The 288,358-nt window shown below is 40.9% G+C and overlaps 4 protein-coding genes, 3 long non-coding RNA genes and 1 other non-coding gene across 32 annotated transcripts; 4 read left to right on the top strand and 4 right to left on the bottom strand.

Annotated features, from left to right (window-relative positions):
• Positions 1-48,902: 48,902 nt before the first annotated feature.
• HEY2 (hes related family bHLH transcription factor with YRPW motif 2) lies at positions 48,903-60,193 on the top strand. The gene is made up of 5 exons (XM_051792268.1): positions 48,903-49,107; positions 50,267-50,345; positions 50,453-50,536; positions 53,135-53,216; positions 58,019-60,193. Exons 1-5 carry the CDS (start codon positions 49,025-49,027, stop codon positions 58,696-58,698), a joined length of 1,008 nt encoding a protein of 335 aa, XP_051648228.1. The 5' UTR covers positions 48,903-49,024; the 3' UTR covers positions 58,699-60,193.
• Positions 60,194-73,323: 13,130 nt separating this feature from the next.
• TRNAE-CUC (transfer RNA glutamic acid (anticodon CUC)) lies at positions 73,324-73,395 on the bottom strand. The gene has a single exon. It is a non-coding gene; the product is annotated as a tRNA-Glu (tRNA).
• Positions 73,396-73,435: 40 nt separating this feature from the next.
• NCOA7 (nuclear receptor coactivator 7) lies at positions 73,436-165,222 on the top strand. 11 transcript variants are annotated; one of them, XM_051792142.1, is made up of 18 exons: positions 73,465-73,628; positions 75,811-75,987; positions 84,640-84,790; positions 98,983-99,114; positions 118,753-119,006; positions 137,952-138,031; positions 138,890-138,997; positions 140,422-140,523; positions 141,593-141,718; positions 144,042-144,226; positions 145,646-146,712; positions 148,082-148,250; positions 156,160-156,307; positions 159,980-160,105; positions 160,514-160,666; positions 161,188-161,283; positions 161,955-162,028; positions 162,940-165,222. In XM_051792142.1, the coding sequence occupies exons 4-18, from the start codon at positions 99,065-99,067 to the stop codon at positions 163,073-163,075; spliced, it is 2,874 nt and encodes a 957-aa protein (XP_051648102.1). In that variant the 5' UTR covers positions 73,465-73,628; positions 75,811-75,987; positions 84,640-84,790; positions 98,983-99,064; the 3' UTR covers positions 163,076-165,222. The 11 variants fall into 11 exon arrangements, with proteins under 11 accessions (XP_051648103.1, XP_051648102.1, XP_051648107.1 ...); XM_051792143.1 differs by lacking the exon at positions 84,640-84,790 and having other exon boundaries at positions 73,436-73,543; XM_051792147.1 differs by lacking the exon at positions 84,640-84,790 and having other exon boundaries at positions 145,679-146,712.
• Positions 165,223-167,455: 2,233 nt separating this feature from the next.
• HINT3 (histidine triad nucleotide binding protein 3) lies at positions 167,456-174,242 on the top strand. The gene is made up of 5 exons (XM_051792310.1): positions 167,456-167,673; positions 168,140-168,257; positions 169,544-169,613; positions 170,412-170,538; positions 172,490-174,242. Exons 1-5 carry the CDS (start codon positions 167,530-167,532, stop codon positions 172,535-172,537), a joined length of 507 nt encoding a protein of 168 aa, XP_051648270.1. The 5' UTR covers positions 167,456-167,529; the 3' UTR covers positions 172,538-174,242.
• Positions 174,243-177,979: 3,737 nt separating this feature from the next.
• LOC127473086 (uncharacterized) lies at positions 177,980-182,012 on the bottom strand. The gene is made up of 2 exons (XR_007905264.1): positions 179,678-182,012; positions 177,980-179,443 (listed from the first exon to the last, which is right to left on the bottom strand). It is a non-coding gene; the product is annotated as an uncharacterized LOC127473086 (long non-coding RNA).
• A 475-nt stretch (positions 182,013-182,487) lies between these two features.
• Positions 182,488-288,108, top strand: TRMT11 (tRNA methyltransferase 11 homolog). 15 transcript variants are annotated; one of them, XM_051792220.1, is made up of 15 exons: positions 182,488-182,605; positions 186,126-186,191; positions 186,918-186,991; positions 188,270-188,351; positions 188,451-188,543; positions 189,585-189,719; positions 191,353-191,509; positions 195,967-196,047; positions 196,688-196,852; positions 198,223-198,295; positions 199,027-199,158; positions 203,095-203,215; positions 282,521-282,554; positions 284,569-284,658; positions 285,956-288,088. In XM_051792220.1, the coding sequence occupies exons 1-14, from the start codon at positions 182,531-182,533 to the stop codon at positions 284,613-284,615; spliced, it is 1,335 nt and encodes a 444-aa protein (XP_051648180.1). In that variant the 5' UTR covers positions 182,488-182,530; the 3' UTR covers positions 284,616-284,658; positions 285,956-288,088. The 15 variants fall into 15 exon arrangements, with proteins under 15 accessions (XP_051648180.1, XP_051648181.1, XP_051648179.1 ...); XM_051792221.1 differs by having other exon boundaries at positions 282,521-282,606; positions 284,518-288,108; XM_051792219.1 differs by having other exon boundaries at positions 284,569-288,107.
• Positions 198,306-202,335, bottom strand: LOC127473097 (uncharacterized). Its single transcript, XR_007905277.1, has 3 exons — positions 202,048-202,335; positions 200,652-200,740; positions 198,306-198,737 (listed from the first exon to the last, which is right to left on the bottom strand). It is a non-coding gene; the product is annotated as an uncharacterized LOC127473097 (long non-coding RNA).
• On the bottom strand, positions 278,462-286,193 carry LOC127473098 (uncharacterized). The gene is made up of 3 exons (XR_007905278.1): positions 286,079-286,193; positions 281,452-281,532; positions 278,462-279,695 (listed from the first exon to the last, which is right to left on the bottom strand). It is a non-coding gene; the product is annotated as an uncharacterized LOC127473098 (long non-coding RNA).
• Positions 288,109-288,358: the final 250 nt, after the last annotated feature.

Here is a 288,358-nt window from a genome sequence, read left to right as displayed (position 1 = left end):
CTGGGATTCAATTCAGTCATTCTTGCTGCTCTGGTGTTCCTCTGAGTCTTCCTGACACGTGGCCACGTGCTTAGAGCACTGATACCCAGTATCAGTCCCTGTCTCAGCTGGAGGTTAGTCGAAAGGCTGGATAAGGCAAGAAATCTTACATGAACGGGATGACAGCTCCACCCAGAATCTGTGTTATTGTGGGTCATAGCTGTGGGTCCTCAGACCAGGAGTGCCTCTCTCCCTGTGTTTAAGTGGTGCCTGTCACAGGGACACTAATATCAGTGAAAGCTGTGAGGGAGTTCAAAAAAATAAGCAGATTGATGCTCACATACGACTTACCCTTTTTATCATCTAACAACAGCTGCTCCTAAGCTCAGCTTTATCCCTCTACAACTGCTTGATATGAGATAGTGCTCTCCTGCTTCTTTTTGTTGCTCTTGGTTTTCTCCACCAAATTTTGGCAGACTCACCACCACAGATAGAAGTACAGATTGTTCCATAGGCCAGAAACATCTTTCACAACTGCCTGATACTCTCACAGAGCTCTACACCAGTGAGGTGTCATCTGTTGCAGACAGAAATGTAATAACATGATTTTCCTCTCAAAGAACCTGCTAGCTTCATACAGTTCTAGCCCTTGCCTCTGTTAATTTGTGGTACAGATTCCTAAAAAATTATTTCAAATTTGATGTTTGACTCAGAGCTATTTAAATTGATTTTTTTCAGGACCCTTATTTGATTTTTAAGGGCTTTATAACATAAAGAGATTTGGAAATTAAAGGCTGGATTTACCAAACTACTTTAAAAATCTTGAGAACATATGCCCTGAGCCTACATCCTTAATCAGGAAAGTTCATTTGTTGCAGTATTTATCAAGGAGACAAAAATTCAGCACTCCTCCTTGAGACTACTGCAGAGAGAAACACACTTGAATTTGGGCCCTTTACTTCTTAGGAGTTTGTCTCAACACTCGGAAAAGATGGTCTGGAATGCAGCTCACCCACTATTTTTGACTGAAGCTTCATCTCAAATGACAGAAAGTAATTAATTACTCACTCAGGCAAATGCTGAGGACATCAAAATATAAGAATGGGTAGCAAGGAAGGGATGTGCAACCATCTCTTTCTTCTCTGCATTGTGAAAGTCGCTAAGTTGCCCCATGAATTAAGCCTTCCAAAATTCAGTGTTTCCTCCTGAAAATGTTGAAATGAAGCAGTTGGGTATTTCCAGAACTCTATGTGTTTGTTGGTTTTTGCTTCAGCCAAAATTAGTTGTCCTGTTTGACCCAGTGTCATAGGCCTGAACTTTTTTGGGTGAATGCTTGATTTATTGGGGAAAAAAGAACAATTGCAAAGTCGTGGTCTGTGGTAGTTCCTTCTAAGCCAGGTCAAACAGCTGGGGAGCAGAGCCCATGCTCCATCCTGCCTGGGCATAGTGGGTAGCCTCTGACCGGCAGCAGGAGGTTAGCTACTTGTGTGGCAGCATGTGGCATTTCTTTTTAATAAAAAAAGAAATCACCAAAGCAAAAACAGATGATAGAGAGTAGTCGTTGCTGAGATACTATGAATAAGTAAACAATCCTTGGGCTTTGTGCTGTTGTTATTTTTCTTTAATGAGGACTGTGGGTGGGAGGCCCTGGCGCCTCTTCAGTGCACCCAGCCTAGAGAAAGAGCTCTCTCCTATCCTGACAGATTTGAAGAAGTGACAGGAGTGGTACCTCCTGAGCAACACAGCCCACAGCTGGGAAATAGTCCTCTGCTTTTAAGGTTTCTGTTGCTGACATTGGAATAAAGTATGAAAACCCTTTCTCTTCCCCTGGATCAAATGGTACAGTTCTGCTCCCACAAGAAGCTTCAGTCAGGGGCTTGGCAGGCTTCCCAAAGTTCAGTGGATGAGTGACAAGGAACAGAGAAAGGCACTGTACCAGGGCTAGTCATGATTTTTTAGCTTATTATTAGGTATTGAAAACTATAGAGAAGATGTCCTCACAAGCACAAATCATCTCAATTGTAAGCTGACGGCAGAGTGCATAAAATCTCCTTTTGAGGACAAGTCAAGCTGCAGCACATCAGTCACAGGGTTTTTGGGCACACTTGCAAAATATTTTCCTGCACTCTTCAAACATTATGTTTTTCCACTATGAGATGTGTTCAACACAATGTAAAGGTATCAGTGGTAAGGAGGTACAGCAATTGTACCTGGAAACATCTTCAGGTTACAACTTCCATATTTATGTATTCTCTTACATCAAGAAGCCTCATCCTATTTTTCAGCCAACTGCAATTACACTTACATATGGGTTTAAACATTCTGCTTTCCCTGGACCTCTGTGTCTATTTCTTTGCACAAAACTGGCTCCATTACTGAAAAAGAAAAATGATATGGTGATTTGAGATTCCAGTTGGACACTGAATTAATTGTTCTCCACGATACAAACCCAGCCTCGTGGGAGCTCACAAAAAAAGAGGGCAGCATTTCTTTTTCATTCCTCCCGTACACTGGGGCACTGCTACTTTTTGTGTGTCTTGCTGCATGTATAGTCCTGATGTTCTATGGATTTTTTTTTAAATTATCAATAATGTTTATGCTCCTGTGGTGAAGGGACAGTGTATTTTGTGACCAGTTTAGAAGAGGAACTGCACTGTGTAAGGACTGCTTTCCTTGCCAAACATGAGTTTAAATATAAAGGTCTGTAGCTGCTCCTTTGGCATCCTGCATTGCCCATGTAGACTGCTTCCTCTTCCTGATAGCTCAGTAAAATCTGTTGCTATTGCTGTCACTTATTCCTTTCCTAACAAGTAAATGTACAAAAAGTACTAACTGCAAATATTAATGAATGTACCTTTCTGGTCAAGGGAAAAGCAAGAACAATGTGGGCTGACCAGACCAGCCGGCTGCTCACAGTCAGCTGCTGCCAAACCAGGGACAAGGGAGGAAAACTGAAGTGCCCACCAAATGCGTCACTCTGGGTGCCAGCTCAAAGGGCACGTGGTTTCCCACAGAATTATGTTTCTAAGCTGGTGTCCAGAGAGGAGTAAAGTTTCTTCTTTGGAAAACTCCGTCTCCAGTGGATTTTCAAGTGCCTACTAGAGTTGCGTTCCCCCAACAACATTTCTCTCTGCTGAGGTTATTCAACAGGCTTGTGTGATTTCATGAAGCTTGCAGGAGTATCATCAACACTTTGGTGATCCCTACCAAGTCTAGCTCAGCAATCACCAGCTGGTTTGAAAGATATCAAGGCATGAGAATATGAACAAACGCATGCCACACTAAGTGGTATGTTGGGAGCCTCATTTCCCAGAAAATCCAACTAGTAGGTAAAGCAAGGTCACCAGTAATGTCATTGGCAGTAGTGTCAGCAGTCCTCTTACCTGTCATGGTGCTAAAGGCACCCACAGATCTTACTCACTGTTCCCACCAGACTCTCTTGGGACTACCGCTACCTTGCACACGGCCCAGAACCCCATTTCAGTCAGTTCCTGCCCCAGTGGTGCCACAGCAATGCTGGTCTCCAGCCCTACCCCGTGGATGGACTAGACCTGTGCCACAGGTAGCTTCTTTCCTGGATATATACAGCAGCTTATCTCCAGTCCTGTCTCTGGGTCTGGACAGATGCAGTAGGCTAGTTCCATCTCCTCTTGCTTCTGACAGAAGCACCTGGCCCTGGTTTGTCACTTGCTGTGTCAGAGTCTCTTGTTGGACGCCGTTACAGCCTTCAGATCCACCCACCATGATCAGACACTGTGGGACAGCACCCACTGGTGAGGACATGACTTACACTGGGGTCTCCTTCATCTCTCCACTTGTCCCCCTTTGGGAGCAAACTCTCTGCACACTGATGTTACCTACCAAACAAAAAAGCACATGGTGGAGTTCTGAAAGTTATTGAAAGACTTGCATTAAACAGGCACTGTAAAACATGCCTAAGAGATATATCAAGAGGCTGAGGTGTACAGGAGTCTGTCTACAGGTCAAATAAACACTCAAAATTATAAAATTACGGTACATATTATTTTATAGCAGATAAAGAAGTCTGACCACCTCTGGCCAAGAGAAAGGGCTCCATCCATTCTGTCTAAGGAGACTTCTAATGAATCAGATGGCATCCCTCCATGTCTAATGTGGAGTATCTGGCCAGCTAAGGGTAGATCTGTAAATATCACCTCTTGGAAGTGTAAAACCTTATGAAGTACATTTGTACTACCTTTCAGTAGATAATCTGGGGCTTACTGAATTGGGACTAATGGGAGGAGGAGAGAGAGGGCAAAAATGAACAATGATTCTCTGCTTTTCAAGGATTTACCACCTAATGGGTTCAAAAGTACAAATACTTGAGATGACCTTATCCAACAAGATGATATTCCTTGGAGCATCTTCCCTGGTGAGGAACCACTGAAACAAATTGATTTGTGTAGTGGCTGAGAGTCTTTAATGCTAGGATTTCTTATGAAAAAGCTTAATAGTTCACATGTAAAGTCACAAATCTGTATTTATACAAATCTTAACAAAGTAATTCATAAACAATGTTTTTCAGCAGAAAAACTTTAAATAGTAAGTACAGCTTCATTTCTGGGGATAATGGAGCTCTCAAGATCCACAAGTTCAAGCCTTGTGCCTGGCTGACAGGTGTTCTGCAGCAGCCAGCCTTCAGCTGCAGTATGTGCTTGTCAATGACTGCAGGAAGACTCAATCAAAATTCTCATCCTTTGAGAAGAAAATGTAGAAACATAGTGAACCATTAATCCTCCATCCACTTAGAGCTCAGAATTAAAAACGCAAGAGAAACTTTCTCTCAAAAAAAGGGAGAAGGAGAAAGATGCAGAAATCTTCGTTTTTTCCTGGGTTTGTTTTTTTTTTATGAGTTGATGAGCTCTTCAAAACATGACAGGATGAGCGCAATAAAAGAAGCCAGCAAATGACTCTCAGGTTATTTTTCATAATATCACAACTAGATCCTGCCTTTCTTTTTGAAAAAGAATCGTTGCTGCTATTACCTACAGATGATGAAGAAAAATCCATTAATCTGTGGTTTTAACTGCAAACCTGGGAAAAAAGGTTTAAAAAACTGTCACGTTCCTTACTTGACATAATCAAAAAAATAGTAAAAGTCAACTCAAGCATGCAGCTTGCACTTACAAACATTTGTATCCAACTAGCCAGACACTTTGAGGAACATATTTTTTGATGGATCTAGTCCTTTGTTCAATTTTCTTTTAGTGATCTCAAGCTGTAAAAATTCAAATATCTCCTTCATGTAACAGGACTATAATGGAGTCCCAACACTCTAGTGAAAAGGCAGCTGAAACCATTGCCTAATGTGTGAGCACACTGCTCTCTTCCCTCCTTGTGTAGTGTTGAATGAGTAGACTAAAGTATCTCTGGTTTATGCTGCAAAAATATTACTACTATTGCTCAACCCAAAACATTACTTTACTGTGAATTTTTTTCTCTTTTTCCAGCCAGAGCAAACTAGTGGTGGCTTAAATCAGGCTCTCTGTCCTAAAGAGGGCTAGAGTATGGTGTGCACTTTCAAACCAACAAGTCACGAACATTAAATTAATTTGTGAAACTTTCAACTCCAGGGCTTCTTCAGTTGTTTATTTATGTGTGTTTGACTGTCATCTGTGTAACCTGCAAGCATCGTACCTTCAAGTACTGCTTTAAGCAACCCATAGTCTTGAGGCTGGGACTCTATAGGTTCAACTGCAGTTCCCAGGTCAGGTCTAAGATCTAGCACTAGAGAAGGAGGAAATATGATGATTGCTTTCAAATGTGTATGCTCAAACAAACACCCAGAGTAGCCAAACACGAATGTTTTAGCTTTCACACTTTGCAGGCTTAAAGACCTCTGATCAGGAAAGCATCTACGGATGTGTTTAATTAGAAACACATGCAAATAATAGGGACATCAATTATAATAACTTCATATGAACTCAATTGAAAATATGCTTAAATATTTCCAGTTGAAGGCCTAAAAGAACAAGAACAGAGTTCTCCAAAGTATAGAATGTTTCATTGTGTAGAATTTTAAAGGACTTTATGTGCTGCATATGCTGGAAGTATTTACCCCAAGAAGCAGCTGCTTCTAAGGTGGAACATTTTGTGTGCTATGAGAAGAAAGAGTGACACTGCAACAGCTACAGATGATGAGCATATCACGCCCAAATAAAACCACTATAGGAAAACAGACAACCAGAACATAATTTCTCAGCTTGAAATTTAGAAGAGACACTAGCTGTTACAAAAAGCTTTACTGGAGCTCTGACAATGAGCATGGAGGTCTGGAGCCCTTAGCTTCATGCTGGGACACTGATTCATTCCTCACTCGCAGGGAAGAATGACTTCTTCCTTGATGAATTACTGGGAGAGCATTATTCCTTGTATAGCATTTAGTCTTCCTGCAAGGTGTCCTATCCCAAAAACCATGCCTAGCTTGCAAGAGTGTCACAGCCTGGCTATCATGGACATAGGGAAAAATCTGCCTAGCAGTTAGAAAACATCATACAAAGTTTTGTCACTGTTTTTTGCTGCTGTTGTCGCCTTCCACTTAGGACACCTAATCCTTTGCACTTATTTCTAAAAACCATTCTGTGCCATCACTTCTTCAACAGTGCTTAACAATTGATAGCATCATATGTTTCACAACTATGTGCTTAGCCTTACACATAGCATCTGTCTCTTCTGCTTTCAACAGCATACATAGCTGCACAGAAATACAGTCCAATGCCAGGGGCACTGACAGGATGAAGGACATGCACTGCCTTCCTGCACACACAAGCTGCAGCACTTAAGTTATTGTAGAAGGGTAAAATCTCCAGACACAGGTCCATCTACTGTCACTGTTAAAGTCGGGGACCGCCAATGAGACACAGAATCTTCTTTCAAAGCAGGGACAGGATTACAAGAAGGCTGTAATCACTTTATTGTAACAGGTTGCAAACATTTATACTTTTCACACATGACACGTCAACTTTCTATTGGTGTCTTCGTATAAACATATATCAGGCTATACACGTCATCCTGCTATTGGTACACATAGATCAGGCCACATGTCAACCTGCCATTGGTACTTTTATGTATACACACACCAGGATTGGTTGCAAAATAGTAAACACAGTTTTTGTTGAGTCATCCTGACTTGTAAAAAGGACAGGAAGTCCATTTCTGTCTTCCATCTTCTTCCTGTCTGAAAGTTGCCCACATTCTTCTGCATGCTGTGTTCTCCTCCTTTCAGGGGTATACTGTAATCTGGATTATGTCCACTGCTTCGTTGATAAATGTCAGGCTGCTGACAGGCTTGCTGTCAACCCCGACAATCTACCAAAGTAGTATTTTTGGTAGTAAGTCTCTTTCCTACATGGCTAGGATAAAATGATGTTAGCTCCCTTTATACTACTCAGCTATATATACAGTAAATGCTGTACCAGACTAATCATGTTCTTTCTTTAAATTCACTTTGCTAATTGTCACCATATTGCAGTAAAAAAAAAATTACGTCTTAGGTCTTTGGCTTAAAACAACCTACTTGCATGATCACAACACAAATTTTTTCTGGAACGTATATGCCAAACAGTGTCAGTCTAGAAATATGGGGGAAAAAATCTGTTGGCAGCATTTAATGTTAAGAAGAACCTCATTTCTTCTCAGTTTTGTTTCAGTTGTTTTTCTTCTACTACTGCTTGATGCCCTCTTTGAGGACTGATATAAAAGACTTTTTAAAAGGACATTGGCAGCACATTAGTCTATGATGTGAATTAATCCCAGTCTGTGTTCTTAAAACATTCGACATGTCATTATTTACAAGGCAGTTATGCAGTAATCCTACAAAAGATGGCTGAAATTATAATTCTACAGAATACACATACAAATAGACATAAAAGGCAACAAAGAAACATACTCCAATTACACTGGTAGTAAGAGGACAAGAAAAGAGCTGGACCACCATGCTGTGTAAAAGTAATTACACCACTTGATCACACAGGAGAAAGCAAAATATTAAATCTTTGCATTGGCGTGCAATACAAATATTGAGTGCAACCAGACAATTATGACAACCTACATCAGAGCTCAGTTCTCAGGCTAGGAGGACAGATTGAGACAGGATAGAGAATATTAAGAAAAGTTAGCTGTTTAGTTGTGTTGTTTTCCAAATCAGCTTTCTGATTAATTTTATCTTGAGGTGTTCAAAAAATTAGCTGAAACTACCTTGAAGGGTCACAGAACTCAGATGGGTAAACACAGAATGGACATTCATGCCACCCAGTGAGGATCATCTCAAAGTCAGGCGTCATTAACAACCTCCATTGCACAGTCATTGGAGACAAGCGTCTTCTCTGGAAGGTAATTTCCTCATCCTAAAATGGTTCCTAAAATGACTCATCTGAGGCACCCATCTCTCCCATAATTACAAAAGGATCCTTGATAACTATTTTAAACTGGACATTTTTAAATTCAACAGCATCTAGTGCTCCAACATCTCACATCATGTAGCCTGAATTGACTCTACATCTTTAGGAAATGGAGAAGTTATGGGATTGTAGGGAAATCAGGTTATCATTAATGTAGGAAAAATATTAGAATGAAGAATCAAATAAAATATTTGTGAATCACTGCAAGGTAATGAGGAAAGGAGCAGAGTCAATTTGAATTTGTCAAAGCCTCTGTAGTTCAAACCTTCCAGGAGAATACCATGGCTACTGGGTACAGGTTGCTGTGGGATGGGTTTTCTCAATCCATTCTGATACTTCATATTACCTCTATAGTAAGAGGCTAAGAACTATATTTCGCACGTGCTCTAACCAAGGAGCAATTTGTGAATGGATAGGAGTGGAAGCTGGATGTGCAGGGAGCCCTTTTGTTACCCAGTGGCTCTCTGGTGCTCCTTTGAGCAGTCTTCTCTGTCACTGCAGTGCCACACATCAGAGATTAGGGCAAGAAAGAGCAGTGACCAGCTGGAGGGAAGACAATGCTAGTGCTACTGCTGTAACGCCTCCTCTCAAATAGCCACACGGATTACGCAGCCAGCTCTATTTCACCCCCTCCCTGGCCTTTGGCTACAGAAACTTAACTGGCTGATTGGCTGCATGAGAAACGGGTCAGGCACCGCAGTGGGTGGGGCAAGGTCCTTGAGAGTTGAAACAAGGAGTAAGAAAAGAGTGATGCTTCTGCCAGGGACATGTATGAGTAGTGTCGTAAGAAAAACTTTTTTATACAGCAAGCATACTGTCTCTTAGTCACACCTTTCCTGAGCAGCAACTTGCAGGGAATGCCCATGATTGTTCTCTTCTTATTAGTGTTTCGATGTGGTACCTACCAAAGCCACCTCTGAGCAACTGTTCCTCTGGTCCTGACCCATCTTCTGGCTGGTCAAGTGCATGAGGTACAGACCACTGTGTATGTCAGCTGTGGGAAGCACCCACAGGGGCAGGTCCTGAAGGGTGTACCAGGCTACAAGGCTCTCCCCACCCAGCTTCACAGAGGACTGCAAGCACTCAGGGAACTTTTCTGGTGGAAATCCACATTCTTTGGAAATTTACGTTCTTTGGGTCTCCAGTAGTCTCTGCATCAGTCCTATGTAGCCACCTTACAAGTAGATATTTTCACTTAGCTATCCAAATTACTTATAAAGGGATTTGGTTGAAATCAAACACGTATGGACAAATATCTGTTTTAACATATCATCACATTGTTACTGGTCTTATTTAGACTAATATATTACCTGAATAAACTGGTTGTCTGATCCCTGAGGTATTTTCAGCACAAGAATTGTAATCGACATTTTCTCAGACTGTCTGATTTTTATTTCTGTTCCATTGTGTTCCCGTGCCTCAGGCCTCCTTGTGAGGACTGAGGAGCACCTCTCTGCTGTGCAGCAGAGCACAACACACAAAACCCAGTGCAAGGGTGTACCCAGCATGGTGTACTCTCAGAACAGTAGGGCAATCCTATGCAGCCTCCTCTGAATAGATGTGGAAGCAGTAATTTACAGAATTACAAGGAAATGTGAAAGCAATTATTTTCAAATATGCATTATTGGTACTGAATTGTCACATGGATGTGAGTTCTGGACCCGTCAATTTCCACAGGTTGAAGTCTCTGTTCTCAGGATCTCTGTAACTAAAGTACTTCACACCTGCCCCTGACTCAGACGACTCATTTTGGTGTTTCCATTCCCACTAGGTGGATGTTTCCTGAACCCCTGGATGTAGAAGCAGTGATGAGTAAAGACCTGAAAGCAGAAGAATATGCTAGCTAATGTACACACAGCTTTAGAACAAATACTACTGGTTAAATAAGGCAACATCTCCTAGACTCAGCTGTTCTGCTGGTTGCCTGCACAGCAGCCACTGAGCACCAGAAGGCAATTCAGAACTGAGCGCGTCCTGAAAACCTTTTCATGCTGTACAGCACCTAGCATGGTCGGGTGCTGGTTCATGTTAGGCTCTGAGGCATGAGTGCAGTGAAAATAGCGGATCAGTTACACAAGCCTGCCCTTTACTGACGCAAGTGATGTCATCTTCACTGACTCTATCTGTCTCTCAGAGAGGCAAACTACAGCTGATCAGAAGCTTTTTAGGTTATGCAGGGGTTTCCAGCTCCACCCTCCCATATAACTTTTTCTCCTCTTGCAGATGTCTCATGAAGGAAAAACCAAACCAATAACAGGAATGACAATGATGGCAACATGCAGAAATATAATTTGTTCTTTAACCACCAGGTAAGATATATTGGGCTGGACATAGGACTTGCCCATAGACAAGATGTGATAAACCAGGTTGCTAGGTGTTGCAGCATACCATCACCAGAAAACAGAACAAGCTTTTCTCACCTTCATAGCTCTCAGATGCAATGGAATGCATGGGCAGCCCTCTAACTTTAGGTTAAGGTTTTCCTTATCGATAGTGAGAATGAAATAGAAATAACTAGTTTTACAGATATACCTAAAAACAAATACACACTACAATACTGTGCTACACAGAGTTCTTGATGCACTCACAGAGGACACACCTCATGATGACTATTACTGTCATGGGTGTGTTAAAATTGTTCTGATGGTAGATTAAATCAGTTTCTGGCTTTGTTTGATGCTCTTATTTCCAGCATTAACTTTGGAACTTAAATCACCTTTCTGCTCTTTTTGCCTGTGCTTTCCAGTTTCTTGTATTTTCAGTCATATTTTGTCCAAGCATGCTGCTGTGCAGTTTGCAAGGTGTCGGAAGAAAACAAAGTATGGCAGAAGCAACCTGCTTTCAGATTGTTGTGTGTTTTGATTTCATTTTTTAGATTTTCTGTAGACCACATAATTTTTCCACAAAGTGAAACAGATGTAATAAATTTTCGGCACTTGCGTTTATGAAGGGATTTCACTCTCGTAAATTCAGTGTAGTGTCAGGTCAAAGATTCCCTGGAGAAATCTGGGCGTAGATTACAATTAAAGCCATGAATGGCACACACTGACCTACGTCTATACCTCCAGCACTCATTTTGAATGTATGACACCTTGAATTTCAAAGAATAGGTTATTACAAGAGATACAAGAATGTACAGGGGAGAGGGCAGTGAAATACAGCATTCGCTTCTGCAGTTTTTAGGTACAGAGCCAGCAGTGTTTTCCCACATGATTACAGAAACAGGGAAGTTTTTGTAAACTTAAAGGTGGTGGAGAAGCATAGTTACATCTCATGATATTGAAGAATGAGGAGGATAACTTTTTATGTTAGATGCGATTTTTTTTCTAGCAGAAATGGAGCTTTTGTTTTTCTTCCCCAGAAAGTGGTCAAGTTAAAAAATATATGAAAAAATGCAGATGTGTGTATAATTTTTTACAATATATATATATTATATTTTCAGTATATCTTATGTATACTTCCTGTATAAATTTCTATGTTAGTACCTTGTCATTATTGGAGAGGTACTCTACACTTTTTCATTCCAGCTAAATCCTCACAACATTGTCTCCTGTACTTTGATGGAGAAATCCAGACCTTATAGAGATAATGCATATTTGTATCCCACAAGCTGTGTTTCCTGTCAACTTGAACCTCTGGTGAAAGCTACAGATTGTCCTCTAAAATTACTAGATCTTGTCAGTTTCTGCCATTCTTGAAAGTACTACAGAACTCCGTGGGTTTAAACAGAGATTAATAACAGTTTTTAAACATTTTTTCCTGGGTCTCATAGGGAAGCAGCAGTGTGACTGGATTGTTGGCAGAGGACTTCAGAAATAAAATGCTGTAAAGATAGCTGAGAAGTGGCAAGTAAAACCGACATAATGTGATCGGCACCAGGGATACAGGACATTGCACCAGTGAGACAAAAGATCCTTTAAAACTGTATTTTAAGCCTCCAAGGTTGATTTAACAGAAACAAAGTTTGCTGTGGCACAGAGAGCACTCTTGCTGCATGGAGGCAGCAGAAAGCAGTCGGTGGATCCCATCCGAGCTGCTGGGGGGGAAAGAAGGGAGAGGAAAAAACAGAATCAATGTATTTTCTGAAATGTTGCCTCTTTCCCCTTCTGGTCTTTAGTTAGTTTGTGAAGTTTCACTCCAAAAGAAGACAATGATTTAGAAGGGCTACACCAAATCTGGTGTCGCCAGTCCCTTAGATAAGCCCTGGGAAGCTGTTCTGGGATCATGCCGCAGTGAACAGCCTGAGAAGGGAAAGAGCTACCTGAGCATCCCCCAGCTGCACTGCTACCAGTCTGCAGCTAGCCATCCTCTGACTCCCCTGAGTCCTCTAGTCATTAGTGTCTGTGGGTTTTTCTTGTAATGAATTGTAGTACTGGGTCATGACTAATTCATAAATATGGGGGAATTCAGTGTTCCTCCCCTAGCAGTATTCTCCACATCACTTCTTGCATTCCAGTACATTAAAGCTTAGAAACAAAGTCTTTAGATGATGGGGAATACAATCATGAATTCTGGCCAAAAAAGAAAAAAAAAAAAAAAACCACCCACCCTACTGAAATACAGTGGGTAAGGTAAATAGAGTACTCCTCTCGTATCTTTCTAATGCCCTTGGTAGAGATCTCTCTGCATCTCCTTTTTCCCTTGAGGCAAAGATTGTCCCACAGCCATACCAGGTTGATCACCTCTCACAGACCACGTCAATGCAGAGTGGTAGCCTAGGTTGCTCTTGGCAGGCCTGTCTCTAGCCCTTGCAAGTCCAGCTTGTTTAGACTACTTTGGGAGCATCACTCCATTACTCAGACAGTGTCCCAGCCTCCCTGAGGGGCAGAAGAGGTGAGGAACGCGCCATTGCCCTGTGTGCCACCTCCCACTGCAAGGGCCTTCTTACCATTACCCACATTAGCATTCAGTTCATTTCAAGAGACCACAGAAATGGGGAACTCTGCAGCAACCTTGAGCAGAATGTCTTGAAGCATGGAAATGAAGTCTTTGATACAAGAATACACTTCTGTTAAACTCCCAAAGCACAAATGCAACTATGAAAAACTACCTCTTGAACTTCTCTTTTGCTAATGAAGCTCTGCATGACAGCGCTTGCCCTTTTCATCAATAGAGGGAATAGACAGCTTTTTCCTCCCTAAAACCTCTGGCCATGGGGTTGTAGTTACTTTGCTGAGTAACATTATAGCAATCCCTAACACCACAGTCTAAGGATAGATGCTGAAGTCTCAATCAAAGCTGAAATTATTATCGTATTTCCTGCACCATGGCAATCCTTTCATTCCTGGCTTGGTCGTCAGCTGTACTGTTACAATGATCACAAGGACTACAAAGCCAGAAGTAAAACCTGTGGAGGGAATCCAGTATTCATGAAAGCTGTTAGGTTTACTCAGCCCTTAACAGCATAGCTCATGGAGCACGACATAATTTCTCCATTACGGCAGCAGTGATATCTAAAAGCACTTGGTAGCTGTATTTTCAACCTGTAGGAAAAAAAAGTACTGCTTTGATTTCCAGCAACTCTTTATGCTTCCAGAAAAAAAGGAGAACTTTTTCCTTGCCTTATCCACTAGAACTATGCAGCATCCTGAGTAGAGCCTACTGGAAGCTCTGGAAAAGAAGAATGGGAGAAAGAATGAGCCACATGTTGCAGCTGTACAGACACACTTAGGCATCGCTAGAAGACCCATGGGTGTCTCTCACCATAAGTAATACATAAAAATCCATGTCAAACCAATGAGTAGATCCTGAAGCCAGACAGCCACGGATCACTGCCAGCCTGCAGATCATTGTCATCAAGTTCTTAATTCAAAACCTCATACTGGTGAGGTAGTTCCATAAGCCAGCTCCAGACAACAAGTAGTCAAACTTGGTTTGTAAATCAGTGAAATAAGAAAAATGTTAGCTTCCTTGGTATTCATAGCTTTTGCATTCTTTATTTTTAAATCCCAGAATTTTGAAGACAGAGACTCTGTGGGACTATCCTCATTAAACCAAACCACCAGCAGGTCTCCCCATGCAGCCAAAAGAGCAGAGTTCAAAAGAGATTCCATCCTTAATTACAGTCGAATATTCTGCATATACTTATCTGTGAGACAAAGAAACAGATCTACATTCCTCCAAAAAAATTGGGTATTTCAGTGCCTTGATGTTTATGTACAAATGCAATTATAACCTTATGCTTTTTTACTTCTTCTTATCTATCGTATACTTTTCAGTTTCCTAAGCATTGGAATTACAATCTTTTGGTCACAATTCATTGTCTTTATTGCAAGCCAAATACTGTCTGAAATATGAGAGATCTGAAGCCCATCCAAACTTCTTCTGACGTTGTTTTTCCGAGCATGGCCCAAACTTTGCCATGACTCAAGTGAAGTTTAAGACATACTGTTGCTGAACAAAAACTACAACCCCATGGCCAGAGGCATCATCCAGCAGTTTGCATAATGTGACTATACATGAGATAGATATGAAACTAGATAGTGCAGTGATTGGCAAAGAAGATAAAACCATAGCCAAAGTTTCAAGCAACTGACAAAGACCATCAGAGTTTTGCAATGGAGACTAACCATGTGTTTTTCAGTGATGTCAAAGATGAAAGAAATTATTATGATTTTCAGCTGTTAATAGTGCAAGCCATTTCACAAACTCATTTTAACCAGGAAAAGGACACAAATATGTGCCAAATGATCCCATGACAAGTTTCTCATGTAGTCTTTACATTTATATGTGTCTATCAGAAGCACAACATCCTATTATCAGACAGATTGAAATTGCGTTTGCCATAGAATATCAGACTCTGTAAATACGCCGTGTGTTTTGCCCAGCCAACCAAATATAAGGTTTTATTCTGAAGATTTTTCCATCATAGACAGTCAGCAAATCTGATGACCTACAGCTTGGAGATGGGAATGGGAGGGGAAAACTCAAACTAAAGGTAAAAAAAAATCAAATTCTTTAACTATGGAAGGGGAAAATACTGAAGTTACATGTCAAATCAACTCTTTGTATACTAATATTGTTGATTCTTATTAATATATGTTGTTAATGCTTTCTTCATCTTCTTCATCTTCCTTAAATTTCCCTTGTTTTCTCCCATAAAGTCTCAGTAGCACTATTACATATTCGTATTGTCTTTGTCTTGATAGTCCCAAAATGATTCCATCTCTGTAGCAAGCCTCTCCCACTCTACATAACCCACTGTTAATAGCAATACAAACTCCTAAGCTTCAAATAGTTCTGAAAAATTGGAAGAGCATCCATAGCTCCATTCTGCAGTGGGAAGAACTGCGGCACAGAGAGATAAAATCATCTGTCCTTGGCAGGAATCCACTTACAGAATACTTGCTTTTTGTTCATCTCTTTTTCGCCTGCCTTTATCATCCAAATACTTTTTAGGTATTTTTTCTTTATTTTTCTTGCTGGCATTTTGTTTGACTGGGTTTTTTTTATCTTTGTCTTGATAATTGGGGTGCCTGTATATTTAATTACTTCTTTCTACAGGCTGCTGCTTAGGAGAAATTTCACGGTTGCATAAAGTGTCTAGTGAAACATCCAGCATGACCAGGACTAAACATACTTTCCTCCAGTTTTGTCCCTCTTTTCTCTGTCCTTTGGATCCATTTATCCCTTGTTCTTTCCGTTTTGCGCTAAACTTCTAACTCTCCCCCATGTTCCCTGCTGCCTTCTTCCTATTTTCTTTCTGTCTCTCTCTCCTCTTTTCCCACCAGCTGGACATAAAGGGACCAGGATTTGAAATACCAAACAATAGCTTTTCAGATCTTGGTATGTTTCCTAAGGACTTCACAGGACTGAAGTCTATGGGAGGGGGAGTAGCCTTTAAAAAAATAAGTAGATGTTCCTAATCATTGCCAGGAGATGCACTAAGGGGAGCCTACAAGGACTCAGTCAAAAAAAGGGAGTGGTATTTTCCTTGCCATGAGCCCAGTATTGAGCTAGCCAGCACTCTGAGTCACTGGGGGGAGCTTTGGTGGGAGAAGTCATGCAGGATGTTCAGTCCAAGAAATGAATCTTAGAACAGCCATTGCCCTATTTTGGAGAATATTAAGTATCAACACAGAGTTTCAGGAAGGTTGTTCAAAGTAATCTTCTTGTTATGGTGAAAAAGCGTCAGCTATGCTGAAGTAGAACAGTCCTCCTTAACAGTTTCTCGCTGGTATCCCTCTGGTGTTAACATGGTCACTGTGACCCAGGGTCATCTGCTCAGTACAGATTGGTGGCATATGTTCAAAATGTCCCTACATTCTTTTAAATAGCTCAAGAAATATTTTCCTAATCTCTATAAGTTTTGGAAATACCAAATGATAGTTAAGTCCATCCCTGTCCACATACACTTTTCCCAGCTCACTCCAATTGCTCTTATTTGTAATATCAGCATTGTTTATCAGTTTCCACTAAAATTATCTAATAAACAAAGATCAGTAAAACTGAAATACCTCAGGGTGTCCTTCTGCATCCTGTAGCCTGTAACATAGTTGGAAGCTTGGGGAAAAAAATCTTGTTCTCAGAATCCTCCCTTCAACAGAGATAGAAAGGAAGAAAGAGGATTATAGAAAATGTTGGGAGGGCTTTTAGCAAACTGAAACAAAAGCTGAGAAACAAACGATGGATGTTTTCTAGTCTCAGATGTCTATAATGGATTTCAAATCAAGCATTAACGGTGGTGTATTTGTGTGGGAATAGATGTCCCAAAGACATTTGAGACAGGTCCTTTGTTGTAAGAAATGTGGAAAATAAGAGGCAGCTTCCCAAAGACTCATTTGATTTGTATTTGTGTATCTTGTATGGCAAATGGAATAATTTGGTAGAGTCTCCATTTGTCACTTTGTCATTTAAAATGTGATGTGCAAAGAAAGTCACAGAACAGTGACAAAACAGTGACATGGACCAGCTTGTTATCTATTGCTTTACATACATATTTTTCATCATAAGCACTGCTGAAACATTATATTAACTAATCTATGTGATATAATGAGAAACCAGGGCATATAACCCAGGACATCTCTTCATATGCCTCTCTAATCATGGTAAGCTTTTCTGTTTCTGAAATCCATGAGTGGGTTTTTATCTTGTGGTATGGAATGTACAAAAATAAAGAGCAGGGAGACTATATGCTTGGTCATACAAAGGGAAAAACATGAAAAAAATTCTCAATATCAAACATAATGTTGATGAGTTCATTGCTACTCTGACTTTATTTCTAGATCAGAGGATAAATTTTTTTTAAGTCTGTCACCAGATCTGCTACAGCTTTGGGCAAAACAGGAGTTTTCTCCATGTTTCTGATGCTCCTCCCTTAAAATGAACTTTACAAACCTAAACTGCCACAAGATGAACTGATATAACTCACAGGTGAGAACCTAGACAGCACCAGACCATGATGTGTGACCAGTTCCCCAGCACCAAGTCCATGCCTGAGGCATGCCCAAAATCCTCACTCTGACTGTGGGGGCAGCCAAAACAAGACTCAGAGGTACAGCCTCCCTCCCTTCCTCCCTCATGCCCTCAGTCCCAAGGGAAGAAAAGTCAGATGCATTTGCTGGAGGCAACTCCAGCATTTTCCAACATAGGTAAGGTCTGATGAGCTGACAGACCAGGACAGCAAGGGAAGGGAGATGACTTTATACACAGAATTTCCTCTCTTCAATGATAATCTAAAAGAAACCATAAAACCAGCCTTACAATCACACGGGGAAAAAAAAAAAAGACTCTGTGATCTCTTGAAATTTAGGCTCACAAGGAGCGGTACTTTCCAAGCAATTCATGCAGATGTTCCCAGGTGTGTCTTGGACTGCAGGCATACAAAATTAATGCAGCTTTCTCAAAATCTTAATAGGAGGACCAGCAAGTAACTAAGCTGATCTGACAACATGTAGATGTACCAGATAGTATGGCCCTGGAAAGAAAAGAAGGCGGCATTTGAAAACCTTCTGTTTAGGGAGCATTATGTCCCTTTGAAATACCTCAAAGACAGCCTTGTGCATGGTTTACAATTAGTGAGGGAAAAGAGGATTGTGGGGAAAAAAAAAAAAAGAAATTAAGGAAATGGAAGGAGAACATGAAGAGTATTTTAAGAGGTTGAAGGCAACCCCCCCCTCCCAAAGACAGTGGGCAAAAAAGGAGCTAAAAATAGGCAGCATGGGACAGGGCTCTCCAAAAGAGAGTGGGAAGGACACTGTGTTCTGAAAATTGGTGTGACCAACTACAAACAAATGTGCCAAGACTCTTGTACATTTTGTTGGCAGTTGCTCAAGGTTGGCACATAATATATACCAGGAAAGGTATCACCAAGTAGTCAGTGCCCTTCACTAGGGCATGCTTGCTGCTACAAACTCCTGAGAAATCAGAGGCAAATGGCTCATCATTCAGTGACAAAAAATGATAAAACAAAGACCTTCCTAGACTCTCCCTTATAACCAGAGAACTGACAGAAGAAAATTTTTATGTACTTATCTAGCCCCATCAAAAAAATAGTTGGCTTTTCTTTACCTACTTACAGTAAGTTTATAGCCATTTGTTCTCATGCTTACCTTGGTATTTAGTTTCATTCTAAATTAGCTTTAGTCAGCTTATCTTCTTCACCCATGTGTGTAGAGAGAGTAATCATATCCCCCCCACTAAGCTAACACACCAACCTCTGCTATTTTCCTACTGTAGATCAGATCTTTCACTTTCTGATCACTCTCCTTTTCCACCTATGCTTCTACTCTGGTCTAACCTAGTTACTCTTGAAGTAAGGTAAACAGAGTGAAAATGAAACTTCAAATATAAGTTCAAAAACATCTTGCAAAATAATACCTCTCTACCTCCATTGAAGATGCCAGACCTGATAAAACATCTGAGGGTAAGTCTTTTTCACTCCCAAATCACACTGATGTTTCTAATCCCTATGACCTCTTCCAGAGATCCGGTTTATAACAGATGTTCCAATTTCCTTTTATGACAAGGTAACTCACCTAGTTGATCAAGGAAAGCCAACTGATGTAATCTTTTAGGATTTCAGTAAAGCTTTTGATACTATCTCTCACAGGAAACCTCTGGACAAAATGTCCAGCACACAGCTGGGTAAACACATCATACAGTGGGTGAGCAATTGGCTCACAGGTTGAGCACAGAGGGTAACAGTGAATGGGGTGACATCAGACTGGTTACCTGTCACTAGTGGGGTTCCACAGGGCTTCATCTTAGGCCCTGCACTCTTCAACATCTTCATAAATGACTTGGATGAAGGACTGGAAGGGATACTAAGCAGGTTTGCAAACAATACAGAACTGGAAGGAACTATTGACACCCTCAAAGGCAGGGAGACCCTGCAGAGAGACCAACAAATTAGAGGACTGGGCAATCACCAACTATATGAAGTTCAACAAAGGGAAGGGCTGGATTCTGCACCTGGGATGGGGCAATCCCAGATATTCGTACTGAATAGGGAATGAGATGCTGGAAAACAGTGCCATGGAAAGGGACCTGGGGGTCCTGGTTGAAGGTAAGTTGAATATGAGTTAGCAGTGCCCTGGCAGCCAGGAGGGCCAATCATGTCCTGAGGCAAAGCATTGCCAGCCAGTTGAGGGAGATGATTGTCCTGCTCTGCTCTGCACTGGTGTGGCCTCACCTTGAATATTGTGTGCAGTTTTTGGCACCATAATATAAGAAAGATATTCAGTTCTTAGAGAGTGTCCAAAGGAGGGCAACAGAGATGGGGAAGGGCCTTGAGGGGAAGCCATATGAGGAGTGGCTGAGGTCACTTGGTCTATTCAGCCTGGAGGAGACTGAGGGGAGACCTCATTGCAGTCTACAACTTCCCTGTGAGGGGAAGAGGAGGGGCTCTGATCTCTCTGTCTGATTAGAGACACAGATCTCTTCTCTGTGGCGACCAGTGACAGACCTAAGGGAATGGCCTGAAGTTGTGTCAGGGAAGGTTTAGGTTGGATATTCGAAAAAAGTTCTTCACCCACAGAGTAGTTGGGCACCGGAACAGGCTCCCCAAGGAAGTGGTCACAGCCCCAAGCCTGACAGAGTTCAAGCAGCATTTGGACAATACTCTCAAGAGTCAAATGGTGTGACTCTTGGGGATGGTCCTGTGCAGGGCCAGGAGTTGGACTCAATTATTCCTGTGGGCATATTTTGTGATTCTGTAAATGCAATGATTACCTATTTGTATTATCAAATTCTACCCCATTTCTGCTGCAGTAATCTACAAAGTAGTCTTCAAAGTCCTCTTTATTCAACTATCTGATATTCATCTGTATTGACATGCTTCTCTTTTTATTTATCACTAGCAGTTTTCATCAGCTTTTTCCTGTTTTCTATTACAAACTCATGAAACAAACATATTGAATGACACCAGTGCCAAGACAGGGCCTCAAGATACCTCCTTGCAGCCTGACAGGTTTCTTTTCAGCACAGAATGTTGTCCCATCCCTTTTATGTGCAACTCAGCTTTCTCATATTACTCTCCATCATCTCCAATCTGACAGTTTCTCTGGTGGTATAATATAAAATATTTCACTAGAGATCAGGAATATTGAAATTGTCTGCTCAGGGAAGAGTCACCAGCCTGGAGGTATTTAAAAGAGGTGTAGATGTGGTACTTAGGGACATGGTGGACTTGGCAACACCGAATTAGCATTGGACTAAATTATCTTAGTGGTCTTTTCCAAATGAAATGATTCTATGATTTCACTATATTTCCTTAAGTTAGAAAATCACTTATTTACCTCAAAGAGAAATTTTATGTCATTATGGAATGGTTTATGCAAGCAAGGTAGTGCTTTGTCATGTTTTCTATTTACTTCCCTTTCCTTAATTATTCTGTACATTGGCAGTAAGCTGTACTAAAAATTCTTGCTGATAGAGTTACACTTCTCCGACTGGTCTCAGGTGAAGATTGTCCAGTGCCCCGGCTGGGGTACATGGAGAGGTCTTGGAGACCACATGTTCCTCCCTGTCTCTTCCAATCCAAGAAGCAGAGACAAATTCAATGCAAACACAAGGAGGTTGTTCTTCAGTCAAGTTGCTGGTAACCTCTGAGGTGTCATGGATGATCAAAGTTCAAAATAGATGAGGGGGTACATGACTGAGTCAATGAAAGTGGAAGCAACTGAAGGGCAACACCCACAACCCTTCCCAAGATTACTCTGGGTATGGGAGTCCCTGGGCCACAAGCTGCTGGAGGCTTGGAAACTAATACTGTATCGGGAAGCATAGTGAGGTGGATTTTCAGGCAAACTCAGTGAATTGACTCATATATTTATGTAATATAATGTATCTTACTGTGGAGCTTATCTGAGTCTTGTTTCCACAACACTCATTCTGAGATAATCCCATTCACTTTCCCACTTTTTACCTCATTGCCAACAACATAATTATTGAAAGCTGAGACAAAGTGCTTCTTTAGCTTTTACATAATATTCAGATTACCTTTAAACCTTGTAATATCCTTAGGACACAGTAGATGAATATTTTCTTTTTTTTCTTTGTGTTGTTTGATTTACCTGCTGTCAGTCATTATAATTTCTTTTGTTAAGTTAAGAGCCTGACTTCTGGAAATTCTCACTTTGTGCCTACATTTTCTATGATCCAGGTAATTCCTGGTAAGTCTTTTTTCCATTCCTTGTAGCCTTCAACTTCCATTGTTCTTGTTTGACACAACAATTTGTTAGGCCACAACCGGACCCCTTTCTGCAAGTTCTTCCTTGCCAAAGATGAAATAGATTTTACACATTTGAGGTAAATTTTACACCTTTTACACCTAGAGATAGATATTAGACCTTTGATCTGAGGAATTCCATCCTTTTGCTGCCTCTCAGTTCTTCGTGTTCTCTAAGCAATGAAAGTAAGGATGACAGTTCAGGAGAGAATGGAAAGTAGATTTTCTCATCTGAAGCTCCTTCCAAGCACCTAAGGTACTTACTTACCTTCAAGAATTGCAGCCATCTAGTGGGCAAATACCAGAAAGAGTCACTAGTCAGTAAAAATGTCTCCCTACTTGCAATTGTTCACTGAGTGGACTGGTATTTCATGGCTAAACCAGGCAATATGAAAAAACATGTCCCCAAAGTATTTTATCATAAGCCTGTATTGCAGCAGAGTTGCCCTGGCCACCCCACTAAGACCTCAGGAATGAGCACGCCTTGCTACAACACAACATAATACCACAAGGAGTCACTTGGGCATACAGATATAGTCTTTTGCATTTCCAATACCACAAAAAAGTTACGACTTTACTAATGCTGCCATACTCTGGGAGTTATAAAAATACATAACCAGAATGGTTTCCACAGAGGGCCATATCACTGCCTCACTTGGATGCTTAACAAGTGAGTGTGGATGCAGTTAGGTGTGTCAAGGCCTTACCCTACAGCACTGATTCCCAACCTGTGCTACACCTCCCTGACTGATGTATTGATCACTCTGTCAAGCTGCTGATTATCCCTGGTGTAAATGCATGCCATCACAGTAGGAAACTACATAGACAACTACCACTTTTGCAAGCTCAATTAGCTCAGTCAGCTAGGTAGTGGCAATCCAACAGCAACCACTGCTTAAAGTGTGGGAATTATGGAAGGTAAATTTGATCAGATGGTATGCATTTGGTGGAGGAGAGAAAAAGAAAGAAAGGAATGTAGAAATCTCTTGAGCTGTCAAGAGACAGCTATGGAGACAGAAGTGGTTGCTGTTGCAGCTGTAAGTGGTAATTACCTCTTTTAGCAACAGTTGTGATAATATCCACATATTCTATGGCCACCAACTGCTTCGACAAAGATTTTTTTATGCAGATATCAGTCACAATTTGTACATCATATAAAACACAGTACTCCCTTAAGACTGATCTTCATTATTTTTTCAAGTGGCCACATTATCATAGAGTGCATAACTCCCAAAATGCTCATGTCACAAAAATGTGCATTTGGTAACACGATGCCAGTCTTTCCCTGCCAAAATTCATCTTTTAAAATAAAGGTACTTTAGGGTAAGACAGGACTATTCCATTTTGTTAGCTAGGAGCTCACCAAAATTTTGATGATGTACCACTGATACATGCACCTAAATACAGTGCAGGAATGACTTGTTGGAATCATAGGCACTTTCAGATTTTTTTAAAGTACTGCCACAAAACATAATTGAATTCCAGCCATTATTACCAAGATAAAAGTCATACACCTATAAAAGAATTTGCTGAAAAGTGAACCCTGAGAATCCAAATGATATACTAAACGGGTACAATACAAAAATCTAGCTTTTCCACACTCTGTACACATATTATGGGTGCTTTCAGGTGTCATCATTGTAATTATATCCCCGTATTTTTCCTGGCTATTAGGAATAAAAAATTGTAAATAACATTTTTCTAGTTAGACTCAGTTATTGTTCTTCCTTGAGATCACTGTTATGAAGCTGGGTACAAAGAGGATAGACATGAGAGGAGAGGATCAGACCAACAAGGATGAGAAAGGAAGTCAGGAACATTCAGCCACTGAAGTTACCCTTTCTGTACCTGCAGTGTTTTCCCTCCCTTTCTCTTCATTCAGCTCTCATTTCTCCCTGTCTGAGTATCTGAACTGATGCACAGAATTTTCTCCATTTTCCGCTCCTCCATCTCCCAGAAAAGTATCACTGCCAAATACTCACAACTGCTGCTGCTTTTTCTGGAGCATCAGGTATTTGTCTCCAGAACCTGAAGCACGACTGTTCACAAGGGTATCTCCAGTGTTTCATATTCTATGGTCAGGGTGCTTTCTATGAAAAAGCAGAAACAGCTCTGTACCACTAGCCCCCAGGACAAAACCATGAGCGTACAGCAGCAGCCAACAGTGCCCCAGGAGCAGGGAGATATGTACCAGAGGAAATGCCATGCTCTATGCAGACTTCCATAGCATTTAGTACAGCTTCTGAAGCTCCTGGAGAAAAACACCATTTGGACAGTAGTTTAACTACCTGACTGATTCAGCACCAGAGCTAAGTAAACTATTTGTAGCCAACAGCATAACAAATCCAGCCATTTTTCCTATTCATAAATTTTGTTTAAGCTTTGCATTTTTGAATTTTTTTTTTACTTGCAAGGAATTCACTGTAACGCTTTATTGAGAAACATGCTATTCATGTTGTACCTAAGTCATAGGATATAATTTCTATCACCAGAAACTGAAACCTTACATCAACAGTGTAACTGAAACAGTCATTTCTAGTTGGATCTTTGAGCAAAGACAGACTTACTCATACACACATACAGAAAACAGCAGCCAGTGTTTGCTTGTGTGCATGGCCTGGGGCAGCAGTTTTCAATATTGAAACCCAATGGTACACAAGAGATAGGAAAACAGATGTGCCACGAAGTTCCCAGCATGAGCAGAGCATCCTCAGTTACATATTCTAATGATCAATTCACCCCGGGGGGCTGACATCAAAGTGCTGTTGGATTTATTTCACATTCCAGAACAGCAGCAATAATCCTAAATTACATAGGTCTACACTGGACTTTAGTGCCTGGCCGTCATCTGTCAGCTGCAGTCTCACTCTGCATGTACTCAGTCCCTGCAATATTTTAGCATCTTGCCTTTTGGAAGGATTAGGGTACTGGACATCCCCTGAGAAAGCATAGGAAATACATACTGGTCTTGTGGTTAATTTAACAAAGCTCTTGATGTCATTATTATTTAGTGGAAATGTAGTCAAACACTTACTGAGCAGCCAAAATTTAAATAAATTCCCATGTTCTTAAGTGGTCATTTGAGTGTTTGACATAAAATGTACATCTCTGTTTAAGACATGGCATACGCAAATGAACTTACACACCACTGTGGGTTTTAACATGCTGAAACAATTTGCAACTCTGCTTTAAGGTTATTGGCTTCCAAAACAAATGATGATAAGTAAAGTGAGATCTGGAACAAATTAATATATTTCCAAATAAACTGTGGGTTTCTTCAGGGCTGCCCATAGTACTTAATGGGCAGCCAGAGCTTCCCATAACAACAACAAAATGTAAAAGAAGAAAAAGCACTATGAATATTGATAAGGTGTAAAACCAGGTACTTAAAATTTAGGAAGTATAAAACTCTCATTCCCCACATGATGTTAATTTGAGACACTTGTATCCATTTATTCTGATACAAACCTGATATTCAACTTTTTCCCACATGATTTCTCTGTGTCTGGGACAGACTGGGAAACCAGGCAGCAAGAGCAAGGTGCTGCTCTCCAAGTAGGACAGCTGGCTGTCAACAAATGCCATGACAATGCCAGCTTCTCTGCTGGAGAAATACAGAGGAACCCAGAGGGGATATCACAACTGACCGGCGTGCTTATGTTTGTGCAGAGACATTGGGTGAGCAGGACACAAGTTACATCCTTTATTTCCTACCTTTCCCAGGAGGCCCTTAGGAGCATATATAAGCCAATTGGGTTGAATAGGAGGGGAAGTTTCACACTGTTTCCCCCTTCCCTTCCCTCTAATCCCACAGCTGGGTTTGTTGCCTGAGCTGAAGGACAGATAGACCCATGTCTGCAGCTAGTGGTCTCTTGAAAAAGGGGGGTAATCAGGAACAGATGGCCAGAATTGTTCCAGGAGTGCATACGTTTCCTTGGTCATCATCTTTCTAGCCCAGGGATCTGTGGGGAAGTACCAAATCAACTGGGTTGGTTGTGCTCCGAGTTGCAGAACTGTGATGAGAAAGGAGTTGCTCTCAGCTAGGCACTTCCCAGGAGCAGGGGTAGAGCCACAGGAAACAGGTACAGGGCATGTAACACCCTGCAGAAATCTTCAAACCACTTATAAATGGGCTACTGCAGGGAGGGGGAATTAATCCTGCAGGGGAGGTTTAGACTGGATATTAGGAAAAATTTCTTCATGGAAAGGCTTGTCAAGCACTGGTACAGGCTGCCCAGGGAAGTGTTTGAGTCACCACCCCTGGAGGTATTTAGAAGATGTGTAGATGTGGCACTTGGGAACATGGTTTAGTGATGGACTTGGCAGTTCTGGGTTAATGGTTTGACTCAATGATCTTAGAGGTCTTTCTTTTCCAATCTAAATGATTCTGTGATTCTATGATTAATGCCATACTGCACCCAGCCTTATGAGCTCGGTTTCTTAACCTTATGATTCTTTCCATGTCTGTGTTATTCTCTATGTGACTGTTTTATACTGGCCTTTTTTATTATAGTAATTTAAAATGGAGAGAAAAGACTTTACAATTTGCACCCATTTTATTCTCCTTTTTTTCTTCTTTAAAGAGGGATAAAAAAAACAACTAAAACCCCTGAAGACCATCTCTTCCATTCAGCTTGTCAGTTTTGTACTTGGGCATTACAATGGATCACATTAACAGCTGCAATATTTTTTATAGGAGGTAACTGGAAGTTCAGAGACACTGAGTGACCTCTCCATGCAGGAGTAAACAAAAGCCTTCATTTCCAGCTTCCTCTTCTAACATCAAAACTGCTCTCCCACCCTCCTTACAGTTTACCAAAATTTGTCCCTTCTCCTTAAAATGTTTACTCTAAAGAACAGTCTCAGATTCCCACAAAGCTCAGAGCAACAATACAACAGATCCCAAATCTGTCAACATAGCTTTACCTCAGTGTTGCTGCTGTAGACAAGAATTGGATTAATGTACTGCAGGCTGAGGAACTGCCCATATGTGGTGCCTAGCCATTTGTAAAGGAGGCAACAGTGAGCTATGGGTGACAAACTGGCATATGGATTTGAGGAAATGCAAGGACTAGCTGACTAGCTTTAAAATTGTAACCTAGGGAGATGTCTGTGACATCTACTTAACACCCACCTGGAGGCCAAGCCCTACTTTCTGAAAGCCATTTATGGATAACTTCAAAGAGTGCTGGTTACTAGTATGTAATCTGTCAGCTGTCTCTTCTCCTTTCTTCAGTCTGTGCAATGTTTAGACTAAAAATGTGTTAAGAACTCTGTGTTGGTTTAGCCAGTCCTTTCAGTGCACCTGCAAACTGCATTGTTTTAGCATGTCTCAACTTCCTGTTATAATTTAGGATGAAATTAGTTGATTCACTTCATGAAAACTGCAAACTCAAACACATTTTGCTTGTTATGGGTATGACTTGCCCTAGTGCCCCATCACTCCTGTGCTGCAAAGTGTCATGTGAGAAATCAGGAAAGAACTTAGACTCAAAGGTAGGCTGCTAGACCCTTTGCTGACACCCTAATGAAGAATGGGTGTCCTCTGGTTGGCAGAAAACACAAAGTTTGTCCATTTCCTTTGTCAAATCTGTTAGTAGTCCTTCTGCTGCCCCAGGAAACTCAGGTTTCCAGGACCACTGGAAACTGCTCAATGAATCATCACAGATCTACAAATGCATGGATGTTTCTGAATAAAAGTGCCCTTCATGCACCCTACGTGTACACAGGGAACTTCTCCTCAAGAGGCTTACTGCAAGACTTCAAGTTCTTTGCTCATGTCACAGAGTTTTCATGAGATTAAAAATGAGGTTTTGCACAGTACTATGAACAAATATTTATCGTTCTGAGCTGAACTAACATGTAACTGTGCCTGCCCCAGTTCAACAAGGATTTTAATATGCTACCTGCTTAAAGCAAATAAATAAAGCTGAATAAAAACCAAAGGGAAGAGACTTTGAAAGAAGATTACATAGTCATATATGATTGCACAAAGTTTTCAAGCAAACTTCAAAATTGTTTTCCCTTCAATTCTGATGCCTTACATTTCCTTAATTGGTATTGCTTTCCCTGCAGAATTTCAGTGCAGCTCTTATCTTTATAATAAAAAAGAAATAAAACTGAAGTAAAATTATACTTTCTCATTTGACTGGGTACTAGTTTTTAATGGGTGGAGTCAGGTCCAAACACAGCATTTCTCAGACAGACTCTGAGTTCTTTATTTTCATCTCCCCAAACCCTTGAACTGTTCTGAAAATATTTTATCTTGCAGTAATTAGATTCAAAATCAGTCATTTCAATATAATTTCAAATGATACATGTAGCATATGTGGGTCTCGTAACACAGCAAAACATTACAACATCTGTTATTATAAATGCTCCTTATTTTCTGCCAAGTTTATCCATGGTCCTGTCGAGTGAAGAAATCCTTCCTCACTGATACAAAAATCAGATATCAGTTAGGCTCACGAGGGAAGAGGAGACACAAGGATTCTGGTGCATTTCAAGAGAGTGTAAAGCATATATACTTTTCTTGCTTAGAATAAGAGTGAAGGAGTTGAGCCTATGAATATGACTGAAAGGACTGAGTGCCATATGAATCTCCTTACCAATGTGTTGAGATCTCCTGGATAACCCTAACATTGGTGGATTTAGTGGGGTGCAGTGAAGGTTCATTACTCATCTTCAGTGGCTTGCAAAGAGAAGCACAGTGTCCTGCACCACCCAGGTTCTGTTTATCAAACGTGAAACAATTACATATATTTAGCCCAGAGACAGCAGTATTCAAGTACTCACTCAGTGATGATGTTTCAAGCAATAAAAGTATTTTTACTGTGCTGAATACCTAAAAGTGGTAGAAATCAAATAGAGAATCATAATAATGGTGCAAGATGAGATTGGCAAGCTATTTGCATGTCAGTATACAGAAAGCTGAGCTGTGGCATGCCATGGTAACATCTGGAGGAATGAACTGCAAGATTTGAGCCTCATGTTTCTGAAGGCTCAAAAATGTTTTCTGTGGCATTGATAAAGATTAGGAGAAAAAAAAAATTGTCTCTAAAATCTCCAGGAAAAATACATTCAACCTAAAAAAAAATTCTCACAATCTTAATCTGCTCAGACCTATCCCATAGGGCGATCCCCATCCTTTCTGCCTGTTTCCACCCCATTTGGTTTATGCCATCTCTTCCTAATACAACCAGGGAGACTGATCAAACACATTCTATACATACCACCCAGCCCACAGTCTCAACACCCCAGCTGTATTCTTAACCTCACAAATTCGCAGTGAAACCATCTCCAGGGTTTCAAAAGCATAGCAGCTTTCATGAAGGGAGGCAGTGGGAACTCTCTTAATTAGCTCAGCTTCTTCGTGCATTTCTAGACATGTCTCCCTCTTTGTTCACCTTTAAGGATTTAGTGTGAGGGTACAAATAGAAGATTTCTCCTCTGTAAAGTACCATCACATTCTTCGGGGTCTTCTTTTTTTCCTGACACCCTAAAAAACAGTTGGGGCCAAACATCTAAACAGAAAGAGCTGAATTTTAACCAGCCTGCACATTTGTTGAGGACTAACAGAGGAAAATTTGGAAGCCCAACCAGTTAGGTGAGCATTTCATTACTAAGAAGCCCTTTACATGTTGTACCCTACAATTCTGCAGGAGGAAATTGAAGTACAAAATCGTCATTAATGCAATTCAACCTCTTCTGGAAGTACAAGAAAATTAAATTCAGTCTTGATAGCTTAATTCTTTTAATTTTTTCTCTAGAGATGTAACTTACCTACCTGACAGTCATTTCTAGAATGCAGAGAAGGCAGCAGAACTGTGAATTTTCTCACCAGAGCTTTAAAGAGAAGAGAGTTGAGAATAAAGCCATGGAAAGATGGGCTTCAGATTCACTGCGTTCCTGATTCCATTGTCAGAGGTTTTCAGCAAGGAAATTGTATGATCCCCTCGCACATTCAGCCTGGACTGAGAGGTCCCGAGACAACAAATCACTCAAGGATATGTCTAAATTACACACAGCAAGTTTTTCTAAGGAGATCCCATGAAGAACAAGTTAGATAATAATTTAAATCATTGTTACCATTCTCTTCTGCCTACTAACAGAAAGGCTTGAAAACAGACTCTCCATTAAAATCTGCATGAATTCTGAAATCTGAACTAGTAGATTACTATATAAGAGGCAGCAGTCAATTAAATTTGTAGCTTCTGAGAATTGTTTTGTCTTATACGCTGCAATATTTCTATTACTAGAGAACTGAAATAAAAAGGTTAAATTCTGGGGATTGTCTAATTTTTATGCATTTTCATGATGGCTGAAAAGAAAGATGAAAACATCAAAGAAATTGGAAATTTTGAAGCACACGAAAAATGGATCTCCTCCTGAAGGTAAGGCAGCTAAAAACATCAATCCATCTCTAGAAGTTTCCTCATTGTTATGAAGAGGCTGTCTTTCCTGCTAAGGAAGCTATATTTAAAGAATTTCATATGAATCCAGTTCAATATAAAGAAAAATAAACTAATTCTGGTCTCTGCCGCAGCTCTACCTCTCTTTTGAACCTCCTTGGCCTAGTACAGGTAGACTATTCCAACTCATCTCACCAATGCCCTTACCAATTCCCCCTTTGAAGTCCTTGCAAGTCTCTCCTGACTATTTAAAACACTTTTCTGCTAGAGAGGAGGCAATGATCTAGTTAAGGACTACTGACCTTTTCAGTGCATGCACATATGTACACTGTACATCTTGCTGCATGTGTATCCTCTGCTGTATGTGTATCTATTCGTATGTGTATCTGTATGTGTATCTGTATGTGTATCTATGTGTTCCTTCGTCAGAAACAGCAAACTTTAAGGGGGTGGGTGTTACTTAAAATTATATCAGCATTGCTTTAAAAGCTTATATTAATAAACTGCTTCAACTTCTTAAAAAACCGTACAACTCTCACAGTAAGATCTTAGGTATTTTATTTTTCTGATGTAAAATAAGGTTTTAGTTTTATATAACAAGCTTGAACAAGAGTTACACTTAATTTAACTTTATTTACATACTGTACACAGTCCTACTGGTTTAAAAGATAGCATTTCAAAAGAGACATTTTAGCTATTGGAGCTTTAATGTCAGCGAACCACTGTAACAACTACGAATACATATAGTTCAAGCACAAAGTGAAGCATATATAATATATTCACGCTCATGGAGCCCAAGGTGTCTATTCATCCTCAAGCTATCAGTTTTGCAAATCAGCATCTTAATTCACATTTCAAATTAATTGTAATTAATATTTAGCTGTTCGACTGCTGCTGCATGGAACTTGATGAGAAAAAGTTCACAGGAATATATCCACAGTCAACTTCAAGCAACTAATCACATCTGCTCCGCCTGGATTCTGCCATTCATGGTAACTCAACAGAGTCCCAAACCTCATTTCTCAACCATTCTGTTGAACAAAGGTCACAGACTTTGCATTCGCTATGGAAAAAATAGGCTCAATTGACTAGGTTGACCAGCTATTCACCCTTGTTTCTTTTCCATGTAATATCTAACATATTGATGCTATTTAACAAAAATTGAATTCATTAACACATTAGCCGATATATCAATATTGTTTGTTGATTGAGTTCTTGTTTTTTTTTCCCAGGCATAAAATGATCTAACTAAATATCAAATGGCTTTTTTTCTTGCTTTACTTTCTCAGCTGTTTTTCAAACTATCATTTTCTGTAGATAATTGGGTAAAAGGAAAGGTTTCTGTAACTATTGTCTCTTTTTTTATGGTGTCTTTTATGTATTCTTACTAGAGCATTTCTGCTGTCCAAAGGGACTGTGACCATCCCTCCTATTGAAGGGCCATACTCAAAGAAAACAATGAAAAACACAATTCTACAACCACCATGCACGGACTTCTCTTTATTTGTCTGAATAGGGCTTGGCCTGCAGTATCCTGGAGGGTAATTTTATGACTCTTGGACATAGCCTCACTGTCCTGCCCAAGCACAGCAGACTGTGGGGCACAGCTCATTTACATCTGTGCTACCAGACAATGGCTCTCCTCCTGCTTCTAGTGTAGTCACTGAGAATTTTGCCATGAACTCATATTACTGTAATTCAGACGTGCTACTGAAATAAATGTGATGTATATTTTCCATTATATGATTACTGGATTCAGTTCTGGTCAATTAAAGCAGGCCTACCCAGGGCTATCAACAGGGTAATGATTAATGTCAGTAGGCAACCTTTGCTCACATCTGTTGGCTAGCTGTATAAAAAAAAATAATAAAAAAAGGGGCAGTCACATTAATTTGCTGCCTTCAACCACACTTAGACTAAGAATATATAACTGCATGCAGCTGAAGTATTGTGTCCAAAGAGAAACTGCCAGAGGGAACACATATTGCTAGGGGCATGTCAGACCTGAGTGACACACTGAATGAGGCCCTGGTTCAAGGTGGAGAGTACAGCTGTAATAATGCCCACATCATCTCTGAAAGGCCATTCAGCAGCACTCTACCACTTCACAAGACAGAAACACTAGATCACAGCCTCCAAAACAGCCCTAGTGCCAACCAGGGCTCTGGTGTGTATGTGGCAGGCAGCCTAAGCAACATCACTGCAGAGGACAGCATGAGAGTAGCTGGGCTTGGACCCTGCTATGGAGGGAGAAATTCAGAATAGAGAAGGGCCTGGTGAACTTCACGTGGGTCCCTAGCTCTCTCCACTCTCCTTCCAGCTGGCTCCTGATACACTACAGTGACCCTTAGTGCTTCAGCAAGCATGAGATAACCTCTCTTTTCTGTCCTAGCTGGGCTTTCATCCAGTGGGTTGTATCTCTAAAACAAAGACACCTCCCTACACTCCAGTTCCTCTCCTAGTTCCTTCTCCCACAATTTTGATGCCACCCTAGAGACTGTGCTAAGTCGTGAGGGAGTAAAGATGGGCATCTCTCATGCTCCATTGTTTTGAAGTAGGAAATGGCTGCAGAAAAGCTCCTTCTCAGTGCACCCAGGCTGATGACATGGGACTGGTGAGATCCCTTTTGGTCAGAATGTAACCCTCACTGGAACAATCAGCAATTTGGACATCTGAAAATTATTTTATTAAACAACAGTTGTTAATCAGTTGGAGATCTTTTTCCACAGCCATTCTTTAAAGCTGAAACATTTCCATGTTTCCTGTAATACTTGTGCTTAGACACACATTGACAAATACAAAGAAAAAACCTCAGATCTGTATGACAGTTTTTTGGAACTGCCAAAATAATCTCTTTGAATTCTGCAGCCACTTGACAGCAGGAGTCCAGGAGGAGAGTGTTGAAAGCAAAAACTTGTATTTATTCACTGGAGTTTTTATTGCATTTCTCTCCCAGAACAGGATACCTATCATATTCTGCTAAAAATACATTATCAAACCAACAGACCACAGATCCCATTAAAGTTTAAAAGTTTCCAAGTCAGCTTTTTGCTACCCAGCCCGTAAGCCTGACAGAGACAAAAGGGATGATTCTTTGTAGTTCAGCCAGAATTTAACACACTCAGGTATGGAGGCCAAAGGCTCTGCCAGAGGACATCTTCTGCAGAACATCCCATCTTGCACTCTTGCAACTCGCACATCCACACATGCAAAAAGTCTCAGGCTGAGTCTGACCTCCCCTGTTGCAATATATCACAAGAAAAGCGATCCCTAGGTCAAAATGACCCAAAGTTTAAATGCTTCAGAAGTATAAAGTACTATAATTAAGAGTTATTACTATTAATCTCTAATTACTTAGAGAAAAAAGATTGTGGTGGTTGGGCACAAGGTCATGTGTCACTAAGTCATGAAACTTTCCTCCTCCACACCAGGTGGTCCAGAGGTTGGCAGCTGGGTTCTTTCACAGTGCTGTCCATGCAAAGAGCAGGCCTGTTCATTCTTTTTTTTTATGGTCATGCCAAAAGGCCATGACTTCAATTGAAATGAAGGTGAATATCCTCTCCCACATCTATCAATTTTGAGGCATACAAGGAACAAGTACTTCATCTATAAGAAGATTTGGAAAGAAAGAGACAAGCTTGTCTGTTTTACAGAGGACTGGCTATAGCATAGAGCTTGCACTGGGCATAAGCAGCTGAGGAGGACAATGATCTGTGATCTGAGCAGTCCTGTGATCTGCTCTACTGGTGGCATAGGCCTGAGAAACTGGTTTTGCTGCTTGACCTTGCATGGCCAGCTCCTGCTGGTGGGATCCTTGCTCCTTTCACCAGGCACCCATTCCTGAGCAGGAGCAGCAGGCTGGGCTCTCCCCCAGCTCTGTCTCATATTTGTCCTTTCCTTCTCCCTCATCTCTTTCCAGGGCAAACCAAATCTCTCCATCACTCGCCTCAGACCAAGCTGGTTGTGTTGTTGAAAACTTCAAGCATGGTATGCTTTGGAATCTACCTTGAGGGGAGAGCTTCAGGCTGTGTCCCACAGCAGACCAGCATCAGTACTGGAGATCAACTGGACTTCCCTATGGTGTGTCCTACTAGCCTGCTGAGCAACATGTAAACATCATTCACATCTGCTCCATATGCCACTACACATCCCAGAGTGTGATTGCTGTACTGAGAATTGAGACTTTATAAAAATCACTAGTATCCCCTTACAATAAAGACAGTATTGATGTTAAAAACTGTGTTTAAAATTAATTTTAGCCAGGTGTTGGCCATAATGGGGTAAAGCCATGGAAAGAATTTTGCTGGAAAAGCAAATAATGATATAGCTAGATGTGTATGATGGGTGCAGCTGGGCACCACCAAGCTTTCATAGTGACGTCAGAGGATGAGTAAGTAGACCCACCATTTTCCATGCAGCAGAGAACAATATTTTTCACTTTGCAGCTTTCTCTTGAGACTCCCAAGAGAGCAATTCTCCTTTTTTCCAGACTGCTTCCAACTGCCATAGAGCTTCCCCTCAAATCCCTGTAACTCCTGCCTTATCAATAAAAGAAAGGAAGGAAACATAAAATGTACAGAGTGACACATCCAACTGTTTTTTTCTTCTTAACTAAAAATGTAGGAAGTCTGTGGTAGTGGTAGAAAGAGGTGAAAATAAATCAGTGTGGCAAGGTGACGTGTCTTTGCAAACCTCCTGCCTCTTGCTCTCCTTCCACAGGCACAACAGGCCATGAACATAGATGCAATAGCAGCAGCTGTTGCAGATTCCCTAGTTTGCCTCGTTATATTTCCTAGTGGTTCTTGTTGATGCAGACCCCTTTGATCAGCAAAACAGGAAAGATTAGATCTGAGCTAATACAACAGCTCATTGTGGGATAAGGTGCATTCAGCTCCTTCCAGTCAGTCGTGAAGTGCCATGTCCATGGGGCTACAGAATGTGCATAAGGGTGGCCATGCTGAGCTCCTACGATGCACAAAACTCATGTACCAAATTTTCCCTCTTTGCCTCCAGCCACCCCTGTTCTGCTTCTTGCTAAGTCAATATCTACCACACTAGCAGCAAAGGACCCTTGGGAAAAAGGAAACCAAGGAGTAGGCTAGTTTTTCCTGATCTAGGCTTGCTCTGTGCCAATACAGCATATTTTCTAAAGTGTTTTTTACAATTCAGTTTAAATGACTCAGCTAAGAGGTTTTGTATAACTTCTGACCACAGCCTAACAGTTCTCACAGGAGGTAATATTTCCTAGTGTTTGGCATGAGCTTTCCTCCTTTTCATCTTAGCACTTGTGCTCCTTCAGCAATCCTTACCCACTTCTTTCCTTTCTTCGTGCTTACAGCCTACAACTTTGTAAGTGGTTACTGGATCCCTCAACTTCCACTGAGCCCTTCACCACGCAGTGTAATATATCACATCCATTATTGTTATGCAAGTACCTAGACAGGCAGGCTTTATCTAGCTGTCTTAATCTTTCCCATAAACCAGTCCTTAAAGTCCAACAGTGGTTTGAGTTATTTTATGTGAATTCCCTCCAGTTTGTCAACATCAATCTGCAATGCTCTGATGTTTGAATAACTGGATTGTCACAGTGTTGACAAGGTGTGACCATTTTCTTTTTTGTAAGTAACCAACTACTCATTTGTTGCGTGTTACTAATTGCACTTAATTCTACCTCTCTTTTTTTCCCCAGTTCCATTATACTCTCCACATTACAATTTTGTGGTAAGCGGCACCAGACACCATTGGATTCCTTAGTCTGTCAACAGCAAAGGTAATTGCCATAAATATTTAAAACACAGCAAACTATGATATATGAAACAATTAAAACCCTTTCAAAAGCATCTTCTCTCTAACCCAATCTCCTGGTAAACTGAATTTAAGTGGCAGCAAAGCAACCAAACCAAAACCTTCCTTTTCTGTCAATGGGAAATATTCCTCCTCTCTGCTCTACATTCTTGCTCCTCACAGAGTGAGTAGATATTTGATTAGGTACAGATTTAAACACAACAAGATTTTCCAAGCCTCAGTTCCAGTTCCAAGCAATTACACATTTGCTGGGTGTAACTCACTGCAGGGTCACCCAACCGGAGAGGAGAACAGAGAAGGCTCTTTACAAAGAAAAAAAAGTATTTAAAGTGTTTCATCTCACAAGGAATTCTTGAAAAATTTGCTTCCCTCCAGAGATCTGGGGTTGTTTGTCTCATTCGACGGCTGAGTATTTTCCTCTCGCTAGCAAACTGGCAAAGAGGTAGAGGGCTCGTGCTGCAGGGTGAATCGAAGAGCTGCCCTAAGCTGACACCAGATTTGTATAGGAGTTCTTGAGGTTTCCACCTGTGTCACCTAACAGTGCTGTCTGCTGGACGCTGGACCCTTGTGTTTGATCTCAGGTATAGCAAGCAGGATGTATTCACCTTGTCTGCTCTCCAGCAGCAAAATAACTTGGCAATCATTGGAAAATATCTCAGTCACGTGCCTAGGTCTGCCCCAAAAGCAGCCTTTCTAAGAGAGAATACAGCTGTTAAGGCTGCTGGTCTTCTGGTGACACTGCTCTGAAGAGCTCACACGGAGAGAATAAAAGCTAGAATTGGTCCGCTGGATCTCATATAATCAGGATTAAATGTGATTTTTATAACACTAAAACCAAGTCTAGAACAAGAAGCTAACTAGCTCTGACTAGATGACACCAAGTGGTCATAACAAAATTTACATTTATTATTACTGGAACACTTGGCAAAACTTTCACCCTTTGAACTGGAGTTTTGCAGCATTGCCATTTGAACAATTTTATTTTTTACATGGGAGCCACTAAGTCTGGATATTTTGAGTCTAGGAAGGGCACTCAATCTGTGAAAAAAATACAAGGGAAATAGTTACACATGAATTGCTACCATACTTCAAAGTTAATTTACTGTATATTAAGATGCAGTTTTTTAAGCACTAGTTATTTAGTTAATTAATGGTTAATTAAGTGATTAATAACTAGGCTATGTGATAGTGCTAATATAGAAGTCAATGAAAATGTTCCTGATATTATTAACATATCAGAGGTATTTGGATAAGGCATTGTGTGGTCTACTCCAGCCTATTGAGTATAAAATAGCAGCAGATCAGCAACGCCATTATTTCAGAGCAAGTGTTTATCACTCCCTATGCTGTTTGAGTTATAATACCTCTCACAAAAGATATTTGAACATGGATTTAGTGGACAAGATACTAATTGATGTAGGAAAAGAGATGTCATTGGTGCATTTTCTCATCTGTTACAATTTTGAATATGATGTAGAGTTATATGAGGAAATATCAAAATGTATTTCTAAAAGTTAGTCATCTGCTGGAATGTGTTCTGCTAAGATGTTTTCTTTTGTTCCTTAGATGACCCTTTGAAATACTTGCCTAGTCATTTTGCCAGCAACCATGAAACCCCAGCAAAACATCAGAAGTCCAGCCAACCCAGGACTGGAAAACTGGCTACACTGAAAATTAACTCAACAGGTTCTTCCATTGTTTTTGAAGGGCTTACGTTTTTCTCCACTAAAAGACTTATCCCATGCAGGCACATGTGAAAAAAGAGTCATGATGGGAAAGCAAATGCTCTCTATGCCCATGGGGAAGGCAAGAAGCAGGTGTGTGGACAAAGGTGTGCTGTTGACACATGTACTTTGCACTACCCCTGATCCCAGCAATGAAATTCTGTTGTCTTTCTACATAGAGTAATCATCCTCTCTAGATATTTCCTGTACTGACTCTGATCCCTGTACAAGGCATGCGCTGAACTGCAACTTGAATAAGAAGGCAAGGATAGCACGAAACAGGCAAGGGAGGGAAACAAGTCCCATTCTCCCTGAGCTTTCCAAGTGGGCTAAATGGCCTGTCTGTGTCTCTGACGTGACAGCAGCTGGCTGCACCATGAGGATTTATTCCCCTGGTACCTATGCAGGCCTGCTCCACAAGTGCATGGCTGTTTCACCAGCTGAACTACAGTGGCCACTTCATACACTTGATGTGCCAAAAATACTCTGTGCCCCCCTGTTCACTGGAACGTACCCCAATTTCTCACGATTCACCTTGCACCTTGGGCTGTGTTTCCTGAGCTCTCCAGGTTGCTTTCTGTCATGCTCATGTTCTTATTGCTATTGTCAGATCTTCTAAATTTTAAATCAATTTATATACTCTATTTATCATCACTCCAGTAGTCTCCTTACTTCCCATTTAAGATCGATACAGAAGAAATCAATGGACTAAACAACAATTCTCTCAGACACTCCTCTCCAGATCACAAAGCATTGCTGGCACCTCCTCTTTATAGATAGTCTGTTAGCTGTCTTTCTCTCTTTACTGTAGTGTTTTTATCTGAAATAATTTTGATTAGCAGAAAGTTTCGATTCCTGGAGAAAATCTGCATGGAAGAGTGGTCCTGAAAATCTAACTATGTATTACTTGTGGTATTGTGCTATTTTATGTTTTGCTGCATGGAACAAATGAAATGTTGTTTTGTTAATAACACAAGTGATGGACTTCAGATGATCCCATGGACTTACAGAGCACAAGGACTCTGGCCCTTCTGTAACCACAGCAAAAGTCTCACTCTATATTGAAACTGTGCCCTGAGCCCTGCAGGGTACCCATTGTGTGGGTACTAACCAAATTAAGATAGGAAGGTACTTGGCAACAGCCTCCAGCAGGGCATTTACTCTGCATGACACTCCCCTCTCCTTACATAATACCAGCAAGAAGATTTTCCCTGGTTCTCCTGACTGTCAGACTCCCTCACACAGTAGGAAGGTTTGGGCTCTTTGGCAGCTGAGGTAGTAAAGCAGCAGGGAGGTTTCTGTAGCTCATCCCACTTACCTCCATCTTCCCTGACAGAGCTCCAACTTGGAATTCCCCTATCAGGGAAGAAAAATTCCCCCTGATTGCAGGAATCCAAATCTCCCTCAGAGATGGATGGGTGATGGAGTCCAAGTGCCACTGCTCTGATATGTCACCTCACAAAGAAAACCTCATGCATGCTGAAGTACCTCAGTGTGGGGCTTCCAGCCAGCAGGAGCTCCAGGGCTGACAGCTTAGGGACATGGACATACCTGGTAACCCTAGGGGCACTCAGGGTTTACAGCACCTAAGCTTAGGCCCAGAAACAATTTAAATGTAATACAGGAGATAAACTAGCAGCACTATTGTAATATAACTTGGAAAATACTGGAGCTAGTCTGTGCTGGGGAGCACCTGCTGAGCCTGGACAATCAGTATGGTGAGTCTGAGCAGATGTCACAAACAACCCTCATGTTGGGAGCCCCGAACAATCACTGCTAACCCTGAGAGTACCTGAAAAATCCACCAAAGTGCATCAGAGACTGTGCAAGCACAGGAACGGGGAAGGCAGATAAGTCTGACTTGAGCAAACTACCAGAAGAAGTTAGGAGAGAATATGGTAAGGGAAAAGGCAGGGGTGAGGGAGAGCTGGGGAAAAGCCTGGATAGTGAAGGCAGGGTATTTCAGGCAGAGTAGGAATGAGCGATCCAGAAGGAGTGACAGGAACTGTTAACCAGGAGGATGAACTGAACAGCTTTTCTAAAAGCCCAGAAGCTAAGAGAGGAGGTATGCTTGGGAAGCCAAGCAGGAGCCTGAACAGAATTTAGTCTACCTAGCAGAAAAGTCAGATTATTCTCTGGTTTTGTAGGAAGATCTGATATCTGCATTTGGAGTCAACCTTCACATATAAGCAAACAAAAGGGCAGAGAAGGCACCAGCACTATATGCCCTTTCTCATCAAGACTGGAAGAACTGGTTCCCTCAGCCTTATTCAAGAAAGCAGAGAAGACAAGAGACAAGAAGGAAGAAGAGTTCAGTGTTGACTTTGTAAAGGGCAAAGATGGGAGAAGGACACAGAAATAGAGAGAGTCTATCAAAAAAGGTACTATGTAAAAGGTACTCTGTGACTAGGAAATCATTGCTAGAAATTGGGATCTGCAACCTGCAGTCCAAAGACATCAGTAGGCTCTTCCCAGTGATGGAGCTGGCAAAGAGGAAGGGAGAATGTCTCATGAAGAGCAGTAGAAAATAAAGCAACAATCAGAAAGGAAGCTAAGAAGCAAGACTTGCAGAAGGCCAGGGCAGCTTCCAAGCAGGAGCAATGGCCCAAAAGAAGAGAAAGTTCCAGAGACCTGAGCTTTGGCTCAGAAAATAAAGCTAAAATATTCAGTTAAAAAAAGCATTCCATGGTTAAAAACAATAAAACAGTGGCTAAGCTGGGGGCTGGAGGGAGGAAACATGAAAGAACAGCACTTGGTTTATCCTTAACACCAGAATAAAAACACCCAAGGACCTCATGGTGTGTTGGCAGGAAGAGTGTCCATTTGCTGTGGTTCTAGAAGGGTCACAGAACCACAGAAAGGATAAGGTTGGAAGGGACCACTGCATGTCATCTATTCCAACCCCCCGGCTCAGGCAGGGTCCCCTAGCACGTGTTACTCTAGAATTGCATCCAGATAGCTTTTGAATATATCTAGGAGAGGAGATTCCCAGGCTGAAGGCCTGAGAAAGTGCTGCTAGCCAACCCAGGTCCTGCAATGGAACTCAAAAAAGGAACAGCATGGGTACATGCTCCTTGCAAAGGTGAGCACCAAGACCCACACAGAACTATCAAGCACCAAAAGCAAATTGCTCTCGCAGTAATTGTAAATGTGCTTTGGTTAACATCTGCCATAAGAAATGAAACACAAGAAAACAACTTACCAAGCAAAAAAAAGCATTTAGAATTTTGGAAAGCTTTCAGTCTGCACAGAATTTCATCCCTTGTACCACAAAGAACAATGAACACTTTTTTAGTCACTGACAATTAGTTTGACACGTCCTCAGAGCTGCAGAGCTTTCCTCTCAAAGTCTGATCTCCTTCTGCTGCAATATGACATATTTATTTTCAACCGTGTGTAACAGAAAAAGTAAACCAAAAAAATTTACACAGAATAAAATTAATTGGAAAGATGTTAAAATAAAATAATACCAAAATAATATAATATTTTGAAGGAGAGAGAAAAGTTTATCACTACAAATCAAAAATACCTTGATAAAACTGTTTTCTTTTAGAAGTAAGAAGAAAATTGGAATTAGGCCCAGTTCCTACAGAGAGAGAGCTTCAATTTCTTTCTTGAAGCAAAATTCGTATCCAGTCAACACAGGGTTTTCCTGATTAGGCTCAGCAGGATCAAACATGATATTAACTAAAGAATCACAAAAATACTTGTTTAAGCACAGGCAGCCGTGCTGTGCCGTAAGACACAAGACTGAGCAGAACAGAACAGAAGCAACTTCTCTCTCTTGGACAATGGTTGGCAAAAAGGAACTTTCTGTAGTATAGATGAAAAGTTCTCTACATGAATACACATTCATGTTAGTATGTAAAATTTTCACTTTGGGGAAAAACAGTTTCTCCCTTTGGCTTAAAAACCTGATTGAAACTCTTCTGTGGGGTAAGACTCTGGCTCTTGACTTCATTTCTGCCTGTTTAATTTGGGTACAAATTTTACCAGTTGAGCACTCATTTTGACCCTACATGATTTATTTCAGAGACTTGGAAGATGTTTTCATTAATAATTTTCTTTTTCCAGAGATCATAACTTCTTCTACTGACAAGCAGATGTTTAGTGTGTCCTTTTACTTATCTAGCTTTGCAGGATCTGTAGTTTCAAAGTCCCTTCCAAGTGCCAATAATGACTGCTATTACTGAGGAAGTTTGCTAAAATACCATGGATCTATCCAAAATATCTGGGGTTGCTTATTTTTATTATATGCACAGTCTATATGCAGGAGCATTTTTAGAGCACTAGGTGATGTGTTTTATTATTAACAGCTAGGTTTGAAGCCTGAAGATGACGCACTATTTTCCCTCATAAATAAATCTTGGCTAAAATCTTAGCATTGCCTTAAAATTGATTCCTTCCTAACTTTCCAGAAAGCATCTTTGTTTTTATCTTAAAAGAGTAACTAATAACAAAATGCAAATAATGACAATTCTCTGTTTTTTGGCAACCAAAAAGCATTAAAGAAGTCCCATTTGGAGTGAAAACATAACAGAAATACAGGAAAATGATGAAAAAAGCTGACTAGGAACAAGGAACTAAAAAAGAAAAATAGAATTCCTTTAGCTCAAAACCCACCAAGATTTTATTTAAAAATTCAAGGTCTCCATTTTCGACACAGGATGTGTTTATCTAGCCTTGCTTGCCGCACTTAGTAGTGAATTAAACCATGTTTCACCGCTGTGAAAATTTATTTAAACAGAAATGAGTTTCAATGAGAAAGCTGTGATTATGTGCTCATTTTTACAAGTACTCTATTTCCATTATAATAGGGTAGTTTTATTCTTGCTACAGGTCTATGGATTTTAATAGAGCTACCTCTAAAATAGATTAAAGTTCATAATTTGTGTTGTGCAGAAAACCGTGAGACTAAGTTCTGTATATTTTTGTGAGGTAATTAAGTGGCCTGATTTCCATTAATAAAGGAAGTGCCCTAGTTCCCATTAGCAGCATTGAAGCTGTTCATTAAGATGACTAAAGTTAGTGAGTTCTTAAATCTTGGCACATAGTCTTTGAAAAAAACACAGAGCCAAAGCCAAGGAGATGTTCCATGAAAGTTTAAAATGCACGGTGATGTCCTAATTCTCTACTGCTGCACGTCTTCTGTGGTCATGTACAGCTGGGTACAGTCCTCATAAAATATTACCAGGCAAGAATTTTGCACATGTGTAGAAAATCAGGACCTGACTTTTGCAGAACATATATGCTGAATATCAGGCAAAATGCTGTCATTACCAAGACCCTTCACACAATGATTTTAAACTGTTAGCAGGCAATTACTATTTCCATTTTATGGATAAGGGTCTAAAATAGAGGGACAAACAAGCTAGGCTAGATGGAAATGCCCAGGAAAATTAACAGAGTTAATTTTTAGAGTGGATTAGTTAAACCACAAACAATTCTATGTAGACATCCATTCAAAAACAAAGCTGCTTTTATTCTACTCAGTGTTATTTTATTCTGAAAGTGAATTAATTTAAATCAAATTGCAGCCAGTTCTGTTGTGAATAAGAGCATGCAAATTGAAGTTCAATACACTTTACAGACACTTTTAATTTACACCTTTTGTTAATTTAATTAATTGTCTTGAGTGCCTGAGCTCACATAGGAAGCGTGCCAAGGTGCAAAGAGTTAAGGATGAGACTCTCGACTGCAGGGCTTGGCCTCTCCAGCACCCCTTCCTTGGGGTGCTGTTTCATCACCCTTGTTATCACTAGAAAGTGGGAGCCAGAGGAAGTATTCCTGTTTTTCTGTATCACCTACAATCTAGTGACAGCTCTCAGGGAGAGCATTGCATGCATCGAATGGGAGGACTGGACAAACATGCAACACCTATTGACTAGGGGCCAGGAGGAAGCACTCGACCCAGAAGGGTGTATCCATTGACCTCTGTAGGCACCGAAAGCAGAGAAGCAGTGTGACACATTACAGGCGATGCAGAGTTATGTTTTCAGTGCTCAGCCTAAAAACCCGATAGACGACTTAACTACTTGACCAAGATCAGATTTTGGAGGTGTAGCTCAATGATAAACATTAAAAGTTGTTACTGAGAAAGGTCTATAAATACCCATCAAGTCTTCCTTCCTACTTTTGTTTTTATTCATCTCCAGCTTGAAATGTTAATTTATTATATCATGTCTTCGTGCCTTTTTTATCCTTCCCAAAACTGAAGTAAGCTGAAGTGATCTATTGGAGTGATTGCATCCATCTGAGGGCATTGCAGTTTTATCAGTATCTACGAGGTTATTGTACTACTGCACTAATCACCTGTGGATCAGTCCCTATGTAACCTATCGGCAAGAATCCTACAACCCAGCTAATAGTCAAATACTCTCCACAATGCAAATATGCATGGAATGCCATGCATCCACTTCCACCCATGTGCAGCCACTGTCTAGGCAAAGCCACATATTTTAAGGTGTCTTCACTTTTTTTGAGCATTATTTCCTTCAGCTTCATAACACATGGTTTCCTCAGTTGTCTGCTCTTACTTCAGTCTGTGCATCCCACCTTGGTATGAATGCGGCCAGAAATCATGTTAACCTTCTATTTACAATCACATTGGAGAAAAGAAAAAATCAAGAAGGATTTTTCTCGTTTTCCTGGCAGTTAGTGATGAGTCCAACAAACAAACAAAAATAACAGTGCCATCGTTCATAGTCCATGAACGCGAATTGTCTATCTCTATTGTTCTTAAGAGCTTCCTAATATGAGAAGGTAACTTAAAAGTAATAGAACAGTTATCCCTAAGAGGCTGCTTACCGAGTGAAGGAAATGGGATAGAAACGTTTGTTTAGAGGAAGAGGGGGTAAAGTATAAAACAAACAAACAAACAAAAAAACACGCTCTGAGACTTAAAGTCTGGGTGCCTTCCGTGTCCAGTAAAGACACTCGGGACAATCTTGAGTCCCTTTGAAGAGAGCTGCTGAGAAAATCTTCAGCTCCTTCAGGAGGACATGCACATTTTTAAAAGTCTTTAAACCCCCAGCTATTTAATCTTAAATGGCTCACAGCGACGTGTAAAAGGGGCAATCCTGAAACCTCGGGGAAAAGGAAGTTTCATTTTCGGGGACGGAGCAAACGAGAATTGCTTCTCTGCGGGAGCCAGCTCTATAGATGTATCCTGCTTTGCTTATTTCACTAGCCAATTCTGGAAGTGCCACCACAGCTCAGCCCCTGGCGGGGGGGCACCGACCCCACCGCGCCCCGGAGCGCCCACGGGGGCGCATTCCACCGCCGCCTCCAGGCCCCGCAGCCACACCGAATACCAAGTTTTCCAAGAGGAAAAACAAAAACAAAACAAAACAAAACAAAAACAACAAAACAAACAAAACCAAACAAAACCAAACAAACAAAAAACCAAACAAAAACCCCTACCAAACCAACCAAACAACAAAACCACAAGAAACCAAACCCGAGGGAGGGAGGGGGAGCTGCCTGACCTCCTCCCGCCGCCCCTCGGCCGGGACAGGAGCCCTGCAGGCCGGGTAGCCTCCGCGGAGCCGCTGCCCGCCCGCTGGCTGGGGCTGCCTCTCCCGGGAAAAAGCTGCTCGGGGAGCGAGGGTCTCCCTGCGTGAGAGCGGGGGCTGTCCCGGGGCCTCCAGGCCGGAGAGAGGCGGCGAGTCTGCCCGGCTTTTTCCCTTTGGAGGAAAAAGCACCGGGAAATGAAGAAAGACGCATTTCTCTGAGCTTCAAATGCGTGGCTGCCACCACGCATGCTGCTAGCAGAGTGCTGCTAGCAGAGCGGGCAATCCTGCCGCAGCAAATGCTCTGCAGGGCCACTGGAAAGGGATACGCGAGCCACACACCCGGGGCCAAAGCAAAACAAGAGGCTTCGCCCCGCGACGACGGCTCCCCGAGCGCGGAGAGCCCGCCGCAGCCCCAGCCCCACCCGTGAGTGGTGGTGCTGGTGCTGTCCCGGGGGGCCATGGGGTCCCCACGGAGCCCTTGTCTCCCGCAGAGCACCTGCTGCGGGGGGCAAGCCCGAGACCTGGAGGGGATGCAAAGGCCTGCCTTCCTCGCTGCGTCCTGGGAAAGCCCGTAATTCCTCCTCCAGGGAGCAGGTAGACCTCTTAAAAAAAATAAAAATTAATGTGGGTAAAATGAAAACAGGAGCTTGACGGAGGAAGGACTTCAGCGAGGCTGCCAGGAGGATTTAGTAGCCAGATCCACGACAAACGACGCTGACATAAACTCTACTAGGGGAGATAACCATAAGATAGCTCAAGTTTCTGTAGGAGAACAGCACGCGGGACTTGTGCCCCGGGGAAAAAAATATACCATTAAACAGTAGGAGCTATTTCCAGAGTGAGCAGAAATTACAAATCCAGCGGCACCGACGCGTGACATTAAAGATTTCTGTGCAAAACCCCGAGACAGCGCAGAAATGCCCCAACGTCCTCGGGTGATTCGCGTGCTTTAGAGGGGATTCAGACACCCACCCTCGAGCCTGTGGCCCCGTGTTTGTAGGCGCCTCTCGAGCAGCTGCAGCCCAGGCGGGGTAACATGGACTTTAACTCAGACCTACCAATCCTCGTCCCCCTCTGAAAGGCGATGTCTGCGGCCGGGCAGCATCTCCCGGCCGCTCCCGAAGCGCCCAGGAGAAGGGTCCCGGCCGGCGGCGGGAGCGGGCCCGGCTCCCGCAGGTCTCCCGTGTCGTCGCAGCACAGACAACGAAGGGAACTTTAGGATGGTTTTTTTGTTTATTTGGATTTTTAACAAATATTCTAGAAACCCTTTTTCGAACAATAAAACTGCTGAGCCCAATCCCAGATTTCTAAAGTGTTTCTGCTTCAAATTGCAGTCGGGCGCTGCAGGCTGCTCCTTTCCCGAAAGGTCCCAGTACTTTTTGGGGTTGTTTGTTCGCAGGGGTTGTTGGTTGGTTGGTTGGTTGGTTGGGGGGGGGGGGGTGTTTGTTTCTTTGGTTTTGGTTTGGTTTTGGTTTTTTTTTTTTAGTTCAGACCCCATCAAAGGGGCCATTGTGGGGAGTGCGTCCCAAGTTCCCGAGAGCTGTCTTCGCCATTCCCGCGGACGCTCGCTTCTGTTGTGTCTGAGCAGCCGCGGAGCTTTTAGTAACTCTGCAAACGCGGGCATGAAAAGGATGTCCCGGTAGGGCAATGAGGCATGAAATCCCGCTGTTCCTTTACATAGTAGCAACATCCACATGAAAGGGCAAACACCCGACGTGCCACCAAATGTAATTGCAGAGATGGCGGATGTTGGCGTAAAAAAGAGTTGGCGCCGGTTTCTCTTTCGCCACGGACCTTTCCCACATGCACACCCGCGAACGAACCAAACCACCTGCACCTTCCGTGGGATTTAACTGAGTGGAAAACTGAGTCATTGGCACTGTTGGCTGCTAAATATAAGGCAGCTGGGACAAACTTCACTGGCGAGCAGAAGCGGCCTCGGCCCCGCGCCGGGAAGGTACTCGCTCCTTCAGGCCCGCCGAGCTCGCAGCCTGTCCCGAAAGGAAAGCTGAAGCCCTCAAACCCTTCTTTCCTCCCTACTCGACTCGCCGATCCTCTCTCCCTCGGGACATAGCAACATCGTGTTGTCGCCGCCTGAAAACCCGGCGCCACGGTGAGGGTCGCGGCTCCACGCCGGCCCGAAAGAGAGGCGACCCCTCGCCACTTTATCATTTTGCGGCGATGCCGCTAATTGCTTCCCGTGTCTCTCCCCGGCAGGTGCTGCCGCAGCGCTCCCCGGAGTCCGGGACGGGCAGCCGCAACCTTGGGCAGCCAGCTGGGGTGGCGAGGGGGCTGCTGCCGCGACTCGGTGCCTGGCAGGGGCAGCCCGCCCCTCGCCGCCCCGCCTGGCCGCTAGCCGGCAAGTTCTCGGGGCTGCTGAGCGGTTGCGGCTCCGTGCGCCCTGAGAGCCGGGATAACGCGGCGGTGTCCGAGCTGGTGCCGAACCCTCCTCGCCCCGCCCCGCTCTCTCTCGGCCAGCGTCCCGGCAGCAGGGGTGGGAGAAAAATGTTCCCAGGAAGGTGGCGAAGGGGACGGAGGGGGGAACAGGCAGAGGGACGGGCACCAAAGTCGAAGGATTACATTTCTGCGGAGAACATACCACTCCGAATGTGTTTTGTCAGGAACCCGGAATTTGAAAACACAAACAAACGGTGTGGGGAAATCCCAAACAAAAGCAAAATAAAACCCTCTTGCTACAGATCCTCCGGTAAGCGAGACGCTAAACTTCCTCCAAGTTGTTCCCAGAAGGGATTATCGCCGTGCTTGGCTCCCGGCCCTGCAAGCGCCCGCTACCCCTCGGCGCACCCGCGGAGCCCGGAGGGACGGGGCAGCCAGGGCCGCTCGCCCGAACGGGCGAGATTTATACCTTTGCCGAGATTGGAAAACTCTCCAACCCGAGCTCATGTGCCCGCTAAGACAACCCACAGCACCCCATCAGAGCGGTCAGAGCTGCTCGCCACCGCCTGGGGCTCTGGAGTACGGGGCGGGGGGCTGATCCGGCTCCTATCTTAGGGGCCAGGGGGAACAAGGTCTTCCCAAATGCCTGCTGAGACACGGACAGCGGGGCCGCCTCCTGCCTCCCCTCCTCCTCCGACGGTATGGGAGGGCTGGGAGCCTGACAGCGCTTCTTTCTCCCGGAGGGAGAGTTCCGAGGATACCCAGGGCCTCGCGCCGCCCCTTCCCGGCCCTGTGCCGGTGGCATCTCCGCGGCTCCGCTCTCCGCCTGCTGTGATCCGAGGGCGGTCAGGCCCCCGCTGGGCGACCGCTCGCTCCTCCACACGGCTCCGCGCCCCGGCGGTGGGCGGCCCCCTCCCGTCACCCTCGGCAGGGCGGGCCTTGCCGGGGGCGGGCCGTCGGGCTTGAGGCTGTGCCGCGGCGTGGGAAAGCGCCTCAGAGAGGATTTGCTCTGCTGGTGGTGCGGTGCTGTGCTGGAGCCCCCCCCCGGATTTATTTATCTCTGCCCCCGCCCCGGCTAGAAGCTGCGCCGCGCCCTGTGCTCACGATGAAGCGACCTTGCGAGGAAACTACCTCAGACAGCGACATGGACGAGACTATAGACGTGGGGAGTGAGAACAACTACTCGGGGTAAGTGGGGCACCCCTGGGACCGCCGCCTCCGCCGGTGGCACGGGCCGGGGTGCGCCCCGGGATGGGGCAGGGTGGGCGGGAATGCCGGCCACCCCGTCGGGGGAGGTGGTGGCCCCCTGAGGGGAGAGCGGGGTGCTGTTGTGTCCCCCCCGGTTAGCTGGCAGCTCGTTCTTAGCCCACCGAAAATTAGCCCCGCAATCTGACTGCCCGAGCCTGGAAATTACGTGAAGCACTCAAGTAGCTTGTGAGCCGTTCGTTAGCTCCGCTTAATTTGCCATTTTCAATCAGATCTTTTCCAAAATCGATCCTGAGCAGGCCGAACAACCTGGGGGAATCTGCGCCAGTGGAAAACGATCTGCGGAAAGTAAGCAGGGATCCACAGCAGTTGAACTTCAGCAAACCCGCCGTGCAAGCCGAGGGCGAGCAGTGGTGTTTGCCCAGGCAGGGCTGGGCTGGGCTTGCTGGGCGCACGGTGAGGGGCTTTAGGGCTGGTCCTGCCAATTTAGAGGCTCATGTACCGGACCTCCGTCTCATGCGCATCAGTAGCCAAATGAGTGTTAAAGGCTAGTGGGTTTTTTTCACTCGCTTATGATAAAATAAAAGCCTTTTCGTACTCGTGGGTAGTATAGGTTTAAAAGTGGATTTTGAATTCTGCTCCCGATGCCGAACGATGCAACAGACCCGGGCTGGGTAACTGGCATCGTACTTGAGCATCTATTGACTTGCATAGCAATAGGCAGGAACGTCAAAACCCAGCAGGCCTGGCAGAGGTTGTGTCATAGTGTACATGCACTTACCACTTCTGTTGGCATTTAGAGATGGTTCACCTGGGTTAGGGCTCCGTTCTTCAGCCTGTACGGCCTTTAGAGGCAAAGGGATTTATATGCAAAGAAAATTAAAGCCACTGTGCTGGACGGTGAATTGTCTCCGGGAAAGGACTTCATTTCCAATAGAATGTTCTGTCAATTCAAAATATATGCTGAGGCAGTCAAAACTGAAATCTCTTTCTCTTTAAAAATACTGTGCAATAAAAGGAGTGTTTTCTAGGCATTGAAAATGGCATGAGGGGGACTGCACACATAATATGGTGACCTTAGGTGTCTTCAAAGAGTTTTGTCAAGTTGTGCAACACCTGACATACTTTTATTGTTCCACAGGCAAAGTAATAGTTCTGTCATTCGATCAAATTCACCGACAACGACATCTCAGATCATGGCCAGAAAGAAAAGAAGAGGGGTATGTTGCATTTAATTGTTTTCGTATCTGACAATTTGCATGTGTGCTGTGCTTTTGACCTCCAACACTTTTTATAAACTTAATGTGTTTTGTTTTTTTGGGAATAGATTATAGAGAAAAGGCGCCGTGATCGTATAAATAACAGTTTATCAGAGCTGAGGCGGCTTGTGCCAACTGCTTTTGAAAAACAAGTAAGCCCTTTTTTTTTTTTTTAAATTCTATATCTCATCTGGCAATGCTAGTTCTCTTGTAAATCTCATTAAAATAATACTGTATGTGTCCTGATCTGGCACAAAGCAGGCATTTCAATAAAATGCTTTGTTGTGGCAAAACTATTAGAAACATAATTCATTATAAGGCTGAGAAACATTTCCATTCTTTGGCTTGTTTTTCCCTTAAGGGTAACTGTGTTCATGTTGCCTCTGTTCTTTCAATGAATTCCAGTAGTGGCTTTGTTGAAAATGTGCTTTACTGCGTATTTTTAAAAAAAACTACACAAACACGACATAACTCTCCCAAACCTGTATGTAAATTATCCTTCTGTTTAAATCTTTAAATATGATCTCCTTTGCCCCTACTTTAAGAAACCTTTATTTTTAAATCTTATCATTGCAAACTAATCAGTCCAGTTTCCTTAGAAGGGAACAGACAGTCTGGATTATTCACATTTTAAAATAACTCCTTAGAACCAGAGGTTCTAGGAGGTGGAATAGGCCCATGTTTTGTGGGCTAGTGAAGTCAGTGATATATTCAGACTTTCAGTGAGAAAGTATTGAGCAGGAAAACTGTAAGGATCCAGCTAACTTTGGCCCGACTCTGTGGTCATGAAATTTTAGACCAAAATCTTAGAATATAATCTGTTCTTTTAAAAAAAGGCTTTTTGTTTTTGCCAGTAAAATTAATTTTTTTTCAATATCTTGATTTTTATTTTTTGGGCTTTGATTTAATATTTAGTCTTGTTCCTGTTTTTCTGTATGTGTCCGAAGATCTATGGATGTGTGCAATTGACACCGTGTTTCAATAAAAAGGAAACATCTGAAAATAAATAACCTGACTTCCTTGTAGTAGTAAAATAAAAAAACCCAGAAAATAAAAATCTGAGAGCAGGACTGGGAAGTGCTGGATGCCAGTGGTAACTACGTGGCAAACACTGCACCGTATTAGGCCTGTTCCATCCCTGGCCTGAACAAAAAAGCTGGCTAAAACTGAATTTAAGTATTGGTGAGAGCATCACTTGTGTCACCTGCAATATGATTTTAGTAACTGGTAGTTGTCACTGTGCCCTTGCATTGGTACTGGCAAAACAGCGACAGAGATATTTTCAGCTAGATAAACAGGGGCAAGAGACAACAGTTGTTTGTCCCATTTTATTGTTTATTTCTTGAAAACCACAAACATTATAAAACAAGTCCTAGAAGAGGCTTTGGAAATTACCCAGCGCCATGCAGTTTTTAGCTATTAGTCACTCTCGCTGAGACAGCTTGTACTGTGTCTATGGAAAAGATGAAGTCTGAGAAAACTGCAGGATGTAGTTACATGTAAAATGGGGAATTCTGACCAAAAATTAACACGCACACCAACCTTTGTATGAGCAAAGCATTGAAAGCAATAAGCAGATTGAAAAAAAATGCATTGGTGTAAAAATGAGCACGCGCTGTATTTGGATCAGAAAATCCCACCATTTTTCTGCAATATGCCAAGGACAAAGTCATCAGTCCTTTTCCAGCTCCTTGACATTCAGCTCACTGGAGTTTCCAAGCTCGAGGTTTAGTTTCGCTTCCGCCTCCTTCCCTTCCCAAATCACAGCGCCGCTCTCGAGACCATAGCAGAGATGGGTGCTGTGGAGGAGGGCGTAAACCTTCCCTAATTCGCACACGTGCCAGCTGGGTGAAGCTGAGTGAGACAGTGAGGTGGCCCAGATGATAACTAAGAGAAAGAAATTTGCTTGCAGGATGCGATCCACCGATATCTGCGGCTTGTTTTAGCTGATGCCAAGGGATGATCTCTTCCTGGGAAATAACATTTGTGTTGTCTGGGAGTGCTCCAGATATTGAAAGGAATGCTACCAGGCAAAATAGTTTTATTTATATATTAATACTACCTTTTGAATTGTATTTTGTACTTTTTCAGTACCTGTTGTAGCTCTGTGAGCCACCCCTAGTATCAGAAAAGATTTTTATTGACAGAGGAGCTACACCCTTGCTTTTTCACAGTACTTAGTCCTTACAACTAGGTCTCTCACTAACTTAAAATACTGTGGACTGTGTAGCTGTTTTTTCAGTTGAGAATAAGAATTAAATATTCAGCAGCCAAATAAGGTGCTGAAAAGGAACAGGTGATTAAGAGAGGGACAGTGCTGGGTATGTGTCCGCAGGGACATCTACCGGTAATAGCACAGAAGGTAACGTGTCAGCAGGATCTTCATTAATGACCATACGGACCCATCTTGTCAGCTCTCCATTTGTGTTTGTCATTAAAAAGAAGTCCGGGAAGTTACATATTTCTCTCATTTCATAAAGATGTCATCCTACAATACCTTCAAGGCTGGAGCTACACTGAGCTACAGCCCTAATAAAGCAAAATTCTGCTGCTACTTATGTCACTAGATAGGAGATGGCATTAGTTCTTAGACAAAGTCTGGAAAGCAGATGCTCACGAAAGAATTAAGATGAAAATGTCCTAATGATAGGGGAAATTGAAACCATAAGGCTGAGCTCAGTGGAAAGTATATCAAATTAAAGTTTCTAGTACCCGTAAGCCTTTATTTATATGTTTCTCTTATCTCAAAGGGATCTGCCAAATTAGAAAAAGCGGAAATACTGCAAATGACAGTGGATCATCTGAAGATGCTGCAGGCGACAGGAGGTAAAGGTAAGGAGCCAATGATTTCTTTTTTAATATTTGGGGAAATCTCAGCAAAAAAAAAAGTGCTTTGAGGAGCTGTGATAGGCGTTTCCAGATTAAAGGAGTGGAAATCAATGCTAATGGCAGGATTGAACTCGTGGGAAAGAACTACTGGGACAAAAGAAGCACTTGACCCTGGGCTTGTGTTTGCTTTCATAACACTGTGGGAGTAAAGGCTTCATTCACAGGCAGCCCAGTCAGAGATTTGTTTGGGGTTTCCAAAGAGCACTGAAATCTGCACAGGGAGACAAAACAAATACACAAACACCAAACATAAACAGAAGGTTTGTGGCAACAATTGTATAGCACAAAACCGATGCTAAACCTCATTATCCAGCAGCTATACCGAAGGAAGTGGATGGAGAAGAACTTTATTTTTAAATATTTTCTTTGTTCTGGAAAGACTTTTCAGTGCCAGGTTAGACCGTCTCATTCACCAGAACAAAACCCAGTCTTGCTCCATACAGCTCCAGGTATCTGATAAAGCAGACAGGCAGGAGGCTAGCTGTGCTCTCTGCACTCATATTTCTATGCCACGTCTGTGTGTCAGAGGCCTGGGTAGCTCCCTGTTAATGGGTGCTGGTGTGAAACAGTGGCTGCACCGGCTGACCCGCTAGATCAGCCGACTGCCAGGAGTTGAGCATACCTCGCTTGTGCAAGCTGACAGTCCTGAAGCTGGAGGCCAAATGATTTCAGCCACCCACGAGGTGTTCTGTGTAGTCATGATTTTGGAACTTATTTGGAGCGAAAAACTTGCTGGCGTCCACGTCCCATGCCATCAACTGTGATCATTGTTCAAATTGTGGTAATGAAAACCAGCTGATTCTTCATTCACCCACTATGCCATATAGGTAAAGGCTAGAAAAGAAGCTGCTGCTTCTTTCTTCCTTTTTTTGATTAAAGTTTTTAGCGCATGATTGAATTACTGCTTCTTTCCGTACCTTGCAGCAATTACAAAACTCAACTTAGAACCAGTGCATGCATAACAACAGATGGCTATAGGAAAGCACGTTGAAGGCTGGTGGTCTGTTAATTGTGAAAATTAACAGCAAGCTGATGTATGTTTTTTCTACATGTTAAGGAGTTTCTTCTAGGAGTCCATTTAAGCTTAAACTTTATGGGTGACTCATTCAGTGAGAGATGAAAGGAATATTATTGCCTACCAGCTAACAGACATGCCTCTGGATTCCTTGGAAAATGTGCAAAATTAAAAAAAGAAATTAATGTATATGTATAGAAAGTCCTTGAGGAAAGCACTGTTTAGTTGGTAAAGCTACACACTTGGAAGTTATGAAACACCAGAATTGATCATGCTTGTGCAATCTGGACTTGGATGCTCTGCGTGTGTGCGTGAAGGTGCCGTCTCTAATTGCGTGGTAGCGTTCCACAAGCTCTGTCTCACTCAGTGCACAGAGCAAACAGCACTGTCTGCTGAGGGAAGTGGTGGCTGTTTCACTTCATCCTCCCTGTGTGACGTGTGGTTCAGCTATCCCAGCCTGACCCCCACTTCACATGGCACGTTTTTCCTCTGAGGAGCTGAAGCAGCTCCCACCCCTCCAGTGTTGGCAACAACAGCAAGAGGGCCAGGAGGTGAACCCAGTCAGAGGCCTAATTTAACAGGAAGCTTCCTTTCCCTGCTTCTCCACCCAAAAAAAGTATATGGGGGATTTTTTTATAACTGGGTCAGTTGGCTCAGCTAGTGAGGGTGGGAGCCGTGAGACAGAGAGAGGTGTTGGCGGAGGCCCAGCCTCTGGCTGCTACTAGACAAGCTGGATGCTGTTAGCAGTCCCAGGTTCTGTGGTCTGGTCTCTTCCTTGGTCAGCCACTAGTGCTATGCGTCTTCTGCCCAGGCTAATTCTGGCACACCTGTAGCAGTGCAGGGAAGGATGAAGTGTTGGAGTGTGAGGAGAAGTGATGCAGGCTGATTTCTGCAGCTGCCTCTCACACTATGGTCCATAGTGGATGGCCCATCCATGTAATACCTGATTGCTTCACAAATACTACAACTTCGTCTTCTCCTTCTGTCCTGCAGATAAGAGTAATCTCACTGCATGAATTAAGAAACTGTAAGAAAAAGAGGTTTGAGAATTAGTACTGGGCAAAGTTTAAGCCTGCTTTCCTGCTTACTTAATATTTTACTTTGAAGCTTAAGTAACAGTTTTAAATATAACTTCTTTGGATGTTTTTAAAGTAGATGTGTGTTTTTTTTGAAAGTGTAGTTATTCCCACTTCATAATTCATCTTGTGAACAGAAGTTTTTTGTATCAGCAAAAAAGTCAGTTTCATCATTTTTCCCATGGACAAAAGCAATTATTGCAGAAATGGGTCCTGATACCCTTATTCTCCCTCGCATTAAGGGCTGGGGAGAATTTCTCATCCTCCTCCTCATGCAGAAAGGAGGACACCCAGGATGAGGAATGCATTGGGCTCGGCAAGTCAGGATGGTGTCCGCCACTCTCAGCACACTGAGCCTGAGGTGGGCATAGTGGAAGGAAACTGAGTGTGGCTTCTGACCCTTCTCTGCTTTTCTGAGCTGCCAGGGTGGGCAGGCAGATGTCTCTGAGGACCTGTGCAGACTGCACGTTTCCGCCGCCCTGACGCGGGTGCGGGCAGTGGTCTCTTGTTCACGTTGAGTTATTATTTTGGCCTAGGGCCAGGGCTTTTTGCTGACAGTGCAAGCATGCACGGGGAGGAGTGATTTGTCAACAGTGAGTTGCTTGCTGAGACCTCAGTGTGGTTTTATTGCAGATTCACTGCAAATTTAGCTTGAGTGACTGATATCTGGGTCAGTAGCATGGGTTTGTGTAGCTCAAATGACCTGTGCCCTGTGTGCAGCGCAGATGGGTTACCAGGACAGCTGAAGTAAAACCAAGACTTCCCATTTGCTACAAAACACTGGCATGTACGCGTGTAGGTGGTGGTGGAGGATGTTCTTGGGTTTTGGAAGGAAACGAGAAAGAATATTTTTAAGTCCCTCTCAGAGGGGGGAAGCCAGAGAAGGGGAAACCTGGAAAAGATAATCATCAAAATATAATGGAGTCTGGGAGTCCCAGCTCTCATCTACCCTCTGTTTTTGTGTCTCGGCCACCATAGGAGACTGAAAGGGAGCCAGGATCACCAGGGCTTTGGGATGGCTCGTCACAGAGCCAGCAGCTCAGACTCAGAGGAAGCTGGTGACAATCACATCCCCCACATCTCCTCCGGTCCAGAAGGAGGGACAGAGGGAGGCTGGGAAGCCCTGGCTTGAGCCGAGTGCTCTCAGGACTCCCAGGCTGGCTGACTTGTGGCCAGAGCTGGGAAGCGGTTTTGGCTCTGCGTCAGCCCCTCTGAAGCTGCTGGAGGTCCTGGAGCCTCCAGCCTGGCTGACTGGCACCCGAGAAGGTACCCTCCTATCTCCCCACTGCTGGCATGCCTGGTCTTTGTTTCTCAGGATTTCACTCAAACTGAGGCATTTCCACAGATCATTTGGTTGCAGTGGACCTAGCAGGAGAAAAGCTTTGAGAAATTAGTGCTTGCTGACAGGAGTCCTTGGCCCCTCGTGCTCGCTGATCTGCTGGCCGAGCCAGAGTTTCTCTCGGGTTCAGATGAGTGAGATGGCCTGCAGCAAAAGTGCCATTGTGATTTGGCAAGAAGGGGTGTATAGTTGGGCACGCAGTGATGGAAACGCTCCTCTCTAGCTTGCAAATTTATAGAAGTGAAAAAAGCCATCTAAGGTGCTAGTGCTTTTCAGAAAGGCAGAGATTATTTCATGACAGAGTACAAGGTATTACTGCCACGTTCCTCCATAATAAGGGCACTTGATCTTTATATACGGACACACATCGTTGTCATGCATACCTAAAAATTCTCATTGAATGCAAGTGGAAAAACACCACGCCAGCTTGGGAGTGAATAGGATATTATTCCCCCAAGGAGACTACATTTAAACTAAAATAGGAAAATTGCAAAAACTGGAATAGGTTTTTTTGGTTGAAGAGCTGCAACTTAAACACAAGATTTTATGCTATACCCTTTTAGAAAGAGCGTATCATTTCATGTGCATTTAATAAGACGTTTGTTTTTTTCAAATGCTTTTTTGTCCTGGGCCTGTGAGGCTCCAGTTGCTGTTTGTTGAAATACCTCATGGGCCATATGACTGTCAGTCTTCCATCTCCAAATTAGCAATGGCATTACATAAAACGTTTTCTCAGTAAAGCTTTTTATTGTGTGTGTGCAGAGTCATCACAAGATGTTTTTAGTTTGTAGTTAAGTAACACCGTATGTCATATTGTCTTAATGACTCTCTGAAGTAGATGGGACCCCGGCAGTTACAACAACTATCTCACAATGTCAAGAAATAGTTTGAAGCATTCGGATGAATGCCAGTGTAGGGAAGAAAAGGCAGGGTAGTACATGCAAGCTCTCTGATCTCCAGCCTGTTTCTTTGTGTGGATAAGCATCTCATTCACACATACAGGATCAACACTGCACTGCTGCAGCTTGCAGAGGAATTTCAGGAAAGGCGTCATGTATCTTTTTAAGTGTCTTATGGACTTAGTTCTTTTCATGTGTATATTGTCTGCATAAACAACTGCAGCCTATTGCATTACAGGGATGGTGACAGAGATCGTTTACAGATCAGAGAACCAACTTCTCATATTCCACATCTTAACCCATAAATGGCAAATGGGTGATGGGGCAGCTGAGCCAGGACTGGCTGGGCTGTTTCACCTAGTATTGGCTGGGAAGCCAGCTCCACACTCAACACATCTTTTGCCCTCCCCTTGCAGGTTATTTTGATGCTCATTCCCTGGCCATGGATTTCATGAGCATCGGCTTCCGAGAGTGCTTGACAGAAGTCGCAAGGTACTTGACTTCAGTGGAAGGTCTCGACACATCTGACCCCCTGCGTGTTAGACTCGTGTCTCACCTGAGCACCTGTGCATCTCAGAGGGAAGCTGCTGCCATGACCTCCTCCATGGCCCACCACCACCACCCCTTGCATCCTCACCACTGGGCAGCTGCATTTCACCACCTCCCAGCCGCTTTGCTGCAGCCAAATGGACTCCACGCCTCCGATGCCACCCCATGCAGACTCTCCTCAGATGTGCCCCCCCATGGTTCCGCCCTGCTCACGGCCACCTTCGCCCACACCGATGCCGCCCTCAGAGTTCCCTCCGCTGGCAGCATTGCTCCCTGTGTCCCTCCTCTCTCTACCTCCCTCTTGTCCCTCTCAGCTACTGTTCATGCTGCAGCAGCAGCAGCTACAGCTGCTGCCCAGAGCTTCCCCCTCTCCTTCACTGGCACCTTCCCCATGCTTCCCCCCAGCGCGGCTGCCGCTGCCGTAGCTGCGGCAACAGCCATCACCCCTCCGCTGGCTGTATCAGCCACTGCCAGCCCCCAGCAGGCCGGCAGTGGAGGCAGCACAAAATCGTACCGACCCTGGGGGACTGAAGTTGGAGCATTTTAAGTCCCCCCCTCTGTCCTCCCAGTCCAGCTCCCTCCTCTCCCTCAGCACACGCACATGTGCTCAACCCACGTGCCCACACACACCCCCCGCACATGGGCCTCTGGGACTTGGTGTGTCCTTCCTGCTCAGGATGCCCGGGTGGCCGCCTTCACCCAAAGGGCCTGAGAGGTGCCGGCAAGTCCACTGAAGAATGGCACAGTTATCTTCCTCACTGGGGTGCTGGAGAGGTCATGCACCTTGAGGGACCAGCAATGGCTTTCATAACAGTGTGACCATATCGGCATGTAGAGGTTTCCTGTGAAATACTTAGGAATATGTAGACATTAGAACTAATAATTCTCCAGCTATGCATCCTTGTTTGGCAGAGAGTGAGGGATTGTATCTACCAGGTCTACTCAGGCTAGAAAAAGAGTTTAAGTTTCATAAGTGCCTGACATTGAAAAAATAATAAATAAATATATGTATGTGTGTGTGTTCTGCTAAAAGAAATAACATTGCACAGGTATAGAAATGGTATGGGGGACAGGCAAAATTCTGCATTCAACTTCAGAACTCGGATACATTTCCAGGGCAGAGCGTGCTCTTGAAGGGGAGAAGGCTTTTTAGCCAAAAGATTGCCCAGGAAGAATGTTCAATTTGACAGGCCTAGTTGTCACTTCCTTAGTTCACTTTCTTTGTACAGACTTGCTAAATTGTGACGTCTAGCATAGCACTGGCAAAAGCAATTATCTTATCAGTGCTGGGATTAATAAACGTTTCAGCGCTGCCTGTGAGCCCTGAGGCACCCATTTTTATGGCTTAAACATGGTGCTAGCTCTATCTGCACAAACAGTGAATTTGTCATGCACCCTGAAGTAACCACCTATTTAAAGTGTGCACACTTGGATACAGTTGATTCATGCCAATACAAGAGACTCAGTGTTATAAGAGTTCAATTTAACTTATTTAGCTGTATTTGGACATTTACTTTTAGCTGATTCCGTGTAAGATCCCTCTCCTTTTCACTATCAGTTTCTGGGAGAATGATCGCTCTGGGTATGAATGAAGTTATGGTAGGGACAATTTTTAAATTGGCTATTAACATGCCAACATTGTAATGTGGGTTTGATTCCAAACCAAAATGAATGTATTAAATCGATATAAATTATTTTGTCAATACCCAGATAACTAGTGCTGCATAAAATGGTTTGCTTTCATTTTCTATTACAGTGACTTAAAATAACATAAGTATTTTAATACATCCAGTCAAGAAGTAGAGATTTTATGTAAAAAAAAAAAATAATAAAAATAAAGCACAGCATGTATTATTATGCACTTGATTTCTCTGCTGTGTGGAGAAAGCAATAAGCATTGAGAATGTTAAACATTATGCAAAATATACTTTAAAATATTTGTTTTAAAAATACTGTACCTACTCGGTCTTTTATGCATTACCTTGTTAACCTTTTTCTATGCAAAAGTCTTTACATATCACTAATTAAACGAAGTCCTTTTTGACTGCGTTTTATGGATGATTTGTTGCAGTTTTTGTTTGTTTTTGAGGAATACTCATGGACTCACAATTGTTTTCTGCCACTGGTAACAAGCCTGTTGGCTGCTCTGTACTCTTCTGCTCCCCTTGTTCAGCCAGGAAGCCTGTCTCATACAGTGTGCACTGGAATAGGCAGGAAAAAGCAGCAGTAAAACAGCACTGGTTTTCAGGCTTGTAAACTGGTTCTGCACTGACAGTGTGCTTAATGATGCAAACCTATCCGTCCATCCTGGAGAGCCCCAAAAATCATTGGGGTTTTTAGGTTCAGCTTTCCTTCAGATCCATACTAAGGGTTTAGAAGGCAAAAAGTTTAATTGACATCATTAAATACACAGAATGAGAGGACGTGGTTTTTACCTCCAATTTTGATCTTCTAATTTGCCAGTTCTCACTGAGGCAAGGGTTTGTTCTTGTTTCATCTGAGACCTGCAAAGTCCCTCTATGGAAGGTGTGTAAAGCTCTGTTTAAAGGTATGAGCATGAAGTCTTACATGTCTGAATGCCCAAGTTACAGCTGACAAGACTGCGGCACAGAAGAAGGGTGATCACCCTACAGTCAGACAGATAATTCACCTGTGATCAAAAGCCGCAGCAGCCTCAGCTTGGTGGCTCACTTCCCATGATCCATTTCTCCCAAATGTTAAACCTGGAACCGATCCCTGCTTGAATCAGCTGATGTCCAGCACCTAGGTGAGGAGGGGTTGTGATTCTTCTGAACAGCATTCTGTCTCATGGAAAAAATGGACAAAAGAGGGGAAAGAAGCCTTGCAATCCCTGCACTATAAATCAACCTTGATATTCTTTGAAGTATTGTATGGAGAGGAATATGACATTTTTCTGATTAAGGACAGTAATGCTGTACTTCTGTGCTGCCATTTTTAGCAGCATACAGTTCAGGTACCATTCACTGTATATGTATGTGGTTTAAAGAAAAAAGATGACATTGATGAACTGGCAGGTATATAAAAAGTGGGGGTTACATGAAAAAGAGCAGGTTGCAGTCCTCCTTGACTTTAAGATGTTAACTATTAACCTGCCTTCTAAGAGCCTGGTAGGAGGTCTCCAATCCATGTATCGTTAAAAATTGGCACCCACTGACTTGGTTCCCTCTAAGGCCTTCAATCTAATTGATGTGCCCCAAAACATTATAATTTGTTTCCCCAAATGCAATATTCTGCCTCATTCTAAATAAAAAGAGAAAAGTCAGTTTGAAAAAATATTTCTGAGACAGTGATGAGATGAAAGCGTAGTTATTTTAACATCCTGAAACAATACACCACAGATGGATTTGCTGCAGCCTGTTGGTGCTTATCTTATTTTCACTCACAAAACAGGCCAGACCCATGGATGATGAGTTGCTGATGTTTCCTCTATTTCTTGTTGTGTTCCTTTTGGTCTCCTCTATTGCTTGTTGTGTTCTCTTTTGTTTTGGTTTGGTTTCTTTTAATTCAATCACCTAGAGAGGCCGGGACACGAAGCAGGAGCTCATCCTTCATGCCTGTTCATTCCTAGCCTGTTGGGAACCTCTCTGAGAGTGGATGAAGATTTCCCAAGTGAGAAATTAATGGAGAGATATATTTCACATGTGCTGTTGGAAAGACATCAGAGGGTGATAGCTTCTGATGGCTTTGGTGCTAACAGGTGATGGTTGTGCTAACTGGTCAGAGCTGAAGACGTCTATGCAGTTTTTAAAACAGAGCAAGGGAAAGCTGTTTACTTGGCATAACTAAGATCCAACAGATAGGAGTCGTGGCTGTGCGTATGCAACCTTACTTCAGCATTTTTCAATCTTTATTATGCATTCAGTGATAAGTGGACCTGGATGAAGAATAAAGTTTTTAATTTATATAATTTAGGACATAATCATAGCACATACCACAGGAAGGCAAATCAGGCTGCTTGTTCAACAGTAAGCAGTTGGCTTTGACTAACTTTTCAGTGGGTGCGTTTGCAACCTTAAATTCCACTTATCAAGAGGATCAAAGCAGGTTATGCGATTTCCTAGAATGTTTTTCTTAAGAGGAAAAAACTAAAAACCAATTCTGTCACTCAGCATTAGCAGGCTCGAAACCTTAACCCTCAGCAATGCAAATAAAAAGCACTTAGGCTGCTGAGAGAAGATTATTATCCTAGAGAGAAGACAGGGAATTGAGAAGCTGCCTGTCCTCCCTTTGCTGTGATTGCAAGTGGAGGAAATCCGGTATTAGGTGTTGCCCAGAAGAAAAACCAGCTACTGTGGCTGAGTGTTGAATGCATATATTCAAAGTAGAATAATCATCTCATGGCTGTGACTACATCTGCCTGAACGACCGCCAGGAGGTGCCAGTGCATGCTGCTACCTCCTTAGTGTAAGCTTTCAAAATGTTTGTTTGCAGCTGTTTTGGAAGATGACACTTTAATCAGGATGTTGTGAGATAAGCCTGGGACATGGATATTGGCAAATTCTTAGGGCTATTGTAAATGAGGAATTTCTTCTTTACAACAGGAAAAGGTCACAAGCATTTTTTAATCAGAAGATACAATATCAGAAAATCTACTGAAGTGTGGACTGTTACCAGCTTTGTAGTCACAAACCTCATTAGTCATCCGCTTCTACAGGCACAGATAGCCTGAGATCACACAAATGAGGACCTGAGGGATTGAACAGTCATTGGTAGTTTTGTCCAACTTCGAGAAAAGATGAAGGAATTGGTATAGCTTTGTTTTCGAGCCTCATTTTTGTGAGGTCATTGCGTGAACCTGAGTTAATTTTACTCAGCAGTGAACTTTTTATTTGTGCTCTGTTTCTCTGCTTCATCTTTTTACTCAGCAAGTACTTGCGTATTTGGAAGCTAATGTGCAAAAACCTCAAAGGGATGATTGCAGCAACACATCCCACCATAACAAGAAATGATAAGCAGAGGAGCACCAGGCAGGTGCTAGAAATGCTGGGATCTTCACTTGAGGGTAAACTAAACCTTTCCTGATTTCTAAATGAAACAATATTTTGACGTATCTGAAAATACGTGGGATTTTTTTTGTTTTGGTTTTTTTTCCTGGTAATTGCTACTACTGGAAGTTGTAAAGTGCTATTAATGTGTAAATACAATCACTCAGCATTTAGTTGCCTAAATGTTTGCTATGTCCTAAGCTGGGCTTCAACCTCTGGGAGGTGCAGGTCTCCTTTGTGTCTTGCGTCACCTCTGCCTCTGTGCAGATGCCTGGGAAACCCAAGTTGTTTAAGTGGCACTAAATGTGTGTGGCCAGGCAACTGAATTTCTCCCTATCTTGCATAATCTCTGGAGATGTGATCTAATTTTTTCAAAGAATCAGACTCCTCACCAGAAGAAAACAACAGAATATCAAAATCATTTGGTGATAATGTGTTGTCATCATCTATCAATCCTTTAAAACTAAGACCACTCAACACTTCATTCAACACTAATTTCAGAAGTTCTCTTAATGGTCTGACTGCAGCAGTGGTGGTGATTATAAGATGATACCAATATAATTTATTTTTAAGGGGTATTTTTCTCCATTCATGGTGGCAAGGCAAAGCTGGGACACATGAATTGGTGTCATATCCTAGATAATCAAATATCAGAAGCAAAAGGAAATTATTATGGGAAATAAAATGAAGTAAGTCTGGGCGATTACTTTCATGGTCTGGAGAGGCAGACTCTTTTTTTACAGATACAACTGCCAATATTGAATTCGAGTAAAGCTAAATGTTTTAGACAATGTTTATCTGAAGAGTGCTGTTACTTATTCTACAGGAAAGTCCTTCTGAGGTGTTGACTTGATTTTGCTTTCTGCCCGGTCCATATTTGGCATTTTTCTCTTCTACAAAGGAAAGTCTTCACGATGAAAAAATACCTTGATACAACACTGAAATTGTGATTGCTAGGAAATTTCGAACGCTGCCAGTGTCTTCCTGTGTGTTACACTGCAAGAGCTCTGCACACAGTGCTGCAGGAAACAGTGTCTCGATAGAAGGTCAATGAAAAGTGTTTTACTTGTAAAGAATACCCATACATATTACTGTGTGGTAAGTGAAAATCTGACAAATGACTACAAGGCAATACAGAAACCTAAGAAGACAAAATTATAATTACTTAAAGGCCTATACTTTTTCTCCCCCTTTGTTTTGATTTAACTCAGAATGCCGTATTTTTTATATATATTTCAGACAGACAAGTAACTTTAATTTTCTTTAGGAGAAGGACTCTCTCCCTTGAGTAGTTTAAAAGAAAAGTTATGCATTCAAGGTACATTTTTGCAACTTGATTAAAAAGATGAGGTATGTTGTGTTGATTGTTCACATAGTTTTTAATGTCACTTGCCAGCACAACTCTTGACTTTAATATATAAAACCTAAAATAAGATAACATTGTTTTTCTCCCCCCCTCCTCTCTCTTTGTGGCTTTCTAAATGTATTTTGGTGGAGGAGAAGGGAGTTTCTTTTGCTTGGCTTTTCTGGGGTTTGTTTTTCTGAAGAGGCACCAGGGTGGCAAGGGGGAATGGCAGCTGGGATGCTGCCTCCTTGGGCAGCAAGAGCATCTCCTTCCCTCTGGGTAGGCAAAGCTGCTTCCTCTCCTTTTCCCTCCCCTGCCCTCTTTTTGGGCAGCCATCCCACCAGGTGTCTCCCTCCCTCCTTTCCCAACATGAAGGAGATGCAACCTCAGTGAAAGGTCCCTGCCAGGCAGCCATCCCAGCAGCAGCCGGTGGCAAGGACCAGCTGCCAGCCTGTGATTTCATCAGGCTGTCCCAGTCCCCCTCGCCACACTTTTTGTCATTTTGTTGATCATAAAAGCTGAAGTGAATGTTTTTTGATAATTATCTCAGACCTTCAGCCTCAATCTGCTGTCACCAATGGCCGTTTCCTTCCCTGCTCATGTTATCAGGAGTCTGATACCTGCCCGCCACAATGACTTTGACCCTTCATTTTATTATTGGATTTAGTGGATAAAAATGCTACAAACAGCATTCTCAAAACAAAACAAATAAAACCATTTCTTGGTACTGCTGGAAACTGACCTGCATATGCTGCTCTGTCCTCCTTCAAGGTCTGCTAAACTGACAAACAAGATTCCCATTAGTAAATCACTGTTGGATCATTAAACCTTTTTAAGGCAGTGTGTGCCTTACCAAGCGAATGAGGATTACGACACAGCAGTGGCTGCTGCCCACCGACAATCATGGGAACCGACCTCAGTAATAAATCCATTAATTATCTGGCTCACTTTGACCGGTTCTCACGCCAGAGCCGCTCCTTTGATGTGACCGTCAAACCCCAAGGATGCCCAATAGCAGTAGCCACCAACAAAACAAAAGAGAAGTAATAATTCAATACAAATGCGTAAAACCTGCTCGCTCGTATGCGCAGCTTTTGCAGTGGGGTATTTCTGTCCCTGTGGACCAAACTGGAGACAAAAAAAATGGTAAATGAAGCCCTTTTTTTACTGTATATAACCTTTTAAGGGAAGAAGAGCTAGAAATGTTAGAGAGATATTTTTTAGCTATTGTTAACACGCATGACTTTTTCAGCAATGGAAGGGAGTTCCCTGTTGCTTTTCAAAATCAGTCTTATAGTTCATCAATATGCACTTAGGACTTGTCCTGCAGATGGACTAAGGATGTCCTTCTGAGGGACACAGAGGAACTATTCCTCTTCATTGTGATTATTTGTATAAACAAAATTATTTACACTTTCAATCCCGCAAGACCAAAACTTTAGAGGATGCATTCTTATTTGTCTAATTTTTAAAAATTTTGGGGGTCCAGCTACTTTTGAGTGTTTAAATACATCAGAAATACAACTGTTTGTTATCCTGCTTCTTGGCTACCCACCTGTAAAGTTGGAATAATGTTATTTAATTCTTGTCCTTGATCTTGTCTAATTAGACTTTAGACTCCAGGGGAAAGATTGTCTCCTAACTCATCATCATCTTGTGAGCACCTGAGTTTCTGGCCCTTACCATAAGCCTCTGGTTAATAGAATATAGTAGCTCTCCTGGAGCCCAGATGATAGTGAGGAAGACAAATTTCTGATGGCATAAGGGATGACATGGAAGAAAATCCCCTTTAAATTGTATGACCAGAAGAGAAGCAGAACTTATTAAATTACTTTTAATTGTTCAATTTTTTACTCTTCAAGGAGGATCAGCAAACCATAATAAACACTAGGTACAAAAGATTTTAAGATACTTGGTTTTCAGGAGCACTATAATATTTGTAAATATACCAATATGATGGGAATGAATAAGCAGAGGACGCTGCTTCTGTGTATTGCTGTGCTGAGCTGTCCTGGGGAAATTGTTGCCTCATGCCTGGGGTGGGGTGACTCTTGCCTGCCTGTAGGCAAACAGCTGCCTGCTCCTGCTGCCTGCAGTGTGTTTGCCTCATGCTGCTGAGAGTTATGTACTGCAAATAGCCCATCAACAGAGTGCAGTCACCAAGAAAGCAGACATGTAGGGGGTGATGGGCACCTGTTCTAAACTTCTGTGTTTCTGAAGAAGTGTGTCAGCACAGCATGCCACAGGGAGCTGTTGCATTTTACCTGCATCCACAGCCAGAACCACCAGCCACCTGTCACTCCTTTCTCACCAAAGACTTGGGAAGATCATGGTGGTAAGCCCAAGGGTGAGCACTTCAGAACCAGGTTTGGCACACACACAGAGGCTGCCTGTGAGCCTTGGCAGGGGAGTCATGGTGATAGGAGTTTACGAGCTCATGTTCATCCTCTCACGTGCTTCACACTCAGCTTCAGCCTGGTTGCTTAAGGGGAGATGGGTGCATCTCCCCTTAAGATGGTAGGAGGGATGAAAGCCACCCAGCAGGCTACAATAAGAAACTCCATTTCAATTGACCCAAGGCCATAGTCCAAACAAATCTGAAATTGAGACTTACTACCGGGCTTGGGGTGGAGAATGAACAAACTGAAGATTAGATATTGCAAAGCTTCACCCTAATAGAATTACACGGGTAGTCATCTGAACAGAAAGGAAAATCATTCCTGTTTTTTCATGTATTTTGCTAGAACTTTTGCGCAGATCTGCAGCTTACAAAATACCAATTATGCCATTTCTAATAATCAGAGTTGTCATTTATGTAAAAAAATCCCTTGCAAAGGATGCAGGACCAGTTTGGGTGCAGAGCCGCTCCATGGCAGAGCTGCAGAAGGCACTCTGCTATGGCCATGCTCCATCAGCCCAGCCACCTTGTCCTTGTCTGGGTCACTGCTATTCCCTGTTACATGCAGCAGACAGCACCACCAGCCAGACCATGTGTTGTAATAGCAATTTATAGTCTGTTATTATTTTCCTGCTTTGGGGGGAAACTGGCACTTCCCAGCTATGTTTTCCTGCCAGCAAGACAAAAATTAGGCACAGCATAATAATGTTGTCAATATAGTTTACTAAAATGTGATTAGTCAAAAGAGCATATGGGAAACAAGGCATGGAAAGGCAGAAGGTAATGATTGACTGTAGCCACAAGGCAGTATAAAAAGGGTCTAGAAAACAGATTTCCAGCATGCAAAAGTTCAGACTTTGAAAAGGATCAGAGCTTTCATAATTTCATGATCAGACCACTTCTTAATAGGATATGGCAATTGCTCCCGTTAAAGGACTTGCTGGAAAATGGTCCTTGGATAACATTATGCAGATCTGTGAGTGGTAATTAAATCTGCATTGGACTTCTGTTAACATTACCTTAAATAAAATAGCTTGGTTAGGATAAAATAATTTCTCTTAAAATATGATTAAGAGTAAATTTCCAAACTGTAGTTCTGAAGGGACAGTCCTAGGAGGATGTGAAATGAGGTTATGTTTCTATCTTACTGTCCAGAAGGTGTTTCATATTGAATCTGTAGCTAGGGAAGAGATTTACAGTTATATTTTAAGACAGCAATATTTTACAGAAAGAATCTTGGGATAGATAATAGGATGGGGAAAAAGTCTGGAGAAGGGATTGTGTACCTGAAAGCTTCTTTTAGGGTTGTTTTTTTCTTCTACCTTCGGCAGTTTAATAAACACTTCGCCTTTTTTGTGTCATTTGACTGCTATGGTGAAAATAGCACTAATTCATAGCACAGACTGCTCCCATGGCTCACCATCCTTGTGAATCCATGCAGAAGGGAATGAAAGCAGACCTTGCCTCGTGTCCCTGGGCAGCCAATGCCCTGGGATCCTGACCTGGGATGCAGAAATTCTTCTTCTCTTCTTTGCCTTGGCACAAACTTTCCGCATGATCTTCAGTTCAAAATCTAGAGGTGAAAAGCAGGGATGCTGCTGGTCCCCAAAAGAGCAGCTGTGAGGGTGAACACATCCAGGGACACGTGGTTCTTTGTCACTCTGCTAATGGTATGTATCATTAATGTATTAATGCCACAGATAGGATGAGGTTTTAGAGTCCAAGTCGTACTCCTGATAATACTGTGTGGCTTTTCTTTTTCTTTTTTTTTTTTTTTTTTAAATGCCATGTTAAGACAGCTTGTAAAGTTTCCATGTACAACTTCTGAACTAGGCTGCATATAATTTGCCTTAATAACAACCTCATTTGTGCATGAAGTTGGCTTTATCAGCAAATACAAAGCCTTCATTACTTGTTGGAATGAACGGGCACAATGTTAACCTGTGGAATTGAATCCGAAACCTCGAGAGCAGGGACCGCTCTGGGAGCCATGGGTGGGTGGGGGCAGGCATAGGACCGGGCTGCCACCTCGTGGCGTGTTCCAACGATATTTTTATCAATAGGCAGAGGCTCGCTGCCTTGCAGAGGACAGACACCACGAAGTTGTACTTGTCTGTGTCCACAATAAAACAAAAAATAAGGCCATAAGCGGCCACCAGAATGTCCTGGGAACAGAATAAATTTAATGACTGCATGACTGTATGCCCTTCAGATAGAAGTGAAACATGAGGGCAAGTAGAAAATATGCCTATTTAAAAAAATGGAGATGTTCCATTTTCCAGAGAGTTGCCAGTTGTAAAAGTCATGCAAAATTTTATGTTCACTCCCAGCCAAGCTACTTCATATAAGATTGGAAAAAATCTTAAGAAGTGGAATTAATGTAGGGCTATAACCTAAGGGAGGTAGCCACAAAAAAAAGTTGACTCAGCTGGTAGTTTAAGTTGATCTACTGTTAAGATATTGTCTTCCTTACTATTCTTATTCCTTCTCCAGTGCATTCCCATCAACCTTTGCTGTGAGATGAAAAGCGCTTGGTCACACTTTTGAGGAAGAAGAGAAATGAAAGTGAAAGTACTTGTGAACTAGTATTTCAAAATCTATCCAGTTAAAAGCAAATTCAGCTACACTTTCAAAATGTGATATTAATAATCTTATATTTGTTTGCAATATCTCTGTTCTAGACAGATCACTTTTGTAATGTGCTTTTGATTGCACTGCTGCTATTCTGTAAAACTGCCTGCCTTTTCTGGGGTTTCAGCATGCCAGCATCATGAGTTATTTTTTACTTTAAACAAAAATATCAACAAAGACTCTAGGAAGGATGGTTCTTCCACCTGTTAAAAACAAGTACTCTGTTCTTTTCCTCCGTCACATTAATCTAAGGTCCAGGAAACAGGGAATCAGAAACTGCTGTAACTGTTCAACACACGCTGAAGGTGAACACTGATTCTGGAGTCTTTTCACCCCAAATCAGGATACCTTTAATCACAATGGGACATGAACAGGAAGGACACCAGCAAGAGGAGTGGTTCTTACTCCTTGCCAGGTGGATATTTGCCATCTGCACAAGGGAAAATTTCAGGTCTGTCATTGGACTGAAAACAGATTGGGAAGGCCATTAGATAGTTTCTTCAGAGACTATGCTAGTATTCCTAACAAAATATTGAAAACTACTCTTTTTTTTGTGTGCAAGAGGTAGTGTGGTGGCTTTTCCATGTTTCTAAAATCTTACACATGATTATCCTTTCTCAGGTGACTCTGAAGGTGGACTTAAGGTGCTAAAAGTGTGCAAATGTCCTACTACAAAATAAGTTAAAACCAAAGGAGATGCTTTTTTTGTTCCTATTCTGTAAACCCATACATATACCTTTCCTTGGAAGCTAGTCAACACCTGTAATTCATTTTAGCTGCTTCTAAAACAATGCATCATTTTTTGAGGTAGAAACTAGAAACTTCTTCCACCAACTTGGTAAGGCATTTCACTGAGATCTAAGAGGGAGGGCAGAATCTCAGGGCCCTACACAGCTCAGTGCAGCTCATGTGCACTGTTAATGAAAGGGGAAAGAGCAAGATGAAATAATATAATTGTGACTTTCAGGATCTTAGGTGACCCACTGAGCTATTCCCCTGATCCAGTTTGAGAGCGTTGATGAGATGCTTGCCCAGCCCACTCTTAACAACCTCCAGCCATAGGAATGCAACAATTCCTTAGGTGACATCCTTTGGTCCTTGGGTTTAACTATTATTTGGCACTTTTTCTTAACACCTAAGAGGTGACAACAGCCCTGTTGACTGTTTGCCTTCTGCCTTAAAGCAAAAGGTATCCCATCCCTTTGCACCTTCTTGAAGCTTGGCATACAAAATATAGTGTAGGACCTTGGGATTTCTCATGGGACACTCCTATCTGCATTGAAGGGCAGCCCAGGCTGCAGTATGTCTATGGCATGCCTGAGAAAGGCAGCCAAAACCATTATTTCCAGTGGTGTTTTCACATCAGACCAAAGTACTCCCACATGAGTGCCCTGCCAGTACCAAGGAGTTACATGGGTGATGCAAGGGCCGTGGCTTGCTCTTGGCAGCAGGGAGAATCTCTGCTAAAGCATAATCTGCCAGGTGTGCTAGCCCCTGGGTTGTAGTCTGTCTAAGCTAACTATTATGTTCATTTATTATCAGTATTTCTTGTTTTACCAAGAAATACTGATAGTATTTCTTATGGCAGTGTCCTGGGTCCAGCTGGAATGGAGTTAATTTTCCCCTTAGCAGCCCTCATAGTGCTGTGCTTTCTGTTTGTAGCTAGAAGGGTGTTGATAACACACCAGTGTTTTGGCTACTGCTGATCAGTGTTTCCACAGTATCAAGACACTAACACGCCTCCCTTCCAAGGCCAGTAGGCTTAGTGTCAGGAGAGGGAGAATTTGGGCATGGACTCAGCTGGGACAGCCCACCCAAATTTACCAAAGTGGATATTCCCTACTCTATAACCACTGTGCTCAGCAATAAAATGCAAGGTAAGGGTGGGGGAAGGGATTAATTTTTAAGGTATTTTTCTTCCAAAGCAACTGCTACATGTACTGGGCCTTTTTTTTTTTTCATTAAACTCCCTTTATTCAATCCACAAGTCTTTCATCTTATTTTCTCCCCCTGTACTGCTGAGGAGGGGGCGTAGGTGGGCACCTCATAGCAAGCCAACATGAGCTCACCACAGGCAGGCACTGTTCCAATGTGAAAGAAGAGGTCCTCTTCTCACCCTACAAATTAGGGGCAGGTATGGGAGCGGGGGGCTACAGGTGAAGAAGAGCAGCTCTTGCTGGAGCCCCAGATGAGGATTTGGATGTGCAGCTGATTGTGCACTGCTACAGGACAGAGCTGTGAGCTCTGGGTGGAGGAGAAGGGGAGGCACCCCCTGCTGCAGGACTAGAATAGGCTTTACCCTGTTCTCATCACTTCTTCCCTTCACACATACTGGAGAACCCACACCATTTTTAGAAGCCGAGAAAGAAATGGCCTCAAGTTGTGCCAGAGTAGGTTTAGATTATATATTAGGAAATTTTTTTTCATGAAAAGGGTTGTTAAGCATTGGGAACAGACTGCCCAGAGAAGTGGTGGAGTCACCATTCCTGGAAGTGTTAAAAAAACATAGTTCAATGGTGAACGTGGCAGTGGTGCTCTGTCAGCAGCTGGCCGTGATAATCTTAAAAGTCTTTTTCCAACAATAATGATTCTAAGTTGTGGCGAGGGTTTCATTGCAGGAGAGAGCAAGACAGGTGCTAATTGCAGGGAGGTATTAAAAATCCCTTTGTCTCTTTGTTTATGTCTTTCCACGTCCAGAAGAATATCTTATCTCTTCCTTGCACCCCCCCAACCATATGCGTTGCATGGTGGGGGCTGTGCAAATACGCTGCACAAAGACAGTCTGTAGCTTAGCTGAGGAAGCACCACAGAGCACTGCAGTCCCCCTTCTGCCACGACAGGGGTGCAGGGGACAAACCCCTCCCACCTTCTTTGGGGGAAACAGCACTTGGTCAGAGAGGCACATACACACCACAGACAGCTAAGCGGATCACAGAACCACAGAATGAGTCAGAGAAGGGATCACAGCAGGTCATCTGCTCCAACCTCCCTGCTCAAGCAGAGTCATCCTAGAGCACATTGCACAGGATTGCATCCAGACGATTCTTGAATATCTCCAGTGAGGGACACTCCACAACCTCTCTGGGCAATCTGTTCCAGTGCTTGGACACCAGCACAGTAAAGAAGTTCTTTCTCATATTCAGATGAAACTTCCTGTGCATCAGATTCTGCCCGTTGCCTCTTGTCTTATTGCTTGGCACCACTGAAAAGAGCCTGGTTCCCTCCTCCTGACACCCTCCCTTCAGATCCTTGTAGACATTGATGAGGTTTCCTCTCATTTGTCTCTTCTTGAGGCTGAACAGGCCCAGTTTCCTCAGCCTTTCCCCATAACAGAGATGGTTCAAAGATTTGTGATAGCACTAAGTAACCACTCACCTCTGGGGAGAAAGATGTGGAAACACCCTAAACTGTAAGAGCAGCCAAAAAAAAAAGGAAATTGTGGTATTTGTAAGTGCTGGCCAACAGCCCTACTTTTACCCCTCTAAGCAGCCTCTCCTGACTTCTAGACTCCCTATGCACGAGCATGGGGTGTCCACAGGTAGTTCTGTGAAGTCAAGACTTCCAAACACTACACCTGGCCACACTTCCCCTGCCCACAGCGCTGTGACTTTGCTCATTGCCTTTGCGCACGATTCCTCCACGCTGCCAAATGTGTCTTAATACTCGCAGCTGGGCAGTAATGCCCACGCCTCGCGCTCGCACACCAGCCGGCCGATGCTCCTAGAGTTGTAAAAGCAGGACAGGATCGGAAAGAACCCAAAAACGCAGGAGAATTGGAAGGCAAAAACTCTTTTCCCTGACCGGGAATCGAACCCGGGCCGCGGCGGTGAGAGCGCCGAATCCTAACCACTAGACCACCAGGGAACTTGACAGTAGCGCCGTCATTCCTTCTGACGACTCCTTTCTGAAGATCCCCAACGGCCATAACGACATCCCTACGCCGCATTGTGCCGCTGTTTTTTCCCTGTGCTCCCACCTTCCAGGCAGTACCAAGCCGTGGAGGCAGCTGCGTGTACGGAGGGACGTTCCATTCCACCCCACAGAAGGGGACAGCGACGGCGGGGTGGGAAGGAGAGTGGGCGGCCCAGGCGAGGCGGGTGAGGGTCCCCCACCGCGGGCGGGAGGCGGGATGGCTGTGGGGGGCCGGGCGAGGCGGAGCCGTCAGCCCGGGGGTGCCGCAGCGGGAGCGGGGGTGACTCGCTCATGGCCACGGGCAAGAGCTGCGCGGCCGGGGCAGGGGCGGGGAGTTCGGGGAAAGGCGCCCGAGCGCGGGGCCGGCTCTCCCTCCCTTCTTCCGCAGGGCCCCCTCCGGCCGCCTTCGGCGGGCGCGGGGTTCCGCGCAGTTGTTTTCCGTCCTTTCGTGTTGCTTGTACACGCTGTTCCTGACAAGATCGTTTCTTTACGGGGTGCCGCTGTCACGGCTGCAGGCGGGGCCTCGTCAGCCGAGCGCTCTGCCCTGCACACCCCGGGAGGCGGCTGCCGGGAGGGAATGAACGTGGCGGTTCCCTCAGCTCCGGCTTGGTCGCTCTCCGGGCAGGCTGTGGAAATAAAAGCACCGGTGTTAGGCCTGCAGGGGAGAGCCGGTCTGAGGGCGTGCCTCAAGTGGGGAGGTTGGGGGTTTGCTTGCCTTGCACTCCCGCGGCCTCCTCACGCCATAGATAATAATCCGTGACTTTGCTTTTTTTGGTAAGATTTGTGTGAGAGGAATGAAAACTGCCAGCGATGTAGATGACATTGCATGAGCGCTTCTTCCTCTGGCATGTCGGTTTTATGAAAGCAGTAGATCTGCGAGCAGTGCGAGGAAAAATAATATTCCCTATTTAAGCAGTGTCCAATAATACAGGCGGGTTGGCTCTACACAAGCAAATTTCTCTAAATCTCAAGCACTCTGCCTCTAAAATGCATTATATAAGAAACCTTTTCTGTGTTAAGATAGATAAGCTTCTTCTGGAGTGTGCAAATATACATTAGCTTTAGAGTCAGAAAACAAAGGGATCCCTTTCCTCAGGGATGTATTCAGGAGGTTGATGGTGTTTGGTTTGTGTCTCACTGGGGTTCCTTGTCATCGGCCAACAGGTGATTTCATCCCAAACCCTTCACCATAGCAGGCTGGAACAAAACATGGGTCTTGATCGTGATGGAGATTTCTTTTGTCAGCAAAATTGAGCAATTTTATTGTGCAGTGAGGTAGATATCATAAAATACAAGGTTATAATCAGGCTGTCTTACATTCAATCTGATGTCTTATATATGCAAGAATACCATTTCACATGTGTAGATAGATAGCACCTTCATTGGTAAGACCAATGCATTTCAGGCCTTGAGGAGACAAAGCTGTGGAGTGCTGGGGGCTGAGGTATCACTGTGGCCTGAGGCCACTGCAAAGAGGAGTGTGTGATTAGGGGAAAGAGGTCAGCTGGTCTCAGCAGGTAGTCTGTGCCCATTGTCGAAGAGAAAGGCAAGGTGGGACCTAGTTTCCTGCAACATGGAACCTGCAAGGAATGTGAACCAAATAATGAGATGGTTCCATGCTGCAGAAACTGAGCTAGCCTTAAGGAGTTTGTATGCTTCACTAGGTCCACAGTGTCATGGTTAAAAGCATAGGCTTCTCCACCCTGGGTGCTTATAATGTGTGTTTTGGAGTGGTACTGAGTTCTGTGCTTCTGTGGCTGAGATGTTAGCAGCACAAGACAATTAGGTTAGACACAGTAGTAGGTCCACAGCAGTTGCATTTGTGGACCTACTGTGTGCATTTTCCTCTGTTGTGTTACACTGCAGAGGAAGGTAGGGATGAGCCCCCTGATTCTTAAGCTGCCTGACTGTTGGAGACAAAATATTCCCCCCTGACAATTTCAGAAAAGTAGCGGAGCCTATGAAAGCTGTGATCTTATGGCTGATGGCAGGGTGGGAAAATGTGTTTTTTACAGGCCCTAGAAAACTCTTAAAGGTAGAAACAAATCAGTCTTGTTCTGTTATGCTTGACAATTAGCAAATAATTCTCCAAGTGAGTAATACATCTTACTAAATTTCTCTTGAGCAGTGAAGGGGTTGTTGATTACATCCATAGAAGCAGTGAAAACTAAGGTATGTACTAGAAAAATGTATTGAAATAAGAAATCTTTTCCTGGATGTGAACCTGGCTGACCACTAGACCATCAGGAAAGTAGCATTGAGAGTCATATGCTGTCTAGTTATTTTTAGAAATGGCTTTCTCTGCTGTACAAGTCATGTGCACTGACAAAAGATTATGCCTCTTCTCTTGCTTCCTGTATCCGACAGAGAAATGCATCAGTGAAACTGTCAGCGATTCAGCCTCCTGCCAGCACAGAAGCAGCCGGTGCCTGCATCCCTGAGATGCTGGCTGAAGAATGATCTTCCCGAAAGCGCCAGGGAAGGAATATCAGAGACTGATGTTTCTTTTCACTTAACAGAACAGTGGTGTATTGGTAAAACCAAGTGAGTACCATTCAGTCTTAGAGTTACTGTACCACAGCTGTCAGTTTGGAATGTAAAGCTGAATTTTGGAACCTGGAAAATCAGAGCGATTACTTTAAATGCAAGCTGTACAGCAGCAATTAACTTGTCTGTTCCATGTGAATACCTTACATATTATTATTACTTTAATTTGCCATGTTAATTGATGTGTGATAGTAGGCTTACTATGTAAAGATGAGTAAGAATAACATCAAAGCAATGTGCTAATTTATGAAAAGTACATCATTTGAGTATGTTTCTACTCTATAATTGTAAATACAGAGTGTCTTTAGGACCCGTGGTACATGCTTCAGCAGTAGCGAAAATCCTCGATCTGCACAAAATCTCTAAATTGTATTTGCAACTGTGTAGTTTGTGCATTTGTCACTCTTCTCTTACCTCAAGTGTGTGTTTCATCTGGAAAGTCCTGACATCAGCCTTTCTTCTTTAAGTTAGCCTGACTTAAAATGTACATCATCCCAGTTTCAAGGAAGTGGAGAGGAGAGGGACTGAGATGATGATGCATGGTCTTTTGCTATTTTGTGTTTACTTTCCATGTATGGTCAGAATGGTTACCTAACTGTTAGATTATAACGGTTTTCTGGCAGAAAAATACTATTGTAGTTTATATTTATTATATCTGTTTTAACCGTAATAGTGTTTTAATGGAAATAATGTAAGGAAAACCTCAAAAGGCATTGTCCAAGTATCAGAACTGCTAATCTCCCAGCTCCAAGCCCCTGTTCCAGACTCCCTCTGCCTGCAGTGTGGCGCACACAGCGCCAGGGAGCGGCACACGAGGACGTGCAGCGTCACATCTCGGTGCCGTCCAGGCGCGGCATTCCCTGTTTACGGGAAATACTTTAATGATCCTGAAGAACAAGAAAAGGAGCAACCAGCAATATTTTATAAATACTTTTACAAGTTCTTTTATTCTTTTCCTTCAGCTGCCATTTTAACCCTGGCACTGTATTTGATTTAGAAAAACATGTGTCAGCTTTTTTTTTCTCTTAGCCTATGTTAAAATGCACCTGATTCGGGGGTTTGGGATAAGGTATGGTGGTGGGATGCTTCATCCAGCGCCCACTGAGCTCAAAAAAATACCTTAGTTGAAACAAATAGGACTTTTTTGCCATCTTTTGTATCAGCAAATTTCGTTTCCTTTACAGTCTTTCTTTTGAGCATTTTGGAAGCAACTTTTGGCTTGCTCTACTACACAGTAAAAATGGGTGCATAGAATCAGTTATTAGTGGAGAAGTTCTTATAAAATTTTCAAGCTATGGCCTCTTTCTCATTTTTGTAAAACTTGTGGAAATTTATACAGAGAAATACCTCTGTCAAATTGAGTTCTACTTAGATGATCAATTCAAAGTTAAGAGTGAGTTGGGGACACTCTGAAAATTCATCATTACATAAACTGAAGAAACCAGGCTAAAAATAGCACTCAGTGCATGGTAGGATCAAGCTGGGCCTCAATTATGTATGCATAAAAGTCTGTCTGTATGAAACCTATTTTGTGACTACTTCATGGTGAATAATTGTAGGAGTCATTGGGAAAAATGGGACTGCTAATGGAAAAAAAAGATCGGTGTCACCTTTATTTTCATATCTTTTCAAAAATGGACTGTTGTAGTAGTCAAGGTTATCAGTGTAATTCTTTATGGCAGGTTGTCTTTCTTAAATAAGCAAGCTGTAAGCTAACAGTTGCAGATGTAAAAAAGAATCCAGAAACTACATGAAACACACATGAGTAATACAATATTTTTTTCTGCTAATAATGTAAGCTGATCTGAATGCAGGCCACAAACATACTGTACCTCTAACAATTTTTTCACTGTAATGCATGCAATTCTGTTAATGTACTCTGAAGTGTGTATTGTGGGAGATCAAAACCCCTTCAAAGGTAGTACTTAAGTATCCCAAATCTGTTCTGTCTTCCATGTGTGGTTATACATGTGAGTTTTGTGAGAAGTCTATTTCTAGGGTAAAAATTCACAATTTGGAAGTGATTAAAATAGTGAAATTGCATTTTATGTCCACCGAAATAGTGCAATCAGTGATAAAACAAATTTGTGCAATCCTGAAATGAATGAGCAACGTGAACTTAAGATTTTCTCAGGTAAAGATATTCTAACCTCTAAAGATATTCTCCTCTAACTATAAAGGAAAAAAGAAGACAGAGAAAGGAAACACACGTTGCTTTAAAACTTTCATAATTTTAAATATAGCCTTGGGATTTCTTGGGCCCTGATGCATATCTTGGGAATGCCTGGGGTTGACTCTTGAGCAAATCAAGTGCCACCATCTGAAGCTTAAAATAGCCCATGGTTCCCAGTTTCCCATCTGTCATTAGGATAAGATCTGACACTAGTGAGATCATACTAAGGATTACCAATTGCAGTGGAAAATAGTATGTTTTAATCACACCATTACAATCATGTGAAGAAAAGCAAAATGGGTAATTTTTTCCAAAGAAAGAAGCAAAGGCCTTGTAGCAAGAATCCATGCCCCATTTTCAGTCCACGAACTTCCCCAACTTTGGGTTGACTTGTAACAATAAAAGCCCCAAACTATCTATTCTCAAACCAGCAGTTGATACTACAAAGACAATTAATTAAACTATGTTAGAGCATTTGTATTCAAATGAATTGGCACAGAACATATTGCCATGGGAAAGAGCAAACCATTCAGATCTCTAAACTGTAGAGAGAACAAAACTAAATTTTATTTCAAAGGTGATGTGTGTGTGTGTCTGATCTACCTGTCTACTTATCTCATGTTCATTGCTGCAACAATTACTTATTACTTAGTAATAAGTAGTAATGCTGTAGGCATTACTTATTACTTCCAGACTCAGTAAGACAAAACAGTGCATTACATCCCACTTACCCAGGTTCTTGTAATGACATGAAGTCTGTGGGTTGAGCTACAACCGCAGTAATCCAAAGTGCCATAACTGGAACTTGTACAATGCTTCTGTTCTAGTCCTAACCTACTTAGCCTGCTGCTCTGACAGGAGTTCAAGTCACTTGTTCCCCATGCCATGCCAGCAGTTTAGAATATGTATTTGAAATGCTTGGGGCAAAAGAAATGCTATAGAAATGTGTAGTTTCTTTGTCTACTATATGGAATCTACTCATTGTCTTCATAGAGCTACCTACACAATACAATAGAGGTGACTGTGCTTGGAATGATGATTGGCAGCAAACTGGTACATTAGGACAGGGACAGCTTTTCCTGGAGCTAAAATAAGGTGTTAGTCACTGTCATTGTTGTGCAAGTGCAGCTAAGAGATAAGTAGGGTTTCCACCACTTTGATGGATAGGGCTTCATAGTTTCTGCAATTTGGCAAAAGAAGTTGGGTAAATAGTACTGCAGTTTTCTTCCTCTTTTTTCCCCTGATTTTGTTATCTAAGTACTGCTGGAAGAGTAACTGAGAGCAGGGCCCCTTTCTTCTGTGTGATGGTAGAGAACCTGTGTGCTAGTGAAGTATTTGAGATTTTAACCAATGTAACTTTGGGTTTGTCCATCTTTTGCCTGGTAATAATATAGATGTAAGATGTAATAGCTGCAGTATGTGATCAAAATGTATCCTCTAAGCAGGAGACTATGTTTTAAAGCAGATCTTTGTCTTGTAAAATGCGCTATTTCAGTTTTAAAAAAAAATCAGGCGGAAACTTCAATTTTAGCAGCAAATTTAGTGGAGGAGTTGAGGCAGTTGTTGTCCCAGTATTGAAACTGAGTGGTAGCAAGCATATGCTATGAATAGGGTAATGGCAGTGGTGGGAGATGGCTGTGTGTCTGTATTGGAGTTGCATTTTGTCCTGAAAATGATACATATGTTTTCAAAATGGATCTTTAAGCAGCTGTTAAATTAAAAAATAGGCCTCTGACAAATATCTCTCTTACTTAAAATTAGAATTTGTTGGGTTTGTAACATTATAACTAGTAAAATTATACTTGAGACACCTGCGCACCACTTGTTATTTTGACATACTCTCTTAGCATCTCCATGTATTTGTGTCATTTTTTCATTTATGCAGGTATCTGCCTATCTTCCAGCTTTTGTCTTGTGGAATTTAGGATTTAATGTTACAAAGCCTTTTTGGCCTTCCCCTAAGCTTTCAGCCTTTTAGAGCTGGTTACTGACCGAAGGAAGGAATAAGCAGCTAGATCTTGTTTAGACTAGCCGCGAATATGTAGAAGGGTTACCTGGAGTTACCTCGGGTAAGGGAATGTAGTTTCTGGTAGCTATAGCAAGTGGTGTTTTTGGGGGGTCGGGTGAAGAACCCGCTTGCTGGCAGTGCAGAAACAGCAGATGAAGATTGCAGGCATTTCATTTTCCCACGGATCTAAAGGCTTTGGTTAACCTTAATTTCCAAAACTGGTTGTTTTGTTTTTAGTACTGCCGTTGAGAAAACTCCTCTTTAGAGGCACACATTGGCGCTCAGGCGGTATGAAGAAACACGCCTAACTCGTAGGACTTATTCTGGCCCCGCCGACCGCCCCCTTTCCCCAGGATAGGGTTTGAAGGCCGTGAAGCCCAGGAGGAGCGTGCGCCGGTACGACCCCGCTCCCGGGGCAGTGAACGCGGCTCCCGCCGCCGACGGCGGGGCCAGCGCGGTCCGCTGGGGCCGGGCGGGGCCGAAGGGAGGCGGGACCGGCGGGGCGGGGCGGAGCCGCGGGGGCGCGGCGGGGCCGACGGCGCTGTGGCGGAGCGGGGAGCGGCGGAGCCCTCGCAGAGCGCTCCCGCCGCCGCTGGGCCGCGGGCCCGCTATGCCGCCCGCCCGCAGGTCGGTGTGACTGCCCGTGCCCCGCCGAGGGGCCGCGGGGCGGGCGGGGCTGCTCGGTCACGGCCTTGTGTCCCGGCCGGGGCGTGGGCAGGGCGCTGTGGTGGCGGAGGAGCTGTTTGTTTGCCCGCTCGCCGGTGCGCGGAGCCAGCCCGGCACCGCTGCGCGGGAGGTGAGGGGCGGCCCTGCGGGCGCGGCGGGGCCGTGCGGGGCCGGGGCGGCGGCCGGAGCTGTCTGGGGACCCGCGCTGGGCTCTGCGGCCGCCGCTGACCAGCCGGTACTGCTGAGGGGCGCTTTGACGGCTTTCAGGGCTTCGAACCTCATTGATGTCCTCCCTCGCCAGGTCTTGGATGAATTACTGGAATGTTCCAGGCTCTCTCTCTCTCTCTCTCTCTCTCTCTCTCTCTCTCTCTCTCTCTCTCTCTCTCTCTCTCTCTTAATTTATAGTCTTAGGTTGTCGTTATTAAGAAGTACTGCCGGGTGCTAGAGGTTTGTCGGTGATTGATTTTTGTCTCTTTAATCTGTGCAATGGACTTTCCTCCTTGTACCTCATCATACAGTACTTCAGAGTTGGTTTTGGGGTGGAGGGGCATACTTGTGTCTTGAGTGGTGTGTTTGCAATATTATGGCGCTAAAGGATGCAGTCAGTAACTGTTTGTCCCCTAGGTGATGAAATGAGATGATGAACACTTCCACTCAATAACGGGCTTTTAACATGTGTTTACTTTACATGCTACAATTATTGTTCTCTCATTAAGTAGTGCTACGTTTCTTGTATTAACGCACAATGATGGACTTTTAAGATGTGTAGGTGCCCATTAATCCATTATGGTTTACCTCAAATCCTGTGAAACAGTCTAAGGGCCTGTGTTTGTGTGATACTTAAAAATGTATGTTGATGAACTTTGCCAGTATATTTTATCAGTGAATGTTTACATACTGTGGAAATAATAATTTGCTGATATTGTTCTATTGGACGGTTATATATACACACACAGACTTTCAGAAAATTAATGGAGAAGGCAATACAAAATGCCAAGAAATTATGCGTGAATATATACTTTCTGAATTGAAATTGAAATTACTTTATCGGGAATATATATCTTTAACTGTAAGTCATGGTTAAAAACATATAAGTCATAGTGCATTTTAGACTGCTTTCTCTTTTATTCTTTTACCTTGGAAATGTCCATAAATAAACCCAAAATATTTTAAAGACCTGAATAGTCAAGTAAGGTTGGTCCTGTGAAGAGTTGTCTTGAAGCAGATGCTTGTAGCCAAAATGCTGTCTGATGCCTTTTCCTCTTTTTTGTTTTTGTTTTTAAATAATGGATCAAAATCTTGGGCTTGGAGAGAAATTCTCTGCTTCATTTAAATTAAGTTCCTTTTTTTCTTGTTGCATATTATTATGAGGAAGAAACACTTCTAGAACACCTGATTTGTCCAAGTTAGTTATGAGGCAGTTTCTGGGTTTCACTCCTGGGCTTTGCACAATGTGCTGTTCTCATTGCACCAGTGGCCACACTTCCATTCGGATTTGTTACATCTACTGCCAAAATGATAAGTGATTCCCTTTGGAGTTGAAGTGAGTTAGAATTGATTGGAACAGTTCTTGTCTTGTTATATAGGCTTTGTTGCTTTGCGTATCCAGGATTTTGAAAGACTAAAGTTGGCTGGAGGTTGGCTATAGTAAATATTTGGCCCTGACTTCAGGGGACAGCTTGAAAATCTCCTACAGTGTTAGGGAATAAGCCCCTCTATTCAAACAGAGGTGAATTCACTTGAGAGTGATTTGGGTTGGAGAATAACATTTTTTCAAAAAGATAATTAACAAATCATGAGAATCCTATGGATAGGTACTGCAGCCAGAGTGACTCTGTGCAGTCACACATTTGGGTGGGAAATTAGTCTGAACCTCTGCAGCATGATCTGACACAAGAAATTGCCCTCCAGGCAGCTAGAAATACTCACAAACAGTAATTATGGAAATAAAGGATAAAGGGACTCAATTTCTCTTTGCTATCTAGAAGGCATGGAAGGAAAGCTGGAACATAACCAGAGTTGAGAAAAATGGTAAAACTACCTTTCTGGAACCAGGCTTGTGTCCTCTGTCTCAGTGGGTGCTGCCCAGTGCAGCTGCAGTAGTCCTTGGCACTTCTGGAGTGAATCCAGTGTCATCAGCCAAGAAGCAGCAAACTGACAAATTGCTTCCTCATCGTGATCAATAAGCCAAAAGATTCTAAGGCTTTATGGGTGCAGCTCTTGTTTTAGTGAGGTACCCACCTGCTGGTGGAGTTATTGACAGTGGGGATGGTCACCTGCCACACGGTGCCTTCTCACTTGAGGGAGCTGGGCCTGGGGATCTGTACCCTCATGGAAGGAAATGCAGAAGTCACGCTGCTGCTGCTGTGAGTTTGTCCTGGGGGTTAAGATTGCTTTCCCAAAAAGAGGAAATATAATTCTATGTTTCAATGAAGTCAGCATTAAAAGCACTCACTTAGGTGACCTCCTTTGACTAGGAAGTAAAGCAGGGTAGGAGAAACAAGTCTTTGTTTTTATTCCCTCTCCTCCCTTTTTTTTCTTTTTAAGTTCTTATTCCCTTGTAATTTTTCCTTAGCCAGATTTATGAAACAAGGCAGTGACAAAATTCACAGCAGGCTAGAGGGTTTATATTTTTCCCCAAAAACATAATGTTTCAGGTTGATATATTAAACATATACATAGAAGTATTCTTTTTCTTCCCCTCCCCCTTTTCTTTGCAAACCCATCTGATTATAAGCAGAAATCTGTATGTCTTTGTTCCTGGTCAAAACATCAGCTGGGTATGAGTAGTTCTGCTGCTGCTGGAAGGTGTGTGTTAGGAACAGTTTGCTCAGTGTTGGGGTGGGCAGCGCACTGCAATGCTTCATGGGGCTGTGGTTGTGTATCTGCAGTCTTTACTCTGCTTGCCTGCAAGGGCAGGGTGCAGGCAGGCGTCCTGGGGTCTGTTGGGATTTCCAGTGGGCTGCATTGCACTGCAGAAGGTGGTAGTTAAGTGCTCAGAAGGGTGAGTTACTCCAGGTGCAGTGCTTCGCTTTTGCACCTCAGCTGCTCCCAGTCTCTAACCAAGCTTGGAGAAACAGTACCAGTATTTATGCTCAGTACCATATAGCATCCTGGTGACTTGCATGTTCTTACTTGAGACTTAATGACTTGTCATGGAACCACAGTTTATCCTTTAGGAAGACTTCTTTCTGGCTTAGACTTGGAGCTTTCAATGTATACAGTACTCATCATGATCTCACTAAGCCTTTCTGATTGTTATTTATCTTAAGAGGTGAGCTGTGCTTCGAGTTGCATGCCTCAAATTCCTTGTGTTGTGTGGTCCATTGCCCTGTCAGGTAGGTGAAGCTGTTCCCTGCTCTCAGTTTTTCTGTGCCCTGAAGTACTCCCAAGGTGTAATTAGGCATTAGGCCTCCTCTTTGATATGCTCTGGGTAGATCCCACTGAGGTGCCACGTTTTCCTTTTGTTGCCTTTCTTATGGCTACTCTGTATGTTTTACAGGGTTTTTTTCCAACCTCCTTCTTGAAATGCAGGCTCTATGACTACCCATCATGTTTAAGTAATGGTAACATCAAACTGATTTACAGGAACAGAAAGCATGCAAGCTGAGCAGGGAAGTTATACCTGTTTATACAGGCTAGATATGTGTTTATCTTTTGGTTATAGTGTCAAATTAGTATTGTTTATGTTTCATTTTTTGTTCACTTAGAGAATTTAAAAGCTTTTTATATAATTTCTAAAAAGGAAAATTTCTTACTGTAGTCTCACCCGTTAGTGACTGATTTTAATATCTTCCCATAGTGTTTCTGTAGATAGGAGAACCATTTCCCCAAAGTCCAAGACTCCCCAGGCAAAGAGCTGTCCCAGTGCATCAGTTAGAGGAAATCACAGCTTTGTTTTACAGAAGTTCACAGTGAGAGCTGTTGCTTCCTTGAACTCATCTTAAGAAAAGGTAATTTATTCTCTGCCTCATTCTTTCAAGTGAATTTAACATTTTTTTAACAGTGCTCTCTCTATCTGCTGCTACTCCTGTCTGTTTTTTTTCTGCTTTCTGTCCCACATGCCATCTGTCTTATTTTCTGGTTTGTTTTCCTTTGAAATACTCTAAGGTAATGCAGAGGATAGAAAGAAGTATGAATATTTATGAAGTATCACTGCCACCTTCATTCCGAAGGGAAGAGGTGTGGATGGCTTCCTGCCAGATCAGGTGATGCTGTGATTGCAGAAATACTTGAGTCTGCTTAGGTTGTTACTTTGGAGGAGATGCCACAAGGAACAACTCAATGTTGTCAGTGGCTTGGCAGTGCTTGGATGCTGTGTCAGTAGTCACTGTGCACAAATGCAGTAGGTAGCATTAGGCTGTTGCTGTAGTTAACTCTTTCATGGTCAGGTAATGCTTTAGTCTGGTGGCAAGGGCTTTATTTTACTCAGCCTAAGAAGCAGCATTTCCATAATGCTTTTTAAGTAGCTGTACTGATGCCAAAGATCTAGGCACTTCTGATAAAGCTAGGTTTAATCTGTATGGATTTGGTAGCTGTAGCAATCGTGGCAAAACTTTGTAGGCCAGAGAGTGGCTTGAGTTTTTTGCGTTATACTTTCTTCACAGAAGCATTGAAGTGTATAATAATTTTACATATGAAGATTGCTTGTGTGATATTTAGAATATATATGAAAAATAAATTCTTCACTGATATGAGCAGTGTTTGACTTTTTGTACTCCCTTTTTTTTCCATCCTGGATCAAACCTTTTTCACTAAAGCTGCTGAAGACTGCTAAAGGTAGGAGGTATGATAACCCATAACATAAAATCCAGGCCATGCCATCTGTCCCAGCTTCAAAAACTGAAGTGCTGGTGTTGTCCACTAGATGTGTGATGTGAGTCATGACATCATGCTGACAATGGGTGGAGAACCAAGGAGGTAAAACTTTTACTTTGTTAGGGAACAGTGTGCTGAAATGTGCCCAGGTATGTAGTGAAAGATTGACTTTGCCTGCTGTGAGCCAGACACTTGTGCAGATCTGGTCCAGATGATTAACAGCTTTGCAACAGCTGATGAGCATGAAAGTCCTTTTGCCACCCAGATATAGGGGTCAAGTTGCAAGCAGCCTGAGTAGTCATCAGGGCAGTTAGGAGATGAATTCAGAACCACAAAGGAATGACAAGGGTGGCTCTGTGCTGGTGCTGTGAGTTGTTCTTCAGTCTTTGTGTTTAGGTGTCAACTGAAGAAATTTAATTTGATTTGCAGGTAATTGTTTCTTTGGTTAGGTATGCCTTGTGGTTAGGAGTGAATAGAGGGTAGCATCACATCACTGTACAAAGGCTAGGCAAGAACTTCTTGTGACATCTACATTTGTGTCCTGCTATGGTAATACAGGATGGAAAATAAATCTCCTTTGCTGGGCTATTGCTGATGTGGTTGCTCATTGGGACTTATTTTTTCACTTCTATCAGGAGTTCTAGATTCCTTAAAATAGAGCTCTGCTCCTAACTGATCACTCAGTGGACAAATTTTTAAGTGGGTTGTTTTGAAAATTGGATTCTGTTTGTAATGCATCATTTCTGTTAGTACAACTAACACATCGGTTGTCATGAAAAGAGATTAAGGAGATGAAGATTAGTTTTCTTTTCTCCTGCTCTGTTGACACTGTGCACCTGACCCTGTTGTGTGAGAAGTTTCAGTGTTTTGTCAACTAGTTATGTCCTTTTCTGAGCCCTGCTCTGGTGGTTCCCAGTCCCAGACTGAGCCTGGCAGGTAACAGGCAGATGTAGGGAAAGGGGACTAGAAACTGGTCTTGAAACCAAAATGGTACAGCAAGTACAAGAAATCATAAATCTCCTACAGGGAGTTTGGAAAGAGCAAGTAACAGGAACCCCAGGAATCAATGAGACCTTATGTATTGGAAGGTTCTCCTGGGCTCCATGGATTGTGAGCTGCAGGAAAAACACTGCATCCAGGAGCATTGTTCCTTACCCTTCTGCTCAACTCTGGATGCATTTCAGATTAAGTTTATGAGAAGAGCACAGAAGATGCGTTCCCTTCCTTGTTTTCCTCCTGGGAAGGAAATGTAGACCCAGACCTGGCAGAGCAGAGTGACCCTGCTCCTTGCAGAATGGGACCCTGCTGCTTTAGGAAGGAGTCATGATTGAAGAGTATGGTGGGTAGTGTGTGCAAATGCCAGTGGAAAGCCAAGAAGGTTTGCAAAAGGAAAGGTGGTGGAGCTGAAGGGGGCCCCCTGTAGGAGCAAACCTGATTTTAAGGTCCTTCTGAGGAGACATGTATTTCTTTGTACTTGGTAACTGTCATGTGGACCAGTGTAGGGTTTGGAATGTAAGGGCTTCAAGTTACCAAATTTATTTCTTGGGCAAAATTCTCATCATCCCTTAGTAAATGGTTACAGTCCTTCAAAAGCCTGTCCTCTGGCTGTGGGTTGTTTTTTCTGTTAGTTCTTGTTGTTGTTGTTCTGGTTTGGTTTTCTTATAATATCCAAAAACTCTGTAAAGAATCAGACTTCCATGGATGTCAGCTGGAATCAGGACTTCACATTCAGTATGGAGTACAGTGTTCAACTCTTAACTCCTTTGCAGTCAGCATTATATTGCATTTAAAATAAAAAGTGTTACCTTGTACTGTGTTTTGCAACTGTTGTTTAAGTTTTTATTTCTTCTTCATGCCATATGCTATTTGTTGTGAGTTCTGTGATGAAAGAGCTGTGGATTATTTTCTCACTGAAAGGCTCTAGCGAGACAGCATACTATGTCATAAATTGGAATTTACATTATCTGGCCTTGAAACGTATCTTTCTGCCTGCTTCTTTTCACCATTTTATTTTATTCTTATTTTTCATTTTGTTTTCCTTCCCTGAGTCCAGCAAGCAGATAGCTCAGAAAAGCAATTTTGACCTGTGGAAGCTACTCCAGGTGTTACTTGTTCATTAGGTTAGTCCAGCCATGGGTTTGAGATTGATGAGTGCATTTTAATCCTAAGTCCTGTAATAATTATTGACAAGAATAGGTAGGTAGGTTGAACAGGTAGGTTTAAGGTTAAACTTGATGACCTTAAAGGTCTTTCAACTTAAAGGTCTTTTTCAGCTTAAATGATCCTTGATTCTAGGAATCTAGCTCTGGGGTAATACACTTTCCACAGGTAGTGTGTCAGTTCTTTTTAATTACAATTCACTAATACACCCTGGTAGGGTAGGTGCAAACTGCTTTTCCTATTCTGAAAAATTTCCAGAACCAAATTTTAACACCAAAAATGGAAGGACTACAGCCCCTCAAAAATAGGTGCTTTAACATGTAAAAAAACCCAAACAACCCAAAACTTGTTAATACATTAACTGTTTTGGTTGGCTTCATCTTGAGATAGGGCACTGATGTAGAATCAAGAGAATATGAAGTCTTGCTGGGCAATTTGAAACACTCACTGTTACCAGCTATGTCAGGCATAATTTGTGGTGAATGGAAATTTAGCAGCTTTCATCTTTGTGCCCCAGTTCTGCACGTGTGCTTAGGTATCACAAGCATAACTTGTGTGAGCGAGTAGTCCCTCCAAATGCACTTTGTACATGAACAGAGAGCTCAGAGAGCCTCTATTGTGCCACCTGGTCATGTGACTGAAATGGATGGCTTCCATGAAAATGCAGCACTGGAGAAATTAAAACTATTTGTCAGATTTTCTGAGTTTGTGATGTTTGTTTTGTATTTTTTTTTCCCAGAAAGAAGAAATATCTAACTTCAGCATCCTGAGTTACTTTGTTGATACTGTCACTGTAAGATGTTCAAATTTTAGTTTCAAAATCAGTCTGTTTTGTTCAACAAGAGCACCTCTGTTCAATAAAATATTTAAAACACATGAATAACCTGACAGTAAAATATATACTGCTACTGTGTTACCAGAAAATTTCTACACTTCTGTTTTTTATGCAACAGTACTCAATCTTAATTTAAGTATATCTTTAACTTCTTTGTTGTTTAATGAAGCTATGAACCATGTCCCTGACTGAACACATCCAAGAGTTGAGCAAGTAACAACTAGATTAGATATGCTGAAGAAAGGATATCATATAACTGTTTTGTATGAATCCTTCTGTTGTACTGTCTTTTCTGCATACATAGAAATAGGCTACTAACTTTATTTACTGTAATAATTTTGAACAGACAGCTGTACATGAATGCTTAGAACACAGAAAAGCAAGAAGAACTTTTCTGTTTCTGGAAACAAAAAAGCAGGTCTTCGAAGAGAGACTCTCTGATTAGTAGGTCAATGTGTCTGTGCTCTGGTGTATAGCGAGGGGAATTCTATTTGAGAGGGGAGTTTTTGCATTGTATATAGTGCAAGGTGGCTCTTGTTACAAGGCCAGAAACCATGTGTAGTTGTTTACAGGAATCTGGAGATGGAGGAAGGAAAAAGGGTAAGATTAAAAAAGATTTTAACGATGTTTCAGAAAAGCAAGAAACTAAATCACTTTCTCTTACCCAATGCGTACAGGAATGTGCAAGGAGGAAGGAAATAATTAGAAACATTGCTGCTTTTACAGGCTTCAGATTATGCCGCAGGGGGAGAGTTTCATTTACGGTTGATCACTGTAATTTTAATGCACCTAATGGTGCCAACATCAGAGCACCTGTGAAGCTGCGTGTGCTGGTGTAGTACAGGGTCACACTCAAGAGACAATAAATGCAATAAATGTGGCAGGTTAAGCAATTGAAAAGGAAACAGTGAAGGTTTCCAGTGCTGATTTTGTACATTACAAATGTACAGGATTTTGTGTTACAATCAAACTGTTCAATATGTTACTTGATGTACAGAGTATGCAATGTGACACAGTTCAGGTTGCTATGGAAACCTGGCGTTTTGTTCTGTTAACAGTGTTTCAGATAGGAAAACATTTGCATTGCATTACTGTGAGACTCCTTTGTGCCCCCACTCTTCAACTCCTTTGCTTCTCAGCTGGGAGATAGATGACAGAGAAAAGGCATGGCGTGGAATTTGCATGAGTCAGGGTCAATTGTAAAAAGGACTGTTGAGCTGAAACTTAAAAATTATAATTTTACCTTCAGGTAGCTCTTGTGTCTTTAGTTGCTTTTCTGAAGTAACACAGTATTTAAATATTAATCCTTCACAGTGTAGTGTCATTGGCCTGTGGATGCGAGGTTCTTTTTCTAAGAACCTGAGAATGATGGGTACTTTTTAAAGAAACATTTCCCATAATTTTCACAGCATGATTATGAATATGACTGGAAATGTGCTTGACCTAAAAAACAGTGACCAGTTCTAGTGCTGATGGGTTTGTTCATATTCTAAATCTTTTTTGTTGCCTGCTCTTACTCTGTAAAGCACTGAGAACATGTTAAACAAGTCTCATTGAGTACAATGGGTATATTTGCAAATATAAACCTGACTTTAAGCATTTTGGGACCTAAGCTAATTGTAAGTAGAAGGTGATTTATGGTACCTGGGATGACGGTACAGGTATTTGTCCCAAGCATCAAGCAGCATCTTTGTGACTTAAGTGACTCTTCAATCACCAATCTTTTTTGGCTCTGAGCTTTATTTACTTTTGGTGTCAATGCCTTTCTTGTGCTTGTGAGAAAATTGCTGAGAAGAGAGAGAGCAAGATTGCTGTGAAGCTGAGATCATGCATTTATTTGTCTTTCGTAGCCTGTTTCTCATCTTATGAATGCTGGCTGTAGGTCTCCACAGCACTCATCTTTTCGAGTATGTGGTTGCTAATGCCTTCTGAACAAAGTCACTACCCAAGCTTTCTCCTGCAGTTCTGCTTTCTGTGGCACAAGTGAGAGTGTGCCTACAGTTCATCCATGTGCAGCAAAGCCCGCTGGAAGGGGGCGTGAGCTGGCATGGTAGGATATAAACGGAAGTACAGACACAGAACCGCTTTCGCTGAGTCTTCTGCAAGTCATCTCTGTGGAAATTTTGGGTGGAGAAGTGGTAGCAAACAGCTGAAGTAGGTGAAAGGGAGGAAGGTGAAGGGCAGTAATACTTTAAACTGACAGCTGCTTGTTGCAGGGACGTATTTTAACAGCCTGAGACAGATGAATGGAAACCCAATTCCTTTGGCTGATCAGGGTCCCCTTTATCACCAAAGGACATTTGCTGTATGTTTTCTGCCATGATGCCGCTGTTTTACCCGTGCAAATCCCACTTGAGGCCCGTGTAAGCTAATTCATGGAAACAACTCAGGTGTGTAGCCAGGCTGCAATATGTGACACTGTGGTTTCAGTGGCCTTTAGCAGCATTCTGTCTATGGGGTGTAGGACAGTTCTTCTGGTTGCTCACCTGGCACAGAGGGAGCACCAAGCGGTTGGCCGAATTTGTTTGTTACCTGACTTGCTCTTGTAACATACCACTGTGTAGGAGCGGTGAGGATGGAGTGACTTTCTGTTCGCTGCTCCTGTCCCTTTGCTTGGTTCAGAGAGGGGAATCTAAGGAGGACTTGATCGTGTCACTTATAAACCTGGTAGAGAACCTGTAATTCCTTGGGTCTGGGAGTGATGTGGTTATCTTTATGCATATGTTTTGACCTTGTCAAAACAGATATGCAGGCTTTCTTTGAAATACTAAACAGATCATGAAATTAGAAGTTGCTATGAGCAAGGAACATGATGGTGTCAAGTGACAAATCAGCAAGGTAGTGCTAAGCAGATTGCCTAAATGCTAGTTGATATGTTGAGTGTTTATAATTTTTTTTGGATTGTAGAAAATGGTAAATATTCGGTATTTTAGTTGAATGCTGGGAAGTGCCTACATAAAAAGTCCTTTGTGTATATGTCTGCATGCTCTAGGGAGAGGTAAGGGAACAGTGATCCATCTTACCTCTCTGGATATGGTAAACTGCCTCCTTCTCTAGTTCACAGAATCACAGAGTCATTAGGGTTGCAAAAGACCTCCAAGACCATCAAATCCAACCTTCTACCGAATCCATATTGCAAAGTGCCATGTCTGCTCATTTTTTCAACACTTCCAGGGATGGTGATTCCACCACTTTCCTGGGGGGTGTGTTCCAATGCTTAACCACTATTCTAATGAAGACATATTTTCTAATATACAACCTGCACCTTCACTGGTGCAATTTAAGGCCTTTTCCCTTTGTCATATCACTAGTTCCCTGGGAAAAGAGGCTGACCCCAATCTCTTTTCAGGTAGTTGTAGAGGGTAATACTGTGTATACCTCTAGAGTGTGAGCATAAGAAGCTGCAGGATTCAGAGGGCTTGGACTTGATGCTTGATTGAATTGGGGTGGGTTGAAACAGGATAAACAAGAAAATGCAAGTACTAATTGTTTTAAAACATCTGCAGCAGTGTTCTTCTTGACCTAAAAATCAAAATCTTCCCAAGTGGCCTGATTTCCAACGGCACTGCACTTTTACATTTCGGATGGCATAGCACTGCCTGTTAATAGTTTATGTTCTGTTTTGTAACCAGTTTCTGTCTAGCAACTGCAGCTGTGTTAAACAGTAAAATACATTGTGTTCCTTATGGAAAATACATCTGGTGATGTTCAGCTGCCTATGAGGGAAGAGTAAATCTGGATGTTTTTGTCTCTTGACAACTTCACTGGTAATGTGGAATTTCTGGTAGGTCTTTTGCTTCTCTTTATTCTTGTGAAACGTGACAGGTTGAGTTAGTGGGTAAAAGTCTCTTCCCAAGCTAGACAGGAGTAATTTGTGTGGAGAGTTCTTTGGAGCTGAATCAAGTTTTATTATTTGAACTTTGTTCATGTGGACAGACTGTTGCAGATCCAGTTGGGGAGTTGAAGGTGATCTAAGCTTAGCCTGTTCTTACTTCATTAATAGGGAATGAAAATGCTTGGACTGTTAGCTTACTATATCACTGTAGGGGGAATAACCTCCTAAACATTGTACTGTATTCCTCAAGAGCAAGAGTATTTGTTTTCTTTTCCTGTCTTATCTTCAGATCTTATCTGTCCTTGAGGGTCCACAGCATGCAAATAGCCATATCGAATCTCTTTTTTTCTCTCCATTTGGTAACACAGGAATTGTGATGCTGTTCTGTGTTTAATATGAGCAAGAGGTCTAGAAATTGCTTCTGCATACAGACTTACTTTCAGTCCCTTAATTGTTGCATTTTAATTATTTTTGGATTTTAAGAATGTACCCTTGTTACAAGAAATAATGTGACAGGAGTAAATGTTAAAGGTTAAAGGCATGAATAAGGGTCATTCACCTAAGCAAGGGTTGAGTCATCAGCCTCAACTTCAGGTGGAGAGGCTCTCCTAGGTTAGTTTAACACCCTTCAGTTATGTGTAACGAATTGGAACTTCTTTATAGAGCTTATTAATGTTTTAGAAATAACATTACTATTCACATAGTGATTATAATGTGTCTATATAATTCTATTAAAATAATTCCATATTTGTCTAAAGATAGCTTTAGAATAAACAATTATTTTAGCAATCCAACTTAATGTATTAAGTCTGTGCTGTGTTTTATTTGCTTGTGCTAGGTGCTTTCCTGAAAGCTTCCAATCCCACTTTTTTCTGGGTCATTCTGCCTGAAGAAAAAGACTAAAAGAGTTGTAGCTTACTCTCCTCGTTGATGGCTGTGCATTCGTGTTAACGTTTCATCTTGGGATGCTGTAGTATTTATTCCAAAACTTTTATCTTTACTATTGTGCCAAAAAAAATACACTAGCAGAATATAAAAGCAGTAACACTGAGCCTGGTTAGTCCAGTCAGTGAGGTGTTAATGAAATGCTGCAAAGTTTAGCATTTCTCATGAAGTGTGAATGTGCGTTCACCTTCCTGGCCTTCAACATGGGAGGTCTGTTGAAATGAATGCAAGAATCAGTATTGGTGGTTTGGCTTGTGAAGCTTAATCATATGTATTTATATGACCGAGTAGCAGTGTCTCCTCTTTCATGTTTCTGTTGCCTTATATTTAAAGGTGGTTTGTGTGACCCTATGCTACAACCTTCTTAGTGTGTGGTTTTATCTATTTGCATCTGCACAGTGCTCTGGCAACTCCTTTGGGCTTATCAGAGGCACAACTAGCAACCCCCCCCCGGGTTCAGTTTCAGATCTAATACACTGAAAATTCTTTCTCTATACCTGTGTTATGTTCTACAATTTTGTATTTTTCCAACTTGATAGACATTTTTAATATTGCTTTTGGAGTTTTTGGTTTTGGTCTTAGTATTGACTTGTTGGTGTAATCCTTGTCATCTGTCATGCTACATCTTTTAGGGTCAGAATTGGCACATGTACCCAGAAGACTTGTTACTGATAAGAAGACAGAGTTGCAGATCTAAGGCAAATAATTAGTAATGCTTCATGTCTGAATATGACCAGTTTTGAATGTTGGTATTACAGCAGGTGGTAGTAAGGAAGTGTACAGTGGTATGAGCAGATGTGGGTGATGTTTGTCTGTAGTCTCAGGGGCAGAGGTATAATAGAGAAGCAAAAATTAAAAAATTACTATTGTATGGGATACTGTACCAGAGAGCATCAGAACCTGGATCCTCAGAGAGTTGGCTTTTTATTTTCTTTTATAGATCTGAGGTGTAATTTCTATGAATATGCCCACAGAGCCAAATAAAATGGAGACTGTACTTTGGTCTTAAAAGTTAGTCAGTTTAAGTTCTTAGAAAATAATAACTATCTCCATGTCAAAATAGTCTCCTCCCGTGTTCTCATTGCTGCTAGTTATTGAGGCTGGCTGGATTAAAGCTAGTGGGAGGATACTTGCACACTTGCTCTTCTGCTTTCATTTGAGCATGTGGAGGTACTTCTGGTAGTTCACTTCCCTATTTGTGTAGTAGGGAATTACATAATTTTCCTACCTTATGAAAGGTTGAGAGATATTGACTCTACAGGATCATAAAAAATATATCTAGAGAACTTCATGATCTTTAATGCTTCTTCTTCTCTGTATGTCCTTCCAGGACTTGCAGTGGGAACAGATGGTCAGAGACAAGCCATCAAGTCCACTGAGTATTCTAAAAATAATCAGATACTCCATTAGCTTCTGCATTGCTAGTGCTGTTGGATGTACTCTTGTTCATGTGCATGGTTTTGCAAAGTAATGCCCACAGTTGGGGGATTAATTGTTGATGCTTTAGAGCCAGCAAACAGGATTTCTGGGTGCTTACCCATGAGTGCAGCAAGCAGGGCTTTTTGTTGTCTCATGAAAATGTTAACTACTTAAACTCCAAGTAGCAGGTACATTATTCTTCATGCCTGAGAAGGGAGGGAAAAGGGAGAAAAAATAATTTTGAAAAATTGATAAATTTATCAGCCTTTAAAGAGTGCTCTAGTCACATACTTGGTTATTTTTAATGTTCCCCTCAAAAATACAGTTTCCATTCCCTTTGTTTATCCTCACACTTAAAGCATCTGCTACTGCTGCTTTGACTGTATCAGTGCAGGAGGCTGCTGTCCTGCACAGCCAGGTGGCAGGATGGGCAGCAGGACCTGGAAGCAGCATTTCTGGAGATCTTGGGAGGGTGGTAGCAGTTGAAGTGGTGTGGGTATCCATGGTCAGGAGCTCAGTCTGTTCCCTAGATTTTAACTTCTTCAGAATTTCTGTTCCTCTTTTATGGCCTTGCTGGAGCATTCCCACTCTCATTGCAAAGTCTCAGTAGCATCCCCAGAACTCCCTGGCGGCAAAACTAAGTAGACGAAGCAAGTATCCAAAAATGAGCAAATATAAATGAAAATATCCAGAACAATAGGACCAACATTGTAAAGGACAGTATATTTTTATGCATTTTGTACTTTTCTTCATATAGTTGTCAGGTGCTGACATTGGTTAAATTTGGAGAGTGGCAAATTTTTAACTGGATCCTTACTTAAATGCATTGTTTGGTCATTAGGAATATCTTTCCTCTTGAAAATGCCTAATTAAAAGAATTAGCACTGCTGTAGACATGTTATATAAGCTTTTCACTGTTTCACTTTCAGAGTAGAAAGAGTTAAACTCAACCTGAAATTTCTATAAAATCAGCTTTGTCATCATTTGAGTTTGTACTGAACTCATGATACGTAAGTTGTCTGTCTCTGGGCATATAAATATCCCCCAAATATGTACATTTTTAATAGTCTGTCTGATTCACTCTTCATCTCTACCAGAAGGGAGCTGCCAGGAAACCAAGATTCATTTTAATCATATAGCATTAATAACATTTTAAGCAGTTAATATTAATAAAGATTACTTGGTCTTTCTTTCTTGGGAGATATCAAAGGGCAGGTGGGGGGAAATGTGGAGTAGGTTTGCATTTTTTTGGTATAATCTTAACATGCCAGTGACAATCTAAAAGGAATTGTGGCTTTTGTACTGTTACTGCTTAAAGAACTAAAAAATGAAAAGGACCTTTCAGAAATACTAAATACTAGTTTTCTGTAGCAATTACTGCAGGTTGCACCTCCTAGCTTTCAGACTTTTTTTTTCCTCTCTTAAAGGCAACCTAGTACATGAAAATTCACAACAAAAAAAGTAAACTCAGAACTTATGAAGTCAGCATTCCTAATCAGTTTGCTTTTCCTAGTACTACATTTTCAAAGTATAATTTTCAGACTTAAATGTGCCTTCCTAGAACAACACCTTTGTTTCTTCTAGGAAGATGAGCTAAATAAGTTTTAAGTCAACAGAGTGGGATCTGATGTTAAATTATTTTATTGTAAAAATTTTCTATAATTGGATATTATGTTCCTGTATATTTTTATTAGTGAAAGAAAAAACAAAATTCTCCTGAATGCCTTTACTGCTTCTGGTCTGTGGATAGCATTCTGATTTTCTGAATCTGTTATGAATATAATTATTAATTTCTTTTAAAGTTCTTGATTTATTCCCCCTCACTGTGTGAAAGGACTTGGAGCTGCATTTAGCTGATGTGAGAGGAACAGGCTCCATACTTACCTTGTCATTGCAAGTTTTGTTTAGTGTTGATGAAAGCAAACAGCAAACCGTACACATGCCTCGCTGGTTTGGTGCTGGTACCTCCTGCATCATCTGTGGTTAGGTCCAGGCTTAAGCCCTACCTCCTCTCTCTTTCTTCATGCCTCTTTTTGCTGAAGGAGCCAGGGGCTTCTCTGGCACTGGGCCAGACAGGGATGTGGGCAGACAGGGGCATCTCCTGGCTCCCTGGGCAGTAACCTCATTGGGGCAGGGCTGTTATTCCCCTGGGTGGGATTGGTAGATCATGGGAGAGAAAGAGAATTAATGGAAAGAGCGTGCCACTGACTCTTGCACTGGATGAGGCACTGAGGAGAGATCTCTCTTCCCTTTGTTCATCCCAGCTGACCACGTTGCAGTGAGGTGAAGGGCTCTCCCCAGTTCCCTCTTCTCATTTCCATGGGTTCCACTGTCCTTGTGGTCATGGGTTTAATACTGTCTCAATGCTTTGTAGTTATTTGATAGTTCTTGGTGTCAACATGAGACTCAACTGTGGCCTGAGTGCCCTCATGCCTCAACACAGTGTAGTGAAGGCCAAGGGGAAAGAGTACCTTTTTCTTTGAACTCTTTTTGTAATTTGGTACATAGGTTGTAGTTGTATGCTTTGAAAGACTTATTGTACTTCTAACTGCAGTGATAAGAAAGCCACCAGTTTTGATCCTCTGAAGATCTAAGGACCTGCCCCAACAGGGAAGATAAAGATGCATTAAAATTCTCAGGAAGTATGTGGTGTCTTCATGCAGACTGAACATCTAAGCAGGCCAATTTGTTTTGATGCTGCTGTTATGCTACTGTCATGTAGGTTTCTGTGTCCAGCTGAAGATTATATCTCGTAGAGATAAAATAGTATTCTCTTTATAAAGCCAAAGTTGTCTTAGACATTTGCCTTTAAAGAGTGCCCATTACTGTAAGACTCTACCTGATGTGTAAAGATCAGAGAGACTAGAGTCCTTTTGATGTGCTGGATGTATTCAAACCTAATGAGTAAGAAAAATTGCATTTTGAAGCAATGGACTTCAGTATTTATGGACTGATCGTCCATAAATAAGGATGGAAAATTGTGGCAAGTACTTCTGATAGAATCTAGCATGGTATGTTCTTGAGTTTTTCAAGTAGATTAGTCTGTCTTTGCTACATTATCTATTTTGTTGACAACTAGTAGTTTGTAGTTTATGATCTTTTAATGCAGGGAAAAATAGGTCCTCTGATTAGGTCCCAGAGGAATTTTTCTTCTTTTGCTATGATTTACGTGGCTTCCATTTCTTTGTTATGCAGCCCGTTAAACTAAAATGTTTAGTAGTAACTTCTGGTTTGAGCTTAATCTGAAATACTGATAATGAGCTCTAAAGTTAACTTATTTTGTGCATGTGCACAAGCCACTGAGGTGGGTTAACATGTATTTAAGAGGGAAAGAGGATAAAAAATTTTGGCAGGATCTTGGACAGCAGTAGATGTGGCACATTGTTAATTGCAGTAATTATAAAGCAGTTCGAAAATTCCCAGCTCCTGGTTTCCAAGTGTCTTAGTATGGCATTCTGCCAAGAGGTGGTGATGTTCATGTCAAAAGCTAGTGTTACTAGTCTCTTTTTTTTTATTATTATTTAACTTCTGAGATAACCTAGATAATCTTCCCTAGTCCTGCCTATCTCAAGGTGACTGCACTTCATCTGGAGAGCTGGAGGTCCATCTTGTTTCTCCCTTATACTTGTTTGAACTTTTGTATTGGTGACAACAGTCAAACCTGTGTAAAGAATGTAGATCAGTCTTTCTTCCTTTACACTGTTTTAAAACTTTTTGATTTCTCTCTGTTTTACAGATTTTTTATAAAGTGCGTGTCTTACTGGTTTTACTGTGTGTACTGTATATTTCCAAAGCTTCTCTTGATCTTCTGTCTATGAAACACGTGAGACTTGGAAGATGTTTTGGTAGAAACGTGCAAAGTAGTTTAATCTTTCCAGAGTTTTAGAACTTGGTGCAACTCTTTGGGTTACCTGCTTTACAGTATCTCTTTTTTGCTGATGGGGAAACTGGCCTGAGTGCATTTATTTGTTTTTGTCTCATTGTATACTAAACGGATATTGCATGGCAAACACTGGTTAAAGTTTTACTTCGCTTTGTCACTGGGTCAGTTTTATTTCCATGACCTGTTGGGTTTTGTAGGTGTTGTTGACATGTTGATTTATGAACTTCCGGTTTTTAAATGTTATATACAGGAGACTCTGCCTGGATATGAGGTACTGAGGGGAAAAAGAACATCGTGCTTGGCTGCTCACCTTGCCCATTTGAGTCTGAATTATGGAGACCAAGGAAGAGAAGAAAGAACGGCGACAAGGCTATTTTGCTCGGTAAGGTTACAGGATTTATTTCGATGTTGATTAAAATATGGAATTCATTATTCTGCCTTTTTCACAAGTATGGTTTTTCAGATATGTATAAAAATGAAACCTGCTGCAGTATGTATCCAGGAAATGCTATCCCTGCTGTGTCCTCAGTGTTGGAGTGGTGATTTTTTTCTTTTGGGTAGTGGAGAGAATTATAATTGTAATTTGTGACACTAAACTGTTCTTGGGTACTTGATTGCAAATTGCCCTGCATCTGAGCTTCCAACATCCAGTTCTTGGAGAGTGTTTAGAAAACAAGCATATCTAAAATATAAACATGTCTAAACCTAAAATTTATCTAAGTAGTATTATCTCATACTATAAGACCAACTCAGAAAGGGTAAGCTGTCTAGACTGTATCATCTCTTGGTGATCAGTGACAGGACCTGAGGGAATGGCCTGAGGTCTTGTTAGGCTTAGGTTGGATATTAGAAAAAGATTCTTCACCCAGAGGGTGGTTGGGCACTGGAACAGGCTCCCCAGGGAAGTGGTCACAGCACCAAGCCTGGCAGAGTTCAAGAAGCATTTGGACAGTGCTCTTTGGGCACATGGTTTGACTCTTGGGGATGGTCCTGTGTAGGGACCGATGATTCCTGTGACTCCCTTCCAACTTGGCATATTCTGTGATTTTGTGACCTTTATAAATGAAAACAATATTTTTTCAGTCAATCATTTTTATCATTTGGAATTTACAATTGGTGACTTTTAAGAAGTGACGTTGCTTTCCTAGTACCTTTTGTTTGTTAAGTTATCAAGTCTCAATCATCTTGACCTCTGATGTAAAAGAAGAACCAAAGCTCACTTACTCTTGGGGGGGTAGGAAATAAGTATAAAAAACATCTTTGTCTCCAGGATCTTTTCTCTGCTGTTGAAGAGGAGAATCGTGTACTCTCTTCACTCAGTACTAAGTAACTGTTATCGAAACTGCACTATACCAGTAGCCGTAGTGCATTTACAGACATCTAGAGACATGTCTATCCCACTTAGAAGTAGTAGTGTGGGGAAAAGTTGCTACTTTATTGCTATTCAGATGGTATGCAGTGGTGGCTGAAGATTTGTGGTCAAGTTTCATCTCTTAGTGCCTTGTGACTTGCTTTCCATTGGTAGAAATGCAATTACGTTGATGTTTGACAGAATGGAATGTTGCGGTTTGGGATTCTGAGAAGGGGAGATTGACAATGGCACCTATAGCAGAGGACGCATCAGGAAGGATAAAGCAGAAGTAGCTAAAGGGATTGTACTAAGGAACAATTAACTTTGTGTTAAGGAAGACTCAGGCTTTGAGACAGATGTCTGAGTAAGATGCTTTAGTATTGAGGATGTTATGAGTTCTTTCCAAGTGCTGTCTGCTAAACAAATGGAAAGCCCCAAGAGGCTTTCAGGAAAGTCCTTAACATGGTGTTTAATCTGTTGTGCAGCTTTTCTCTGTCCTCTTGTGGCTGGTCTCTTTGAAAAATTCACAGGGGCGGTGTGTCTTGTATGGGCATAGGACATTGAGCAAGGGTCAAAAGGTTCTGAAATCAGTTCTTAGTTCTAGCTAGCACTTAACTGCTGTGTAAGTTTGGGGAGGTCACCTGTCTCTTTCCCTCCTAGCTTCCATTTTTTTTTCCTCTATATAAGTTGTGGGCCCCTAAGTGAAGTCCCCACTCTAAGCAAACCCATGCATGATTTCTACAAGAATGTTCTTGCAGACTCTCAAGTCATGTTTTAATAGAAGCTAAAGTATGTCCATAGGTGGTATGCCCAGCCAGCATCCCAAAGCAGCTGATTTACCAATCAGAGGGCACCTTTCGGCCTTCAGACTAGTGTAATTCTTGTGCCTCCTGGACAGCTTTTTGTAGGAGTGTTGCTCAGTGTCTGAGTGGTTACTCTAGCAATTGTTGGAGGGGTTAGCTTGAGAATGCCAAAATACTGTGTGCTGGCAAACCAACTCCTGAACTGCAAGAGAGGAAGCAGGAGAACATGAAATTGTCTACATCTTTTCCCCCCAGATTTAGTGTTGTAAATAAGCTTGTTTACACATTTATCCTTTAAAGTATTTGAAACTTCTCTGTAGAAGAGAGCCACCCAGCCATTGTATCTTTCCACTACGGATAGTCATGGTCTGAGAACCTCAGTTTTCCCTGGTCTTTTCCCCTCTCTGTGGCAAGTAATGCTGAAATAAAACCCTCTCCATTCATTTTTGCTTCTTACCAAATGCTCCTTTTTTGTCTTGTGGTAAAGGGCTTATTTTTTGCCTTGGTTGGCAAGAAATGAAAAAGTACCTTTTCAAACAAAATAGAAATGTCTACAAAAATTTTAAAGAGCAATTTAGACTCCTTATGTAGATAAGATGTTATAGCTCGTGGGAGTTTAACAGGCAAGAAGTAAAAGAGTAACATGCAAGCATAAATTTCTCTTATGCAATAGGTCCTTATTTAAGACTGTTACTCCTACTTAAAGACTATTCTGTGTAGTTAAGTTTTCTTGCCTAATTTTACAAACCTTGTTTTTAGTCTCTTCAGTTGTCACTGGCTCCCAAATGGACCAATACCCGTGCTGGTATCCAGCAAGTTCAAAAATAAATGTCACAGTGTAATATAGATGTACAGTGGCATATCTATGTCTGTCGGGTCCCTGACTCTGCTGTGACATTTGGTCCTTTTATTGTGATTATGTGCCCTTGAGCCCAGGTACAACTTGCTATTTTCCTCTATCTGTGCATCTTCCCTCTCACCTTAACAGAATGGAGAGCCTCTCTGTTTTCCCTTGCCCATTGCATAGGGTCAAGTTCTTAGGCAATGCACCTTGTAAATGATTAGCTATTAAAATTTTAACTTAATTTAAAAAGAAATTACCAAAATGAGTGACGTTTGTCCCATGGAAAGAATTGGTAGTCTAGAAGGCTGAATGTACAGCTTGAAACTGGAATTGGTTTACATGTGCTATTGTGTGATACTGGATGTATTTGGACAAGAAGTTGAAGGAGATGAGAAATCATAATGGAAGAGTTTGAATAGTTTTCTGAAAGAATGATGAAAGGGGCTCTTTTAGTTTCAGGTTTTCTCTGTATCTTAACTTTCATCCCAGTGAGTTACTCAGCATTTTCCATGCTGTGTACGATCTGTGTCAAGTAGCTGTGTACTACTGTCTTAGCAGTGAAAACAACTAAGTGTACTTTATTTGAAAAAATGTTGCTTTTCAACAAGTTGACCAAAATGCTTACATTGATTTTATTAATTGTTATATCTCCAACTTGTGGTGACCTTAATCTGAAGAATGCTATGTGCAGATGAACTGTAAAAGCAATACTTAAATTGAATGATTTCTTAGTGGTTTCCAGGGCAATTATGAATCTTAGTTTTCAGTCTCTTTTTTTCGGTCATCACTGAGAGCCAGATTTCTGAAGTCAAAGAAGAAGTGAAAGTATTAGGGAAAATGTTCTCACTGGGATTTGGGTGCTTTTGTATTTATTACATTTACATTGGTCTTATTAACATCATTCCTTTGAAAAAACTACATCAATGCTCCAAAACTCCAAAGCCCATCTCAGTAGGCAGACACTCCCTTTAGTTCCAGATTGCTAATACTTTGTCAGAACCTGAAGCCAGTTGTACAACCTAATATTCACCTTATGTTTCCTTGTGATGTGAATGTCTAAGGGAAATAAAGAAATTCACAGCATGTTGTAATTTAATTTATATTCTTGTCTTAGATGCTACCTAAATCTGCATTCAGACAGATGAAGACATACATTAAAACCAAGATTTACAAGGAAATATATGAGTGTTTACTGCAGTTGTTATTTAGTTGTTACCAGTCTCTAATTTACATCTTTCCCCCCCCTTTCTAATTATTTTTAATGCCTAAAAATAACTAAAACAAACCTTACAACAAATGGTATACAGATTTTCAATCACAGGAGTTGTTTACAACCTAACCTTAGCTTTCCCTTTAAACATTCACAACAATTCCAGCAATAGGAATCATTGATACATAGTTACTGAGTTGTAAACAGCTAGAGTCTGGAAAGCTTATGTCATATTGTTATGGCCTTTCCTGGGTCCTTGCAGCTGTTGGAGGCAGGATGTTGGCTTGCAGAGACCCTGGGTCTGACATGCTATGGTCACTCATTTGGTCAGTTGTTTGTGTACTGCAAACTAACAGGTTTGTAAGCATCTCATTTGGAATTTTTCTGTCTTCTGTTTTATTCTCATATTGAGTATTTGTACCCTGTGGCTATTAAGACATAGGAAGATCATGAAATAAGAAAAATGCAGCAAGCACAGAGGGAATGTGTGGAAAGAAGAAATCGGTGGTGTCTAGGACGAAGGAAAACACAATATAAGGGATATATAGATAAGGGATATATACACAAACACCCTTTCTTGAGGGCATCTCCTATGCATGAGACTTTGTCATAAGTTGTTCTGTTAAGTGCTTTTCTTGTTGACCAGACTGATTATATCCATGCAAGGAACTTCAAATGTTTGGTGTTCCTCAGTTCACTATTTCTCCAGCAGTTGCCTCCTTGCGATTGTTCTTACTCTGCTGAGCCAAAGTGTTGGTGTTTATTCAGGTTTCCTGTAGCACCCCTAATTTATTTTTTGCTTATAGAAGGAAAAGTTTCCACACATTGTTTTTAAAACAAACCATCATGGAGGTTTATCTTGGGTGTGAAGAATAGTCAAACCAAGATCCTGGAGATGCTTAAATATTTTTAAATGACTGTAGGAAATAATACATCATTTCAGTTCATCTGTGTAATGGAAATAGCTCTGCTTCCAGTCATATAAACATTACCTCATAATCCTGTTACTGAAACTAAATAACAATATTGCATTTTACTCACATTGTTTCAGTCAATAACTTGTATGCTTGAGGCATTTTATTTTGTAGGAAAAGACTGAATATATCGCTACTTCAAATTTATGGGGTGCAATGTTTATGATTCGCTCTGTTATTTAGGAGTATATGTTTGGGATAGGTGATTTGCTATGTTGGATAAAATGTTTTCTGAAACATACAGTATTGTGATTTATCTTCCAGTTACTTAAAATGGAAGGGTTTCAATGTTTTTAGCAGACTTTCTGCCTGCTGCTGTGTAGGTTAGTGTTTTAGCTGTCCTTTGCAATTGTCGTAGTTTAAGACATTGAAAAATGTCTCAAATTTCACAGACAGCAGCACTAGGACCTTTTGAGTAGAACTTTGCGAGGTTGTTTAGGTCCTTCCGATGCTTAAGAGGCAGCTGCTATTCATTGCTTACAAACTCACTGGTTTTTATAGATATAGATATGTATATATATAAAAGTTTTATCATAGTTGTAAACCTGGAGAATGAGAGTTGGGAGGGAAACTGAACCTCCTTTTTCTGAAGAGTGTTGCAGTGCCTGGGAAAAGTATGTTGAACAGTTGTTTATCTTGGGAACTGTTTCCTCATCTCACATTGTGTTGCACAGTTGCTTTCTGGATTCTGACGTTTTTATATTAGCAGTCTTTTAATTCTGTGATGCAGATTGGGAGTCAGCAGAACATGGATTACTGTTTTCTGTTTAGTCTTTGAATCACAGAATTATTCCCAACGTGAGTGCTTCCTCTGGGAAACATAAAACAAGATAGTGGTTTCTGTAGTCACAGTTCTTTTCATTGCTTTCATCCTCAAGAGCAGCGAAGTTCTTTAGGATTGAAGAAGACTTCAGTTACTGATAACAGAGTTAGTGAAAGTATTTAATGGGGCCCTGAGGCCCAACGTTCTTCAAAATTTTCCAGTACTGGAAATGCTGTTAATGGAGATAAAAACCTTGCATAAGAAGGGAAGAGTGGTTAATCTCCTCACCCATTCACTTTCCCCCTACATGTGAAGTGGGACTTGGGTAACAGTGTGAGCTCTGTATAAAGAACCTTTTTTTAGGAGGGAGGAGAAAGGCAGAGTTTTGTGATATTATTGATTTCTTTGAGTGCTATATCACAGACTATGCAGAGAAAAGAGTTTATTTAATCTTCAAACATGTGGTGTCACACCAGTAATTTCAGAATTTTTCACCTTGCAAGATTCTTATAAGACTGGATTGTTGGGCAGAGGCCTAACAATGACCTTAAATTTGCTTTTCCCAAAGGAACCTTTGCGTGTCTCTTATCAGCCTTTAGAAATAAACTTATTTAGCCTCTTTTTTAGAACATAGTTAAACCATAGCCTTTTTGATGTAGATGTCTGTGCAGTTTTGGTAAGAGTTGCTATTAACATAGTTGCAATGTATTTTGTCTTCCTCTGCTTCCCTTCCCCACGAATGCCGGGCATGAGGGGTGTGCTGGATGTTCCTGATGGGCTGTGCCATTTACCTTTTCACTCATGGAGAGATTTAAAGGCATATCTTAAAGGTTATAAAATTTGGAGGCTTCACAAGATGGCTTTCTGGATAGATGAGATACAGACTTCTTGCTGTATCTGATATAATTACCTTTTTAAATTGCACTGTTTCTGTAGCATCTGCAAGTATGGTGTTGTCCCTTCAGCTTCCCAGACATGTCTTCTCTTCTGCTCTTAGATGCATTATGTACTTACTGCATAAAATTTTGCTTAATCCCAGTGAACTATTTTAAAATTAAGTCTAACTTAAATGCTGGTGGAAATTAGCATTCCTACTTGGCACATGTGTGTTCTACGATCAATTTTTAAAGCAGTGTTGCATAAGATGCTACTGAAAGAAGTGATCCAGCTCAGCCTTCTGATTTTGCCATGTTTCTTATGGGTGACAACTGCATCACTGAGCTACTACAGCATGAAGGCACCTTGCAGAAGCAACCACCTAAAGAGATACCTAATGGTACTGACTCTTTAGTGGTGCTCATGCTTGGAGAAATCTCAGCTGTCGTACCTCTTTGTGGCAGCAGTCCTGGTCAGCTCTCCTGTGCTTTGTACCACATGGTAGTAGGGAATGGGGTGTATAGTATTTTGAGAAGAAGAGTTAGCATTGTGAGATTTGTTAAGAGTTTACTGGGTTGAGGAAAACACGGGTTGATAAGAAGCTAGATATGCCTGTTCAGGGAAGGTGCCAGTGTTTCTGACCCACAAATTAAATTGCCTGCCTTTGTATCTGGTTATTCAAGGCTGTTGCCTGTTTGGTTCTGGAATGTACCGTGCTACATTGTATTTTTGGTTTGGCTGGTGGGATGGTCTATTTCTGGTAATAGTGCTGCGTGTTTAAAGGGAAAGGTATGAATAATACCTGCAGGAATGTGCTTTTGGAAAGAGGAAGTTTTTCCCCCTCTGTCAGAGAGATTGTAGAGCATTATATAGCTAACTAAGGGAATTTTGTCTGGGTGCACTGTGTGCCTGTTTGCTTGCCGTGTATCTGAACTATTTAATTGCATGTTCTGAAGTTTCTGCTGCATGCCTGTGCACATTGGGGTCCCAGCTCCTACCTCCCCAAGGGACTGAAGTTTTTTTCTATGCTCTGGGACTTCGAACAGGGTAAGAGGCTGTGTGGATATTCCTGATGGCCTTAGGTTCCCCATGGTGCTAAGGTGGTAAACTCTCATGCCCTCAGCGTTAATCCAGCTTCCAGACTGTATTTTGAAGGGATTTGTACCCACCCCACCCTGCTCCTGCCAATCTTATTATGGGGAGGTGAGTTATAAGTGTAGATTTGTGGTGGGGTTTTTTTGTCCTACTCAGTAGTCTGGGTAGCGAGCATTTCCTAGGATCATCTGAAATTTGAGCATGTGTGTTAACTATGCTCTAAGTCTCTATGCCATTCCATTGAGGTCTGTGGGATTCCTCTTGTTGATTTGTGTGAAGGAAAATCCCAAGGAGAGCAACAGAACTTCTTAGGAATTTGGGGAGGAGGGAGATAATTGTCCTTACTTTAGAAAACATTTGTAATGTAAATGAGCCATAAATCAACTCTCTAGGTGTTTCAATGCACTGAGTATTTTCCTGTGGCACATCAGTCTCAGGCACAGAGAACTTGCCTTGTATAACACTTGTATAATACTGATAATAGCTTCAGGTTTTTACCACTATTTTTCTGGACTGACTGTTTTTATTTAAGTAGATGTAAACTTAACAGCTAACCAATCACAGGTAAGCTTAGTTTAAATTATATTTTATGTTTCTGGCATATTTCTTTCATGGATTTTTGCTTTCAGTAATACTTCTATAAATAAATAGCTTCAAGCTGTTAATCACATATTTCAATCAGACAATCTTTAAAAATAAAGTCTCCTTAAGCAGAAGATTTATCTCTATGTTCACTATCTGTGTTAAAAAGATGATGCTCCTCTTTCCCCTTGGACCACAGCAGGTGCTGCATGTAGCAGTTCTGCTTGCCTGAGGCTGAGAAGGATTTTTGTTGTTATAGAGGGGTTTTGTTTTACAAATACTGCCAAAACTTTTTTTTTTTTTTGTGATCTGAAACTACAGCATATGACTCTGATCCCATGGACTAAAGCGCTTCAGCAATTGTATGCATATGAAGAACCATACTGTTAGGTTTAACAGAACAGAGGAAGTTGCTTGTAGGAACTGAGCTATACAGGCAGGGGTGGTGAGGGCAGGTCCAAAGCACTGTGGCTGCAGGGTGAAGTGCCAGGGCACTGCAGAGGAGGGGAGGCCAGCAGCTTCCTACCCACCTTCCATAGCAAGGGTAGGACCCAGCATGACTGGAAGCTTTCCTCCCCAGCCCAGAAGGGAATGGTCAGGTGTGGGCATAGTGGCAGGCAGCAGAACAGGGTGTCAGAGAACACCTCCCTTATCTGGCTCAGGCCAACCAGATTTGCTAGGAGGTTGTTGTCCCTGAAAATAGCAGGAGACTGAAGATAGCTCCTGGCCTGCTTCCCTACCATCTTCCTGCTCTGCATCTCCAGGGAGGAGGTGGCACTCAGCCTCCTGGATGTACTGCAGCTTGGGTGGTGTGTAGGTGCTACAAGGAGCGAGGACACTTAGTGTTAAGCAGAGGGGTGCCTTGTGAGATCAAATTTGAGAGCAGTATACCCTTCTGGTGTCCTCCCATTATTATTCTAGTTCAGAATTTGCCTGAAGTGCCGTGGGACCTTATGGACTCCTTGAGGCCAGAGAACGTGGAAAGGGAGCAGGACCTCTTGCATCTTCCTGTCACCTCTTCTTCCGTTGTGCTGACAGAGGGCAAGATTTACTTTTTGTGTTTTTACTTCCGCTGCAGTAAGCGGTTCTTCTCCTTCCAACCATATACATTTTGAGACATGTTGAAAGTGTCAGCCAAAGTGATAAAGCAAAAGTCCAAAATCTTCTTCAGTCAAAAATCAAAGCATAAATAATATAATACTTGATATAAAATCCACAGAGAAATTTTAAGATGAAGTAATTAATACACACTTTATCTCTTACATGTGTAATTGAGGACCTACTACACTACTTTGATGGTATGGCTAATGGAAAATATCAGACCATGCCAAATTCTCATTTTAGCATAAAGTATATGCATTTGAGAAGTTGCATTGGTACAAACCTGCCATGTGACTGCCCCACGTAGACAAGCCCTCCCTATCTTGTCATCTTTATACCTATGGTTAATGTCTTTTTACTACAGTATTAAAAAGATGATGCCATATTATTTTGAATAGAAGCATTGATGCAAACATCTCCGCTGGGTGTAGAGTGGTTATCATTCTCACTTACGAAATATTTCTTGTGTGAGACAATATCAGTCATTATTCCAAACACTGTAGCTACAGATTCCTCTTTTCCCCCACCTATTATCGACCTGGCTGGCTGTCTTTTTAGAACTTTAATCCACGTAACACACTATTCAGTGCACTTGGGCATTTCTTCCATGCTGCGTGTCAGTTAATGGGAAGTCTGTTCAGGAAATCCATTAAACTGCTCAACATGCAAAATAGGTTACAAGTCATTTGAGGACAATGAATGCAAACATAGAACTAAGACATGCGGTGGGTTGGTTGAGATTTGTTTTTAGCAATTACTCTGAAATACTTTAAATAAAACCTTTTCTCACTCATGTCACTGTACTTCTTGCTGTAAATTTGTTCCTAAATGCCTGTCTGTAGGCATGTGCACAATATCCCATATACTAGGATTTCTAGCTGTTATTAACAGAATCCTTGAGAAATATATTGTGATATTTGGATAATTCTGGCATCATTATGAAAGTTAGCATTTAAAACCAACAATTTGACTTCCTTTTTAGTGCCTTTTTTTTAATACACTTGGTCTTCTCTATTAATAATAAAAAATAAAAAGGATGGTGTTTTTCTCTGTATTTTTCTTTCTTTAAACTACTTTTGTTTACAGCTGTATTAAATCTGTAGTTTGATGCCATACAGAATGGTGCAATGATGTGGAGAGCCTTGACATTTAAATGGTAATTTTCAAAGTAACTTTTTTAATAAAAGCAAAAGCTAATGCAAAGACAAGTACTTTAAATCTCAGTCCCCTCCCTCTCTAAGGTATCCCTGTTAGTAGTCATTTAAATAAAGAAATCATTGAGTTTTTGACTTGAATTTGGTCACTGACTTCTTAGCCGTAGCTACTTTTGGATCCCCCTGACCTTACTGCTCGGCAAACACGATGTGACTTCACTTATTGACTTGAATCACCTTACTCAACATTAAGATCCTCTTTATGAAGAAAACAACGGTTTCTTCTCTGCTGCTTTTGGAGAAGCAGAATCACCATTACTTTTTTGCAGGAGGGGAACCTGCCCACCTTCCAGCCCTCGGGAATGCAAATATTCATGAAAATTTCCCATCATCAAAGCACCTTTTCCGGATAAGTGGGAAGAAGCTGCCACAACTGCTTCGGTGCTCCTGTCCAGAGGTCTGTTGGGCATGGTGTGGTGTGTGCCTGGTTTGGCTTTCTGGCATCCTCTTTTTACTGGTCTCAACTAATATTGCAGAGGAGAACCAAGGCTGTTGTTTGACAAGCCCATCCATGTGGGCAACGTGCCTTTGAACTGGTGCTGGTGCTTGGAGGAGCAGTCTTATCTCCTCTTTTGGCCTTCTCTTTGAGTTGATAGGAATGGTAGCACAGCCAAGTGGGATCTAATGAGGGAGTGATCCAATTTTGGAAAACAATTTATGTACTGGCACTATTGCTGGGTTATCTTTAACCGAGATAATTTCCCAGATCTGGTCCCTGTGCAGCAAAGAGCTGTGTGTGAGAACAGACATCTCCTGGGGACAGGATCAGTGGTGAGCAGAGAGGCACCTTCTTTTGCTGACAAAGTGGCTAAAGTTGCTTCTTTGAGCTACAAGCTTCGAGACAAGTCTCCTTTCCCTCAAATAGTGTTGTGCTCCTCTTGAGCCCTGGAGGGTTGCTGTGCTTTTTGCCTCATTACTTTTGCACTTGCCATGCTTTATTTCTACCAGGGGCCAGTCAGGGGTGCTCAAGAATGGGGGCGGAGGGAAAGCTGGATGCATGTTAGTATCCTTCAAGAGTCTGCCCCTAGCTGTACAGGCTTCTGGCAGTTTGTGGTGCAGGTACCTGCTGAGCAAAAAAACCCCAAACCCACAAAACCAAAACAAACCACTAAACCCAAAAGGCTGTTGCTGTGTTCTCCATGGCCCTGCCTTGATCAATTTTAATAGTTGCTCTTTGTACCATTTTACGTCTTTGGCAAACACAGCATGCCTAATCTATTTATTTTTAGCTGCTTTTCACCTTATCTGAAGGTAATTCTTGAAATAATTAAATCTCGTGTCCTTGGTACTTCTCATATAAGAAATAATAAGATAGCACTCCCTGAGGTTTTTTTTTCCTGGAGGTGGTTTCCAGCTACGTTACTGCTGCACAATGTACAGCACATTTCCTGTGGATTTTACTTTAACTGACCATTGAATTTCATCTACTGTTTTATTGCTTCCTTGTAAATGTTTATTGATGTTTGAGTCACTGAGCGCTACATTTCTTTCTGACTGTTTCCAGTCAGTTTAATCAATACTAAAACTTCTTTCTATTATCAGGAAAATTTGGTTCAGAGGTGATCTGATAAAGTGGGTGTGCAGCAATGACTGTGTGGAGTGGTACTCATCCCCCCAAAGCTTCCTGTGTTCCTGTTGTCATCTTTGGGGTCATCAATTCTTGCACTTTGTTTCCCTGTGTTAACTAATTACTAATTTTAAAGGGTCTCCTCTGTAACACCCTCCTTTGCTGTGTAACTGCAGTTCCCTTTTTCTTACTTCCCTTTACTTACCTGAGTTTCAGCCACTGATATTGAGGGAATGGTGGCTTAAGGAGCTGGCACTAAGTGTGGGAGAGCAGCTGGAGGCCAGTGCTGGCTGGAGGTGACAGGGGCAAGGCCATTCCTCCCTTGCCAGGGCTTCAGTGCAAGGGAGAGTGTCTTGCTGAGCCACTTTGGGAAGAATTCCTTGCATGTGTAGGAGCGGTTTGGGGTGATTAATGAACACCACAGTAGGAGAAAGTATCTGGCATTGTCAGCAGAGGAGAAGGAGCAGGATGGGCGTGTGGTTAAGAGTCAAGTTGATATTTGTGACAAAATAACATCTGTGGTGCTAGTTTAATTGGACAAACCTATTAAAGTGAACTTCAGGCAGAGTTAAAGGAGTCATCCAAAGAGAAGGATTTCTTTATTTTGCTTTCTGCCTAAAGCTGTTCTTTGAGAGCCTGCAATAACTGAGGTCATAAGAAAAGGAGCTAAATATATGTCTAAATCAAGCAAAATAGCTTTCAAGAATCTTTCCCATATGGAAAATGTTTTATTAAATCATTGTCATGGTGATAGAATGCTGAATACATCATAGCCTCTTTTGCTAAGGAAACAGAAAAGATGGGGTTACTTTTTGCCTTTGAAAATAAAAAGTTTATCAAACTGTGTGGGAACGTTGTAGTCTTAAATTTAAGAAAATAAGAACTTTCTGACAGTTCAAAATTCTTGAGCTTGACCCTGGGAAACTGGGATTATTCCCATCCCCCAAATAAACATAAAAGATGTTAGCTGGGATATTTAAAATTCCCTGATACAAACCTGAAAACTGAGGAGGGTAAATTCACATATTTTCACTTAATCTAAAAACTTTTTTTTATCAGAAAATGCAGTGTCTTTAAAATTCCAGAAAAACCTTCACTACAAATCTTTCCCTCCACGTTACAGAGAAACAGAGGTAGTGACTTATTTTAGTGAGCTAATGGCAGTATGAGGAAGAAAATGAACGTACCCTAATTGTCGGTACAGCACTTCACTTTTTGGAGCGTGCCAACTTTGTTGAGCATTGCTGATGACTGACCATGCATGAAACCTGGTGCTGGTATTTGTTGTAAATTAGTAACAGGAGTTCCAATAAAAGTGGAAATTTCCAGCTTTGACCTGTGCTACTAGTATTAGAGCTTTCTGTAGTTCCTCTGTCATTACGAATGACCAGATTATGGACGCTTTGGGTGTCTGGAACCACACTGTTGTCCTTGATAAGTTCTTCAGAGTTAGGTTTTCTTGTATTTTTTCCCTTTGTAGTTAATTGTTTAAATCTCTGGTAAAAAGTGTGTTCCCTCCCTTATATTTGCCTTAATAGTCTGTTTTAATAGTAAATACACAGCCTTGTGGCTTGCTCATTTCCAAAACAGGTCACAGACCAACGTGAAATGGCTGGTGTTTCATGGACCGTGCTTCCTTGCGGGGTGGATGCTGTTCAGTTTTAGGAAGACTTCTAACTGAGGATGAACGGTTTTGTATTTGTTTCTGGGGTGAGGTGAAAGTAGCTGCACTGGGGTAAAGTGTTACGGTCTGGCAAGCAGCCTGACTTCCTTTGGCTTGACAGACAGTAATGATTTATTTTGTCTGAAATTGCTTTTTCGTATTGAATGGGATGAGTGCACAGCCACGCCTGGAGCTGGCCAAGTCATGCTGGCACCGAACTGGATGAAAGGGAGACGGATGATCTGTGCAGGATGGAAGAGAATAGCTGATTAGCATCAGACCAGTGGGTGCCTAGTGGGGATTTTTACTGTAAGGTTTCTGTACATAGATGTGGGTGTTTTTTGACGTGGTTTTGATTTGTTTAGCTGTTCTGGATGGTTGGAGAAAGGCATGTAGGGTAGAAAGAAACTAGTACATGTTATAATCAGTGCACAGATTAAAATTACAATTAAAATGTTTAATTCTGAATGAAATAATTAGGGTGTATATCATTTTCATACAAAGTAAATTAACAGAAATCTTGATGGGAACAAAACAGATTAAGATGTTTGAAGTGTTTTTAAGTTCTTTTTTACAAGTTCTGTTAATGTATATATGCGTAAATGGATTTAAAAAAAACAGTGTTTGTGAACATGGTCTGTTTGCACTGTGCAGGATGTTAAGCTGATTGTATACCAGATATCAAGGCACATTTTAGAGGATGCACATTGTGGAAGATTTCCCAAAAGGAAACCCTTGAGCTTGTCAGCTTCAAGATAAAATGATTTCTTCTCCCTTCCCTCTTTTTTTTATATTTTTGGAGGGCCACTTCATTAGATGCTTTTATTTCAAAAGCAAGAATTGTTCATGGTATATGACTTTTATTAATCTAATACATCATAAAAAACATGCCTTATTATCCTAGGATTTTTTTAGAACATCCTATGATAGGGATGTAGTGCTCTTTGTCTGTGATATTATGTGTCAGATGAGGTCCTATTTAATTGTCTGATAGGCATCTCTGTTGCATAAGTGTTAAGAAAAACAAAATAGAATTTCTAGAAAAAAAAGTTATTGAGATAATAAAGAAATGGAAATCTGACAATGTCAGAGTTGCATAGCTTTACTGGTTGCTTGTAGTTTCTGGTGAAAGTTGGGCAGATTACATCACCTGTCTTTCCTCTGAGCAGTTGTTGTTTTTTTTTACACTAACCATCTATCTTGTTAGTGTAATGGGAAATTCAGGCTGCTTTATCCTAAAAACTAGTTATTTGCCTTTCATAGGCAGTCAAATAGACTTGGGTCTGGTAGATGAAGTAGGGCATTTCTGGAATCTTTCCTGGCTCTTTTCCTGTAAGTCAGTGCCCAAGGTATTAAACAGTCAGTTGCAAATTTAATTTAAGTAAGCACTGCTAACCTTGCATTTTTACGTGCCTACTTTGAGATTGCATACATTTTGGGTCATTAGCCTTTATTAAATGAGAATGATCTTTATGTTGCAGAAAGTTTTACTTTTTTTGTAAACTTTTGTTTGGCAAACTTTGTATTTGGACTAACTTAGAAAATGGCTTACTGGCTGTTACTCAGAAGACACTTTGAGGAGCTGGAAAAGGATGCCTCTATAGAAACTCAGAAGAAATGTTTGGCTTGTCAGAATGAATTAGCTTGAAAAATGTTATCTGTGTCTAAATGAAATTACAGATGTGTAAGACTTTCTTCATAAACAGGAGTGTTTTTGCAGATAAGATGTTTGTTTATCCTGCCCTCCCTTTTTCTTTCTTCTCTTTCTTCCCTCAGCAACTTTCTTATTGACTGATACTGACAATCAAGCATTTTCTACAGTAACACTTAAGGCATTCACTGGAAAAGATGCATATTGTTTTGTTTGAAAGGCTGATGTAATTGTAAAACATGACACTGATCAAACTGAGGGGTTTAATTTATTTATTTATTTGGCCTTCAGCTCCCTTTTACTCTCCTAACTGCTAGAACAAGTCTGAATGTTGGATTTGTTCAGAGACATCCTCTTTAAAACTGAGCAAAACTACTCAAAATCTCCCAAAGTAGTTGGAAAAGGAAAAACTTGAGAAATTATGTTCTAAACCCATCTTCTGTGGTAGCTCTTGTCATGAAGGTTGGGAAATAGACCTGAGAGCTGGGAGAAGAGCAAACGAGACCTTCAGCCTCTACCTTCTTCAGGAGGTGACAGGTTTGATATTTGCATGGGAAGGACCGGGAACTTGTGTGAGATATGCGGGTCGGTGTGAGAGAAGGGTGAGTGAAGGCTGAAGGAGGTACCTCAGGGGGATGGACTTTAAGATGCAGTAATCTTTCTAACTGTACTCTTCACAGCCCACTCTCTGCTGCACCGTACCAGTGTATGTTAATAATGAATTGCCTTGTGTGTATACAGGGCTTCATATTTGCTTTACTAAGAGGGTGCACATAATGTCAAAAAGTATAGTAGATTTGAGGCTGCTGTTATGATTTTAAATGCTGTTGAAGGCTTGTTTTAGTTCCTTGGGATATATTAATCAAGGCTTTTCAAGAGTGAGTGAATTGGAGAGTTCGGAGTAATTTTGACTAGGCTTTAGAGACCTCTAAAAGCAGCATCTTCTGAGCAGAGATCATAACCCTAGGCAGAGTTGCAATCACTCTGGGTATTGTCTTGAATGTCATGGATACTTGGTCCTCATTTGGTATTTTTTTCTAGTGCCAAGGTTGCCACTTTGGGAGTTGGATTGTCATGGCCTTGAATCAGAGCAATGGGCAGGAGGAGTAAGCTTGGCACCATCTGAAAATCTGATGCCTGCCATGAGAATGGAATAGAAACTATGGACTGCCAAGATTCTTGATCCACTAGTATCTGAAAGGTGCCTGTGGCTCTGTCCATTCGCAGCAGCATCAGCTGTGTGCTGAGGGTGCTGTAGGTTGTGTAGTGAGCTCTCAGTGGGCTGTAGTACTGGGAATTCAGCAAGATTAAACACTTTGAGGAGAAGCGCCAGTCAGTTGCATTGCAGTGAGTCAGTTCAGAAGCTTATTTCTGCTTTCCTCTTTTCTATCACTAATGGACCAGTTCTGTTTTATCTCTTCATTCTAAAAGTTGCCAGGGGCAACTTTGAAAACTCCAGTTCAAATGAGTATGTTTTAAGGAAAGCACCGACAGAAGCTGTTAGTATTGTCACAAGGACTGTTGACCTCTAGAGGGGTTTTCCTCTATTCTTTTTTGTTTCCCTTCCAGAAAAGTGTTCTACGTTTCCATTAGTGGCTTTTTTTGTTGTTTTGAGACACTACATTCATACTACAGAGAGCTTACTTAACAGTTTGTGATCAAAACAAATAGACTTTGAAGATGGAAGCCTCTGATGCAGTGTGAGTAGAAATAGGGGTGCCAGTGGACACTTGCTAGTTCTTGTCTACTGAAGCAGATGATTTGGGTACCCTGTGGTATACACGTGGACAGGAAGGTCATTGAATCAGTAGAGTAAAAGGTTAGGGATGTGGCTCATTTACAAGTCTGGAATCAGATACAACCATGATAAGAATATGCCATTTCAACATAGAGGGCTGCTTTGCAAAGATTTATACTAGGGCTAAATATAAACATTGTGCAAGCAATGTGACTGCAATGTTTTGTCATTGCTACAGCAGCCTTTGATCAGGACTGTGGCTTATTAGTAAAAAACTTCCTTTGCATATGCAAATTTTCATTAGTCTAAACAAAACACTTCATTTGCTATAGAGATGTATTCACTGTTATCTTTTATAGATGCCTGTACGGTGTTTTCATATGTAATCAGGACGGAATCCAGACAGTTGCACATACAGTAAATGTCTATTGCTGTGGGGAGCATGCATTGCTACTAGTTGTCTTAAAAATCTGTGGATTTGAGTGAATGGAGAATCTTCACTGAGTTGACTGCAGAATGTGAATCTCCTACTGTCCTATTTTGGGAAATATTAAAGAAATATGTATACATACATGTGTGATAGACACAGTTTGTAAGGCGGTATTTTGAAATGTTTAACTAGAAAGTGTTGGTCACATGTAATTTGAGAAATTGACCCTTCTCAGAGGTCTCAGACTAGACATTCTAAACTTAGAACGGGTTTTAATGTTTTATTAAGAGAAAAGATGAGTAGGCTGAAATGTATTGCTAAAATTGTCAAATGCTCTTTGTATTTATTTTTATGTTGTAGCTTAAAAAAAAATACAAATAGCATGGGAACACAAACGGTGGAAGGAAGAATCTCTGAAATTCCCGCATTATATTAATAACTTCAAGTACTGAGTTTTCACTTATGTAAACTACTGCTGTGAGATCATGTAACCTTTACACGTTTGTGGTGACTCACTGGTTGTCTGTAGTTTCTATGCATATGCATTCCTTTGACGTAACAAAGTTTTTAGCATCAACAAGATAAATATACTACTCCCTCCTTCGGGTACCTTGTAACTAAGAAGTTAATGTACTATAGAGAAGGGCAATTAGATAGATTAGTTTTTCATTTTGTGGTATGTGTCAGTGATTAACTGGGAACTATTTTAGTGACACAGACCCTCAACCCATAAAGTCAGTCTTTGCTTTTGCTAAGTGAAGTCAGTGCTATTGGATGGTGATTTAGCAGAAAATTCTGTTAGGATTCCTGAAGCATCTTTCTCACTTGAGCTGTGCTTGAAGAGGTAATTTAAAAAGAAAATACTCCTGTTGCTATAGGGATAAGTTGGATGATTTATAGGCATCTCGTTAAGCTTTCTCTCAGAAGAAATCCAGGCAGCTGGAAAATGTCCCTGCACAAGTAGTTTGCAACCACATTGGTCATGTTGCAGAATGAGCTGCTGGGTGACACTTGTGAAACAAGAGTCAGCCCTAAGAGAGTTAACTAAGATAGGCCCCCTAACATCTATTCTACCTGAGCTACCAAGACTTGTTCTGTTCTACCCCCTGGACCAAAACTTAGAAGAATGCTAGAAGCAGTATACAATAGGCCTAGAGGTAATAAATTAGGATAAGGTAGACATTTGAATAGGAGAAATAGGCCTGGAGCCAAGGCTTTCTCCAAGCTTCAGTGAGCGGGTCAAGAACAATGGAAAGGTAGAGAGGTCAGACTGATGAAGATGAAAAGAAGACCCCAAAACCCAGGCTGAAGGCTGGAACCCCCACCGAAATGGGGGGCCAAGAAAAGCACCACCCTAAGCTCTGCCTGAACTCCGCCTATCATGTGTATAGATAGATGTTGCAATCATATGAATATAAGAATCATATATGAAAATTATATAAAACCCCTGATTTTGTATGATACCTCTGAGCAAGTTTTCTGTGGTGCAAACCACGCTTGCTCCCAACGTTGTAATAAATACTTTGCTGCTCAAAAGATCCAAAGTCTCTGAGCAGTTCTTCATACCAGATTTTCAGCATCAGTTGGAGTACCAGGTGGTGTGGGTTGTGCAAGAACAGCTGTGGAATAGCATGAGTGCCAGCTGGGAGATAACCTTGGACAAAGTGGAAAAAAAAATAACAAGTTTATATGAGAACAAATGGTTTTATAAAGCAGGAGCACTGGACTGTGAAATTATGTTGTCTGTTGCATTATAATACATTATGATCTAAGGTTTTATTTTATTCTGTGCTTCATCTTGAAAACATGATTCGCTATCTTGTTTCTACATTCAGATGTATGATGCTTTAAACCAAAACATCTTTTCAATATTTTGTTTGTTTGTCCCTGTTCCTTCTCAGTAAACAACAGTAAAAACTTTATTATGTCTTTTGTTATTCTTGAGAAAGCATCCTTGAGATTATGATATAATTGAAGAGTATGAGGTAGGATAATCTTAGTTACCAAGTTACTGATGCCAGGTGTGTGGTTTTTAAAGAGCTGTAAGGAATTCTGATATTAAATTCATTTTTAAAAAGATCAAGTTAGCAAGTGAGTTAACTTCTCTGTAGAGGTTGGCTACATCTTAACATTGTGGGTTTCTTTTCTTTATGCATAGTTTGAAAAAGAAAAGGCAAGTCAAACAAAACACCGAGACTGTCTCTGCCAATTCCCCTGGATCTCCTGTTTCCAAAACACCTTCAGAGAAAGATGATGAAAGTAAAGTTATTTTGGAGCAACTCAGTTCCTCTGGAGACAACTGTAAATTTCCTGGGGAAAAGGAAACTGCTCCAGACAAGGAAAAGAAAAAGAAAAAATACAATCAGCTGAAAGACATCAGACGCACAGAACTTAAAAGATACTATAGTACTGGTGAGTTAATGCTATAGTATTTTGAAACATGTTTGGTTTTATAGCTTATTAATGTACTTTTCTCATATTCTTTAGGCCTTTCGTAAAAGGATAATCGACTTTGAATATCCTTCCTGTAAAAGCAAATAGAATTATATAGTTCTAAATATCATCAGCTTCTAACTTAAAACTTGCAGTTCTCAAAAAAAAAATGTCTTACTTCTCGGTTCTAAAACTCAGTGCTGTTATAGGCATCAATTAGTTCATTATTGGATTTTACTTTAACTAGAGATTTGTCTTCAGTGTTTTATGGTATTTGGGTTCAGGTTTTTTGGTGGGGTTATTTGTTTCATGAATTGATGTATACCATTTAAGACTTCAGTCAATTCATATTCATGTTTGTCTGTTGAAAGTAAGAAAGTCTGTGAGAAAGTAAGTGAATTAACTACATATTTTTAAACAAGATGTCAAAGGGCTTGTGTGATGGAAAGCTTGCTTCCCTCTCATCCCCCAGCTGTTTGAGTAACTCAGTTAATTTTAAATTCCTTTTTAGATTTATTTTTGCAAGTAATTAAAAAAATTCTGCATAAATATACGAGATGAGTCATATACACATCTATTTGCAGTTCTGGATTGTAATTTGTTAGATACTCTTAAGTAATTTTAGATATGATTTATGAAATTCTTCTAGTTCCAGATTTTCTCTTTGTATTTTGTTAGAATGAATTCTTAGATTTGGAGAACTCTGGTTCCATCTTGTAAGAAATTCTTTTTTAAACAGAAGGAAGGGAACAGAAAATTGTAACTACCCTCAAAACAGACTTCTTTACTGCTCACACAGTGAGTGCATGAATGGCTGACTCCTAAGGAGTCCTCTTCTTTGGGAGAAAAAAGAAATCCGCAGCAAAAATGTTGTTATGCGTTGACTGGTGCATGTGGACTAGCCCACAACCAAGAAGTGTCTTTTATGAGGCAGTACAGGCCTCGCCATGAAGAAGATGAACCTTGGAGTAATGTTTCTTGGCAAGCGCAAGAGTTTACAGTGATTTATTGATCAGCCTGTACTTTTTGGCAGATTTGACTGTGATGAGATCAATAATTTGGAAACTAAAAGAAAACTTTCTTATCTTTGTCTGAAGTTCTGACCACGCTGTTCTTGATATAAAATCTGTAGAGAAAAAACTGGAGAATTGTTAGTGAATGAACCTGTAAATTCTTTCTCTTTTAGTAGCATGCTGATATAAAAGAAATCCAAACACACTAAAATATAAACTTCTGTTACATTCCCAGTAAAATGTTTCTGCTAAAGGCAGTGATTTATTTTTGGTTTGTACCTAGAGGAATTTGGGGGTTTGTGGCTGAACTTTGTTTGTTTAGTGTTTCAGGAGTTTAATTAAAAAATGCTGCAACAGTTGACACTTGGGATGGCGAGATGAGGGTCGATGTCACTTAAGAGTGTGACTGGGCTGGTGAGGGACGCTGTGAGGCTCTCCAACTTGTCTTTGACTTATGATCCAACAGTCAGTACAAACTCAGGTTTTACTAATGTTTGTTTCATAAGCATTCCTGTGTTTCATGTGGACTGGCATCATTACGGGGTGACTTGAAATGCTACTGGCCATCATGTAGGTGTGCAAAGCTTCTGGGTTCTGCAGAAATACAGAATTTCTGTTGAGAAATAAAATAATTTAATGCTGCTGTTGAGCTGAGCACAGACCCGACTGACAAAAACTCAGAGAGATGAAAACCCCTTTCTTGTTTAAATGCCAGCTTTTGGTTGTTCCTAAAGAAAGACGTTTACCCAACTGGAGCATCAGATTGCGGAATTGAAAGTTTAAATAGATACAGAAAACAGTTGATTGTGAAACAAGGGCAGCAGCTCTGTTTCCTGTGCAATTTTCAAAATTAAGTCACTTCAGTAGAATTGCTAGTCATTGCTATAGTGTTAGAAAGACTGCGTGTCTTATATGTGCCTTCATCCGCTGCAGCTACTACTCACAGGGCTTACCTGCTTAGCTGTTTGTTACTGCTGTTCTCCTGAAAGCTGCCAACTTTGCTAGCACACTGAATAGTTTCCAAGAGCTGTCTCTACACCCATAGAGTCTGAAGAGCTGGACTTGTTAAAGTAGTTAGCCTTTTACCTGCATGTGGTGTGGCAGAGGACAAAACAATCTGTCTCGGTAAACTGAGTTCTGCCAGAAGGTGTACATTCGACAGTTCTCTGCTGGAAGATGTGTTAGCTGCCATAGTGGGAAGGTATTGCCAAATCTGTAAGGACTTTATCTTTTAATCACTGATACACATCCATATGAAAGTGGCCGAGAGGGATTATCCATGCATATGCATCTATCTTCATTATTTAACATTAGGGATACATGTATCTTGTTTTTCCCCCCAACATGTTTTTTCTTTCCCTTCTGACTTGTCCCTTTATTGATGTTTCTGAGGTGTTCTGACTAAAATGTGCTTTCTCTCTCTGTCTCTCTCTCTCTGTCTCTCTCTCTCTGTCTCTCTCTCTCTGTCTCTCTCTCTCTGTCTCTCTCTCTCTGTCTCTCTCTCTCTGTCTCTCTCTCTCTGTCTCTCTCTCTCTGTCTCTCTCTCTCTGTCTCTCTCTCTCTGTCTCTCTCTCTCTGTCTCTCTCTCTCTGTCTCTCTCTCTCTGTCTCTCTCTCTCTGTCTCTCTCTCTCTGTCTCTCTCTCTCTGTCTCTCTCTCTCCCCCTCCCTCTCTCCCCCTGTTAACCATTTTTTCTAGTTGTGTTTTCACAAGGGCTTGGGGTTCTTGATGGTTGTTCCTTCCCAACTACCCAACCTTGAGTAATGTCTAGAACATGGCCGTGGGATTGGAGCTAGGTGATCTTTAAAGCCCCTTTCTACTCAAGCAATTCCATGATTCTAACTTTAAGAAAATCTGAGACAGGAATTACTGGTTTTCTTTTTTTCTAAATACTTTCTGCACTTTGTCAAAATACTAAAGTTTTCCTTGTCAGAAGAAAAATCTATTAGACATAGCAACAGCCTTGCATATTCTCATGATATATGTACTTTATTTTGTGGCTTAATGGAGGTCCTGTCATAAGACAATATGAATCTAGAAGAGTTGTGTCAGTCAGTCTAACAGAGTGAAGACCACTGTCCTCTGAATAATCTCCCTTTCATATTTTACCAGACAATAAATCCTTCTTTATTTATTGTGCTAAGGGATGGGGGAAGGAACATCACATCTGACTTCAGTTTCTTCCTTGCATACCACATCACTTCATTAGAAGCTTGTGAATGTGTTGGCCTTTATGAATCTGGAAATGCTGACAGTGACATCCTGACTTCCACTTTGAATACCGTGCCTTTTAATAGGTAACATGCAGGCATGACACTGTCAGGAGGAGTTTGTTGGCTCAGTAAATCCCTCTTCTCCGGTGGAAAGACTGTAACACAGCTTCTGAAGGCTGTGCAGAACTGCAGATGGTGGTTGTCCCTGAGTGTTTAAAAGACTTTGATTATTTGAGGAAGGTGGAAGTGCAGCGGTGGAGTGAGGAGCTGCTCGCCTGGTGTTCAGGTGCGAGGTTGTGTTAATGGCTGCAGCCGGCGGGTGGCACCGCCGAGCCGAGCGGGAGGAGGTGCACTCGAGCATCCTCTAGAAAGGGATCCTCCAGCAACCCTGTCTCAGCCAAGACTCTTCTATAGACTCTTCTATAGAGTCTGTTAGCATTGTCGTGGCACTGTTACAAATAACCTGATGGTACACAGTATTGATCATTTCTCTTAGGGCACTGCTGAATGAATGAACAGGTCATACTCTTCCTAAGGTTTCTCCAGCGTAGCCTCGTATTTTCGTTTTCTCTTAGCGTTTGCACTGTTTTACAGTGTCACTATACTTCTGGAATAATTTGTGCCATTCAGCCTCCAAATCTCACCCAATAAGACATTGCTTTGCAGATACAGCCCTTGTTTTCTTGCCTTAAAACAACAGAGGTGCTAGTAGTGCTTGTTGTTTGTTCCTGAAGACCATTGGAAATGACACTTCTTTCTCCTTATTTTTGCCTCCTCTCTTGGCTTATGTGGTAGTCTGCTTTTTAACTTTGTCTTACCCTTTCTGCTGTTGTTGCTGCAGAAAGCTGCTTTCAGACTGTCAGGTACAGTGGAGTGGTTCTGTAGGCAGTCTGGCTGCTATACTCTGTGCCCAGGATGCTCCCTCTTTCTTCTTGGGATAACCTAGTTGACCTACTTCTGCAGTATGGCTGCTTGGTTCAGATACACTTTCTCAGGGAAGTCTGTTTTTGTTGGAAGATGTTGACTTGACTTCTGTGAGATTAGGAAACCGTGATTCCTGTCGGGAATTGCTAAACTGGATGAAAATATTTGTGTTTTGCCACTGAAGACGCTGAAACAGTGTCTGTGTGTGACCTTCTGAAAGTAGTCAGTGTAACAGTGGTCAAACACAACGCTAAATTTCATCGATATACTTATTCCAACATGATATAATATGTCCTTCTATCAAATGTGCATAATATTCCTAGATTCCACTGATTTTGCTTGAGAATATAAGCATTCGATATATGTGAGGAATTAGTCTCCATTAAAGAATACGTCATAAATAAAAGTTTGATTTAGGTGAGTTATCCCACATCACAGAGTTACTTTTGTCAACAAAATACAGTCCAGTTGACTAGCTTATTGTTCTACTCTGTAATCACAAAGCCATCCTTTCTCGTTCACTGCACGGTGTTTAATTTCTGCAGTGAGTGGGAGGTGAGATTAACAAAACCTCTTCTTATTGTAGCTCTGATTTCTATCTAAAACAAAGAGGAGTCCTGAACATCACGAGAAGGAAAATGGTATGTGCCAGTTTAATGAGATAGTGTATCATATGTTAAGCAGGAGGTGCCAGAGGCAGAAACCAGAAGCCTTTCTTTGACTTATACTCCCTGCCATCACTGGAGCAGGGGGCAATACAGGAGCAGCACAGCTTGTGTGCAGTTACCAAGCCTCTGAATGTTCTGGGTAGCTGGCCAAGAACAAATTTTAGTAAATAAAATAGAGAGGGCATAGCAATTTTCATCGCTCATAATGTGTGAGATTTGCAGTGACTGGCACAGAAAAAGCAGAGGCAACTCCCATGATGCCAACAGTACTTACTCTGTTTCGAAGCTGAAAGTTGCTTGCCACACAGTGAAAATTTATAGAGAATTTAAATTTAATAAAAAGGCAGGGCACTTACTGAATGCACGTTACATAATAGTTAGGCCTGATAAATAGGCTCAATCTGAAGTGGATTTTTCAATATATATTGAGTCAAAAATTTAAACTTCCTTCATTTAATGAGTCCTGGTTTTGTCTTTTGTATTACCTAGTACAAAACAGTAGGATGCAGTTGAGGACCTAATTAAGGTGCTAGTCATAAAAAGGTAAAAAGAATTTTTAAAAAAAGAGAAAATCTTTACAAATTTTTACTTGTAATTAGCTAACAGTAATCAACCCTAATCTCTGGTGACTTGATTTGGTGAGCCCTATTTGTGTAGCAAAGTATTTTCTATTCTAAGTAATCCAAGTAATTTAAAAACTGGTGTACTCAGTATTGTGTTGTTGCTTAATACAACTATAAGAGGAACAGGATCTGAATTTTTCCAAGTTCTGAGAGCTTGCTCTAGCGTTTTGTTTCAGTTTGGCTTCAGACAGCAAAAATGAGAGTAAATACAAAGAGGAGTGAAAAGGGAAATAATTTGTTTCTTCCAGAAATAGCATAAAAAGTAGTATATATGGTTATAATTGCCTGTGTAGAATCACAGGAAGGTTGGAATAACTTGCATATGAGTGTAAACTGGATGTAATGGGCAGTGGCTGGTTGAGAAGCTTCAGGAAGCTGGTTTATTAGCACTGGCTATGGAAACCATGTGGAAAGAATGAAGTGGACAAATGACTGAAAGGCAGCTGTTTTCATATGACTTGTTTTGGAACAAGAACAAGTGATCGTGAATCCCAGTGGATCAGTGGTAAGGCCACCAGGTTATATTCAAGCTGTGTTGTTAACAGATGTTTACTAGGAACAGTTGCACAGAGAAGGGGTGCCTTGTTCACAGGCAAGAGAATTTGATTTGAGCAGTAAGTACTAGTAATAATGCTATTAGCATTTAAGTTCTGAAAATTTGGATGGAAACATCTTAACGCTGGGCAGGTGTGGAATCCTCTTCAAATTTTCATCTTGATGGATAAGCTCCTGTTTGTTGTAAAACTAAGTAAAAAGATGCAAATAATTGAAACTTGGTTGACTTACATGGCATAGCCTTCCCAGGCAAGCTGTTGTGTGTACAAGCAGCAAAATAAATGAAGAAAAACAGCTTGTGTAGTGTTAACAGTTTTCTAAAATGCCCATGTTTTGTCTTGTGATGCCTAAGTATTTCTTCCCTCATACCTACTTTGTTGACAGGTTGATTTTTCTCACTCTGTGTTGTCTTTGAGTACCTGATGTAGTGGATAGTCAGAAATTTTATAGTGATATTTTTGTGATTGGTGTGTTTAGGTACTGACACTTACCTGAACAGAATTCACAAGTAATGCTGTCAGACCACAAAGATCAGTAGGCAGCTTCTCGTCCACCTATCTTCAAAATGCTCTTCAGCCTGCTAACACTTAAAGTGAGTACAGACTCACTGAATCTTCTTTTCTGCATCCCCTCATCTCTTGAAATAATCACCAACTCTTTATCTCCACCTTTGCGTAAGAAACCTGGAAGTAGATCTAATTATCACCATATCCGTCCCAGAGTCCACTTTCATAAACAGTTAGAGTCATTCTAAGGTGCCTGTCTTCCTCCTGAGCCCAGCTGAGTGGTGCCAGTCCTAGCCTTCAGCTGTCACCAACCCAGAGAGGCAGGACCTGCTTTCTCTAGGTTGGTATCTAGTGACCTTGACCAGTGCTGGGCTGGTGGCAGGAACATGCGGAGGAAGAAGGTTGGTGGAGTTGCCACTTTCAACAACAGCTTCATCTTAGGTTGGTTTAAGCTCCTTGTGGCCCTGTGTCCCAATTCAGTCTCACTTCAAGGAGATTAATGTTGAGTTTGCTTTCAGGGGGAGCTGTACAGAGACACTTGCATTAAGTCTTTGTTACCATCAGGGTAAATTCACTGAAGAAATTAAAGTTAGGTATGTGAAAGGTTGATTTTTAACCAGTGCTTAGTCTGAAAAGTCTATGTAGTGTTTTTTTCTAAAAAAAGAAAAAGCAAAAACTACCACAAACCCCAAAAAACAACCCCACAAACAAAACTGAAAAACATGTGCTATAAATTACATGTCGGAATTTTTAGTGTTTTCTGATGGAAGTTTTTGCTTTTTCTTATTCCCACTATTTTGTTTCTTAACTTAATCTGAATGAACTCCATCTACTCAGAGGCCTGAGAGAGGTGGTGTGAAAACTTTCGTTCCTGTGCCTGGATTTCCTTCGGTAACTGAAAACAGGATGTAGAGTTTACTAAGAACTGGGTTTCTGGCCACACAACTAGATACCAAGTGTCTGAATAGCCCAGGCCAGTGACAGAAAATAAGAACAACCTTCTCTCTCTGATCTAAAGATATGTGTGGCTTTCTTCTTGCAGTTCACAGTAACGCAGTGTATGTTGGTAGTGCGTTCAGAGATCAAAATACTTCACCTAGGCTGTGTGGATTGATCTGGTTTATAAGTTGATAGCACAAACATCTGCATGGAGTATATATATCTGCAGGTGACCAACTTAGGCAGAAAAGCTCTTACACATACAGTAAATAATGGGGGGGAAAGAGTATTCAAGGAAGCACTTACCAGATACTTTATTACTCTTTATCAAACTGAAAATGTAGGATTCCCCCCCGCAATTTTTAAATAAAACCAGGGAAATTAGTTGGTTATTTCCTTCTTTTTTTCCCCCATGTAGTTCACCTTGCTATTTTTTGAGGTGTAGGGCTGCTTCTATTTTAAGTGCGTGGTCACTGTTGCTATGTGATAAGACAGCTGAGACCTCACTGGCTGATAAATCTGGCAAAGCACAAAATTCCTTTTGTCCTGCAGCTCCAACTGGCTTTTTCAGTGCACCTATGAGGGCCTTTCTTCCTACACAAATAAACAAGGAGAGCAGGATATTGTAGAGGCAGAGTGTCAAACGCAGGGATTTTGGCATAGATTGAATGGTTGTGAACTAGAAACTGGAAGAAATGATGACAGATGGTATGAACAGCTTCAAATCTTGAGTCTGTGTGTTTCTTACATATGAGTAAAGCTGAAACTCTGGATGGGGAGGAAGTTTCTGGATGCTGAATCTGTGAATTGTCTTGCTCAAGTTGGTGTTTTTGTGGAAGGTTGACTTATTTGTATAATGACTTATTTGTATAATGCTAATCATACTAGTGGGGAACTGCCAAACAGGCTGAAGGATATAATAATGCAGTTTTGGGATTCTTGTATACATACCCAAGTGTACTCAGCAAGTTGGTAGCAGCCTGTGCTGAAGTTTCTGTTGATGCATCTTTGCTTTGACTGCTATTCACACTTCTTAGACTGAAGGTAGCATGTGTACCTGGATGCTATGTAATTACTTTCCTGATATCCATAGACCTCATGGATGGTAGCTATTTAATCTGCCCTTAAGTAGGAGACATCCATTGCTTGCAGACCATCTTTTGTGTGGCTGATAAATGTCGCTCATAAACTTTGCTCTGAAGGAGAATGAAGCACTTGGCTGAGGACAAGGTATTTGGCTGCTGACAGCAGTTAACCTAAGGTGGTGCTCATGTCAACTAGGACTTCAGTCTCTGAATAGCTCAGATGAACAACGTGCTCCCAAGTCCACCTTACACAGGCTGTTGCAGGTTGGTGAAATAGCAGTGGGGAAAGTTAGTGGTCAATTAAAAGTAGGTCAGGAATAGTCTGCAGTTTTGATGACACCACAAAGTAGTTACCCAGAGTGCATGGGAACAAACTCCTGTCACAAAAATGATGATCACTTCCTATTGTTACAGTCATGTCAGTATTTCACTGTGACTATCCAGGGCCAGAATAAATATATGTTTTTAAGTACTTCCACAGTAAGTATAGTTAGATCATGTATGCGAAATGCAGGAGGACACTTACAAATATTTTCCATTTGCAGTTTTCTGTGGATTTCCATTTCAATGTTAGATTTAAAACTTTCTGTAACAGATCTCCTTTCACCATTTTCACATCTTTCAACAGTGTCACCATTGCTTTGTCTGTACATAGGATGTACAGAAAGAGACCTGTCTGTGAAATGGAAGGCTAAAATTATCACACGTCTTTGTGTCCAGGCATCAGTAGGAATTCAAGACAACCTTCAGAAAAGGAATTGTGATAACAGATCAGACATACAACTGATATTGAAGAGAGAAATCAATTATCCTTTTCTAAAGGAAAGAACAGAATTTGGACCTGGATCTACCACCCAACTGCTTCAGCTGTGGTGGAGTGTCTTGAAAAATCAGTCCCTACTCACTGCCACATTCCCATTCCCTCATTCTTGCCCACCCCATCCCTCTTTTCCCTCTCTCATCCTCAGTGCTAACACCAACCTTGGTTAAATGCCACCTTGCCCTGGGAGGATTAGGCAAGTTGGGATAGAGTGAAAGTTCATAGACTGGAGTAGGATGAGCAGAAATTAAAGCTAGGAAACTATTTACTGGTTTAAAGCATAATCCAAAAAATTAATCTCCCCAGAAGTGAGGAACTGAAAACTTGGTTTTGTATGATAATGTGGGTTGATCCAAATGTACACTGTTGAATTTTGAAATAGCACAGGCTAAAACCTCACATATGAATGTGGTGCATGGTGAAGAGCACTCTATAAAATGTATGAAAAGCTCATAGGAACATGATGAACTCTGCTATTAGGGCATATAACTTGTAGTTCCATGATGCTTATACTACCAGTTTATTCACGGTACTAGGGGAGCTGCTTGTGGTCTGGATCTTGTTTTCTGTTACACTAATAGTTGTATAGTTCCTTAAAGATAGTAATTGTTGTATAATTTCTTGTGGAGACTAAACCCATCAAGATCCACTTTAAAACTAATGAGAGCTTCCCTGCCTCATATCTGTCAATCATTCTTTCTGCTCTCCTGTCAATGAATTGCCTGATTTTATGCCATCTGAATATTTCTGGTTGTCCCTCACAATCTTAAAGAATAATAAATAGGTTTCATATGTGTATGTTTCCTATTTAAAATTTCTTTCTTAAAGTAGCCCATGCCTGATGTAGCCTACATCCATATGTCTGGTGGCTATTGTTTTCTTAGGTGATAGTTCCAAGTACAGCTGAGTGCTATGAGGAGCTGGATGTTCCACAATGTGAATTAATGCTTTGCTGCTGGTGGATGGGGAGGTCTTGTGCTTCCTCTCCCTGCTTGGAGCAATGTTTTTTCTCTCCCTCTGAACTGACACTGCCATTTATCAGGCCACAATGTAAATGTAAACTTAAAAATAAACTACTGAACTGATTTTCTAGGTCACTGCACCTTCATTGAAGTCAATTCAGTAGTTGTGTGTGTTTTGTTCCTGTTGAATCCAGTAAATCGAAATCAAATGATTCTTGACATGCAATTCTTTTGTTTTCTTTCACGTATTTGCATATGAGGGAGTTTGGTTTGTCCTGTAAATACTTTCCTCTCCATAAGCAGTATTGACTCTGCTTTTGAGTGCAAGGTATTGTACCATTACTTTTAGTTATTTAATATACACTAAATACCCCACAAGAACTGTTTACATTTCCCCCCCCCTATTCTTCAAAGTTTTCTCCTTTTGTGTAAGGAAAATTACTTTATCCAGTGTAGATTTTTAATTCCTGTGCCACTTTTATATCTGCCTTTCATTTGTATAGCTGCCTTGAACAAATACTTATTGGGAACAATATCTCTCATACAAATTTTAAAATAATAACCTGATTTATAATATGAAGCAAGGCTACCTCTGCAGTGAAGCTCTTTGGCCAGCTGCCATCATACAGTCTTGGACAAGTCACAGTGATCTGCAGATGTACAGCTTATGTTTAACTTTAGGCAGCTGAGCAGTCCCTTTTGGTTTTGACAGTACTCTTTACCTGTGTTTGGTGTTTTGATAAACACTTTCTCATATTACAGTGTGACAGTGTGAACTGTCAATTCCAATAAATTAAGAAACAAAACTTCAGTATGCTCTAGTGTAAAATGTTCAAGAGAGATGCACTTACTTCAGAGCCCTAAATTGCTCTTGGAAAACCGGACCCAGGCACTTGTGCAAATCCTACCCAAAAAGAAGCTGCGATTGGTATCTCAACATCAGATAAATCTCCTCCAAGAGCAAGGCCACATATGGTTTAATAATACAATAAACAACTGTTAGGTTTTTTGCTCAGTATGTATTTCACCTTTGTGTAAGGAGGTGTTCGGTTGTGTCTGCAAAAACCTTGTGTACAGAAGTATGCCAGTTGCATCGTGGGAACTTGGCTTAAAGATTGTTATCAACTGTTCCCCAAAATGTGACTTGCAGAAATGAGATTGTTTTGTCTCACCTGTTTTTCTTTTGCATCTTGAAATGCAAACCACTCCTTTAGAGAGATGCTTAGGATAATTCCATTTTTGTACATTGCATTCCCTAGGGACAAGCAGAAGTATTTCTTGAAATCTAACCAGCTGTTTAAAAACAGTATTGGTGTGTTCCATCTCAAACCCAAATGGGAATGTGATTTTTGTTTTGATCCACAGACAGCTAAAGGTGATGTTTGCTCATGTGCCCAGTCTGAGAGGCCTAGGACACAAAACGTTTGCACCATGTAGGTCATTTTCCATGCCACAAAAGAAAAGGATGTGCAACTAGTTTACTGAGGGGTAAAGACAGACAGACACAGTCAGTGCAGCTAGGAGCTATTCTTCTGTCCAGACAATACATAACATAACTTGTTCCTAATATGTATTTAGTAGCAAAGGCTGATCCTTGTCAGACCTGAAAAACATGTTGGTGGTCCCAAAGACTTCTCTGATTTTTCCATCTATGTTCACTGTACTGTCAGAAACCTCTTACCTCTCACAATAGCCTTGTCTTGCTTGGTTTTGGCTACAAGGGACACTTCACCCCCTGCCTTCATGTTCTCTCCTTCCTTCTTCCTTGTGACTCCAAATATTCACATTGCAGATAGGCTGCATTACATCTGCAGAAAGGTGGGAGAGAGCTCCCTGGGAGTCACTCATCTCCCTTTTCCCCAGGATAAGTTTCAGGAGCTGGAGGCAGAGGCTGTCCTGCCCATCAGCATCCCCTATTATCAGAGGATGAGTTGTGCAGTCTCCATCAGCAAGGCACATGCATCTAGAATGGCTTTCTCTACAGCCTTACTGCACTTCGGCAAATATTGCTATGACCTATTTCTTAAGTTTTGGTCTCTATGTGCAGAAGTATGTCTGTTTCCTGTCTGATAAGAGGTTATCAATTGATCTGCATCATGCTTGTGTCTTCAGACAGTCTTAGAGCAAATGCCAGCAACCCTTCGCCTTTGCCTTTACTGGACATCCTCTGCATGTCCTTCCTTTGCACAGCACTGCACATTCTTCTCCTTTCAACTTCCCTTCTGACCATCACATTCAGTATAAAGAGCCTTCTAGTCATCCCTCTTCAGTGCTTTTTTCTGGCTGCTCAGTGACACACCATTTCAGCAGTACTCTGATTTCAGTACATTTCAACTGTTGTCACACAGGACAGAGATTTCCAGCTGAGATTTAGAACTAAAGCACTGTGCTGTTGACTGCATCTCACTGTTTCTTTACAATAATGTTCATATTTTCCCCCTGACAGTTGGAGTGCGTGACCTCCCTCTGAAACTGAGTGGAGGGGGTGTTTTTTGTATTCCACTTCCTACTTCCCCCCCTTTTCCTCCCTTTTTGATTTGTACTGATCAGGAAATTGCTATTTTCCTATGGCAAAAGTTTCACTGGTGAAGGAGCACAGGTGTGGTCATAATGGATGACAGTTGCCTTTTTGTTTCGAGGGACTTCAGCAGTAGTGAAGGAGGAAACCAAACAAGAATATGATTCAGTAGAGTAAAATATGCAGAAGTGAAGGTTGAGGGCTTGTCAGAAGACTGTGGGGAAAGTGGGAAGCAGAACAAAAACAGACACCTGAGTTGAAAAGGTATAGGGATTTTTCTTTTCTTTTAATATGGTAGCAGCACACTACCCAAATCTGAGCAGAGAATGTTTCTGTCTAACTCGCTGCTTTTCTTCAGGGAGATAGGTCTGATGAGATAGCCAAAAAACGTTTCTATGGATATGCCCCTTAGCTGCTGCAGCTACCTAAGGGGGGAATGGGGCTGGGATAATGTCTGTCTCAGAGTCTGCTGCATCCTCTGGGAAGTGCTGAAATGTTAGAGTGGGTGGGAGGTGTCCCAAACCAGGAATCTGGCTCCTGTGGTGGTGGGGTTCACTCACATGTGACAGGACCTGAAAGAAGAACTTTTTATTTTAAACTAATAATTGCAATGTGAATGCTGTTCAGTTCATTTCAGGAGTCATGAGAAGAACCAGAGGGGTGCTTTAAGTCACAGATCATCCTATTCACTAGTCTGCACATAACAGAATTGCTGAAAGTTATTAAAAAGTCAGTGTAGAAAGTAGAAATGGAAAAAATTGTTCAGACAGACTGATTTGTCTTCCTCCTCTACCATCCCAAGCAGGACTTTCATATTCTTGAGATTTCTGAATTTCTCCAGAATGACTTAAGTGATACTAACCCCATCTCTGTCAACATAATTGGTATCAGGTCTCATTCACTGATAAGGGAACTACCCCAGGAAGCCTTGTTTGCTTAATTTCTTATCAGTACTCTGATTAGGTTACTTTGAGTGATAACTCTTCTCCCCTGAATTTATTGCATTTTAGATTCTTTTAAGCTACCTGCAGATTTTCACACTTTTGTCCTGGTGCTTGGCTAGACTGTGGTAATATAGTTTTATTACTTCTAACATCTGTCATAGAGATGTAGGACTGGAATGTCCTAAACCAGCAATGACGTACTGAGCGGTGTGGAAAAGTATGACTGCTGTGTGATGTGGAAAAATTACCAGTACATACAGATTTAAGGAAACCCTTATTATGTCACCAGCACAAATTAATATTTTTTTCATATCTTAAAGTCTGTGTTTGGTTTTACTTCATCCATCTTAAAAAGGATATAGCAGGAGAAGAAAAGCTAACAAGAAGTATGGCCTGTGTGGTCAGAGAAATTGGAAAGAGTCTAAAGTAATGGCCTGAAAAAGTGAAATAACTAAGAAAAGATGTTGGAAATCTGTGACATCATGAATGGTATGCAGAAGGTGAATGATGACTTGTTCACCCTTAAACTAACATTAATTACAATGATCAGTGAAATTAAGTATAAAGTACAAGAAGGGAAGCACTAATTTGTGTAGCGCATCATGGAAGCGATAATTTATGTAGCACATCGTGGGGTTCATTGGCATAGGGCTGGTGTGGAGGTCTTGAAGGGACAGGGCAGTTGAGTGAATGCTGCTACTCTACTCTGGGAAATTTATGATTTCTAGAAGCCAAGGGGACTAGTCAGGGGAAAGATTCATCTTATTTACATACAGCCTAAGTCTTTGGTAAGACAGAGATTAGTAAGTACATTGGACTTTTGCACTAAGTATGCCATTGCCTCTATTCTCTCAGGATACTGAGTTTGTTTGCCAGGTGTGGGAAATGGTCAGTCCTTTGGCCCCTTGCTTACTTCAGCATTCCTGCTGGGCTACCAGACATCAGGACCTGTCAGGCATGTTCAGCTGTCGCTGCCAGCACTGTGAAACCTTGCACTGATTTTGACTGGCAGCAGGTTAGTCTGTAACACTAGTGGTGATGGTATTGTACATCAGTGTGGGCAGCCCCAGAGTCTGCTGATGCTCCTTGACCTATTCTATCTACTTATAGAGCTATTTACACAGTTGCAGAGGTGTAATTCTCCTATCATGCGTCAAGGTCTTTTGGATGATAAACTGATTAACCTCTTTATTATACTCCTTCAATAGTTGCTGTCCAAATTAGTCTTAAGTAACTGGTTTTTGTAAGGTTTCCCTTAGCACTGCTAAATGAAATGTGAGGAGTCTGCTAGGAAACTGAGATACAAATATATCATTAAGAGCAGAAAAATTCCCATTCTAGACCTGTCTGTTTTCAGTAGGCCTGTATTTCCTTGCCTGTTCTCTCTTGGCATTCTTCTTCTCTCTGCTCATTATTTCTTTTTTTACATAATTCTTATTTTGCATGTTTCCTGGAACCTCAGAGAGGTTCAGTCCACCCACACTGCCCTTTTCATAAAAATGCAGTGTGATCAAATTTGCATTAACACCTAGTAACTTCTCATTGTTGTGCAATCCCATCTCCAGTGTACATGCAGTGCAGAAGAACTTGGGAGGCAGAACCATGAGTCATTTCACCACTAAGCAAATGTTCAAGAAGTAGACAGTGGCAGTTGTTTTAAAACCTGTGGAGCTCTTCATCTAGTTCTACCTGAAAGAAATGTGGTTTCTGAGGGATTCCATCATGCCTGCATATGCTCTGGGTGCCTTTGGGACTACTACTAGAGCTATTGCCTTCTGATCATGTCAGAAAAAGATTGGCTTCCTGAAGGAGAAATGAGAGAAGATAAGGGAACTGGAGAGATAGTATGTGGTGGTGTGCTTAGCCAGGCTTCCCACTCACTGTGCTTTAAACCATTCATGTAGAGCACAATTTGTGACCTTGGCCTCGCTACATGTACAGTATGTGGGGCGTAGCAGTACCTGTCAAATTAAATGGATTCATTGCAATTTTTTATTCTGAAGGTCTGAATTTTTTAATTTATGATTTTAAATCTTTATATGCACAATTAAAAATATAGACTAGTTAAGACTTTGCACTATTCAAATTGATATGGTGTGGATTGCCCAAGCCTGCCTAGTAGTTAGACTCAAGTGTAAGAACGGTGTTCAGAGCTCCTTGTTGTTGGGGTAGGAAGAAAAAAGGGAGTAGAGGGCAGAAGAAAAAAAGCATCCAAACAGAAAGTGTAAGGTTTTGGTTTCAGAAGACAAGTAAGTTCACAGACTGTGACTGCTTCTTTTAGCCTGTAGATAAACAGGCTCTACAACATATATTCTTGCACATAGATTTGCAAGAAAAGCAAGTATCCAATTGTTCAACTTATTTAGAATTTATTAACATTTATTGGCAAAAGGAGGACTGTATTATGTTTAGTCTAAACTCAGCTTGTCTTTTGAACTTTTTTTCTTGTCTGTATGGTTTGGGGTTTTCAACTGTGTGTGCATATTTAGTTCACTCTTCTGTATTGCACCATGCTTGTGTTTAGGACCCTACTAAATAGACTCACAGTCCTGTCAGCCAAGAACTAGAGCATATTGTATGTCTCCTTTGAACACAGCATTTCAAGTTACAGCTTTTCACTGGATAGTATTTTTGAATCTCCAAACTTTACAGTCCATGCAATTAGGGGGACCTGGAAAATACAGTGTATTTCACAGGGGGAGAGAGAGACGTGTCCTGTCTCCCAGGGAGGAAACTAGGGGAGAAAGTTGTCTGTACTGCTATTTTGTGGTCATCTTTTGCCACAGTGGCATAGTGGTTGCTGTCATGCTCAGCTCTCAGTCACAATTTCCAAAGACAAAGCTTTGGAACAAAAAATGTTTAACTAATACCAAACATCATAAGCTCTTCAGAGAAACTGGTTTTATTGCATATTGTTATTTCTCCCATCCACACCCAGACTTAAAGTTTTTCACATTCAACAGGTACAAAATCTCTCTCCCTACATCTGTCTGGGCTACTTTATTTCCACACCTCCAAGATCATACTGTTGCATGTCTAGTTAGTGTGAAATAATTGCTCTTAACTGTTTCCTACCTTGTATACTGTTTCAGATATAAGTAAAGGTTAAAATATCTGAAAACTTGTCTACTTTTTCCAGCTAGACCAAATAATTTACTAGAAGATTAAGTCTACCTATCAACCTTTCTTTTCTTTCTCCAGTCATAGGTTGCAAACAGCTTAGGTGGTTTGCCTGCATGGGTGTGATACGTAGTTCTAGCTATCCTGGAGTAACCAAAATGGTACCTCCTATTAGCACAAAATAGTGTAGACTCACTCTTTGTTAATTGGGGGAGCTTCTTCAGGCAGCATTGTGCCATATTGGCAGTTGTATGTAGATAATGGATAAAGAAAATATCCAGTATTTGTCACTTTTTTTGTCTTCATGTTGTTATTTTGTTTCTGATAGTTTAATATTGTGCCCTGCTAATGCTGTCTTGACCTATTTTTCCATCCTTCAGCACAGACTGCTTTGACTTTGATCATAGGAAGGTGGTGAAACAATGGTGAAAATACAAATGGTCAGAAAAAATTTCACTGTGGGTCTCCAGTCTTGGAGATGAAATATCTGAGATGATTGATGCTCTATCCCAAAATGCTATTAGAGAAAAGCCAGCATCATCCTGATCTTTCTCTTTCTACCTCTGTCATTCATGCCATGTGTACTATCCACATGTACTTAAATTGTGTGTGTTTAGGTCCCTACATGTTTTCTGCCTCTGTTGTATCCCTAACCAGTGCACTTCTTGTGACTGCATCCCTGGCAGGTGGGGAGTGGGGTAAGCTGGCAGTACTGCCTGGATGTGTGTTCAGGGCTCTTGTGAGTCTCTTCTGACTGAAGGAGATAGTCCCTCCAGTAGCCTCTGGGAGACACTGCGGCAGCTCCACAGCACTAATCTTGCTGTAGACATGGGCCAGCAGAAGGATCAGGTGCAGCATGATTCTCGACCCCTCCTTGTTTCTTGTGTACATTACAGTGGGGCAGGCCAGTCCTCGCCCTTGTTTTTACTATCTACCTCTTGCTCCCTGGAAATAGCAAAGGTTGCAGCAAAGCCGGAATGCAAGTCAGAAGCCCTGTGCTGCCATTCCCTGTCCTTTCCATCCTGATCTTCCAGAGCTGCCAGCTTGGACCACAGGAACGGTCCTCCCAGAAGGACAGCGTCTCTGGGCTCTTGGTTCTGGCTGCTGGTTTTGCTGGGCCCAGCCTTGCGTTGTCTTCTCGCCTCTTCCCAACTTGTTCAGGCTGCAGCAACCTGCCAGAGGCAGCAGAACCTTCCTGAGGGGTTGGGGCGATCAGGCTGGGCGAGCGGGGCAGCCATGAATTGCCTCACCATGCCCCATCCCCACTCCTGGAGCTGGGGCTGCATGCTGCCCTCACCTCCCCCAGGTATGTGGGTGTGGGTCTGGGTCTGGCAGTGGAAGGTGAGACCCATGGGGCTGGGGCTGGCTGGACAGCTGGCATCATACCTGATCCTTGGCTTCACTCCCCCACTGCTGTAGTAAAAATTGGAAATCTCTACCTTGTTCATGCTGCTGAGAGCTCCTGAGTGCCTTTTGGGTCCTGCAAGGGTTTCTGCAAGGGCAGTGGATTTTGAACTGCAGCTGATAGGAAATGTCTTCTGCATGAGCTTTGTGCTTTCTCATGCTTGACCGTATACATGCATGTTTTGCAGAACTCTTGGCATACTTTAAGATTCAGAGTTTAAAATAGTATTTAAATATAATGTACTTGTGGTGAAGTGGTGATTAACCAGTATTTGTTGTGTTCGTACCAAGGTAATAGCAGTGCATCCATTCATCTGCTGGTACAAAGTACTTGGATCCAACACCTGAATTATGCAGGAATCACAGAGGAAAACATAGGAGCAGTACTCTGTTGATATGGTATCGTGTATACGTTACTCTTGCAGAGTTCCTGAATGATTACTAAATCTGCTGTACTTGATGAAGTTCTTCTTGCCTTACAATGCAATTTTAAGGCCTAATAGGTATTTTTAATGTCTTCTCTTGTTCCTGTTTACAGCTCCTTTTTGCACATCCTGTAGATCACTTTCAAAACATGCTGAAAGACAAAAATCTTGAAAGTCAATTACTTGAATTTTTTTTTGCTCTTTAGATGACAATCAAAACAAAACCAATGAAAAGAAAGAGAAGAAAATGGTTTCTCAGAAACCCCATGGTACCATAGAATACACTGTAAGTACTGGTTTGTGGTGTGTTCATATCTGCTTTTTGAAAATGGAGCTGTTGAGGTCAAGAGGGAGGCAGTGGCACAAAACTGAAAGCACTTAGTAAATAATTTTGAAGTTTACACCTGTCTCAATAGGGATTGCTCCAAATATTGTTGTATGGGGAGAGCTGACATCCTGAATCTGTTCAGCCCAGGTCCGCTGTCTTTTCTTGCAGCTGCCAATTCTATTTTTACTTCTACATTATAGCTCTCTAGTAGAGCAACTGTTTTGTTATTCTGAAAAATACTTCCATTCCCACAGTGTTGCTAAGGTCATCAGGTGGTTGGCCTGTGCTTGGTCTCGAGATGGTGAGACCTCTTTGGCTATGCTGGAGCAGGACAGCAGCATGCTGCTGTGGCAGCTCAGAGGACTAGCTCTGCCCAGAAAGTCTGTGAGCTGTCAGGACCCTAAACAGGGACCGCACTCAACTCTCTATCATGCAGAGCTGCTGTGGAAGATTAGTGTCCCAGCTGGGAACAACACAAATGCCTGATGTGTGGTGGTTGCCGGAGGTGTAGTGAACTTTGCAGTGTTTGACCTTGCTTTCCTTGCCAGACCAGTTCTAAATACAGTGGTGCTGCTTTAAGGTTTTAACAGGAAAGGAGAGGGACATCTGTAACACATCAGCACTTTATCTACTGTATAATATGAGAGAGTAGTTTTGTCTTTTTTTTTTTATGCTGGTCTATCACTTAAGCTGTTAAATAGAGGGTGTATTGAGGTCATCAGGTCTATTCCCTGAAAACAGTCTGTTAGGTGGGTTTTGGTTCAGCTGGTGTGCTGAATGTTTTCACTATACCTTAAGCTTCAACTCTTTCTTCAGGCTGGAAATCAGGACACCATAAACAGCATAGCATTAAAGTTTAACGTCACCCCAAACAAGCTTGTGGAGCTCAATAAGCTTTTCACGCAGACCATTGTGCCAGGCCAGGTAAATCTTTTATTTATTTGGGGTTTTTTTTAATACCTGAAGCATTATTATTTGCTGTGTATTTAAAAGCTTTTTAGCACTTAGATATATCTTTTAGGTACTTGGATACAAGGATAAGGGGCAGTAATTTAAAGCCCTCCCTCAAAGTGAAACTTAGTAGATCATTACTTGGAGTGGGGGGGAAGGGGAGAGCTTTGTAATTGCCATATCTGGCTTGTTATTTATGTGCTGTCACTAAAGCTTAAAGATGACTTTGAAGCTCAATAAGGTAATGCAGTTGTTGCAAGGGAGTTGAATTCTTGGCAAGTCTAAATAAATGCAATATATAATGCATTAAAGAATTACAAAGTTAGATACAGAAATTGAAATGGCTTCTTGCCATTATGTTGGGAATGAGTCAGTCTCCTGTAAGATAAGAAATAAATGGAGAGAGAATGTTTTTAGGAGAGTCAAGTATTGGAAAGGCAAATATGGAGACTAACACCTGGTTCATGAAGAGCAGATCTCTACTTCTGCTTCACAGACATGAAGAGATTCAAGTGTCCTGATTTGCATATAGGGAAACTGAGGCACAGAGAGATGGCTTGACTTACCTAAGAATACCCAGCAGACAGAAGCTGGGATAAGGAAAATAATTTCATTTTTCTGAACATTTTTAGTTTAAAACTAAACTCTGAACATTTTTTTAAATTTAGAAATATCTTTCTTTGCTCTGAGACTTGGAACAAATGACTCACTTTTTATTTTGGGTGGAGGTCCAAAGGTGAACTGCAATTCTAGTACTCCTGTACTAAAAATCTGTAATGTTCACTGTGAGGGAATGTGGAAATTCAAACAAAGCATTGCATTTTTATATACGCTTATATTAGCATTGTACATTTGGGATTTTTTTCTTACAATTGTAGTATATGCTAAAATGCTGCTTCATATAAAGAATATTTTCTTAGATTTGGAGATGCAAATATGTTTTTGGAAACAGATAACCCGTAGTGAAGTGTTATAAACTTCTAGCACTAAAAATCCCTCTTTTTCAGCAATGGCCTTCACTTTAGAGCAGAATTTGTTTTTACAAGTTAATGGCTATTAATAGTAATTTTGAAGTTACTTGTTTTCTAGTTGGCGGTAGTTGCAAGGCAACCTGGGATTGCAAATCTTAGGGGGGAAAAAAGGTTCTCAATCTGTAGAATGTGTTTTATTCTCTTACCTGTGCTGCAAAACAAAAGGTAGAGCTAGATCCTGCAATTAGACCTGCATGTGCCCCACTATCATCACCTATGAAGGGCTTTAGAATAAGTAGTTGTTAAGGAGTGCATTGCAGTCATGAGTGATCAATATTGTGGTGTCTTTCTAGAAGAATGTAGTATTTATATTGAATAACCTTTTACAGCTTGTGCCTTACTGTTCTGAAATGTGTTTGTATTTAGATTCTCTTTGTGCCAGAGACAAGTGCTGCAAGACTGTCGTCTTTTAGTTCTGGTGCTCCTGTTTCTCCTTCATCATCAGATGCTGAATATGACAAACTCCCTGTAAGTCAAACATGGGTTCACTGGTCTTAAACTCTCAAAATATTTTCTGATTCTGAAGTTGAGATTCAAGGCTGTGTAAATAGCAGTTTTTTGAGGTTACAGGCCTTGTGTGTAGTGTATTGTGTAAAATTAATTTGCTGTACTACAAAATTTACCGTATCTTAAAAAAAATTCCAAAGTAAGGAAATTCTGTCTGAGCTTAGGAACCCATTACAAGTTCAGTTGGGCCTGGAGTCTATCAAAACAACTGAAAATAGTCCAGTGTGTAATTTTTAAAGAATAGAAAGTCAAATATGAAAAATCATTTAGTGTTTCACAGTGGAGATTTTTATACTGCTCTGCAGTCCAGAGTCTTGAATCCTGCATTGGGATCCTTGAAGAGAGAGGCTGTTAGTTTAGTCTGAGCAGTCAGTATCTTTCTAGTTAAACATATTATGGTGGTACCCATATATAGACTTGTCTTTAGACAAGACTATAGGATTTAATCTTTGTGAAAGGCCTTGGCACAGCTGATCTTTCATTTTCTTTAGAAGGATGATTGACTATGATGATTTTTAGACAGTAGTTTTAGGCAGTTTAGCTGCCTTTAACATCTTTAATATTGGCTGATGTAAAAGTAATTAGTTATTTCAAATCCATAACTAATGAAAAGGAAAGTGGAGAGAAGCTTAGAGTGAATAACTGTGTTTAACTTTAGCCTTATGCCTCTGTGCCACCTGCACGGGGAATCACACTAGTGCTCTATGAGCAGAGGTCTTCAGTGTAGATGGCAGGGCAGGGCAGGCCCTCTCTTAATGAGAGTGCATCACTGAATTTTGGTGAGCTGACTTGCCTTGGTATTTTTTAATTTCTTACCTGTTGTTTGTATGGAGGTTTTTTTGTAATGTTACAAGGGTTTTTTTCCATACAGGATGCTGTGGGAAGTGAACATACATACATACATAACCATTGCTTTTCTTCCTTAAGCAAAAGGAAAGTAGTTGTTTGAACCTGGCCTTTTAGTTTTTCAAAATCTGAAAATATAGTATTCTGATCCTGTTGCTCTGCACTGAACTTTCTCTTTTCTAAGGATGCGGATTTGGCAAGAAAGGCTTTCAAACCAGTTGAGAGAGTCTTGTCCTCTACTTCAGAAGAGGATGAGCCTGTGGTTGTCAAATTTTTAAAAATGAATTGTCGTTACTTCACAGATGGTAAGGTAGGTGAAACCTGACTTTTGGGCATTGCTTGAGATTCTTTAAAAGCAAAATCTCTTTGGATAAGTAAGATATGAATAGTGGGGGAGTCAGTTGTGCTCCATATTTTTAAAGAATGTAAACGTTATGTTGGCTTTATCTGTTACTGCTGTGCTTATTGATACTGTGATAATATGCTGTATAATTTTGTTCTTTCAGTTGTTTAATTTGTTATGCTAATAGCTTTATGAAAGAATAGCTCTTCTACCCGTCATTATTCCATTATTATGTCTTACCAATTATCTGTGTAAGAGTGCATTGCTATAGAGTGCATACAGAGAGAAAACTGCACTTTAGAGTTATGACATGTCAGGATTAGTTGTCCAAGTTCCATTAAATTGTGCAACAGCTTTATAAAATGAGTACATGCCAATCTATTTCATTTATGACTTCAAGATAAATTTTAACTATTCCCAGAGCAGTGTTTCCAAATATGTCCATGTTGCTTCTGCACTTTTTAATTAGTGTTGTGCAAGCCCTAATAAAAAGATAAGTATTGCTTTATACAACCTTTTCTTTCTGTTTTGTGTAAGCATTCTTGTAATACATGTGTACCCACCACGACTGCAAACCCTAAATTACAGCAGCTGTTTTAGAAGCAAAGGCACAAAGCCTGGGTAGTATTTTAACCTGCTTTGCTTCTCAAGGTTGCAAGACACTGTCTTCTTCAACCGCCTACTTTGATATATCTACTCTTGTTGACTCTGGTTTCAGTTAGATATCTGCATGTTTGGGTTTTCAAATTCTCTGGAATTTATAACACTGGATATGCTAATCATTGTCATTTCAACGTATTTTTTCCCTTAGTCCTGACTAAGATGGATGTGTTTACACCTACAGTTTCTGGCTTCAGTGGATGTAGACTGTATTTAACCACTCTGCAATTTTGCAGTCTGCTATTTTGTAGAAAGTAATAGAGAACTACTTGGTGTCTTGCATGTAAATTAGGGCAATACTGTCACTTTGTATGTGATGCTTGTTAGGTGCAGAGGATACAGATTGCCAGTTTTATGGCTGCAGGACTGAAAAAGTAATTTGCAGTCAGAACAATTTAAAATGAGATGGCTTCTTTGCCAGAGTAGCTAAAATCCCTTGTTGCCTTGCTTCCCGCAGTGGGAAGCACAGCCTATTGATGTATTGCTTTTCTGGCTATACTAGAGTTACATTACATGTCTCTGCATTTGGCTTCGATTCTTTGACCCAGACACAAACCAGGCTTGTGAACTGGGTCATACAGGAAAAGCAAATGTGAAATACATATGGACTTTGCTTAACAGAGGAGCAGGCATTCAGGTACTCACTTGCTAGTGCCAAGCCATCAGCTTGATATCTTATTCATTAAAAAAAACAAACCAACAAACCAAGCTTGTGGTCTTTTACCTGCCTATTTGCGAGACTTCCTTGCTTGCCTTGCAAATGACCTTGAATAGTTAATAATATCTGCAGTGTGAGTCACTCCAGTTGATCTGTGGCTCCTATTTGTCAGTTGTCATGATTTACACACAGCTTCTGAGTTGGTCTGGTGAATTTTGTAACTCCTCTGAAGGAGAGGGTACAGGAGAGAGACATTGGAAATCTCCTTTGTAAATCTTGAAAAATGGTCAGTTGCCACGAGTTGATGTTGAGTAATGGCTGATGCAGCCTCTTTCAAATTCATGGGTAGAGCACGTTTTGAAGAATTAAATATGTCCTCTACAGCTGTGCAAAATATGCTTGGATTGGTAGTAGAAGCTGCTTCTATTTTGGGGAGAAGATCTCTCCTATCAGATCCCTATATAGAGAAGCTTTTTGCATGTACCTCTGGGAGACTAGATCAAGGAGACATATAGTGTAGTTTAGCATAGTAGCCTGGACATTTCCCTGAGTAAGACTGCATTCAGGTGTGCTGGTTGCATGTAAATTCATGTATCAAATGAAGATGGCTGCATTTAGAATAAAAAACTACATCCTTTTTAAAAAAAATAAATCCACTAATCTATTTTGTTAGAGATTGATTAACAGTCACATTTTTATCTTGTAGTAGTCAGCACTGAAAGTTGAATAATTCAGATGTTCTTCCTTACCTGCGAAGAACTTGGTTGTTACTAAGACACTTTTTTCTTTGTTCTTCTTACAATGTCTGACTTGATTCAATTGGAACACAGAATGTTTTGTTAGCAAGATTGCATGACACAGTACAAAGAGGCAGGAAAGAGGTTTTGCTTTTTAGGATAATAGCCTAAAATCCAATAATAAATGATAAGTGCATTATATGTGATGTGCTAACTCTCTCTTCTCCTATTTTAGGGTGTAGTTGGAGGAGTCATGATAGTAACTCCAAACAATATCATGTTTGACCCACATAAATCTGATCCTCTGGTAATTGAGAATGGCTGTGAAGAATATGGGCTCATCTGCCCCATGGAGGAGGTTGTCTCAATAGCTCTCTACAATGACATCTCTCACATGAAGATTAAAGATGCATTGCCATCGTAAGGAGTGTTCTTTCCTGAACTTATATTTGTAGATTTTCAGTAAGGGTCATGGAAAAGGGGCAGGAGAGGGGGGAATGGAGGGGACGAGTTTTAATGCAGCAGAGTAAAAAAGGGGAGGAAAGTGTCAGCAAAGGAATGATTCACTTGTGTTGTTCTTCCACTTTCTTTTTAGAACACTAAAGTGGCATTAAAGGCAAATCGGTCATGCGTATGAGAACCGAAGTGCAAAGGAGACCAGTACAAACCAGTAATTAATAAAAGCATTGGTGTGGCTGGGCCCTTGCACTGACCTGTCTCTAGGGCTATTTCAGTGGAAGCAAATAGGGTTAGATTTGGACCAATATTGTGTTACCAGGACTGTTCTGAGAGGAGTATTTAAAACTTTTAAAGATAACAGGACCTTAACTGCCATCTTCAGGACTTACAGAAATACCAGTCTATGGAATACTTCTATTTCAAACCAGAAATGCATCAATAGTTATAATCTATAATGCATAACAGACTTTCTGGGTGAGCTACTTTCTTTTATGCATAGACTAGGCAATGCTTATGTATTTGTTCTAAGCAAGGTTTTGTTCTTACAGGCAATACCTGTTTGATCAGTGGAATTCATCATCTTCCCTCCATTTTCTCATTTCAAGAAAAACTTTCCAGATACTTGTTATGCTCATTACTAGAGTGTTTAGTAACTTCTTAGTAACCTTTAAGTGATGAGGGTCTTGTATTCTCATTCACCTCAGACTTTTTTGCAGTAATGAAGAGCTCAAGTTTTATGATGATAGATTTTTTTCAGAATTTTCCATTCTGAAATGTTTTATGATTGTCCTGCTTTAAAAAGAAACGTTTGAGGAAGCTGCATTGAAACAGTATGTTTGAGTAATGGAGACAAATAAAAGGAAAAAAACACCAACTCTGTTGCCTGTTACTGTTTTGCAGTAAATATGTTCAAACAGGACATGACTTATCTCCAATTTGCTTTTTCTCAAAAATACATTTGTACCGACTAGGGAAGCATGGATGGTTGCAGAGGTTGACACATTGTCAGGTTTGGGAAATTACAGTATTAATATGATTTGAATGAAATTCCAGCAGCTAAATACATGTCCTGTGATTTTCTGTTACTGAACTTCTGTTGACTTGCACATTGTTATTACACTTGCACCATTTCTTCACCCATGTGGCATATTCTGCCAAGTGGTTTACTCATTTTATTTTGGTATTATCCTTTCAGCATTTTTCTCCATTTTCTTTAAAGTCACTTATTTCCAAAATTTTGTGTTTATTTTGGAGAAAATAATTTTTCGTTGAGCGTCACAGTTTAAGTTTGTATATTATTTAATTTTTCCTTTCAGTTTTTTTTTTCTGTTTCCGTTTTGCTTTTAACATCCTATGTACATCCATCATTTCCCCTGACAGTGACATACCAAAGGATCTTTGTCCTCTGTACAGGCCAGGAGAATGGGAAGACCTATCCTCTGAGAAAGATATCAATCCTTTCAGCAAATTCAAATCCCTCAGCAAGGAAAAGAGGCAACAGAATGGAGATCCATCCGTTGCTCTGGGCTCCAAACAGATAAAGCCTTCAGATAAGGAAAAGTCTGCTGATTTTGAAGTTCTTCAGTCATCTGAGAGTACAGGCTCAATCAAATCAAATTCTGTGGAGTTTCCCAACAACATCACTGCCACTGAACATTTGGAAAAGTTTACTGTGGATCCATGTGCCAAGGACCCTTCTGGGGAAAAAAATGCTTCAGATATCAAAACCAAAGAAAAATCGCGTTTAGGAGAAGGAGAGGATGACTTCATTGAGCTGGAAAAGACATCATCTCATATGGATAGAGGGTTGGACAGGAAAATCTCAGTAATGGAAGGCTTGCTGGCAGACCCCCGGGACTTGGGGAGAACTAAGCAGCAGGTAACCAAACCTACTACAGAAGTCCAGGAGCACTTGACAGTTGATTCCTTGGAAAAAAAGGACAGTGTTGAACCTAAAGCTGACTTAGACTTAGAGCTGTGTGAAAAGCAAGATGTTATTCCAGAAGTAAACAAATGTGTCAGTTCCCCGACAGGTAAGGTGGAGAATGCGTTGGACACTAAGAAAGAGCTAGAGAAAGATAAACTTATTGAATTTTACCTCAATAAAGATGGGAATGGGTCTCAGTCATCTGAAGACTTACACAAGGCTGAAATCCAGAAAGGTGAAAACAATAAAGCAATTGGCATAGACCTTACACTTAGCTGTTCAAAGTCCCAAGCTAATGAAGTCCATACAGTTAAAAGTATGGAGCTTGATTCCTGCTGTGTTGAAAGGAAAGCACCTTCATTAGAAATCAGCTCAGCAGCAGCAGAGGAAAAGAACCTGAAAGAGTCTGTGGACTCTTCCTTAGTACCAGCTATAGACAAGACCTGTCAAGAAACACAGTTAGACAATCAATCAGAAATCAGACTGTGGCTGCTGCAGAAAATTCAAGTGCCAATTGAAGGTAGGTCTCTGGTTATCCTTATTTCCTCTGAGACTTGGGCAGCATTACGATGGTAACCTTTGAATTGATTGCATTCTGCTCTAAATTTCCTCTTTCCCTGGTCTCTTTTTTACTCTTGTATATTTCATTTTTATATTATCTGCTATCTTCAAATTCTCTAAGCTTCTAGTTTGATAAGTAGCTCGTGTGCTCTTCCCATATCCAGTGATCACAGTTTATATATCTTTACCTCTGTTTGCTGGGTTTAAGAAGGACAGTGAAATGTCATCCAGTTTCACTATTGACAAGGACACTTCATGGTCTATGAATTGTCACTCTATATTGCATCTGTTGCCATATGGAAGTATGTCAGTGTATTTCTGAGAGTATCCAAAGTAGTAGTGCATTGCTCTAAGGCGGGTTACCAAAGTATTCTTGAAACTATTTGTGTATGTCAGGTGTCTTTCATGCTATGGAAACCTTTAAAGAAGTGATAAATAGGAATATATGTAGAGTCCTACTGACTGATCTTTTTTCCTGATTGTTACTGTGTTATCACAAAATTCAGGCTACTACTGGAAAGCATATAACAAAATGAAGTCTTAGTTCAGATAGTATGCACACAATGATAGTATGCATACTACCATTTCTACCCAGTGCCTCCAAGCACTAGCGTGTCCTGGAGCATTGATGCTCCTCTCTTGGTAATTTAATGAACCTGTGGACATACCCTTCATCCAAATCAGGTGGGGGGGATGATTAGGGTGAAGTCTTTATTTTAAAAACAGTAGTTCTTAAAATGATTTTTCCTTTCTTTCAGAAGGGTTTTTATCTTGCTAGTTATATTTGGCTGTATGTGTATTCCTAAAATGAAGAAGGCAACTTCAGTGTGATTAAGGCTAGAGTTTATTAAGCAGGGGTTTTTCACACTAGCAATTTGAGGAGCTTAAACTGCTCTTAGGCTTGGCCCTGACTTGTGCAGATAAAAGGTGCTTATATGGCTGTCTGACCATCAGAATTGAGAAACCGATTAGGCTTCTTGTGTGCATGCATAAAGGATTACCCCTCAGCTGGATGGGTTTCCAGGACCCAGTCAAACACTGTCCCCTTTACTTGCCTGCTTCATGTTGCAGGCAGCACCCAGCCTGGTCATCTTACCTATTTGCTTTACAGGGTTATTCTGTACATAGCTTTACAGCTGAGGGGGGTACAGTTTAGGATGAATGTGGATTATTAAATCAGTTGTGCTGTTGAAGTCAGGTGTAATTCTGTGGATGATGCCTCTGAGTATTGCTTTGCACAAGATTATTAATCTTTGTCACAGTGTTTTATCAGCCACAGTTTTTGTACTTTTCCTGTAAGCAGCCTGTTTCTTTTGTGTCTCATTCAGATATGCTTCCTTCAAAAGAGGAGAAGAGCAAGACTCCTCCAATGTTTCTGTGCATTAAAGTAGGCAAGCCCATGAGAAAGTCCTTTGTGTCTCAGAACACCACCGTGTCTCAGCAGTACAGTAAGAAGATAAAGCAACCAGAGTACTGGTTTGCTGTTCCTCGGGAAAGGTAAGCTGCAGTCCTCTTAGCACAAAAACATGATTGTCTGTTACTTTTTAAAGTTGTCTGTTGCTTTCTCAAGTTGAATCTGATCTTCCCTATGTGGTCCAAGGTGTGAAATGCAGCAGGGATGCTGAGATTAGGAGAGGGGTGCCCTCATTTCATTGCATGCCAGAAACAAAGCAATGTTTGTTGCTGGTCTAACACGGCTCCCAGTGGGAAGGAAGAAAGGTACAGATGCCACTTGAAGATGGAAAGAGGAATGTATGTGCAGCTAACGTGTGATAAAAGAACTGAAGGATGGTCTGGGTTTCCCCTGTAGTCTAGAAAGTAAGGGAAAGGAGTAAAGGGGAGCAGTGCCTGGAGAGTCAAGGAATCCACTAAGGTGTCAGTGCTAAAAAACCCCAGGTATTTCACATGAGCAAAGGGCATCATGTTGGAAAAGGGAGACACTCCTAACTAAACAAGTGTGATAATTTCTGCCTTCAGGCCCATAAAAAATAGTCCCTTTGCAATAAAATTGAAGAACATAAATGTTTCTGTGTACTTATGTAGTACTATAGCAAAAAGTAAGACAACAAACTAGAGAGGTGAAGGTCTGTGATTTTCCACATAAATCACCCAAGAATTTTCACTGTCTGTGAGGAATCAGATCCCTAATCCTTCTTTTGCTAGAAGGCAGCTAGAGGAATTCTCTGGTCTGTTGATGAACCAAAATCATTGATTTTGATGAATTAGATACCAGGAAGGAGGAAGCTGAACTTGTGATCCATCTCAGAGCTGTTTATTTAAGATGAAATCAATCTTTTTTTAAAATTATTTTTATTTAATAATTTTAATTTCAAATATGTAGCATGTATGTTGATTTAAGTGTTTATTTGTAGTGGTTTAGAAATTAGTGTTTTGATTGCCTGTAGGGAAGTTGCTGACCTGGAACTCTCCCTGGAGGAGAGGGAGAGGTTTAATCCAGCTGGAATGTGCCATTGGGAGTGTAGCTGGATAGATTTTGGCTTGCTTGCTATCTGCTGATCTCAGTCCTTGGCTCCTCAGGGATTGCAAAAGGGCGGGTTCAGAAAATTCTAGGTGGACGTGTGAGTAAATACTTCAAGGAATGGAGTGATGGTGTAATATAACACAAGGTCAGTTACTGCATTGGGGATAGTGTATCTAACATTGAATAAAGCTGCTCAGCTGAATTTGAGGTCATCTCTAATCATTGCTCTGTGCAACAGGTAAATCTATCCAACTTCTTACCACAGACTTGGAAAATGGCTTTTCTACTTGTCTTTTTGTGAGCAGAAACTTTCTGAAGAGTGAGCAGACCTAATCCATATATAAACTGAGGTGCTGACAACTGGTTTGTACTTCAGTTTTTATAATGAGAAAAAAGTAATTACTGCAGTGAGCTGCTGCAGCAGTACGTGGCTGTGTTGGCTGACAGACCAGATCTTTGATATCAGGGCGGCTGTTCAGATCTTGATCAAAATTAGAGGTGAATGATTGGTTATAAGATTGGGTCATTTTGGTGCTATTCATGCATGCCTGTTTTAACATGACAGAATTGCATAAAAGATCATGTAGAACTTGGAGCAGAAATTAAATGTGAGCCCTACTCCTTTGTATTAATGCAAGACGTCTTTGCCTCTTGAACAAGACAGTGTTTTCTCCAAGCTCTTGGATGCCTTCCCAAAGCAAAACTCAATGCTTCCTACCTGCTGAGAATATTCTTGCATCAGTACTGCGTAGTATATAATTATAAGTGTTGCATCTTGACAGTGCCGTGGATAGTAGGTCATGTGGGATAGCTTTGCAATGTATTTTAGATACAATATATGAGATAATTTACTTCATTTAAAACTATTTGGAATGCAGTTTATATTCATGTATGAAAATACCAAAGATATCACTCTCATCTTGTTGGCCACAAAGCAGTGTAAGTGATAGTAACAAAAAACCAAACAAACAAAAAAACCCCACAAGAAACAAAACCGAAACACCAAAACAAACTAACAGTCCAAACCTGGAGAGAGATTGTGAAGAAATTGGTCTGCATGTCTGTAATCACAGCGTAAGTTAAAGCTTCCTCTGATTTGCTTTTAATTACATTTTTTCCATGGTCTCTTAGTGTTTGCTGTTAAAACAGCATCTGTCATCAGTTGTGAAAATGGCTCCATTTTCAACCTGGACCCCATAGCCCACTCCTCCCAGCAGAGCTGCTCTTCCATATGCAGGCTGCTTTCCTGGCCTTGGAGGCTGCAGGAAAGTGGCACTAGAGGGAAAAATGTACTTACCATTTAATTTACTTTTTTTTTTTTAATGGAAGCCTCTGGAAACATTATTAATACAGAGAGAAGACTTCAAGGCTGATATTCTTTATGAAGGCTGTCTAAATCTTAAGTCTCATTTGCCTTTTGTGACTGTTGTAGGCGTTCTCTCTTCCTGCATGGCTTCTAGGGCGCCAAGTGTGTCCCGGCACACATCCCCCTGTGACCTGCACAGTGTGGCTGAGTTAATCAGTCACTACAGGACTCCTTTGTGCTACCTGTTTGATCACAGGAGTGCTCACCTTAGCACGTAAAGGGGATAGTAGGCGTCTTGAGTTCCCTTATATACAGATTACTTAGGCTAGGGCAGCTTCATGACAGGTTCAGCTGAGCAGAGAGAAACCCATGCTTTTGGACACAAATAAAGAAGCTGATTTTTTTGCTGGGAAGTCTTGCAATGGGTATAGCTTACAGTATTAGGGGGTAAGTCTATGTGTGCTCTTAGTACATGGATTTGTTTAAATGGTAGGTAGATTTCCCACCCTAGTGGATTTTGAGTAGTAGTAGCTCAGTAATTAGGACACAGATTTCCTTAGTGTCTTGCAGAAGAAAATGCCTTGCACTGGGACAGAGATAGTAATGCAGAATTTCTTTGTTTGTAAATAATAGCTTGCACATAATAGCATTGACTAGTTCATCAGTCAAGAAGTAAATCTCTTTGATTTTCTCATAGTATAAATTTGGCAGACAGGTTTGGTTTATGAATGTAAAATTTGTACTGAAGTTCATGTAAAAGACTGCACTGAGATCATGCTGCTGAGAGGATACCTGCTCTTTTTTTTAAGTTTATTTCTTGAAAGGAGGCAGATTTTCAAGGAGGAAAAATAACAGGAATTGAGCCTTGCTTCTCTTTTTCAGTCTTGGCATCTTACCTCATTGATTTGTTAGATTTGGTTTGGGGAGATGGGTAAGTTTTGGTTTGGTTTTTGTTACTGTTTCAGTTTCTGTGGTGTTTCCTTTTGTAGAGCAAGATATTGCTTGATTGTCACTCGTGTTAGTTTGTAACACCCTGTATTTAACACAGTTGAAGCTGAGACCTGAAAGAACTTGCAGCACAACTGGCTGGATTCAATACCTACAGGATGCTTCCATGCACTTACACAGGGCTTTGCATAAAGGGACAATGATTAAGATGGTCCAGATGCTGAAGGATCATTCTTCCATGTTCCTGTTAATGGAACAGGTAGCATAAAAGATTTAGAATCCTTTTGAATTAGCCTCCTACAAGGAGAGTACTCCTAGTCTACTCATAATAAGATATCAAACTATATAGATGAAACCTATGAAAACCTGTTTGTACCTGTAGCTTAATGTCTTATAAGGAGGACTCATCGAAGTCTGTATAAGTTGGTAAAAGCATATGAGGGCTCATAAAATTTGTGAAGGATTGTCATCTAGGCAGGCACGTGTATAATACAGTCACAGGACTCCTCTGAATTAATTCCTTTTTCTAGGCCAGGAGCTGTGATTGGACCTAGAGCCTTTTGAATATTTTCTTTCTGGAGTGATTAACTTCAGGTTTCTGAAGTTGTTTCTTTCCAAGTGCTTTGTGTTTTATTGATGTTTCTCTGCTAGTGCATGACACACTCATAAGCATATGATCACCAAAACAGCTGCTGAGTTCTAGGATAAATTTCCTCACAGCTGTCAAGTTGGCTGTAAGAGAGTTCCTCAAGCAGTGGTTTTTCAATTTAAAAATTGGCTCCAATTTTTTTCAATTTGGTAGCTTGAAAATGCCAGCATAGCATAATGTTACAATTTTATTAGCAGAGCATCCATTTTCAGAATGACATCAGTTCTACAATCACCTATTTCTGTTTTATGCTACTGCTTCTTAAATCTGGAGTGTCTGGATTTATTTATCAACTGTCCATTGTAGAGGAAAACTTAGTTATGTACTACTTATATAAACTGAGCATATGCAGGTCCATGGGACCTGACAGGAAATGTTTGGAGTATACTGAGGAAGTTGGGCTGCTTTCTATCATCTTTTGAAAGGTTATGATCACTGGGAGCAGTCCTTAATAACTGGAAACACACATGCTGCAACCGTTGTCAGAAAAATGGAGGAGGATCTGTGGGAGCACAGAGCAGTCAGCTTCACCTCAGTCCCTGGGAAGCAAGTCCTTACATACATCATTTCCAAGCACACAGAGGGCAAGAAGTGATCAAGATCAGCAGTCATAGATTTACCAAGGGCAAATTATTTTTCTACCAACCAGATATTTTTTCCATTTGAGATGGCTAGCTGTCTGAACAAGGAGAGAGCAAGGGATTGTTGCTTTACCATGGCATTAGTAAGGCTTTCAACACACTCTGTCTTAGTATCCTTACAGTCAAATTGGCAAGATGTGACTTGGACAGGTAGACTACCAGGTGGTTGAAAAACTGACTGGACCATTGGGCTTGAAGGGTTGGTATCTAGTCTGAGTGGCAGCCAGGTGCAGGTGGTATTTCTTGGGGACTGATACTGTTTAATGCCTTCATCAGTGACATGGACATTGAGACAGACCACACCTTTGCCATTTTGGGGGATGATGCCAAATTTGGGGAGTGTTCATACATTAGAGGGCAGGGCTACTGTTCAGAGGGACCTCAACACAGACAAATGGACTGACAGAAACATCAGGAAGTTCGGAAAGGGCAAATGCAAAGTGTGCACCTGGGGTGGAGCAGTCCCTGCAGCAGTACAGTCTGGGGACAGGTGGCCTGGGGAGTAGCTCTGCAGAAAAGGAGTTGGGGAGGTTGACAGCAAACTCTATATGTCAGTAAAAAAATTTTGCTTCTTGCAGGCTCACGTAAGGAAGAACAGCCAAACAACTTGGGTAGTGGTTAATGCCCTCTTCCTTTTAGACATAGGGTTAAAAAAAGGAGGGGAAGGGACAAGAAAAAGTAGGATGACACCAGACCCTTCTCAGATCACATGCTGCATGCCTCAGAGGAAACTGATTAGATAGAAGAGAAAAAAAACCCCATGAGACTCACTATGCATGGAACAGGTTGCATGGAGAGGTTGTAGAATCACTGTTGGAGATTTTCACAACTGCAAATGTGAAATGTGCAGCCTCCTGTAACCTGGAAGTTAGCTCTGCTATAAACAGGAACTGACCCAGATGATCTCCAGAGGTGCCTTACAACCTTACAACCTAAATATGTTCTGCAATTCTGAGATCAGAGTATGCTGCTCTCCTCCACCCACCTGCATGAATGTGCTTTAAAACTGATCTTAGCCAGCCAGCAGCAACCATTAATTTTATTGTTCATTCTTAGGGATTTGTAGGAATTAAGTAGTTAGTTTTCCAGAGTAGAACTGCTGTACATAAAATACACAGTGCTCAAGTTAAATGTCTTTTCCAGTTAAAAGTCACATTAGTTAGCAAAGAGATGATCATACTGCTCTTTCTGAAGCCTCTGCGAGCAAGTGAAGGGAACAGGGCATGCTGAGTGGCACCTATTGATGTGGGAAACTTGTGCAGTTAGAAGAAGATAAGATCTTGACTGAAATGAGATGATATGACTTTTAGAAGAGCCTTCCATAGTTCACTGGTTTTAGATCAGTGCAAACATGTAAGCAATCACATGGCTTCTCACAAAGAAGAGGGAACCCTTCACAATGGGGGTGTGACCCTCTTTTAGCTTTTTCCAGGCAATTATTGGTGAGAACTATCCCAGAGACCGATTGTTTGCACAGTACTACCTTGATCTCTTTTGTGTCTGTGTTTCTGTGGAGGAATGAGCAGCAGCTAAAATTTTTACTTCGATATCAGCATTAACTACCTTATTTGTTCTTGAGGAAGGGAGGCTGCTGATAACTCAGGAACTAGTGTTGGGTGTTCAAAAAATGTAGGATAATTGTACTAAAACTGTATTTATTATACATATTAAAATGTTTCACAGGTACAGTTGTTATTTGATAACAAATTTAAATTCTGCTAGAACATCTCCTAGCCATGCACCACAAAAGCATCTGTGAATGTGCAAAGGAGAGAAGAAAAATATGGCAATGGTAACTTGTTTCTTTTTCTCTTATTAAGAGGGCATTTCCATGATGAAGCAAAGCAAATCCTTTACTCTTTTTGAGGGGAGTGGAAATTGGAGCGAAATATCTTGAGGCAAAAGTGATTGAAGCCCCTCCAGACATCCAAATCAGAGGGCTGGAGCACCTCTCCTATGAAGATGGGCTGAAAGAGTTGGGGTTGTTCAGCCTGGAGAAAAGAAGGCTCTGAGGAGACCTTATATCAGCCTCCCAGTACAAAAAGGGGGCTTAAAAGAGAACAGGAGAGGGACTTTTTACAAGGGCATGTAGTGATAGAACAAGGGTAAATACCTTTAAACTGAAAGAGGGTAAGTTTAGATTAGATATTAGAAAGAAATTCTTTACTGTGAGGGTGGTGAAACTGGAACAGGTTTCGTAGAGAGGTTGTGGATGCCCTGTCCCTGGAATTGCTCAAGGCCAGGTTGGATGAGGCTTGGAGCAGCCTGGTCTAGTTGAACGTGTCCCTGCCCATGGCAGGAGGGTTGGAACTGCATGATTTTTGAGGTTCCTTCCAACCCAAACCATTCTATGATTCTGTGAAATATCTCACTTTGACTGTGAATTAGTGTAGCTCTTGTGAGCAGGCAACAGTTTCAGGGCTGTCAGTTTATGCAGTTAGACCTAACATCAAACTTTAGCCCTCTTTGGTAGGGGTATAGAAGAAAAAATGTAGACTCAATTGGAAAAATCTCTGGAATTATACTAGTGATCCTGAACTGATTGCAACAGAGCTGAGTTGGTATTTTAAGATTATTTTTGCATATATATAAATAAATCTAAATAATCTTAATATAACTCTTGAAATATAGGGGCAAAATGCCTAAATTTCTCTTAAGACTTTTCATGTTTTGTATTGATCAAGGAATTGCTGGACAAAACTTTCAGATGAGTAAGTGGAGACAGATCCAGTGCCATAAGCACTTATTATCTTTCTATCTGCCCTCTTTACCATGTGTTTTATTTTTTTACTGGCAATTCAACTTCTTGTATAGTGGATCCATTATCATATTCCTGTTTGAAATTGCATGTGTTCATTTTAACTTCAACATATTACATAAATTCCTTATCAGAAACTGTTTCATGTTTTTGTTACGGATGTTGTCAAGGACCATTTCTTTAAAGACAGTGGCTGAGAGCTGACTACATTTATGGAAGAGCATGTACTCCTGGTATAATATCATTAGCAAAGCTGTTGGTAACAACTTATTTTCATAATGCTAACAGAATGAAGATTGTTTTGTGATTAGCCTCTATAACTTTTAAAGGGCAGCTAGAAATGTGGTGTAGACTTTACTGGTGATCTCATGGCTTGTTTTATCCTGGAGGTCAAACTAAATAAGTACATTGAGGGGAGTGAAAGCAGAGCAACCTTCAAATGTTTCAGGCTGCCAGGTGGGGGGAGCTGTTGCTTTGTGTGATATGTGAGGGTGGAGGTACACGAGTATCCTATTTGTGTGGTTGTCCCTGCTTTGTCATTGGGCAAGACCTCTGTACTACGTGACAGTGTTATGTTCACGGACCACTGAATAATGGTTGTCTCCTCCTCTTTTCTTCACAGGGTGGATCACTTATACACATTTTTTGTTCAGTGGTCACCAGAAATATATGGGAAAGATGCCAAAGAACAAGGTTTTGTCGTGGTAGAAAAGGAGGAACTTGACATGATAGACAACTTCTTCAGTGAGCCCACTTCTAAAAGCTGGGAGGTGAGTTCTTTCTGCCTTTACATGAAGCACATGCATATCAAGTATGCATCCTCTGTTAAGAATCTTAGCAGTTGTTCTTTTGAGAATTTTTATGGTGTTTCTTTATAACAGTTTCTACTTCACATAGAGGTCTCTTCAAGACTTTTATCTGTCTCACAAATGTACTCCTATTCCTTCAGTCCTCTTTTCTTCTCTCCCTAGAAAGAGCAGGTGTTTACTTGGGAGCTGTGTGGTGTGCAGCCAGAAATTGTGTAAATATTTTGATCGTGTGATGTTAGTCTTTTGCAAAGCTATACAGGTGGATATTGCTAAATTCTTATTGTATTTATATGCTACAAATACAACCTTAGAATGTATATATGCGCATAAACATCAACACAAACTCCTGTGTCCTGGTTGAAACTCAAATGTGGTGATGTGCCAGATCCTTTTTTCTTGGGTGCACCCAGCAATACTGTTTGAATATTGGCTCTAAGATGGATAAGTTTTATCCTTGGACTTTGGTTTTTTCATGAGGGGTCTTTGGCAATCTGTTTTAACCACTTGGCATGCATGTGCTTGTTATCTATCTGTTTCTTCTGCATACAAAGCCTAGTTTCTAAGGGAAATAAGCTTGAACACATTTTTAAAATTATATTTCTGAATGCTCAAACACTTGCTGTGCTAAGGATATGGGATAAATTTAAAAAGACAGATAATTCCCAAAGTGGGAAATATCTTTATGATGATTTAAAAAGTGATCTGCTTATATGTCTTAAACTTGTTTTCTTTAAATTCTACTGCCTTTTTTTTGAGCATTTTTATCTTCAAAGTGTGTTATACTGTTCAAAAATGGAGCTTGAGAGTGGGACTTGTCATTTGCAATGTAGCAGCCTCTAATCCCAAATAGCTTATATTTTTACACTTTTGTAGTTTCTTAATGTTGGTGCTTTGTGAACTGCAAGATGAGGGGAAAAAAAGCCTTTCTTGTTTTCTCAGAGCTGAGGGCAGTCATACATTGCACTAGATTTCACTGTTCAGTTATTTGCATGCCATTTTCATAAAACCAAAATGAAGGAGGAGAGCCAGTGATCCAAAGAACAGAGTTGGGAGAGATCTGGCCACACTAGGAGCTTGTATCTCATTGTTTTATTTAAATATGTATTGGGAACTGGAAACTGCTTCTAAAGGTGTGTTTCTTTTATTTGTAATATATTCAGGCTTTACCAATTTAAAGTAGGTCTGCCAGGAAATCTCTGTTGAATAAAGTCCAAATTTGGGCATGATGACTGTGGAAGTTTCACTCTCCCTTGCGGGGAAACAGAAAGTGTAATTGTAGAGAAGCATATAAGCAATTTTATCACAGCACCCCATGGCCAGTAGCTGTCTGTCGTGCTTGTGGGTTAGAACTCTTGCCACTAGAGCAGGGATAGAGTGGTGGATACTGCAAAATAAACTGCTAGATGATGAAACAGAGACAAATGCCTTTGAATATTCGAATTCTTTACTATGCCAGACCTGACCAGGAGGAACCTTTTGTGGAGGTATGTTGAACTGTGTCCCTGTTTGAGCAGTGTAGATCTGATGACAGCACTTCTGTCCTAGTAATAAATGTGCTCTGTACTCACATGGGGGGGCATTTCCACCTCAGGTAGCTGCTTTCTCAGACTTCTAAAATCTTTGAAAGATTTTGTAGATCCAATTTCTGTAGTGGTTTATTCGTTTCATCCATTTTTGCTTTTGTGTGGCCTTTAAATATCTGACCTTGCAGATCCCTCTTTTAGCAGTTGTTGACTAAACTTCATTCAAATGTGCAGTTCAGTTAGAGACTGAGTAGGTGCCCATGCAGAGAAGAGGAGGGGCTTGTTGGTCTCTGGAGTCAATTTGCAGTTTAAAACTGTGTTAATAGGTTTTCTAGAGTTGCCTGTCTTTGAATTTAGTCACGTTTTGCTACAGGTACCTGTTGCTGGTTGATTTACTGTGATACTTTTCCCCTACTCCTGGTGGGAGACTATTCCTAAAAGATAGTCTTCAAAAGTGGAGCTGTGTACTTTTGAATTAAGGTGAAAATTAAAAAAAAAAAGTGTTAATTAAAAAAAAAGGATAAAATAATGATCTTGGAGATGAGGAGAAAAGGCAAACCATTCAAAAAGTGAAAAAAGAACAAGGATAAAAGGAGAAAACCCATTTTCTTTTAACAGTTTGTTGTGGTGGTTTGGATTTGGTTTTTTTTTTAAGTTATCCTAATTTTGCAGTGCAAACCTTCCCTGAAATGGACCATATGAAAAATTTTCCAGCAAAGGATTCTCTGCTGTCTCAGAAGACCTAGGACTGGGCTGGAGGGGCAGGATAAGGCTGTACACCTCTTGCAGTATTGCAGTCAGGAATACCTGTAACCCCTCAGGGTGCAGGGTCACATATAACAGCATTAGTTCTGCAGGATGGATTTTTCCCTGTGATCCTTCTCTCTTCCGTTAGGTCTGTGTGCATTGGAGTGCCAGCACCTGGGTGCTCTGCTTGGCTCCAGGCATCTGCAGGTGAATGTGGGCTGGACATGCAGTGTATGTATTGCTCAAATCCCACCAGGGATGCTAGGTGTGACCAACAGGTTTTGTGACAGGCCTTGTGAACTCCTCACCAGTCCTGGTTGTCATGAAAACCCCCTTCTGTGCTTTGCAGTATGGTTAAATCCGCACCTGGAGTCAGTCCAGTGCATTTGCTTTCTTGCCTGGGGGGCAGGTGTGTGTAGGACCTCAGGCAAGTTCAAGCAGTGATCGTGAAGGTGCAGAATAGTTATGCAAAACTTGGTCCATATGTAACATGAAAGCTGCTTGGAAGCCTTATTGGCAGGGAGGGGCATAGCACTGTACTCTGCAGCCACATCTTGTGCTTCCTGCTCTTCTGTGGTGATATGCTCATGGAAGGAAAGGACGGTTTAAGGTTTCCTGTTTATTTTGTTGCTAGGCCTCCTTGCTTCCACTTTTCTTTCTCATCAGCTCCATCTCTGAGCTCTTGCTGTTGCTTCCTATGTGCTGTAGTGGCACCAGCCCCCAGGTAAAGCCCCGCTGCTGGGTACAACAGGCCTCATCCCATCTCCCACTGCTGTGAGGAGTTGAGGCTCCTGTCACTCGCAGAGCACCCTGAGCTGCACTGACGTCTTGGCAGCTTTTAAACTGTGCCTGGTGTTGTGCCCTCTGCTAGATGGGAGGCTGAGCACCCCAGCAGCAGCTTGTTGGGAGCCAGGACACTTGGACTGCTGCCACTGGGGGTTTAGGTGGTATCCTCCTCTCTGCAGTGAGCTCTGGGCATCGTGGGTGCTGCCAGCCTGGGAACTCCTGCTCCATGCCACACTTGGGATCCTGTTTGCTCCTCATGCCGTGTGGTGTTCAGAGTTTGCCCCATCTTTCTCAGCAAAGGAGTAGATAGAAGTTTCCAAAGAGCTGTTTGATCACTTCCAAGTAAGAATGTATTTTATGAAGACCTTGACTGTTGTTCTGTCAAAAAGGCACCTTACCAGTTAAGATGTTCCCCATTTGGTTAAGGCTGCCTGTGCTTGATATAACTATCCCATATGGTGGTTTTGCTCCACACAGTGTGACACCTGAGGAGTAAGTTTTAAATTAATTGGTTTCAACAGAGGATTGACAGTGTAAGAGCTATGCTTTAGGCTGGACACTTGTTCTATTGCCTCAGATCATTACTGTAGAAGAAGCCAAACGACGAAAGAGTGTTTGCAGTTACTATGAAGAAGAGGATGATGATACTTTGCCTATCTTAAAGCATCACAGTGCTCTCCTGGAGAACATGCACATAGAGCAGGTATGGCTAAAAAAACCTCAAGTTTTCTTGTTAGATGTGGTGCTGTCTCTGAGTGTGGGACATTCTGCCTGCTGGATGCAATGGCAATGCTTTTTTTTTCTGGAAAGTACGCAGCATGTTGGAGTGACCTTGTGCAAAGTCCAGTTTGCTGCAGCACTGGATCACCTGGAGAGCTTATTTTTGAGTTGTGATCTTGAGGACTGGCAACATTTTCAGTGCTTTCAACAAGTGATGAGAATGTAGGCAGTTGGGCTCAGATTACATGGCCATGTGGCAGAGAGTTAAGCTGCTGCTCCCTTGGCAGCCATTTTTTGGTTTGAAAGCCCCTGCAGAAAGGGAATAGCCTGGGGCACCATCTGTGAGCCAACCTGTTGATTGTGTAACCATTTCCCCCTGTTCATGGCCCAGCTTGCCCGGCGCTTGCCTGCACGAGTGCAGGGATATCCATGGCGCCTCGCATACAGCACACTGGAGCATGGGACTAGCTTGAAGACTCTGTACCGTAAATCAGCATCTCTTGACAGTCCTGTTCTCCTTGTCATCAAAGATATGGACAACCAGGTAAGGAGTGCTTGTTCTGCGGGGGTTGGACTGAAAGGGCAACATTATGAAAAGCAACCATTATGAAATGCTAGTCATACCATGAAGTGACATCATACCAAAATAAGACATTGGTGTTTTCTTTTGTATTTTCTACTGCTTAAACTAAACTTACAGAAGGAAAGTACTTCAGCACTAATAAAAGCTTAAGAATTACAATGAGTGCAATAGTGCCTTTGGTAGTATCTTCCTTAGGTATCTTAGTTAAGGAGCTGTCAGAAACAATGTCTCTGTGGAGGTCTCATTCTTCAGTAGCTCCTAGAGGTGGCAATCGTGTTGCCTTTGTTGTCATCTGGCTTTTAACTTGCAAGATACAAAAGATTTGGAGGAGTACTTGCTTATCTGGTGTACTTTACGAGTTGGTTCTTCTAACATGCAAATCAGCTGAGTTGTTCTTAGACAGTATTTTTAAAATGTTTGGGGTTTTTTCACTTTAATTTTGCACTGTCCACAAAAGTAGTTTAATCATTTTATTCCAACAGATATTTGGAGCATACGCTACACATCCCTTCAAGTTTAGTGACCACTACTATGGCACTGGTGAAACATTCCTCTACACATTCAGTCCACATTTCAAGGTAAGTGGATGTTCACTTTCTCAAATGAAATTTTTGGGTTCCCCTTTTGAAACATTTATGAGATTTTTATGAAGACAGCATATTTGAGTTTAGAAGATGTGCCAGCCGTTGATAAATGCAGTTACATTCATTGCTTCAATGCAATGCTTTAAGCAAAAGTGGCTATAATTAATTTAAGTGCTGAGAAGACAATCTATTATGGTGAGGAAGAGAGGGTTTTAAGTGGATTGAAGGTGGAAGCAGAGAGGAATTAAGGAGTGGACTGTCAAAGACACCGTGGAAGGCAGTGATATCAACAATAGGGTATAATTTTATGTGTGCTTAGAATCACAGTGGCAACAAACTAGAGATAAGAGTGATACTGAAATACCCCTTAATGCTTATGGCTTATGCATTTTTTTCATATTGAACACATTGTTCCTTTTTAACAGAATACCTGTTGCTTTAGAGAGGGAGGCAGAATTTAGAGAAGGATTAGTATGCCTTGTTCATAGTTTTAAATATATATTGATCCTTTACTTTCTACCTATTACCTCTTCCCCTTTCAAGAAAAAAGTAAAATAAAAGATGACTACACCATAAAGTACCTGCTAAGAGTAGGTACCTAAGAGTTTGAGAGCACAAGAATCTTCACAGTCCAAATATATTTGGTTTTTTTTCCCCCTCTTCAGGTATTCAAATGGAGTGGAGAGAATACCTACTTTATCAATGGAGATACTAGCTCTCTGGAGCTTGGAGGTGGCGGGTGAGTGAATGTTTGGTTTTCAAATCATGTGGCCAACTTTATTTTAAATGAGAATAGGGACAATGGTAGATGTAAGACAAACTTAGCAGTCAAGTATCTGAACTTTTAGCAGTAAAAAGTATGTAGTCTGTGTAGTGCAGATACCTCAGCAATCTGATTTCTGTTACAGACTAAGAGCAATTAAAGAGAGTGACTGATGTTAGCCAAGTAGGGTTTGTTGCAGTGTTGTTTTTTCGTTGGGTATTTTTTTAGCTAGAAAAAAATCCAGATGTTTTGGGTAGATACACCTCTTGCTGAAGAGGGTTGAAGGTAATCTTTAATGGCAATTTTGCCATCAGCTTCTAAGGTTTATCACATCGTCCTTATTAAGTTGTCATTATTCTGTTGATCCAGAGAGCAAGGATACAGACAGTGCATAGTCAGGTCGTGAGTTTGAGAGAGGTCAGTGGGTATGAAATCAAGGGCTAGGGCTCTGTGACTAACTAAAGCTTACTGCAGGTTGTACCATGGTAGCTCTGGGCATGGTTTGCATCGGGAGTGCATAAACTCCCTGCCTCCTCCTCCTAACCAGAAGGGGCTGTGTCCACATCCAGGCAGCCAAGGGAAGAACCCCAGCATCCATGCCCTGGTGTGAACCATAGCTGGCAGTGCAAACAGTGGAATGGCTCGAGGGGCTGTGGACCCTCTCAAGGTCCTGTGCACTGCTCCACTCACTGGTGCAAACAAAGCAAGGGGACTGCTCCGCAGGCTTCCTGGTGAGCGGTTTGCCATGACTGAGCTCTTCAAGTTTGGTCTAAGAGATCCTCAGAACTACCTAGATTTCTCCATATTGTTTCTTTGATTGTTTTTACAACTTTCAGTATTTTTACTGTTATAAATAACTCAAAATTTGTTGTGTGCTTCCTTTTTAGTGGCCGGTTTGGCTTATGGTTAGATGCAGATTTGTATCACGGGCGAAGCAATTCCTGCAGCACCTTCAATAATGACATCTTAACTAAGAAAGAAGATTTCATAATACAGGACGTAGAAGTATGGACATTTGAGTGAAATACTGACTGCCTTAAGGACTGGATCCATTAGGCACTTAAAAGCTAACTAGAAGGTGCAGGCTGCCTCACAATGTTACACGCTTTTTCCTCAAGTTTGTACCAGAGCATGACTGCGCAAAAAAACCCAACCGAACAACCCAAGAATAAAAGAATTGGTTTTGAGAGGCAGCAAGAGACGGAACAGTAAGAGATCACTCTGAAGTGTTTTTTACTGCCTCTTCCAACATGCCTCCCTTGAAGATATGATGCTTATGAAAACATTCATGGTGTATAAGTTGAAAACTTTTTATGTAACTGTGAAAAAAATCCTTTGGGAAAACTGTAACTATCTAGTACATTCCATGTGTATTTATGTTCAACATACAAATGCTGACCAAAAATAAAAAGTTACTTTACCAAAATCTACAGCATACTGTTTGCCATGGAAAAGAGTCAGAAACAGGTGTACACAGCACTTAAGGGAACATGTTTTTTAAATAATTTTATTTATTGTTATTGTATAGCAGATTTTTTTGTGAATATATTAGTTATGATTTTTTCTTTCCATGTTTCAAATCTCATTTTGATAAATAGTTGCTCTTGAGGTAGGTTTCTTATGCATTGACATTTATTCTGAATCAGTTTATTTGATTTTTGAAGTTAATTTTTATATTTTTATTTTGTAAATGAGATTTTGTTTTCATTATACCCTAATTTAGAGGGTTTTTTTTTCTGGCAGAAACACTTGAGTGCATAATTCTGTTTCATTTTCTTTTCCTGAAATGAGGGAGAAAGTGGATAGTGCTTCTTATTAACTCTGCTGTCACATTGCTGTTAATAGATTATTATTTTGGCAGTATGGAGACACTGGGCAAAGTGCCACGTGGTGTAGACTGCATCAGCTCTGTTGCAGTCCACAGAATTGGGCCGGCATGCTCTGAGCATCTGCCCTAGTATTATTTGACTGTTTACGAAAGACATTTTTAAAAGAGAATTGTTTTTCTGTGTAACCACCAAATGATTCAAAATAAGCCTCTCACTGTGCTTTTATGAGCATTTCTCTACAAATTTAAGAATTTGTTAAGGAGAAGATACAATGGAGATTTAGAGAAGAATGTTCTTTTCCTTGCAGGCCAGGTCACATTAGTGTAAAACTTGTTTTCTTAGTAATTACATACAATATTTCTTTTGCCCCAAAAAAGGCCCTTGAAGCAACAGGGTGGTTTAGGATTTGACAGGCAACTAAATAGTCTTGCTTGTTTTTAATGAGATGAAATTATACTCCCTGCCCGCCAAAGCTGAAAAGACTATAGTACAAAATGAAAATTTTGGTAAAAAGGGAGAGTGTGAGAGAAGACAGGCAATCTTCACTGTTTGCTAAGGAATTCTGCTTTGCCATTAAGCTGTGGTTTTGTTTACACAGTTCAGGCCTAACCAACATTAGGATGCTGTCCTGCCCTTAGATTTGAATGTGTCATTGTCCTGAGAAAGGCAGGTTTTAGAAACAGTAGCGTGCATTAAAACAGTACAATCTAATTTTGGAATATTAATAACTGAGTAATACAACTCAGTTTAGTTACTGCTCTTTCCTTTTTGAATGGATTAAATAAAAAAAAAAGCCAGGTGTTTTTTTTTTTTTGAAAAGCATTTCTAAATCTTAATCCTGCACAGAAATTTCACTGTCTAAAAAACCAGTGCTATATACGGTAAGCCTGTATCACACTGCACGTGAACTTTTCACACTCCCTTTCTATATGGTTGGTCTACTACAGCCATAAATAAAGTTCTTATTGGTAATGCTTTAAAAGATTTTGGAAGTTGCTAACAGCATAATGCTTTGAAGATACCCAGAATATTTAACACTGTTTGCTCTTTTAAATGGTGGCAGACTACTTAATAGTTAAAAAAAAACCAAAAAATTAACAGAAAACCCCCACAACAACCAAAACTAGACCAACTAAGTTCAACATTTTACATACATTTCACTATGGCAACCTACAACTTACTCCATTATATTATCTTGTCAGAGCATATCTAAACGCTGTGGTCTTATTCAAAACAGTGTTGTTCAATCAAAATTCTGTGACCCTTGAACTATGAATATTGAATATATGTAATGCAGTGCTATCACAATATTTTCAATAAAGGAATTTATGCATTCAGAAACTTGTTACAACTGCTTTCTCTTTTATTCACAAACTTTAGAACATTTTAAAGATTAAAGGATGCAGTTTAAGTTACAGGCTATGCTGACAAATACCTGTGCCTCCTCATAAAAAGAGAATTTCAGCAATACCATCTTTTAGAAACACAGGTAAGGAGATTGGACCTTTCGGTTGAATTGGTTTGGGCTTTGAGGTTTTTCTGTGTGTGTATAGTATGGTATGTCCTAAAAGAGAGCTGTGTTTTGAGTTCACTCGGAGATAGACTGACAAAGGGCTAAGAAATACCAGTAAACAGTTAAACAATTAACTTAGTAGTTCTTGCTGCTACTATCAGCAGTAGGGAATGACATGTATTCCCTCATCATTTTTGACCAACCTGTTCCTAGAAGTCATAAGTCCATGTAAATCATTATTGTATGCACCCTTTTCATATTTTCAAAGTGTTTATGTATTTTTATTTCTGCTCAAGCAAGACAAAGGCATACAACATCTTAAAAGTACTTGCTTCTTGGGTTTTATTGTTTTTTACTGTATACAGAAGTGGCTTTAAGAGAAAACAAACTACGCTTATGTGTGCAATGGAACAAGTGTGCTGTGAGCCTTGCTTTGAGGGAAATGCATTAACGACTCTCTTAAAGTAATTGGAAAATTACACTAGTAATTTTTCTCTCAGGTAAAACAAAAGCTTGTTCTTGCAATATCAAGCATGTGCTTTAGTGCTACTTGGATAAAGATTTTTGATTAGGGATGGTGCGAAAATGTGCACTCAATAAGGCTTGTCATTACTCAGGTAAGTGCAGATGTTTTGATACTGGTTTCAGTATCAAATAATGTGCACTCAATAAGGCTTGTCATTACTCAGGTAAGTGCAGATGTTTTATTTGATACTGGTTTCAGTATCAGAATAATTCTCATTTGTAAACTTTAAAGATTTCATTTGCCTGTTTGAAGCAGAGAAAAGGAGCAGGTTAAGACATTGCAAAGGAATGCCCAGCACTCTGCAGGTTGGCGAATCTGGCAAATGAGTTGCTTCAGGTAGAATAGCTAACCGTGTCCTGTTTGTACAGGCACAGCTTGCTGGCCCTAAAAAAATATGCATTTTTGAAAAATCTCAGTCTAAATTTTTCATCTCGTTACCTTTTCAAACACTATATCCTGTCATCGGTGGGACAAGTACTTTATGCCTTTTGGGCTGCATGAAGAATACAAACATTGAAATTCCACAGTCAGTTGATTCTGCAGCAGTGCAAACAATTTAAAATACAAGTTATTAAGAAAACATTTTTAGAAATTGAAAGATAACTACCACTTACAAATACTTCTGTTAGCTTTGGAAGCAGTTGATAGGATGAGGGTGGTGAGGCACTGGCAAAGCTTGCCCAGAGACGCCATGGATGCCTTGTCCCTGGAAGTGCTCAAGGCCAGGTTGGATGGGGTTTGGAGCAGCCTGGTCCAGTCGAAGGTGCCCCTGCCCATGGCAGGGGTTGGGGGGAGGGGATGTGGAACTAGATGAGCTTTAAAGTCCTTTCCAACTCAAACCATTCTATGAAATATCTCACTTTGACTGTGAATTAGTGTAGCTGTTGTGAGCAGGCAACAATTTCAGGGCTGTCAGTTTATGCAGTTAGAACATCAGACTTTAGCCGTCTTTGGTAGGGGCATAGAAAAAAACCCCATAGGCTCAATTGGAAAAATCTCTGGAATTATACTAGTGATCCTGAACTGATTGCAACAGAGCTGAGTTGGTATTTTAAGATTATTTTTGCATAAATATAAATCTAAGTAAGCTTAGTATAACTCTTGAAATATAGGGGCAAAATGCCTAAATTTCTCTTAAGACTTTTCATGTTTTGTATTGATCAAGGAATTGCTGGACAAAACTTTCAGATGAGTAAGTGTAGACAGATCCAGTGCCATAAGCACTTTCTATCTGCCCTTTTTACTGTGGAATTGATTTCTTTTATTTTTTATTCCTGGCAGTTCGGCTTTAATGACCTCAGAGTGCAATCACTTGATTTTATTCCCAGTCTGTACCTTTTTTTTTATTTTTCAGTGAAAACTTCACTGAATTGAGCAGACTTCATGCGTTTCTGCCGATGGTGCGGAGGTGTCACTCGGCGTGCGGCTGGAGGCCTGACGCAGAGCCCCGGGGAAGCTCAGGATTGTGCCCCCTGGAAGAGCGGCCCCTGTTCCCAGTGACTCCGGGGGTACCGGCGCTCCTCCCTCGGCGGGCGGGGCGCAGGCGCGGCCGCGGGAGGCGGCGGGAGAGGACCGGGAACGGGAGCGGACCGGGAACGGGATCGGGGCCATGGCCGAGGAGGAGGCCGCGGGTGCAGCCGCCGCCGCCCAGGGGAGCGAAGCCGGGAATGGCGGCGGCGGCTACGACGGGAAGTGCGTGTTCTGCAGGATCGCCCGCCGGGAGGAGCCGGGCACGGCGCTGCTCCCCTGCGAGGTGGGTGAGGGACACCGGTGCCAGCGCGGCCTCCATCCTTCCATCCTTCCATCCTTCCCACCTCCTCCTGCCCTCCCTCGGGCGGTGCCAGGCGGCCGCCTGGCGAGGGGGTCGCGTTCAGAGGCGGGGCGGGTGCGCGGCAGCCCTGAGGGTCGTCGGCTCCTACACGTGGACATGGGGGTGAAACATCGATCGGATGGAAAACGCTGTGCCTTCCGTAAGTGTTGGCACAGCAGCCGTGAAGCTGGCACCGAGGACTCCTGACTGCAGGAGGTCAGGACATCGGGCTTTTAGGCTGGCTCCAAAAATCTCAAGGTTTTTTTCTAGTTACTTCAGCTGTGACATTAGATATTTTTAGATTTTTTAGTTTGGTATTGTTGTTGATATGGGAAGGATGGACTTTCTTGCCAACTCTTCGCCAGTATCCTCATCCTAATCGATTTAATATGTTTACATCCTTTTTTAGTATGAAGACCTTGTTTGCTTTAGAGATAGGAAACCTGGTGCCCCGCACCACTACCTGGTCGTGCCTGTGAAGCACATGGGAAACTGCAAAACATTGAAGGCAGAGCACATACCTCTAGGTAAGGCTCTAAGTGTGTGTTTAAGCTAAGGGAAAATAATTTTTCACAGCCTCAGATAGTGAGTTCTGAAGTAAATTACACCTTTAAACACTATTTGTAAACACGGAAATAGTTGATGTGAGTGTAGGTAGGGACTTACTCTTCCTGGGAACTTCCATGTGCTGTTCTGGAATGGCACATTTTTTTTTGCAATTCTGTAAAAACACTGCACTAGTGCATGAAGCCTCTTATGCTTGCGTGGAGTACAGATGCCTCTGCACTTTGTTGGAACTGCAACTTTATTATTAAAGCATTTATGTGCTGTTTCGTTGTGTTTCCTTAAATATATATGCAATTTTAAATTATATGAAAAATTTAATAGAAGAATTTTATGAAATGTATACTTCGAAATAAGTGCTGCATTTTTCAGAAAAAAGGGAGTGATAGATGAAAAGGGGAAATGCTGTTCCAATAAACTTTAAAAAATTTTGAAAAAATAAAATTCTAAAATGTTGAAGCTATGATTTATTGTTGCCAGGCTTCTTTTTTCTTAGGAAAACATTGTCCTGGAATTTGTTTCACAAGATATGCCTAGCTAAATGTGTTGAGTAACAGAAGAAACTACAGCCATACATGCATGAAGAGATTCCATCTTAGGGAAATATACAGGTGATGCAAGAAAATAGTTTCAGTGGTATTTTGCAAATCTTGCATCACTAGCGGTATTTCTCTTCTAAACATAGGGTGATTTTCTCCAGAAAAAAACCTTTTGTGTGTGTTTGAATTGAAGACAATTCCTTTGACTTTTACATTGAGTTTTTGTATTGGAGTTGCTGCATTTTTTAGTGATAGAGTAATGGAATTTTGTCCTAGTAATAAGTAGGACTAAACATTTTATTTTAATTTGTGTACTGTCTCTGAGACTTACAGCAGGCTGCACAGGACCTGGAGATCAAAGTCCCGTACCTGTATAGAGGTACAACACTGGAATTAGTGTAAACGTCAGCATTCTGACCAATCAGTATTTGTTGTGGTTTTTTAATAAGGATGTGATGATAGCATGGCTTTGGCCAAAGTCCTTAGAATAATACCATACTTAAAATTATCACTAATGTGGAAATTGGTAACAGTGGCAATTTTTCAGTCAGTCATTGCACGCACTCTCTTGGTTGTCTTTGTTTGATTAGGAGTAGTTACAGTGTTTATATTTTGAAAAACCCTTGTTTGTAATCTCAATGTTATTAGTCTGTTGAAGTTAATATTCTGAAGAATACCTTGTTCAAATCAAATTTATTTGTGTTTAACAGTGAAGAGAATGATGGAAGTTGGAAAATCTGTCCTCCAGAAAAATAATTTTAGTGACTTGAATGATGTAAGGTATGTAATGGAAACCTTCTGTCTACTGAGCATGGTTTTTTACTTTTACTTAACTTTAAAATGTTTTTTCAGAAATGGTGGCAAAAACTGCAGTAGGATTTATTGAAGAAATTGGGTCTATGTTCACTTATCGCATGACTTCTCAAGTAGAATCTGCTGGCATTGAATATTAACTTTTTGTCTGATAGAATTCCAGCACAGATTGCATTCCAGCTCTGAGATTCTTTAACAACCATATCTTGGAATAGGGAGGGCACTTCAAACAACTTACCTAAAAGGCTGCTTTCTCTTTATATGCCGAGAGTATGCTCTAAATCCTAGATGCTAGAAGAGAGGTATAACTTTGTCCTATTCAAGGGCACTGCACTGTGTTTCAGTCATACCTGCATTCATTTCTTTCAGTGCTGGACCTTGTAGTTTAAGGCAGTGCATTTGATGGCTGAAGTAAACCATAACATAATTTAAAAAGTACAGAGAAATAAGGAGATGGGCCTTCATGATTAAAATTGATAGTTGGTTTTCCAGCTGAAAACTTGATAGGATACATTTAAATACTTGTTCTTGTTTCTTTTTTAAAAAAATGTATCTTAAATACAGAGATGTGAGGGAGGAGGTTAATGGGTTTTTGAAAAGTTTTTTTTGTGATATAATGAAAAGGCATATTTTTGTTCTTGCCTTTATGTACAAGAAAAATGGGATGAGTTGTGAATTCCATTATCATGTTAAATAACCTGCAATGTTCCACTTCTTCCTGAATTAACATCACTAATATCTTTTACTTCTTTTCCTTTTCTAAAGAATGGGTTTTCACTGGCCTCCATTCTGCTCAATATCCCACTTGCATCTTCATGTCCTGGCCCCAGCCAGTCAGCTAGGATTCTTATCCAGGCTGTATTACAGAATCAATTCCTACTGGTTTATAACGGTGAGTGTAATGCACATGAGCTTTTTGATAGGCTTTCAGTTGCAAGCTGAAAATGTGATGTCTTTCTAACCTTTTAACTTTGACCAATGATTTTTGTTGTTACTATAGTTCTTAATCATGTATATTTTGCATGAACCACTTGAGAAAAACATAATAGCATAAACATTAAGGTTTTTACCTATTACAGGGAATGGAGTGCTAGTAACAGTATAGTACTTCTGGATCTTACGTGAAGCTCAGGTTCTGAGATATGCTTCTGTGGACACTTTGTAAATATTTGGGGTTTAATTTAAAAGATTAATTTAAAGGTTATATTCAAATGTGATGGACTGTTTTGTACATATTCTGGTTCATCCAGTGTAGGTGAAAACATATCCACCTAATGATTGCATTTATCAGTTCATCTTGTCGTCTTTAGACTAAAACAAGTGTCTGCTTTACAAAAATGTTGTTTGTACTGATTTGTGTCAGTTTTTGCTGATTTATGCCAGTAGAGATAAGCAGTGAAAGTGAACAGGCACTGACTAAAGCACTTTGAAAATCTCTCTCTTGGGATCTAAAGCTCACTCTCACTGCTTTGATACAGCAAAGCACCTATCCTTGCGATGTAGCTGCAGCATCCTGGTATAATTACACAGCCCCAAATTAAAGTTGCTGAAAAATGTCTGTCTCATCTAAAGAATATAGACAGCCTCTTACAAAAGAGAAGAAACTTGGCTTCTTCACAGTGGTACCTCGCTGAAGATCTCAGCTTAAAAAAAGCAGATGAGTCTGCTGTGTTGTTGAGGATCTTACAAATATTTGGCCCTAAAATAAGTATAGTTGTGTAGTTTTAGTGCTTATTATCTTGGATTAGTTCAGGGAGATCTGTATGAAGTCTGGTTATTCAATATGAATGCACTTTAAAAGGTATTTTGCCCCGTTGTCAAGTTGAAAAATGTTCCTGGGTTGGTGCTGGGTTTGGTTTGATTTTGGGTTTTTTTAATTATAGTGTCTTGAATGTAGTACTTGTCTCAGAATGCAAATCAGGATTCAGATAACTTCATTTTCAGTTGCTCCATCTTTTATATAGCTTCATTTACTGCAAAAAACCCACAGTAACTACTGAAGTCCTGTTAAGTTCCTACTCTAAGTAGCTGATTGCATTTTTACTGTGTGTGTTTAAAATATGCCAAACTTAAACTTTTCACCTTTTAATGTAGTTCCTTTGGAGATCTCAATAAAACCTCAAGCACTAGCTCAAATTAAAAGTTTAATTCGGTAGGACTGTCAAAAAAAGGAAAGACTGACAGTAAACTCATCTATTTCAGAAGTGCCTGTGGGCTCAATTTGGCTTGGTTGTTGGCAGACTTCCTCCTGCCCTGAGCCTTTCTGAGGGCTTGGTGAGCTGGTGCTGTTAGTGTACAAAACACAGCTGTCCCAGATGTGATATGATGAGAAAAGCCATATAATGAGAAAAGCACATATGAGTGTAGTGACAGGACCAAAGAATGATGTGTATCTCGTGACATGAACCACATACACAGACACCCCCAACCTCTCAGCGTCGTATTTAGCTGGTGTGCAGCTTGCTGGGTGATGAGAGCTCACAACACTCTGCTCTGGAGCGTCTCACAGCAAATCCCAGGTCTCACCACTTGGTTGTTATGAGCACTGTTTTCTTCTGAGGTCTTTAAATTCACAGTGCTTTAATAGATCTGCCATTTATTTGCTCCAGCATCCTCTGACTTCCATAGGTTATGTTAACTCTTCTGATCACAGTGTGGGAGTGTGATAGAAACTGTGAGAGTCTGCTGTTGAAAGCAATTGTTGTATTCTGCTTCTGTTGTATGCTCTGTCTGTAAAAGTACAAAGTAAATGCTCTGTCAGCGTCACGGTTTTTAAAATGGAATTTTCGGTAAACTGAAGGCCCACGGTGTAGTTAAAACATTGCTTTCTCTCTCTCTCCTAGGCCGAACAGCTGATTGAGAGACTGCAAAGTGAAAATGCTGCCAGCTGAAAACTTGTGTCATTAGCCAGTTTGTCTTTGAGCTCTGATTTAAGGTTGCAGAGTTTGATGTTGCCAATAATATTCCAGGATAAAAAAAGCTTTAGTTCCTTATGAGGAAAGGCACAAAGGTTTTGTAATGCCAACCTTATTTTTCTTTGGATACTTCAGTCTGTATACTTCTCTCGCAATAGCTCAGTGTATTTTAATTATAATTTTATATTTGTGTATATACATGCATAATATATGCACACACACTTGCACACAGGCAAAGAACTTTTCCTAATGAAAGGCAGGGTATAGTCATGGAATGTACTGCAGCTAAGGCAACAAGTTACAACTAACAGCATGTACATGGTGCCAGAGGGAGTATTTCTTGCGAAATCAAGCTTTTATTTTCGGGATGCATTGTTCTGGAATTGCAGGTAACATTAAGATATTTAAGTTCCCATCTACATTTGTATGATATGGTAGTTATGCCTAGTTATTAGTAGGTGCATTGCTGAAAGTCCATTACTTTCTGGTGCTAAAACACTTCAATGTTACCTGGCTTGTTTGCATCACGATGACATAGTAAATGCCAATACAATATGTGCCCAAGATGTGATAATGCCATATAACATTGAATAAAGTTTATGTGTAAGTGGTTGTATGTTGGACTTAAACGGGTTTTTTTCCCTCTAATATGCACAATGTTTGAAAGTAGTTATCGTATGTTTACAAAAAAAGCGAAGAGTTCAGAGGAGTGGATTTAATACATTGCTCTTCTGATGGCAGTAGATACAAAAATCCAAATTTTCTGATATTGTTCTCACTGGAAGTTCCTTGGAGATTACTAATGCCTTGGCTGAATTTGGATTCTAAGTGAAGTCATAATAGAAACAGGTCTTTAGTGCAGTAAGTATGTGGCAGGCTTACATAAGAGCAATGTGATTTGAATTTGGGATAGCAGGGACTCAGCCCAAAACTGGAAAACTCAATTGTTGAGTTGCTTAAGGAACCTGCTGAACATCTGCCATTGCTGTATGACTCTAATTGGGAATGCCAGCACTTTGTTTTTCAATACCATAATAAGGCAGACTGTTTGGAAAGTTAAAACTCTAGAAAACATGGAGTGGATTTTCTTTGTTCACAGAGCGTGTCTTGGTGTCAAACTAACCAAGTGCCCTTACCTGATGCATTTAGATGCAGCTGAGGTGATGATGTCTGTTCCACCTGCAAGCTTCCCTGAATATAATATTCTGTGTTTTCCACGTATCCAGCACCTGTTGCCTTGGTGATACGATGTATTGTAATATTCTTACAGTACTTAAGGGAGTTCCCAGCAGTCTGAAGAACAGCATTTTCTACCTGGAAGAGTTTACGCCTCTCTATTTGTAAGATCTTCTTCCTAATGTCTTGTTATTCTTATTAGTGGGCACTTATATGTAATTTGCAGCCCTTTAGGCTTTTTGTTTCTAACATTTGGTAGGAAAAGTGTGACTTAAAGCCACTGAACTTTACTTCTGTGCAATAGATGAGGGGTTTTGAGCTGGCTTCTAGCTTTGGGAAATACCCAAACATTAAGGTCTTTCAAGAGTTAATACTGTGCATGTGTTCTGATTTGTAATTAATTTATGTAACTGTACTTAACTGTGACATGTAATATTTAAAGTACCAACATGAACTGTTGTCAAAAAGGATTAATAAACAGAATAAATGCTAATCTTGGAATGATCTTCCAGTGCAATGGAATAGTTGACTGGGGGGTTGACCCTAGATAGCCCTTTGCTCACTCTTCACCCTTGACCCCAGCAAGATGGGAGAACAGAAAGAGCAAAATGAGAAAACTCATGGGTTGAGATAAAAGCAGTTTAATGTGTGAAGGAAACTGGAAGAAGAAAGCCAAGGTGTGCAATGCAAAGGTAATCCTCCCATGACCTCCCACAAGTAGGGCAGTAGCAATCCCCCCACCTCCCCGCCAAAAAAAAAGCCCTCTCCTCAGCTTTTATTGCTGAGCAGACATTACATGGCACAGAATATCCCTGCTGGCCAGTCGGTGTCAGGTGTGCAGGTTGTGCCCACTACACACTTTTTGCTCACTGGAGAGGGCAGAGCAGAAAAAAGAGAAGGCCTTGGTGCTGTGCACGCACTGCTCAGCAATCGCCAGAACACTGCTGTGTTACCAACACTGTTCCAGTCAAACCCAAAACGTGGGCTGCTCTGAAGAAAGTCACCTCTGTCCCAGCTAGACTCAGTATGCTGGCAAACGTACACAAAAGCAAAAAGGTCAAGTTTTATATCTTAACTTTTGAGAAGGGTTGCACAAATGATGATAAGACTGGAAAGATAAAAATCTGGATATAATTCTAGCTTCCAGAGCTTTGCTGATGAGTGAGATGGAGAATCTCACTTATCCCTGATAGCAATAGACAGGCCTCAAACCAGCTTCAACAACGAAGTGTTAAACAGAGGAACATTAATTACTGAGGAATGCTCAGCATCTCGTTAGCATTTTTCAGCACAGAACTGTGTTCATTTTCCTTCTACATTGACAAGCACTCTTGGACTCTGCAGATAATTTTTTTAATTAGGAAAGAAATATTTTGTGAAAAGCCTATCCTAATACTTTGAATATGGTTCTGAACTACTGGCTGTCCTCTGGAACAGGCAATGGGCAAATCCCATTGACTATGTCACCATCTTCCATAGAAGATTTTAGTTATTTTAAAACTTAAAAAATCATCTGTAGAGCTTTCCAAGGAGCAAAGATCAATAAGCAGAGTGAACACAGTAGCTCTTACTCTCCAAGAGCCTGGAGAAGCAAAGTTGTTTAGCCACTGCCCCAGCTCTGTTCTTTGATCCAGTATTAGCAATCCTGAGAAAAGCTGCTTTTTTGACCTCATGTTTAGAAATGACAAAGCTTTATTTGTACTGTTTTGCTCAATTGTTTTACATAAACTCCCAACCTAAAGTGAACCCAAAAAATAATGCTGTTATGCTGAACTACTAAAAGCTTCCTCTGAAAGGATAAAACAGATACACATACAATGCTGTTAAATTAAGAATGAAAGAAAAGTTTGTGTTTTGACTACGGACAGCATTTTTAACGTGCTTAAAGTAGTAATAGCTCCTCAAACTATTCCAAAGTCTTTTTAAGTGAGAGCTGTAAATAAAAGCAAAAAAATGGGAGAAAATCAGTGAAAACAGTATTTGAAAACTGACAAACTTGGAAACAATAAAATGCTGCTTAAAAACTGTCATTTCAAACTGATGTGCAATATTTATTGAAATGGTGAAAGTACCTTCAGTGTTTGACAAGACAAACCACAGATAATCCCTATATGATGTACAGTCCAAAACAGATGGAGAGTTCACAGCCGTCAAGGGAAAGAAGAGAAAAGACCACTGAGGAAGCCTGTCACAAAGAAGTGAAGTTTAGGAGAGATTTCAAGAGCTGAAAGTTACCTAGAATAGGGCAAGAACACCTTTTAGAGTGTTGGAGTTTACTGCTCCTCACGTGCTAAAATTTTTGCAAAAATAATTCAATAAATTCTGTTTCATTTACTCTAATGGGAGCCTGCTGAAAAAAAAAATTGTGTGTTTACATTCCCATTTCATCTGTAGATGCTAATTAATCACATCACAGATGAGGAAACAGAATTTTATAAAACTTGTAAACTAGTAGCTAAACTGAGTCATGCCCATTAGATATGATGCATTCATAACTATATAGCCTTCGGGAGTAAGTTTTTATTCTGTAGTGGAGTGGGCAAGCTGACCAATTGTATTACCTATCTTTTAGCTGTTTTTTTTGGAATACTGGCTATTAGTGGAAGCACGAGATCAGATTTGTCAACCTAGTGCTGACCCAGTTTGGCAGCTCAGTGTTTATAATCATTGTGTGGGCACATAGAAGGATTTCAGTCACTCTTTCTAGAATGCTCATCTAAAGCTAGCAGGCAGGAAATGTAGCCCTATAATGGTTTAAAAAAAACACCACCCCTCTATAAATAATATTTTTTTCTATAGTAATCCTTAGTTTCATTCAAAATAAAATGATAGAGCAAGGTTTTTTTTAGTTGCTCACAAAGTAGGTAAGACCTTGTTCTGTTTCCATCTGTTTTGATCAGAGGTGTGCTTAAAGATGTACTCAAGGGGTATTTAAACCAACCAGCAGCAGGAGAGAATGCATCAGAGGCTGCATAAGCATCTGCCACTAACTGCTTACAGTAGTTACAGTGAGAACTTAGATTGCTCATATTTAACTATTTGAGCCAGCCTTAAGAACTAGTAAATTTATATAAGCTGGAGTTGCATCTTGGGGTGCTCAGAGTACACATTGACTCAACTGTGTGTCTTGCCATGGATTATTTGGACAATTTCTAGCAATGTATTCCATTTCCTGGTAATTACACCCCCATTAGTTGGCTGGTGACATTTGAAGCACCTGATGCTGCTTCCCGTGAGCTATGAACTAACACTGCAGCAGACCTGACTGAATTTCAGAACTGACAGAATTAAACAAAAGTCATTCCATAGCTGCTTTTTAAAAAGCTCGATTTGTTTTGAAATCCAAATGTATGTAAAGACTTCATCTAATGGGAGCTGAAGTCTCCTGAGGTGTGCTCACATCACTTTGGCAAAAAATGCTTTTCCAAAAAAATCAAATAATTTTAAATGTCTTAAGATCACAAATGACATGCCTTATTTTCAGCTGCAAGACGTAGATTTATTTGGAAGAAATGGAGGGTTTGAAAACTAAGTGGACACACACCAGCAATGCCTGATGCAGCACATATTCCCCAGTTTCCAACATGGTAAAATTAAGTGGTGATTACAACCCACCCTTTGTTCCCCCATCCATTTTTTACCTACATCTGACTCCCTTGTTCCCCAGATATACTTATTTCAGCACATTAATTTCTTCCTTTTTTCCTATTTTCATTGTCTTCTCACTAGAAAAAAAAAGGAGGCAGAGTAATAATGAAATCTGTATTCTTATTTGCTCAGTCAAAAGGCTTATTTTGATGCAAATCCCGATTGGATGGAAACGTTAAAACAAAAAACCATTCTTTTAGGCTTTTTGCAATAAAGGTTTTTTTATATAAATAGCATAAAGTAACATCACTTTTATCAAGTTCTTAATTTATATTAAATTTTAATATCCTTTTGATGCAAGAGAGTATTTTTAAAGACCCATCAAGTAGTGTAGTTAACACCACACAAAAGCTTTTATTTGCACTGATAAAAACCAGACCTTTAGATTTCTAATTTTACAGCTTTGCTGATGGGAACTATTGTAAATACAGCTCCTGATTATTTTTAATACCACTATTACAACTATTTTATATAATTAATCCTTTTTTTTTTCCTTTTAAAAAGTTTGGAGAGCTCACAACTGTGCTCTGAAAGCACAGCTTTGCCTTTGGTAAACGAGGTATGGGACAGCACTGCTATATTTTTATTTATGCATTTGGCACTACAGGATCTCTCCTCTCGTAAAAAACATTGCCTCATTTTTGTGAAAGAAGAGCCTTTTTTTTCCTTATGAATGTACAGGAGCCCCAGTACAGAATTTCTGTTGTCTTTCACATCTTTATATTGTGGCACCTTACTTCCTATGAAGGGGTATAGCTGAATTCACCAAAAAAACTGCAGAGCTTTGTGACCTTCTAGGGTATGACACAGCATTGGAAGAACAGAAGAGGTAAAAATGGTGTGAGATATAGAAGACAAAGAACACAGGACACAGAAGGTTTGGAGAAAATATGATTATAAGAGTAGGCTATTAAAAACCAGGACTAGTGCAGCTCTCCAAAATACATGCAAGGTGCAACTAATTTAGGAACCATCAAATATCCTTGCTGTGGTATTTTAGTAAGTTTGGGAATTTTTTTCTCCTTCATGAAAATAGCTTCCACTTATTCAGTTTAACAGTGTGAAATTAAACCTAAATATATCCAGGCTCTTTGTCTGAAGAAGTATATGAATGCCCACAAAAGTTTTCAATTTCACGTTTTACAAATCTCAATCCCCCATGCAGCAAGTATTTCACAACCTGCAAGGATCAGTGTTGTATGGTAGGAAGTTAGTTATTTATCCTCAGTAACCTAAAAGCCAGCAGAGTCATTTGAAGAACTGTGATATACATAATAGTAGATGATAAAGACAATCCAATGGTAGCGTGATGGATTAGCTTATCATTTGTGATTTCTGTCCAAATCTCTACATTTTTACAATAATATGCTTTATCCTTCTCACCAATTTTCTCTCCTGCTCATGTCCCAGTAGGTAGCTGAGTTGAAATTCTGTAATGAAAACCTTTCAAGGTGCTATCTAGGTATGTTTGTCCAAATTGAACCATGCAGCAAAATTCATTCCATGACAAAGCCTTATTGTAGTAGAGTGATGACCACATCATCATCTTTTCCTTGCCAAAGCATTTCACCTTCAAAATGAACCAGACCATGTTTTCTGGCTCTTAACAAGATTCCTACTACTTTGTTGGAAATAGTCACGTATGTTTCAAACAGCTGCCCGAATGTCACACTCACGTGTCCATCTTCTCCCACCTGTCCAGTGCTTCTAATGATCAAGCACAGCTCTTCTACTTCCTTGCCCACGTGTGAGTGAGCATCTTTCCCTCTCTGCTCTGTCCGAGACCCTTCAGGGGGTCTCCCATAGGTAGGATCTCCTCGGTGAGTGTGCGCAGGTTTAGATGCAAGCCTGTCGTCATTGCTGAACGGGTTCTTTTTCTGATACTCAATGTGATCCTCTGCCCAGGTCTGCCAACTTCTCCTCAGGTCACCCACTGCACTGGTAGCTTTAGCACTCTGCCCTTTATCTCCTTCCATTTCTTGAAAAACGTTTTATGGTACTCAAGCAGGAAACAAATCAATGACTGCTTGTAACTGCGGTTCTTGGGTGCACTGTCAGCTGTAAAAGAAAAACAACAAATCTGCTCGATAATTTTTGGAGGAGTTTTGCTCAAGTGAGAGGAAAGGCTGCTGAAAAAGACAATAAATATCTGAAGACTTTTTTAAGTCCACCCATAATTCTACAGCAATGAAGAAAGTAGAAGTGATTCAGCTGAAATTCAGAAACAACGTTGGAACACAGTAAGTTATTCGTAAAAGCCTCTGTGCAACACAAACATAGTGCAGTACTTACTTTTCCTGCAATGATGCCTTTTAAAGAACTTTATCCTAGTACCCGGCAGCCCCGCTGACTTCCCAAACAACCCGATGCAGTGCTGGCTGACCCGGGAAGAGAGCAAACCATTCCCCGAGAGGCAGCACAGCAACCAATGTAAAGGGGAGGAAAGCCTTTCTCCTGCCTGCGCGCTGATTAAAGGTGGACAAATTCACGCTGTGCTGACAAGGTTCCCACAGACTGTGGAAGTTATTGTGCACAGAAAATATTATCTGGAGCTGAAATGGCAGTACATGGTGGGAGCAGGAGGATTTTCCTCATCAGGCACTGCAAAGAGGAGTGGAAATCCCAGTTAGTGAGCGTGTCACTATATGCAACACCCTATTTAGTGAAGAAGACAAAACCCGAATAGATAGTTCTCCCTTAAAAGGCTGTGCTGCACAGCCATGTCTGCCAGCTACAAGCCACAGGCAGGCTCCAAGGCAAGGGAGCTTGTGCTCCAGAGGGGAAACTGCCTTACCGCTCCAGGTACACGGGCTGCCCACCACCTATGACATTACATGTACAGGATTATTTTGATGAATTAGGCACAGACTTTTGCATACCTACAGAGATCTGAATGTGTTATAACCATGTCTTTGCTGGGTCGTATTTTTCACCTGTTGAAATATGCAAACTAGAGTTTCCATATAGCACATTAATAGAGCTGATACTTTTACTGACATTTGAAGACAAAAACGAGGATTAGTGCTAGTTTTTCTATGGGGAAATGGACAGAAATGCAAATTCTGAACAGTTTAACAACTGAATTATAGAACAGGTATTTCTATAATTTAAAAAGATTGCTGTTTTTAAGGTAGAATTTCATGTATATTTGTCCATACTGGGCAACTTTGCCCAAATTGCACCACGTTGGTGCTATTGCACATGAACCCATGGGCAGTGACAGAGCTCACCGAATGCCCCAGCAGAATGTGCAAGTCAGTCAAAAAACACTTGTGTCGCCTTTGGGTCCAGAAGAGGGCATGGAGTGAGCAGAAAATGGCAACACAATTGCTACAAAAGAGACCTGAGAATAATAAGCAGCAGCACACATTAAACAATGGCTTTTCAATCATGCTCTCTCACTTTTAAACTGAAACTCATGATTGGCATATTGATCCTATTGTTATATTTTTTTGTGAGAGGAAAGTGGTTAATTCTAGCTTTCTGGATAAATTTCAAGATGAGTAATTACATTTTGTGTACTTAAAATTTTCCTTAAAATTTTAAGGCTAAAAGGCTAAAAAGGACAATTTTTCTTTCTTTCTCTCCCTAAAATAGTTACATAATGTTGTTGATTTAGGATGACTTCCCAAATCCACACTAACAAACTGCTTTATTCTCCTCAATGACATTACAGGAGTGTATGTTCAGTTTACAAACACAGCATCCGAAAAGCATTTTGTTTTTACGTCAGAATCAAATACTCTGTAAGTCTTAGTAATGTACATTCACTTTCAAACTGTGCTAAAGTCTAAAGCAAGAAAAAAACAGGGCTTTAGTTAAATTCTTCTGCAGAAGCAGTATCACTGGAAAACTGCGGTATTCATCTCGTGAGAACAGACAGCAATGCTATGAAGATAAAGCAGTGCAGATAAAGTAAGCAAAAGCCAGTCTCAAAGAGATTAAGCTTAAAAATAATACCAATAACGCCTCCTAAGGAGTTTCAAAAATGGAAGCCATACAGCTAAGAAATTTAAAGTCAGACAGAATGTAAAAATAAAAGCAGGCTTCTTTCAATAAATCTCTCTCAGCAATCCCAAGATTTTGTAAGCAATCTCAGGCTCTCGGGGTTTGTCAGCAGTTCAGCAATGTGTTCATTGCTGGGTGCCAGCATTCAACTGCTCAGGTGAACAAGCCTGATCCACATCTACCTCTTTTCTTTCTCTTCTAGGAAAGTTCACGTTTAGCTGCCAGGTCACTTTAGATTGTTTTCTTGTCAATCATCAGGGCTAAAACTTCACAGTAAACCTCAGTTTTGATTACTGCAGGAAGGGATAACTGGAGAAGCTGCAGGATGGGATTATGGAGATGCATAAGGAAGGTGGCCTGTAGAGTGCACACTGGTCATGAGAAAATTTTAGCCATCTAGAAAAAAAGCTGTCCAAAAATTAGCACATAAAATACAGAACATGAGTTCAGTGCTGAGCCAGCCTGATTCTAATGAAAAGCTTACCAAAATCTGGATAAGCCGAATCTCTCAACTCAACATAACAGGGAGATCAGTGAGTACAAGATTATAGTTATCAAGCCAAGATACTAAAAGAAAATATAATCCGCAAGACAAATCCCTTCCCTCCCCCCCCCCCCCCCGTTGGATCGTCACACCTCTGTCCTTCTCCTGGGAATCTGCTTCTCTACGTGGTCCGACACCCACGCCGCCGGTGCTGACCTCCTTCCCACGGAAAAACGAATGCGACTCCTTTGGCATCTGTTAATTCTTAATGTTATTTAATGCTCCAGATCCTTAAATGTGGCCAGGAGAGGCCGCAGCGCTGCCCTACCCGTGCTAACACCTCTGAGCCAGCGTGTGTCCCCAGGATACGTGTAGTTATTTATAAACCGTACGCAGGCTCTGCTGTCCTGACACGTGGCGCGCATGATAAAGCACACACAAAATACAAATTACAAGAAGGATGAGAAGGAGACGAAACGAACAGTAGTTAGCGCAGAGTGCGCGCAGCCCTCAGTCCTCCCGCCTCGCTCGGTCCGCGGGGTATCCCTGTCACGTCACACGCCCCCAGCCGGGCTGATCCCGCCTCTCCCGCCCCACGGCGCGGATCCCGCCCGCTCCCGGCGGCGCATGCGGGGGGCGGGGGATGGGCGGACATGGAGCTGGCGGCTCCGGCGCTCCGGCGGTACTTGCTGCTGCTGGCGCAGGAGCACCTCGAGTTCCGCCTGCCGGTGAGCGCTGCAACGGGCCGGGACCGGGACCGGGAGCGGGACCGGGACCGGGAGCGGGACCGGGACCGGGAGCGGGACCAGGACCGGGAGCCGGGGCCGGGAGCGGACAGCCGGAGCGCTCCCGGACAGCGCGGTCCCGGGTGTGCCCGCGGGCGGCCGGACCCTGGCGGGGCCTCGCCCGCCCCGGCTCGGGGAGAGCCGGGGGCGAAGGGCTCCCGGTCCCCCTTCGCTCTCCGCTCCCCGCGTCCCGTGGCAAGGGACCCCCAAGCGTGGGGCTGCCTATCCTCCCTTCCTGCCCCGTGGAGAGCGTCTGCGTGGTGGCTTTTTTCCTTGCTTTTGGCGCTAGGAGAGGTTGGCAGCAGAGTACGTGGGGGCTCCACGTGAGAAGGGGAAGCTGTGAGGGGGGGGGGAAATGGGGTTACAAAATTGCTTTCACATGGTCTTGCTCTGGTGACTTTTAAAATTTGTTTAAACTGTATTGCTGCTCCCGCCAGCGTAGTGTGGGTACAGAAAAGGTTGGTGCAGCCCTGGGGGACGTGTGGGGTCAGCTCTCATTCCAGTGTCCGAGGGACTGCCGAGGGAAGTGGTGGAGATGTTTAAGGAAAAGACTGGATGTGGCACGTTGTGCTATGGTCTAGTTGACATGGTGGTGTTCAGGCATAGGTTGGTCTCCATGATCTCAGAGGTCTTTCCCAACCTGACTGATTCTGTGATTCCCTGTCCCAGGTGTTTATGGAGCTTTGTGAGGCAGGAGAGTTGCAGGAGTTGCATTTTCAGGAGGAAGATGTGGGGGGCAGCGAGCATGGTGCTCTCTGAAGCCCTAGGGCCTGTGGCATGGGCCGGGAGCACATGAGCACAGGTCTCCAAGGCCTCGGCTGGCGTCCTGGTTGTGAGCCTTGCTCGCACCAGCGGCACTGAGGACTGTTCTCTTTCAGCTTGTGATCCTGAGTGTTTGCTTCCATGCAGTCAGAAGGGTTTGTGCCCCACTGGCCTATGTGGGATTAGGCAGAGTAGAGGAGCTTCTGTGGTGGGATCAGAGCAAGTGCTGCCTCGAGTGCTGCACTCTGCTTGTCATTGACACGTGTGTGATGGTTGGTTGCAAAATCTGGAGTGCAGAGTTTGTTCCCTGTCGCTAAATCTGTTTTACCTTATCAAGTAGTGTTCACAGAAATAATTGAAACAAAAATAAATAGTAACTTATTTGAAGATCCCTGGTCTTTTTTATGAATCCCCGGTGTTTTTTATGGGCCCTTGGTGAATGTGTAGTTTAGCATACACTCAGTTTCCACATTAGTAAGAAAATCCTCTTGTTTGTAAATTTAACTTGTGATTATTTTTTTTCCCATGATAATTTTTGGAGTTGCTATACACCTTAACAAATTTTGATACCCAAAGGACTCTTCTAGGCACCATCTAGAAGAGCTAGTAATATCCAAGATGGTATGTTATTGTTTAAAATAGTGCCAAAATGCGGAGTTATTTTGTTAGAATTGGTGGGTCATCATTACATGTGTTATAAAATATTTAATGTGTCTTGCATCATTTGTTTTCCTTGTTTTCATTAAGGCTTTCTTTTGTGCATTGATTTTTACTATTTGCTTTGTGAGACTGGAACATGAATTTATTTATTTATGATCAACCCAGTTTGTCTTTAGGCAAGATCATCAGATGAAGTAAAAAGACGATATGTAACAAAGTTTTTGTTTTATCATCAGGGTTGTAGTGGCACTTGGCTGATATAGCTGCTGTAGAAAGCAATTCCATTTCCCTTTTCTTGTACTCTGCTCAGCTATGTGTTTGGCTTTGTCATGAGCTGTATTAAGGACTTAATGAAACAAGGAAGGACAGATTTTTTAGCCAGATGATCTGCTTGATCTCCATCTCTACCACATCTGCATATGGGATATGAGAGGACTGCTTTTGTACTTACGGTAGTGCTGGATCACAGCAGCTGAAGGTGTTTGTCACAGTCCACATTTGTTACTCAGTGTCTGAAGTTACGTGTTTCATATTTCTTAGTTGATAAACTGTGCTCCGTAATCAGGGATCTGTTTTTTGTTAGGTCAGATACTTAGGGGTAAGATCAGGCATCCTGTTTTACAGCAAAGCTTGTGCCTAATGGACAGATCAGTGCATGTCGGATGTTTTCTTATCAGTGTCCTCAGGCAGATATGTTCCAGTGCTTCATTTTCTTTACTCTTGAAAGGATCTTCCCAAATTCTCATCCAGAGTACTGCTGTGATTTGAACCTCATTCAGTCATCTCCTCCATAATAAACGTTGAAAACAGATTATTATCTTTCTTTATCACAGCAACCTTTAGCATATGTAGCTGGTCTCTCCCAACCTTTCCTTGCTGACCGTGTTTTTTCTGCTTCTCATTTTTGTCACTTTCCTGTAGGTGTTTGGAGGTGCCACCAACTCATGTGTAACATCTCAGGTGCTTTTTGTGCCTCAGGACCATACAGTGAAATGGTTACACATAATCATATTCTCCTGGAGCAAACCCCCTGTTTTTTCCAATGTTTCTTATGTCCTTTCTATTCAAATGGAAAGATGGAAATGAGTGGGGTAATGTCCCACTAAAACCATATGCTAGTGTCATGTTGGGTTTTCCTTTCCTCTATTTTTTTTGTGATAATTAATGGTAATCTTTTCATTTACCCACTCAGTTGAAATCTAAGCCACTATAAAATTTTGCCTCTGTGTTCTTTTGCCAGTATCATTCAGAGATTGCAGCATGTCATTTCTAGTATTGGGGCTACATGAGAAACATCCCCAGTGTTTACATCTCATTTGAGTTTGAAAGTCTTTTTAGTGTATTGTTTTTTCTTTTTTTCAGGTATTACTTATTAGCTTGTTTCTTGGTGGTTTGTTCTTTCATATGTTCAATTTACAGTCTTTTGATTTAGATAAGACATCTACTGAAGAAAACTGTTGAGATACTTGTAAAGCAGAGAGGTAACAGAAATGGAATTGATGCTTGGTGCTTGTCCTGGCCCTGGGTCAGTGTTACTAGTGAAACATCATTTTTATGTGAATTAGGCAGAAAAATATTTTAAGAATAGAGAGAATAATATTGTAAGAGGAATATTGTTATGAGAGTGCAGGGTTGAACAGTAAAGATTTAGATGACAGAGAAAATATGAAGCAGGGGAATTTGATTACTGAAATTTGCCTAACAGAGCAAATTTGCCACTGAACTCTGAGAAAGCTGCTTTTATAGCAGGAAAGTCTTAATTTTTTTTCTGTTCATGAACAGTACATACAAGCTGAATTTATGTGTGAACTTCTGTCCTATCCACACAACTACTCTGAGTGTTTCACTGTTGGTTCCCACAGTAAAGTTGGTAGTACATGCCATTCTGTCTTCTCTTGCTGTCTCTAGAATTTTCTTCATAATCCTCACCGTCTGCATTAGAATTTGTGTTATGCTGCCCTTTTTTCCTTGTTTCCCACCTTTCTTTCTTCAAAACATTTGTTGATGATTCTGAGACCTGACCTTTATATTTTCAATTTAGGAAATAACATCATTGCTCTCCCTTTGTGGTGGAAAATTCAGTGGTGAGCAGGAAATTCGTGTAAATGTAAGTGAGGACCAAATATTTTCCTTGAGTGTGTATATGGAATGCAAGTACATTCCTTATAGTATTTTTGTTAAATGTGGGTAGCTGAATAAATTTTGAAGTTCCTTAGAAAAATCAAGAATCTTCCAAAAATGAGGAGCTCTCAATTTCAGTGAAGACTCAGAACTTAAAAAAAAAAGATGCACAAAATGCACCTCAGGCTGTCTTCATTTAAGACTGTGAAAAGAAGTAGTGCCATCTGCTGGGAGGCTCTCCTTTCTTCTCAGAATAGGTGAACTGTGAAAACATTCAGCAGCACTTTGGATTTGGTGTTTGCATCTAAATCAGTGAGACAGAATATGGCTAGGAAGCTGTATGATTTTGGTCTCAATGCTTAGTCAGAGAATATTACTGGGAATAAGTTACTACTTTTGTGTAACGAGATGTTTTCTGTCTTTAGGGGCTGAATAATCTACAGAAGTGCAAACAAATAATATTTTGCTAAGTCAAAGATACAGTGGAAAAATGAAATACATAACAAAATTTCTCAGACATTCAAGCCAAGTAAACAGTTTTGCCTGAAATTAAATATTTATCTTCTGTATGATTACAGTCAACAGATTTATTTTTTTTTATTTATTTTCAGCATGTGTGTTCTGTTTTTATAGAACAGAATTGTGTAGTTGTGTAATTCATCTGACATCCTCCAACGAGGTATTTGTATGATTTATCTTCTCTTTATTTCAGTCTCCATTTTGGATTCTCAATATTCCTTCAGAAGAGATGGCAAGGGGACTAATGAAACGGACAGTATGTGCAAAGTAAGAGATGGAAAATCTTGTAAACGATAACTGAAGCGGTGGAATATTGTTTTGTTATGTTGTGGCAAATACAGATTTTTTTATGGAGTCTTCAAATAAACAGTCTTTGATTTCTTCTAGAATTGAGAAGATGTAACTGGATGTTATAGGACTCCTGTAGGACTGATTATGTAGAGTTCACGTTCTCTTTACTTGGTGTATGATCAAGTCAGGATAGTGTTCTTCACTCCAGAGACAGTACTCACTGATGTTTTATTGACCTTGAATAAAGTTTAGTTAGTGAGTTGTTTTAAAACATGTCTGAAACTAAAAGATAAAAACAATGATAAGTAAAAATTGAAAACCAAGTTTTGAAGGGAAAGATTGTGTTACCCTCCCTTAGTGCTGGCATCTGAACCCTCAACCCAATCTGCTGCAGCAGAGGTCCTCGTAGAAAATTCAAGAGCACAAAATATACCAGAGAGTGATTGTTCCATCTGGTCCTTTTTAGAGGTGTCTGAATAATATTCTTTGCAGTGAGGCTTGTGAGAGAGGCTGTGGAGGTATGGTTCAGGATGAGAGCCGGTGTAAGTGTGGTATGTCTCTCTGACCATACTAAATTTGTGGTGTCTGTGCTGTGTTCTTCAGAGTTAGTTTGGGCCCTTCTGCAGAGCGTTGCGTAGTCCCTGTTGAGTCCTTATTGTGTCAGGTATTCAGTTTTACCTCCAGTGACTAGGGCTGTCTAGTCTTGCCTAAAGGAGTCCCATGTGTACAAAACTGTCCTTATGACAGTATGTTTCCAGTGGAGATCAATTGTACTGCACTTCAGAAAGCAGCCATAGGCAACCAATGAAGTAAAATATGACAAAGCAGCTTGTAGATGTTCTGTATACCATGATCTCTCAGCTAATGTATCCTTATTTTATGTAGAAAGTGTAGCTAGCCCACAACTTATTTTTCTGGCCTACTACTCGTTATGGGAAGACATGATAGTTTTAGAAGAAAATTTCCAGTGCATCTCCATTGCACTCCTCATCAGTAACAAAAGCTCTAAAGCTTTTGGTATATGTTACCAAATAAAAAAAAAAGCATTGTTAAAATGTCATCTTAGGATTAAAAATTAGTGTGTCCTTCTTAAGAACAAAAATTAAAACATTTGCTAAGAGTTAAATACCACACTTTAGTACTCCATGAAGTAAAGCCTAAATAAATTGGCCAAGAAGGTTAAAAGGAGTAAGTGTCTGTAAGGCATTTTGCCCCCTCCATGTGACTGCACTCTCAAAAACTGTGTAATTCCAGGTCTATATTTGAACTGTGGGGTCATGGAAGATCTGAACGGGAGCTCTATGCCTCTCTGAAGAACTATCCAGTGGACAAGATGGTATGCATATAAAGAATCTGGATAATATGGTTCCTCTGTGCACTGAATAGCACTGCATCTGTACTAATGAAACAGTCTTTGCCTTTTTTTTTTTTTCAGCTTCCATATCTACAGTCAGACTCTACTTACAAAGTACACATTCATACGTTTAATAAAACACTGACTCAAGCACAGAAAATAAAAAAGATCGATGTAAGTAGGTGGTTAAGAAATCTTTGATGTTTAGTTTAATCATTTATGTTGTTCTTATTCCATGCTATCAGAGTTTTTAAGTTTGGATTTCCTGAAGATCTGAAAGAAGTTTATTGCTTATGTCTTATCAGGTCTAAATGAGATCTTTGCGTCCGAATTAAAATTCCCTCAAAATTCACGAGTGTTTTTTTTTTTGTTTCCCTAAACAGCCCATGTGAGGCATATACAAAGCCAAATAAACATCACCTCTGATTTTGGCCCAGTGTGCTGGGGAAACTGAAGCTTATTGTCCAAAATGCTAAGATTCAAGTGGCTAGAGTTAGGTGCTAGACTTTTGGGAAATCTCTTACTTGATCTGCACAATAGGCTTTTATTGTTGCAGAATGTGGAACAAGTGACTTCAGTTGTAAGCTGTGGATTGTGTGCTTATCTCCTGTTCTGTTGTTATGCTCTTTTCTGCACTTGTGCTCTCCTCCAAACTGTATCAGTATTATAATTAGGAAATTTTTCTAAATTACCGTTGATTTTTTGTTCTTCCACATTCTATTTTATCAGGTTTTTCTTTTATTTACACCATTTACAGAGCCTGAAATTATCTGTATTAGTAGTAGCCACTCTTTCCTGTTTGTTCAGTTTTTGTGTACATGAAATAAAGCTGAGTATGTAAATTGGTGTAGCTGCACATCACTGAAACTTTATATCCTATTGTTCATCATCAGTGTTGTTTTTATAACTTGAAAATTGCATAAATAATATGCACCATTTATTTCCTCTAAAGTTGGGTTCTCTTCAGTTAATAAAAAGTGTTATGGTTCCTGATTTCTAATTCGTAATCATTTGAGGTATTTTTATTTACAAGAAAGGTATTTCAAAAATCTAGATAAAATTGAGAATGTACTTTTTAATACTTATCTATCATTTCTCCTAGTAAAATTGTGGTGGGGTTTTTTGGGGGCAAGAGTTTGTTTTGGTTTTTTTTCTATTTAAAAAATTGACCCTGGTTTGACATTTTTTTTACTCTGTTTTTTCTTTATTGTATAGGCCCTTGAGTTTCTACCATTCAAAGGAAAAGTAAATTTAAAGAATCCAGAACACATCTTCTGGATTTTGGAAGATTATGGAATGAACCCAAATAATGTTCCAGAAGAGCCCTTTCATCTGTATTTTGGTAGATGGGTGCGTGAATATGCTTACTTCAGTTCTTATAAGCTTGTATTTTCAGGAAAGTATTCTTCAGTTGAAATATAAAAAATTGTATTGACTTTCAATGGAAGCAGACAATATAATTATGTCTGAATCTGTTGCTGCAAGTCTGGGAAACTTTACTGTGACTAGGAAAAAGTGGGTTTATTGAGCAATTTGGAGGTGGAAAAAATGAAGTTGTATCTGGAAACACACCTTCTTGCCCTCCACCGAGAGAACTCAGCACAGCTGTGAGACTGCGCAGCTGTGGTGGTGTATTATGTTATTGTGGGACCGGCTGCAGCTGAAAGCACCAGCAGAGTGTTTCAGACATGTAGAAAGATATACAGAACTATAGGTGGCTTGTGGCCCTGCTGAGTTGCGTCAGGCCCACTAGAGCATTCTCTAAGTGCTTCAAGAGGTCGTGACAGGAACCTCCACAGAAAGGTATAGACTGATCCCTGAGGCTTTGGACATCAGCAGGTTCAGTGCACAGGCCCGAGGAGACACTGGCAGTGCAGGGCCTACAGCAGGAACCAGTTATAAAAACTGTCTGGAGCCTGTCAGCTGAGGTCTTCACTACAAACCTTCTTGCCTGTTGGCCGTATGCACTCTAAAGCCGCCGCATTATTAGGATATCCTGAGGAAATTTGATCTGGTGTTTTATATTTTTGTGAGGAAAATGTGGCTTCCCAAAGGACATCTTCCGGAATGACACTAACCAGTGATGGGAATGTGTGCTAGCAGTGTCCTGGGCAAAGGGCAGCTGGAAGGAGGGAGAACCACTGAAGAGGCTGTACAGCTATAGTCAGTGGCTTGTGTACAGGGAAGTCAGACATCCAAGTGATCTGTTAGGACCTGTAAGTGTTCTCTCTGCATGTGATTAATGTGTAAGCACTCTGGGTTGTGACAATACTGTAAAACATTGCAGCTGTTGGCCCATCTGTGCTGGATTTCTGAAGTATTGAGTAAACTAACCTGAAAAAGATAGGCAAATGTATTTTGTTTACCCAGTAAGACTGATGTTGACCAGAGATGGGGGGATAGTGTTGGAAGAGCTTTTGACCATGTCTTCTTGCAGATTGCGTTGGTCTTCTTCAACATATTTTAGAAGTCTGATGTAAAAATACTAGCATTTGGTCTTTGTTTGCTTTTCCATTAAATTCTGATCTGTCAGCGCTATCCTAAATTTAGATTTTGAGCATGGCAGAAGTGCCAGTGAAGAAGGAAGTTCTGTATGACTTTAAGCATACGTGTGTGTATGTGCAATGCAATGCATACATCTCTCCTCTTCTTAATTTTGAAATTCTTTAACTCTGAATTGCCAGGAATTGTTTTTCTGATAGAATAATAGCAAAGTTGCTATAATAGTTATTTCTTCAGAAGAATTTTCTGTCTAAAATGTTTGTATATTTTTAACCTCTGTCTTGAAGAATTTATCTAGGTATTGAACCAAGATATCTGTTGCTTGGAAAGAAGTCTGTCATATTTTCAGACGTCAGAAAGCAAGGTGATGTGTTATGAAATGAAGTTACCTGGTTTTGGATGGTGTCACTTAAGCACATGTTAGCCTGCCTGCCTATATCTTGTATTTAAGACCTGACAGGGATTTTAAATGTTTCAACAGATTGCAGATGGCCAAAGAGAACTCATTGAATCCTACAGTGTAAAGAAGAGGCACTTCATTGGAAATACAAGCATGGATGCCTGCCTGTCTTTCATTATGGCCAACCATGGGAGAGTAAAACCCAATGATGTTGTATATGATCCATTTGTCGGAACAGGTATATATATTTTTTTTTCCACTGGTGGGAAAAACTGGAAGATTGTCTTACTGTTTGCACCAGGTTTTACCTGGTGCAGTGGCTTCTGGTGCTCAGCTGATATTTGAGAGGATACCAAAGGCAAAATGGTGATTGTAAAATGAGTAGTCTGTTAACTTGAAAGGGATTTTGGGGGAAGGAGACCAACTTCCAAAGCTTTAAACAGTTTATTTCACGCTTCTAAAAAATCTATCTTCATGGTTTTATTTTATGCACCATGGGTTAAACACTACTTCATATGTGTTATGGACTGCCTAAGATCCAAAGTGACCAAGAGGTGAAATTTGGCTAATGCACTTCTCGCAGTCACTTTCAGGGGATTACAAGGAGTAGCATTTTAGAGGTGGCTATTTAGAGTGCTGAGGGCACGTCCAGGCTTTTAACACACCATAACAATAGTTAGGTCATAGCATTCAGTAGAGATCAGTTTGTTGTGCCTTCACATCCTGTCTTCAGGATAATACTGCTCACACCACATATCCGCCCCCAGCTGAACTTTTCCTAGTTTATCCAGGAGGGGGAGCTTTTATTCCACATATGACAGAAAAGTACATTTTGACTCAGGGAAACTGAGCTGTTGTGTAGGTGAAATAGCTGATCTGTTGTGTCAGGTTGTGGCATATAATCATAGCAGAGTATATTGCATTAAGCTACCTATAGTAGTTTCTTCAAAAATGTAACGAAGGCTGTGTTTTTGACCTGGATTTTAGAATCATAGAGTAGAATCATAGAACATCCTGGGTTGGAAGGGACCCACAAGGATCATCAAAGTCCGACTCCTGAACCTGCACAGGACAACCACAAGAGTCACACCACGTGCCTGAGAGCACTGTCCAAACACTTTGTGAACTCTGTCAGGCTTGGTGCTGTGACCACTTCCCTGGGGAGCCTGTTCCAGTGCTCAGCCACCCCCTCGGTGAAGAGCCTTTTCCTGATATCTAACTTAAACCTCCTCTGACTCAGCTTCAAGCCATTTCCTCCAGTGCTGTCACTGGTCACCAGAGAGAAGGGATCAGTGTCTGCCCCTCCACATCCACAGCAGTTTCAGACTGCAGCGAGGCCTCCCGTCAGTCTCCTCTTCTCCAGGCTGAACAGACCAAATGCCCTCAGCCGCTCCTCGTACGGCTTCCTCTCAAGGCCCTTCAACATCTTCATTGCTCTCCTTTGAGTGCTCTCTAATGGCTTAACATCTTTCTTATATTGTGACATCCAAAACTGCACACAATATTCCAGGTGAGGCCGCACCAGTGCAGAGCAGAGCGGGACAATCCCCTCCCTCAACCAGCTGGCAATGCTTTGCCTGATGCCCCCCCGGATACCTTTGGCCCTCCTGACCAACTTGCTAGACTTTGATCAAGATGACCACGTGTGAAATGCGTACAATTAAAAATGCTTACGTTAATGGAAGGATGAGGATAGTTTTCTGCAGAAATGACTGCAGAGAAGTTAGGGAGAGAGAAGACAACACTACAGGGTCACCAGTAGGATAAATTCTTAATAGCATGTATCTTCTCTGTACCACGGAAAACAAACCAGGGATATAATATTTACAGAAACACAAGGCTTCAGTGAACTCTTATGTTTTTGTCTTAAATTTTTGTTCATATATGATCTGGATTTTTTTCATGCATAATAATGTCTTACGAAATTTTCTTCTCATCCTTGTGCTTGTCCTTCTTTGAAAGGTTCAGGAAATTCCTCTACTTATCTGTGAGCAGTTTGTTTGATTTTGGTATCTATGGCTTTGCATCTTCTTACAAAAATCTGCTAAACAAAAAGAAAATCTCTGAGAGCATTCATTCTCATGGGAATGAAAAGGAAGGTAAAGACAGAGGAAGAAATATCACATGGAAATGGCAAAGCTATAGAAATTCTATATAAATGTTAAATCATTTTTCAGTTTGAAAGGTAGCAAATACAATACAAGTATATAAAATTCTCAGCAAATTACCTAGTGGTTTGAATTACATTTTTGGGGGATTTTTTGCCCTGGATATCTGTAATATAAAGGCTAGAGATTAAAGCTGCATGAGTCTGCTGATTGGTTTAGAAAGAACATACATACAGGATTTGATGAGCATTTTGAAACTGTGGTTCAGATTTCTTTATTGATGCAGCTTTATTACCTGGCTTGGTTTCTTCCTTTTTTTTTTTACACTGAAAATGTAAATAGTGCCAAATCAGAATGGCCTTGCAAAACGGTGCTTGCTTGTTAGAAAGAAACTGGTTTTTGCATAAGCCAAATCACAAGTCTTCCACATTAGTGTAACAGTGGCAAATTGGCATTTGTCATTGGAATATGAAGTGCTCTTTGACCAGGCTGGCTTTTAGGAGACTTGATTCCCCTTCTTATTGTAGAGCAGAATTGGAACATCCGGGATTGTTTTTAAGTTCCATAAATGTTTAGATATCCTTTCCTCAGTGTTGGGCAGAAAGAAGCTTGGAGCTTTCTGGAAGAATAAATCAAGTCTTCTACCTTAATATTTTGTGCTTCCTCCTAGACAATCTGTTCAGGTTATCTCAGTAATCTTGTTGATTATACCATTCGAAGTTATTTGTCCTTACTTTCTCTTTGCCAGTTTGTGATACTGTGTAGTCGCAAATGACAAGAATTTTTTTCTTTGACATTCTGGGGGACAGTGCTATGACCAGTCCTCGTGTGTGCTGGAGAGATGGGGGAATAAGCATACGATAGAAAGGCATGAAGTTCTGTGCCACTGGCATTCTGCTAATAGTCATCAGGGGACACAGTGATTCCCTGATTAACCCTCTTAGCATGTTTCATATAGTAGATCAAAGAGCTGGCCCTATTACTGTATTTAAGTATTCATGCACCTTCTGTGTGAACACAATTGAACTAGTACCAGCTGAGATTTATTGAAAACTTGAAGTTCATGTTTTCCTAACTTTTTTTTGCTTATGATTAAAAGCATTCTTAGATGGGCAAAGTACTTTCTTCTTACTTTTTTTATAGGACTGGGTGGTATGCCTTACTTGGGGTCAGGGCTAGCTAAATTTGTCATGACCCTCTGGAGGTACTGCCCATCTCTTCTCAGGGATTGCAACCAAGAAGGGCAATGGGTGACTCCTCTGGGGTGAGTAGCCTTGCTTTTCCCTGATCCACTTCCTTGATCCAGAAAAAATCAGAGGAATTTGAAAACTTTTCTTTCTCCCTCACATTTGGTTTTTGTAGAGTTGGTTACCATATGGTGTAGGAGTACTCTGAGATGGGATCCTTTAGCCCATGCACACAGGGCATGTTAGGGAGGTGTTTGTGCTGAGTGGATGGCTCAGGGTAGTTCAGCCACCTGAAGTGCTTCTCTCCATGCTCCCTGAGAATGGGAAAACTGGTGTCATCAGCACAGCCAGCTTGCACATTGTTCCCTGTGCTTGTCAACTCTTCATCCTGCAGCAATCTTCCCCTTTATTTTAGCAGGACTGTTGACACCAGTAATGTGGGGTTCACAGCCTTGTTCTCAGACACTGTTCTGTTTTAAACCATTCTGCTAGCTACATAATAACTTGACCACACAGGTATTTGGTAATCTTCTACAGTCTGTCCATTGTTTCATTTGGAAGCTGTTAAAGAGGTAATGTCATTTGTTCATTTTTGTGGTCTGTTCAACTGCTATCAAGTTTAAAGGGGAAATCACACATGCTTTTCTGTTAGTTTTTTTTTTTTTGTAAATTAGTAAAGCAGATTGCAATAGTATTAATTAAAAAAATTATTTTATTGCAGAATAAGTACACTGGTAAAACTGCTGACAAAATAGGCAGCATACTCACAGAAAAATGCATTTGTATATAGTTTTCACACAGCATAACAATTACAGGAACTGTTTTGATGTTCCCTGTTTATTGGACATATTTACATTTGCAAGGCTCTTGACCATTGTTTCTTATGCAGGGAATGGCCACATTTTACAACAAGTTTGATTTTAGACACAGTTAAGGAGATACTTTGAGAACAGACACAGGAAAACTGCTATTTGTTTGGTGATGACTTTTCAAATTGTGTGCCAACAATATGAAATTCTGTTCCTTGCAAAGTAGTATCAAAAGTTTTGATTCATGTAATGATTAAAGAATCTTACTGCCTTGAAATACAGAAAACCATAAACAAACTCCTAAGAGCAGTCTCAAAAGATAAGGAGTGACATAAGGCATAGTAAGATAAGGAGAATCAGGTATAGCAGACAAGGGACTTGGTGTAATTATTTCTGATTATAGTTGCATAGTGATTCTAACAGGTTGGTAGTTTTGTTTCTTTTTTTAGTTTCTTTTTTTTTATGCTTGGGTCTAGCTTTGGGTCTAGTGTGCTACTGCTGTAAACTCCTGAAGTTCCTGAGGAAAAAATTCCAACACAAGTAACATTTATGACAGGAGTTTATATTTTTCCTCTTTTCTCTCCTGTGTAGGTGGCCTTCTAATCTCCTCAGCACACTTTGGAGCATATGTGTGTGGTACTGATATAGATTACAACACAATCCACGGATTAGGTATGTTACCTATTTCTAAACCACTGAAATCTTGCTCTCTGGAATTTAGGATGGTAGTGGATGATACTTAGTGGATTTTAAAGCAGTATTAATCTTATTAGGATTTATTTGGTCATGCTTATTTTTATTCACCAATTTACATGTATCCTAGATAAAATATTATCTTATTTTTAAGCAGGAAATATTTTAAAAAAGGAATAATAAAACCCAAACAAAATTCCAAATAATAATTACCACAACTGTGTGCTGTCTTAACCTGTGATGTAGGAAACTTCTTGTAACCTAACCCAGGAAGTCTAATCTTATTCTTACTTCTCTGAAAATCTGCAGTGCAAATTGTATCTGACCTAGTGGACAGGATTCTGACTGATGGTCAGAGAGAATGTCTAACAAAACAACATTTTTACAAACGTGTTCTGGGACACCCTGTGCAGATGGTGCAGCAGAACTTTTCTAGTGTATTTTCATTATTTCTTACTACTTCTGAAGTTTACTGCAAGTACTTTTGACAGGTTTTGTAGTGACATTTAATTATTTTCCTTTAAATTAAATGGTAGAGTATATGAAAAGCTTTTCTTATATAATAGTTTCTTGTTGAGTGTGCTTTTTTTCCCCCTCTCTGGGCCCTCTCCCTTCCCAGGCAAGGCAAGCAGAAAGAACCAGAAATGGAGAGGGCCAGATGAAAATATCAGAGCAAATCTCCGACAGTATGGTTTAGAGAAATACTACCTCGATGCACTGGTTGCTGATTCTTCCAGACCAATATGGCGAAAAGGGATGCTGTTCGATGCAATCATTACAGACCGTAAGTTTGTTACTGCTTTTTGTTGCCTGATAGCAGTGACTGAAAGATTATTGCCTGTGTCTGTGCCTATGTGTGTTGATCTAATGTCTGGATGAGTGCTCAGATCTGCAGTTTATCAAAGATGGTTATTGAGAGCAGCACTGTGGAAATTGGATCCGCATTTGACATCTCTGCATTTATTTTAAGGGTAGTTATAAATGTGTAACAAAACTGGCAGTAACTCTTTCTTCCGTGGAAAGAATATTATGTTCACCAGCAGAAATCAATATGGCTGGAAATCATCCTTTGAAGAAGTCTCATTCAGTAAAAGCGTAACTTTATTGATGCACAGACTTCTTATCAGAATGGTACATGTTGCTGTTAGAACTTGATCTGCAGGACATTGGAGTCTGCCATGCAGCCTTGACGGACTTCTGAAGATTTATGTTAAATGCTTATTGTAATGCTTCCAAAGAGAAGTTTTAATGTGTTTCCAATACACTTAACCACTAGAAGCATTAGCATTTTGGAAGGATCCTTTGCTCTTTTAGCAACCTATGTACTAAACACCATTTGTCATGTATGAGAGGGAATAGAAACTAAGGGAATAAATGAAAGACCTTGATACAGCAATTTCTGATCTCTAGTGCTGACTCTTATGATGAGACATTCATATTAATTAGGAATAGGGAGTGTGACTTTTCTTCGTAGGTTGCTTGCTAGTTTTTATTTGGTCCATTTGGCAATAAAACAGTGTAGAATATTAATATGGACTCAGAACTGAGTGTGACACAATTTGTAAGACTTCTGCGGTGGTTATATTGGTGCTTCCATGATGCTGAAACAAGTCTCACAAAACCAGAGGTTTTGAACATGAAATAAGTATGTTATGTTATCAGAAATGTGCAAAAATGTGTGAGAAAAAGCCATCTCTGGTTCTTATGTGAGAGAATTACCATTTGTGTCATGTACTGGCAAGAAATTCCAATGTATTTAATTTCATTTTGAAAAAGGTTAACTAAGTGCTATAGGGGACATGTTCATGTCTGGCAAACAAAAGAGGATGGTATTATTTGTCACATGTTTCAAGTCTGAGGAATATCTTTTAATCAACAAAGCAGAAAAGCATTGTTCTTTGTAGTGTAGCAAACTTCTAGGCTATTAGAAGCTCTTAGAAAGCTGAAGGACTTTCTTTGAATCAGTTCTAAAGTAACCTTTTGGAGTAATAAACTTTTAATAGATCTTGAAGAAATTTCCCTTGCTTAGCTTTTCTTTTTTTAACTTTGTATAAGCCACGGTTTATGCACTGTCGTGTATGTATGGTATAATTGTGTGTTATTTGGACAAGGAATGAGGTTCTCATCTCTGCATTATGCATTTGCTTTGTCTAGCACCATATGGTATCAGAGAAGCTACTCGCAGAACAGGTTCACAAAAGGAAGCAGTTAAGTCAGTTGAAAGAAGGTAGGTAAGCTGTCTCATCTGTTGTAGAATATAAATGTCTTAATGGAAATCTAGTCATAGTTTTAGAATCTTTACTATTTCTTGGTCGGCTATCAACAGTTAAAAAAATGGTGGCAATATAAATTAAAGAAGAAAAGCCCTTTTTACTCTGTTTGCAAAACCAGTATGTCATTTCCTGAAATCATTTTGGTTTTGTTCTCCCTGCTTATCATTTGTGTGTGTTCAGATTTCGAATCCTATCTGTCACCTCTGTGAGCCATCATTACCTTTTATTTCCTATTCTCAGAAAGTTCTCTTCAGTCTCTGTAGGCTGCAAAATCAGTCTAAAATAGAATACCCCTACTTTACCCCAACCTCTGCTCTTTTGGATTTCCACTGCTCTTTTCAGAAATAGGTCATGGCTTCTCCACTGCCTGGCCTTCATTTTCTTCTGCGTTTTGCTCTAAATTGTTAAGAAAGCTGTTAAGAAACAACTATTCCCAGTATAACTGTGATTCTTTGACTTCAAATACTAAAGATGATAGTCTGAAAAGCCAGTTATGGGAACTTGCAAAGTCATATTCCTCATATTAGAAGTTGTATTTCTGGATTGTCACAATTAGTTTTGCAAGTGTCAGATAGTGCTTTTGTGGTCTGTTTTTGGTTTGGGGTTTTTTTTAGTTATTATTTTAAGAAATGTAGGTTTTACCCGTGCTTTTATGTTTGTTTACACTTGTACATTTTTTGTTTAGCACAGAAAATCACATCTTCGTTTCATCCAATTATCATCTAAGTGACATCTTTTTTGACCTGTTGAAGTTTGCGGCAGAATATCTGGTGATGGGAGGAAGATTAGTTTACTGGCTGCCAATATACAGGCCTGAGTATGTATTGTTGATTTCTGTTATGTTGTAAGTCAGAATGGCTGCTGCACTCTCACTGTGTTTCTTTTGGGGCACAGTACAGCTGGAGCTTCCATAGCACCAGCTCTCAAGAGTAGTGGCCAGACTTCGTATTTTAAAACTTTGTGTGAGGAAAACCAGATTTTGAAATAAGGTTTTTGAATGGCGATAATTCCTGACTATTACCAAACAGAAAAAGCCTTAGTGTGTCATTGCAAATGTACATCCAGTGAGTTGAGGTTTAAGCTTAGGAAATTAAACTTTCAAGGTACGTATTAGAATGTGTTTCTCTAGAGTAATTGATAAAGATGTGTGACAAGGTCCTATGAAAAGCATTCTTGGTTCTTTGAAGTTTGGCACTACTAATTTAGCTTTCTTCTGAGAAATAAAAGTCAAATGACCAAGAGATGGTAGTGAGAGGCAAGAATCATAAGGGAGCAGCCCTGTTAAGGACGAGAGGGGCCAGCAGAGACTGCGGGATCCTGTCTGCTCAGTAGTGCAGCCTGAGTTCAGAACTGAGTTTAAAAGGAAAGACAGCTGTTTGCATACCTTACTTAAGCATCTCTTAGATAAGGTTTGATGGTATTTTTGTTTTGGCTTGGGTTTTTTTTAAACTGTTTCGCTGTAAAGTGAAGAGTTCTGTAGGTTTTTCAAAGTATCTTCCAGATACAGATGTGCTCTGAAGGTAGTTTTTACAATGTCAGATGTTTCTGTGTACAGTCAAAATATTACTGATGAATAAAGTGGTGGTTGTCCCTGGTTTCATCATGGAAATGGCTTGTGCCAGTCCTATATATCCTATATATCACACGCTTTGAAAATTTGGAAATCAAATGGAGCCATTTCTTTTACGTGCTGCTGTAACAGAAGAGTGCACTTAGCAGTTTGCATTTTTTTAATAAATGATAGAATTGGTATCTTTAGGCTTTTTTTTATTGTGAGATAATTAAAAAAACAAAGCAATGAATACCATTAACAGTATTATAGCTTGTTGTTCAAAATGTCTGTCTATACATGCTTAGCCCCAACAGACTGTGTGTGATTGTGAATTCTAAGATTTTAATGTCAATAAAAACAGTTTGGATTTACTGAATTTATTCTGTTCATCAAGATACTAGAGTTTTTCTGTCTGCTCATTGAACTTTGATAAAAAACATGTTTCCTCACTTCAAATAACTTGGGAACTGCACGTTCAGGATCTACTTTGGTTGCTGTTTTGGGGAGGTCTAGTTAAGTTGCCTCATAAAAAGTGAATTTGTACATCCTACTGTGAATTGAAATACTGAAGTCACTATATTAGCATGGAATATTAGTACAGTCAGTTTATTTTCAGTTGTAATGCTGAACAAAGGAACAGACATTAAAACAAGTATGTAGGGGGAAGGGAAGATACTTTCTACTAACATATTGCATTATCAAATATCCCTTGGCAACACCTGCCTTCAATTTCATTTCTTGAGATCCTTGTGTATTACCTTAAATTAAAGCCAAAACTGGATTGAATTGGGTGTCTGTTAAAACCACTGCTTCTGTATTCCTTACTTGATAAGGTTCTGAGTTTTACCTGAAAGAATGTAGAAATACATGCATTAATGCTGACAAGGCTTTTTAACAAACTGATAATGATCTCTCCTTCTGCAAGATAGCATCTCACTCCGAAGTTTACTCTTTCAGTCTGACATTGAAGTCATTGTTGAGTCAGAATTCTTTTAATTCCTTTGCAGTCAGTCTTTTATAATGTTATATATTTATAAACTTTATGTATAAACTTTATTACATATATTTTCTATATATATTATTGTATATATAAAAATTTAAGATGATGTGGTGGAGTGCCTACCTTTGTAGGAGAAAGAGCGAGTTTGGTGCTACTAGATGCATCGAAAGTCTTGTATAATAGAAAGAGCAGTTGAGAAATAATTTTATTCTCCTTTGTCCAAAGCATGTTCTGATGTCAGCTAGCGGAAGTAGCAAGTTGATTCCACATGAGAAGTGACTGAAAGGTTGTTTTGCAGTCTGGAAGTTTTGAGGCAAACAAAGAGGCAGTACTGTTTGGGGTTCTTTTTTTCTTATTTACAAATCTGTGTTTGGTATTGAGTTACTTGTTTAACAGCTCACTGTTATCTTAAGAAATACCAAGTTTTCCATCAGCACCTAGAGGGATCCTATTTTGAGTTGTGTTACATTTGTCTTCTCTTTCTCCCAGAACAATACCTTTACTTTGTAAAGTGCATTCATAAAATCCACCTCTTCACAAGAAAAATTCAAAACTCCTCTTTCATACCTTATAAGTTGAAGTGATAGGTGTTTCAGTTGTTTAGTTCTGCATTTTGATGTCTGACTCCTGTTGACTCCCAAGCATTGGAGAATCATGAGAGCAGACATTTTGTACAAAGTCATAGTCCCTGACAATACCAAAACCCATTTTCTGTGTTATGTGGAAGTAACTATTACATGACAACTTATTACAAAAACTAAGACTAAATGACTGATCTATGTTTCAGTATATGGGAAGGGTGTCTGATCTCATGTTTATTATATTAGCTAGGTCAATACTTCTTGCTGCTCTAGTCCCATGCAAAGGTGTCTCAGTTTTACTTGACTCCATGCCAAGTCCGCAGACCCAGCACAAAAACCTCTGGCAAAGAGCAAAGAAAAAAAAACTATGAAAAATCCAGCCGAACTATATTAAAATAAATGTATTTACGTACATTACAGTCAAATACAGTTGAAATACTATATACAATCCCAAAAGGGAAAGGAAGGGGAAGGGGAAAAAAAAAAAACAACAAAAAACCAAAACAGATATACACAATCAAAAAAAACCCTCAGGATCTAGCAAACTAAAGAATTAGCAAAAGAATACCTTACTACTTTCCTTGGGATAGCACAATCGCCCAAACACCACCAACCACACTGTCGGACTCCAGATCAGCAGGAACAACAGGCCCCGTAGGCCCAGCCAGGCCCCAGCTCCCCCACAGAAACGAGACCGGCTGTGGGGAATCTGGTGTCTCCAAACCTCACCAGAAGGGAAGAGAGGAAGAGGCTTCTCTCTCTGTCTACTTATATGTTTGGATTACGTAAAGGAATAGGATGGAATACTTCCTTCCTTCCTTCCTGGCGACCAGGAAGGAAGGCCTAAACTCAAAACCATTACAAAAGGTCTTAAATCTTTAAATTCCTCTTTCAGCAATAGAAATAGAAAGATTGAAGGCAATCTAGAGAAAGCACTTTCTACAGAAAATAGTATGCATATGAGATGGGGCATTTAAAACACTAACTGCTTGCTTCTATAGATAGGATTTAATTGTAAGCCAGTGTTGCTGCTATCTAATGCTAAATGATAATGGATTTTTTTTCTTGCCATTAGAAAAAGTAATTATGATGAGATAGGTTTGTAACACCAAATGTTGAAGTCCAGGAATGTCATTGTCTATTAAGATCTGGCTTAATAAGATTTGAAATTGAAGCATAATGGTCTCTTTTTAGGGAGCCGGAGTTAAGTCTCTTATTCGTGCAACATCATATACGTTGGCTGGAATATGTTTTTAAAATCACAGCTCCCATTGGATAAGTTATTATTTCTGGTTGGCTGAGATATTTTCTACTTGACATTATAGAGGCAGACCTGTGTGCATACATTAATGTAATTTAAATACACATGAAAAAAGGGGGAGGGTTGTGTCTCTTTACTGTGAGCTTTTAATTTATTCTATACACTATATGTCACAAGATGATTGAAATATATGTTGTCAAAACTCTGGAGCACCGATATCTGAATTTCTTTAATCAGATTAAAGTGCATAACAACTTTCTAGTGTAAACCTTTTTGTGAAGAGTCTGTAAGAATTTTGTTTCAGATACAAGTCTTCCACTTCATGAGCTTACAGCATTATGAATGTTAATTTTTTCCAGATATACAGAAGAAATCATTCCCCGCCACCCGTGCCTGAAAATTATTAGCAACTGTGAGCAGATGCTTTCCAGCCACACATCAAGGCGCCTGATTACCATGGAAAAGGTGAAAGAATTCAAGGTAAGCTTGAATTCTTGATTATATTGTGTAAAATAGTAGTTATAGCATTCATGACAAGTTTGTGCTATTCACCAGTTGATCCTTATTTCTATCACACTTGAGTTTTTATGATCAGATTTAGAGCTTCTGGAAAATTGGGTAGTGATATAAGGTTTCTGGTTTGGTTTTTTTCCTTTTTCTTCTCAGTTTTTGGTAAACTCTTCATCCCAAGCAAGCCCCTGAATAGTGTGAAAAAGATCTTTGAACTTATGGTTACTTGTGAATCCCATCCACAAGTTTGTGGATCCCATCAAGTTTAACTTGATGCCCAAGTATGTACTAAATGGCTTTGTGGGTCTTTCAGTACAGGTAAACCATATTCGATACTTCATCTTTAGAGCTCTTAGTTTTTGAGATAATATTGAAGTTGTGAAAGTACAGTGAAGCACACTGACTCTTTTTTTGTTTTGGGACACACTAAGTGGCTCTCCTGAGGCACTGAGGGGAGGAAATATTGCATTCAGGTCTCCTTTCCGTTCTCGATGCTTCTCCCACTCAATACTGTTAAAAGAGATGCTAAGCAACTGTGAGACAAATTCTTAATGAAAATGCACACAGTGAGCAAGTGCTTTTAGTACAATCCCTGTCAGTTGGAAGAGCTGTTTCAGATGGCAGGAGATACAGTCAAACTGCTGTGTCTGCATGGTGCTTGCACTAATAACACAGCAGGGTTTCAGTACTGTGCTCATAATGCTCATGATAAGTGGAGTTCTCAAGCAACACCTGAATTTTTAAAAGCACCATAGTTGGAGTCCAGTGTCGGAGCTGCCAACTTCACCAGTAGCGAACCAGGAGGGTAGATGCTGAAAATTTTTGACATGTGTGTCTCAGGGTTTTCAGGGAGGTTTTCTGCAGGAGTTTTATTAATACCAGTGCTGTAGGATAACATGTTCTAATCTAAAAAATATATCCACCATTCTGTGATTAGACTTTTGTCATTTGTTATTCTTGTTTTGTGCATCACCTGTTCTTCAGTACATGATTTGACAGGTTCATGTCTGGAAATGCTTAGCTCTGAGCACCTGAGAATATTTGGCAGGCTTACTGCTTAGATAAAACTGTGCAAGTGCTTATATTCAGGACTCCAAATGTCTGATAATCTGAAGATACCAGAACCCATGTATGGTTTTTGATGATGTAAAACTTATCTAAAGAACAAAATGCATATTGAGTCCTTAGCCAATGCCTGCCTGGTTTAGGGTCTTGTTTGGTGTCTAAGATTTCCCCACCTCAGTATCCCTTACTTGGAACATGGCTTTTCCTTTCTTAATATCCTGAGCAACCTTTGAATTGAATATTTCTTTGACTCACCAGATGTGATCATAAAATTCAATAGATAGTGTTTTGGCTGTTTTCTTAAATGAAAGAGTGAATTTTTATGAATATGAAAACATTTATGTTTCCAGACAGTTCCTGTCTGTTTTACTAAACTGGTCTGTAACAGACCCTCACAGCTGCCTTTTAATTCAGCTTAGTGCAGCACTTGCAAGTGGCTAAGAAGTTCTACGAATCATGTAGTGTCATTATGCAGTTCTTTGGTTTCCCCAGGGTTTGCCACCAGTAAGGAATTGCAGATTTCACAGCAAATTTGATTTCACTGTTAACACTCTAAACTCTTAAATGAAGATGAATTCAGTCAGTTACTGAAATTGATGGTGCATTTTGTTTTGAATTGTAATAAAAAGGAGACCAAAATGAATGCAAAAAGTGAGTATGTCTAGGTGAAGTATTGGTCTATTGTAACTAATCATTAACATGAAGATCATATATGTTGAATTAAAAGCCTCACAAAAGGTGGTGTATAACTCACTGTCTAGTGAGCATCCAGTCTGTTCTTTTTAAGTTTACAGTGAAATCATGCCAACTGGAAAAGATTTCTTACTGAACTCAGTGTTGATATGAATAGGCTTTTCCAGCATATGCACAGTATGAGCAGAGAAGTTGTTTGTTTATTAACATTTAAAACTTTTTTTTTTTTTAAATTACTGTTTCAGGCAACTTTTGCCATTGTTCCTCCCAGCACAGTGCTCACCCCAAAATTTCCATGTCACATGGTCACTCCAGAGTTGTTACTGGTGTAGAATTTTTCCTGTTGAATTTAGCAGTGTCTGTTCCTGGATATGACCCTGTTGTCCCCGTTTTGGTAACTGGTCCGTTTTGTTTATAGCTGTATAATATTAGTACAAGTGGTTTCTGTAGCTACTGTCCAGTACCAGATGTGGAGTGGTAGGAAGAGGTGATAGGGCTAGGAAGAATGTTTTTCTTTAAACAAAAACTGAATGTGGGTGATTACCCTGGAGCCAAAGTGAGACATGCTAGATTTATAAAAATCTTTAGAATATCACTTAATATTTGCCAAGATTTCAAGAAAAGCAAAACTTTCTTGTTATCATTAAGCGTCCTCCTCTCTTCCACCTCTGTCATTATTTACTGGAGATCTGTAACACCTATTTTAGTGTTGTCTTTACAACAGATAAGTGTTGAGTTGAAAACTCAAAGTAGCTAAAAGCAATTTGGTAACTTTTTGACAAGAACTTTGTTGGTTTGCAGTTGTCACAGAACTCATCATAAAACATTTCAGAGCAACATTTATGTGGTAACTGCTGCTTGCAATTAGTCTGCTGTTTTGAGAACTTATATTATTCAAAATAAGAACCAATGGTGATGATAAAGAATGACCAGAGATTAACAAACATCTCCTGTTCTGAATTTTACAAATAAAAGAAGAAGTCTTTGTCTTCTTGGTAGTGCTGACACACTAGGGAAAGAGCTGACTTAGTGCCAAGTAGGCTGATCATTGCTGATCGGTCTTCTAAATTATTTCTTGGGAAGTCTCACTGTTTTGTGTTAAATAACCAATTATGCCTTGAAAACTACATATGGTTGTTTCAAAGGAAATGAGAGAAAAAAGTTACTCATCCCTGGATGCAGCTGTGTGTCACCAGCAACACTGCTTATTTCTCTTCCAGCATGTCAAGAGAAGGAAAGAGACTGTCTTCCTTAAAACCCTATGGTTCAACTCCATTCCCTGAATTTAAACTTTTTTTTCTTAGGAAAAAAACAAAAAAGGAAAAGAAAGTTAAAAAACATCCATGTTAACTGCACTGGACAGTTAATGCGTTTGAGGGAGACTTGACACTGCCCCTGACACCTTCCATAAGAGAGATCTCTTACTGCAGAATGTTCCTGTCATATATTTAGTTTGCATATTCTAACAATTTATGCTACTCAAGACAGAGAGTAACTCAGGATGTTTGACTGATTTCCTTACTGAAACAAGCTGCTGCTTGATGCCCAGGCCAATTCTAGTGCAAATTGTCACAATAAATTCTTTAATGAAGAGTTTTTTGGACAAGCATTCCTGGTGTTCAAGTTGTACCCATTCAGCTCCCTGATACAAAATGTCGTAATTTAGAATTTGTTTGGAAATCATTAGTTTCTGAAATCCAAGAATTTATTTTACTTTGATCAATTCTCATGTTGCCCATAAAACTATTTTGACTAGTAAATGCTAACAGTGAGTGTTACCTCCAGGTAGTTCAGGATTTCTTTAATTTGTTTTTCCCTCTTTTAAAGAACAATTCACAATCTGTTGATTTTTTTTGGTTGTTGTTTTTGGTTGGTTGGTTTTTTGTTTGGTTTTGGGGTTTTTTTTAAGCAATCACCATCTTTATTAGGCAGTCATGCCTGTGCAGGAGAGAGGTAGAGAATGAAACCTCTTAAACTGGAATTATTGTGATGTGGGCCAGGAGCTTCCTTTGTAATCTCTCCCAATAAACCCATGCGTAGCTGCAGATCTCTCATTTAGTGAGCAGAGTTTTGCAGAGCTTTTGATGAGGCCTGGATTTTCAAGACAGATTCTGCTGTGGAGTGGTGCACCAAGCCTGTTTCCAGGCTTGAATACAGATGCTCCTATTACACCTGTGCTTTACATGAAGTTTGTTCTCTTACACAGTATATCCTCTCTTTGCCTTAATCAGCTTGGGGATAGAGGAAGGAGAAGTTTCTTTCCTCTTTCTTCTCTTCACCCTGAATCAGCATTTTGTTTCTTACAGAATCAAGATGAATGGTGTACACATGTGTGACCTCTTAGAGGTTGTGGGGATTATGCTATTGAGCATAATAAAGTGACATCAATAAGCATAACACTGTTTTTAGAAGTCCCATCAGTTTTCTTTAGCACTCAGGTCAAAGTTTGATGTATTGTTTAGCTTATAGCATTGCTAATGTTAGTTGACAAGTAATTGTGTAAAGCCATAATACACAATGAACTAAACCTTTGTATATGTTGTGGGACAGTTTTCTAAACTATATTGTTGGCTGGTGTCAAATATGTATTATGTATAGGGATTTACTGTATCAACTTTCAGAGGTATATGAATGCTGCACAAAAAAATTTTCTCTGATTGTGCTTCAATAACTGTAGGAACTCATTTTAGCTGACTGTGTTCCTCTTCTGTTTGTACCTGCCTTAGTGATGGAATTCACCAGATGGCATTTTTTTCTGGAAAATACATGTTTTCCTTTATAAAAGTCTGTGTAGCATAGTACCTGTGCTCATTCATTCATGTAAGGGTAAGATTCTTGTGATGCCAGACGAGATATTTTCAGTGATGCAGTGCTGTTAAAACTGACAACTTGCATAATTTTGCTGTACAGAGTAGAATAATGGAAGTTTGAATGAGTACATTAAGAAACACAAAGAAAAACTAACATCACAACCAAAATCTCTTTGTCTACTTACAGCTTGTATTTGATTAATGTCAAATGAGAATTCATGGCATACGGAATTTCATTTCTGTTAAATGTTAAGACTTTAAAGTAGAATGTATATGTTCTTGTTAATCCTAGTGGAAACCTTAGCATTCTATTTTATAAATTCTTTAAATCAGTCTAGTGTCTTAAATGGGTGCTGTTGAATTGTAAAAAAAACCTAACTACTTTACCCTTACTTGTGTTTGAAAAAGTCTGGAAGCAAACCAGTGGCAATACCTACTGAACATACTGTCCTGAAGTCTAATGCTTGCATTTTGATACCGTGCAGGATCAAGATGAGAATTCTTACTTGTTGGATGGCCAGTATATGCCATACAGGGGACACAATTCTTTCCGTGAGAAGTATTTCAGTGGTGTGACAAAGAGGATTGCCAAGGAAGAAAAAGACAATCAGAAGTAAAATATAATATAAACAGATTAAAAAATGAGAAAAGAATGGAGATCGTGTTTCTTTGTAAGGACATCTGGATATGAACATTCATTTGAATGTTTCAGAAAAACAAATACTGCTTTTAATTTTAAAACAAGATGAAACCCACAACACAGGTTGAGAGCAGTTCTTTTTAATTAGCTTTGTTTACAGCAGATTTTATTGTACAAGTTTTTTGAGTCTTATTTAATTTATATTTGTACTTTCAAGTACTAATGATGATTGACTAAAACCATTATTATTGTTCTTTCACCATTAACATTTACAAAAAAGTAGTAGTATTATTTGGCTTCTTAAACTGTGAACATCTGGCTGTTTGAGAAACACATGGTGGTGATCAAGAATTGCTTATTAAGAAGATAATTTTCATTTGTTTTGGTTTTTTGTATATGGTACACAATAAAACAAGATTGTCGTGAGTTTTTTTTAATTATTGCATGCAGTAATTGCTTGAATGAATTCCACTTGCTCTGGCTGAGGTCAGAAGTATTTAAAACAAACAAAAAATGCAAAGAAACAACTGGGCACGTGCACACCCCACAAAAAAGAAAAGGAAAGCCTCTGTGACCTGACAAACTCTGGAGAGCCTATTAAACCCTGTGAAGCCTGTCTGCATCTGAAGCTCATCTGTACCTTGGATTTGCTTTTGCATTCCTAAACCTTGACTCTTGGTCAAGCCAACTGTCTGCAATTTTTGGTTCATAAATTGATAGTTAAACCAGTAACAACAACAGCATAAAATCAGTAATGGTTCCCTAATGGTATTAAGCCTAATCAAATCTTTGAAACTGAAGCTGTATTTGTTAAAGGGCAGACTTTGCTGAATCCACACCATGTCCATCATGAAAATACCTCATTTGAAAACCACTAAGCCCATTAATTCAGGATGTTAATGGTCCTTCTCATTTTGGTGGTTGAATATGGCCACATATTCTTCAGCAGGGCATTGATGAATGCATCTACTGCCTCCAGCCAGAGGAACCCCGCTTCTCAACTTGCCACAGGTCGCCAGCTATGGTCATGTTAGCATCTTTGTAGATCATAGTTTTTAAGTGCCTCTCCAAGGAAGGCACGAGTCATTGTGTGTATCTGATCAAGTTCATTAACTGAATTTGCTCTTCTGTGTATTGTGGTCTTCAGCTGCAGAAGGAAAGCTTACAAACTCAGTGACAGCTTTGTCTGACCTTCTGGATCTAATTTGTTGTGTGTTAAAAAGTTCTCAAATAGTGATTTTTTTTCTCTGTTTCCATTATAAATCACTTTTTTTTGAGACTTCTTATGTCAACCATATAATAGTTGTTCTGGGCTAAACTTGGAGCAAGATCAAAAGTTCAGAAAAGTTTTCGAAAGTAGAATTTGAATTGATCACTTTCAAATATTACTTCAAAAATTACTGCTTCTGAAAACCTGTCTTCCTTTTGACATTACAATTTGGCATTCAGCTTTTATTACTTTACAAATTAAAATTACTTTCAATTCTTCATAGGCAAGAAATTTTTCTAAATGGATTTATTATGCCTTTATAACTTCATTTTCGTAAAAGTTCCCTTACACAGACATGATCTACATAGTTATACAGAAATGAAGGTAGTGGCAAATCTGGCTCTGTCTGTTCAATGAAAATGATTGAGTTTATTTCTCCTCTGCCTGGTCCAACTTTTAGTCCCTTCAGCAGTGGTGCTGTAGCCTCTGTTTAGCAGTTCATACATAACAGCTCTATCATTACTCAAGAATACCATTTTGAACAGATACTGCAAGTGTATTTGGGGTACTGCATCAACACCCACTAATCAAAAATCGTTTAGAATTGAAATCAGATGTTCAAGCTCTGCTGATCCGCAACTTTAAAGCTATAATTTGGAAATATTCCTCATGTTTAAATTTCTCTTTGTTTAATGTGCACGCTCCAGCCTGTTGTACGTGCAGCCTTGCAAAGCACAGGCATGTATAGCTGTAGAGCCGTGACACAGTCCTTGCCCTTGCTCTGTCTAAGGACTGACAGGCGGGTGAGTTATCCTTTCAGCAGGACTTGGCCATCCATGGCCGCGGTTTCTGGCACTTTCGTTCAATCTGGTTCCATTCAGTCTCTTTCTGAGTAGTTCCAGTTTCCTGTCCCTGGCGGGGAGCATCACTTCACAATCCCGCGCTGAACTCATGCCGTTGTCATTCTCTTCTTTGGGGTGGTTTATGCCATTTTCCAGTTTTTAAAGATAAATGTTATTTTTGGAATGCTTTGTTGTGCTGCAGCAAATTGGATGGAGGGAGGAGCTGAAAACAGCTGCGAGGTCATATGGTCAGAGGCTGTCTCTTCCTGTAGGGAGCGATTTGTTGAGGCAACAAAGGGAGAGAGCCCCTTCTTTTCGCAGTATCCCTTTACCTGATGTTGGTGTTCCTGGCTGCAAGCCTCCTGCATATCTACGGGAAGAGGAATTGGAAAAATAGTGGAAATAGATTTTCTCTGCAGTCGTTGTGTGTCCTGCCTGCTCTCTCTCTCTCTCTAATACTTTAATTAGTAGCCAATATGACCAAGTGTAACAGAAGGTCAAGGTTTGGTGATGTCTTACCAGATAACAGGAAGGTACACATTTTGTTGAAATAGGCAGAAGTGTTGAAAAAAAAAAGACCTAGTTAATCTCTTCCAAGGAAAAGGCTGTAATACAAGTTCAGCTCTCATTAAACATCAGAGAACCCACACGGAAACAAGGCCTGGAGACAAAATGTTTTTTGTTCCTGCTGTGACAACCAGTGCTGCCCCTGCTGCTTCTTGGTCTTCTCTTTAAAACAAAGAGACACAAATAAAAGCATACAAAGAGCTTTTTTTAGATGGAGCATAAAGGTCTTGGCTGAACTTTGCACTTCTACCCAAGGTACGAGACAAACTCACAGAAACTCAGACTCGGTAGTTTCTCCTTATCACCAATGAGAGGAGTAGATGTATCAGCTTGGTGAACTTCTCAAGAAGAGTGCAATTCTCCCTGTAAACCAGCCTAAGAAACTGGTGTCTGTTAGCGGAATAACATCTGACTCTGGGTCTCCTCCAGTAGAGAAGCAGTGTTGCCTCACTGGATATGGACTCTTCAACAGCAACTCTTGAAGGCTGGTTTTGGTGGACCCTTTATTCCTCTCTGCCTTTCAGCAGGGCTGGAAGGCTGTAGTGGAAGTGCTTAACTGTTCAGTATCAATTCTTTTTTCCTTAGAGTAACATTGTAGCTCAGAGCTGGGACTTAAAAGAAGGACATAGGTATCCATGCCCACCACAGTTGGCAGAAGGCAGTCAAATTTTTGTGAGTTCTCAGTCAAGCTCACCTGTCCAAAATTACTGAAAAATGTGGCTTAGAAGATAAAGTATGGGCTTTCTCTCTGGCTGTTTTGATACTGGTTGAATGTAGAAACGTTATAGGGAAAAAAACACCTTAATAATTCTCACTATTTGCTTTCCTTCTATCACCGCTTTTTAAGATTTCTTCTCAATGGTTATTTCCACTGTCGCCAGGACAATTCCACAGCTTCAAGGCCACCAGCCAGAGAAGGGTGGCACAGAGATGGTGACACGGGCACTGTCCTCTGGTCACAGGTTTTCCAGAGACAAAAAAAATGTCCAGTTGGAGCAGGCAAGACTGAAGTGGGTGATATGCAGTGGTTACAGGTTTTCCTGTTGGACAATAAGCAGCTCTGGGATTACCTGACAGGAGGTCCAGCTGCTAGCTCAGCTCCAATCACCACAATGTCCCTCTTTTCTGACTCTCCTTTCCACCCCTTTGTAAAAGCAGAGAAGAAAAATTTAATATGTTCGTTCTTTGCTGTTTAGCTTGGTTTGCAGTTTAAACTGAGGTCCAGGGTTAAACAAGGCTGTCTTTTCAGTCTGAAGATTTCTTCCCTGCTCCTAAAACAAACAGAGTTGTGGGTACCCAGGAGAATGAAGAGACTCTCTCCCTTTCTTTCGTGTTTGCTATTTGGAAAAAAAATATGTTTCTTTAACTTTATTCTTTCATATAATTGATTTTGATGATCATTTAATTTAAAACAGCAAAGTACATCTTACCTGCTTCCATGCTACCCTTTTTAATATATTTCTGTGATGTTCTCATATTGGCTTATTGGACTGTAAAAATCTCTGTTCATGGATGTATCCTCACAACTGTTTTCTTTGTAGTTTTCTATCATGGATGCTGTTATTTTGTACATTGTATTTTGTACTGCTTTTATCAGCTACAGCTTTCCTGGGCCTGTGGGTGTGCAGGACACCACTCAAACAAGACGTCATCTCTCTGTTAGCTGAAACACCTCATCAGACGCAAGGTCCTGGAGAATGGACATTCCATCTGGCTACGCTAAGGATATTGGACCTTGAGACAGGTTTGCCAAGTAAGATCTTATACAGCTCTTGCAGGTTGCATAAAGTGAGGTGGGCAGCTGAAAGGTAAAATCCATTGATAGGAGGGAGATCTTGGTGTCTTTGCTGCCACTGTTAGGATAGTAGCTCACTGTACCCTCAGTGAGGTGCCCAGGAGAGGCTGCTGCCAGCCTATGGCAGACCAAGGCACAGGAGGCTCTGGCCATGCGTATCAGGTCTAACAAGGAGTACTTTGAGTACCACTGGGTAGGAACAGGATATTTTGCTTCATTTAAAATTCCCCAGAAGGTAATTTTTTAACATTCAGGTTTTGGGTGCTGGAGAGAGGTGATGATTGGCAATGATCATCTGAAATTCTAATCCAAATTTACTTTACATAAAAATGATGAAAATAAAAAAACATCTAAACGTGTAAAAACAGCATAGTATTATCACTGTTGTAATTCTCTCCAAAACAACATTTTATTTAGGTTCTTTTTCTTCCAATTAAAATGCCACTTGAAGTATAAAATTTTAATCTAAAACTTTTTCTTCATGGATTTGTTCTAATAATTTTTTCATTAATAAAGCGCAAAATAGCAGGTCATGTTACTGTATGTGATGGGACAAGTAGTTAATTCTAATCTTATATATATAACTGCTAACTAAACAATCTCATCTCCATAAGAAGATGGCATTGGTAAAATAGTCATAGTTAATCACAATAGTTCCTTCTCTGGAATCTGTCCCAAAAGATGTGATGTCTCTGACTGATGAGTAAGAATGAATGTTCTGTGCCATGACTGGACAGCCCAGAGTGTCTTTGCTTTATCCTGCGACTGATGTGAAAGATTTCCACTGAACACTTGTATTTTAGAGGCAAGACTCATGCTTGTTCTATCTATTTTTCTATTGATGTATCACTAGGAGAAATGCAAGTAGATAATTTCAGTACAGGAAAAATTTAGTTATGAAAGTTCTTAGCACCTAATAGGGAAGGTTCCTAAAATACTGTAATTTTTGGCTAGAGATGAAACATAGCTATGTGGAGAAAATCGTGTGAGTAGATGGGTCTTTTAAGTTGGAAGGATAGCTCCTTACACGCAGGCAGTCTTCTTCACTGAGCTGTGGTCCTGTCCTTTGTGTGAATGTATGTGGTAGGTGGAATGATACCTCTGTGGTCACAGTTCATACCTTTATAACCTGTTCTGCCCTTTAGGTTTGTTTTGAGGCTGTTTACTTAAAGCTATGAGATCCTGAGATTAGGGGTGCTAGGCAGGTGCAGTGGGTTTATTGCAATAACAGTTGTGGCAGAGACTAGGATAAACAGAATCATGAGGAGCACCATAGGACATAGACTCCTGTCTTGAAGAGAACCTTGTGTCTCATTAATAAGCAGACCTGTAGCAATTTAGGAGGATTTTGGAAAGTTCCTACTCTCTCTTCAAAATGCCTGTGTGACAGAGAGTACTTGTATGCCTTTGCTCAAACCTCATTCCTTAACACAGTAGTCCCTGGAAAAAGGGAATGAAATTACATAAGGAAAGGGGCTGCTATGAGCAGTGTGAATGTGCTGATGCATCCTGGGTGAATACAAGCACCCAAGCACCACCTGCAGTTGTTCTGCCTCCTCGTTCTGGTGTTCCCCGGAGTGACCTGACAGGCTGCAGGCTGAACTTGTTAAACTGCTGCTGTTTGCTACAGGGAATGACCTGCCAAAAAAATACACGGGCCTCGTGCCACTGGGGCCGGGGGAGTGGGCCCTCCCCTCTCACCCCCAGCCACCTTATGAAGCAAAGAAATTAATTTTATAAATCTCATAGAATAGCATTTTCAGCCTTTTGTAAAGATCTCGAAGACAAAAGATACAGATTATTTCTTAATTAAATATAGATTTTATTTTGGTTTTTGTTTTTACTCAAAAAGCAAACCAAAACAAGTTTGTGCCAAGAGCTGTTACATCCCACCCCCTTCCTATTTTTTTTTAAATTGTGTTTTTATAAGCCTGGAAGAATTAATGATGAAAGTCTTTCCAGCTGTGACTTTGCCAGGATCCCTTTCTGAAGCTCCTACTAATTTGGATTAAAACTGGATGGATGAAAGCTTTAAACAGCAAATCCTGGCAGTAGATTTGCTGAGGCCCCATGGCATATACTTCTCCAACTGTTCTTATCTTCTGAGGCAAAAAAGAAAAAAAAAGAAAATAAGCAAACATCATTTTGTAATTACACAGTTGTTAATGTTTTCCCCGCTTTTCCCCTCCCTGATCTAGGACACAGGGTCCCACCACCCCAGTAGCCTGCTGGGGCTCCTCTTTGCTGGACAGACCCCTGGATTTTGCAGGACAAGGTTTTGCTTGCAGAGTGGTGGGTTTCTTAAGCACTATCTCATACCAGCTACTCTGAATGTTAACAGCCAGTGTGGATTTTAGAGAGAGTTTCTGCCCTGGGATGTAACAGTTCAGAATGGCAATGCTGGGTGTGCAAGTCTGTCGTTGCAGGGACATGAAGCCACCAAGCTTCCTGAGTCCCGGCTGCTGGGTGTTCACCTCACTTGCTTAATTCTAGCAGTGTTGGCGCCGTGTTGTCTTACTGTCCAGGCTTCCTGGAGCCAGCAGCTGCAAGCTCTCCTACTGCCACAAACAATTAAATTAATTTCTTTAAATTGGACAGATCGATCTCTGGCAACTGGCCCATGTTCCTGCTCCTCCTCCCTCTCGCCAGGAGAGTCTTCTGGAAACTTGTGAGCTTATTAAGCCCTTGCTCAGTGTGTTCCTCTCTTCATGACCATGCTGAGTCTGAGGAAAGGCAGTGCTCCAAACACAAGCAGAGCCGTGGGACACTGACAACCTCTTCCTGTGGCCTTGCCAGAGGGTGTCCTCTTCACCAGTGCAGCCCCTCCAGGTGTGAGGCTGCAGCTCACAAAGGCATCTGAAAGCTACTTGTGAGCGCAGCTGGCTTAGATGCCGGCACTTGCCAGAGGGGGTGGCAGGAGCTCCTCACTGTAGATGTTCTAGGTGCCTTGCTGACCTGGCTGGAGCACCTCCTGCAAAGAGAAGGCACATGAATACTAACAGTTATATTTATGGCATAGTCTGTTAATAATTATGAATAACAGCAACTTTGCCTACTTGCAGTTTCTGGCAAATGTGAAGATTGTGAAGGGGGTGGCCACTGCTGAAGCATTATAGGGGGATGGTGTAGGCACAGCAGCATCTCCTGTCTCCACACTGTGCCTGCTGGCATGGAAAGATGTGCAGCCCTTCTTCTGTGGGAGACTTACCCTTCCCACTCATTTCCAGTGGTCCGAGGGCTTGGTTTTTATAGAATGTGCTCCTTGTCCCTCTTAGCTGCTGTTTTGCCCCATTGCTACTCAGCAAGTACGAGCAGATGTTTAAGAGGCTGCCTTAACTTGCCTCCAGCTGCTTCGAAGGAGCAGAGGAAATGCACAGTGACCAAGATCATCTTTCCTTCTCAGGATGCCTTGAGGTAGGGGTGAATATAGTTTTAAGGCGGCACCTAATCTTTCGTGTCAATGCCGTGTCTAAAGCAGTTATGTTAGTCTCCTTCTGGTCCTCTAGTGGAGAGGACCAAGTCCAGGGTGCTTGTCAGTCTGCTGTTCTGGAGCTCTTGGATGTGTACAACTCAGACTTCCTCATTTATGAGTTACTCTAGTTGGTAATGTCTGGTTTTTTACAGTACTTCTTTGTTTACAGTGAGGCCAGTTAATTCATCGTCATTTCATATACGCATATCAGCTCCTGCTTCTACTATGCTGGATAAGAATATTTATGAAATAGTTTTGCTTCTTCATTTTCATCTACTTTGTCCATCCAAAAATGAACCAATTAGGTTTTGATATACAAGAAAAAACAATAATTCAACAAACACATAAGAGAGCAAACAATGAAGATCAAAATCTCTCTTGCTGTCTTTTGGCAGTCACAGAATTTATTTCCTTTTGTCCTTTTGGCCATCTTATCAGGTTTCTGGCTTGTGATTTCTATAAGCTGCTGCCTACTTCTTTTTTTGCGGGTTATCTAAATATTTGCACAGCTAATTTTATTTCCCCTTTCACTAGATTGTTACTGTATATGTGTGATGCTTTGGGGGAGCTGATGGGTGAGATATGAATCCTCCTTGGGAGTACTGGATTACATTTCATGAAAGGTTCTGCAGAAGAGTTATTGCTCCACAGCAGGTCCTCAGTCTGCGGTTTCACAAGCATGGAAGCTAATGTGACAGTGCAGTGCTGCTGAAAGGAGAGTGGATTTGTGCCTTTTCCCTATTCCCTGGTCCTGGCTTTTCTCACCCTCTGCTCAGCAGAGTTGCCCACTCTTACACTGACTCTGATTCTTACTGGAGCCTTTCATGTGCCAGTTTAACATATTAAGAAAGCAGAAAACTGTTTATTTTGATGAAAATTTTACCCCAAGAGAGTGAATTTCTTTCTTCAGAGGTGAGTTGTTGGATCAGCTCACAGTAGTCATGAAATTGTGGTCTTGGTCACATCACTTCTAGACCTCAGGCTGACTGTGGAGGCTGTGCAGCTCCTTGCTGAATTGCCCAAGAACCTCCTGGCAGAAGGAAAGCAGCTTTTGTGTTACTGTGGGCTTTGTTAAATGTAAAATTTTGGAAAATTGAAGAAGAAAAGTCATTAACTGCCTTTCTTAACAGAGATTGACCATGCCTTTGAGAAAAGTGAGAAGGATTGTCTTTGAGGATTATTTATTCACTTGAGACTTAATGCTTTATTACATTTTTCCTTTAACTGAACAGCTATATCATGGCTTTACTTCTTGTGATCCAGGGACAGGGTTTGCCAAAGTTAACCCAGAAGTACAATTGGGCTTATGGTCTGTGGGATTTAGCACCTTGGAGGGGCATAAAGAGATTTGCAGCCCTGCAACACTTGCAGCCTCTCTTCAAATTCTGGAGGGTTTTAAGATGTAGAGTAGTAGTGTGTGTCACAGCAGCAGAAATTTCCTTTTTTTTGTGTGTGATTGTGGATCTTTTGTGTATTTAGTGCTCTCTTTTTTAGTACTTCCCAGTTATTACTTCTGTTTTCCTTTCAAAAATTCTCTCTCCAAGCTGATTTGGCTCATAATAGTTTCCAACTGTGTGAAACTGGCCATTTTGAAATACAGTATGTTTCTGATTTGGTCTTTGGCCTATTTGGATTTTATATCTCAGTGGCTACTGATTTTTACTGAGAAGTCAGTCCTTTCCTCTTGAAAGACTGTGGGACATTCAACACTCTGAGTGTGTTAGCACTCCTTTCATTTGGATGCTGCAGCAGGCATTTCAGAGAGCATGCCTGACTAGCTTGTGTGAGGATGTGCTGGTGTGGTGGGTTTTTTCTCTCTTTGGTTTTGTGAGACAGTCCTTGTCTGTGCGGATAAGGTCTGAGTAGCAGGACGTAAACAAGACTCAAGGTGTGAAATCAATGACTGGTTAATTCCACCCTGAATAATATGGAGAAGCAGCAGTGTTGTGTAGCAACACCTAGCAAGAAAACAGCAGCACACAGAGTTTTGGGAGGTGTTTGGAATGAGATGCCATGTGGGGACGTTTGTACCCTGTATGCTGAGATGATGAAGCAGTACCAGAGTGACAGAGCAGCTGTGACTGCATTGGGTAACCCAGATTTTATATCCTGCCTGAAGCAGAAGGTGGTTTCTGTGTGTGAAATGCAAATACACATTCATCTGAGGCTGGGAACATCTTCCTGTGTGGAACATCTGCCTTTGGGAAAGGAGGGTTAAAACTCCTTCTATACGGTGCTGTGGCCATTCTTTCTACAAATTGCAGGGGAGCCTAGGACTTCTTATCCTAGGAGCTTCTAAACCCATAGCTTACATAGTTACTTTATGTATTTATGTAAACCATCAGCTCTGGGGCCCTCAAGATAAGAAAGACATTGATCTGCTCAACCAGGCTCAGAGAAGGCCATGAAGATGGTCAGAGGGCTGGAGCACCTCTCCTGTGATGACAGACTGAGAGAGTTGGGGTTGTTCAGCCTGGAGAAGAGAAGGCTCGAGAGAGACCTTACAGCAGCCTTCCACCTAAAGGTGACCTACAGTAAAGATGAGGAAGGACTCTTTATCAGGGAGTGCAGTGATAGGACAAGGGGTAACAATTTTAAACTGAAAGCAGGTAGGTTTAGATTAGATATTAGGAAGTAATTCTTCCCTGCAAAGTTGATGAGGCACAGGAACAGGTTGCCCAGAGAAGTTGTGGGTGCCTCATCCCTGGAAGTGTTCAGGGGGTTGGAACGAGATGATCTTTAAGGTCCCTTCCATCCCAAAACATTTTATCATTCTATGATTCTATGATTTGAGTGTCTTGCATTCTTGAATGCATTTGTCCTCAGAAGATCCTTATGAAATAGATATTCTAGTTTTAGAAATGTGACGTACCCAAGGTCATACATGACATCATAGTGTAGCAGGAAAATGAACATCTCCCAAATCTCAGGCTAGCTCCCAAACCACTCCACCATCTTTTCTTCTAGGGCTGATCACAAGCAGCCCACACAGTATGTCCACTGGGATTTTTTTCTGTGCCAGGAGATCAGGGAAGCAAAATGTTTTGGACCTGTAAATCTCAATCTGGATCTACCTGTGAAACTAGTATTTTGGAGGGTTCTGTTGTAGCATTTAGTATTTTAGTGCTTTGGGCACCATTTACATTCATTTGCTTTCTGGCTGGAAAGAACCAATGATCCACAGCAGTGTACTAAAAATACATGAAAGAAAGAATGGTTTTAAAATTAGTGGGGAAATTCATGCTGAAATATAAAGTAATTGTCCACAATATACTGCATGTTCTCTTAAACAAAACTGCTTGATACCATGAGCAGCAGTGCAAGTGAATTCATCAATTGCTGTTAAATTTTTCTGGGCAATTAGTATGATCTTCAAGTAATACTTCAAAGGTTGCAATCTGCACAATTGGTTTCATTCACTTTGACTTGTCAGTTGTAAGAAAGGTACTCTTTATTTTATACTAAAGTATGGCAAACAGATCAAGACCTAGGAAACTGAGAAAATCAATCCTTTATTGTAGCAGTTATCTTCAAAGCTTGTCTGAAAGATTTTTTTCCACAAAAGACCCATCTGTGTTAGGATTTTCAAAGTAAAAAATGAATATTTGTGTTTGCTAATGTCAAGAAAGCCTAATTATGTATGGAGCATTGCTAGTTTGTGAGCACTGATGGTGCTGGGACTAAAGCACACTCATAGAATTTCATTAAAAATAGTAATTGGGGCTTATTACTCCACATCTAAAGGAAGTGTCTCCCTTATTTAACTCAGCATTGGGCTGAGATACTCAGTATGAAACACACAAGAATAACATTTAATTTTTCAGAAAGCTTTATTTTATTAATACCAGACCTTCACGAAAGTCATGAGAATGGAGATGTCATTAAAACTTACTGTTCTTCCGTGTCACCTTCAGGCACGTTTTGCCAGATCTGAAATCTAGAGCAGTGTTGACACTATTCTCTCACTCCAGAGAGAACAGACCATTCAGATTCTCCTCCATCACTCAGCAGAGCTGTGACAAGGTGAAGAGAAAAACATCACAACATTTCAGAGAATCCGTCTTAGCCTTCTTCACAGGATGCAACACATCAGCACAAAGACAGAGGACAGGGTGGTGAGGTACCTTCAGCACATGCCTAGAAGATTATTTTCAAAGTTTTATGTTTGCTCTTCTAGAAATGAATTCCTATTCTATGATGATGGATATTTTCAGTCTTAAAGGTAAGAGACTGGACTATCAGATTACTGGCTACCAGATATGGACAACTGATCATGTTGCCTTGTTCCAGCAGCCTGTGATTTTATGCCTGTGCTTCTCTGCCTTTCTAGCCTTCACTGCTACAGATGGATACTGTAGTGCTATTCCTAAATGAAATTAGAATAATAGACTCTAGAGATGGAAAAGTACCTAATGTCCATTTCCCTATAGCTGCCAAACATTATTTATAAAAGCAGAGGCAAATATCTTCCCTGACAATCTTCTACCTTGAAATATTACATCCTCTTTATAGTCTGGGCTGAGAAAAGGAGACCTAACAGCTTCTTGATTTAAGGTTTTGCCAGTCTGTAAGCCTGCTACCCAGAGTCTTCGGTACCAGTTACCTTTTTCTTTGTAGATTTTGAGCATCTGGAAAGTAAGATAGAGCAGTTTGAAAAGTGTCCAACTAATCTGCTGTGTTGTCCTCAGAACTGATCGCAGTATGTGATTTTATAAACCAGGGGTTTCAGCATTCACAGGCATGCGTGTTTGTATGTGTGTTTTTGTAAATCTGGATTCTGCAGAAATAACTAAAATACCTCATTTAGGTTATTGAAACGGTAATGGAAAAAAATGCCCTGCAGACACTGTAATTGTTTAATTGGTGTTCAATTGCTTGTACTCTTTCAGTCTTTAAAACAAAAATATCAAAGAATGAACTATAAAGTCAGATGTATATCTCCAGAGACTTAAACTGTCCAGTTTCCAGTGACATGCTTTAATTCTTCTCCCACTTAGTAATTTTACATTGGCATGAGTTCTTTGGATAAGAAAGGGCAACTGACCCCTCCAAAATTACTCTTCTTACCTTGAACTAGAAACGATGGGATCTCACAAAATATGTAATCTCATTAATTTTAAGTGTACCTGCGTTAATATCTTGGAGGTGATCCAAAGAAGACTTCAGCCTATGCAGTCTTGCACATGCTTAGGTGCTTAGCCAGTTTTAGAAATTATTATAAGTACAGAATTACTGATGACCAATGTTTTCCACTCCTTTCCCTGTTCCTACCCCTCTCCCTTCCCCACATCATTACTTAGATTTCAGTTAGTTCAGGTGCTCTCTGCAACATAAATATCTGCCTGAAGAAAAACCCCAACAAACCCACAACAAAACCTATCCAAAAAAACCCCACTCCAAAGCCTGGGTTTTTGTTCTGAATGTCCCAGGTTTTTGTTTCAGCCAGTCCTTGTGAGCAGGGAGTCCTGCTGCAGCCAGCTTTGAGGTGATGTACCAGCAGCCAGTGTTGAGCCTCCTCTGAGCACGTGCCCAGATGGGCAGGTAGAGGGGAAGGGATTCTGTGCCTGGGTGCCTCAGGCCATGACAGACACACATTCTTGCCTTCTCCCCACTGCAGCGGGAGGCCATCTGCTTTATTTTATGTTGTGGATACCTCTTCTGGCAAAGCAGGACGTTCTACCCTGAGATGCAGGGCCTGGAAGGACCAAAATGTGCCATGTCCTTGTCTCCAGACGTGTCTGCTTCATGCCAGTAAAATCACTCACCCTTTAGCAGGTGGTAGAGCAGCCAGTTTCTTGGGCTGATCAATGGTGACCTGAGTTCTCCTGGTGATCACTCTTCTTCTGGCAACATACTGTGGTTATTCAGTCAAGTAAATGCTTAGGACCTCTACTTGTAAAGTACAACACATCAATAAGGTGGGGTAGAGATTTAAACCCAAAGGAAATAGCCTCTGTTTACATAAATTAGAAGGGAGTTTGAAATCTCAGTGTCTCATCTTGTTTTGATTTCTTTGTGGGTTCCCCTTCCTCTTTCCTACTCATTACTTATGACAGACTGAAGTTTACTGAGACCTTTCATTTTCCTGTCTCCTGCCCCAGAAGCAGAAACTCAGGATGAGGTAGGATCTATGCCAACCTCAGTTTCTTTTCTGTTCTCCAGTAGTTGTAATCTGAGTATTAACTACCTCGAAATACATACGATAACATATATACATTGGAGAAACAGATACAAAGTATGGTTTCTACTAAAATGATCGATTTATTTATTATGGAAACCATGATCTTGCTTGTTATCTTTGGTTTAAAATATGACTAATTATTTGGACAGACCAGCAGTTTAGTTGGATGACTGGCTAGATATTGTAAGTTGTTTAAGAATGAAGTAGTTGATTTTGATGATAAAATATGCTCAAATATTATTACAGTTGTGTGTTTGCATGAAAATTTAGGGGAAAGGTTTGGGGTTTTTTTTCTTTCTTTTCTTGGCTGAGTTCTTGGTTTTCTTGGCCAAGGAAATTATTCTGTGTTAATCTGATTTGCAAAGAAATTGTTCAACAGAGACCTGTAACAGCTTATTAGAGCTGTTGGGGTAATTCTGAGATTAGGGGACATTTTGTTAGAGTCAGAGGACAGCAAGAGTCTGAAGAATAAAATGAACCTAAACTTATTATTAATTCTACTTGTAAGAGAATAAATTGTAAAACTTCAAAACAGACGGTCACTCATATACATTCAGCTCCATTTATATTGCGGCAAAGATCTTAGGAGAGGTTGAGCTGTATGTTTTAAGGTTATATTTTTCCCTTCTTAATCTTGCTTTGAAAATCATATGGCAGAGAGCAGCGGGATTTGTAATGTCTTTGAATAGTTTGAAAAAGGGTGGTATTTCTCAACCTTTCTTAATTGAAGAATGGTGTAGTCTTATAAAATCTATGAACCTTTCTGAATCCCTCTCTTTGTTGGAAAAAAAGGGTCAGTAATAAGTAAGAAAATCTTTGGCAATCAAGCTAATCACTTTGCAAAATCCTAGGTTAATCTTGTAATCGAACGATTTGATTAGACATGTTGATAATAAAAATGTCTTTATGCCTTCCAGTAGGTCCTGCCAACCCTTAAAAACTGATGGCTGAGGGACTGGCTCCCACTGTTTTCTCTAGCAGGTGGTGATGCTTGTCAGCAAACCTGCTTGGAAGCTGTGGGTCTGTTTGAAGCAAGGTGTAGTCATTTTACCAGCCACCTCCTGATATTGTAGAAACCCTGGTGCTCTGTGGACCTTGAGCCGAGCAGCAGAGATGAAAGAGAGCAGAGCTGTGGCTTCTCATGAGTACTTTTACTGCTTTTCTTTCCTTTATAAAGTTTCTGCATTTGAGCTTCATCACAAAGTGGGGATGCATTAGAGTTGCTTCTTTACCAGGAATTGGGGAGCAAGTCCATTGTTTCCCAAAGAAAGGGAGGAGAAACAATTCTAGAGCAGGAGAACAGTCTCTTTTTCTGAATTTTGCCTGAGGAGATGATGTGCCTGAGATGGGCCTGGGAAAAGAGATGGAGAATCTTGAAGGAGTGAGATTGTTGAGAAGCACTTAGCATGCTGTTGTCCTCAGGCCCTGTCTAACCTAATGGAACTGGCTGCAGAGATGGAAGAAACACAGATTAACTTTAACTTGGTCTACGAATCAAAGATTTTCAGAGTGCTTATAGTAGAAATCCAAGGTACTTTTTCAGCTAATGGCAGCACTAGCATTCACATAGCTTCTAGTATAAACTCTGGGAAATCAGGGTTTATAGAGCTGTATTCAGAGGGGATCTGTTAGTTATGCCATACACAGGTTTTATCCAGCCTTCAACTGCCTCAGATGAAATGAGCTACTTTCTGTGACTCTTCCTATTGAAAAATGAAGTCTAGGTTGTTGCCTCTAAAGTGCTGTAGACCTAGAAGTAAAACTGGAGCTTTGAATGTGTATTTCTACCTATGTCCTGAACATGGGGAGAGCCAAATCCTGCAAATGAAGTTTACTGCTGGCTCAGTGTCTGAGTGGGGTTAAAAAGGAGGCATTACAGTAACCTACTATTTGGAGCCTGGCACTCTGAGTATACTCATCATTTCTTAATCTGTCTCTGGATCTGGTTATAATTTGCATCTTGAGCAATCGTATTCACTCTGCATTTGCATTTGTGTTTTCTTTTTCCATTGTTAAACCTGTTTTCATCTTACACATTTTTCATTCTTCAGCAGCCCATAGCCAGTGATAGATGACAAGGTTCAAATGCAGAAGGTCAATTATATCATCCAGTGTCCATCTCTGCCAGCACAGGATTATTGTTTCTGTGGTCTATTTGCTATTGTTTTGTCCAGCTGATTGCTAAGTGGGTCCTGTTTATTCAACAGAGTTTTGCCACTAATAATATCCCACATAACTTTAACTATAACAGGGGGGTAGTCTGGGGTACTGTTGAGAGGTGGGAGATGGTCTTGTATGGTCAGAAAAATAATCTGGTTTTTTATTCTTTTTACTCATACCAGTTTCAGTAGATTGTTCTGAAGCACATTCCATTAACTGTTAAGTCAAATGTCTACATCACCAGCACTGTTTGAGTCCTACTTATCTCAATCCTTTCAGTCTAGGATATTCACATAGCAGAAAACACGATGGCTATTGGCATGCGTCCTCATTAACTTAAAGGTTGTTTTGTTTATTGAGTGCATGTTTGCTAGCATGTTTGCAGTCATTCTGGGCAAAGAGGTTTGCAGTTTGCTTTCCTGTGGTTTCAAATTGCAGTGGTTATCTAGTAGGGAAGCCTGTCTTAAAGAGTTAAATAAGGAACTAATGAAAATTACTCGCCTACAGAAAGAAAGTTTCACCGGCAGCCTAGAGACAGAAATCTGCTGAATCTGAGACTGGGAGTGATGCTGCATTGAAAATTACTTAGTGCACTTTTATCTTAAATTTTAAAAGATCCCTAATACAAGTCTAAAGCATATATAATTCATGCCAATTTCAAAATGTTTTTCTAAGGCTAGACTGTCAAGATTATTCTAAATTGGACAATGAGAAGTATATTTTAATTATTTTAAAGCAGGTTTCCTCAATGCCTTAAGATCTGCAGACGAACTGAAATCAGTGGAGAGATTGCTTGCAAGCAGTATACAGCTGTCTGAATGATAAGATTACCTAAACAGATTCTGCTTATGCAGAGACATTTTACTGTTAGCTGGATAAAATCACATAAATATTCTTTGTCAGGTGATTTCACATAAATATTACTCATGTACACTTAATAAGAGGGCAAAAGGAGAAGGTCAGTTTCTGGCAGAGTTCTTTGTGGAGAATGATCTAGCTACTGAAATACTGGAGGCAATGGGAGGTGAAGAAAGAGCAACGTATCCTTATGTGACAAAGAGTTACCTGGGCGCAAACACCTTCCATCAGGAGGAGATTCAGACTAAGCAGAGAGATATTTTTGCTGTCTCTGACTGTGGTCCCATTCTCTTCTGCTGTGGTTTCTCCAGGGCAGTGTAAATAACTTCATGATCAGTGTGCTGGTTTCTAGGAATACTATTCTAAGGCACCTAATTCTCCCTGGGAATTGTATCTTGAGTGTCTAATTCCTGGCTGAGGAGTCTGCTAGGCAACAGGAAATCTGCAAATTAAAACATTGCAACATCTAAGTCCCTGGCTGTACCCCAGCTTTGCTGGAGGACCAGTTTTCATCTGTTTGCCTATGAAAAAATATACTCAGATGTATATCGTTTCTCTTGCATCATTTAAGTGATTCCTCATGTTTCCCACTGGCTATTATTTTTATTACCCACATGCAGTACTTTGCTGCTTATTTTGTTCATTGTAATGCAGCCAGTAGCACTCTTGTTTCTTGATCCCCCAAAATGTGTGGTTTAAGGTCCCACATTAGCAAAAGGTGGTTGAAGTTAAGTGGGCTTAGCCTTCCAGCTTCTGCTATTTTGTTGTAGGAACTGGACCAGCTCATTTACCCAGTGTAGCGGTGGACTGTCCATCCTGATTTACTGGGCTGGATGGCTTCTGTTCCCTAGTCTTTTGTTTTTCCTTAAAAAGAGTTTGGAAGGGACTGTGCTCTGAGTTGCTTGCTGACAGCAATCAATACAACACTAGTCATCTTCACTTCTTCTCCCATTTACTGACCACTCCGGGGTCCTTTCTTTATGAATCCAGGAAATATTTCTCTTCCTTCCCCCGCTGCACAAGCCATCAACTCACTAACGGCAGCTCTAACCTGATGTCAGAAGGGAACTTTGCTTCCAGCCGCATCCTCTTTGACAATACAGAGTAATCCATGGTCCCCTGGCCAAAGCACTCAGAATTACGTAGGTGGAAGTGCCAAATATTTCAGTGCTCAGGGAGCCCATAAATTAAATTTGGAAACCAAAGGTAAATCTAGTCAACATTTTTTCTTTGCTGAAGAACAAGTCTGAATGTTGAACCAAATTTGCAGGTATTGATGCTTGGAAAATCCTGCAGTTCTTGGAAACTCAAATTTAATTGCTCGGTAGACTGTATCTGTTCTTCTCCAGACCTTTTTGGGGAAAGAGCTTTTTCTTTTTTTGGCCTGGAAGGAGAGGAAAGTGTCTTGTCTGTGAGTGATGCTCAAAGGCAACCATTGGAAAAAGGCATAAACCAACAAAAATAAATTGAAGTATCCTCTGCATCGGTATTTAAAGACTGGCTGACTGACTCTCTGCTTCCCTCTGATGATAAAGTAAGGCACATTGTGAAGGACTGAGAAGGTATTTCTTAGAATCACAGAGTGGTTTGGGTTGGAGGGACCTTAAAGATCATCTTGTTCTAAGCCCTGTGCCATGGGCAGGAGCATATTCTAGATCAACTAGACAAGATTGCTCAAAGCCCCATCCAACCTGATCTTGAATGCCTCCAGGGATGAGGCATTCACAGATTCTGTGAGCAACCTATTCAACTGTCTCACCAACCTCACAGTAAATAATTTCTTCCTCATATCTAATCTGAGTCTGTCCTCTTTCAGTTCCAGCTCTACCTGCTTACCCACACATGGGACACACAGTTTGAACACATATGCACACACACACACAGACACACACAGACACCCCCCTTTGCCAGGGAGAACCAGGGCTCTTTAACACACCTTGTAGGAGAAAGGGGTTTAGAAAGCTTTGCGATTGTGGACTTCAGTCTCCCCATTGAAACTGTCATCTTTGGGTTCAAGGATTTAATTATCATATTTGGAGGAAGCACTGGAAGAGGTAAGGCTGTCTCTCCAGGCTGCAAGACCTCTCTAGCGACTGTGGAAATGTAGTTCCCACCCTCCTGCTGCACCAAATCTTTCAGACAAAGGTAGGAACCACTTGTCCCCCTCCCAGTTGACTGTCACAAATACTTGAGTTCACATAAAGCAAAAGAGCTTGTGTGCGAGGGAATGCGCTACAGGAGGGAGGGAAGAGTTCATTCTGGAGAAGTATAATGTGGGAAGGGGAGGAGAAACTGAACAGAGAAGATCAACATCTTGCAAGAGGAAGGTGAATCATACCTATTTATGCTAAAAATGGATGCACCCAGTGCAGTGCTCAGTATCATGGTGCTTCACTTCTGCCTGCAAAGCTGGACTTCTGGTCTGTGTAACTGGGAGAAATATAAATTCTGGATTTAGAAGGACTTGTCCCGAGCCACAGGAATAAAAACTTGTTTACATCACACAAGGTAAGATTTACTGAGCATTGTCACTATTAATAGCATGAACCTATGTAACAACTTACTCCTTTCTAGCTGACAGTTCCCTGGCCCAAGCTGAGAGTCCTGGGCTGTCCTCAAGGACATTGTTATGCATAATGTATTAACAGCATTGCTTCAGATGATTTCTGATTACAGCTCTCTCTTTGTTCCTTCCCAGTTTCCTTTTCCCAAGTCTGCTCGTTTCCACTCTGCTTCCTCTCCATTTCTTCTGGCTGCTCAGTGGCCAGATTTCTAGTCTGTTTGTGTTCTGCCCTGTAATGTAATCACTGCACTCGGGACCAGCCATGAGATTCTGAAAAAAGGCAAATTTTGGGGCCCCACTTTGGTGGCATCACAAGCATCTCCAAAAAGAAAGGGAGCAACTACCTCTCCAGGCCAAGAGATGGAATTGTGGCCCTCTGTTTGTATGCCAGAGCTCCAGGCTCCCAGCTACTTTCACTAAGTGTTGAACCAACCAGGAGAGCTTTACGATATACATTAGAAGAGGGTCTGCTTTAGAAATTGTATTAGATTTAAGGTATGGAATTCCTTCAGTATTGGAATTCCCCAAACTTTAGCAGTCAGCAGATTTCCTATGCTAATAATATTTGTGACAACAGGGAACCTCTGTGGGGAATAAAATAAGGCTGGAGGTAGAATTAACCCAAATTCCTAGCTTTTGTCTGTTATAAATAGTGCTGCATTATTGAAATTTTCATCTTACGGATTTTAAGGATCACAGCACTAGAGCAAAGATGATAGGAGCAACCTTGCATTGCCTTATAAATTCAGCTGCATAAACTAGGAGGTCAAGCTGCATAATTAGATTTACTCTAAGCTATTATTCACAGAGTACTGTGGAAAGTGCATTAGGAGAAATGGATTAATTTCAGATGCCATCTAAAGCAACTGATTTTAATAACTGGACAAGTGCTGAGCCAAAGGTCTGGATTTTCTGTTTATCACCAGTTTTTCTGCTACTTCATATGCAAATTTGATAATATAGTGAGTGTTGAGGCCTTGTTTGTCCTTGAGTGTACGTGCAGAGCTGGCTGACCCCAAGGACAGGAACAGGATACATGCCTCTGAAGGCATAAGGGGAACACTTCATTTGCTTTACGTAAACCTCAGTCTTTAATGACTTCATGCTCAAATACTTAAATGAACATTATTCTTGAACATGAAGTTTTAATAGTGCACCTTTTAAGTTTGTCATCATGTGTAAATTTATAGCAGATGAGAGTCTGTGCAATGCTTCAACTGTTCCATGACTGGGGAATCCACCCACTTCACTAGATCCCAAAGAAATCAGCTCCCCAGCCTAGAATTTGCTGGGAGAAACTAATGATGAGCAGGATGGATGTTCCTAATGCAACTATCTGTATGCACTTTAGGAGCAACAGCTGCAGCTTCCGTGGTAATTTTGCTTTTAGTTTTCTGTCAGTATAATTAGGAAAGAAAAACTAGAGGACTGTTCTTAACCACAGCATTAATTTCTTAGGCTACATGCTAGTTGCATGTCTGAACTCTTTGTAGGTGGAAGTGATATATTTACTGGACAAATTTGAAAGCCTCAGAATTCAAAATAATACCAAAATATTTCAAATATGTATTTAGTCCAATATACTTTCAATAGCGTGAAATGTGTAATAAGGCTGTTTCTGGTTTGATTTCAAAGCAACTAGCTTTTGTTTTCTGTCTGAAACCGCACATCGTTGCAGTTGGGCAACTTCCTCACAGGATGAGATGGAAAGGAGCCATGGAAGTGTAAAAAGCCCCTTGCAATCTCTTATGAAACAGCCAATAAAGGAAACCTAGGCATGGCTGATCTTAGGTGCTTCTGCCGTTAGTGGTGGGACACCTGCGGGGCCAGCCGAGCCAGGAGCCAGAGACATGTCCCTGGAAGCGCCTTTCTCTGAGTAACTGCAGCAGCTGAGCTGGGGCTAAATTGAAAACAGAAATACCGATTGTCATGTCACCCGGATGCTCTGCCTCCAGCCTACCAGATGGAGGCAAAAAATGCTACCAGATGTTCTTATGTTATTAATATTGTTATTATTGTTATTATAAATAATATTCCGTATTGACTGGCTTTCACTCCTGGCCCATCTGGAGCGCACATGCTTGGGAAGAGAGCCCCAGCAGCCTGTTGTTCCCCCGTTTCCCTGCACACCTGTAAAGGAAGCTGGGAGGACTCCGCTCTTTGTGCTGGAGGATGAAGAATGCAGGGGACTGCCTGTGACAGGGTACCCCCTGCCCTAGTCCCCTCCCACTGCTACAGGTACTAGTCCAAGCTCTGCTGGTGTCCCAGCAATGCTGCCCAAGCCAGGCCTTTTTTCCACTTTCCTTTTTACAGCAGCGTGAGATCCTTTCACGCACAGCCTTGTTTTGAGAGCTTTGTACCCATACACACCCTGGCTTTATATGGTGAGGTCAAGCTCTGCTGATGTTCCTGTCACTGGACATTTTGCAGGAGGTGCCAATGTGACATTCTCATAGTCTGAAGCACCTCTGGCTAAGGTACCACTTCAGTGAAAGTTCTCTGGCTTATCCTTCCAATCTAACGTTAGACCAGAAACTCTCCAAAAATGTTTCTGTGTAATTGCTCCCACTCCATGTCACCAGAAAAATGGACTGGCTTTGGAGGTGAAAATGGAGAGTATGGCATGACTCCAGTGTGGGACTCACCATAAACTTCATCAGATTGTCTGTCTTAATGATGCGTCACCTACCAAGCACTGTATAATGTAAGTGCCAAACCATTACTGGAGTGGAAATTATCCCATTATACCCATTTAGGCCAACTGTCTAGGAATACAGGAATGAGAAAAAAAAATACTGAAGGAGGTGATGACAGTGGTTCATTAACAAGGATAAAATGCTAGGATACTCCAAAGTGTGGCATATTAGTATTTGTATATCTCTAAGCAGAGATATGCTGTATATCTCTAGCATAAATAGATGGAACTTTATAAGTGGAATTTTGTGGTCACACTAGCTGTGTATTTTTAACTATTACATTGTGGCGACCTACAGTTGGTACAGCACTTCCCAGGGATATGGGAAGATGTGCCTGCCAGTAGAAGTTTACCTCCATGAAAAAATGGATTACAGCCCTCTGAAGGTCAAGTTTGCCTCAGGTGGCTGTACAAACAGCATATCTCCCTACATGTAGCGCTATTCCAAGGGCAGCACTGCTGCCCAGGCAGCTGAGGGCCCAGTGAGGCTCTCAGTCACAATTCCCAGCCAGGGGAGTGCAGACCCAACCGTGGTCTCCTTGTATTCCTGGCTAGAAACAGGAGAGGTGCCCTATGCAGATGCTGGGAAAGGGCAATGCCCACAGTGGCTGGAGACTCTCTTCCCAAAGGCAAACCTGGACAAGGCGCACCCTGGCCAAAACAACCGTGTTCTGGGTGAAATCTCAGCTGTTCTGCACACAGGAGCTAGCTGCAATCACCACAAAATCAGTCACCACATGTGACTGCAGTTGCTGTGGGTCTGTATTGGAGCAATTCCTTTGCCACTGGCTTCAGTAACAATCATTGTTTTTCATCTCACTTTGAGCAAGGCTCATCCTGTGCAATGAGATGTCCATGCAATCACATTTTCTGGAGTGTCTCCTTTTCTGGCTGAAAGGTTTGTTCAGGCAAAATAGACAAGTTTTACAATGCTGGCCAGGGGTTTTCAGTCTGTGACTACATGAGGATGTTTGGGCTTCTGAAAATACAAAAATTGTAGGGGAAGGGCTGGGGTCATACACACCCCCTCCTTGCGCTGCTGGCCAGAAGCCCTCCTGGGAGCAGCAGAGGTCCTTGCAGTCTACGGCTGCAGACTAAGCCCTTCATTGCTCCACAGAGTAACTTAGTATTTTTTCTTTCCCCCCCACCCTCCTCCTTTTCCTTTTGCACCTCAGGGGAACAGAATCAACCAAGTATATGTTGGTGGAAGTGGCTTTTTCAGACACCTCGCATTCCTCCACTACACTGCTGGAAAACAAAAACCAGTGCTAGTCTGAAACCATAACAAAACAGCAGGAAACCTTTTCTCTGTTAAATCAACAAGGTTTTGCCATCATTGTAAGTCACAGACTTCATACTTGCCACCTGAGAGACATCCACTCATCCTATGGAAAAGAGAAGCAATTAGCCTAAATTATGGGCAAATTAAAAGATAAGGGTGTTTTTCCTCTTCCTTTCCCTGCTATTTTAGAACCCAATAGTTTTCTGCTTCAAGTCGAAAATAAGGATCATTACTGTGTTCAGCCTTGGTTTTTGTTAGATGCTTGTAAATCTTGCTAATTAGCTGTAGAAATCATAAAAGCTCAGCATAATGTTTTAATCATAAGCCCCTCCAGACACTGATGTTCATGTTGTTCCCTGGATCCTCATTTCTATATACAAATTACTGTGCCCATAACACTTTGGCAGCTCATCTCTCATGCCAAGGATATTTTCAACAGAATTATTGTTTCAGTAACTAAGCCACAAGCCTAAACCTGCAAAAAATAAAAAATAAGAGAATAGCACTGCAGTGGAAGGTCCCCTCTCCTTGTACTGGTAGAATATTAAAGCTTCTTCAAAGTAATTAAACACAGGTTTCAAGTATGCAGGCTGGCTGACAGATCAGTGAAATCATTTCTCTTTTCCAAGAAGCTAAAGCAGCTGAGGAGGACAGGAATCCATGAGCACCACACTTAGATACCAGTGCTAGCATACTGGGAATTTCTGGGGCAGTACAACAGGTCCAAGGCATCATAGACATAGCTATGAAATCAAATCTCAAATTCTTATCCCAATCACCATAAACTAGGTCAGCATCTGCTAAGACACTGGATAATAATAGCTTGCTTAATTATACATTTTGCCTGTAATTTATTCCAGATCAACCTTCCTACTGGCAGTGAAGGAGGGTATTTTCCAGTTCTTTTATGTTCCTATGATTAGTGAATAATGCCTTTGGTGTATGTGCATGCATCTAATTTTCACTTTCGACTTTAATGCAATTTAACATCATCAAAATAAATATTATTTTTCACTTTTCCAAATTTTATTTCAGTGCTTGTAAAGTAAATATTTTTCTTAATGAGGAATAGCCTGTGCCTGCTTCCTGATGCTCTCTCTGAGGGGAAGAAGGAGCCCTCTATTGCGGCAGCTGAGGATCGGCCAGCAGACAATGGTGCTTCTTTCAGAGGACAAGACCGTCTTAACCTGTGGCAGAGGAGCAGAGTGGATGGGCAGGGATACCTATTTTGGCTACACTGTCAAATTTGCCTTCACTACAGCCCAAATAATAAAGGATAAATGGGATAATGGGATAAAAGCTTTCTTTTTTTGTTCCTTTACATGAGTTGTTGAACTAAACTCGTCTTTGAATCATTAGACAACAGTCACATTCCTTTACTGTCAGCAAGCTGATGATGTCAGTCAAATTTCTGAGCAGCTCAGAGCTTCTATGCTGGGCATGGCTGTAAGAACTGCAGAAAATTGGGCTGAACCAAGCTTGACCATTTAGAATCCCCCACCTCTGCAGTGCCGTGGCTGAGGTATCACAGGCCTCTGGTGGTTATTTCTCATACACCTAAGACTGGTTGCTAGCAGTGAAGACCATGGTTGAAAAGAATATCTTGGTTTGCAGCTGCAAGGGAAATAATGGAAATATGGAAAGCATATAGGACCTGGCCTGCTCCAACTCTCTCTGGAGGAGGCTTAGGTGAGTCAAGGGAAACTCTCTGTAACTGTTCCCTTCGTCAAACCTGAGCACTGCTCAAGTGCTAAAAAAATGGATGAAAAAGTCACTGATCATGCGTTTCTGGTTAAGTCTTATTTTCTGAGCTGTTTGCAAGCAAAAGTGAAAATTGAAAACTGGCGAACTTACAAGATCAATAGAGTTTACTTAAATTACTCACCAATTAGCGTGTCTCTGGCTTTTAGTAACGTTGTATTCTTGCCAATCACACTGGTTTAAACTTTCCCTCATATATAAATTACACACCCCATTTCATGACTCCTTTCCTCCTTTTCCTTTTCCTTTTCCTTTTCCTTTTCCTTTTCCTTTTCCTTTTCCTTTTCCTTTTCCTTTTCCTTTTCCTTTTCCTTTTCCTTTTCCTTTTCCTTTTCCTTTTCCTTTTCCTTTTCCTTTTCCTTTTCCTTTCCCTTTCCCTTTCCCTTTCCCTTTCCCTTTCCCTTTCCTTCCCAAACCTTTCCCTCCCCTCCCCTCTCCTCCCCTCCTCTTCTTTTCCCACTGAATCTTGTATTCAGCGTGTCCAGGGAAGTCTGTCCAGCTGGTGAGAAGCATGATTTGGGGGCAGATGCCCTGCAGCATTGGTAGCATGAGGACTGGAGCAGAGATCAAGGAGAGATCACCAGTCTCCCTGTGAGATACATAACCAGCACTTCTTATTTAGAGTTTCAAAGTGCAGTGGGTAGAGGGTCTTAATAAATGTACTTTTTAAAGGACTAAAGGAGAGCTGTGATCAGCATTGCTCTTCTGTCTCTGGGTCTGGCCTGCAGAACATGCCTGTTACTGTTTTGGAATCAGCCCTAGCTACCGTCATCCACAGCCCTTGTCCCCCTGTGCCTGCACAGCACAGCAGCAGCAGCCTCCCTCCTAGGAGGCTGGGCTGGAAGAAGTGCAGAGTGCAGCTGGCCTCGCCACATGGCTGGGGCCGGCAGACTGACCTGTGGACAGATTTAGCTTGCACAGAGTCTCAAATCGAGGATAAATTCCTAAATTGAGCTAAAACATCTGCAAATAGCTAGGAGCTTGCGTGCTCGAGAGGCCTGTCCCTGTTCTTGACTCTGTGTGTGTTCATCCATTCCATTTGACTTTGCTATCCAGGAGAAAGAGCTGTGAGCCCAGTGTCCTTCACGATGCTCCCTTTGCTTTCACAGTTGCACACAAGACATGCAGCTGTGTTACCCCGGTTTGTGAGAGGCAGTCGAACTGCAGTGAACCACCGTGCGTGTCCTCTCAGTGCCTCAGCCACGGGAAGCGGAGCCCAGGAACACAAACCCACATGAGGTGGGTTGAAACCGCACTGTCTCACCTTTCGCTTGCTGTGTGCGAAGCAAAGTGCTCACACAGACACTCGGTAAGCAAGGGGAACCTGATCCTGTGTCTGAGCCCTTGTTCAACCTGAAACAGGCCAGATTTGTTGACCTTACAGGCACACTGCAAACCACATTATTCCTCATAGGCTTTTGCAGAGGTTATGAGCCTGGGGAACATGTGGTTAAAAGGGAAGTAGGCCATGTATTTACGTGGTTTCATTTTATTCTTTTCCTCTTCTGGTGCAGCACGTTATTTTATTTGCTACAAAAATGCCTTTGACAATTAGATAGGCACTTTGCTGCATGCAAGAAATCTAAAAAAAATTAAAAGTCTTTGAGGGGCTTAAACACCATGTTGTGTTTAGCTAAAATGAAGCTTAACAACAGCCTGGACTAAGATGAGTTTATACACAGGCACATAAAGCTCCAGGGTGGTCTTAGTGGGTCTGCTGAATCCACCCTTTATCTGCAATGCTCCAGCCATGTTTCCTGCCGTGAGTTTGCACAGGTGCCTGCATAATTTGGCTTCCAGTGTACTAATTCCTTGTGATGAGACACCAAGCCAAAAAAAAAAAATCAAATTACACCATCTTACCCCGAGATCAGTTTGCTGGGCTGGCGGTCAGAGGAAAACCTCTGGTGAACTGTGCGCATCTGACACAAGAGTAGGGAGATTGTCAGGCTCTGGACCCCTCAGGACCATTTTTAGAGATATGCTTTTCAGGGCTGACCTGCCTGGAGCATGACATAAGGGAGCCCACACAGTGAGTCAGTGTTGGAACCGAGTTCTTGGCGCTCAGTCCTCTGCTCACTCTGCTAAACCACACTGAGATTAAACCAACAGAGGCAAAGAGGGAGCCTGGATATAAGGGAATTTAGCAGGGAACCTGCCTTCACTTATTAATGGAAACTTTTGAAAACAGGCAGCAGCAGTAATTTTATTATATATTTTTCCCCATGCTGAAACAATTTGTGTGCAGTAGAGTCATTCCCTGGAAAAACATTTCTTTAATTTATCTTCTTTAATTATCACTCATCTTTAGCAGCATCTGGTTCTGATATTTTATTAGAAAGTTTGCATGTTTAAACCAGGCCTGGGTGGTATTTAATTTTTTCTTGTTTCCATTTTCTACTGTGATGGTGCTTCCTGTGGTAGTAGATTGGCTTTGCTTTATTTCACAAGACATAATAAATCATATGGCCATTCTACTTTATCATTATTACCATGTAAGCATGCTCAGAGACATATCCTGCAGATTACTTGGTGTATTTAATTGAGGTTAAAATGCCAAGCATTACAAACAGCAGATTGAGTTCCTATTGTAAAGAAGTACATATTGCTTATGGGACGATGTACTATCTGCCCAAGATCTTAGCATCTGGCTGGTAATGCTGAACAGCTTATGATGCCCAAAACAAAGCCTGATTTTTAGAAGACTCCTTAAAATTGAGCCCCTGTAATATTTCTCAAGTTGTGCTTCCAAAGCATGAGGTACTTGACATCCAGCTCCCTGCTGAGATTTTAAGCTGTAGTTTCTATGAGTGATTGTGGACAGAAAAGATTGATGCTCTTATGGGCCACTTCTTCCTTTATTAGTATTGCGTTTCGAGACTAGCTCCCTGCTAAGGGACAAGGTACTGCTCAGGCTACCTAAGATTGACAAACCTTTTGTTTCTGCTGCTGATTACAGCTAAAAGTAATTTTCTTTATGGTCATAAATAGACTTTCTCTAAAGTAACCCACCAGTGTCAATGGTTGGTTGGTCAGAAATCATCTACCAGATGAACATTAATTCACCTGTAACAAGAAGATACCCGTTTTTCTGAACAGGGGAAAAATGTCTTTCAGAGAATTGCAGATAAAAGCTTTCCATTTTATCTTGGAAAGAATAAAAGATAAGATCATGAAGCCAGGTATTAGAGATCTTTAGACAGAAATAAAGAAGAGCAAATGTCAGTTGAAGGTTTTCAGTACCTACATTATATTGTACTTTCCTTCCTGTGACATCTGCTTACTCAACATGCTGTACTGGATTTTGTGGTGTATACTTAGTTTGTGGTCTGCCTGTTTTCCCCATCATGCAATGTTTTCTTCTGGTTACATGGAATTATGGTCAGTGTGGTAAGGGCAAATTAAATATGACCTAGCACTCACTTGTCCTTATATACATAAGCCAGTGAGTGTTTGCTGTTGTCCAACAAGGGCTGTGTCATTTCTTACTGATGCACATCTACAAAGACCACAAGAGTCTTGATGAAATTTCATCTAAATAAGCAGTTTGGTTTTGGAAGAGGAGAACTGCTAGTTCTTGAAATGCAGCATGGAAAAGCAATGCTGTGTGGATACACTCAGATGATCATAAAGAGTACTTCTTGTTAGTGCCCTGGAACTGGAAGGCAGGAGCTGAGCAGGCCTGGCACATTCTCCGCTGCAAATGTAATGCAAAATCACTGATATGCTAATAGATTAAACATGATTTCAGGTGACTTAAATAAGCCTAGCTTACTTACTTGCTGTAGAGCAAAGGATACTAGGTCCTGGCAAAGGATATTACCATCATCACTGCCAATAGTCGATGCTTTCTCCTGATGCAAGCTTGCCCCAGGGTAATCCTGGACCAGTGGGGCTGTGGGGCTCACATCCGTAGTCCCATCAGAGTTCATTACTAGAAACTGGGTCTTGGCCTCATCTTGGACATTAGTTAGCCTTCGCTAACTGGGGGAGATTTCAAGAGTCTGAGTCTTGACTCTCCTTGAGTTGCCAGGGCCTTACAGTACAGGGAGGAAAGGTTTCACCAAAAACCATGTTTGGATGTCTGTGGACTTTCCCTCAAGGATAGTGTGACAAACGATGCCCACAAAATGTCAAAACCACTTTCTCAAAACTATAGTATTGTTTCCTTTTCCAAAAAAGCATTTACAAAATGAGCAATTCTTCCCCATTCTCCAAGTTATCCAAAACTCTGCCCCTCTGGCAACTGAGGCAGGTGTCTGCTTCTGCAGACACTGCAGTGAGCGCCTGAGTCTCGGTCTGGTGCCCCTGAACAGCTCCACAAGATCTCCCTGGCTCTGAAAAGAGAGTCCTGCTGTTGCAGCCAGAGTTCATTTGTGCTTCTCGCTTGTCAGACTTTTGGCTCTGTTTTTCCCAGCCAGTTCAGTAGGCCCTGCAGGAAGCTGAACCAGACTCCTGTGAGCCCATGACTTTCCCATTGTCCTGTGTTAACTGCAGGGCTGGCTGAGTTCAAGCCATTTTTCTTCCTTTCTGACTGTTTTCCTTACAGTCTGCTATTAAACTTAACCAAAATATTTGTGCAATACACTGTTACTAGGCCAATGCAGACTGTTAAAATTATTGTGAGGTGTCTATCACACCATGCACTATCCAGCTAAATATGCAATAGGCTGCTCCTTGGCCGTCACATATACAGATGATCCTAGGACATCAACTTTAGAGTCATGCAGCATGACAAGTGACGCCTGCCCCAACACTTGTGCTCTTCTGATCAGACTAGGCAATCTACATGTTCAGGGATGTTTCCTACAAGGTTTTGTTATGAAGATGTGAACTGGGGCCATGTGGCAATGTTAAGGTGGCTGGTCTTTATCTTGCTTCACTGATTTTGGAACAGCAGTGAAGAGATCACTCAACTCTGAGGTGAACTCCAAACAGGCAGCAGCTCAGTTTAATCAAGGATATCAAATCAAGGTAATGGAAGACTGTCTTCATTTGCTCAATGGACTGTATTAAACGAGTGACATCAGAGTGTCATTGCAGTGTCTAAAGAGCATATCCTTTTATCCAGGTAATAAGAAAAAACACATCTCTGGAGTCTTTGCTGGATCTTAACAGGTGTCAGAGACTGAGATAGTTGATGATTTATGCATTCTCAGGCTTTTGACACACCTACTGTCCTGAAAACAACAACTGACCTTGGGTTTTTGACACACCTGCTGGGCGATTAGTTACCTCTGATAGCCCATGAAGAGTCAACCTTGCAGGCTCTTGCCTATTGACACCTCTGCTGGGCGAACAACAACTGAAAAGACAATGTGCCTCTGGAGGACTAAGTCCAAAAAAGGGAAAAGCAACCCCTCATGCCAGGGAGGCGCCAGAGCATATAAACTTACTGGTGACTTTGGGAATTTGGGAGTTTCTCCTTCTCCCCCACCGCCTGCAAATCAGGACCATCGCTCTCAAGCATCGCTGGATCCAGTGGGCGGTGACTGTATACTCTCAGCCTCTCTTTTCCCCTTGCTCCCATCTTGGTTTTCCTCTCCCCTAAACAGTTTCTCCCCCCCCCCAAAGGGGGTTCTTTTCTTTTCTCTTACTCTCCCTGGCTCTTATCCTGCCTTTCTCTCCCCTATGCATTTTTCTCCTCCCCAGAAAGCTTATGACAGCACCCAAAGGTGTTAGTTTACCTATTGATTATGACAGCACCCAAAAATGTTAACCTATCTGTTGATACAAAACTGTTAAAATAAATCTTATATATTTTCATACACCGATTATTTAGTGTCGCTTCGCTTTAATCCACCCCAAAGGAATTTTTGATAAAACCTGAGTTACCCCCCCCCCCTCTCTTTTCCTGGGGCGGGTCGTAACAACAGGTAACTAAAAAAAAAAACCACCACATGAAGACTAATGTGCTCTTTCATCTCTATTTGAGCCCCATCCCTGCTCCCCTCTGTGAGGGAGGTACATTTTTTGTAGAAGTAGTTTTATGAGGAGTGTGGAGGGAGAAAGGCTTTATGAAAAGGAGACACTAGCAATCCCACTCAGGCTGAAAACAACCTGGCCTCCCACCCAGAGGGGACAGGAACTGCTCCAAGACACTCCTCCTGTCCCAGCTATCCCATCTTGGGGAACAACAAGAGACCCCATCTTTCTAGGGTACCAAACAAGTCATCTTTTGCCCTGACAAAGCCACTGAAATAGAAGGAAAAAAAATTCCCTCAGAAAGGTGGAAAATGGTAGTGTAATTATCAAGCTGGATCTCTTTTTTAATGTGCTGTAGTTTTTGGCTGTCATGGATGTAAACTTGGCCTTGTGGTTGAAATGGCAACAGCTGTAAACTACAAAGAATAAATTCCTCCACAGTTTTTTAATAAGCGTCTACCCTCATCAGCAGACAATCTGCATGGTTCAGCTGAGTTTCTAATTGTCCAGTACTTTCATGCATGAAGTACAAGCTATGGTTTCCCAGGCTTGTTTTAGGACACAGCACTCCCCCATTAGAGGGAAATTTTTCCATATTGCTCACTGACAGGATATGGAAGGAGTGAATATTTTGCTGGAAAGACCTGGGGTTATTCCCTAACAAATTGAGTGTGGTGTCTGTGGTTTGGCACGAACATCAGCACCAGTTTATCTCACTGTAGCCCAGAATCATTGTGAGCTTCTGACTGCTTCAGCAGACACATAGGCAGGTTAGTGCACTCCTTCCAGGTATTTTTTCTCTTGTGTTCTGTTGATTGACTCCCAGGGGTATGCTAGAACTGACCCTTGGTAAACCACTCAGTCCCTTCTTGTTCTGTCTTCATTTTCAGCCATTTTCAGCCTTCTTATGTCTGAAATTAGAGAAAGGGATAAGTACACCATGATATTTAGGCCAGAAGTCCATGGATCAGTTATGGCTCATTTAGTAAGCACCTGTTTTTACTGTTGAACATTTTTTTCGTTTCCTTTCTCTTTAATATTTTCCTCTCATAAGCCTTAGTGATTGGGTGCTGCTAAATATTGATTGTATTGCATTTGTGTCTTGGATTATACCTTCACAAAAATTTGGGAAGAGCCTTCTATGCCTTGGGTTTTAAGAAACAATAACAAACAAAAATAACTTTTGCATTAAATCTGAATGATGTGGGAACATCTTGACTTCACTGAGGCTGACTTCAGGATCATAATTACTGCTCAGTGCCATGGCCTGTGACTCTGGACATTTCCTGGATGCATTGAAAAGTCGTTAGGATCCAGTTGCTGACTCAGTGATGTACTGATATATTTCTCTTGTTCTTGTGTCAATAGCAGCCGATTTCTTTTTCAAACGGGCCATTTCCCACTTCTTCCTCATCCTCTTCTGACTGTTCTGGACAAAATAGGGGCACCCAGCATTAGCACTGGGGATCTGATCTCAACACCCAGTACTTCTGGTTGTAACCGACAATAGAGATAGTTTATTGCTTCAATAAAGCATCTTTGCAGAGAAGACATAGGGAACCCAGACATTTGAAAGGCTGGTAGTGTATTTTGAATTAATTTCCTTCGCCTACTCTCCATGTATATCCATGGCTTGACCTTTATTAGAGCTTTTTAAGAACAGATTGAACATATACTCTCAGCTGTATTTAGCCTGCCTCACGTTAAAAGCATGGAATAAATGACTTCTTGAGATCCCTTCCAGCTTTGTTTCTGGGATGTTTATGGCTCGCACTTTACTACAACACACTATGCAAAAATGTTACCCTGTGTTTTATGTATGCTGCCTGTGAGGCTGTTTGTGAGCTGGACCCCTCCCCAGGCGCTACATCTCTGGCTGTTTCCAGTCTATAAATGTGGTCTGCTCTCTAACTCAAATTGCTTCTTTTATGCCTGCTGTACAACTGTCATTTCATTGATTTGTCTCCTTTCAGATGCCCTCTTATGCATTTCAATTTGTGAAATCAGCTTTTTGTTTGCTTTGTTCTCTTTTCAGGAGGTGCAAGTTCTCACGTAGGTGAGTTAGATAGTGCTAAACAAGAAAAAGGGAAAACTTTCAGGGAGGGTTCCTTTGCTTTTCTGAGCATAACCTATTCTAGGGGTCCAACTCTGCTACTTTAGGCACTAATAATGGGCAGATTGTTTTATTGTTACGGATCATTGGGAGCCTGTACTGATGCAGTATGTCTTCACAATGCCATTAATAATTTTTGATTGACCCGAGTTTTCATATGGGATCAAGTAAAAGTCTGAAGGGTTGGTTTGTATCTATTCTGTGGATCAAGATAAATATCTAAGAGATAGCTTTTGTTTTTCCCAGTTGTGTTGAAGTCATGGACAGATCCACAGAAGGAGTCTTCAAAAGGCCCTTTCGGGAATTCCTAAGCAGACACAGCTCCTGCCCAGGTCAGCCACTTGATGTACTTCAGGGGCTACACTTGATTATTGGAACATCAAGGATGTCTCATTTACTGAAATGCTAGAGTTATCTCCAATATGTATAGAAAAGAAATTTAATTTTGTCTCTGAAATTTAGTCAGCTGACTGAATGGATCCCAAAGCTCTAGTTTTAAATGCCTTTATTTTGTGGGAAGTCATTGTTTTGTAGGGAAGTTTCTACTTATGTCAAATAAATGTTATTGCTATTTGGTAGGGAAGCCAGATACCACTGTCTGCATAAGAAAATGCTAATTTTTTTGGTGCACTGGGATGCCAAGTAGACATATTAATATATGGCTACATGTATACATTCTGATATCAGTAGTGGATGAAAATAATATAGATGTAGTTACTGGAATATCTATGGATAACTACAACATTTACACCTGGAAAAAAAAAAGTTTTATTTTGCTTTCTTGATCAATTAGAAATACAGTCCAGATTTTCTGGGAAAAAAAAAAAAAGAACCAAAGAAAACCCCATCTCTGTAAGAGCAGTGAATGATCAAACTGCAGTCTATATTTTTTTCCTAGTGGAACATTGAATGAGATGCTGATGAATGCCTTCTCCTGGTCTGCTTCAGACACAAATGTTGTAAGAGTATGGAGTAAGTTAGCTCCAGGCACATACTTTCTGCTCCAACCAAGGGAGCAGCAGGGGCACTTTGTAGTCACCTCCTGGATCATAAGGCAGGGCTCCCACTACATGGGATAGAGGGGACTAATCTGTATCTGGGTCTGGTCTCAACATAGAATTGAATGTAGCTGGCATGAATACCTAGGCAGAGGAGCTAGGAAGTACTCCCAGGTCCTGCCAGACAGACATGGGCAAAATGCCTGGTGCTCGTAAAGTGTTTTGGAGCAGGGAGAGGTGATAGATAGCAAATCATGCATGCTTAATACTTATGAATTACCTTTCCAAAGACACGATTACTTCCTTTCAGCCAACTGTTCCGCCTCAGCACTCTTAGCTGGTAGTCCTCCAGAGCTGCAATGTGAGTTTAAATTAATTTCTTGAAAAATCTTCCTCCTTGCTGCAGTCAGTTGAATCTGCTGTGCCTTATAAAAGAGGTAGTTGAACCAAGGTTATTTTCAGCAATTCTTGTTCTATTTCATAACAAAACTCAATGACATTAAGCCTGGTTTGTCAAATATCTTCACTGGTCTTTTCTGTCCATTGTTTGCTGTCAAAACTAAGTGGTTTTGAGCATTTTATTTTCATTCGTATTCCATGCATTTAGGCAAGGGCTCTATCTAATACTTAGCAAAGGCAACAGAGTCCTTTCAGCTACAGGCTTGCGTGGACGTTGGATCAGCCCCTAACTGCCCATGTCTGTATTTTTGCCGTGGAAGTTGAAAGCTTGGGGCCCTAGAGTATAGCCCTCGCAAGAGGAAAATAAACAGGGAAAATCCAAAGGATAGAAATGGGAAATCTGCTTGAACTGCACCTTCACTCTTTTTCTATTTCTGAAAGTCTGGAGGGACAGTGAAAGATTTTGAGTGATGTAGGTACTCAGCAGTAGGTACTTTCACTGCTCCCACTTATCCTGCTGGCTGTCCCTATCCATTCGTAGGATGGTCACGGTCTGTGTGTGGTTAACTAGTATGATGCAGAGGGAGGACAGCCCTCAATCTGACATGTAGGATAATGTGCTCAGATCGCAGTATTGTCAATCTGCTTGTCTGATCATTCACACAGATCCTTACATTTTTGTATGCCTTGGCTTCTTATGAATAAAATAGAAATAATAACATCTTGAAAAACAACCATGGTATACTACAGCAAATGTCCATCCATCCCATTATCTTCTCTCTCTTATCACCCAGTAGCAGATTTTCAAAGCAGGAGTTCTTGGTCACAACCTTGGTGATTTATGGAGGAGTTTGTAAAAGACGATTGCAGATTGGTTTTTAGTATGCTATCCCTTTAGCAGTCAAAGAGACATTAAGTTGCCTCCTCAGCTGTCATAATTCATAGTCTGGTGTATTAACTTAAGTCTTGTTCTCATTTCACCTTGGTGCCCTGGGCTGTGACCTGCAACAGATATGTGCTCTGATCCATCGTCCCTGCTGCCTGGTGACTGATGGCTCAAGGGAACAGTAACCTCTTCAGCCACTGCCACTAAATTTGACAAGGGCTGTGAATCAGATCCCTAAAATTAGGGGAAGTGAGTGAATCTCTCTGTGCATCTAGCTGTGATTGCACATCACATCTGCGTGCAAGCTTCACACACAACCTCCCCCTCTAGGTTATTTGTATAATGTAATCATATCCGTGTGTTTTGGAAATGCTTAACCTTTCCTTTAAACCAGTCTGATAATTTTATTCTTACTTAAAGACAATGGCTATGAAGCATCATGGATGAATTTATTACTAAAAATGCCCTCTCCAACTGTGCAATGCATTTATTTCAAAAACTAATGGTCTTCCTTCCTTTTTCACTATGCAATCTTTATTAGGGTCTTCCATGATCAGTTTTGGAGTAGGAACATGAAAGGGGCAGCTCTCCAAGAATGACATTTTCTGCATTCACTCTCAGATTTTATTTTTTATTTATTTCTTTCTTTGTTAGAAGATATTTCACTCAGAGAATCCCTGCTGAGCTTTTTATTGCAGAAAATTAGGGATCATAAATCGTCTCCCAGAAAACTATAAATCCAGTACTATTGAAACATTCCATGGGCAGACCTTGGCTCATTGATGAAATCACTCCTTTTCTTGTATAATTTATGAGCTTTTTTTCAGCATGGTGCGATTTATGCTTTTAAATTGCTCACCAGGGTTTTATTGAATATAATTTGCTAGCAAATTTATATGAACCAAATATATTGCATTTTATCCACAATTATGAGCAATAAAATTGATGGGGCTTTACTTTTCATTTTCGTCTGGCAAGCAGAGGAAACATGAGTTTATCATGAACTTGGAGTGAGGTTTCTCAGGGATTCACGTGTACAATTAAAAAAGAAAAGAGTGTAGTCAGCAAGGCAGAGGTGCCATTTTGGAAACTTTATTTGGTGTATGGGAGGGGTCAAGTTAGATTTCTCTTGCTCCAAAGGGATTGTAACACACTGAGAAGCTGAGTTAAAACCACTGATGCCTATGACACACATCGACTTCTGCAGGGTTGGAATCACACTGTTGGGAGGGAAGGTGTGGGTAAGCTATGTAAGAACTGCATGTCTTTCAAAGTCCCCCTTGATCCCATTTGCCTGATATATTAAAAGGTGCAAACAAAAACCCCAATATAACCCTAACTTCTATGATGTATTTTATTTACTATATCTGAATTGTTTTAGTTTTGGTATGCCTATTTCCCTTGAGGACTTTTAAGACTGACAGAAGAGAGGAATAAAATTCCACATCTCATTAATCTCTATAAGGCGTAAGGAGCCACAAAAGTGCTCCGTGTCTTAACAGGCTGTTATTTCCAAGCATGGTTTCCTCAAAATGAGGCTTCTAAGCCATTGTTACCTTCATAACACAGTCAGGTGCAAATATTGCAGCTTGCTTCCGAGTCAGCGTGTAACACCTGGGGTGCATCACACTGCCTAAGTGACAGGGTATGGAATAGGAAGAAAAATTCAGGTGCAGGACTACACCTGGGCAAGACATCCCTCTGAGCAGAGGCCTACCCTGCCTTGAACTTTGTTCCATAGACTCTCACTTGCTTTGGGCCAGCATGGCTGCTGCAGCCCTGCTTGTCTCTGTGTCCATCCTTCCTGCTCTCTGTTGGCTTCCTGGGCTCTGAATCTTGTCCCTCTATAGGAACACCAAATCCTTATAACAGAGACTTGTAGTCTGGGAGAAGAAATGTTTAATACAGTTTAGCTGAACTGGGGCAAGCTGGTTTGTAGACACACATCACAGACAAGTAAGGAAAAAGATTTCATTTAGCTGCTCTAAAAATGGAAATAAGATGGTGGGCATTTCGAAAGCAGGAGAGCACTAGCCCCTGGTCCACACCCTGTGGCTGTCCAGGGGATGGGAGATTGACCCTCCTCTGTCACCTCACTCTTCACAGGAGGGAAACTGCCTTCTGTCTTGAGGTAAATGTTTGGAGATATCCCAGGGAGGATCCTCGTAACTTATCCCTCCCTTTTTGGCCTTCTCCTTCAGGTTTTACAGCAGGAGAGCTCATTTTGACATGGAACAGGTACCTTTAGTTTTTTCTTTGTACTAAAGGAAATTAAGGCTGCAAATTAAAATGGGCAAATCAAAGGAAATTCAAAGTTTAAGACCTACATACTCTTTGAGCTAATTGTCCCACAAGAGCCCAGGCTGCTAGTATGGCCAGGGCATTACAAGTGAATATCCTGTCTGGCTCATGCCCATTTTTTGCCATAGCTGTATTATTATTATAAAATTTTATAGGTTTTGGACTTAATGTACACAGAGTGATGATTGCTGGGGCGATAATAATGAAATATTACTTTCTTAATGAAATTTCAGTCCCAGCTCATTTCACTGCTGACATTGAGGTGACTGCAAATAAACACTTTCCAGAAGAGTCAGTTAAATGGCTGCATAAGCAATTTATCAAGTAAGGTAATGTTTAAATAAATAAAAAAGAAATATTCAAGTGTGGTATATTAGTGCCTGTGGCTTTGTTCCCAATAACCTCACGACTTGTCTTTCTAATAGTTAGATTCCCACTGACCAAAACCAAGTCTCTTTCCAACTTGGAGAATTTTATCAGATTTATCTGAATGTCAGATCAATGTCTAGGAAACAAATGGAGTCAGCAACATGATTTAAATTAGAAGTCTAACAATTTACAGTCTTCACTGGTTTCTCATAAACCTTGTTAGCGTTTGGCATTGGGTATACCAAGGAACTATAAATAACATTCCAGAAGAACATTTATATCTGCTTAGACTCTTGTTATATGTCTTCAACACAGCTTAAATAATGTCAGTAATACCTTCATCATGAACAGGAAATGAAAAAGTTATCCCATACATGTTTTGTCTTTTAATCAAATATTATTTTCTACTTAGAACTGCAGAACTGGTGGTGTTTTTTTAATATTTATTTTATTTATTCAAAACTTATGTCTACAATTTCCACTTGTTTTCTAGATCTCAGTAGGGTACAAACCCCTCCCATCCAAACAGAGCTGAGCAGTTTCTTCACATCTCTCCTGCAGTCCTTCCTTCCTACTCCTTTACCTCAGCTGCTGTTAAAGGCCAGACTTGCTCCTCAGGGACATGAGCAGGGGCAACAGGACACCATGAGCTGCCTGTGGAAAGAGGCAGCACAAGGAAGGAGAGCACTATCAGGCATTTCTAAAATGGGGTCTGATTGTAGCAGAGCAGGAGATGAGAGAGATTTATGGACAACCATCCCAAACTGCCCTCACTCATTTCTTATATTCTTTTCTGCTTTCTTACTCTCATTTTAATTTTTTTTTTCTCCTGTCCATGTGCAAAGATTTCATTTCCTTCCTTAGAAGAGTGGACCCAGATTTTCTTTTCCACCTAACATATCCAAACTCTACTGTCCAAAATTCAGTTCTGTTCTGTAATAATCTGCTCCCAGTCTGCTGTGTGGTCCTTGTTATTTTTATGGAATCATAGAATATCCTGAGTTGGAGGTGACACATCAGGATCATTGAAGTCCAACTCTTGGCCCTGCACAGGACACCCCAAGAACCACACCACGTGCCTGAAAGCACACTTCTTGAACTCTGGCTGACTTGGTGCTGTGACCACTTCTCTAGGAAGCCTGTTCCAGTGCCCAGTCACCCTCTAGATGAAGAATCTTTTTCTAATATCCGACCTAAACCTCCCCTGACACAACTTCAGGCCATTCCCTTGGGTTCTGTCACTGGTTGCCAGAGTGAAGAGATCAGTTCCTGTCCCTCCTTTTCCCCTTATGAGGAAGATGTAGACTGCAATGAGGTCTCCCCTCCGTCTCATCTTCTCCAGAATGAACAGGCCAAGTGACCGCAGCTGCTCCTCATATGGCTTTCCCTCAAGGCCCTCCTTGGACACTTTATAAGAGCTTAATATCTTTCTTATATTGCAGTGCCCAAAACTGCACACAATATTCAAGGTGAGGCCACACCAGTGCAGAGCAGAGCAGGACAATCCCCTCCCTCGACCGGCTGGCGATGCTTTGCCTGATTCCCCCCAGGACATGGTTGGCCCTCCTGGCTGCCAGGGCACTGCTGACTCATATTCAACTTGCTGTCGGCCAGGACCCCCAGGACCCTTTCTGCAGTGTTGCTCTCTAGCATCTCATTCCACAGTCTGTGCATACATCCAGGGTTGCCCCATCCCAAGTGCTGAATCTGGTACTTGTCTTTGTTAAACTTCATATAGCTGGTGATTGCCCAGCCCTCTAATTTGTCTCTCTGCAGGGTCTCCCTGCCTTCGAGGGAGTCAACAGCTCCTCCTGGTTTAGCGTCATTGGCAAACTTGCTAAGTATCCCTTCAAGTCCTGCATTCAAGTCATTAATAAAGATGTCGAAGAGCCCTGGGCCTAAGATAGAGTCCACGGCTGGTAGGTGAGATGAGCCTCGGTGTCTATAGCAGAAAGGATGTTGCAAAGCATACCGTACCAGGAGTGATGTGGCAGCCTTCCACCCTGACACACCATGGGGAGCAAAGGAATGGCAGCATAGCCAGAGCTTCATGCACATCGCTGCAGCCAGTCCCTTGGGACTCGTGCCAAGTGGTATGTGATAACTCATATGATCAGAGAGAAACTGTGATCATGTCCTACATACAGCAGTTCCCTCCAGCAGCTCCTTGTATGAGATCGGGGAAGAGTTGCATCCTTGTAATTACCTTTGTTTGTTTCAGGCATCCAGATTCCAGGTTACCTCATTTGCTAGACTCTCACCATGGCCTCTTACCTTTCTTGGATGGCCCTTCCCACAGCATTCCCAATCCCCACAGGTGAAACCTGGAAACCCACAGCCAGATAGTTTACCTGGGTTGCTCTCTCCCTTGTATCCCTCTTGTCAGCCCTTGTCTGTACATGTCCCTCTCCAGTCATCGGCTACCTCTATTCCCATGCAGACTGTTACACCTGTGAAGCAAACTCCCATGGCTGCATCTCCACCCAGCCCCCCACACTGACACTCTCAGCCCAGTGGGGCAGGTGAGACCCTTTTTTGCGGTAATAACAAAGTCAGCACACAGCAGTGAAGCTTCACTTGCAATTTTTGTTTTTTGCTTGGCTCCTAACAAGGTATTTAGATTCAAAAGGGCCTTCAGAGCCAAAAAAAAAAAAAAAGAGTGCCAAAGGCAGAAAAAGAAAGAACACAGACAAAAATTAAAAAGCCACAGAAATGCTAAAAGAAATATATCAAAGAGGTGACAATTAGATTTAGCTCCTCAGAATGATGTGACAGTTTCAAAGGCAGAAATATTTGACATTCAGTAGTATAAGAAAATTAATTCCAAGAATGTCTGGCCACAAAGCCAAATGTCTCTTCACCTACAGAAGCCAAATACAAGAAAAACAAAACCTTTAGCTTGACCTTCAAAGTACAATTAGTGCTGATTTATTGACATGGTTTTCCAGAACATGGACAATGCTTATGAAGACATTGAGAACACTGTATAATAAATTATATTTTCTTTGAGCTTCAAGGGATGTAGCCAATTTTCCACTTCAAATAAGCTCTGCCAGGGTGTCCTTTTGTTAAGTGTAAGAATTAAATTCAAACAAAACAACAGCTTTATTGTAGCATGTGGTTTAGCAATAGACCTGAGGCAACTACTCAGTAAAAAAGAGGAATAATTACACACTTCGTTTTGAAAATTACATAAGTTCATTAACAATCTCTCTGAAAATAGAGTAAGTACATGGTAATTCAGTTTTCCACTACCGAGTTATCTCCTCACTGTGACTATTTGAGGGAAATTGTTGTGTTCTGCATGGGAGTCAGAAATCACCGTAAGTTGCAAGGTCCCATAGTTCCTTCAGTTGAGGGGAAGAAGAAATTCTATCAGAATCACCTTTTATTTTTTTGAAGCCTTTTTTTCCCTTTTCTCCTCAAGTACTATGATTATTGGTAGCAGACATCTTAAAAGTACCTCCAAAGTTATGTGGCACTCACAAAGCTGAGTTTAGGCTGTCAACATACAAGTGAGATTTGTGCAAGTTTTGGAGGTGCCTATGTTCCATTTTGGAAAGGAATTTGGGAACCTAAGACCCCGATCAACCACACAACTCCTAGCGCATAGCAGATTACTGTGTGTGCACTAAGCTGCAGTACCTCCCTGTGTGCCTGCTTTCAGTCTGTGGCAGCTCTGAATTTACCTCGTAACATGAGAGGTTTAAATTAGGTCAAATTACACTGTGCTTGTGTGCACTCAGACACTTAGTCCCATTCATTGTACGCACGGCCTCTGGTAACTCCTGGCTGGACCAGCCTGAGTAACCCGACTATTTGTTTGATCTCTCAGTACCACTCAAAGTCACCAAGGCTTAGTGACAAAGGTAGTTCTGAGAATTGTGCTCAGAAACTGGTAATTGCTTGTGAGGCACCCATGTCAGATGGAGTTAAGGAGATCGTAGCGATTTTAGGAATACAACAGTAGACAGCCTACAAATAGATAGTACTTGCCAAAGGAGCTGCTTGTCATCAGATGATCAGTGTGGCATTGGCCTTATGCTACATTATAGAATTTATTATCCTTATATAGAGGTTTATTGCTTTAATTTACTTTAATATCTTCTTTATGGAACGTGTATAATTTTTGTGATGATGCAGATAAGAGGGATGAATTTCATTCATCACATGCCCATCAATAATCCCAGTAAAAGAGCAGCACCCAGGCACTTGTGAGGAGACCTCAGTCCCAAAGACCTCCCCATATACCACCTACTTGGATGACAATGCTGGAAACACAACAAAATATTCTTCACCTTAGCACTGACAGGTGAGAACCCAGAGAATAAGTCCTTGGAGAGTGCCAGAGATACTTGAGAGTAGCTAACATTTCCATGTGGCTGTTCACCTGTGATTTACAAATTGTTTTCATGACACTTGTTTTCTGAATTGCCCTCATGCCGGACACTTATCGCTTTGCTGTAAGGAAGCTGGGGAACCCTTTCATAACCCTACCATTTTCTCCAGACACTGCAGAGCAACAATGGTGGAAAAAAAGCGAATGCCTGTGATTCATGCGAGTTAAGTCATCTGAAGCAATCACCAGAATGTGGCTTTATTCCGAGACAGTTTATGCGGGAAGAATTTTCTTTTGCAGATACAATCAGGGGTTATTATACTCCTACTGGCTGTATAAGATTTGGTGGTAGATCACAGATTTTAGCAATTCCCTAATGCCTTACCACTTTGTTTGGCTGGATATTGAGCTCTCAGTCAGCCAAGTGTCCAGAAATCCTGCACGATGGCCACTCGGCATAAGTGGCAACAGTCAATCCTCACATTTGCACAAGGAGTCTTGCAGCTGGGACTTGTTGGACTTGCAGTTAACACTTCAACCAATTGCCATTAGAACTGGGGTGAAATCAGACCATTCTGGATTGCCAGTAAAGGAAGGTCTCCTTATGCTATCTATACAGCATATGTGCATCCTGATTCAACCCAACTTTAATTCTGTAGAAATAATAGAGACTGAGTATGAACCGATTCAAAGCAAACATCAAAAGTTTGTATAGATTTTAAATAGCTGATTCTCAGTCCATATTGATGAAGCAGATTAATAATAGCATACTGCATTCTGAAATTGGGAAAGTGATACAGACATTTAGGGCCAGTAACTTTTAGTTGTTGGGTGAACACTTCAGAAGAAAAAAATTATTTGATTTTTTACAGCAATGTAAGAAGAAGGCCTTCAGTGTCTCACACTAGCCAAAAACTCAGCAGTCCTGCTCAGAAGCTGTTTTTAAAATTTGCTCTAGCCCAGCATCCAAAGCCACACAGGGAGTCAGTGAGAAGAGCCAGGTGAGAGCTAAGGAGTTTCTAATCACTGCTTGTGTTTTCCCACTTCTAACCCAAGCTTCTGGATTAAATATAAAGTGAGTTGTCAAGTAAATCATAGAATCATAGAATCATTTAAGTTGGAAAAGACCTTTAAGATCATTGAGTCCAACCGTTAAAGGCACTCACGCCATATGCTAGAGACATCACAAAGCTTTGTTGGCCATATAAAAATTGCTGCACATGGGAACAATAACTCTTTCTTGAAAACCAAATAACTATTCTGATCTAAATCAGTCAGATCTGAGAAAGAGAGAAAATCCACTCCTTTCAGGATACGGTCATTGCTCAAGTATTAGGAATATAACAGAGTTTTAAAAAACCACAGTCTCTGGTACCTGCCCTTCTCAGAGCTATTGCTTTTAAGTGTGAGCTGTAAGATCTCTTCTGCCAAGATTTTAGCCCTGAGGAAATATCCCTGTCAGTGCCATAACCCTTTACAGGTCAGATTTCTTAACTGAAAGCCAGTCCTCTTGGCTGATGGAGTGACCACTGCAGAGCACATAGTGAGTTGTTGGTCAGATTTTTTTCTTGCACTTTTTCTCCTCCATTCGTAATTTTCAATTCATGATAACTTGAGAAATAAATTCAAGACAAATAATTTGTAGAAAGCTAGGCAGTCACTGCTTTTTCAGCTGTGTAATGTAGAATCTAAAGGTAATGTATGTCTTCAAATTCAGTTTCTATCTGCAAATAGATAGAAAGCAAAAGCGTAGAGACTATTGTGTATGGGTGGATCTAATTTGCTGTTTATATTTAAGTGGACCTTCAGAGACTTTTGAGCATGTTATTGTAAAAAGAGGTAGCAACAGAAAGGAAGACAGCACATCAGAAAACCTATGTACCTCATAGAGAAATGACAGAGGCTGGAAATTTTACCATTATTTTCACACTACCTTCTGTAATGAGCTAACTAATTTCTACCCAGGACTCTCAAATGCAGCAGATATACAAACCAACAACAATAACAAACTTCCTGTCTTGCCAGAGCTTTTCCTGGTGGGACAGGGGTGGCTGGGGAGGGAGGACACACAGGCTTTCCTACAGCCCTCTTCTTCATTGGGGTCAATCTGAGACATGTCTGTGAAGTGCAACCATATCCCTATGACGCCTCACATGACCCCAGCCAGGGCCACAGACACTCCATGTGGCACTCGGATCTACGTAGTTCCTTTTAAAAGCAATCGTCTCCCCGTGGGTGGGAATCGATGAGCCTAATTAGCTATGGTTTGTATCCATTGGCTGAGCAGGCAACAGGGGTTCCTGGTGGGAACCCCTTCTGGGAATGGGGAATCTCTGGGGCTATGCTCATGTATATGCTCACCCAACTGTGCTAAGAGCACCCTCAGCCAGGCATGGGCTCCCTAACCAGCCTCAAGGACAGCCTAGATGCAGCTTCAGAGGGGGCTTGAGTGGTAGTAGAAAGACAGCAGATGAATGTGCATATGGGTAGAGTGGCTGCAATGTTTCCAAGGCAGGAAGGTAAAAAAATTCAGTGTTTATGATTTCAAATATTACGATTACAAATGCAATGATGTGTGTGGGCAAATATGAAGGAGAGAAAAGAGGGTTATGGGATAACCTGAGAGAAAACAGCGAAGTTAGAGAGGGGGATAGATTTGCAGCTGGGTTCTCCAAGTTCGGCCACCAGTGTGGTTATCATTAAATGTTGTAAACAGATGCCAAACTAGAATCATGTGACAGCAAAATTTAAATTTTAGAAGCCGTTTGAGTTTGTTTGCTTGCTTGTGTTTGTTTGTTTGTTCAGCTAGCATTGCACTGCTTAATCCCTATCATGCTGCCTGAATACTTTGCATATATATCACATCCTCAACAAAAATCTTGCAGCCTGATCAAAGCCAGTGAAGGGAAAAGGTCAAAGCACAGGTTATAATGCACACAGCTCCGGGGAGCTCTGTATCACTTGTGCACATGTCTGTATAAACAAAATCCCCTCTGTATGATGCACTGACAGTGGATAAGATTCATGGAGTTCACTAGTCAGGAAAGCAGCACTGTGCTGACAAAACTCTGTGGTGGTGGTGAGATAAGCGGTGCAAAATGACCAGCTGCAGAGCAGTAGCTTCCCAGGCAGGCCTGCATACTCATCCCCATGCTGAGACCTGGAACTTGCAGCTATTTTTTCTCGTAAGGAAAAAATACTGGGAAATGTTTCAGATTTTTCCTAAATGGTGGCATAAAAAGTGATTGCAATAGCCCCACTGCCTGGTTGGTTGTGATTTTCCTTGTATGGTTCCCAGTAGAAAGCATCACAATAATTTGTTCTGACCTTCTTCACCATCTGGGTCATGAAGTACCATATATATATATACATATATACATATATATATTCTATATGGAGTTTGACTTCATTTTATCTGATTCAAAAACCAGATTAGCCTGTTAGTTATCTTTTCCTCCTCGCTGCTTGCAATCTTTATTTGGCTTCAGTGGACTCACCTTTCTCAAACTTTTCTCTATATTCTTGTCTCTACGCACAGGTCTCTGTGTGTAGATGTACCTTCAGACCCAAGCTCTCCTGCCTGCTTGGGGAAATACCAAGTCTGGGAGTCTGTTTCTAGCTCTGCTTTGCTATTTTTTTTCCCAAAATTTCCTCTCCTTCTTCTCCCACTCCCTCAGACATTTTTCCTCTTCCCTCCAGTCACTGGCAATACGTCCTCCTTTGCTGCCTTAACTCTACTGCTTGAATGTATTAGTGCTTAGCTACCTGATTATTTTTAATTCCATTCTTCATTTTATTGATTTTGCCATAACTGAATCCATCTGCTGTGTCTGACCAACGGGAGGATAGGAAGGCTGTTTTTCAAATGGTTTCTTTCCTCCTTAAAAGGGTGGTGTTTTATAGAACTCAGCATGAGAGTTTTGGTGCTGTCTAGAAATTTCCACAGAATATGTTCTCTATCATTTCATTACCATTCAGCTATTTACTGGTTATTATTAACAAATTTGATTATGGGGGGTCAAATCGCACTGAAATATAAAGTGTTTCCTTTCCCTTGTTCCTCCAAGTAGCTATTTGTGCCAGTCATGTACTGTGGTCCAAGCCAACGACAGTCCCACAACTGCCAAAAACACAGTGGAAGCAGGAGTGTCCCATATTTTCATCTTTCCTTGGTGAACATACTCAGCTTCCCTTCATACTACTAGCTCCATTTTCTTCATGACCTGCTTGGCCCATGCAGCCCTCTGACTGACATTTTGATGCAACATATATGATGGAAATCAGCATTTTAATTTCTGCAATAACTGCCACAGTACAAAAGTATTACTCAGAAATTTGCTATTACTGTCTGGAGTGTTAGTTTTTATGGTGCCATATACATGTGCAGTATGGACAAGTTACAGTTGCCATGGGAATGCTAGTAATGAAATTCTTGAGTTCTCAGTGCTTAAAATGTCTCAAATGAGTTATAAAGGAGACTTGTTCGCATTTCATTTCCTTTGTCAAAGGCAGAAAGAAACCACATCCACAACCCTTTGTGACAAAATTTGCCAAACTCCTTCCATCTTAAAGATTTTTTTGACTTTTTAATATTTATTTTATTTTTATTTCACTGTCTGCAAAATGAAGCTTTTGCTGTTTATCCACCTTTTTGGTTTTTTATTTTTTTCCAGGTCTACTCAATACTTCTACTGCAAGTCTGAATGAGGTTGAGGTAGGGAATTGGAAAAATCCAGGTTATAATTCATGCAGTGTAAATCAGTTATGACAGAATATGTAAACACCAGGTCTGGTTTAGGAATTACAAAGGAGAATTTTACCCCCCACATAGGTACAAAAATTTTCTATGTTAAACCACTAGTTGCTTCCATGTAATCTCACATTTCCCCATTCCCACTAGTGCACATTGCCTGGCATTCATCAGCATCCTCTTCTTGATGAGCAAGACAGTCCCTTATCATGATTCTACCAGGCACAAAACTAGAAGGTCTGATGCTCTAATCTGCACGCTGAGATTGAGCAGTTTCTCACAAGGGTTTATTCAGTTCCCACAATCTAAGTGGAAGACGACTTTACTGTTATCATAGCCCAATGTTGTTGTTGTTGTTTATCTGGAAAATCCTCTTTGAGAATTAGTTTTGGAATGTGTCTGATATTTTGATGTCCTCCCTGCTTCCTACTCCCCATTAAAATTAGCTCTTAGCCTCTTTTTAGCAGGAAAGGAATAAGATTCTAGGGCTTGAAGACAACAAGTAACCAAATACCACCAGGAAAACAGTTCATTTTTTTCACGATAAGAGAATAGTTGCTGGAGCAGAATAACAGTTGTAGAGTTTCAGGCTAAAGTAGGCAGGGTGCTTAATAACCTGTTACTCTCAAAGCTGTAATTTAGAGGGTAGGTACATATCTGGTAGGAGTGTATTTGTAGCAAAGCCAAGGTATTTGTAGAGTTTAAGAACTTACCACTGCAACGTAAAATGTTATTTTGCACTCGGGAAAGACATGAGGTTGTATTTCTGTTTCAAACACATACCTAGGTGTACATACAAAATGTAGAATCATACTACTGCTCTCCAGTCTTTGAAAACTGCATTCATGTCAGTACACAACTGATGACTGTAGGGATGAATGCAGTGTGTAAAACAATTACAGAAGTTACAAAAGAATCCTTGGTTTCTGTGGGAGGGGGCAAGCAACTCCTTAGAGTAACTTGCTGTCGTTATAGAACAACAGTATAATGATCAGAAGTCCATGTGAAGGAGTTGGGACAGGCATTTGATATTAAGGATATAGGTATAGGGATGGGAAGAGAAAGAAAGGATATAGTGGAGCTGTGGTAAGAGATGGAGGGAAAAGGGTGTATTCTGAAGTCAGCTGAGAAAGTGAAAAAAAAATAGAGGGGAAAGAAAAGACAAAACAAAGAAGAGAAGAATGTATAAACAACAGACACCAAGCGAATTCAGAAAATGGACAAGACAACTTACAATAAGATTGATTAACATATTATATAGTCATTAACAGTGACCAAGAATGACAATGAGGACAGGTGCCTCCAATCTGCTTTGTCTTCCAGAGTGCTCCTTTACAGACTCTGGAAACCTGGATGTATTGAGGACATTGGGCAGTAAACTGTGGAGAGTAGATGTCTCTGATGGCTGAACTTTACCACATAGTCTGTGTAATAATCAAGTGTCAGAATCTGGAGAAGAACCAGTCATTTTGGAAAAATTAATATGCAGGACTTGAGTGTGAAAGAAGGGTTTGGATGTAGCAGTATAAGAAGAGGGATCCAGTGATCAGATGATAGTAAGAAAAATGACAGAAATGTTTTACTTTAACATATTCTCACCCATTTACCTGACAGCGCTATACAGACATGTAATTGTTGATTATAGATCTGATCCAATATTGATTTAAGCAAAGGACATATCATCTAAAGTGAACCTTGTATTGATGTTTGTTCTGGTCTAGATTAAAAGAGTACCTAAATTTAACAGCTTGGGTTTGACATTGACAATGTCTATATTTATATTTATATAAATGCACATTTTTATATACATCTTATTTTTTAATTTGCTGAAAACAGAGCAATCAAAAAGGAGGAGGGAAAATGGTTCTAGAGAACACAACTAGGATTAATTTCTTAAAATGTCATCAACTTGCCTTATATATGAACTTGCTTTTGAGAAAAATCAACATAGAGCCAGAGGAAGAAGAAAGAATAATAAAACATTACTGAATTACATTATGAATAGGATTGTTTTAAATGAGTTGTTTCATAACTGTGAATCAGATGTTCTTTTTCTAATCATTCCCAGCACATGTCCTTTACTGGACAGTGTTAACCTTTCAGCTCAGAGAATATGAATTCCCAATTTCAAATGTCATTTGAATTCCTAAATCTCTAACATTTTAGGGTTCTAATTACTTCTGTCCAAGTGACTAACTTCATGAATAGGACATACATGATTGGTTGCAGCAGTGAAATTTGGCTCAGTGGAGCAGATCCTTGGCTATCAATCTTCAGAGGCACGGTGACAGCTCTGCCAGTCAAGGGCCTGACTTGTAAAGTGCCACTCGCTTAGACACTTGTAAAATGCTATGTGCTCTCAACATTTTCTAAAGGTGCTGGCAGCTTGCAGAACACCTTGCAGAATTGCTTAGCATCTTGAAAAACTGTGTCCTAAACTGATGTCATTATCTTTTTTGTTGTTGTTATTTTTGGGATTTTTTTTGTTTCATTTTGGGTTTTTTGGCTGGTTTCCTTTGTCTCCTGAAAAATCACAGGAAAATTCACAACAATGCCATTAAAGCTGCTGCTACAGCTGGTGATGGGGCATAACCAACCCCATCCCCTCCCCCAAATTTAGTGATTCAGATAAAACAGAATGACATCCAAACCAACCCCTAGTTGTTTTTGTTTTTGCGAAACCAAAACCTGAGTGGTGAGGTTTTGCAACATTTAAACCCAACCCACTGCAGTTTGTCCATTACAGACATGAGACTGAACTCAATCCCTTTTATCTGGGCTCTCTATCCCCTCTGGACTTTGGTGGTTTGGCTAAAAATGGAACCCAAAGTTAAACCATCCCCAATTTGGGTTGTGCAAATCACAACCTGACTAATGTAGTTCTTCAAAACCAAAACCATAACATGGCCTTCTTGTTCTATCCCTAATTTGATTAAATGTTTTGTGTCCAGGGCATTATGGAGACTGAAATGTACAGAAGAATGTTATCAGCATAAAACAACCTTCTATTTTATTCATTCCCAAAGGGCCTGATCCTGAAATCACAAAGCCTTCCCTCACCTCATCAGACTGTCCTTGTGGACACTTGGCAAGATACTTCTGCTTTGAAGAGGGTTGTTACTGCTTTCTTTAAAAATAGTGAATTAACTTCCACTGAATTCAAGAGCAATGTACCCTTTCTCACTTGTATTTTCTGGGGACTTTGTAATCCCATATATTTGCAGGTCAGGAGAGGCTGAAGAAGAGCAGACTTGGCCATGTCCCTGTCATCAGAAGAGAGCAGCTTTAGTTCTTGAACAATTTTTTTGACCCTCTGACATCATGTAAATCTGATATCAGAAGAAATAGGGATTCCTGTATGGCATCTTCTGGAATTTCTGATCAATCATGGTCAATCATCATGGCTAGGCTTCGCGAATGAAGATTTGAGAAGGGTCTCTACCCACGTTTGTCACAAGCGCGTTGGTGGCTAAAAAGGCCGATACGAGACAGGCATGACCGGTTGCAAAAGGCACAGCAGAAAGACTCCTTAGGTGGTAAATTCTGCAGGGTACGATTCTTTCTGCATTGTCTTTTCTCCTCGAGAGTGATCCTGCGTGCTTTCTCAAAGGCATCAGCAGCGTTATAGATGGTGTGTCTCCAGGCTTCCCGACTGGAGGCCAGAGTAGACCAGTTATGGTGATCAATATGGCCAAGGCTGAGACGTTTTTTCAGGGAGTCCTTGTATCTTCTCTTCTCTTCAGGGCTCCTCTCTTGCGGCAGCCGGTGGCAAGTTCACCATAAAGCAAGATCTTAGGGAGGCGGTGGTCCTTCATCCTTGAGACGTACCCTACCCAACGCAGCTGTGTTCTCAGTGACATGGCCTCAATACTTGTGACTGCTGCCTGTTCTAGAACAGATGTATTGGTCACATAATCTGACCAGTGGATGTTTAGGATTGTATGGACGTAGCATTGATGGAAGTGTTCTAGGAGTTGCAGGTGGTGGCGGTAGATGAGCCATGATTCATATCTGTATAAGAGAGTAGACAGCACAATGGCTCTGTAAACACTGATCTTGGTACTTTTCTTCAAGTGTTTATTTCACCAAACTCTTTTATGAAGCTTTCCAAAGGCACTATATGCCTTTGCCAACCTGTTGTCTATCTCTCCGTCAATCTTACCATCCGAGGAGATGAGGCTACCTAGGTAATTAAACTGCTGGACTGATTTAAGCTCTGATTGGCCAATGGTGATATGGGGATGATGGAAGACTTCCTGAGGTGCCGGTTGATAGAGAACTTCTGTCTTCTTTAAGCTGACTTCCAGCCCAAAGAGCTCAGCAGCATCTGCAAAGCAGGGTGTTAAACGCTGCAGAGCTGCTTCTGTGTGGATGACAAGGGTGGCATCATCAGCATAAAGCAGCTCCCGGACAAGATGGTTTAAGGTCTTAGTGTGGGCCTTCAGTTGCCTTAGGTTGAAAAGGCTTCCATCAGTACGGTATCAAATGTAGATACCGTCCTGATCCTCGAGGTCTGCCGTGGCCCTTTGGAGCATCATGCTGAAAAAGACTGTGAATAGGGTTGGTGTGAGAACACAGCCTTGTTTCACACCATTAGTTATTAGAAAGAGCTCAGAAAGTGCACTGCCGTATCTGACTTGGCTGTGCTGATCCTCATGGAGTGAGATGATCATTTTAAGGAACTTGGGGGGACAACTTAAGTGTTCCAAAATCTGCCGTAGACCTTTTCTGCTCACAGTATCGAAAGCCTTGGTGAGGTCAACAAAGGTTACATAGAGACCTTTGTTCTGTTCCCTACACTTCTCTTGCAGTTGTCTGAGGACAAACACCATGTCTGTGGTACTCCTGTTGGCTCTGAAACCACATTGGCTTTCAGGTAGAATTCCTTCTGCTATAGCGGGTATTAGACTGTTCAAGAGTATTCTTACCAGGATTTTGCCAGCAATGGTGAGCAGAGTAATACCACGGTAATTTGAACAGTCTGATTTAACTCCTTTCTTCTTATACAGGGTGATGATGACTGCATCACGAAGGTCTGATGGTAGTTTGCCTGGTTCCCAACAGTGTAGTATGAACTCATGAAATTTAGCATGGAGTGCAAGGCCCCCATGTTTCCAGACTTCGGGTGGAATTCCATCAACCCCAGCTGCCTTGCCAATTTTCACCTACTGTATGGCCTTGAGGGTTTCTCCTAAAGTGGGGGCAGTATCCAATTTGTACTTCACCGGTTGTTGTGTGATTGACTGAATGGCTCTGTCTTGGACTACATGGTTGGTACTGAAAAGGGTCTGAAAGTGTTCAGACCATCGATTCAGAATGGAGGTTTTATCTGTCAGAAGTGTTTGACCATCAGCGCTGAGTAGAGGACTTTGAACTTGGTACATGGGCCCGTATGCCATTTTCAGGGCTTCATAGCCTGAAATGATGTGGTCACCTGTGTCTACACATAATTGAGTTTTTTCAGCTAGATTGATCCACCACTTGTTCTGGATGTCACGGAGTTTCTGTTGGAATTTCTGATAGACTCTTGTCAACCATCTTGTCAACTTTCCTCAGAGAGTATATCCTGGTATAGAAGCAGCTGACACAGCTCCTAGGATAGTCCTATGCAAGTTCTTTAAGGACTTTCTGTGAACCTTTGCCCATGCTGGAATTTTGCTTGTGATTGATGTATGCTTTCCCAGCTTTGCCACTGTCTCTGTCTTCACTTGCTGCCACAAGCAAGGGTCCAAGGGCAGTGTTTTTCCATTTCTGGACTGCCTGTGGACTACTTTGAAAAGGCCAGTAAATGGTAACCAAGGAAAACAAGCCCAGTGGTAATAGGCAGTACCATGTACTCTTCCTCTCCAGCATAATGTTTTAGGGTGTCTGCAAATAAAGAGATGCCTGAAAACATCATCAGCATTCACAGAGAGGTCTCCTGGAGATTTGGGAAGGGAGATGAGTGGTGCTAAGAAGCCAGGCTCCACCCTAGTTCCCAAAGGAGTCAGTGTCCCAGCTCCCCTGCTCAGGACATGCTGCTTTCCCTATAGTTACGCTAACAGACCAAGAATCCTTTTTTCTAGGTCTCTAAAAGTGTTGCAGGCTAAACTCAAGCAAATGCTTCACTGTATTTATTCAGCTGGAACCCACTTTCTGATAAATACTTACAGGTAAATTGTTACTCCTCTGTTAGTGTTTTGCTGTTGCAGACATTGTCTGCTGATTTTTTCCATTTTTTTTCATGTTTGCATTCCAATAGGCAATTTGGAAGTAATAATCACAAAGGAGAACATTTTAAGAGCAGCATATGCAGATTAAAACCACCCCACCCTTTAAATACCAAAACCTCTGAACTTAACAGTAATAGTTTTTCTTGTCTACTCCAAGTGCTAAGACCCATATCCTTTTCTCTATGGCTACAAGCTACTCCAAGGAGAAACAGTCATAGAACTGGAGCTAGCTGGACATTTAACCAGATAGCTGGCACAATTACAATTATACCACAAGCAGCTTGGACTAATAAGTTGAATGAAACTCAAAGCCCAGTGTCTTTTTTTGCCTTGAGGAATGACTTTTATCCAGTATGTTCTCTTAAGAAGAAACAGGCTAAAAGCTAAGGACATAACTGCAATCCTGTATGCCTAAAGTTGAACAAGGAAACCTGTGCCAGCAGTTCCTCCTTACCCCGCCCATGATCCCCAGGGGAGGGGTTGTTGTATGTTCATCCTTTCTTTTCATCCAAAGCACAGGGCAGGAGGGAGAGAGAGAGTTTTGTTTCATGAGAAGTCAGGAAAAAGTCTCTTCAAATTCAACAAGGAAGTGGCAGTTGAGATGTGGGTAGGGAAATGCAGGGAGGTCTTGGGAGAGAGTTGCACCTTCTCTTTGGCATCATGGACTCCCTTCAGAGAATCCCACCAGTTAGTTGCTAAAACAACTAAAATTCTGCTCTCCTGCCTCATATATTCCTGTTGACCCAGAGTATCTCTCTCCTAGTCTTCATTTGGTACCACCAGGACGTATTGCTCTTCAGCAATCCCACCTGTTGGACAGTCTGCAGGGCTGGGGTGGACCAGTAAATGTGCATGCCTTATGTCTGGGCCTCTGTAATACTGTACATCTGGGTAAGTTTAAACAAAGCCAGGGGTGGGAAGTGCCAGTATAACAAATCGTATGAGCCATAAGAGCTCAGTTTAGGGCCTGTGCATATGTTTTCAATGCTAATTTCAAGCAAACCTTTTCAGATTCATGCTCCGGTCTCTTTTTGCAATGTCTAGAAATGATGTAACTCCAATGCCTTTCATCCTTAAGATCGTGCCATTACTTGGCCTATCCTGCCCAGACTCCTAAAACAAAACTGTTAGGAACTCAGACATTTTCCTGCCAGAGAAACTGTCCCTGTAGAGTTTATTGTCACACTACCACTAGACATTTGCTCTGGTGTGAAGCCAGAGCCAGACCTAGAAGTCTATGGAGGGAGAAGAGGTCAAAGTCCTTGAGATCCCTCATATGGCCTTGATACGGCTACTGTGGAAGGCCTGGGCACAGACAAGTCTGAATGTTGTGCTGCTTAAGCCCCCAACAGGTTCCTGGGCTTAGATCCTGCTGAGCACTGTGAGGACTCAACCCCAGTGACAGGCTCAGCAGCATGCCTGGAAAGAAAAGTTGCTCCAGAGGTGTTTCTGTTTCCTGCCGTCTCGTGGCATCCAGTTACCCTTTCAGAGCTGGGAATAAGTTAGGCAAATGTCAAACCAAGTAAAAATATTGGTGTTTCAAACCTTGCTGCTTTGGGGTAAAGGGAATGTAAAAATATTGGGAGGTTATGTAGCTGCACTAAATCTGTAGGTTTGTTTTAGAACATAATATTTTTCTGCTCCCATGTTGTCCACTTTTAAACAAGATCTGGCAAAGCTCCAAAGGAGACCCTCTGAATCTGACCTGTAAGCTCGGCTCCGTGATTGTCCCATAGCTCTCCTTGTGTCACCCAGAGGTATGACCAGAGAGAAACTGAAGGAAGCACCACCAGTTGAGGGAAGTGAGGAAGAACTTGACTGTCCTGAGGGACACTGATGTGGAAGGTCAGAGAGAGGAAAGTTATAGGGTTTGGGTGTTGAGTTTTTTCATGAGAGAGATTAAAAAAAAAGTTAGAAACAAAATACTTGTGAGAAAATTCCCCTCCAAAACTGTCATGGTGGAAATTTTTTCAAGAAGCTCAGTCTTCAGACCGGCTTACTACATTTGATTGAGTTGCACTGTACAGCTCAGTTCTCAAAAGTTGTTAAAAGCTTTCCTTATGAGAAGGACTATCCTCCCTCCCATCCATCTGCCATGAAAAACAGATTTCCCACCATCAGATGCAGAACCTTTGAGGTAGAACTGTCTTGAACTATAAAGTGAATAGCATGTCCATAAATAAGTGAATTATCCTCAGACATTTTGGTGGATCTTTAAAATATTTACTTTTTAGGGGCAAGCTGGGTAATGGGTTTTCCTCAAACCTTAAAGTTTTAGTGGGCAACAAAGAATGCAGAGTGGAAGCTGCTTACCAGATGTTCCACAGCCTATAGAGATAAAAGGAGATTGTTTTTACAAGTACAAATGGTGATATAGTAGCCTGAACTGTGTAAAGTACATATTTTTATTAAGTCATTATGCAGTTGGACAAATAATTTTCCATATTTCCCAGTCATAACCTGGTTTATGCATGTTGAGTATTTTGCCAGTTCTGACTGCTTCTTTTTCAGTTTACAATGCTGGCAAACTTGCTAGGGATTTTTTGTTTTGTTTTTAAATAAAAACCCCTCAATTTTATTGCTTTAGTAATTTAAAATTACATCATCTTTTGAAACTTTAGATAAACATACTAAAACTAATCTCATTAATAGAGCACAAAAATATCTTAACACTCCAAAGTGATTAAAGAGCTTGCGGAAATTGCTTACTCTAGAAGACATACCCAAGGGCAACAGAGGAGTCAGATCTGGACTCCTATAAATGCACTTGCCTTGGTTAGCAGTACTGCACTAATTTACTAGATGTTGTAGATCTGGTCCTTAATTTGTAAGAGTCAAGCAATCAGAATAAATTGGGTGAAAGTGTTTAACGCAGCAGAACAGCAAGAAGGTAAAGGTTTATTTTCTCAGAGGATATTCCATATTTTCAGTTTTTCCTACCATGTTCATGAAATGAAAATCTTGAAATCTTGTCTCTGCTTTCAGATGGTAGTGAATAAAGAAACCTGAAGAAGACAATGTGCTGTCATCAACAGCACATGGGAGCTTTCCATGTATTCCTGTCTCAAACAAGGTTTCCTTGAAGTTTGTTATCTTTTTAAGTCTAAAGGTTTAGTTTAGTTGTGTGTGCTTCTCCATGTGCAGTTAGTCTTTTGAAGGAATAAATATGAGAAAAAGAATAAGCAAAATATCTTGTTTTTCTGCCAATTTTTTTTTACAGCCTTATATGGTTAGGATACCCAAACTTCTCTCTATTCAAACAGGTTCTATCCTACAGATGCTCTTCAAAATTCTGGGTGAATGTGGAAATAGTTGCCTTTGTCCTGCAGAGGAGGGATGAAGCCCAAGCAGACAGAAAGTGATAAGATTTTGCAATAAGTCATCTTTAACATACAAAAAGATATTTGCTTTTATCAAGCCCTAGAGTCAGGTGACACAGACCATAGACAGACAAACTAGCCTGGCATAACTGACTTGCCTGTACTCATGCAAAAAACAGGATATTTACAGAAGTGAAGCTGAATAAAGCAGTATGATGCTGAAGCACTTCTAAAATTTCTTTACTATTCTGGTTGTGATCAGCAATGAAAGCACAGGTCCTGAGATACTATTAAAAATCTCAAGCTTCATGAAGTCCTAGAAAACTGGTGGTAAAGTCCACTTCCACAGGATTTTTAATCTCATGCTGTGAACTTTGCAGCTTTAGATAGGCCTAGCTTTGAGAATGAACCAAAATAAAACTAAAATTCTAACTGTCAAAGAGTAGTCTGCTGCTGGTGCTACGAATTAAAGCAATATTATATGTAGTAAATACTTGTAGCCTATACAATGTCTAATAGGAATTGCCAAAATGCCTTGCTTCTGAAAAGACTTATTCTGATTTTAACATTGTGTGACCATGCTGCTTCGTCAGGTGAGAGCATTTGACTCACCTTTTATATTTATAGTAAAAATTAAGATAAAATAATCCAGTTAAGTTCTAGATTAGACCACCTTAAGTGCACCATCAAATGTAAACCCCATTCATTTGAAACTTAAAACTCTGTTTCCTGAATCTGAACCTGTGGGATTATACTCTGCAGTTCTGACTACATTTGATCTGTGAGATTTGAAGCAATTCTGTGTTTTCTTTCTTTCCCTTTTTAATCTAAATGAGAAATAAAGCCATGGAAATAAATGGAGCATTATTCTTGGCTTTGGTTCAGTTTCAGATCCAGACTCTGAACCCAAGCTGAAATGTGCCATGCATCTTAAATGCTGCTTTCTTGAACTGCCTTTGGTTGGACTATACTGCATTTCACATGGATCAATGCAGTCACTACCTCTGAATTTAATGCTTGAACAACAGACGGAGTTTTAAAAATCCAAAGCTGTCTCAGTAATTGCTACCTGCATAAAAAATATCACAATATATTGCTTGTGAATATAATCTATATAATTTTGAGATGCTGCTAAAAATGAATGGCCAAAATACACAGTGAGTTAAGGAATCCTTCCTTTCTCTCAACCAGTTAAAGAAGTAATTTAAAGGTTTCAGAAAGAACAACAACCAAAAAAAGGTATTGCAGAAGAAAACTGGATTTCCTCCCATGAAAGCATGAAAATAGGAGGAGGGATTTCATTCAGGACTAAAAACAACCAATGAAAGTTTCATCTTGAAATGTAAATCCATTTGTGTTTTCCAAAGATGTTTAAATGGGAGCCAGGGAAACTTTAACAAGCAGTGAAAGATAAAAATAAAAATATTAGAGACATCCTAAAATAACAGCTAGGCTTGTATCAGTGTTATATTTCAGCGGGGAAGAAAATGTCTGAGCAACAAAAGGAATTTTATTTAGAGTTCGAGAGATCTGTAAATAGAATCAGGGAAAGTACCTCTACTTTGAAATTATATATTAAATGACCCATGGGTGAGATGATTTTTGGCATATGATTCACTGAAGTATCACATTTTAGAAACTTTCTGTTTTTCAGTCTTTACTTTTCCTAGAAAAGGGTGTCATCAGTTCTTGCCTTGGTCACAGTGTCATATGTACAGCAATAAGTCCCATTGCAGTAATAGCTGGTCTCTGGTATAAGATTCTTTTTTTTTTTTTTTGAATACTCCTGTGAAATAAGCCTTTTAACTTTGTTTCACTTCAGAAACTCCTATTAAAGATGGATCCACTGCATTAGAAAGTGAGTGAAGTTGTGACGTGCAGAACAATTCTATTCAGCAGTTGATCAATAATCGATACATTTGACTTAGCAATCTGATCTCATTTTGTATGCCCTCCTGCCAAAAATGTTTAGTGAGAGGGTGTTTGGGTATACATCTAGCCTGAAGCTTTGTGGGAGAAATGTCTGGAAGCTCATGAGTGACCACAGGGGATATCAAAACTCCAGCAGTGAGATCCTCCTCTTTGAGGGTAGGATTTAGATAATATTTTGTTTGACACAGGGACTCCATGTCCTGCTCCTCTAGTGGGCACATGACTGATCTGCAAGACTTATAGTTACTGAAACTCTGATGTATTGCTTTTCATATTCCTCATTCACTGAACTCTACAGAAAGTCTCCCCAGCAGTTAAAATTTCCAGTGTTTTCTATTGTTTTAGTGCCTCAAAAGGCTCAGCCCCAGCTGGAAACATGGAGGTATGGTATTTGTTGCACAGAAATTTTGTAGGAAATTTTATATATTGTAAGAAACAGAACCTACTATATTAAATGTTGGCAGAATTTAGGCTATTATTGTGAATGGTGGTTCAGTGCCACAGCATTTGGGGTTATTCAGCTGCTCTTTACAAACACATGAAGATATTGTCTACTCAGGCCAACACCAAGAGGGCAGCCAGAGCAGATGTCCAGTCTTCTCAGTGCTGCCTGCTCATAGGTACCTCAGGTTCTGCTGAAACTGGCCTCCCTTGTGTAAACACCAAAGGGTAAATTCAATCACCATGGCTCCTGCTATAGTGAGGTAACCAGACATCCCAGGCTCCCTGCTTGGCCAGAAGACTTGTGATTTTTAATAGCTGTTAAAAATATATTTATTTTTTGCCGTTCTTGGCTGATCTTCTCCTTTCATGGTGATTAACAATGCTCTGATCTTTTACTGCTGCCTTTTAGTAACGTAGCAGCCTTCCAAGATGGAAGAAGACCATGCTATTCCTCTAACTAGTGTTTATATACCCTGCAATAATTTTTCTTCCACAGTTGCTGTTCCTGCTAGTTTCTTCAACATCCTATTCCATGCATTTTATTTTAAATGTAGGAGCAAGTCTCTTAATTATCCACAAGGCCTTTTATGTGTTTAATTTAGAATTTTGAGCATTGTTTCTCTGTCTGCAATCCTTGCAGACATTTAAGTCACCATCTGTGATTTTATGACATTGATAATAATTTTTCCTCTGGAATGGAGTGGAATATTCTCTGATACATATTCTTTTGATTAATCTGATGTTCTTTTCTGTTAACAAGGGACAGCATGGCTCAGGGAGTAGGCAATGGGATATGAAAATGTTTGCCACTATCTTGTTACTGCGTGTCTAGACTGAGGAAGTTAGCAAAATGATTTTCTATGAGATGGGTTTCTCTTTACTTTTTATTTTTGGCATTGGATTGCTCCAATTTGATCCTCAGTAAGTGATTTTAATAGCTGTTAAGAGTGTGACATTAATGAAAATGAACAGATTGGTTCTTAATTCTACAATAAAAACAAGTGTGTGTAGTGATATTATTAGAGGAGAAATTCTGCATGTGTAATTGATATTTCCCTTTCCTATATTCTGTTTGTTTATAGTGTAACAAAACAATTTACAACTAAAACAATTGCATGTAGCAAGCAGACTGTTTCAAATGAAACTAAATTTGTTCTTCTAAGTGGCATGCTGTGAAACCTGTTGAATATTTAAGTAGCAGACATGTACATATGAATCCCTTTAATGTGCTTATTTTTTTAATTAAAAAACCCTACATGAACGGAAACTTTAAAAAATGGACTATAATCACAGAATTTGCAGGTGGGCAGAGGAAATTCTACTTCACTGTATAAATCACTTAAAAATGTCTTCGCTTGCAAAGTTTCTAAACTCTGCTCCGCGCAGTATCAAAGGATTATGAGTGGATTATGGGTATTAGATAGGAAGACTACCAGGGGACACATGGCACAAACAAGAAGACAACCTTGTGGATAAAAGGATGTATGGAGTGGAAGATTCTTAACCTCCCCTTTATCCCCTTCATACAAAACAAGCAAACGAACAAACAAACAAGAAATATTTCTCTCCAAAATAGGTTGTTGTTTATTGCTGCACTCAGGGTTTTTTCTCACATTGTCTTGGCTGAGCTTTGGATCAGTGGGTTTCACTCAGGTTAAGATTTACTGTGGCTCTGATGCTCTTGTTTTTACAAGAGAGAGAGTTATCTTAATACCTCAATTAATTTACTGTGTAATGACAAGGTCACAGTGCTGTGGAATATGGATGCTAGTGCGATAAAGAGGCAGAGAGTAGTATTATTTCTAGAAAAACACTTTTTAAAAGATCTTTTGAGTCAGCCCAATTGGCAATGACCCTAGCTCCATTTGAAATCATTTGGTGGTATTTACCTGAAGCTAGCAAGCTACTGCTTCTGAAGGCTTAGGAAAGTTCTATTTTAAGGTCAATACTGATTCACAATAAAAATGTGTATTCTATTTTTACTAATAATACACTTTTTCATGTTTGCAGAGCCTTTGCAGGGGTTGCAGCCTTGCTGGGCTAAATATTGCACATGCCCAAAGCAAGAAAGTACTCTAAAGGGTCTTACAGATGAAAATGGACACTATGGAGCATTGGAAAAGGCAAATATCTCTGTTTTACATAGATCAAATTGAGGCCTAGATCTTCCAAAATGCTTCCTGCTTTATGTACCTAAGTCTCACTGAAATTGATGTGAGCCAAACACCTAAGTGCCTTGAACATCTGAGATGTTGGTGCCAGGGATGTTCTGAGATGGCACCACACAATGTGGTGGAGATGAGCCAGACAGATCTGGTGAGGATGCAGGGTAGCTTGGCTTGTGGAGTGGCATCTCTGAACCCACAGGAATACCTCTCCACAGACTGATCAGACAGTCACACTCTTATCCACACTCACTTATGCACAGTCATTACACTTTTTCTCCAGCCTTCTGGTTTCTGCATGGGTTTTTTTCAGTTTTTTCACTTTTGCAGTTAGTGTTAATGAAATCAGCAGGGTCATCTGTCTACTGACCTAAATTGACGCCTTCCTAATAACTGGAACTTGGGCATTTAGGAAACCTGGAGCTGAGCCAAAGCCACCTGAGCATCATCCTTTATCCACTGGCAGTACTCTGTGTCCTTCCTATGTTCTTTCAGAAAATACTGCATATGATGCTTCTTTGTGTAACTGCAGTTGTGTTCTTGGATTTTTTTTTTTTTTGGGGTTGGATTTTTTGGGATTTTTTTCTTGGTTTTTTTGTATAATATACTTCAACACACACAGTCTATAATGCAGGCATGCACATACAATGGCATGTTTCGAACCAGCTGGGTGCAAACGGCACAGAGGCAGTGAAAGGGCAGAGCTCTGTTTCCAATCGGAACAGTTAGTCAGCTCCACTGGCATCACCGAAACTCACAGAACTTCTGAGAGGCTTTCCCGTGCTCTATTCACGGGGGTGTGCCCTTAGCCAAAGCCCAGATTAACTGTCAAAATCAATCTAAGTAAGGACTTGAATGACCCCTGAACAAGAAAACTTTTTCTTTATGGGAATGAGTTTTATCTGTGGTGAATAAATCCTACGGGATCTAACCTGTCGATTGTGAAAAGTAAACAAGGTGCTAGCAATTCACTCTAATGACACCAGACAGTTATTAGTAACAGAACAGGAGTAAAAAAGGGACAAGTTATGCTGAGTATCTTCCTTTAAAAAAAAATTAATAGAAAAATTATTTCCATTTGCTTGAACTGCTCTTTTCCTATCCCGCTGTCTTCATCTCTCAGCTGCCAAGGGCAGAATGATGTGATTCATAGACTTTTTAATTGAAATTGTATGCAGCCAAATCATAGGGCTGCTGCTCCCTTGGAAGTCAATGGCAAAATTCCCACTGGCTTCAGCAGAAGTAAGCTTAGTCTATCAATGGGTAGAGAAAAGTACAGCATCAACCTGGGTGATCCAGAAAAGGGTCCCTTACATCTCTGGGACCATGCCCTGGTTCATGTCCCAGGGTACCCTACTGGTTCTTGTATAGCTGCAGATCTTGTGGTTTCATCTGTCTCTTTTCAGTCTGTACTTCTGCCCAAGTGATTTTATAGTTAAGTTCTGAAATTTAGACTAAATTTGTCATCTCAGTGTGTCAGGATGTTCCAGCATGTCCTGTCCCTTTTCAAACAAGAATTATTTCCGTTTAGTTTATTCTCTGTAGAGTAACATCTCTTAAAACATCTGGTTTGAAGGTTTTCTTTATTAGCTTTAAGGATTTCTCCACTGTTACTCTGCTTCTGGTCATCTTCCTTCAAATCTCTGAACATTCACCACCTTTTCTTACCCTAAATGCAACTTGTGTAGGGCTCTGGATGTACAACTGCAGGATCCAAGGTTGCAGTGCCAGATCCTGGATGGTGCTGAGTGTCTTGGTTTGCTCCAGCCAGGCACTTAAGAACTGCTCAAAAACAAGGCAAGTGAGTAATCCCAGAAGCAGAAGACAGTGTCACTCTTTATGTGTTTTATTGCTGAATGGAATTCAATGGACTTGTCAGACTCCAGCTAATAAATGGGAGTGATTACAGAGTAGCTGTCCATAGCAGAACTGTCAGACATAAAGAGACCAGGGAGACCAGGCCTGTCAAGCAGCACCTTTACAACATTGACAGAAAGAGCACATTTTTTAAAGAAAGAGATGATTTAGTTAGATGTATGTTCAAAATCTACAGCCAGAGCTAATTATTCTGTCTCACTTTGAATATTATTCAGATGCCTGGCTGATCAGTCAGCCAACTAGACTACTGTCAGTGATCTATGGTCAGTATAAATGGGTTATCAGCTCTTCTACCACTGAAGAAAGTTGTTGGATTGATTGGTACCAGAAACAGGCTCTCTAAATGCAGTGGTTCTCAATCTCTTCCAGACTGTGACCCCAAGTCACAAAAAGAGGGGAGTTTAAGGATTCCTCTTCTCTGATTCTAATAAAAGAAGGGTGTTTCCTGCATATGTATATACATTCCTGCAGACTCACCACATCCAGAGACTGATTTTACTCGTTGAATGGATTAAGCATCTGCAGCACTGCAAACATCATCTACTTTGCATCCATTTACAGTGAAGCCTTGCTGCAGGCTTTTGCACTTCCCAGTCTGAAAGAGGCCTCTTCAGCCATTTGCTTTCTTCTAGGATACTGTAAATCTGCTTTTCTCTTTGGAACAGATATATCATCCTTGCTGATTTGGGGCAAGGAGAGAAAGACGGTTCATATATTAAAAAAAAAGTTTTTGCAATGTTTATGTGAATAGGTTGTCTGATCATAAAATTAATATAAAATTAATTTGATTTTCATGAACAGCTAGCTGCCCACTCCAATTTCACATGATAAGAGATCTTTGCAGTGTGTAATTACAATTACTACAAATTTTTTAGTGCTATTGATCAGTACAAGTAAAAACAATCAAGTCAGTTCTGCCAAATCTTCCCCTCCGTGTACTTCTGGTGAGCTAGGCAGCAACGTGCTGTTGCACAGCACTGCACTAAACATCTGTGTAAATTTGTAAATGTAAATGCATTGCAAAACAACAGATTTTCTCAGTAATAAGTGGAAATGGCAAAAAGAGTACTATATCTTCCAGTAAAAAATTCATTATAGGCCATCCACATGTTCTTTTTCCCCCAACTTTTGTTCACTTTATAAGTGCAATTTAGGCTACTTTGGTCAGAGACCTTGCCATGCCATTTATTCTGGTCTACTGCCTCTTTCCACAATTTCCATGGTTTGAAGAAATTTTCCTTCAGGAAAGGTCATTTTTCCCATTTGTGAGCTAGAAACACAGACTACAGACATCCGGAAGGCAAAGCAGATTGGAGTCAGCTAGTCTGAAGGGGGAGAGCTGGAACAGAAAGGGTTCTACTCTTCCCTGTTCCTCTTCTCAGCTCTTTTGGCACTGAGGTTTTTAAAGAGTAGTGGGGAGCATCACGTAACAGCACATGGAGCTTATCTATTCCCTCTGTAGAAGAGGGGATAGACCTTGGGGAGACTCTGTTCTTGCTGCATTGGCAAGGGCACACTTCCTTCTTCTCGCTGGCTCTTGACTTCCATGAAGTAGCTTTGGATAGACTCCTAGGTGTACCTTTGTTGTGTGGGAGCAAAGAGTACGGCAGCAAGCTAAAATTTTGAAACTTTCACTGTAACTCCCCTTCCCAAATTTCATTGTACTACATTTGTGACGACATAACTCAGGGTACTTTATGCTAGTTGTCAAAGGACATAGAGTTGTTCTAGGTGGTGTTGAATTCCATATTTTGGATGTGTACTATCTCACACACGTAAAATGGGACAGATGTTGATCTCTTTTAACCAGGTACATTCTTGCTGAAGTACTTTTGTGAGCACCTGTTCTACATGCTTTAAATAAATCACAAGGGAGATGAGAATGATATTATTCTTTGACTTAAATCCTAAACCAGTTTTTAATGAGCCATACATTAAATTTATATTTATATTTATCTTACTATGCCGAATAATGTGAGATTTTTCTCTGGTCTGCTTAAACATATCAATGGATCTATAGTTGACAGTAGCAAACCACTATATCAGATCAAATCAAGAGTAAAAATGGACTTTTGACTGGAAAATTCCTCCCTCCAAGTTTTCAAATGATACAATGCAACAGACATTTCACAGTTGGAAATTGTCCACAGACTGGACAATAAATAACCTTTTCCACTGAGGTAAGTCTGATGCAAGAGAAAGGAGAGCTGTGAGAAAAGGTGCCTCTTGTGTTTATTCTAAAATGATGCTCCAAGGAGTTAAACAAACTTAGAAATTCAGAGCTCACCAACATCTGGTTTGTATCAATAGAAACCAAAAGCTTAGGGCAGTCTGGTTAGATCACTACTCTGTGTCTGTGCGCCTGTGTGTCTTAACTTCTCCTGACATTACCTGAGAGATTACTGGACTGGAAGATGCTTATGTTTCTTCAAACACACACCCACACACACACACCCCACACCCACCCCCAACATTAGGTGTATTCTTCATCTACTTAGCCCCCACATCCCATTCAGTGCCAGTTGTGTGAGCAGCGCCATCTCTTACGGTCATTCAAGCCACCTAATTTAGATACCTACAACTTCCTCTAAGAATATAGTAGACCTTTCAGAAATACTGAGTCCTTATCTGTACTCACCTGACTTGTCTGCATACCTTTCTTCTGAGCACAGGTACCTTTATGGGAGAGCGATGCTCCTTCCTCACAGCAGTGATGACAGTGCTCTCACAGGCAGTGGGATGCCTTAAACACTGTGTCCACTCCGCTGGAAAATGACCAAATTTCTCTTTTCATCTTGCAGAAGTAACTGAGCTTCGAGGCCATACTGTATCTTGCTTGGGAGTATCTCTTCCTTCTGTTGAAGATGAACCACAGGAAACAGCAGCAAGAGATGTGTGACTTTAGCTGATTAGTTAGTTACTTGACTGTGAAGGGAGGAAGCTGGGGTTAGATCCCACTTCTTGAGAGTGTATGAATTTCCCTTCACTTTGCCAGTGGGTTAAAGAAAATGCAGAACAGACTTGGCCAAATGGGCTAGGCCTTTCCACCCTCCCCCTCCAAGATGAGTGCCCTAATCAGTAGCTTGATAGGAATCATACTCCTTGTTGCCTTTTCTCTCTGTCTTTGTAGCTCTTGCATGCCTGGCTGCACTATGGTTCAGTTTCAAGAGGGAGAAGGAGGAATGCTCTTCTTCAGCAGCATACCCTATGATCTGGTGGTCATAGCACTTTGAAGAGAGTGAGTGGGCTTAATCCCTCTTAGGCTGATCAGTCCCTTTTGCTTTCTGCTTTAATCATTTGCTAGCCAAAAGCAGATATCAGCAGTACTTCTGACTCTTTTTAACTCTTTGTACTTCTCCTAGAGACTTGTGCAGTGTTCAGGTGCAGTAGTCATGCACTGAAATGATTCTGCAGCAGAGCTTTGTATGCCTGTCTCTACAGAGCATGCACTTCTGGACATAAAGGGAATAAAGATGGAAATGCCCAAAGAACATTTATAATGGAACAAATGAATCTGGGTTAAATACCGGAAGGAGGATTGGATTAGCATTTGTGGAAACCTGCTTGTGCCTGCAGGTAAGATTTGAAGAACCTTGATCACCTGGAGAATTTCACAGGCAGCGCTGCTCAGGATGTGATCCTTAAGTGCTCCAGTCCTTGGGAGCAGCTGTCGCCATTTTAGTCCCTCAGGAACCCACACAAAAGTTCTTCTTTGCTTCTTTTTTGGACACCTATTTTTGTATGCCAGCACCTTCACACAACTACATCTGCGGTTTCTGATTTCCACTACTTTAGTTACATTTCTTTTTGTTTGAATATTGGCAGGATTTTTGTTCACAACTTTCTTGTTTTTCTTTCCTTGGAAATAAAAATTACAAGTGACCTGTGAATCTTTTAGGTTGTTATATCAATAAAAATGGCTAAATCTGATCCTAAGTGTTACGATGCATAATATGCTTCTACAGTTTCTGTGTAACTAGTCAGTTAAAAGAAGTGCTAAAGCACAGTCCAAAAGTTTTTAACATCTTCTGTCTTAATATTTACAAAGTTAATACTATAGCTTAGCCAACTAAAATCATCTTCTTATGTTACAATATGTTTTAATTTCTTTCTATCTTTGCATAAATGCTTAGGGAGTAATGAGCTCAGAGTGTCCTGATTAAAATAAACATCTTTGTACCTGGATATTCTTTACAGCTAACAACATTTTAAAGCTGCTTTCAGTTTTTCCCTCCTTCCAGTGTGAATTATTCTTAAGGTGTAGTGATCTGCAGCTAGTTAGAGATCTGCTGTTTCTATGTCCCCGTGTATTTTTTTTTCTTTTTTCAATCACTCTGTATTATTTCTCCTCCTTGTTGCCAGTTCCTCTTCATCTCATTTTTTTCTGCACTTCTTTTCTAAAGATAGATAGAATCCTATAATCACAGAGTAGTTTAGGTTGGAAGTGACTTTTAAAGGTCATCTGGTTCCAACCCCTCCTGTTTCAGCATTGCACCACCCTTACCATAAAAAAATTCATCCTTATATCCAGCCTAAATTTACTTTCTTTTAGTTTAAACCCATTACCCCTTGTTCTGTTTTTACCTAAAGATCATCAGGAGCAAAAAAACACTCCAGGCAAATTTAGTGTAGATAGAGATAGAGAACAGCTCTTTTAATGAAGGCCTTCTGACCATGGAGTACAAAAGGCATGCACCCACATACATAATTCTTACACTTTTATACCTTTGCTAATTATCACATCTAATGGGGATATCCAATCCTAAGACCCCTTTTGCCCTGGTACCACCCTCATAATTGCCCCACTGGAGCCCCTCCAAGGGCCTTGAGCCTTCTATCTTGTTTTGTCTACCGTATCTCTTGTTATTCCGGTAGAGGTGCACATCCCAATGGAAGCCAACGGAATGTTCTTGCTGAATATCTATTACCTTGAAAAGTCAGTTAAAAAACAATTAAACCAAAGCTTCAGGAATGTGACACACAAACTGTGAGAAAGTAACGGTCTAAAGTGAAGGAAAACTCCAGCTACATTAAAATCTACAAAAAGCTAAAAATCCTAAAAATTCTAAGGCATCACTATTGCAACTCCTGCAATGCAATATTGTGTTGTTGTATAGAGAAGAAAATGTGCTGGACTTTTTGACTTGTAAACTGCTGCAATTTGACTTCTAATATCAAAAAGATGTGATTAGTAAAAGCAACAGGAAAGTTCTCGAAGTTTGAGACCCCTTTGGAGAGCCTCAAAATCAGTTGATGGAAAGCAGGAAACATCCATTTCCTATCATACATTTTTTCCATTTTCCAAAATATATGTAATTATGGTCAATCCTGTTTAAATTATGCTCTGGAAAAAATTGTTTAAATAGTAGAAGATTCCACTGCATTAGGAAAAGCTTATAGATGCATGAGAGAGGATGCTGTGTCTAGTTGCCTAGAAATGTGGTTGAAGTCCAAATTGACCTTGCTGAAGGGATCAGAAATCTGTGCTATCCCTGCTATGTGTTTGTGAAGGTTTGGCCCCCACAAAAATCCAATCTCCAAGCTTCCCCCACCTCCCCACAATTTACCTCACCACCGAAGAGGAATTTTCAGGCAGGCACACTTCTGTATGGGGGAAGGGAAAATATATACAGTTTATTCCTATACAAAATAAATACTGTACAAACTAAAAGCAATTATATATATACAATATTAACACACTTCTATCATCCCTCGAGCCCCTCCCCCAATCAGTCCAGGAGAAGCCCTCAGGCTGATAGTTAAACAATCTCTCTCTCATTGGGGTATCAGGAAAAGGGTTCCTCTGAACCACCCCCCACCTGTCTCAGCTACTTGCTGAGGTCTCCATCACGAGGTCCAAGAAGATAGCTCTAAGTCCACCCTCCTTGGTTCGTGGAGGTTTCCTCCCAGTGGTAAGATGCTGTTCTGAGTCTTTACCCGGAACTCACTTGTTGCTAGTTGGCTCTCTCACTCTTCTCCAGCTGCTACAGCTTCAATTTCGGTAGCCATGTCCAAACCCAACATAGGCACCTCCAAGCCTGCTTGGCCCGTCTCCAATTTTGCCTGGAGTTCTCCTTCTTCTGGCACCAAGCTCCTTTCAGCCCATCTCCTTGGCTCAGCTTAAAATACTGAACCTTAAGATCCGCCCCATGCAGTGGGTGGAAAGAAAGCCCCCTAACTAGCTAAGGCATTTGGTCCATTTATGAGCTGTCCCGAGCTCTGCAGTCTGTCTGGGGGCGGAAGAGGGCTTGGCCAAAGGGCTGCCTCCCTTCCTCTTACCTCAGCAGTTGTGAGTCTCTCTCTCACAGCACATACACACTCCTACACGCTGCCTTCAGCCCCGGCTTGGCCAGGGCCGCGGGGGCACAGGGCCCCGAGTGGGGGCCCTGTCCACCCCTTGGCTACTCTCTCTCTCTCTCCCATGCTCTCACACACAACTCTGCCAACTCTGCCAACTCACTTCCGGCTAGCTGTTGATATCTAATTTTCACAGGAGCAAAATAAGACCAGCTCTGATTTGTTCCTGAGGGAAGACTGTCCCGGGACCAATCAGCTCTAACTCTAACTCAGGGCCCCCATGAACCTGGGAGGGGGGTGCAGTTGAAACCAAGACAGTGGTATTTGCATCCAGCTGGTCAGGGACATATTTACTGGGGAAGCTAGAGGAGGACAGAAGTGGTGGAGTAACAGTGGCTAAGCTAAAATATTTAGGATGGTGAAGGCAGATAGTCAACCTTCTTGGCACCTCTGTTGTTATAAAGAAGAGTCCATTTCAAACCTGTTTGACTAGAAAAATCCATGGGATTATTCCCTTTTCTGTCCTTGAAAATATTTTTTAAAAGAGTGAATGGAACCTTTGGACTTTTACTCACCCATCCAAAAGTGAATGTTCTCAGTCTTTGGGCTGGACGTACCCTGCAGGTGTCTCTGCCTGGGAACTGGTGTGTATGTATGTGTGAACCCATCAGGAAGCTGCCTGCAATCTTGGGAAATCTTGGGAGACCAGTTTGCCCAGTTGGCCCAATCTCCAGCAGCATTTTATACTCTTTTGCAAGCTAGTGTGCACCAAAGCCAATCACAAACTTCACAGCTCCCCCATCTCTGGAATGCATTCATTACCTAAGCACCCAGATAGTTCTTCCTTTTGTATTCCTTTTCTTCCTCCTTTTTCAAAGTTGTCAATATTTTATTTTTAGAAAGAGCACGAAGGAAGTAATGGAGAGAGAAGAAAGGAAACTGCTCCCAGTGCTAAAATCTTGGTTTAGTTGTGGACATAATGATGAGATATATGGCCTTTCCTAGGTCTGTAGAATAATAACTGATTTACCAGGAAATGTGATGTTATTACAAATGTGGAGCCTAATTTGGATTTTGTTGCTTGGGAGTTGCCTGGGTGGGGAAGGAAAGTGGGATCCAGCCTTTATTTTTGCTCCTCTTCTTAGCCTTGGGAATACACATGTTCAAATAATGTCTCACTCCTTTTGCACAGTCTGCCCATCACTGCCATTTGCTGAAGCAGACCAAACACTCTTAACACAGGGGAGCCCAGACTGCACACTTACTCTGCCCTGTCAGGCAGTAGCTACATTTTGGAAGGAAACCGCAGTACAAAAGTGGGATCTCAGGTTCCATGCAGTGTATGCAAAGCAGTTTCATTTAAAATGCCATGTTTACCTTGGCAGAGCCACTCTTTAGTAGGGATTAAGCCTGCAAAAACCACTGAATCATACTCTCTGTTTCCATCCATGTGCCAGGTCACAAACATAAATTGTAATGTTGGCCCTCGTCCGTCATCACATAACGCTCTGGCATACTTTGTCATTCCCTGAAAATGAGTGGAATGAGAAGGTTACTTGGAAAGCCATCTGTCTGAGAAGCTGTCCTGTTATAATTAGTGGGCAATCTTGAATTTCATCTCTGGAAGATTATGAAGTGAAAAGGCGGGGGAATGGGATGTGTATGTTAGATTACCAGGGCCTCTGGTAAGCCAATCTGACCATGACTCAAAAGGCTGAAGTGAAAAAAGTTGGGGGAATCAGACAATGCTATATTTTTAAATAAAAAGGTGTAAAGATGACTACAAGGAGCCAAATGTGGATCTAGATATAAGTTTAAATTTCAAGCAATTCTAAACTTCAGGGATATTTAGAGGCAGGAGTTTGGTTTGGCTCGCATCTAGTACAAAAGAATCTCCTTTCTTTCTAAAGGCTTCTCAGACACCAGAGTAAATGAAAGGCAGCTCAAGGTGGAGCCACAGAATAAGGGAAAATAGCAGACAACTAGATGGGGATTGTAGCTGTAGGTTAATCACATAAAGTTAGCAATGATCTTCCAAGTTATCTGAAGTCATCTCCTTCCTCTGTACCTCTTCACATCTGTACTACAAGCTAAGGGCTGTTGTCTTTAGCTGTGCTTCTGTCACAACATCTGCAAGGTGTGTACAGTCTGATTTGGCCATATTTTTCAGAGATCTGCAACAGTCAACTTAAACCACCCTAGTGCTGTAGTAAGGCAAGAAGGACCTTTTTTAATACCACTTATGTTTCTTTCAAATATGTGGAGGACATTATCCTTTCAACAGCTTTCAGACAGACTGCTAAAAGCAACTTTGTACTTCAAGATTTTGTGCTAAATATGTTCTCTCTCTCCCTCTTTTTTTTCTTTCCTTAGTCAGGAAATGTGTTAACATTTTTCTACTGGCTGTAGTGTGGGATATTAGATGCTCTGAGAGGAAAATGAATGCTTAAGGCTTCCTTCCTCTGTCACTTCATTAATGCCAAAAAGGAGGCTGCATAGTGTTGCTTTAATTAGCAGGCTTTTGTTAAAAGAGGTGGTTGGAGCTACCTGATTGCAGTTTTACCCAGCAAAAGAAAGACAGAAATTACTTCCTAGAACAGAACATTGCCTCTACCAAGAGCAACGCTTATAATATATTTGTCTGTATGTGTCATACTCCACAATTTTATTCTTGACTCCTGCTGGGGACTGACTTGGGCCTTAAAATGAGGATTGTGTTTCCTGTACTAATTTAACCTGTTGGTCAGTTGGTCACTGAGGTTTTTTGCCTTTTCTCTAAGCCTTTGTGTTGCATAGCTTTTTGTAAGATAGATAGATTTATTTAGATTTTTTTCGTGAGACTATAAATTAGAATATTTTTTATGATGTTCTTGATATTTCATTGTTTACCCAGTTCTACCTGAACTGCTTTCCTTTTGTGTTTTCTATCAGTCTTTGTTCATATGAGGTTATCACGGTGTTTGGGCACTGACAGGGCAGTAGTAGTCTGCGTGAATGTTTGGTTTCATCCCAGATAATACCTGCAGAATTTCACAGGTGTCCACTGATGTGTAGATGAGCATGATTTGTCTGCATTACCAGGAATTTCTATACCTATTGCCATGCTGGATATTGTCAGTGTACATACAAAGGCATTGCTTCATGTGTAGAGTGTATGTCTCTCTGTAAGGTACTTCTATAGTACACTCTTCTATGAGCAAATTTTATTCTGAACCCTGGCAGTGATGACTGGGTTGCTTCTTGAAGTATGAAGCTTTCTATTTACTCTCTTTTTTTATTCTTACCATCATTATTGCTGTTTTAAATTTTATGCAACTCTGGTTTGAGTTCCCGCGAGCTCTTCCTCAGCATTGTTCCAGTTTGTACTGCAAGCACATATTAGGCAGCAAATTACAAAAGAACTGTTTCTAAATGGGGAGAATTTTGAACAAAAGAAGAAAACTATAATTATTCCAACGAGGATTTGAGCAAGCCATCAGAATTAATGGTGCTGCTTTTCCAAATTTGCCACTGTTTTGATTAGCTTATGCACTTATACAATCCCCGCCATGGCAGTGACCATAACTGAATGCCTCTAACCGCAGGCAGAAAGCTATTAGAGCCCATCCACAAAAAAGCAGCTATTTTGGTTTCTTCTCATCAAAAGCCTACAGTGCCCAAGCGATGCCAGCTAAGTATTTGTTTCTGTGGGATTCTTATCTCTTTCTACCATTCAAAATACTTTTTTTTTGCAGAATTTTTTAAACTCAATCTATTAATAATGTTTATAAAAAGTGTGTTCTTCAACACATTCTTTGGGCACTGCCAGAAAACAGCCCTTGAAGCAGAAAAAACAATCTTAACTATGCTGACCACTTGAGGGAGGTGGTGTGTTGTCTGGAGGGTTGAACTAAAACCAGTATAGTTACTAGCTTGCAATAGAAATGTCAAAGGTTTAAGTCTTTTGTAGGCAAAAGGGAATACTGGACTTCAGCAGTGGCTGGTTTTCCTCATAATGCCATTCCCCATGCAATCTATGATAATTCATTTGTGACCAGACAGTTTCTGCTTTCTGAAGGGCATACAGTTTACAGAATAAAGAAAAAAATGTCAAAACAAATAAATGTCTTTGTTCTAATCAGAAACAAATTAGAAAAAGCAAAATATAAGGAAGGTTTCTAAAAGCAAGCAGAAGAAAATGTGAGATTTCAATAGCTGTTCGACATATTTTTCAGAATAAGGATGTTTACTGACTGACCAGAATTTAAGTAAAATTATGAGTGTAAAAGTTCTTCATTCCCCTCAGTGAGTTATGTGCAATACTTGGAGACCTGATCTTTTATCCCTTCTTCTGTCTTCCCTTCCATCCCACAGATGTTTGGCCTGGCGGTGCAGCAGAACTACCAAGGTAAAGACAATACAAATTTGATACGGCATTTTCCCATCTGAAGGACTTGGAGGTGAGCCTAGAGTTTTGGAGAAACTAGGAACAAAAACATTTCAGAACTAGTGCCTGATCTGGTGTTTGGGCCTAACTCCTTAAATGAAAATGAAAAAAAACCCCCAAAACTGTGCAAAACGAGCAGCCCAGTCCCCTATGAGGGGCACTGCGTTCAGCAGAGCAGTGGAGTATGGAGGAACGGCAGAAGCCCCACTCATTCTGCATGTCCTCACCAACAGTGGCTGGCTCCATGTCCTCTGAAGAAGGTATTCCAAAGTCTAGAGTAACAATCATCCTAGAAAATAGAGCTGGAGTGGATCAAGAAGTGGAAACACCAAAACTGGCTAAAACAGAATAGCAGGTGTTATTTTCTGAGTAGGACAGAAGCTGCTGCATGTCTTTTCTTGTGTTTATAAGTCCTAGCTTAGCATTTGGCCTGTCCAGAGTAGGATGACGTGGCTGATTTATACTCAGCCAGCAATACTTTATAACCCCAAGATCTTTCTGTCCTTGTCCACCCAAGCAGTTTTCCCCATCGTGCATCTAAGAAGCTGATTCCTTCTGGCTAAGTGTAGAACTTCGTGTTTTTCCTTGTTGAATACCATCCTGGTTTTTTTCGTGCAACTTTAGTTTTCAGGATCATTCTGAGCTTTTCAACATGTCTGAAGCTCTACCCTTCCTATTGTCTGCAGATTTAATAAGGATTTTCTGTTTTCCATCATCTAGACTGTTCATGAAAATACACTTGCTGAAGGAAGATTTCCCCCAAACCCTGGTTAACAGAGCTATTGGCTTAAATCTAAAACATATCCAATTGTTCTCATAAAGTTTACATCTGCCTACTGTAATGCAGGATATTCAGCATTTAATGTAAACATTTTAATTAGCTGAACTTTCTCAAATATACAGCATAATCTCTTCAAGGCAGAGGGTGATGCAAACGTGGGTAGAGACCAAATAAGTCCCTCTAACTATGAATTCTGTTTTCTAATCAGGCTTCCTACCTAAAATACTCTAAATTTGGAAATCTGTGCTCAGTAGTTTGAGCTCTGTGGAGGATTTCTCTTTCTGTTTATCTGCCACTTTTACTCTGGCCTCAAATGGAGTTCGAACCCCAAAATATACATAACTGTGTGAGTTTGCATATTACTAAGAATCTGAAGTCTGCTGGGAAGTGAGAGCTCCGAATGACAATTTTGACACAAATAATGTTCACCCTCCATATTAATAAGAACATGCTGATGAAGTGTCAGAAACCATATCCTGCAGCTAAGTAAGTTACAATAGTCTTCTTTTCCTCACCAACAAAATAGATTTTTTCCTACACAATTACATCATGTTGACTGCTAATTTTGACAAAGTCTCTGCTGTTCCACATTTAGCTGAAAAAATTTTAAGAAGACACAAAACCTCCTGTTTATTACCCTCTTTCACTTTTTTTTCTGCATCCTGTCAACTGATATTTTATTCCATGCAAACTTTTCTATCAGGGGCTTGCAGAAGCCCCTTTTCCATATTAATCCAATCAACTATGACTGTTTTGAATTCCTAAAATGCAATTCTGAAAGTACTGAGAAAGGCTTGTTATTTTCGTATGATGGAGTAATAAGTTAAATAACTGACAATGAAAAAAACTTCAAAATCCAACCAAAATGTTTGATGATCTTTATACCAAAAAAAATAAAAATAAAAAGTTGGGTGTTAATATGACTGTTTTAAAATATGTACACTATATATTGTTTTTCAGTTTTGATGAACACTTACCAAAAATTTAAAAGATACAGATGAAATACAGTTAAGTGGCTCATAAATGGTAACTGCACAGACAGTACTTCCCAGTGAACTGGGAAGTTTTTTAGGGTGTTTTTTAGGGTTTGGTTCTGATTTGTCTAGTACAACCCTTCTTAATTATTGCCTTTCATTATTGTAGCAGTATTTCCAGGTGATTGTTACTTTCATTGCTGATGAATTTCTCTCTCAGGGATTTCTTGGGATTTGGTTTATAAAGATGAAGACCAAAGAGTCTGAGCTCACTGCCTACTTAAGAAACAACTACCCTTTGGCATTCCAGGTAGGTCTAATGCTTAAATAACATACCTCTTTAAGTTAGAAGGTGATTTTTGGTTGCTGAAGCCCTTTGGTACTTATTAATACATCACTGATCAAAATGTTTAGAATCCATTTTTTAGCTACGTTATTGTTTATTACATTAAAAAAAAGCCAACAACAGAAGGTTGTACCTGTGGAGGGTGAAGGCTTTTAGGTGATTTACTTCTTAATTAAAAAAAGAACACCAGCAAAAACATCTTAGTCAGGGAATTCTGTTGTAAATATGTCTGGGAGTGGCAATGCATTTTATTATCCGCTCTTTTGATTAGCTTGCTCCTTTATACTTCATTGTTGGTGATTAAAACAAAAGTTATATTCACATCTACTCAAGCTAGTAGAGGCAAAACAGATATAGCAAAAGACTTCCGCTATGAGCTCCAGTATGGTGAGATTTGTTACACCGAATGCAGGAACACAAGCTATTAAAATGCACTGCAGTGCACACTGTTTTCAGGACTGATTGATGACATTTCCATATATAGTTAGGAGTAAGGCATTGCTTTTGAAAATAGAATTAAAACTTTCCCTTTTTAGGAGCAAGCACCACTTTGGCAACACAACTAAACCCAAGTACATTAGTTCTTTTGGTCAAAACATTAACAGGGTACTTTGCTAACAAAATGTTCAGGTCATGATAAGGTCAAAGCGTGAACTGTAAGGCTTTTTATGAGCTAAATGTTTCCAAGTAGTACTCCAAGTTGAAAGTGCGGAAATTAAAGGTTTTCTCCTGTAAACAGGGTATTGCTGAGCCGGGTACATGTTGGTTTTTTTCAATTACTCAGCATAAGGTGACAGGACTGCAATGACATGCATTCGCTGAGCAAAGGCAGATGTCACCAGAAACGTGGATGGTAGGAACAATTCAAGGAAAAGATGATAAAGATGTATTTTGTATTTGCATTGCCACTTTCTGTCTCTCTTTCCAATTTGGCAAATATTTGCCTGTTTTCCAAAATGAAAACTTTGTGCAACAACTTACTGTCTCAATTGTAAACATGAATCTAATAATCTGATCTAATTAGAAAAATAATACCTTTTCCCCTTGTATTCATACTTCTCAATTAAAGTCTAAATTTGCAAATGCCCATGGACATACATTCCCAGCAGGATATAGAGTGGTAGGAAGGTAGGTGGAACCTCACCAGCTGAATTGAAGGTAGGTAGCATGCTACTCCATAACATTCCCACAAAAAGCAAGATATGATTTTGAATACTGTTTTAATGTGGAAATTATTTCACTTTGCTACTAACTTTTTTAGAGACACATTTACACTACGGAGAAGATAGATTATAATAAAAATTTAAAGGACCTCAACAGTTTGGAGAGATGGGCAAAGAAGAACTGTCTGAAATTCAACAAAGGCAAATGTAGAGTCCTGCACCTGGGGAGGAATAACCTTGGGCACCAGCACAGGCTGCGGGCTGATCTGCTGAAAAGCAGCTCTGCAGAGATGGATCTCAAGGTCCTAGTGGATGACAAGCTTTCCGTGAGCTAGCAGTGTGTCCTCATGCCAAGAAAGCCAATGATGTCCTGGGGTGCATTAGGAAGAACATGGCCAACAGGTTGAGGGAGGTGATCCTGCTCCTCTACTCAGCCCTTGTGAGGTCACATCTGGAGCATTGTGTCCAGTTCTGAGCTCCTCAGTACAAGAGAGACATGGAACTCTTGGGGTGGGTCCAGCAGAGGGCAACAAAGTTGATCAGGGGACTGGAGCATCTCTCATGAAGAAAGGCTGAGGGATCTGGACCTGTTCAGTCTCAAGAAGAGATGACCGACAGGGGACCTCATCAATGTCTACAAGTATCTGAAGAGAGCATGTCAAGAGGATAGAGCCAGGCTCTTCTCGGTGGTGCCAAGCAATAAAGAGGCAATGGACAGAAGCTGATGCACAGGAAGTTTCACCCAAATATGAGGAAGAACTTCTTTACTGTGCAGTGACAGCACTGGAACAGAGAGGTTGTGGTGTCTCCCTCACTGGAGATATTCAAGAACTGTCTGGATGCAATCCTATGCCATGTGCTCTAGGATGACCCTGCTTGAGCAGGGAGGTTGGACCAAATGACCCGCTGTGGTCCCTCCCAACCTGACCCATTCTGTGATTCTGTGAAAATTTGCATGGTATCTGCAGGAGTATAAGATAGTCCTTATATAACTAAATCCACTGTTTACTTCTCATAAGAACATAAATTGGCAGCATCAGTGCAAGGTATTAATGTGAGATAATTTTGGAAAGACATGGCTAAAAGCAACTCAATTTTGAATAGAAATGAATGCAGTTTCATAAGCTCTGCAGGCCATGCTATCATCTGAACCAGACATTTCCAAAACTGCATGTGGGTCTGTGCAAGTTTCAGCTACCCAAAAACGTTCCAGGTTTTGTTTTGTTGTAAGAAATTACTCAAAACAGGGGGAACACTTACCCAAATGTTTTAATGCCCATTTTTCTACCACCTTGAATGAAGCGTGACAATGTTAATGCTGAATTCCCCAGAACTGCTGCTTGCATCCTGAAATACAATATTATTATATAAGTGCCTCTAATTTGCTTTGTACACAGCAGAAAACTGGGAGGAAAACTGTTGAAATAAATGGCACTGAGCTAGAACTGAGCTGTATGCTTTGCCTGTCAGGCCATCAGTAGCCTCACAGTAGACATAACAGCAGACTTCAGCATCGTGGTCTTAATAGACAGGATCACAATTTTGGAAGACAATGCTTTGAAGAATAAAATATGAAGTGGCAGTGCTGAGAGGAGAGGGTGTTTTTTATTACATACACTTTATGATATAATTTAGAGACTTCTGTACCTAGTTCTTACTCTGCCTTTAATCCCTTATATTCTAAGAATATAATATGAGTAACAGAAAAACCTGTTCTTGGGACAGGCATTTATCTTGCAACAGCATTGAAAAATGAGCTGAAAATAAATGTTTTCCATTGTTTTTTCCTGATCTCCTGAATTAAAAGTGGTGCTCTGATTACTATATAGAATAAAAAAACTGCATTAAATCAGTGTCAAATACAAATTTCAATTTATTGCAAAAACTATCACAGTTGTTCAAAAAACCTAAAATGCAATCTAGTAAATGTACCATTCTATCCTGCCCTCATTCCTATGTACGAAATTAGGTGTTTCACACTGGATCTCATTTAATTTGAAAACAGCTTGTGACTTATTGGCTAGACAAAAGGGGGAGATCTGAGGAATCACTGACGGAGCATGCACAATGAAAGTGCCACCACAGATGGGAAGTTATTGATTGGAGTCTCCATTTTTAAATATTATTTCAGTACATTATTTTGAGAAATTTGAAAAGGCAAAAGGAAAGGACTACATTTGGTATATACACCTAACTATAGCCAGGGGTGCAGCCCTGCAGGTGCAAAGTGGTACAGCTGCTCTCCCAAGAGACACAGCAGTAGCTATAAATATATGTCCACGCTGATACAGCCAAGCTACCTGTGGATGTGTTAGCTGGACGTGTGGGTCATGGCCACCCTACCATAGAAACACTGAGGAGAATTTCTGTATCAGTAAAATCTACAGTAGCTTGATGCAAGCGTCTCCTCTACCACTTAGCACAGTGTGGGAAGTGTGGGTGATTGTCAACCTGTGGTAATATGGTGAACAAGAGGGATAAAATCATATGGATATGATGGA

Source organism: Manacus candei, unplaced genomic scaffold (genome assembly GCF_025592945.1).
Source record: "Manacus candei isolate 608988 ecotype Guabito, Panama unplaced genomic scaffold, ASM2559294v1 h1tg000034l, whole genome shotgun sequence".
Lineage (NCBI taxonomy): Eukaryota > Metazoa > Chordata > Aves > Passeriformes > Pipridae > Manacus > Manacus candei.
This window is presented reverse-complemented; position numbering and strand designations above follow the sequence as displayed.

Bases quoted from the DNA above. Each gene is read 5' to 3' on its own strand.
- NCOA7 (XM_051792143.1), top strand. From the start codon at position 99,065: ATGGAGACCAAGGAAGAGAAGAAAGAACGGCGACAAGGCTATTTTGCT. The intron at 140,524-141,592 runs GTAAGTCAAACA...CTCTTTTCTAAG, and splicing joins CTGAATATGACAAACTCCCT to GATGCGGATTTGGCAAGAAA. The intron at 161,284-161,954 runs GTAAGTGGATGT...CCCCCTCTTCAG, and splicing joins CATTCAGTCCACATTTCAAG to GTATTCAAATGGAGTGGAGA.
- HEY2 (XM_051792268.1), top strand. From the start codon at position 49,025: ATGAAGCGACCTTGCGAGGAAACTACCTCAGACAGCGACATGGACGAG. The intron at 50,346-50,452 runs GTATGTTGCATT...TTTTGGGAATAG, and splicing joins CCAGAAAGAAAAGAAGAGGG to ATTATAGAGAAAAGGCGCCG. The intron at 53,217-58,018 runs GTAAGGAGCCAA...CTCCCCTTGCAG, and splicing joins GCAGGCGACAGGAGGTAAAG to GTTATTTTGATGCTCATTCC.
- TRMT11 (XM_051792216.1), top strand. From the start codon at position 182,531: ATGGAGCTGGCGGCTCCGGCGCTCCGGCGGTACTTGCTGCTGCTGGCG. The intron at 196,048-196,687 runs GTATGTTACCTA...CTCCCTTCCCAG, and splicing joins CAACACAATCCACGGATTAG to GCAAGGCAAGCAGAAAGAAC. The intron at 199,159-203,094 runs GTATGTATTGTT...AATTTTTTCCAG, and splicing joins CTGCCAATATACAGGCCTGA to ATATACAGAAGAAATCATTC.
- HINT3 (XM_051792310.1), top strand. From the start codon at position 167,530: ATGGCCGAGGAGGAGGCCGCGGGTGCAGCCGCCGCCGCCCAGGGGAGC. The intron at 168,258-169,543 runs GTAAGGCTCTAA...TGTGTTTAACAG, and splicing joins GGCAGAGCACATACCTCTAG to TGAAGAGAATGATGGAAGTT. The intron at 169,614-170,411 runs GTATGTAATGGA...CCTTTTCTAAAG, and splicing joins AGTGACTTGAATGATGTAAG to AATGGGTTTTCACTGGCCTC.